The 285,223-nt window shown below is 48.8% G+C and overlaps 5 protein-coding genes across 32 annotated transcripts; 3 read left to right on the forward strand and 2 right to left on the reverse strand.

The window, feature by feature from the left end:
* Nucleotides 1-27,141: 27,141 nt before the first annotated feature.
* Nucleotides 27,142-107,506, forward strand: MYBPC3 (myosin binding protein C3). Its single transcript, XM_069739982.1, has 33 exons — nucleotides 27,142-27,184; nucleotides 27,261-27,521; nucleotides 28,591-28,650; nucleotides 32,330-32,458; nucleotides 34,712-34,795; nucleotides 34,880-35,028; nucleotides 38,191-38,308; nucleotides 38,769-38,817; nucleotides 45,833-45,889; nucleotides 50,564-50,566; nucleotides 65,226-65,392; nucleotides 67,665-67,797; nucleotides 68,764-68,766; nucleotides 70,350-70,474; nucleotides 71,703-71,808; nucleotides 76,202-76,368; nucleotides 77,860-78,025; nucleotides 78,800-78,906; nucleotides 83,812-83,841; nucleotides 84,441-84,577; nucleotides 86,614-86,773; nucleotides 87,341-87,445; nucleotides 87,771-87,959; nucleotides 97,709-97,843; nucleotides 100,581-100,748; nucleotides 100,824-100,912; nucleotides 101,861-102,056; nucleotides 102,137-102,276; nucleotides 102,690-102,849; nucleotides 103,701-103,837; nucleotides 104,458-104,644; nucleotides 104,871-104,897; nucleotides 107,246-107,506. Exons 1-32 carry the CDS (start codon nucleotides 27,142-27,144, stop codon nucleotides 104,879-104,881), a joined length of 3,771 nt encoding a protein of 1,256 aa, XP_069596083.1. The 3' UTR covers nucleotides 104,882-104,897; nucleotides 107,246-107,506.
* Nucleotides 107,507-110,053: 2,547 nt separating this feature from the next.
* MADD (MAP kinase activating death domain) lies at nucleotides 110,054-176,781 on the reverse strand. Of its 28 annotated transcripts, none has more exons than XM_069739775.1 (36): nucleotides 176,664-176,781; nucleotides 168,031-168,173; nucleotides 166,298-166,861; nucleotides 156,628-156,931; nucleotides 155,313-155,444; nucleotides 155,101-155,214; nucleotides 154,934-155,014; nucleotides 149,570-149,742; nucleotides 145,456-145,691; nucleotides 145,230-145,386; nucleotides 144,676-144,779; nucleotides 144,402-144,595; nucleotides 143,804-144,063; nucleotides 143,516-143,664; nucleotides 143,057-143,158; nucleotides 141,074-141,133; nucleotides 139,539-139,644; nucleotides 138,846-139,032; nucleotides 136,835-136,985; nucleotides 136,444-136,668; nucleotides 133,137-133,190; nucleotides 130,339-130,439; nucleotides 129,553-129,633; nucleotides 129,292-129,450; nucleotides 128,353-128,458; nucleotides 127,821-127,883; nucleotides 125,911-126,031; nucleotides 125,641-125,746; nucleotides 125,213-125,323; nucleotides 122,502-122,609; nucleotides 121,885-122,049; nucleotides 121,667-121,739; nucleotides 121,040-121,146; nucleotides 117,324-117,393; nucleotides 114,521-114,567; nucleotides 110,054-110,736 (listed from the first exon to the last, which is right to left on the reverse strand). In XM_069739775.1, the coding sequence occupies exons 2-36, from the start codon at nucleotides 168,090-168,092 to the stop codon at nucleotides 110,629-110,631; spliced, it is 4,941 nt and encodes a 1,646-aa protein (XP_069595876.1). In that variant the 5' UTR covers nucleotides 168,093-168,173; nucleotides 176,664-176,781; the 3' UTR covers nucleotides 110,054-110,628. The 28 variants fall into 28 exon arrangements, with proteins under 28 accessions (XP_069595876.1, XP_069595877.1, XP_069595879.1 ...); XM_069739776.1 differs by lacking the exon at nucleotides 176,664-176,781 and adding an exon at nucleotides 168,787-168,866; XM_069739778.1 differs by lacking the exon at nucleotides 141,074-141,133.
* A 15,395-nt stretch (nucleotides 176,782-192,176) lies between these two features.
* Nucleotides 192,177-212,961, forward strand: ACP2 (acid phosphatase 2, lysosomal). Its single transcript, XM_069739918.1, has 11 exons — nucleotides 192,177-192,332; nucleotides 201,392-201,487; nucleotides 201,569-201,655; nucleotides 201,732-201,884; nucleotides 203,476-203,574; nucleotides 203,662-203,751; nucleotides 204,651-204,783; nucleotides 204,891-204,976; nucleotides 209,906-210,012; nucleotides 210,658-210,833; nucleotides 210,991-212,961. Exons 1-11 carry the CDS (start codon nucleotides 192,219-192,221, stop codon nucleotides 211,125-211,127), a joined length of 1,278 nt encoding a protein of 425 aa, XP_069596019.1. The 5' UTR covers nucleotides 192,177-192,218; the 3' UTR covers nucleotides 211,128-212,961.
* Nucleotides 212,962-220,129: 7,168 nt separating this feature from the next.
* On the forward strand, nucleotides 220,130-237,822 carry LOC138649837 (microtubule-associated serine/threonine-protein kinase 4-like). Its single transcript, XM_069740552.1, has 18 exons — nucleotides 220,130-220,490; nucleotides 220,711-220,812; nucleotides 223,676-223,778; nucleotides 224,316-224,383; nucleotides 227,283-227,368; nucleotides 230,206-230,414; nucleotides 232,382-232,520; nucleotides 232,606-232,738; nucleotides 232,926-233,091; nucleotides 233,213-233,311; nucleotides 233,532-233,654; nucleotides 233,800-233,861; nucleotides 233,957-234,048; nucleotides 234,443-234,516; nucleotides 234,940-235,008; nucleotides 235,266-235,358; nucleotides 236,463-236,555; nucleotides 236,781-237,822. The coding sequence occupies exons 1-18, from the start codon at nucleotides 220,266-220,268 to the stop codon at nucleotides 236,876-236,878; spliced, it is 2,034 nt and encodes a 677-aa protein (XP_069596653.1). The 5' UTR covers nucleotides 220,130-220,265; the 3' UTR covers nucleotides 236,879-237,822.
* A 12,679-nt stretch (nucleotides 237,823-250,501) lies between these two features.
* DDB2 (damage specific DNA binding protein 2) lies at nucleotides 250,502-264,613 on the reverse strand. Its single transcript, XM_069740177.1, has 11 exons — nucleotides 264,560-264,613; nucleotides 261,359-261,506; nucleotides 261,010-261,110; nucleotides 260,723-260,911; nucleotides 260,497-260,642; nucleotides 259,681-259,780; nucleotides 259,415-259,592; nucleotides 259,186-259,331; nucleotides 258,852-259,016; nucleotides 258,651-258,696; nucleotides 250,502-252,335 (listed from the first exon to the last, which is right to left on the reverse strand). Exons 2-11 carry the CDS (start codon nucleotides 261,504-261,506, stop codon nucleotides 252,151-252,153), a joined length of 1,404 nt encoding a protein of 467 aa, XP_069596278.1. The 5' UTR covers nucleotides 264,560-264,613; the 3' UTR covers nucleotides 250,502-252,150.
* Nucleotides 264,614-285,223: the final 20,610 nt, after the last annotated feature.

The following is a 285,223-nucleotide window of genomic DNA, read 5'->3' on the forward strand; positions in this document are numbered from 1 at the left end:
CGAGCAAGGTCTCCAGATCACGTCGACTCGATCCAGGGATTCCATAACCTGTTGAAAAGGTCCATCTTGTTTCTTTTAGAATAGATGCTCCTCTCCAATGCAACAATATGGTCTACTTGCATCATGAAATCTCTTCTCGTTGGTGGCTCAACCCTAATCCAGAACTTAGCGATCAACTTTCGTGCAATAAACAGCAATCTAGCAATAACTGTTTTATACAAGTTATCAGTTACAATTTCCTCCACGTAACCTAATATGCATACCAGAGGGTCCCGTGGTACCGAACAATTGTATGTTAGTCCCACTTTGTTTATCACTACAATCCAAAACGAGGCCAGCCTAGGGCACTGCCACATCATATGGAAGATACCCGCCTCGGATTGCGAGCACCTAGGGCACTCAGAATTAGGTCTTAAACCTGCCCTGAACAGCATATCCGGAGATCTATAGGCCCTATGAATAACAAACAATTGTGACAACCTCCCAGGCTCACTCATCGAGATCTTGGGCACGTATTCCAATATTGAGTCCCACCGATCGCCGTCAATCGCCCCCAAATCGGCCTCCCACTTCGCCCTGGCTCTGATAGGATGTTTCTCTAAAAAGGAAAATAGCAGGAACTCATATATTCCCGAGATCACCCCCCTTGTGCTTTCCCCCATAAGGATAAAGTCTAGCATCAGGTCCACCTGAATCTCTATAGGCCCCCTCCTACATTGTGCCCGATATGCATGAGAGATGCGATTATACTGATACAGTTCAGAGCTTGGCAGCAGAAATTCCTCCTGTAATGTCTTGAAATCCTTAATTCTACCTTGGTGCAAAACCTGGCTCATCCGAGAGATTCCCGCTCCCTTCCAAACCTGAAATCCCTCCATCTGTCTAAACTCCTGTAGGAGACAATTATTCCACAAGGGCGAGAACCTAGTAAGTGCCCTCACTCCCCTAATTCCCTTAACTTTGTCCCAAACCTTTTGGATAAGCCTAATAGTGCAGAATTTAGTACCCTTCTCTCGAAAATGCCCACCCTCCAGGCCCTCACTCAGTACCCTTGACCCAATCAAATTCCTCAGACTGCAGGGTGTCCGCTCCCAACCCGATTCCTCACCCCATCCCCAAAAATGTTGACATTGTGCAGCCAAAAAGTATAACCATGGGTTGGGCAATGCCACTCCTCCTTCCGTCTTTGGTCTTTGTAGAATTTCTTGTTTAAATCTAGAACTTTTCCCATCCCAAATCAGCTCGCCAAATAGAGATTTAATCCTCCTAAATCTATTCTGCGATATCCACATAGGGGAGTTGTGTAGCACGTAGAGAAGTTGCGGCATCACAATCATCTTTATTAGATTTATTCTACCAATAACCGATAAATGTAGCTTTTTCCACGCCTGAACCTTAGTGCGTATCTTCCGCAAAAGTGGCGCCAAATTTAGTTCCTCAAAGCTAGTCAGAGGCAACGCGATCTGGATCCCCAGGTATTTAAATTTATCTACTAACCTCAGCTTTGTAAGAGAGTCCCGTATTTCACTATTCTCATAGTCCCCATCTACTAACATCATATTGGACTTTTCCCAGTTGATTCTCAAACCAGAGTAACTCCCAAATTCCTCAATAATGGCCTCCGCCCCTGCCAGGGTCTCCCCCGAATCCTCCAAGAATAGCAAAATATCATCTGCGTATAACGCAATCTTTTCTTCCGAAACCCCATACATAAATCCTTTCACCTCCCGGGAGCCTCTAATTTTCGCAGCAAGGGGCTCCACCGCCAGGGCAAATAGCAGTGGGGACAAAGGACATCCCTGTCTAGTTCCCCTAGACAGAGAGAAAGTCTCAGAAAGGACATTATTCACTCTAATTTTGGCCACTGGGGAAGAGTACAACAGCCGCACCCATGAGATGAATTTAGGTCCAAATCCCAAACGTTCCAACACTGACCACAAATAGCCCCACTCCACACAGTCAAAGGCCTTGTGGGCGTCCAATGATACCACAACCCTTTTGCCAACATTGTCCGAAGGAGGGCAACAAAATTAATAAAGGGGATGGGAGAACTACAATACCCAGATAGATTAGCGAAATTAGGATTATTTAGTCTAGAAAAAAGACGACTGAGGGGCGATCTAATAACCATGTATAAGTATATAAGGGGACAATACAAATATCTCGCTGAGGATCTGTTTATACCAAGGAAGGTGACGGGCACAAGGGGGCATTCTTTGCGTCTGGAGGAGAGACGGTTTTTCCACCAACATAGAAGAGGATTCTTTACTGTTAGGGCAGTGAGAATCTGGAATTGCTTGCCTGAGGAGGTGGTGATGGCGAACTCAGTCGAGGGGTTCAAGAGAGGCCTGGATGTCTTCCTGGAGCAGAACAATATTGTATCATACAATTATTAGGTTCTGTAGAAGGACGTAGATCTGGGTATTTATTATGATGGAATATAGGCTGAACTGGATGGACAAATGTCTTTTTTTCGGCCTTACTAACTATGTTACTATGTTACTATGATTTGTAAATTTAAAAACAGCCTTCTCAGATTGAGTGCCGTTGATTTGTTTGGCATGAAGCCTGACTGATCAGGGTGTACCAATTTGTCTATCACCCTACTTAACCTATTTGCCAAGGTTTTTGCCAAAATCTTAATATCGGCAGTCAGGAGTGAAATTGGTCTATAGGATTCTGGCATCAGTGGATCTTTGTCGGCCTTAGGGATAACCACCACAATAGCCTCTCTCATCGACAAAGGCAACTCCCCTCTTTCCAACGAGCTATTATACACCCCTACCAATTTGGCCAACAGAGTTTCTTTCAGGGTCTTATAAATCTCAGCTGGAATACTTTAAGGGAGGATATTAGCGAAGGAAATGAGGATGTCGAGTCCATATGGGTCGAAATTCATGGAGGGAAAAATGGTAACAAAATTCTCATTGGGGTCTGTTACAAACCCCCAAATATAACAGAAACCATGGAAAGTCTACTTCTAAAGCAGATAGATGAAGCTGCAACCCATAATGAGGTCCTGGTTATGGGGGACTTTAACTACCCGGATATTAACTGGGAAACAGAAACCTGTGAAACCCATAAAGGCAACAGGTTTCTGCTAATAACCAAGAAAAATTATCTTTCACAATTGGTGCAGAATCCAACCAGAGGAGCAGCATTTTTAGACCTAATACTATCTAATAGACCTGACAGAATAACAAATCTGCAGGTGGTCGGGCATCTAGGAAATAGCGACCACAATATTGTACAGTTTCACCTGTCTTTCACTAGGGGGACTTGTCAGGGAGTCACAAAAACACTGAACTTTAGGAAGGCAAAGTTTGACCAGCTTAGAGATGCCCTTAATCTGGTAGACTGGGACAATATCCTCAGAACTAATAATACAGATAATAAATGGGAAATGTTTAAGAACATCCTAAATAGGCAGTGTAAGCGGTTTATACCTTGTGGGAATAAAAGGACTAGAAATAGGAAAAACCCAATGTGGCTAAACAAAGAAGTAAGACAGGCAATTAACAGTAAAAAGAAAGCATTTGCACTACTAAAGCAGGATGGCACCATTGAAGCGCTAAAAAACTATAGGGAGAAAAATACTTTATCTAAAAAACTAATTAAAGCTGCCAAAAAGGAAACAGAGAAGCACATTGCTAAGGAGAGTAAAACTAATCCCAAACTGTTCTTCAACTATATCAATAGTAAAAGAATAAAAACTGAAAATGTAGGCCCCTTAAAAAATAGTGAGGAAAGAATGGTTGTAGATGACGAGGAAAAAGCTAACATATTAAACACCTTCTTCTCCACGGTATTCACGGTGGAAAATGAAATGCTAGGTGAAATCCCAAGAAACAATGAAAACCCTATATTAAGGGTCACCAATCTAACCCAAGAAGAGGTGCGAAACCGGCTAAATAAGATTAAAATAGATAAATCTCCGGGTCCGGATGGCATACACCCACGAGTACTAAGAGAACTAAGTAATGTAATAGATAAACCATTATTTCTTATTTTTAGGGACTCTATAGCGACAGGGTCTGTTCCGCAGGATTGGCGCATAGCAAATGTGGTGCCAATATTCAAAAAGGGCTCTAAAAGTGAACCTGGAAATTATAGGCCAGTAAGTCTAACCTCTATTGTTGGTAAAATATTTGAAGGGTTTCTGAGGGATGTTATTCTGGATTATCTCAATGAGAATAACTGTTTAACTCCATATCAGCATGGGTTTATGAGAAATCGCTCCCGTCAAACCAATCTAATCAGTTTTTATGAAGAGGTAAGCTATAGGCTGGACCACGGTGAGTCATTGGACGTGGTATATCTCGATTTTTCCAAAGCGTTTGATACCGTGCCGCACAAGAGGTTGGTACACAATGAGAATGCTTGGTCTGGGGGAAATTGTGTGTAAATGGGTTAGTAACTGGCTTAGTGATAGAAAGCAGAGGGTGGTTATAAATGGTATAGTCTCTAACTGGGTCGCTGTGACCAGTGGGGTACCGCAGGGGTCAGTATTGGGACCTGTTCTCTTCAACATATTCATTAATGATCTGGTAGAAGGTTTACACAGTAAAATATCGATATTTGCAGATGATACAAAACTATGTAAAGCAGTTAATACAAGAGAAGATAGTATTCTGCTACAGATGGATCTGGATAAGTTGGAAACTTGGGCTGAAAGGTGGCAGATGAGGTTTAACAATGATAAATGTAAGGTTATACACATGGGAAGAAGGAATCAATGTCACCATTACACACTGAATGGGAAACCACTGGGTAAATCTGACAGGGAGAAGGACTTGGGGATCCTAGTTAATGATAAACTTACCTGGAGCAGCCAGTGCCAGGCAGCAGCTGCCAAGGCAAACAGGATCATGGGGTGCATTAAAAGAGGTCTGGATACACATGATGAGAGCATTATACTGCCTCTGTACAAATCCCTAGTTAGACCGCACATGGAGTACTGTGTCCAGTTTTGGGCACCGGTGCTTAGGAAGGATATAATGGAACTAGAGAGAGTACAAAGGAGGGCAACAAAATTAATAAAGGGGATGGGAGAACTACAATACCCAGATAGATTAGCGAAATTAGGATTATTTAGTCTAGAAAAAAGACGACTGAGGGGCGATCTAATAACCATGTATAAGTATATAAGGGGACAATACAAATATCTCGCTGAGGATCTGTTTATACCAAGGAAGGTGACGGGCACAAGGGGGCATTCTTTGCGTCTGGAGGAGAGAAGGTTTTTCCACCAACATAGAAGAGGATTCTTTACTGTTAGGGCAGTGAGAATCTGGAATTGCTTGCCTGAGGAGGTGGTGATGGCGAACTCAGTCGAGGGGTTCAAGAGAGGCCTGGATGTCTTCCTGGAGCAGAACAATATTGTATCATACAATTAGGTTCTGTAGAAGGACGTAGATCTGGGGATTTATTATGATGGAATATAGGCTGAACTGGATGGACAAATGTCTTTTTTCGGCCTTACTAACTATGTTACTATGTTACTATGCACCACAGACAACTGCTTAATAGGCAATGCCATGCAACAAAGACAACTGCTTAATAGGCAATGCCATACACCACAGACAAATGCTTAATAGGCAATGCCATACACCATAGACAACTGCTTAATAGGCAATGCCATACACCACAGACAACTGCTTAATAGGCAATGCCATGCACCAAAGACAACTGCTTAATAGGCAATGCCATACACCACAGACAACTGCTTAATAGGCAATGCCATGCACCACAGACAACTGCGTAATAGGCAATGCCATGCACCAAAGACAACTGCTTAATAGCCAATGCCATACACCACAGACAACTTCTTAATAGGCAATTACATACACCACAGACAACTGCTTAATAGCCAATGCCATGCACCACAGACAACTGCTTAATAGGCAATGCCATACACCATAGACAACTGCTTAATAGGCAATGCCATACACCACAGACAACTGCTTAATAGGCAATGCCATGCACCAAAGACAACTGCTTAATAGGCAATGCCATACACCACAGACAACTGCTTAATAGGCAATGCCATGCACCACAGACAACTGCTTAATAGGCAATGCCATGCACCAAAGACAACTGCTTAATAGGCAATGCCATGCACCAAAGACAACTGCTTAATAGGCAATGCCATGCACCAAAGACAACTGCTTAATAGGCAATGCCATGCACCAAAGACAACTGCTTAATAGGCAATGCCATGCACCAAAGACAACTGCTTAATAGGCAATGCCATGCACCAAAGACAACTGCTTAATAGGCAATGCCATGCACCAAAGACAACTGCTTAATAGCCAATGCCATACACCACAGACAACTGCTTAATAGGCAATGCCATACACCACAGACAACTGCTTAATAGACAATGCCATACACCACAGACAACTGCTTAATAGGCAATGTTTATCTTTGCACGGGAAGGAAAAAATCAAAATGTTTATCAAAAGGCTCTTGAGTGAGTTGGAAATAAAATACTATCAATACTTGGGTAACCGTTTAGTTAATTTGTGTTGGAAATCTGTGGTGCTGAATATATGATGTGAAATGTTTTTGCGTGCAATATAATCATTAGAATTTATTATAACTAACCACAGTTAGTTACTATGCCCGGGCAACGCCATGCTCTTCAGCTAGTGTGTGTATATATATATATATATATATACACACACGCTGTCAGCCACTTGTGCCCCCTATGCGAGCACAGCCAGCTTTCTATATGAGGAAGCGGGATAGAGTGTCTTGGGAGCTATGGTCAGTTTATTTTACAGAATCCAGGATTGCAGCTTAGATCCAGCCACCATTCTCGTGTCATCACATGTCTCAGGGAGGGGACGTGCGCTCTCTACTTGGCAAGCTGAAAGTATTCCAGGCCGCAGTTGGAGCTGTAAGTGGAGGCCTAAATATAGAGGCCATAACTCAGTCCTTAGGGAGCTGCCCGCTGCCACTGAAAGATGGCCGTTCGTGCCTGGGATGCCAGTGTCAGGTGCTCCTTGATTCTCTTCTGATGCCACATTAATCCTGATGCATAACTCATTAACCGCAGGCTAACTCCGGCTGCTTGAAACACTTGTGTATGGAGTCCGTCCAAGGCTGACTTCCGCTTCACAAAGAATTAATTTGCAGATTATATACTGCAGGGAGTAGGAATACATGTGTTATACAAGTAAACCAGGAATTAGAGGCACGGAGCTTCAGATTACACATGTACGGCCGGGGATTGGAGGCCGGGAAATTCATTATACTCGTATATAGAAAATTTGCATTCACCGACCAGTAGTGATGAGCGAATATACTCGTTACTCGAGATTTCTCGAGCATGCTCGGGGGTCCTCCGAGTATTTTTTAGTGCTCGGAGATTTCGTTTTTCTTGCAGCAGCTGAATGATTTACATGTGTTAGTGAGCATAAGTACATGTGGGGATTTCCTAGCAACCAGGCACCCCCACATGTACTTATGCTGGCTAACAGATGTAAATAATTCAGCTGCGGCAAGAAAAACAATCTCCGAGCACTAAAAAATACTCGGAGGACCCCCGAGTATGCTCGAGAAATCTCGAGTAACGAGTATATTCGCTAATCACTACCGACCAGCCATATCTATACAACCATTGAAGGGAAGGAGATGGCCGGCTCTTAAGTAGATGAGTTGGAAGCAGGAAAGTGGGAAACAGTAATGATGTGAGCGACTTTGAGAGTGGCCTACTTGTGATGTCTAGAAGTCTGGTCCAGGGCATCTCCAAAATGTCGGGTCTAGAGGTCATGTTTTTGGAATATTGAGAATCTTAGGTGGTGTAACCGGTATTCGGCAGATCTTCTGTGGTGTTCTCGGTATATGACAGTGATTCTATTATACAGCTGGTCTTGTGTAGTGTTCCCAGTGTACGGCAGGTCTTGGGAGTGTTCCCAGTATACGGCAGGTCTTCTGGGGTGTTCCTGGTATACAGCAGGTCTTGGGGGTGTTCCCAGTATATGGTGGCTCTTGGGGGTGTTGCCCGTATACAGCAGGTCTTGGGAGTGTTCCCAGTATACGGCAGGTCTTCTGGGGTGTTCCCAGTATACGGCAGGTCTTCTGGGGTGTTCCCAGTATACGGCAGGTCTTCTGGGGTGTTCCCAGTATACGGCAGGTCTTGGGAGTGTTCCCAGTATACGGCAGGTCTTCTGGGGTGTTCCTGGTATACAGCAGGTCTTGGGAGTGTTCCCAGTATACGGAAGGTCTTGGGAGTGTTCCCAGTATACGGCAGGTCTTGGGAGTGTTCCCAGTATACGGCAGTTCTTGGGGGTGTTCCAAGTATATGGCAGGTCTCGTAGGGCATTCCCGGTATATGGTAGGTCTTGTGGAGTGTTCACAGTATATGGCAGGTCTTGTGGAGTGTTCCCAGTATACGGCAGGTCTTTTGGGGTGCTCCCAATATACAATGGTTAGCCCTACAAAATTATCCTATAAGAAAGCAACATGGTAGCTTGCTGCGTAGTGACACACCAGTCAGCGTGCTCGGGCTCCAACCATGTCCACAATGGGCACATGAGCATCAGAAAAGGACTATGGAGCAATGGAAGAAGGGGGCTTGTTCTGATGAATTACGTTCTCCACCATGTGTATGGCAGGCTCCGTGTGACTTGTCTGCAAATTTCCCCGACCTCTGTCAGATTGATAATATAGGATGTGCTGGAAAAACAAGTCTGATCCATAAAGGCCATTGAGTATCTTTCAGGATATGCTGCTAATGTCTTGGTGCTGGTGGTTTTGTTGAGTCCATCCCTACACGCACATGTAACATCTTCCTCAGCAGGCACAATGACGCACGACAGGAGCCAGTAATAGAGCTTAGATCTCAGATACCATTCATGGCCTGTGTGATTCACAATGAGAAGACACTGACTTCAGGTCCAACACATATTACATTGTGAAGACAGAGCACCACATGGAAAACCTGCGTGCTGATATATGTCGTCTGACCTTGGCCATCTGCTGCGCTGCAATGAGAAGGTGATGTCTTTAGATCTCTCACAAGTAGATGCCATCTGCGCCACTTTAATCCACACTTGCTAACTTTCAAGAATGCCGGTCTGGGAAGAAACTTTTCTCCACCATGAGAGCCCATTTTGTCAGGTCAGGTCTCTTCCACCCCTCTTCCATGCCACCTAAATGTGCATTTGTACCCTCCGACCTCCTCCGTCACAAGAAGCACCCCATCTGCATGCCTCAGACACCATCTAGAAGCAGAAGGAGTTGGGACATTTCAGGAGGATTCTATGGTGCCCCAGAGATTTTCCAACTCTTCCAGGAGTTTGTGAGGTTTCAACTTTTTCTCTAGAAGTTTCCCAGATGTTCTGGGAAAGTTACTAGTGTATTGATGAGGCATATAGTGGCCATATGTCTTTCACTAGGAAGTCCAAGTTACATGCCACCATTTTCAAACCAAATGTACTGGGATGGGTGGTGCCACCTTTCCATTTTCTTCTTTATATTTTGGATGCCCCTAAAAGGGATTTATGAGATTAGAACAACCCAACTTCTTTCTCCCAGGCACAGCTGCATTCTTGTCCATGGGTTGTGTTGTCCGGTATTGTATTCTCTCCAATGGGACTGAATTGCAATATCTGGTGGTCTTTCTGGAAGAAAGAGGACCATAATACAAACCACACTCCATAGAGCATATGTGACAACTTTCCCGGGAAGAGTCCTTTAAAAAGGGGAGGCTTTCTGCAAGAGCCATTGGCAAATATCTGCGGCATTGGAGAAACCTTTTGTACATGGCTTCAAGTGGTCACATCATTAGAAATCGCCCCAGAGTCCAAACTCACAATTGGGAGACAGAAACAGGATGTGGAAAGGAGCATGGCGTGTAATAAGGACATGTTTATGCTTTAAAAAAAAGTGGCTTGCTTGTTGGAGATCATTTCTATAAGTTGATAAATATGTCACGGGAAGAAGTGGGCCTCCTGACATTTGTACTAAAGAGAACCTACCACAAGGTCAGAAGTTTTATTTAATCATATGAACATATATTTTAACATCATATGAGAATGAATAAAAAACGATAAACAGTGATTGAAAGGGGACAAAGGAACAGAAATCAGAGTTGAAATGATGTAAACTATATTGACCAAGAGATCTAGATGTAATTTGATTGCTTGGTCGTCAAGATTGTTAGTCCTTTAGCGTTACCCAGGGTGCACCACGTGGAGGCGGACTAACGTTGCACCCCAGGTCAAAAGTGGACAGTGGTTGCTCTTGTTTTATTCCCAATGCTCCAATGAGTTTTTTGTTTTCTTAAAATCCCCCATACGCTTCCAGAGATGTGTGCCATTTTATTCAGTGATAATTATGGTCTTTACGAGGAGGCGTGGCTCACAGGATCCTCTGGGGCGTGTCTTTTACCCTGTGAGCACCACCCCCTTGCCTACATCTCTGGGAAAAAAGACTGAGGGGAGCAGCAGGAGTGAAATAAGAGCAAACACTGGCCGCTTTTGACATGGTGAAAGGCGTTGTCCTCCTTTTCTACTGGGCCTAGTATTCTTTAAAAATTAATATATCTCCACAGTAGTGACCAAAGCGACCACTGATCGCCTGGAGCGGGCAAGTGGTGTCCCCGCCAGAGGAAGAAGCAGAAGTAGACCAGTGGCATTACTAGGCAAGTATAGCTTGTATTCCTTATTTTTATAGCTAGCCAGGAATATTTAGAAGAACACGGAGGACAACTCCTTTAAAATTGAGTCTCAACCTAGGACATCTCAACATCTGGAGATGGTTTTCTAAAAGTAACTCTAAGCCACAATTATTACTCTGTCCATTTTTTTTTGCTCCAACTCTCTCTTTACTTTATGGGCTTTGCCTCTAGAATTTCCTGTCTGTTGTCAAAACTTTTCTATTTTTAGGATGAAGACCTTTTAAAGTTTCTCATATTCCACTTTAACTTACCATCTCCCAGAGTTACGATTCTCTGCGCGAATTCAGACGCCACCTGTTTTACATACAACACCAGAAGAAGAAAACGAGCAGATAATTATCATTAGAGACGAGACGAAGTGCGATATTAGATGCGACATCCGCCTGCTAAAATAAATTTAAAAGGGTTGTCCTATTTACAGAATGTATAATCTATCCACAGGATAGGCAATGTATAATCACTGCGATGTCTGGCTGCTGAGAACTCCCATCCGATACTGAGAATGGAGCCTCAGTGTCCCCTGTGTGAATGCAGTGGTCGTGAGCATGTGCGACCACTCTCCTAATAGACAGTGAATGGAACAGTGGCTGCACATGCTCACTACTTTCTCATTCAGTGTTGGTCACACATGCTCACTACTTTCTCATTCAGTGTTGGTCGCACATGCTCACTACTTTCTCATTTAGAGTTGGTCGCACATGCTCACTACTTTCTCATTCAAAGTTGGTCGCACATGCTCACTACTTTCTCATTCAGTGTTGGTTGCACATGCTCACTACTTTCTCATTCAGTGTTGGTTGCACATGCTCACTCTTCTCATTCAGAGTTGGTCCCACATGCTCACTATTTTCTCATTCAGAGCTGGTCGCACATGCTCACTTCTTTCTCATTCAGAGTTGGTCGCACATGCTCACTACTTTCTCATTCAGAGTTGGTCGCACATGCTCACTCCTGCTCCATTTGCACAGGGGACGTTGAGACCCCTAAGGCCTTATCCACAATTGTCCAATAAATTGGAAATGTATGTTATTTATTGGACATCCCTTTTATTTCTCAGCATGCATAGCTACAGAATCGTGCACTGGGTAACAATCATTACCGATCTATATATTGTAAATCAGACAGTTTCTAAAAAATTCCTCTACATAGAATCCACATAATATTGCCAATGTTGGTCACTAATACAACCATTTAATGCTCATATTACACTTTTGATTCAGTATCAAACTAAAAATATCAAACAATGCATAAATATTACCGCCACATAGTATCCCAAAAATATTACTGCAATGATGGTAAGTTCAGGTTGCTTTTGGGGTCTCCTAGGAAACAGTGGCCTTAGACAATCGTGCAGTTTGCCAACTCCTAAAACTGACCCTGTCATGGAAAGATCAATCTCTGCAAATCCCATAAGTGAATGAATGGAGCGACATCATGCATGAATGACTGTTGTGCCAATTAAATGAGGGACACAGGACCCCGTTCTTAAGACTGGTGGGGTCTTAGCAATCAAACGCTTACCCTTTCAATAGGCTGTAATTGTTGAAGTACCCCTTTAACCCCTTAGTGACGGAGCCAATTTTTTGAAATCTGACCAGTGCCACTTTATGTGGTAATAACTCTGCAACGCTTCAACAAATCCCAGTGATTTTGAGATTGTTTTTTCGTGACACATTATACTTTATGATAACGGTAAATTTAGGTCAATATGTTTTGTGTTTTATTTATAGAAAATATCAAAAATGTGAGAAAAATGTTAAAAAATTAGCAATTTTCAAAGTGTGAATGATTATCCCTTTAATACAGATGGTCATACCACAGCAAACCATTAATAAATAATATTCCCCACATGACTGCTTTACATCAGCACCATTTGTAAAATGTTATTTTATTTTGTTAGCATTTTAAGAGGTTTAAAAATGTAGCAGCAATTTTTCATTTTTTTCAAGGAAATTTACAACATTTATTTTTTTAGGGAACTATCCATGTATGAATTGACTTTAGGGGTCTCATATATTGGGAAACCCCCAAACGTGATACCATTTTAAAAACAGCACCACCTGACATATTGAAAACTGCTGTCAGGTAGTTTATTAACCCTTCAGGTGCTCTACAGGAATTAATGCAAAGTGGTATGACAGAAATGAAAATGTGTATTTTTACCACCTAAATGCCTCTATCTTCTGAACAGGTTACAACAGCCGACAGACTCTAAGGCCGCTATTTGGTCGTGAATTGCCATCGCAAACATCAGGACCACACAATCATGGTCTGAGGGCACCAATTGGGATAAAGAGGAAGCCCCCACACTCTGTTAACCATTTATAATGATGTAGTCACTATTGACAGCAGCATCTAAGGGGTTAAACAGATATGTACGGTGCCAACACTGATCGTGGCTGATACAGCAAGTTGTCAGCTATAGTGTACAGCTGACAGGTGCTGGATTGTCACCTGTATGGGGAGGCTATTCTCTTATATCTCAGGTCAGTTAAAAGACGTATTGGCGGTCATTAAGGGGTTAAGTCACACTTACAAACTATATATAGCCCCTTTAAGTCGCACTTGTCAACTATCCCTGGAATGTCCAGAAGAATCACCGACTCCTAGAACAGCGGACAGATCGCCCAGGAATTATATCCTCACCTCTGCAGGCCAGAAAAGGGGGCTTAGTGATTTAAATGAGCAGTTAGCCAGCCCCCTTCACATACAGATCCGGTCACATGGCGACAAAGAAAAACTGTCCACCACGAGAGGACCTGTCAGGATGGCAGCTCGTAGCTAATGATCAGGACATCTTTGAGAAGTGAATTATATCAGAAGTTTGCATGAATTACTGATTTAGGAAGATTTAAGGATATTTTTTAAGTGGAAAAACCACTTTACGTCCTCAAAAATGCAAAGAAATATAAAAGTGCAAAAGGATATAAATTATGTGAACATGGAGAAGCTGACCGAGTAGGCCATACCAGGTCTGACCCGGAGGTGACATCCCATCAGTTGTGAACATTAGCTCATGACATCTATCACCGCAACACTCATTTTCTATCGACAGCAGTGGAACATGTTTGAAGATCTTCTGGAGACTCGCTGGGTTCCCCGGAAATATGGCTGCAAGGAGAACATTCCTCATTACTGAGGAGTCAGGCAGGGGAACATCTGAGGAGCAACACCATTGATTAGCTCCGATTCTTATCAAACAACTTTCTGTGACATCACTTCATCGATTAACTTTCTGCTCATTTGTTTGAGATTGAAAATATTTAAACGGGTCTTCTAGTTTCAAAACTCCTGTTTAGGATTTTCACATGTTGGTAGCGGCAATGAGTGTCTCTCCCTCTGGAGGACCCGTCCTGTCCTGCATTACATAAAACCCAATGATTTAAATGTCCACTGTGTAATGCTTCATTTACCCTGTGGGGGCACTGCAGGGAAACATAACACTTGCAGGTTTCCCCACAGATTAATGTTGATCTCTGAGAGTCTAGGCAGGAGGACACTTTGTGATCACTTTTTTTTTTTTCAAGTTACCTTTCCAACTTATAGGGATTGTCCAAAGAGGAGCATTACACACAGTGCTCAAGTAGTCAACATTTTTGGCTATTAACAACAATGGAACCCAGATATTTGCTTCCATCAATACCGAGGATATGGGTTTTCTTCCCATAATGGATGTTGATTGCAGGTCAGATGCTATAGCTAAAGGGAAGAGGAAGGCTTGCAAAACTGGTGCAAGACCCCAGGGTAAAGTTGTGAAGAAAACGTAAAAGTACAGGGACCTAAGGTCCAGAGACTTGACTTGCCACATTAAGAAATGTCAAAGCAGTGGCCAGAAGGCAATGATAGTATCCAGAGTGTGTAGAACACAATGATGAGAGACAGACTAGTGTCCAACTGAAGAGCCTGCTGTGAGAAATAGAGACGAAAAGCAAAGTACTACTGTTTCTTCTGATAGTAACTGACGGAGTGTGTGGCAAGAGTTGTGCTGTCACATCATTGCTATTTGTAGCCAGCTATGAGTTGTGCTCATTGCCTCTTGTAATACCATTGTAACCATCATGTTTGTTCCCTCTTGTAATACCATTGTAACCATCATGTTTGTTCCCTCTTGTAATACCATTGTAACCATCATGTATGTTACCTCTTGTAATACCATTGTAACCATCATGTTTGTTCCCTCTTGTAACACCATTGTAACCATAAGCTCGTTGCCTCTTGTAATACCATTGTAATCATCATGCTCATTGTCTCTTGTAATACCATTGTAACCGTAGCCTTGTTGTCTCTTGTAATACCATTGTAACCATCATACTCGTTGCCTCTTGTAATACCATTGTAACCATTATGCTTGTTATCTCTTGTGATAGAATTGTAACCATCATGCTTGTTTCCTCTTGTAATACCATTGTAACCATCATGCTCATTGCTTCTTGTAATACCATTGTAACCATCATGCTTGTTGCCTCATGTAACACCATTGTAGCCATCATGCTTGTTGCTTCTTGTAATATTAGTGTAACCATCATGCTTGTTGCCTCTTGTAATACCATTGTAGCCATCATGCTTGTTGCCTCTTGTAATACCATTGTAACCATCATGCTCGTTGCCTCTTGTAATACCATTGTAACCATCATGCTCGTTGCCTCTTGTAATACCATTGTAACCATCATGCTCGTTGCCTCTTGTAACACTATTGTAACCATCATGCTCGTTGCCTCTTGTAATACCATTGTAACCATAACTTCGTTACCTCTTGTAATACCATTAAAACCATCATACCTATTGCCTACTGTAATGCAATAATAACTATCACACCTGCAGACTGCTCACAGGGTCAATCAATTAATGTAAGACCTGACTTCATCACAAAGTTTAAAATACATACTTCTAGTTCTAACTAAAATTTGGACATGGTCGTATTATGTGGCTTTTATGAGATTTGGTTTGTCAAAAGTCAACATTACCCATGAGCTAGAAATCATATGATGCGAGTATAAATAGCATTGGTAGGAACACATTGGGCACATAAACACATCAACACTAGAAATGATTAATAAGACCCCCGAAATGTGTCAGCTGTTGTTATACATCATCGTAAGATATATGAAAATGCGTCCATTCACGGTGCCAAGTACAAGGTTACAAACTAAAATTTTCGGTGACGCTCGTAACTAGCACTCGTGCTACAAATCTTGAAAGTAGCTAAATGGCTTTTAAAGAGATATAGAATGATATTATTATACATTTTGTGATATGCCGCATTAAATATATTAGGACACTGGGCATTTAAGAACTTTACTCACAAGGAGGCATCGAGCTGGATGGTTTCAATATTCTTACATGAGTAAACAATTTAGCTTGAACGGATGTAGATAGGTACCGATCGGGGCAATTTGCTGATATTTTCCTCCTAGTTCTGGATTTACAATTTGCATTGTAATAGATTAGTTCCAGGCAGCGGCAAAAGTCTGTGCAGAAATTTTCTGATGGATGTAAACAGGGTCATGGAAACCCCATTCACATGCATGAGATATGGATTGTGCTGAGACTATAAAATCAACCATAAAATCTGTGCTGAATACAACTTGTGTGAACATGGCCTTACAATGTCACTATTTACAAATCCCAGATCAATGAACTCTGCAATGTCCTCTAGTATGTACAGGTAGGTACTCCCACCAGGACAAGTATCTACCTTGTACATAGTGCGGTTAATGGATTCATTTCCTATAGCTGAGGCCAAGTTCACACAACCGTGTTTTTGGTCTGAGTGCCATCTATAAAAAAAACGGACATCACTCAGACCAAGGTTATTCAATGGGGCATTGCAGATGGGGAGTTTCCTTTAGAGACCGAATCTGCGCTCAAAAATATTACATAATGCGCTATTCTCTTCCATGTGTCAGACGTCACTCGCCCACTCAAGTAATAAAACCTAGGATTCCACAGACACTGTGTAGCAGCATTTTTTACTGATACTTTGCAGTTCTTTAACAGAGAAAACTGTATTTGTCTTGTCAAATTTCAATAACTTCTGCTGTATAAAATAGATTTGCATTCAAATAACAATTGAGAAAAATCTGATTTATTTTTATTCGCCTTTGTGAATGTAGGCTTAGGATGACATGTAACATTAGGGCATCTTGTTTCTCAAGATTTGTGTTGATGTGGTGTCAATGCTATTTATACAGTATATCCATGTTAGACATTATATTATGCATTAACTGTGCATATTATTAATAAATGTAATCTTTTTATTGGCACTCGAGGTTGTTGTAAAAAGTGCCCAGACCACACATATTCGCCATACACAGGCTTTGTGGCCCCGGTTGCTCGCCCCGCTTTCCCTTTGGCTTCCTCTTGGTCATCACAGCACATCACTGTTTTCGACTGGTCGGGCTTCAGTAACCTTTCTGTTTGTCTTCGACTTTAGCAAAGTATCTACTTACCAAGAGATGACATTAGTGACACACACTGGATAATTAATTAAGCCGAGGAGACAAGAAAGAATCCAACATGTGTCTCATTGACAGCGGCAGTATTAGACCGTGTCAAAAACGTAAAATTACGGTGGAGCCTCTGTATACGAGCATCCTGAAAAGGGGTCATCCAGTTTAGAAAACCCATTCTTATTCATCCTATTAGGGCACTGTAAGGTAAAGGGATGTTCACTGCTGAGACAAGACAACCCCTTCTCAATTACTATATGCTACAGTATAAAATAACAACAGTTCATACTCCCCTCCGGTGCCGCTGCCATTCTTGGCACGTGACTTTGTTGTGCCACTTGAGCCCTGCACCCAATTAGCGGTTGCCTCACTGTCTTGTCCTTCGGACAAAACTGACACCCGGAAAAATTGAGAGTTTCTGCTGCTTTGTCTCCAGATGTCAATTACGTCCCAAGGAACTGAGCGTAATGTGGACGCTGATTGGGTGTAGGGCTCACGTGTCATAAAGTCATGCAAGCCCTGGGAGAAACAGCGCTGACATCGCAGGAATGGCATCACAGGTGAATGCAGAATGTTTTTTATTTTATACGTGACAATATATCAATTGGGAAGGGGTTGTCCAAGTAGTGAACAACCCCTTTAATTGAAGTGTCCTCTATTTACGATCTTAATCTCTTTGCTAGAGTTTAAAGTTGTTATATAAGACAATTCTAGCTCTGGAGGACCCATCCTGTCCAGAGGTACACAGATTACCCATTGATATGAATGGACACAATGTAGTGCCTCATTTAACCAGTGGGGGCACTGTAGAGAAATTGCTGTCAGTGATCCCTGAGGATCTCAAGAAGAGGAAACCTTTGATCACCATCTAACAAGATCGGATTGTCCAAAGTGGAGAACACCTTGAAAGAGCTTTAGTTTATGGAATTGTTAAAGGAAGTTAGTAAACTTCTGTTTCTACAATTCAGAAATACATTATTTTAAAGGAACCTTTCGGCTCTTGTGGTTTGTCTGTTTTGTTAAATACTACTAAACAATTCTAGAAGATTTCTTCCTTGCACCATTCTTCTATTATTCCTCCTGGACAGGGGCAGACATTAACAGGACACATGGGGGACAAGAAGTCAGCTGATACTTGCTGATATTTCAACTATCTATTATCCCAAAGTAATCACAGTTCACTGTCCTCTCTGCTATGTCTTCTCCGATAGCTCAGGACATTGGGGGCCAAGCCTCATCATCTGACTGTGCTTAGTAGATGCCACTATGTATTTATTTGCTTTTTCCTTTAAGCCGGTATTACCCAGGATTCAAACTCAGGGCTTGTAGCATGAAAGGCAGAAACATCAATAGTTTAAACCCAGTGCAGATTTAAAAATGAGCACACATGTTTAATTCTGTATGTGCAGAAAACTGAGACCACATTATGATATTGGGAATAACCCTTAAAAAAAGTACAAACTATCAAGTACCAAATTAGTATATATTCACATTACAAAGTCTGGACAGATGTGCGTGCCTGCACCACGACGCGCGTTTCACCCTGCTTTCTCTCCAACATTATCCCATCAACTCTCCACAGAACCTTGTATAAAAGTCCTTGTGGAGTAAGATACACTAAACTGAACCCCCCCCAGAGATAAAGCAGGATGAGGACATTAGAAAGAGATAACAGAATTCTCTTTGTATTGGTATGTTCTTGAAATTACAGAGCAACAGCTCTGAAGTACAAACAGCTGCTCTATGAAAAGAAACAGACTGAGAAGAGTTGGACAGTCACAAGTAAATGCACAGATCCTGTTCTAGAATTAAACTACATGCTACGGATGTCATAGATTTGGATGGGCACATGTCATGGATAGTTTCTGATAACCTTCTACCACTACATAAATAACAAGTGGCTGCTCTGCGAGTACCGCATACTTATATCATGTAACTATACAATGAAGGTGTACAAGAGAGAACATGTAATGGTCTCTGGATGCCTCTGACCTAACACCAGCAATTCCTTGCATCTTTCATGATATAGTAATTCTGTTCTTGTAAATCTTTTCTTAATTTACAGATCAAAGCAAAGGATCAATGGCAAATTCTGTAATCTCCGGAGCTTGCAATGCTTCCGAGCGTCACAATGTGCCTGGCAGCTCAGTGTAACATGCCACCAGCGTAAACTGCCTAATCCGCCTAAGTACCAGAACATTTAGAAATCTAGGCTGGCATGATCACTAATCACTCTGCGTAATCTTGGTGATCCTGTGACAGCCCTCTCAATCCACAGTCACCTAATGGGCGTCATTTACAGTTCTCGTCTGTCATGTATAAGGACCAGGGTGGCTTCCTATAGTTAGAAGGAAAATCCAAAAACAAAGTCATAAAATATGAGGAGAGCAGAGCTTTAGTCCGTCACTGACAGTCACTCCGCTTCATCGTTCTATTTGGGATCAGTTCAGTCTGAGATCTCAAAGTTATGAAGGTCACGAAGGACACAGAGAATGTGAGCCTAGATAAGCTTCAAGAGTTCTCGGTAGTTGGACTTCTGATTGGTGCCCGTTTTTTTTTACTTAGACTGTGTGGAATGCAACGTTAAAGGGATTCTACATGAACAAGTAATTATGGGGCCCATGAAGTGCTGGTGGTGTACACCATTGAAAAGATTTATCCATGACCATGACCCTTCCACTTCTCACTTTTCACCACTTCAATGTGCAGTTTCACATCAGGGCTCCATCTTCTTACAGAGCATCCCAGCATCACGCAAAAATACCTGACCAAAGCAATGGATTCCTGAAGGTTTTGGAAGCCATTGGCCATACCAACTGGTTCAGAAGGTGTCCCCTTTTCCAGGATTCTCCTGAATGTTCCTGGAGAGTTGGTACGTATGGATGAACCACAACTTGCTGAACTGTAACTCCCATTCATTATAACTTGGAAAGGAGCATTCAGTTTAGTAAGATTCCCTACTCCTAACTTTCTCCCAAGAACTGGAGGACAGGAAATGGGGTGGCATGCCTAGGTGAGTCAACACAGAGCCTGCCACGGGGTTGCGATGGTGCCCATTGAATGAGAGACCTATTCCAGTTCAATTTTTGTCCCTTCACATTCACCACAAGACAAGCAGGCTATTAAAGGGTGGTAGGGCCAACATCAACACCAAGCAAGATCGGGACCCACTGGGGTACCCACTTATGATCTCTGCTGTACATTCATTATCTTGTGCACCTGAGCAGAAGCAGAAGGTACCCAGGACCCTGCTGTATCCCTAGATTCTCCTACATATTATTTATTATTATAGCGCCATTTATTCCATGGCGCTTTAGATGTGAGGAGGGGTACATAATAAAAAACAAGTACAATAATATTAATACAAGTCATGACTGGTACATTAGGAGAAAGGACACTGCCCGCGAGGGCTCACAATCTACAAGGGATGGGTGAGGATACAGTAGGTGAGGGTAGAGCTGGTCATGCAGCGGTTTGGTCGATCGGTGGTTACTGCAGGTTGTAGACTTGTTGGTAGAGGTGGGTCTTCAGGTTCTTTTTGAAGGTTTCGATGGTAGGCGAGAATCTGATGTTGGGGTAGAGAGTTCCAGAGTATAGGGGATGCGTGGAAGAAATCATGTATACGATTGTGGGAAGAGGAGATAAGAGGGGAGTACAGAAGGAGATCTTTTGAGGATCGGAGGTTGCATGTAGGTAAGTACCAGGAGACGAGGTCACAGATGTATGGAGGACACAGGTTGTGGATGGCTTTGTATGTCATGGTTAGGGTTTTAAACTGGAGTCGTTGGGTAATGGGGAGCCAATGAAGGGCCTGGCATAGGGGAGAGGCTGGGGAATAGCAGGGGGGGGGGGGCAGGTGGATTAGTCGGGCTGCTGAGTATAGAATAGATTGGAGGAGTGCAAGAGTGTTTGAGGGGAGGCCACAGAGCAGGAGGTTACAGAAGTCAAGACGGGAGATGATGAGGGCATGGACTAGGGTTTTTGCAGATTTTTGGTTGAGGAATGTACGGATCCGGGAAATATTTTTGAGTTGAAGTCGGCAGGAAGTGGAGAGGGCTTGGATATGCGGTTTGAAGGAGAGAAATACATAGAGAAAGGATTCCTCCCAACACAGGATCCAACACATTTGGAGGTATGTTTTATGTTTTTTTAGCCTTTTCTTCTGCTAGGACTTTACGGGGATTCAAATTTCAAACTGGGGGCAAAGTGTAGCTACTTATATACTGAGGGGGGCACAATGCGGCAAGGTACATTTATATATATATATATATATATATATATATATATACATATACATATACATACATACTGAGGGACAGGGTGCGGCACATACGCATACACTCAGGGGCACGTAATTTTCCTATGATTTCCAAACGTTGCCCAGTGTGCTATGACGATCTAATTAACAAGGAGGCTTAACTCTAATAGGTTTTGAATTCATTCCTTTTTGTTTTAAGGCTATACAATGATAGAAAATATTCATCACTATCTACTATCCGGCCATTTCTGAGGTAATACTGTAGGCCTCTTTTTTTCAAAATAATCTAAAAGGAAAGCCGAGTATGTTGCCCATAGCGACCAATCAGAAAACAGCTTTCATTTTACGAGAGCTTTTTAAAATATGAAAGCTGAGCTCTGATTGGTCGCTATGGGCAATAAAGCCAGTTTTGAGAACTGAGGCCTTATACGTAGCTTCCAACCTGGACTTTATCGGTCACATCAATTATTGGCATTTGTTACATTGCATTGTACATGAACAACTAGAAGGGAAAATGGTGGCACATGGGCCTTTTACTATTTCTGTGCCTGGCCCAGCTGTTCTTGAAATGTCTCTATAGGCTGTGTATGTATACAAGGTCAGCTTCAAATGACAGGAGCTTTCAGTGAGGCCACTGCTATCAGCGAGTCCGCTGGTGATACTGCTAATATAGGGCATCCATAGCGCTCATAGTGCCATGGGGAAATATGTGCTACCTGCCCAGCCTGGCAAGAGGCTCGTCTGGCATAGACTTCAAAACTGTACGAAAACCCCAGGACCATAGGGCAAACAACAAGGCACGGGCAGCTCATCTATATATATCGCAGCTGATATGTCCTGTCAAGTGTGGTCTGCTGCCTGGAAGGTGACAGCACTGTGTGACAACAGGACTGAGTGTCGGGGGTGGAGACGCTTTCTCCTTATCTTACTGTTTTAAGGGGGTCTGTAGAATCCAGCAGCTTCATACCAGTCGTGACTGCAGACTGGATAAGTTCTTCTGCAGCTTGCAAACTTCTTGTGGGACTTTAGTTTTTTCCCAGGTTGAGTCGGGATGCCTGAGCCTGTTAAGAAAACAGGTACATGGGACTCGTGGTGGGGTGACCATGCGACAATGGAGGGGGACGCATGCAGATGCAATGCATGGGGTATAATGCACGAGAAGTCAACGCATCTTGGCTTTTGAGGATGCAGATTGAATTGGACATATGAGTCCGGACTGTGGTGGGATGAGTGACCTTGATAAGATTTTCTATGTTAACTGGAATGCCAGGCTTGGGCTCATCTCATTTATCTTATATATATATATATATATATATGGACTGACTAGGTTGTAACTAGCATGGTATTCCAAGCAATCAGTCATCTAAACTCTGCAATGGTTGAATTCTAAAATTTGGAACGGTATGAGGACCACTGAAAGAAAATAAGATATAAACACAATTTTTTTTTTTTGCAGAAATGTTTCCAGTTATCCAAGAAATAGAATTATTAGATTTGTAAAAATGTGGTTACTGGGACAAAGAGGTGGTGTAGTGAAAACTTGGATCAGAACCTTTATGTTCTAAAACTTGGTAGTTTGATCCTATGGACTTTGGAAAGCAGTCAGTGGTGGGAATCCTTGGTTGCTGCTAGGTTATGGATTGTTAGTATGGCACATTTACAACACCGCCATGTAGGATACAACATGAACTTATATCGATATGTCAGTGCTAACTTTCTTCTGATTGACTGCTGTAATTACTTTGTCTCCAATAACATTAGCATTTTTAAAATTTCCATCAGGTGTTCTGTACAATGTGATGACAAGAATTGTGGTACCCCAATGGGTAACTGATAGACCCCATAGTTGACAGTTTCCATCATAATTCATTAGCTATATTACTGATCATCTTAGCAGTCCCAGGTATGAGCAGAAGTCATGAGACTGGCTTGTTTCCCAATTTTTGGAAGCATTTTTTTTTTTACTGTTTTTACGTAGTTATAATTTGTCTTCTAATTTTGCCCATTAAGATTGGAAATTTATTTCTCTAGTTCCCGTTAATCGTCAACTAAAGAACAATTTTTTTGTGCTGGTAATATGTTGGATTCTTCATGTGTAATTGGTTCAGGTCGTATTGGTTATGGGACGGATTGTATTTTAATTATGTCAGTCCTATATGGATTATTTTTGGTTGATTTTGGTTTTGGAATCAGGAACCAAATGTGAAAAATTATTTTAATATATTTGCTAGATGTGTATATTAGGCTTTGTGTACATGACCATTTTACAGTTTGATGCCGGAGCAGTATATTTAGGCTATGTGCACACGTATTGTGGTCTGCTGCGGATTTTTCCGCAGCAGATTTCAGCAGATTTGATAAATCTGCAGTGGAAAACCGCTGCGGATTTACCGCGTTTTTTCTGCGGTTTTCACTGCGGTTTTACAACTGCGGATCTCTTTTAGAGCAGTTGTAAAACCGCTGCAGAATCCGCAGAAAGAAGTTGACATCCTGCGGATTGTAAACCGCTGCGTTTCCGCGCGTTTTTTTCCGCAGCATGTGTGCAGCGTTTTTTGTTTCCCATAGGTTTACATTGTACTGTAATCATGGGAAACTGCTGCGGATCCGCAGCTGCGGAAACGCTGCGGATCCGCAGCAAAATCCGCATCGTGTGCACATAGCCTTAGGACAGGTTGGAATCCAATTAGTCCATGGGAAAAGCTTTCATGATGTTCCAGGACGAGGATCTGATTTTTGTCCTTGTCACTAAATGCACAGCTCATGCACCGAGATGTCATTTCAAGGTTTACCCCCAGTATTCGTCCAAGGGGCAAACACAAATCTGAGCCCCTGAGCATTTATATTATAGATATAACAATCAATGAATGTCATATATTGTATGATCATTAAGGAATAATGTCCCCCCCAAAATAAAATTATCCCTTATCCATATGTCAGGGGATAATTTGCTGATAGCTGGGGCTTGGACAATCCCCAAATAGTGGCTCTGGAACCCTGAGAACAAGGTTCTGCAGCTCCATTCTGAATGGAGCAGAGGTGCGCATGCTCGGCCATTGTCTATGGCCCTCAGCAATCCACATACAATTGACCGGAGCTCAAGCATGGCGCCTCTGCTCCATTCAGGATACGGCAGAAGAGCCCCATTCTCCAGGTTCCAGAGTCCCTATCCATGGATGGCTCGGGTTCCAAAGCTCGGACCCCCTGCGATCAAGTTATACCCGATTATTTTGAGAAATTCTTTAATGAATATAATGGGAATTTTTTAGCAATTTTAAACTTTACTGAACGCCACATTTGACTGATGATCTATAGACCCATTTTGACTGTAGCTCCTCGGTTACTTCTTTAATGCATGTATGGCCCAATCCACCCTTGACTTGGCTCATAGACTCCAAGAACTGACTATTTTTATCTCTAATTTGGGTAATCAATAATGTCTCTTTAGTGTTCACCTTTCGGCTTTGTAGATAAGGTTACTGCAGACTAATTTAGGGGAGTTTATGGTGCACCTCTGAGGCATCGTATTAAGGCAGATGAAGTGTTGACAGGTCATTAATACACACCCTTACAGATTCCATGTTTTGCCATGCTGGGTCTTCACATGTGGCAGTGCCCTATGCATGGACCTATAATTGGAAGCCAGGCCAGTAGAAAAGATCATATTGCAGAACAATGATGGGGTGGGATTGGGACAACCTTTTCGTTTTCTCCAATTAAGAGAGGTTGTCATGCAATGTCTCATGAAAAGTTAACAGTTGCAACCACAAAGTAAAAGCAGAACTATGTATTTTGGATAAAACATTTCTTTTTTTCTGACATTTATAATAGTCACAATGCAGAAAAAAATCAAAGTCTCTTCCGAACAGGAGTTACCTACAGACACATACAGCTGAGAAAAGAAGGTCTGAACCCTGTGGAAAGATCTGGATAAGTCTATCTCATCTTCATCTATGTCAACAAAATGACCGTTATATACCGTAACAAACTGGTGTTGGCTCAAACCATCAAGGCCGTTGGTTAAAAAAAAAAGTTTGTGAACCTTTACATTTAGAAAATTAGAGATCTCCTTTTTGGCCATAACCTAATCTAAAATCTTTCTGTTATTAAAATCTTTTTAAAAAAGTCAGATAATACTGCAAACTGATCAATGGAGAGAAAGGGTGACTTATTAATACCGTCATTAAGGGTTCTTCCAGGATTTGCAAAAACTCAAGGGAGTACCTTAAATAAAAAAAACAAAACTATATTCACCTATTAAATCCCCCACATAACAACACCACTCCAGTGGACAGCCCACGTCTCTGCTTAAAGCAGGTCAGTGCCAAACATCTTCATAGGACTGCTGCAGCTAATCAATGGCCTCAGAGGTCACTTGCTGTACATACAAGCATGCCTGCTAAGACCATTGATTGGCTGCAGTGGTGACTTGACTGATTAATGGTAGCAAAAACCAGCTGGACTTCTGGAGCTATTACTAGGATCGTTTTTGACATTCTTTCCTTGGGTCAAGCATGTGAAAGTGTATAGGTCTTAGGTCAGGACTTGATTAATGCAATTGTTACACTATCCAACCTCTGGTGAGGCCATGAAATGACAGAGGAGACCCACAAGACTTCACCCTCTGCCATCTAGGAGACGGTAAAGGCTCGGTTTATGGGCACCGTTGTCCGTGGCCCTGATGATATAATCTCCATGAATTACACATATCCTGCAATTTGTATCCAGATCATATTGAAATATAAGTTCAAGTTGTTAAAAAACTCGATCATGAGATGTGAAAGCAACGCATTTTGGGATGGCCCAGTACTTCCTTCAGTCTCCATACCTGTATTGTGGATATCCCAAAGCACTCAGGGTTTACAGGTAGTATTATTCTACAACTGGATGAACGTAATCTAAAGCCCCAAAACGTGTTGCATTCACACAATGTAATAAGGCTATTATAATAGTCTGATTTGGTGTAGGAATCACTTGTGGTATCAACTACTCTCAATCCATAGGGTCCAACAATGCTGGTGCCATACTGTCTGCTCTTTTATTTTACATAAGGTATTTTCTAAAGATTGGCAAAGTGGGAAATTACTATTGTTCCTATGCCATTTTCAATCTTTAAAAATTGTATATTTTCTCTTAATCCCTTTGTGGATCTGTGAGGGTTTTTTTTCCTTACAAACAACCCCAAACTTTATTTGCTTACCTATTGGTTGGGTGTAAAAGGGGCCTAAGCATAATTAACACTTATCACCTGAAAGCAGGCTGATGCGGGTCCCACCGATCACAAGAACTGAGGAATAAACTGGTGGTCGCACATGTCTATATGGCAGATTCAATTGGGTACATGTACCTTCCACTTTGCTATGTGTACGAGAAGTAATGGTCATAGGCGAGAGAAGACCACATAACAAAGATCAAATAGGTCCCCCATTATAAGGCTGGGTATGATGTTGGGCGTTTTGTGACCCTTGAACCAATTCTAAATGCATCTCCTTAATAGATTGTAAATGCCTCTCCTTGGTAGAGGGTTGATAGAGGAGGAATCTCGCCACTCAATAAGAACGGGATCCATCAATGACGGAGCCCCGTTTCTCCGAGAATCCTAATGAAGCCACATGGTTTGCCTCTATAACCTTGTGTATGAGACACTGAGATAATTTCTTGTGATAGTTCATTGTAATATATGAGTGGGTCCACACCGTACTTGAAGATCTCAGTTTTCCTAATGTTTGATGGCCATCTTGTATGACACGATGAAGATAAGCACATTCATGATACTTCCAAAGGGTTCTCGAGGTCTGTCTCTCAACAATAATTTACTGTAAGCTTCCAGAGTATTACTCCACTATTTTTTGCTCACTTTTGTGCACAGCTTTTATCAAGAAGCCAAAATCTTCAGAGGTTGTGGTGGGAGATTCCATTACCTTTGAGGCCGAGATAGAGAAAGCTGATCTTAAGGTGAGGTGGCAGAAAAATAATGTAGACATCGCTGCTAGTGACAAGTACATCATCAAGGCCGATGCCAAAAGCCACTCACTGACCATCAGCAATGCTAGTGCTGAGGATGAAGTCGTCTACGCCGTTATCGCCGGGACTTCAAAGGTGAAGTTCGAACTCAAAGTAAAGGAACCAGGTAGGAACGACACAATACACTTCCATTTTCATGGTTCTCATTGTATATGCTTTCGATATATTCGAATGTTACGTAAAAAGCAGAGCTAGATCTACCATGTAGGCAATTTAGGATTAGTTTTACTAGTATCTTTATCTTCTTTGTTTTTTATTTTTTCTTCTACTCACCCTATTTTCACTTTCTGACCTGCAGAATAGGGTCACTTTGGGGCATAATTGCTAATTTGGAGTTCATTCAGACTCATGCACTATTGTAAAGGTCTCGTCTGCACCAATTGCCCCCCAATACAGTAAGAGGAAGTGTCACGCTACACACAAGCACAATTTTAACTACTAACTATGGTGAAGGAGATCAATGCAGAAGTGAGGAATTGATGGCAGCATGTATCATGCTTCACAATGAAGGCACAATGGGGACAAGTAGGTGGTCGGCATTTTGAGCATTACTTTGAGGTTGGCTTTCTGGGAACTGCTATAAGAGTACTAACAGTATTGATGGGCCTTTTACATAGTGTACTCTTAGTATTAAATGATCAGAGGCACCTAAATGTACAAGTGTGTAGGAGTTCCTCCTGGCTTCTTTTTGCCCATCAGTACACAACCTCCTAATCGATGCATTAGTAATATCATTTTATTAACTATCCAGTCATAAATTCTGGACCAACAGTCAAGAAAGTAAGCCGATAACTGAGAATTTCAGGAACCTGACCCAATTAAGATGCATGATATTATGGCACTTCATGATCAGGACAGAAGGAATTGTCCTGTCCTCTCATTCCAGCTTGTCCTCAGGGTCTTCAGTTTTTCTTAATAATGTCAGTACTCTCGTGATAAACCATATGGTTGCTTTCAATAGATGCATCTTCTGTAGTTCTACAACCTGACTTTCACTTGATGAACCTTACCTTTCCCTAAGTTGTGAAGACATTAGACCTCTCATACTGATCTAACCCAGTCATGATATAAGAAATCGCCAGTTTTATACCTCACGTTCACTAAAATAGTGGGAAGCTGAGACCTCTGTTTCCATTCGATTTCCATACTTTCAACAGTTTCCCGTTTTTCTATAGTGTGCATCAGTGCCAGGATGTCCTCGTACCAGTGCTGTGGAACCTACGATGGCCTAAAAGGTGAATCTGCCCAATGTGCGGAGACCAGGACTATACATTACACGTCCTATCTGTGTGCTTGGCTACATATTGTAAATTGGGGCCCAGGAGCTTTGACTTATGCCTCCATCTAACAACTTTAAGAGGTCTTCCTATCTTGTACATTTCTGACATATCCACGGGTTGCTTGCAATTTTTGAACTACGGATTTTTGCTCTTCATCCCCCATGACCATATTCTTGAGACACAAAAAAGCTCCAGAAATCAAACCCACAGACACTTAAGACATATCATGTGGATATGCCATTTGAGGAAGGCCAGTTATGACTATTGGATTGTGTGCGCACCCATCTTCTGCCCAAATTTAGGGGTATCTATGTGGCTACAAAGCACCATCACTTGACGGCAATTATAAAATACATTTTTTAGAATTTAATCATCAGGATTTTTTATTTCGAAATGGCTGAAAATCTCAGATGCTTCCAGACATTGTCCATCTTCGTGTGTTGCAAGGACCTACAGTGTCATCAAGTGAAACATCTGCTGGACAAATTCAATATAGCTTGTCCAAATAAAGCTAAAAAGGTAATGACAAACGGGAAAAAAAGTATGGGTCAACTTTTTTTTTTTTCGACAGGAACTGAACACATCAACCCCCAAAAGTTGCTTGTGCCATCAGAATCTCGAAGTTCCTCTTTTGAACAATATTCCTTTTACTTTCTGTGCTATTAATACATTTACAAGCTAAGAACCTCTTCTAGAAACCTGCAGACCATTCCTCTGCTCCAACTTCCTCTTCTTTATTTCACATGGCATCTCACGTTTAGGTATAACTGAGAAATGGAGCGTGTTTAGCTGCATCTTCTTGAGCCCAGTCCGTGAACTCTAAACCTGCAAGTCATGACTTACGGGATTTACGTCCTCGGTTTTCCTTTTTTTAACTGCAATCCTATCCTGAAAGAGAACGTAAGAAAAGTGACATTTCAGTGTGTTTATGACCCTTACCCATCTTTAGCTCCTGTGCAGCTGTCAAGGAGGCATGGGATGACTTATCTCATATATCTTCATCCAGGGTAACATGTATGGCAACTTTTACCACTGAAACAAATGGTACAAAGGTGGGAAGAGTTAAGAAAACCATCTTCCAAATGCTTCTAACTATAACTTAGGGAGCACTAAGTTACGTGGTATTTCCACAATTCATGCTTACTCACTAGAGGAAATGTTCATTTTTCCAAAAGATCTAATTTTGGCCTTCAAGAGCAATTCCAATAGTTTCCGAAACTTCCAATGCAAGTCTTACCTATAGAAAATAATAATGGACTCGTGCATTCATTTATTCAATTTGGCACTCTACATATGACCAAACTGACCATAAAGGGATTGCCTAGCACAGAAAGCCATTTTCCAAATAACAAAGGGCATTGCGAGTAAAGAGAAGAATCTCATTTGGGCACTAAATCAGCCGATCTCAGGGGGTTCTGAGACTCCATGTGATCAACCAATGTTTAGGTTGCCCTTCCAACAAAAAGGATTGTCAAAAATCACATTATTTGATCCCCTTTGCTTTTGGTCCAACTACAGAAGAAATTAACTTTTGGGAAACATGTTGACACACTCGTGTCCTGTTGCCTGAAGGGGCCCGAGGGCCTCGGCGACAAATATCACCGGTATTATATCACCCATATTACAATTGGAACATAGCAGGCTTGGGCCCCTGAGACATTCTTCACTGAAGTCCAGGACCTTCAGGAAAAACCTCTATTTACATTGGTGTCGGAAACATGACGGAACTTGGAGGTGGTCAGTCAGGTGATGTGTGTGTCCATCATGATGGATCTGCTGGGAGCAAAAAATGAAAATAGAGGTACTGAGCTTGGAGTCTTAGTCTTCACTGATCGCTTGATATGAGATTCCAGCTCCTCCATATTCACCTCTTATAATGAGGCAACCTAGTGGTGCCATATGAGCACTGTGAGGGGTTGCCACCCTTAGCTGCTTCCTCAGGTTGACACAGGAACACTTTGGTGGTGAAACCCCTGCTGGTTTATTGAAGTCAGCATACACCAAGGCAGGGTTCAGAAAACAAAAGCAGAGCCTTCCAAGACTTAATGGCAAAACAAATAAAGCATAACAGAGTCCTTTCTCTGCAGGCTACAACCTGCAGACATCTGGCAATGTTCTCCTCTCCTAATTGGAGCTCCGTGGGAGTGCTTCCTCTCCCAAGACACCACACAGACTGTCTCACATGTCCAGGTATTTAATCCCTTAACGTCCAATGACGGACACAGTCCGCCATTGGATGCCACCCCGTTTGGTGCGGGCTCCGGCGATGAGCCTGCACATTTTCCGGTACATGACAGCTGATCTGATCAGCTGACATGTGCCCGGGACAGCCGCCGGTGAAATCGCGATTTCAAACTCTTGACAGCGGCATTTAACATGGCAGGAAGCGCGTCTTTACCTCCTCCCATCGGCGCCTGTGTCACATGACCGCGGGTCGCCGGTAGGTTGGCAAGACTACCCGGGGTCAGCAGGAGACCCCTGTGGTTGTCATTGCTGGATCACTATGAGCGCCACCTGGTGGTCGGCGCTCAGCAAGTGAGCATATTTGCTACATAGAGCAGGTCTGCAGCTCTGCACTATGGAGCACAGGCAATCGGACAAGTGCAGCTTCTAGTCTCCCATGGAGACTACTGAAAATGCAATAATGGTCGATCAAAAGATCGTATACACACCAAAATGGTATAAATAAAATGTCAGATCGGCATGCAAAAAATAAGCCCGCACCCAACCCAAGATCACAAAAAATGGAGATGCTACAGGTCTCAGAAATGGCAACTTTTTTTTTTACAAATTTGGGAATTTTTTCATCACTTAGATAAAAAATAACCTAGACATGTTTGGTGTCTATGAACTGGTAATGACCTGGGAAATCATAATGAAAGGTCAGTTTTAGGATTTAGTGAACCTAGTAAAAAAAGCCAACCAAAAAAAACAAGTGTAGGATTGCACTTTTTTTTGCAATTTCATCGCACTTGGAATTTTTTTCCTACAAGAAATAAGCCCTCACATGGCCATATTGATGGGAAAATAAAAAAGTTATGGCTCTGGGAAGAAGGGGAGAAAAAACTGAAAATGCAAAACCAAAAATACTCCTGGTCGTTAAGGAGTTAACCAGGACCATGTGATGATCACATGATTGTGACATCATCACAGGTCCTGCTAGTATACCTGCCGGTGTCGGCTGCAGGAAGAGCTATGGTGAGCACTCCCACTCTATGAGCTGCCCATGTATGCAGCTTACTTTAACCCTCCCAACACTTAGTGTGCTGGAGGAAAAATATCCTGGTTTCATACCACTGACGCCAACATGTGCAGTGACACATATCTCCCCTCGTACACTGTGCCAGTGACCCCGTCACAGCACCCAGTCATTGATGTCCCGCCTGTTGCTTGCAGCCTCTTCAACATCTAACAGCATGTGTATGGCCGACCTCTACGTATGTGTCTGCACTAACACAGTGAGTGTAACCTGCCATTCACTATGCATTTCAGTAGTGATTTATGCTATTTATTAGTGATGCATTATGTTCTATGGCATGCCCATTTATTAGGTTTAGGTGTCATTGTAAGAGGCGCCAAAGTGTGTTATTTTATAGAAGAATAAACTAACTGAAATTTCTATAAAAACCTGTAGAAAAAGCCAAAGAGGCTCCGGCTCCAGCCTCTGCTCCTGCCTCTGCTCCTGCCCCTGCTCCTGCCCCTGCTCCCCAAGAAGCCCTGGCCCCTGCCGTAGAAGAAAAGAAAGAGGAGCCACCTGCAAATGGTAAATATCACACTAATAAGCCAAAGCAACAACCGGATTGTCCTGATGTAAGTAATCCAAAGGATAGGGGCTAACATGCTAATTACTAGGGTCTGACAGCTGGAACCCCCACTAATCCTGGGATATGGCAGGTCTTGCAGGGTATTGGTGGGTGTTACTGGTATATGGCAAGTCTCGAGGGGGGGTTCCTGGTATAATGTAGGTCTTGTTGGATGATCCCTGCATTTGGTTGGTTTTGTAGAGTGCTGTCGGTATAAGATGGATTTTGTGGGGGTGTTCCCATTATATAGCGAGTCTTGGAAGTTGTTCCTGATATACAGCAGGTCTTGTGGGGGTGTTCCTGGTATATTTTAGGCCTTGTGCGGTGTTCTTGGTATACAGCAGCCTTGTGGGGTATTCCCTGTATGTGGTGGGACTTGCTGGGTGCTCCCAGTATATGTCAGGTCTTGTATTAACCCCACATAGCCTCCTATACAGTATGAATCCCACATAGCCTCCTATACAGTATGAATCCCACATAGCCTCCATATATACAGTATGAGCCCCACATAGTCTCCTATATATAGTTATGAGCCCCTACATAGCCTCCTATATACAGTATGATCCCCCCACATAGCCTCCTATATACAGTGAGCCCCACATAGCCTCCAGATATATGGTGTGAGACCCACATAGCCTCCAATATACAGTATGAGCCCTCACATAGCCTCCTATATACAGTATGATCCCCCCACATAGCCTCCTATATACAGTATGAGCCCCACATAGCTTCCAATATACAGTATGAGCCCTCACTAGCCTCCTATATACAGTATGATCCCCCCACATAGCCTCTTATATACAGTATGAGCCCCACATAGCTTCCAATATACAGTATGAGCCCTCACTAGCCTCCTATATACAGTATGATCCCCCCCCACATAGCCTCCTATATACAGTGAGCCCCACATAGCCTCCAGATATATGGTGAGACCCACATAGCCTCCAATATACAGTATGAGCCCTCACATAGCCTCCTATATACAGTATGATCCCCCCACATAGCCTCCTATATACAGTATGAGCCCCACATAGCTTCCAATATACAGTATGAGCCCTCACTAGCCTCCTATATACAGTATGATCCCCACATAGCTTCCAATATACAGTATGAGCCCTCACTAGCCTCCTATATACAGTATGATCCCCCCACATAGCCTCCTATATACAGTATGAGCCCCACATAGCCTCCTATATACAGTATGAGCCCCACATAGCCTCCAATATACAGTATGAGCCCTCACATAGCCTCCTATATACAGTATGATCCCCCCACATAGCCTCCTATATACAGTATGAGCCCCACATAGCCTCCTATATACAGTATGAGCCCCACATAGCTTCCAATATACAGTATGAGCCCTCACTAGCCTCCTATATACAGTATGATCCCCCCCACATAGCCTCCTATATACAGTGAGCCTCACATAGCCTCCAGATATATGGTGAGTCCCACATAGCCTCCAATATACAATATGAGCCCTCATTAGCCTCCTATATACAGTATGATCCCCCCACATAGCCTCCAGATATATGGTGTGAGACCCATATAGTCTCCAGATATACAGTGTGAGCCCCACATAGCCTCCTATATACAATATGAGCTCCACAAAACCAATGTGAGCCCCATATAGTCTCCATGTACACATTGTGAACTCCACATAAACTTCTGTATACATATATATATCCAATACGCATACAAAAACCAACACATATCAAGCTGTCTTGCACGCTGATTTGTGGAAGATGGAGCCGGCGGCCCGGTCCTCCACCAATGTATTCACTGTATCCTGAGGATTCAGATAGCGGTGAGATCAGGCGTCGTCGGATGGATGGTGAGCGGGGGAGCGCATGGTGTGGCCCGTGGGCCACTGTATCAGCCCTTCAGATGTCTCAGTCCCGGGCCGGACTGGAACAGCCAGATGTGGCCCGTGAGCTGCAGTTTCCCATTTTTGCTCTATAATATAAAGGTTTTCCCCCATTATGTATGAGTTTAGATGGATGTGGGCCCCATGTCTAGGCCATCAGCTTGAGAAGCATGATTACAAAGTCACCACGGACTTCTAGTTGGCCGTGGCATCTGCCCAGGTGTGCGGCGGTGGACGCCGGTCCTGCCAGCAATAAATGTGCGCATTTCTGATCCGCAGTCCGCCTTTTGTATTAGGACCATTCCTATGCATCATGTTCATGTGATGATCTTTTGCAATGTCGTAGCTCCGGCTCCACCAGCACCAGAACCTCCCAAGGATGAGATCGGGCTGTTCATAGAGAGACCGGTAGACGGAGAGGTCTCTGTGGGTCAGTGTACTATTATTGCCGACTATTATGTTAGATTTATCTAGATCAAATGGATTTTTACATTATTTCTGTTTCTCATTTCAGGATCAAACATCAAATTTACAGCAAGAGTTAATGGTGCCAACCTGATGAAGAAACCAGTGGCCAAATGGTTCAAGGGCAAATGGATGGATCTGTCCAGCAAAGTGGGCAAACACCTGCAGATCACTGAGACATACGACCGCAACAATAAGGTGACGGGGGCTACAGGCTTATATACCAGGGACAATGGAAAATGAAGGGGTTCTCATTCTGAAACCCTCATGAAATGGACCTTCTTTTTTTAGAACACTGCACTATGCCGTTCCTCTGCTGCTCTTCCTGGGAATGTCTGAATAAATTGACAACTGGGTGTTACGATCCCCCCTTTTTATGGGACGTGTCCCGGCACTGCCCAATGAACTAAGGAATGCCAAATTTATTTCCACGTTTTCAAGAGGAATAACAGAGGAATGGCAAAGTTTAGAGTCCTAAGATGCTCCAGAAACTATATTTTAATGACGTGCTAGGAGAGCGGGAAGGTCTGTCTTAACTTATTTTTGCACCTCTTCATTTTTTCACCATTTTACCCTATTTTTTTTCCCCATTTCCCAGTACATTATAGTAAAATGAAACAACATCAACACTACAACTCATCCTGGAAAAAACAAATCCTCAAAAAAAAAAAAGACCGGGTCCTGATGGTGTTACAGGGTTTTTCCAGTGATTAGGATTAATTATCGCCCTGGGCATGTTCGCACCATCACACGTATCACAGTTTGGCGCCGGCTCAGGGTCGGGGGCCTCGGTTACAGGACATGAGTTAGGCTCGTCTGTGACAACCCGAATTGATGGATGGAAATAGAAGCCGGACTAATAACCGGTTTTGCATTTTCTCACCTGCCCTCGCTGGTCTTATTTATAGCCGGCCATTAGGAAGCAGTCAGATCGTTCGCTTCACTATTGTGGCTATATATTCTGGGAACCTTAAGAGGCAACTGCTGGACCGAACGTGAGGAGATGGAGAGGCTGCTGGACCGCACGTGAGGAGACTGAGAGACTGCCGGACCACACGCGAGGAGACGGAGAGGCTGTTGGACTTCACGCGAGGATCGAAGAGACCGCCAGACTGCTCGCGAGGAGATGGAGAGATTGCCGGACCACACACGAGGATATGGAGAGACCGCCAGACCGAACGCGAGGACATGGAGAGACCGCCGGACTGGACGCGAGGACATGGAGCGACCGCCGGACCACAGACGAGGACACGGAGATACCGCTGGACCACAGATGAGGAGACAGAGAAGCTGCGGGACCGAACGGCGGCCTCTCCATCTCCTCGCATTCAGTATGGCGGCCTCTCCGTCTCCTCGCATTAAGTATGGCAGCCTCTCCGTTTCCTCACGTTCAGTATGGTGGCCTCTCCATTTCCTCACGTTCAGTATGGCGGCCTCTCCGTTTCCTCATGTTCAGTATGGCGGTCTCTCCCGCTACTCGCATTCAGTATGGTAGCCTCTTTCTCTCCTCGCATTCAGTATGGCGGCCTCTCCATCTCCTCGCATTCAGTATGGCGACCTCTCCGTCTCCTCGCATTCAGTATGGTGGCTTCTCCATCTCCTCGCATTCAGTATGGCGGCCTCTCCGTTTCCTCACATTCAGTATGGCGGCCTCTCCGTCTCCTTGCATCTAGTATGGTGGCGTCTCTGTCTCCTCGCATTTAGTATGGCGGCCTCTCCGTCTCCTCGCATTTAGTATGGCGGCTTCTCCGTCTCCTCGCATTTAGTATGGCGGCCTCTCCGTCTCCTCACATTCAGTATTGCGGCCTCTCCATCTCCTCGCATTCAGTATGGCGGCCTCTCCATCTCCTCGCATTCAGTATGGCGGCCTCTCCGTCTCCTCGCATTCAGTATGGCAGCCTCTCCGTTTCCTCACGTTCAGTATGGTGGCCTCTCCGTTTCCTCATGTTCAGTATGGCGGTCTCTCCCTCTACTCGCATTCAGTATGGTAGCCTCTTTCTCTCCTCGCATTCAGTATTGCGGCCTCTCCATCTCCTCGCATTCAGTATGGCGACCTCTCCGTCTCCTCGCATTCAGTATGGTGGCTTCTCCATCTCCTCGCATTCAGTATGGTTGCCTCTCCGTCTCCTCGCATTCATAATGGCAACCTCTCCGTTTCCTCACGTTTGGTCCGGCGGTCTCTCCATCTCCTCGCGGACCAAGCGTGAGGAAACGGAAAGGCCGCCATACTGAACGCGAGGAGACGGAGAGGCCACCATACTGAACGCGAGGAGACGGAGAGGCCACCATACTGAACGCGAGGAGACGGAGAGGCCACCATACTTAATGCGAGGAGACAGAGAGGCTGCCATACTGAATGCGAGGAGACAGTCTGTGTAGCTTTGTGTTTATTTCTGCAGTTTGTCAGGCATGCAGCCAGTTTTCCGCCTCTTTTATAATGGCTGTTCTAGGAGCCTGGCTTGTTGCTCACATACAGGAGACACCGTGCAGAGATCTAACACTTCCCTGAAGCTTTCACATCAATACGGCGGCCTCTATTACGCTGTGCTCCCACTAATACAACACAGGCCGGGCCCCGACAACCAGACCCTGCTCCATGGCTGTCAGAACTCTCTTATGCCTAGCTGTGTGAGGAAGGCCTGCGGCCATCGTCTCCTCGCTGCGCTCTAATGTCTCTCATTAGTGATGTGTGAGCACAACATGGCGGATTGTGATAGAGGAGGCGACGTACACACGGTCAGTCACACACACGGCTGTTCTGTTGGTCAATGGCCGCTTCTTTGCGTTCCTATTAATAAGCTGTATGATGCCAATAAACATGTCTGGGCTGAGATAGAAGGACCCTCAGGTCACGTGACATTCTCAGGTCACGTGACATTCTCAGGTCACGTGACATTCTCAGGTCACGTGACATTCTCAGGTCACATGGCTGCAGCAGAGGAGCAGGACACAGGCGGGTGGGATGCCGGTGTGAGGACCCCATACGGTGCACATCGGTTTCCATGGTAACTTGCAATGCTTCAATTCATCCTATGGATGTAGGAGACTTGTTAACTGTTTTTTCTACAAATTAAAACTTATTGCTGGGTGATTTTAACAGGTTATACAAAGTAGGTTGTCCTGGAGTGGAAAAACATGGCTTCTTTCTTCGAAAACCAGTAGATAAATGCCATATGCACATTTGCAGAGATATGATGCAATACCAGACACAACCCATGTGTAGGGGAGGCGCTGTTTCTTGGACAAAAGCCGCCGTGTTTTCTACTGCTGGACCACCCCTTATCAGAAATCTCGTTTCGCGAGCCACAGGGATAATGCACAGATTTCATGTAACAGTCTCTCTGCTCCTTTTCCTTTCAGATTTACACTTTTGAGATCCAAATCATCAAGGCCAAGACCACGTACGCCGGAGGCTACCGCTGTGAGGTCTCCAGTAAAGACAAATTCGACAGCTGCAACTTTAACCTAAATGTGAACGGTAAATGGTTTTCAGTAAAACTTCCAGTAGTGCCCAGGACCCAAACCGTCTCTGTGCTTCCTCTTCTGGCAGGATGTGCATGTAACCGCTGCAGCTAATCACTAGCCGCAGTGGTGACCAACATGTCACTGCTGTGACCCATAAGTGGCTGCAGCAAGTCACATGTCTGTATGACTCCAACAACTCTGTATATATTGTTTTGGCTGCATGGACATGCGACCGCTGCAGCCAGTCTCTGAATGCAATGGTCACATGCCCCTCTATCTGGAAGAGGAAGCACAGACACCTGAAGATGAGCATCAGAGATCGATAATGTGGTCATGATATATTTTATTTTTTAACCTGCCGGGCCATACGTATAACGTACCATGGTATCCGCCGTGTAGACAGTATATTTCTTTACTGCTCCGGAGCTTTTCACACTCATTGAGTTTTCATTTCCTGTGATTTTTCCATCCAGAGGTCAGCAATGCCGGAGACATCGATATCCGCTCTGCATTCAAACGCACGTAAGTATCTATGAAGTAAGACTCCGATGTCAGAACATTCAGTAAAGGTTACCTATCAGGACACACTTACATGTGTTGGTAGTGGTACTTGCCCTACTGTTTAGCGAGATCTGATATGCCATTCAGGAGTGATATATAGTAGAACTGATATGCAAATTATGCTGGAAGTGCATTGGGGGCGTGTCAATGCACATGGGAGAAGCCATCTAAGTGCACTTCCAGCTTAATTTGCTTATGATTGAATTACATAAATTCTTCACTTTTATTGTTACATCCCATTTCATTCACTCCAGTGGAGCAGAGCTGCAGTACCAAACACCACGTTAAGGTCCTTGTATGGATGGTTTTGCATCAGTTACTGCAGACACCTTCATTTTGCTGATTCCTAATGGTTAAACCTCTACCGATCACAAATTAATAGTCTATCCTAAAGAGTAACCATCATTTTCATTTTTCTTTTCATAAATCATTAGTACATGTGAAAATAAGAAACTTTGTAATATATCTGATCAGAGAAATCTGCTTCTTAAAACTGATCTTTCACTGTGAGTTCACACGTAAACTGTGTCTTTACTGAATACAGACTTTCCCATTATTGAAATAGGAGATGACATTTGGTCCTTATAAAGTTCTATGGAGAGCTGTAACTATCGTTTCAGGGGAACTTGCAGCAGAAAGTCTGTGTCTGCCTCCAGCTCCTCCTTCTTGTGTCTGTCACCTCTAGCTCCTCCCTCCTGTCTGTGTCCTTCTCTAGCTCCTCGCTCCTGTCTGTGTCTATCTCCAACTCCTCCCTCTGTCCGTGTCTGTCTCTAGCTCCTCCCACCTGTCTGTGTCCTTCTCTAGCTCCTCGCTCCTGTCTGTGTCTATCTCCAACTCCTCCTTCCTCTGTCCGTGTCTGTCTCTAGCTCCTCCCCCCTCTCTGTGTCTGTCTCTAGTGCTTCTCTGCTGTCTGTGTCTATCTCTAGCTCCTCCTTCCTCTTTGTCTGCTTCTCTGTCTCTAGCTCCTCCCTCCTCTTTCTGTCTGCCTCTAGCTCCTCCCTCCCCTGTTTGTCTGCCTCTAGCTCCTCCCCCCTCTGTCTCTCTAGCTCCTCCCTCCTCTGTCTCTCTAGCTCCTCCCTCCTCTGTTTGTCTGCATCTAGCTCCTCCCTCCTCTGTCTCTCTAGCTCCTCCCTCCTCTGTCTGTGTTTGTCTCTAGCTCCTTGCTCCTGTTTGTTGCTAGCTCCTCCCTCCTTTGCCTGTGTCTGTCTCTAGCTTCTCTCTCCTTTCTTTGTCTGTCTATCCACTTCCTCCTCTGTCTGTCTCTTGCTCCTCCTTCCTTTGCCTGCATCTGTCTCTAGCTCCTCCCTCTGCCTGTCTGCCTCTAGCTCCTCCCTCCTCTCTGTCTAGCTCCTCCCTCCTTTGTATTTGTTCTAGCTCCTCCCTCCTCTGTCTGTTTCTAGCTCCTCCCTCCTCTGCCATTGTCTGTCTCTAGCTCCTCTCTCCTGTCTGTGTCTATCTCTAGCTCCTCCTTCCTGTCTGTCTCTTGCTCCTCCTTCCTGTCTCTAGCTCCACCTTCCTCTGTTTCTAGCTCCTCCCTCCACTGTCTGTCTCTAGCTCCTCCCTCCTTTGCCTGTGTCTGTTTCTAGCTCCTCTCTCCTGTCTGTGTCTCTCTAGCTCCACCCTCCTCTGTGTCTATCTCTAGCTCCTCCTTCCTGTCTGTCTCTTGCTCCTCCTTCCTGTCTCTAGCTCCACCTTCCTCTGTCTCTAGCTCCTCCCTCCTTTGCCTGTGTCTGTTTCTAGCTCCTCTCTCCTGTCTGTGTCTCTCTAGCTCCACCCTCCTCTGTGTCTATCTCTAGCTCCTCCTTCCTGTCTGTCTCTAGCTCCACCTTCCTCTGTCTGTCACTAGCTCCTCCCTCCTCTGTCAGTCTGTATCTCCTCCCTCATTTGCCTCTGTCTGTCTCTAGCTCCTCCCTCCTCTGTCTGTGTCTGTCTCTAGCTCCTCTCACCTGTCTTTCTCTCTAGCTCCACCCTCCTCTGTGTCCTTCTCTAGCTCCTCCCTTCTCTATCTGTCACTAGCTCCTCCCTCCTCTGCCTGTGTCTGCCTCTAGCTCCTCCCTCCATAGAATTTTAGAAGCACCAACTGTCATCTCTATCTCAGTAATGGAAAATCTCTCTCCACTGATAACAGATTTTGCCTATGAAATAAGAATGAATGATCAGTCCTGGAGGAGACAGAAGCAGATTTCTTTGATAAGATCTATTACAAAGTTTCTTATTTTCTTGTGTATTATTGAGTTATAGAATAAAAAATAAATGAACAGTTACACTTTAAGGATATGTGAAAAAAGTGAATTAGTTAATTGGTAATGAATTATAAATCTTGAATATTTTAATGTTTGGCCATCAGTGTTTAAGTCAAGCAGAAAGTTTCTCAAAGTAGAAAAGTTGATTGCAGTACTTGAAATGTGAAATATCTTGTAATATTTTTCTGTCTCATTTGTATTGGGTTCGAAGTAATAAATTAGTGAATAGATTAACTAAAACTTATTTAAACTCCCAGGAGCATAGTAGGACCTGGAAGCCGGAGGATATCCATAGCCAGGTAGCTAAAGATTTGCTCCAGCAATTGATATAAAACATCCCAATGACCGTCTTCCTAATAGGACACCAAAATATATGGGTTATTCTCACAATTTAATCTCTTATCCATCAAATAGGTGATAAATTACTAAATGCTGGGAGTCCGACCACCAGAATCCCAGAGATTCTGCTGTCTGATGATAACTCCTATTTAATTGTTATAGTAAGGACTGTGGATGCTGAGCAGGGACCAAGGGCAGTGTAACTTTTACAAAGTCCCAACGCTTTCAGATGACCAGGTTTCCTGTAAAGGTTCATTCATACCGGAAAATTTCTGATTGGCAATATAAACAAATCGATGCCCTTTTACAAGGGTTGATCCAGACCGTATGAGGGGGGTGTTTGTTTTGTTACAGATTTTTCTGAAGCTTTCACCTTTTTATTCACTGATTTCAGATTGGACCATAGGTCAATTTTCAGTTCAGATTTTTTTTCTTTCTGTAAATCTCATCCACATTGTTGGTACTTTAATAATCAGCAATTCTCAGCATGCAATTTTGTGGAGGAAAATCTTCAGTGTATCCGCCCTGTGAGACCCTTTAAGCCAGGGATGTCAAACTCAGATACACAGAGGGCCAAAATTAAAAACTTAGACAAAGTTGCGGGCCAACCTTGATATTTATTAAAATATATGGGCCTGATATAGTCCTCCAGACAATATAATGGTCCCCACAATCCCTTCCATATAGAATAATGGGCCCCACATAGTCCTCTATACAGTATAATGCATCCCACATAGTCATCCATATAGTATAATGCACCCCACACAGTCCTTCATAGAGTATAATGCGCCCCACATAGTCCTTCGTAAAGTATAATGGGCCACACATTGTCCTCCATACACTAAAATTGGCCCCTCTCTATACAGTGTAACGGGCCCACATAGTCCTCCATACAGTATAATGGCCCCACATAGCCTTCCATAGAGTATAATGACCCCCACATAGTCCTCCATACAGAATAACTGGCCCCACAAGTACTCCATACAGAACAGCGGTCCCAACATGGTCCTCCATACAATATAACTGGCCCCACATAGTCATTCATACAGTAAAATGCACTCCACATAGTTCTCCGTACAGGATAATGTACCCTACATAGTCCTCCATAGAGTATAATGGACCCCACATTGTCCTATATACATTATAACGGGCCCCACATAGTCCTCCATACAGTATATGGGCCCACATAGTCCTCCATACAGTATAATGGTCCGCACATTGTCCTCCATACACTAAAATGGGCCCCACGTAGCCCTCTATACAGTATAATGCACCCCACATAGTCCTCAATATAGTATAATGCGCCCCACATAGTCCTCCATAGAGTATAATTTGCCCCACGTTGTCCTCCATATAGTATAATGCTCCCTGTATAGTCCTCCATATAGTATCAAGGGCTCGACATAGTCCTCCATATAGTATAACAGGTCCCACATAGTCCTCCATACAGTATAATGGGCCCCACGTTGTCCTATATACAATATAATGGACCCCACATTGTCCTTCATACAGTATAACGGACCCACATAGTCCTCCATATAGTATAATGTGCCCCACATAGTCTTTCATAGAGTATAATGCACCCCATATAGTCCTCTGTAGAGTATAGTGGTCTCCACATTGTTCTCCATATAGTATAATGCGCCCCACATAGTCTTTCATATTACATAGTACTCCGCAGAGTATAATGGATCCCACATCATCCTCCATGCAGTATAATGGGCCCCACATTGTCCTCTGTACACTATAATGGGCCCCACATAGTCCTCTATGCAGTATACAGCTCCCCACATAGTCTTTCATAGAGTATAATGGGCTCCACATAGTCCTCCATACAGCATAATGGGCCCCACGTAGTCCTCCATATTGAATAATGCACCCCACATAGTACACCGTAGAGTATAATAGGTCCCACATCGTCCTCCTTGCATTATAATGGGCCCCACAGTGGCTCAATGTTTAATAAAATAAAATAATCACCTCTCTTCATTCACCTGCTGCGCTGATCTCGGCAGCGAGCAGTCAAACTCTTCACTGCTCAACACAGTGAGCGCAAAATTGTGATGCCATCGCGCCCACTGTAGTGAGATGTCAGATGCACGGGGAGAAGGATGGGGGAGGGAGCCGTCGTCTTCCCTTTTCCATCTTTGACTTCGATTGTTCTGACTTTCAGCATGCAGATACAGTTGAAAGGCGTCGCAGGCCAAATATAATCACCGTGCGGGCCAGAGTCTGATGTGTGTGCTAAGCCCTATAGGAAGACGGCAGCTATCTTATTGGGATCATTGCTGAGCAAAGAACAATCTGAATTCTGTGTGTCGTCAAGGAAGATCCGATTCTGTCCTTCGACCATCAATATGACTGTATTGATGGAATCCGTGTTTCCTCCCAGCACCGCCACCTTGTGAGCCCCTGTTATGCCGCCCTATACCCCTGCCCACCGCTCATCCTCACTCTCCTGCATGCTGTGCACCGTACAGAAGTTGCTGCTCTCTGGCTCTCGGAGCTTGTGTTGCACCTGTCAGCTGGAGATTTATCCTTCCCCACAGCCTACAGACCCCTCCAGCCGTAACATCTATATCTTGCCGCTGGCTTTGTCCCCTGCCGTACACGCACATTTTACAACTATTTCTGTCACTTTCTCTAACTCGTCCCCAATGCCATATATAAATTGGATCATATATGCAGCGTAGTTGCCTTTTTCTTCCCAGTTTTCTGGATCTACTTTGCTCATGGTCCAGTTTGTGGATCCCGTGAATTGCAAGGGGCCACGTCATAACGTACCATTATACTATGCATTTAGTCACCAAGGGGGTCCATATCCATAAAAAAACATGAGGCCTACGTACTATGTGGACTAATGTGTCCAAAGCCTTTTAACACTCCTGAGCTGCTGTAGAACCTCTTGTTGAAGAGTGAGGTGGAAATTCCTGCCCATTATTGATCGATGTATCCCAACTGTAAAGAAGTTCTGCAGCAACTTGGTTGTAAATGATTCAGCTTGCAGCAGATATAATTCTATAATGCACTGCAGCTGCTGAAGAACCTCTTTTTGATAATGAGGGTCAATTAGTGGTTCACCCTGGAAAAGATATTTCCTACAAGAGACCTCATCTGTAGGAAGAGAAAAGCAGCACTCATCTCTGCATAAGGAGAACAGCTGAGCATGGAGTCTTATCAGCAGTGCTTCATGGGAAAAACATGCCAATTAGTTCTCTACCAGAAGGAAAGAAAATGATTTCACTATTTCTACTGGTAAGTGGCACTATGAAGCAGTTCAGACTTCTAGTATCGAGCATGTATGTAGGATAAAACTAGGTGGCATCGTTAGGGTCGGGGGTCTCCCTAGCACTTTAACATCCCCCTGGATCTGAAGGAAAGGACGCATTGGTCACTGACCGCATTGTATGACTGAGGCCTCATCAGACGGTCACAACATGGCATCCCTATTACAGCCGCATTACCGGGATCTCACAACATTTGTATGAAGAGGTTGTAGGTGGCTCCTGGGTCAAGAGGTATTCCAGCGCAGCTCCACATCGGGGGTGCACAATGATGGTGACCTTACAACTCCACCACCTGCTGAGATGTGTGCGCGATACTCTCCGATAGTGCACGTGTCTGGGCAGGTGTGCGGTCATCTCTCCGCTCACCTTCAATGCAGTAGTGAGTGGCTCCAAAATACAGTAGAAGTTTGGGAGGTCCATGGATGCGACTGTAGTATGGATGCTTAAAGGAGGACATGTTATGACCGTCTGAAAGAGATTGTACCAAGTATATAAGTTACCCACCAGACTGATAGGGGGGATATCATTGTGAAAGCTGTGGGTCCGATCTTTGGGACCACCATCAACGGAGAAGAAGTTGAGCGAGCGCTCCTTGGCTCCATTCATTCTCTATGGGACTGCCGAAGCTTTATCCTGCAATCTCCATTGACTGACCATGGAGATGCTCAGGTTCTGATCTGTGGGGTCCCAAAGGTCAGATCCCCAGCGTTCAGTACATTGTCCCCTATCTTATCAATTGGATAAACATTACCTGGTAGGGTAGCCCTTTAAGTGTAGATATTAGCGATAAGGGAAAATGACCTTTTTACGCTCCCACAGGACCTTTCTGCTGCGGAATCTCAGTTCCCCCTTTGCATTCTGAAGGGTTAAATCCACGGTGATATTGGCAGCATAAAGTCAGTAGCACCAGTCAATTTCCATTGCAGATTTTATCCTCGGTGAGTCAGTTCCATTTCTAGACACCATGCTGGTACCGTGATATGCAGTGCATTTTTCACACACAATTCCATGGCTGAAAATCCACAGATGAAAAATCCACCCATGAGGATCTCTGTGTAGGGGGCCGCTAGTAGATTACTCATCGCAGGTCCTTGTTTTTTATTGCAGTGGAGATGGGAAAGAAGAAGCCGGAGAGCTGGACTTCAGCGCCCTCCTCAAGAAAAGGTGAGAACTCGGCCCTGATCGCCGTCGTCCAGGTGGATCCTGTGCCAGCAATCTACCATCTCCATACCCACGGATCTCCGGTACCCTCCACATAGATCGCTTATCTATAAATTCACACTCCCTTATGTCCTCTGTTTCCAATGCATTATATATATATATATATATATATAATATATATAATATATTACATGCACATACACATATGTATATATCTATATCTCGTGCACCGCCTTATCCATCTTTCATGCGCTGCTTTGCTATATCTCTTATTTGCCTCTTACTTGCAATGTCCGCAGTAAATCTAGCTTTTTTGCTTTCTGCATCCTTCATTTTGCTATCTGGGCTGGGCGGGCATGAAGTACAGGGGTTAGTGTTCGAGCCCCTCTTACTTTACCATTGTAGGAGACGTATAATAACTGCGACACAATGTCCTTTTTACCTAGATGGCCAATATGTGGGCAGAGCCATGGGCCGCTCTGGTTGGCAGCAGTCGGCAGCCGCATTGCTTGCAGCGTCCCCGTTCTGCTCTGTAGTGCTTGTTGTATAGGAGCGCCATGTCTGCTTCTCTCCTCTGCAGCCTCCAATCTCTTGCAGTATCTTTATCCTCTTTTTTCCTGGTACAGATGGATGCAGCCACCTTGTCCTGTGGCGTTTCCTGCCTTCTCCGTTATTGCATCACAATAACATCCCTTTTGTCAGGCACCTTTCTCCTTTCTAGTGTTTGCTTCTGGACAGGCATCATGTGCTTTATCATCGCTTGCTAAATTCTGCCGGTGTTGCTTTATTGTCTTAGTGTATATCCTGTCCAGCATTTCGTGTAGCGCCCCTATTTATGATTTATCATTGCTTGCAGTGTTCCTTTTTATGTCCTGTAACATTGTTTGCACCATCCCTTTTTATGTGCTTTAGTGTTGCTTGCAATGTCCCTTTTATGTGCTGTAGAATTGGTTGCAGTATCTCTTTTTATTGCTCTAGCATAGCTTGTGGCATGCCGTTAGTCCTGTGCATTATCATTGCTTGCAGCATATCATTTTTATATGCTATAGCATTGTTTGCAGCATCCATTTTGTGCTATGCTTTATCATTGCTTGCAGTGTCCCACTTTATGTGCTATATTACTCCTTGTAGCATCCCTTTAGTTCTACGGTCTAGTGTAGCTTGCAGCATCCCTTTCTATGTGCTCTATCACTCCTTGCAGCGTCCCTTTCTATGTGCTCTATCACTCCTTACAGCGTCCCTTTCTATGTGCTCTATCACTCCTTGTAGCATCCCTTTCTAAGTGCTCTATCACTCCTTGCAGCATCCCTTTCTATGTGCTCTATCACTCCTTAGGCCATGTTCACACAGTGCGTTTTTTACCGCGGAACCGCGGCGGTTTTGCCGCTGCGGTTCCGCGGCTGTTTTCCATGCAGGGTACAGTACACTGTACCCTATGGAAAACAGGACACACTGTGCACATGGTCCGGAAATTGTAAAAAAAAAGACGCGCTGAATAGCTCCCGGAAAAAAGAAGGAGCATGTCAATTCTTTTTCCGGAGCCGCAGCGGTTCTGCACCCATAGACCTCCATTGTGAGGTCCAAACCGCAGTAAAACCCGCAGATCAAAAATATATCTGCGGGTTTTACTGCGGTTTGATGTGCAGAACCGCTGCAGCAGGAAGTGCGGGGAGCGGGCGGAAGTGCGTGGGCGGAGTGTGGCTGCCCCCCCCGTGCTCCGATCCCGCCCCCCCGTGCTCCGATGCCCCCCCCCAGTGCTCCGATGCCCCCCCCCAGTGCTCTGATGCCCCCCCCGTGCCCTAATCTCCCCCCCTTATACTCACCCGGCGTCCCGGTGTCCGTCCGGCCGTCTTCTCCCTGGGCGCCGCCATCTTGCAAAATGGCGGGCGCATGCGCAGTGCGCCCGCCGAATCTGCCGGCCGGCAGATATGGCGGGCGCATGCGCAGTGCGCCCGCCGAATCTGCCGGCCGGCAGATTCGTTCCAAAGTGCATTTTGATCACTGAGATATAACCTATCTCAGTGATCAAAATAAAAAAATAGTAAATGACACCCCCCCCCCTTTGTCACCCCCATAGGTAGGGACAATAAAAAAAATAAAGAATTTTTTTTTTTTTTTCACTAAGGTTAGAATAGGGGTAGGGGTAGGGTTAGGGGTAGGGTTAGGGGTAGGGTTAGGGGTAGGGTTAGGGGTAGGGTTAGGGTTAGGGGTAGGGTTAGGGTTAGGGGTAGGGTTAGGGTTAGGGTTAGGGGTAGGGTTAGGGGTAGGGTTAGGGGTAGGGGTAGGGTTAGGGTTAGGGGTAGGGTTATTTTCAGCCATTTTAACCCTAAAAAAATTCCTAGAAAACACACAGACTCTGGCTAGAAAACTGCATCAAAAAAACGCATCAAAAAACGCATCAAAAAACGCATCAAAAACGGACCAAAAAAGGACCAAAAAAAGGACCTGCGTTTTCTGCCAAGAGCTGCAGTTTTTTAAAAAAACAGTCAGGAAAAAAAAAGGATGGAAATCCTGAACGTGTGAACATACCCTTACAGCGTCCCTTTCTATGTGCTCTATCACTCCTTACAGCGTCCCTTTCTATGTGGTCTATCACTCCTTACAGCGTCCCTTTCTATGTGCTCTATCACTCCTTACAGCATCCCTTTCTATGTGCTCTATCACTCCTTACAGCGTCCCTTTCTATGTGCTCTATCACTCCTTACAGCGTCCCTTTCTATGTGCTCTATCACTCCTTGCAGCATCCCTTTCTAAGTGCTCTATCACTCCTTGCAGCATCCCTTTCTATGTGCTCTATCACTCCTTACAGCGTCCCTTTCTATGTGCTCTATCACTCCTTGCAGCATCCCTTTCTAAGTGCTCTATCACTCCTTGCAGCATCCCTTTCTATGTGCTCTATCACTCCTTACAGCGTCCCTTTCTATGTGCTCTATCACTCCTTGCAGCATCCCTTTCTATGTGCTCTATCACTCCTTACAGCGTCCCTTTCTAAGTGCTCTATCACTCCTTACAGCGTCCCTTTCTATGAGCTCTATCACTCCTTGTAGCATCCCTTTCTAAGTGCTCTATCACTCCTTGCAGCATCCCTTTCTATGAGCTCTATCACTCCTTGTAGCATCCCTTTCTAAGTGCTCTATCACTCCTTGCAGCGTCCCTTTCTATGTGCTCTATCACTCCTTACAGCATCCCTTTCTATGTGCTCTATCACTCCTTGCAGCGTCCCTTTCTATGTGCTCTATCACTCCTTACAGCATCCCTTTCTATGTGCTCTATCACTCCTTGCAGCATCCCTTTCTAAGTGCTCTATCACTCCTTGCAGCATCCCTTTCTAAGTGCTCTATCACTCCTTGCAGCGTCCCTTTCTAAGTGCTCTATCACTCCTTGCAGCATCCCTTTCTAAGTGCTCTATCACTCCTTGCAGCGTCCCTTTCTAAGTGCTCTATCACTCCTTGCAGCATCCCTTTCTAAGTGCTCTATCACTCCATGCAGCATCCCTTTCTATGTGCTCTATCACTCCTTGCAGCGTCCCTTTCTATGTGCTCTATCACTCCTTACAGCATCCCTTTCTATGAGCTCTATCACTCCTTACAGCATCCCTTTCTATGAGCTCTATCACTCCTTGCAGCGTCCCTTTCTATGTGCTCTATCACTCCTTACAGCATCCCTTTCTATGTGCTCTATCACTCCTTGCAGCATCCCTTTCTATGAGCTCTATCACTCCTTGCAGCATCCCTTTCTATCTGCTCTATCACTCCTTGCAGCATCACTTTCTCTCTGCTCTATCACTCCTTGCAGCATCCCTTTATATGAGCTCTATCACTCCTTACAGCGTCCCTTTCTATGTGCTCTATCACTCCTTACAGCATCCCTTTCTATCTGCTCTATCACTCCTTGCAGCATCCCTTTCTATCTGCTCTAGCATTGCTTGCAGCGTCCCTTTCTATCTGCTCTATCACTCCTTGCAGCATCCCTTTCTATCTGCTCTAGCATTGCTTGCAGCGTCCCTTTCTATCTGCTCTATCACTCCTTGCAGCATCCCTTTCTATGTGCTCTATCACTCCTTGCAGCATCACTTTCTCTCTGCTCTATCACTCCTTGCAGCATCCCTTTCTATCTGCTCTAGCATTGCTTGCAGCATCCCTTTCTATCTGCTCTATCACTCCTTGCAGCATCCCTTTCTATCTGCTCTAGCATTGCTTGCAGCGTCCCTTTCTATCTGCTCTATCACTCCTTGCAGCATCACTTTCTCTCTGCTCTATCACTCCTTGCAGCATCCCTTTCTATCTGCTCTAGCATTGCTTGCAGCATCCCTTTTGCCTTGTGCGTGGCTTGCTGCACCTGCCCTTGCTTTGTGCCTCTATCCTATGTTGCGATGCTTCTGCGTTCCGCTTCCATCCATCCGATGCTTGTTGTTCTCTTATCACCATGATTAAATGCTTTTGCATTATATATTTTGCTTGCTGCGTCCATTGTTTTCCTACGCTTCCTTACATTGCTCGCAGGGCCTCTTTTGCTCTCTTGCTGCATCCCTTTAATTGCTTGCTTAGTTCTTCTAACACGGTCCTCCTATGTACTTTATACATTGTGTATCTCGACACCATACACACACTAGTATTTGCATCCTTTTTATCTATAACCTTTTTTCTTATTTTCCTCTGACCTTGTTCCTGCAAACAGAGAGTAAGTTCTCGGTGATCTGCCTGCCACATGCATGACAGCGTGAGCTTTTCTGATGCTTCTGGCCAAGCCTAACCCACCATGGACTTGGACTGACGTCCATACGCCGGCAATACACATGTAGTAACGCTTCGCGAATGTCGCACTCGCCAAAGCTCTGATCAGATCCAAGTCCCCATCACTGGTTGTGCTAATCGTCCTTATATATAGACAGTGAGTGCAGTGACCACGAATGGAGAGTCGGGAAGAGAGCGCACAATGCAGCTGTCTCTATTCAGAGGGAATCGCACCTTCCTGTGGACGTGACAGCTGGTCTGCAGAGAGTAATCGGATAGTCGGCATCATGGTCTGAAGAAAGGGCCGCCCTGCTATATTAAGCCCCCAGTACAGGCCCGTAAGATGGATCTCTCATCACGTCAAGGCGTGCATGAAAAAAGGATCATAAAAGAGTCTAGAAGACAGTTATTCTGGGTAGAAGTGAGGTCCTTAGCCTTTAAAGAAGAATTCCTATCCTAGATACTGTGATTGTGCCATAAATGCCACCTGACTCCATAGTGGGGGTCCCTTTACCCCTGTCCGGGATAGTGAGGTGACTAATGACTAGGAAATAATTGAGAGGTGGTGCACGTGTGTCTCTGCCATAACCTTCTATAACTAGGCATGTGGGCCTGGCTGCTTCCGTGACTCCCTATAGAGAAAGATGCAGCCATGCATAGTTTTATTTGATTCCCGTCAGGGTGCAATGATAATTAGAATTCACTGCAAGGAAGTAATACTAAATCTGCCAAGCACCCGACAAGTGATTAGTATCATCTTCCTCAATGCGGGCAGCCATTAGCAGGCACCAGGAGATCAGCGAGGCTCACCAAATATCTGATATTGGGCTTATTCTGGTGCTTTACATATTGGGGTCTAATGTTAATTGCAGGAGATTGAAACCATTAAAGAAAACTTAAAGAAACAACCTGACCTGCAAAAAACTTAAAGTATAAGTGTGCCTCCTACCCAGATGGCCCTGAGCAGTTTTGGACCTGGTATTTTTCCAGGTTTGGTTAGTGCTCACATCATTCAGGATTCATGATGATGACTCTACGGCTCCCCAAAGTGCCAGACCTGGAATTATGCTGGATATATGTAGCGCCACCTCTCAGACATTCGATGGCGCCACAACCGGGGACTGATTGAGCTTTTCTAGGGCATTTTGTGGAATAATTGGGATTTTAGTGGGTGCCACTGCCCTAATTTGAGTGAAATTCTCCAATACATAACAAACTAAACATATAGGACTCGTTTGCTGCCTCCACTGTTTGTTGGTAACCTGGGCCCTTCTACCAACCCTTGATAACACCTGTAAATTCTGACATTGCCCAAATACGCTGCAGTAACAGCAATCCGTGGAGAATTTGTGTTACGTCAGTGACCTCCACCTCCTACAGAAAAAGCGACAAAAATTACTGTCCAAATGATGTAGAAAAGACAAAACGATTTAGGAGGAGTGGGACCATGAGCGATGTCTGATCACAACACGTCGATCTCACCCAAGATCGGAGACGCTCAGGTCTGACACTCACGTTTGTGCCTGTAAGTAACCTGGCCTCGTCATGTAGCTGATCTGCCAGGATCCAGGAACCCAACCGGTCAGATACTAATGACCTACTCTACGGAAAGGCCATGAACATTAACGTCCCAGAAAACGCCAACATTTCCATTATGAGTGATGTACGGAGCCATAGACGGGCTTCAATAGACAATATCGGCTTCTTGGGGGTGATCATTAGCGAACTAGTTGACTGAGGTCCTTCAGATCTTCCTAAAATAACTGTGGTAGAAGAAGTAGGAGCCACGCTTTTTTCTGAAACCTTCTATGGAAGTAGAATAATTTTGCACCAGTTTTGTCGATGATGAAACCCTTGTTCTCCATGATTGCTGTCACAGCCACGTCCAAACCTTCACCTGCTTGTTCTGACCTGCTTTGCTCCAGGATTTGCACGCCTTCTTGATTTTGCACTTTTTTCCCGGTTGTCACATTCTTTCTCCGCATGTCATAGACTTTTTCTTTGTACGGCATGATAAGAAATTACGTCTGTCTTATGAGTGATGGTGATTTCTGGTGGTTGCCTTGCACTGACGTGTCTCGCTCTCTCTTGCCCCGGTGATGCGGGCGCTGTCTCCGATGCATGCTTTTCTGAATGCCTCTTTGCAAGTCCAGCAGTTTCCTGCGTTCCGTAAATCGGTAAGACCCAAACCATACCAACGTCTTCCCATAAGGTCAAGATGTGGTCTGTGGTTTATCAGCCATGATGTTATTGTCTACCAGGTTCCTTGGAAAAACAAAATCCAGCTCACCATACCGACATTCTCAGGAGCTCGGAGCACGGAACCGCTGTGTCTGGGTGTGGACGAACAGGAAAGAGAAGGAGATCAGCATACAGAAAAATTAAAACGCGTTTCCGGTGACTAAGCACCCTTAATCATGATTAAGGGTGCTTAGTCACTGGAAACGCGTTGACCTTGGTTTTAATTTTTCTGTATGCTGATGTTTTGTCCTTTCACTATATTTTAAGTGAAATAAACTATGGATTTTTCACTATTTCGTTGAGCTGGATCTCCTTCTCTTTCCTACCAAGTTCCTTACATTGGATCTTTATATTTTGCTAAAATGGTCCTCAAAAAGTTGTCTGGGTGTTGTGGCAATCGGCTGTAGGCTTCAGCAGGCGCTCAATTCTCCTGCAGCGCCCCCACTGGGTAATTAAAGTATTACATGATGCCCATTGACAGCTGTTCACATGATGCATGCATGCATGGGTCCGCTCGAGACAGTTGTGCTCTTTCTGGTCACGCTCCGTAGTAGGTCCAAAAGTGAATGTAATAGTGCCAGTGAATATTAATGGTAGTTTAAACCCCAAACAAGAGGGGGTATAAATAGTCTGAGGGTCTTGCCTGCTCCTTGTCCTGGAAAAGAATGCAAATCCGAGCAAACTCCAGGAAGGGTCCTGAACACTTGGTGAGCTTCCTCCTAAATCTTCACCCATATCTAGTGCCACATTGTTGCATCCCGGAGGATCCTGTTGACCGGTGTTCAGTCCTCTCTTTAGAAAAGGATTTACTGTCCTTAACGACGTGACGTGCTGGTGGGTTATGATCCCCTGTAAACACATGTCCAGATTGCGATTTACATGGTCATATTCACCGAAGCACCAGCTCATAACTGATCTGAACAGCGGCCAAAGCACGACCTGCCCCAACGTGTGTCTATTTGTGGTCTCCTGATTACTAGCAAAGGGCAGCTCTGTTTCATTGTAAAAAAGGATCTTTGGAGTAACCGGAGGCTCGTAGCGAGACCCTTGACTTAACTTCATCCGAGACAACTGGCTGCTGCTCCACTCCCATATCTAAGCCCCTCGCGGGTGGTGCCCTCTGCACCCAGCACCAGGCCAAGTGCCCCCCAGATGAGGAAATGGCTGCTCTGTCCCACAATACGAGAGAGGGAGAGAACATCTGAAGGACAGGGGGTTGTGAGGTTAATTCTCTCAACAAAGTAATCTCCAAAACTCATTGTAGAGGTTTTTTTGCGTTTTTTCGCGCTAAAAACGCTATAAAAACTCATTAAAACGCATACATTATGCATTCTATCATTTAGAATGCATTCTGCATGTTTTGTGCACATGAATGCGTTTTTCCCGCGAAAAAAACGCATCGCGGTAAAAAAATTAGCATGTTCATTATTTTTGCGGATTTTCTGAGTTTTTCCCACAAATTCTATGCATTTGGGAAAAACCGCACCAAAAACGCGTCAAAATCGCGGTAAAACGCATGCCGATTTCTGGCAGAAATGTCCGGATTTTGTCGGGAAAATTTCTGCAAGAAATCCTGACCTGTGCACATACCCGAAGAAAGTATTATTGTTTTAATCGGTCTTTTATGTTAAATGCATTTTCTTAAATGCTTTTGCACTAAGGAGGAGGAGGTGAGCTGTTACCATAGTGAATGGTGGATCTTGTGTTATCTACTGTATATAGAGGTGATATCAGTCATTGTACAGGAGAAGGAGGTGAGCTGTGACATCACCTATTGTGAATGGTGGATCTTGTGTTATCTACTGTATATAAAGGTGATATCAGTCATTGTACAGGAGGAGGAGGAGGTGAGCTGTGACATCGCCTATTGTGAATGTCTACTGTAGTCTATTGTGCTATCTACTGTATATAGAGGTGTTATCAGTCATTATACAGGAGGAGGAGGTGAGCTGTGACATCACCTATTGTGAATGGTGGATCCTGTGTTATCCGCTGTATATAGAAGTGTTATCAGTCATTGTACAGGAGGAGGAGGTGAGCTGTGACATCACCTATTGTGAATGGTGGGTATATAGAGTTATCAGTCATTGCATAGAAGGAGGAGGTGAGCTGTATATAGAGGTGTTATCAGGTGTTGTAGTCCTGTCTGTTTTGATAATCAGTCTGCTGAAAAGTCACGTGTACATTACAGGAAGTGTGACTCTAATATTATAAATAGATGGTGATATGGAAAATAAAAAAAAAAATCTATAAAAATGTTGTCAAATTCCCTTTAAATCACCTGAATATGTAATGTAATTTCAACAATTAATTATTGTCATTACTAGTGATCAGTCTTAATCCAACTCTCTTAACTGTACAATCCACAGTGACCAATCATAAAAAAGAACGTCTAGAAATATGATCAATACAGTCCTGATGAGAGAGAGTTAAAGGGGTTGCGTGGGATTGGATAAACATGGCTGCCTTTATCCAAAAAACAGCATCACCCCTGTCTGCAGGTTGTGACTGGTATTGCAACTCTGCACCATTTACTTCAATAGTCCTGAGCTGCAATACCAGACGCAACCTGTAGACAGGGTGGCGCTAGTTTTAAAAGAAGGCAGCCATGTTTTCTACTCCTGGAGAACTTATTAAAGTAGTTTTAGACTCCACAATAAATTGGCCAGGTATAAAAGTTCTCAAACTTTTGACTACATAATGCAGTGAGCATCACATTTCCCAGAGGGCCACACTATTATAATAATCAAGGCGCAGGAGCCCGCTCTATCTGCCCTACTGTTATAGGAGCCCGCTATATCTGCCCTACTGTTATAGGAACCCGCTATATCTGCTCTACTGTTATAGGAGCCTCCTCTATCTGCCCTACTGTTATAGGAGCCCGCTATATCTGCCCTACTGTTATAGGAGCCCGCTCTATCTGCCCTACTGTTATAGGAGCCCGCTATATCTGCCCTACTGTTATAGGAGCCCGCTCTATCTGCCCTACTGTTATAGGAACCCGCTATATCTGCCCTACTGTTATAGGAACCCGCTCTATCTGCCCTACTGTTATAGGAGCCCGCTATATCTGCCCTACTGTTATAGGAGCCCGCTCTATCTGCCCTACTGTTATAGGAGCCCGCTATATCTGCCCTACTGTTATAGGAACCCGCTCTATCTGCCCTACTGTTATAGGAGCCCGCTATATCTGCCCTACTGTTATAGGAGCCCGCTCTATCTGCCCTACTGTTATAGGAGCCCGCTATATCTGCCCTACTGTTATAGGAGCCCGCTATATCTGCCCTACTGTTATAGGAACCCGCTATATCTGCCCTACTGTTATAGGAGCCCGCTATATCTGCCCTACTGTTATAGGAACCCGCTCTATCTGCCCTACTGTTATAGGAGCCCGCTATATCTGCCCTACTGTTATAGGAGCCCGCTCTATCTGCCCTACTGTTATAGGAGCCCGCTATATCTGCCCTACTGTTATAGGAGCCCGCTATATCTGCCCTACTGTTATAGGAGCCCGCTATATCTTCCCTACTGTTATAGGAACCCGCTCTATCTGCCCTACTGTTATAGGAGCCCGCTCTATCTGCCCTACTGTTATAGGAGCCCGCTCTATCTGCCCTACTATTATAGGAGCCCGCTATATCTGCCCTACTGTTATAGGAGCCCGCTATATCTTCCCTACTGTTATAGGAACCCGCTCTATCTGCCCTACTGTTATAGGAGCCCGCTCTATCTGCCCTACTGTTATAGGAGCCCGCTCTATCTGCCCTACTGTTATAGGAGCCCGCTATATCTGCCCTACTGTTATAGGAGCCCGCTATATCTGCCCTACTGTTATAGGAGCCCGCTATATCTGCCCTACTGTTGTAGGAACCCGCTATATCTGCCCTACTGTTATAGGAACCCGCTATATCTGCCGTACTATTATAGGAGCCCGCTATATCTGCCCTACTGTTATAGGAGCCTCCTCTATCTGCCCTACTGTTATAGGAGCCTCCTCTATCTGCCCTACTGTTATAGGAACCTGCTATATCTGCCCTACTGTTATAGGAACCCGCTATATCTGCCGTACTGTTATAGGAGCCCACTATATCTGCACTACTGTTATAGGAGCCCGCTCTATCTGCCCTACTGTTATAGGAACCCGCTATATCTGCCCTACTGTTATAGGAACCTGCTATATCTGCCCTACTGTTATAGGAACCCGCTATATCTGCCGTACTGTTATAGGAACCCGCTATATCTGCCCTACTGTTATAGGAGCCTCCTCTATCTGCCCTACTGTTATAGGAGCCCGCTATATCTGCCCTACTGTTATAGGAGCCCGCTATATCTGCCCTACTGTTATAGGAACCCGCTATATCTGCCCTACTGTTATAGGAGCCCGCTATATCTGCCCTACTGTTATAGGAGCCCGCTATATCTGCTCTACTGTTATAGGAACCCGCTATATCTGCCCTACTGTTATAGGAACCCGCTCTATCTGCCCTACTGTTATAGGAGCCCGCTATATCTGCCCTACTGTTATAGGAGCCCGCTCCATCTGCCCTACTGTTATAGGAGCCAGCTATATCTGCCCTACTGTTATAGGAGCCCGCTATATCTGCCCTACTGTTATAGGAGCCCGCTATATCTGCCCTACTGTTATAGGAGCCCGCTATATCTGCCCTACTGTTATAGGAGCCCCCTCTGTCTGCCCTACTGTTATAGGAACCCGCTATATCTGCCCTACTGTTATAGGAGCCCCCTCTATCTGCCCTACTGTTATAGGAACCTGCTCTATCTGCCCTACTGTTATAGGAGCCCGCTATATCTGCCCTACTGTTATAGGAGCCCGCTATATCTGCTCTACTGTTATAGGAACCCGCTATATCTGCTCTACTGTTATAGGAACCCGCTATATCTGCTCTACTGTTATAGGAACCCGCTATATCTGCCCTACTGTTATAGGAGCCCCCTCTATCTGCCCTACTGTTATAGGAACCTGCTCTATCTGCCCTACTGTTATAGGAGCCCGCTATATCTGCCCTACTGTTATAGGAGCCCGCTATATCTGCCCTACTGTTATAGGAGCCCGCTATATCTGCCCTACTGTTATAGGAGCCCGCTATATCTGCTCTACTGTTATAGGAACCCGCTATATCTGCTCTACTGTTATAGGAACCCGCTATATCTGCTCTACTGTTATAGGAGCCCGCTATATCTGCTCTACTGTTATAGGAGCCCGCTATATCTGCTCTACTGTTATAGGAACCCGCTATATCTGCTCTACTGTTATAGGAGCCCGCTATATCTGCCCTACTGTTATAGGAGCCCGCTATATCTGCCCTACTGTTATAGGAACCCGCTATATCTGCCCTACTGTTATAGGAGCCCGCTATATCTGCCCTACTGTTATAGGAGCCCCCTCTATCTGCCCTACTGTTATAGGAGCCCGCTATATCTGCCCTACTGTTATAGGAGCCCGCTATATCTGCTCTACTGTTATAGGAACCCGCTATATCTGCTCTACTGTTATAGGAGCCCGCTATATCTGCCCTACTGTTATAGGAACCCGCTCTATCTGCCCTACTGTTATAGGAGCCCGCTATATCTGCCCTACTGTTATAGGAGCCCCCTCTATCTGCCCTACTGTTATAGGAACCCGCTATATCTGCCCTACTGTTATAGGAGCCCCCTCTATCTGCCCTACTGTTATAGGAACCTGCTCTATCTGCCCTACTGTTATAGGAGCCCGCTATATCTGCCCTACTGTTATAGGAACCCGCTATATCTGCCCTACTGTTATAGGAGCCTCCTCTATCTGCCCTACTGTTATAGGAACCCGCTATATCTGCTCTACTGTTATAGGAGCCCGCTATATCTGCCCTACTGTTATAGGAGCCTCCTCTATCTGCCCTACTGTTATAGGAACCCGCTATATCTGCCCTACTGTTATAGGAGCCCGCTATATCTGCCCTACTGTTATAGGAACCCGCTATATCTGCCGTACTGTTATAGGAACCCGCTATATCTGCCCCACTGTTATAGGAGCCTCCTCTATCTGCCCTACTGTTATAGGAGCCCGCTATATCTGCCCTACTGTTATAGGAGCCCGCTATATCTGCCCTACTGTTATAGGAGCCCGCTATATCTGCCCTACTGTTATAGGAACCCGCTATATCTGCCCTACTGTTATAGGAGCCCGCTATATCTGCCCTACTGTTATAGGAGCCCGCTATATCTGCTCTACTGTTATAGGAACCCGCTATATCTGCCCTACTGTTATAGGAACCCGCTCTATCTGCCCTACTGTTATAGGAGCCCGCTATATCTGCCCTACTGTTATAGGAGCCCACTCCATCTGCCCTACTGTTATAGGAGCCAGCTATATCTGCCCTACTGTTATAGGAGCCCGCTATATCTGCCCTACTGTTATAGGAGCCCGCTATATCTGCCCTACTGTTATAGGAGCCCGCTATATCTGCCCTACTGTTATAGGAGCCCCCTCTGTCTGCCCTACTGTTATAGGAACCCGCTATATCTGCTCTACTGTTATAGGAGCCAGCTATATCTGCCCTACTGTTATAGGAGCCTCCTCTATCTGCCCTACTGTTATAGGAGCCCGCTATATCTGCCCTACTGTTATAGGAGCCCCCTCTATCTGCCCTACTGTTATAGGAACCTGCTCTATCTGCCCTACTGTTATAGGAGCCCGCTATATCTGCCCTACTGTTATAGGAGCCCGCTATATCTGCTCTACTGTTATAGGAACCCGCTATATCTGCTCTACTGTTATAGGAACCCGCTATATCTGCTCTACTGTTATAGGAACCCGCTATATCTGCCCTACTGTTATAGGAGCCCCCTCTATCTGCCCTACTGTTATAGGAACCTGCTCTATCTGCCCTACTGTTATAGGAGCCCGCTATATCTGCCCTACTGTTATAGGAGCCCGCTATATCTGCCCTACTGTTATAGGAGCCCGCTATATCTGCCCTACTGTTATAGGAGCCCGCTATATCTGCCCTACTGTTATAGGAGCCCGCTATATCTGCCCTACTGTTATAGGAGCCCGCTATATCTGCTCTACTGTTATAGGAACCCGCTATATCTGCCCTACTGTTATAGGAACCCGCTATATCTGCCCTACTGTTATAGGAGCCCGCTATATCTGCCCTACTGTTATAGGAGCCCGCTATATCTGCCCTACTGTTATAGGAGCCCGCTATATCTGCTCTACTGTTATAGGAACCCGCTATATCTGCTCTACTGTTATAGGAGCCCGCTATATCTGCCCTACTGTTATAGGAGCCCGCTATATCTGCCCTACTGTTATAGGAGCCCGCTATATCTGCTCTACTGTTATAGGAACCCGCTATATCTGCCCTACTGTTATAGGAGCCCGCTATATCTGCTCTACTGTTATAGGAGCCCGCTATATCTGCCCTACTGTTATAGGAGCCCGCTATATCTGCTCTACTGTTATAGGAACCCGCTATATCTGCCCTACTGTTATAGGAGCCCCCTCTATCTGCCCTACTGTTATAGGAGCCCGCTATATCTGCCCTACTGTTATAGGAGCCCGCTATATCTGCCCTACTGTTATAGGAGCCCGCTATATCTGCCCTACTGTTATAGGAACCCGCTCTATCTGCCCTACTGTTATAGGAGCCCGCTATATCTGCCCTACTGTTATAGGAGCCCCCTCTATCTGCCCTACTGTTATAGGAACCCGCTATATCTGCCCTACTGTTATAGGAGCCCCCTCTATCTGCCCTACTGTTATAGGAACCTGCTCTATCTGCCCTACTGTTATAGGAGCCAGCTATATCTGCCCTACTGTTATAGGAGCCTCCTCTATCTGCCCTACTGTTATAGGAACCCGCTATATCTGCCCTACTGTTATAGGAGCCCGCTATATCTGCTCTACTGTTATAGGAGCCCGCTATATCTGCTCTACTGTTATAGGAGCCCGCTATATCTGCTCTACTGTTATAGGAGCCCGCTATATCTGCCCTACTGTTATAGGAGCCCGCTATATCTGCCCTACTTTTATAGGAACCCGCTATATCTGCCCTACTGTTATAGGAGCCCGCTATATCTGCCCTACTGTTATAGGAACCCGCTATATCTGCTCTACTGTTATAGGAGCCCGCTATATCTGCCCTACTGTTATAGGAGCCCGCTATATCTGCCCTACTGTTATAGGAACCCGCTATATCTGCTCTACTGTTATAGGAACCCGCTATATCTGCTCTACTGTTATAGGAGCCCGCTATATCTGCCCTACTGTTATAGGAACCCGCTCTATCTGCCATACTGTTATAGGAGCCAGCTATATCTGCCCTACTGTTATAGGAGCCCGCTATATCTGCCCTACTGTTATAGGAGCCTCCTCTATCTGCCCTACTGTTATAGGAACCCGCTATATCTGCCCTACTGTTATAGGAGCCCGCTATATCTGCCCTACTGTTATAGGAACCCGCTATATCTGCCCTACTGTTATAGGAACCTGCTATATCTGCCCTACTGTTATAGGAACCCGCTATATCTGCCCTACTGTTATAGGAACCCGCTATATCTGCCCTACTGTTATAGGAGCCTCCTCTATCTGCCCTACTGTTATAGGAACCCGCTATATCTGCCCTACTGTTATAGGAGCCCGCTATATCTGCCCTACTGTTATAGGAGCCCGCTATATCTGCCCTACTGTTATAGGAGCCCCCTCTATCTGCCCTACTGTTATAGGAACCCGCTATATCTGCCCTACTGTTATAGGAACCCGCTATATCTGCACTACTGTTATAGGAGCCCGCTATATCTGCCCTACTGTTATAGGAGCCCCCTCTATCTGCCCTACTGTTATAGGAACCTGCTCTATCTGCCCTACTGTTATAGGAGCCAGCTATATCTGCCCTACTGTTATAGGAGCCTCCTCTATCTGCCCTACTGTTATAGGAACCCGCTATATCTGCCCTACTGTTATAGGAACCTGCTATATCTGCCCTACTGTTATAGGAACCCGCTATATCTGCCCTACTGTTATAGGAACCCGCTATATCTGCCCTACTGTTATAGGAGCCTCCTCTATCTGCCCTACTGTTATAGGAACCCGCTATATCTGCCCTACTGTTATAGGAGCCCGCTATATCTGCCCTACTGTTATAGGAGCCCGCTATATCTGCCCTACTGTTATAGGAGCCCCCTCTATCTGCCCTACTGTTATAGGAACCCGCTATATCTGCCCTACTGTTATAGGAACCCGCTATATCTGCACTACTGTTATAGGAGCCCGCTATATCTGCCCTACTGTTATAGGAGCCCCCTCTATCTGCCCTACTGTTATAGGAACCTGCTCTATCTGCCCTACTGTTATAGGAACCCGCTATATCTGCCCTACTGTTATAGGAACCCGCTATATCTGCCCTACTGTTATAGGAGCCCGCTATATCTGCTCTACTGTTATAGGAACCCGCTATATCTGCTCTACTGTTATAGGAACCCGCTATATCTGCTCTACTGTTATAGGAGCCCGCTATATCAGCCCTACTGTTATAGGAACCCGCTATATCTGCTCTACTGTTATAGGAACCCGCTATATCTGCTCTACTGTTATAGGAGCCCGCTATATCTGCCCTACTGTTATAGGAGCCCGCTATATCTGCTCTACTGTTATAGGAACCCGCTATATCTGCTCTACTGTTATAGGAACCCGCTATATCTGCCCTACTGTTATAGGAGCCCGCTATATCTGCTCTACTGTTATAGGAACCCGCTATATCTGCTCTACTGTTATAGGAACCCGCTATATCTGCTCTACTGTTATAGGAGCCCGCTATATCTGCTCTACTGTTATAGGAGCCCGCTATATCTGCCCTACTGTTATAGGAGCCCGCTATATCTGCCCTACTGTTATAGGAGCCCGCTATATCTGCTCTACTGTTATAGGAGCCCGCTATATCTGCTCTACTGTTATAGGAGCCCGCTATATCTGCCCTACTGTTATAGGAGCCCGCTATATCTGCCCTACTTTTATAGGAACCCGCTATATCTGCCCTACTGTTATAGGAGCCCGCTATATCTGCCCTACTGTTATAGGAGCCCGCTCTATCTGCCCTACTGTTATAGGAACCCGCTATATCTGCCCTACTGTTATAGGAGCCCGCTATATCTGCCCTACTGTTATAGGAGCCCGCTATATCTGCCCTACTGTTATAGGAGCCCGCTATATCTGCCCTACTGTTATAGGAGCCCGCTATATCTGCTCTACTGTTATAGGAGCCCGCTATATCTGCTCTACTGTTATAGGAGCCCGCTATATCTGCCCTACTGTTATAGGAACCCGCTATATCTGCCCTACTGTTATAGGAACCCGCTATATCTGCCCTACTGTTATAGGAGCCCGCTATATCTGCCCTACTGTTATAGGAGCCCGCTATATCTGCCCTACTGTTATAGGAACCCGCTATATCTGCCCTACTGTTATAGGAGCCCGCTATATCTGCCCTACTGTTATAGGAGCCCGCTATATCTGCCCTACTGTTATAGGAACCTGCTATATCTGCCGTACTGTTATAGGAACCCGCTATATCTGCCCTACTGTTATAGGAGCCCCCTCTATCTGCCCTACTGTTATAGGAGCCCGCTATATCTGCCCTACTGTTATAGGAGCCCGCTATATCTGCCCTACTGTTATAGGACCCCCCTCTATCTGCCCTACTGTTACAGGAGCCCGCTATATCTGCCCTACTGTTATAGGAGCCCGCTATATCTGCTCTACTGTTATAGGAACCCGCTATATCTGCCCTACTGTTATAGGAACCCGCTATATCTGCTCTACTGTTATAGGAACCCGCTATATCTGCTCTACTGTTATAGGAGCCCGCTATATCTGCCCTACTGTTATAGGAGCCCGCTATATCTGCCCTACTGTTATAGGAGCCCGCTATATCTGCTCTACTGTTATAGGAACCCGCTATATCTGCCATACTGTTATAGGAGCCAGCTATATCTGCCCTACTGTTATAGGACCCCCCTCTATCTGCCCTACTGTTACAGGAGCCCGCTATATCTGCCCTACTGTTATAGGAGCCCGCTATATCTGCTCTACTGTTATAGGAACCCGCTATATCTGCTCTACTGTTATAGGAGCCCGCTATATCTGCCCTACTGTTATAGGAACCCGCTCTATCTGCCCTACTGTTATAGGAACCCGCTCTATCTGCCCTACTGTTATAGGAGCCCGCTATATCTGCCCTACTGTTATAGGAGCCCGCTATATCTGCTCTACTGTTATAGGAGCCCGCTATATCTGCTCTACTGTTATAGGAACCCGCTCTATCTGCCCTACTGTTATAGGAGCCCGCTATATCTGCCCTACTGTTATAGGAACCCGCTCTATCTGCCCTACTGTTATAGGAGCCCGCTATATCTGCCCTACTGTTATAGGAACCCGCTATATCTGCCCTACTGTTATAGGAACCTGCTATATCTGCCCTACTGTTATAGGAACCCGCTATATCTGCCCTACTGTTATAGGAGCCCCCTCTATCTGCCCTACTGTTATAGGAACCCGCTATATCTGCCCTACTGTTATAGGAACCCGCTATATCTGCCCTACTGTTATAGGAACCCGCTATATCTGCCCTACTGTTATAGGAGCCCCCTCTATCTGCCCTACTGTTATAGGAACCCGCTATATCTGCCCTACTGTTATAGGAGCCCCCTCTATCTGCCCTACTGTTATAGGAACCCGCTCTATCTGCCCTACTGTTATAGGAGCCAGCTATATCTGCCCTACTGTTATAGGAGCCCGCTATATCTGCCCTACTGTTATAGGAACCCGCTCTATCTGCCCTACTGTTATAGGAGCCCCCTCTATCTGCCCTACTGTTATAGGAACCCCCTCTATCTGCCCTACTGTTATAGGAACCCGCTATATCTGCTCTACTGTTATAGGAGCCCCCTCTATCTGCCCTACTGTTATAGGAGCCCGCTATATCTGCCCTACTGTTATAGGAGCCCGCTATATCTGCCCTACTGTTATAGGAGCCCCCTCTATCTGCCCTACTGTTATAGGAACCCGCTATATCTGCCCTACTGTTATAGGAACCCGCTATATCTGCCCTACTGTTATAGGAGCCCGCTATATCTGCCCTACTGTTATAGGAGCCCGCTATATCTGCCCTACTGTTATAGGAGCCCCCTCTATCTGCCCTACTGTTATAGGAACCCGCTATATCTGCCCTACTGTTATAGGAACCCGCTATATCTGCCCCCTCAGACATGTGCAGCGGTCATTAGCCAGCACGAGGTTTTCATCCACCATCCTGCGGTCCAGGCTGGAGGCGTCCATATCCGTATACTGACACCATCTCTTCTGACAGTAATGAGGCAAAGCAGGAGACCGAACCCGACATCGATGTTTGGGAGATCCTCCGTAAAGCGCCTCCCTCCGAGTATGAGAAGATCGCTTTCCAGTACGGTATCACCGATCTGCGGGGGCTCCTCAAACGTCTGAAGAAGATGAAGAAAGAGGAGAAGAAGAGTGAAGGTGAGAGGAGGAGGTCTAGCACACATTCATCCTAAAGTACACCATAAGTGAGAAACGGACGATAAAGTCCAATGGCCACAGATTAAAGCGAACCCTGAAAATGTCCATTCTGGTGGCTGCATGTTATAGCGGAGGACATGCTAAGCAGATTATATGTAACTTGTAGGAAACGATTCAGTAGAACATTTATTTTATTAATTTGAACTTCATGCTGGGCTTAGGAGTCCAGTGGGCGGACCTAGACTGTCAGTCTTAGTAAGACCGCCCACTGGACTTCTAAGCTCAGAATGAGCAGTGTTTTCAATGAGCAAAGAACCAGTTATACTGAATCCTTTCCCACAAAACTTGATATCAATCTGCTCAGGTTCTGCTGCTCCGCGACATGCTAACAGGATGACAAGTGAACTTTATTTAGTAAAATTGCCCAATGTATTGAGAAGAGCTCACCTCTCATCTGTTATACTGCACATGGATCAGAAAATAAAATCCACACAGATTTCTGATCTTTATGATGGTCTTCTGGGATAAACTGCAGTAAATGTGTCAGGTCCTTGAGACCCCACATCTCCTTCTAAGCAACACCGACTTTTTTTTTTTTTTTTTTTTAAATGGGGGTCAAGAGCCAATAAAAAAAGAAAAATTTAGCGCAGATGTGATGAGGTGCCAAGGACCCCCACATCCAGGCGGCCAATTAATGGAGAATTTGATTCGCAGTAAATTGTGTCCGGTTTATGGAAACTGATCTTTTTAGTTTACTGTGATTGTAATTTGCTTTGCTGATGTCAAAATGCCAAAAATAATCCGACATTTCACAACCGCTTGTTTGTTACACGATTGTGTTGTTTTAGCTACAGAAGTTTGGAATTGTGCAAGTGTAACCGCCCGCCCGGCCTTTCACCAAACTGCAAATTGCATGAATGTAGGACAGTGTTCTTTATTTGCACCACAGAATATTATAGGCCTGGTCCTATGCAGGAAAACCTTCGGTTCTTGAGTCCGAACTCTGGAATATTGAGGAGAACGACAGTAATGATCCCAATAACTCTCCCACTTCTAGGAAACGTCTCGAGTACAATGGGGCCTCATGACTTTCTTAGTAAGCACCATTGTTTTGGAATCCAAGAGTTGTCTGTCTGGTACCAATGGCTCAAAAAGACGACGTTAGACAGACGTGGTCCTAGCTGCTGTTTCTAGCAGCTCCCAGAGGGACCTGCGGCCTTTACTTTTATACCCCTATACAGGGATCTGGATCTAGAACAGGGCCCCCTGGGTTGTGTCCACGGAGTAGCTGCTGGCTATAGGAGTGAAACTAGGCAAAGACAGTCAACTATTGAGGTCACTAACGGGAAAGGCAAACACGGGACCAAATCATATGAAAAAACAAACAAAAAAGTTAGAACGCCGGAGTCAAAGCCTGGTGGGACAGCAAATCAAAGTCATGATCAAGCCACGTGAGAATCAGGAACAGATCAGAAGGAGAGATGTCAGAGGTGAACTACTCAGAACTTCTAGCAACTCCTAGTGGTATAGTGGGAGTTTAAGTAAGATGTGGTTCTGCCCCATTAATCACTTATGCTGAACTCCTGGACAGCACACATCATTTCTGCCTAACTGGCAGTACCACAAGTACCAGCCACACTAGTATCTCACTCTGGACAATGTCTGCGCTACCCAGAGATACAGGCCCTGACACCCCATCCATCACCAGCGCCCCCCGCAGGGTGAATACAGAGGTGCCTGCTGGTAGAAGCAGACATGACCAGAGCATGACATCACTTCCTCCATGATCACGGTGACATCACTCCAACAAAAATCCATTTCCAGTGATCAGATTTTCTGTTCCCAATTTGCAAATGATTCCTGTCAGATTGTAAAGCTTTACTGAAAATCTGATATCTATGGCTTCACACGTGATGGCAGTAGGTGGAAGACTTGTTTCACCGACAGCTATTTTTCCTGACTCCTCTGTAAACATGCATGCCCGGCTCAGGTGTGCATGTTTATTTCAATAGAAGAAGGTAAGATGCCTCCAGGCAGAGGATCCGCCACATTAACACTCAACAAACGAAATCGGCCGTTGATAGAGAATCGAGAAGGATCCGTCAACAGGAGATCATCGGCCGATCCTCCTGCTGAAACGGGAACAGTCAGTGAAGACTTGCTCCTGCTGACGTTGACAGATGCCGCTCGGGCTGCTCACAAATTCTTGCCGTTTTGGGTTGTGATATTCTTTAGTTGTCACCAACAATTGTTTTTCACTCCATGTTTTTAGCTTTCCTGAAGAAGCTGGATCCCGCATACCAAGTGGACAAGGGCCAGAAGATGAAGCTGGTCGTAGAAGTGGCAAATCCTGACGCAGAGGTGAAATGGCTGAAGAACGGTCAGGAGCTCCGCGTTACTGGAAGGTGAGATGGTCCCATGAATAGGACCTGATTATGGGGAGACGGGCCGAGTAGTACAAGCCCTCTTCCCACCGAAAATCAAGAATAGGACCTGATTATGGGGAGACGGGCCGAGTAGTACAAGCCCACTTCCCACCGAAAATCAAGAATAGGACCTGATTATGGGGAGACGGGCCGAGTAGTACAAGCCCTCTTCCAACCGAAAATCATGAATAGGACCTGATTATGGGGAGACGGGCCGAGTAGTACAAGCCCACTTCCCACCGAAAATCAAGAATAGGACCTGATTATGGGGAGACGGGCCGAGTAGTACAAGCCCTCTTCCCACCGAAAATCAATAATAGGACCTGATTATGGGGAGACGAGCCCAGTGGTACAAGCCCACTTCCCACCGAAAATCAAGAATAGGACCTGATTATGGGGAGACGAGCCGAGTAGTACAAGCCCACTTCCCACCGAAAATCAAGAATAGGACCTGATTATGGGGAGACGAGCCGAGTAGTACAAGCCTTCTTCCCACCGAAAATCAATAATAGGACCTGATTATGGGGAGACGAGCCCAGTGGTACAAGCCCACTTCCCACCGAAAATCAATAATAGGACCTGATTATGGGGAGACGAGCCGAGTAGTACAAGCCCACTTCCCACCGAAAATCAAGAATAGGACCTGATTATGGGGAGACGAGCCGAGTAGTACAAGCCCTCTTCGCACCAAAAATCAAGAATAGGGGAGACAATATCTGTCTGTTATATAGCTAAATATCTACTGGCTAGCACGGTACCAAGATATATTTCTTTCCTGTTATATAGCTATAATCTCATCTGTGTGTAATAAGTGACGGGACGTATGAGATGACCAGTCCTAGAATTCTTAACCCACTTATCGTCTTCTCTCCTTCTTCCCTCTATTATTGGCCGTCTTCCTTTGCGCCTTGATGGATTAATCTGAATCGGTTACTGATCCTTCAGCAAGTAAGTTCTCCGACATAGTCTCGAGATGTCCGTGTGTCAGACGTCTGTATCGTGAGATCCTATCAAGTCAGCGAGGGCTAAATCTGCAGGATCCTAGCACAGCACCTGCCTCTATTCTTTACTGATTCACGTCCTGTTCTATCTCATGTCCATATATTGGGATGTGTGAGCGCACGTGTGTGCAAAAATATTTTCTGCAAGTGCATGCGCTCATTTGCCCCCATATGTGTGTACGGTTTGCTGTCACTTGCAGCTGCCCCACCGTGGAACGGCACAGCTCCACACCGTGCTGTGGCCACTCTTGGTACTGCAGCTCAGATTACATTCACTTCAATAGGAGCTGCTGTAGCAAAAACTGCACCTTTGTAGCGGTATGCCATCAAAATGACATGCTTTAAGTTCAGGAGCCTGCACGGATCCTGAGAATTAACTGCTGCGCAGTCTTTCCTTGCAGTTGTGGCCGGTCATCCATCGTGCAGGGGAACCGCAGCATGGCGCTATTAAAGCCAAGCATATGCTCCTTTTTCTTTATGACATCCTCCTTTTATGTAAGACAAATTAGTCCAAAATAAGGAATCTCGGTCCTTTCTCAAGGTTAACGGGAACGGTGTGAAGAGGAGGATGTGTGATCGTCCTCAGTCTGGAGACGTCAGCCGCTTCTTCATCCCTACTTGTCACCACTTTAATTTTACCCAGCGCTACATACCCGTGCCGTCCCTAATTATCTGCCGAAGTGCTTCACGTAAACCCGTCTGAGGCGGAGGAGAGAGAAGCTGAAAATCCCTGCGACCGACTCGTCTATAGTCATGGTCACACCCGTATATACATGGGCAAGGTGGCTAGCTGGCGCTTCCCATTGGCAACCAGCACACAGCCACATGCCCAGCCATATTATTGATTAGCCCAGAGCCCCAATGCTAATCTATACCCCGACCGCCCGCCTTCAACTGCTCCATTTTCCCCTTTTTTATACCATGATGCCTTGGGGGTGTAAAAGGAGCAGCCCTGATGCCTGAGGAGCCATGAGTATTGTCTATTTCACTGTGCAATTAAAGGGATTCTCTATCTTGACAATCGTTTTACAAAAAAGAAGTGATACTTGCCTTATGATTCCCCTGGCTCTCTATTTGACCGGTCCCCTGCCGGTCTCTGCTTCCTATTCCCTCTCTGCACACAAGAAATGACTTCATAGCCAATCGCTGGCTGCAGTGGTCACCCACCTCAGCCTGTGATTGGCCTCACTGGTCACATGACCCTGTGTGAGGCCATTATTGCTGTAGTAGGAAGTAAAGACTGGTGGGGTACTTCTTTTATTTAGTTTTTTAACCATTCAACCCCCACCCCCTACCACGATAAACTGGGCAATGTGCAGTTCTGCAGCTCATACGGACGAGCTGCAATACCAAGTATAGCCCATAGAGGCGCCATTTCTTGAAAAAAATACTTTTTTTTTAAAATTTTGTGCATCTGCTTTAGTGTCACGGCCCCGATATGTGAAGGCACGCGGCAGCAGCAGCCAGGAAGTGCATAGACCTAACCTGTCAGCCCTCCGTGATGTTCACAGTCTCATTTTTGTTTCTCAGATACATCTTTGAGAGCATCGGGAATAAAAGGATTTTGACCATTAACAACTGTTCGCTGTCAGATGACGCGGCGTACACGTGTGTGATAGGGGAGGAGAAGTGCTTCACCGAGCTCTTCGTCAGAGGTTTGTATGTCACATGAAGTCCGCCAGCCCCGGGGTGATCAACGTCATCCGTAGTAATGATCCGGGGGTTGTGTTTCCAAAGACATTCAGAGCAATATTGTGCATACCAGCGTCTCCTATCCATCAATATCACCATGCTGATGGTTTCCATGTAGCAGCAGGAGCTATTTTGCCACGACACAAAGTAACAGGTTCCTAAAAATAGGTTAAAAACAGCAAAAAGATTAAGAGATATTTAGCAAAGATGCGAGACTTTGCTTTGCTACCGACACGGTCACTTGTGATCATTTGTTGCAGGAGATGGAAGGTGTCAGACGTGTCCACATTGCATTAAAGGTAAGGTACCTTCACACATAACAATATTGTTAACGATATCGTTGCTATTTGTGACGTAGCAACGATATCGTTAATGAAATCGTTATGTGTGACAGCGACCAACGATCAGGCCCCTGCTGGGAGATCGTTGGTCGCTGAACAAAGTCCAGAACTTTATTTCGTCGCTGGACTCCCTGGAGACATCGCTGGATCCCTTGCCGTCTGGTTCCTGCACTGACTGCTGGCCGTAAAGTGAAAGCAGAGCACAGCCACAGCGGTGAGTCACCGCTGTGTGACTCACCGCTGTGCTGTGCTTTCACTTTCACTTTACGGCCAGCAGTCAGTGCAGGAACCAGACGGCAAGGGACAGACAGCTGAATGTAAGTATGTACTGTTTGTTTTTTTACGCTGGTAACCAGGGTAAACATCGGGTTACTAAGCGCGGCCCTGCGCTTAGTTACCCGATGTTTACCCTGGTTACCGGGGACCTCGGGATCGTTGGTCGCTGGAGAGCTGTCTGTGTGACAGCTCTCCAGCGACCAAACAGCGACGCTGCAGCGATCCGGATCGTTGTCGGTATCGCTGCAGCGTCGCTAAGTGTGACGGTACCTTAAGACTTTTTTGTTTGTACGTTGTGTTACATGCAGCCCCTTCTATTATATTCCTACAGGATAATGCGTCGCTCCACCTAATCATATGCATTTTGTGGTCTAAACCTGCCCCGTTTTTTGGAAATAGGTTCTTCTTCCTAAGGATTTTAGCAAATTGTATGGTTTTCACAGTGCAATGTAATCACGAGTGCACAGGTCACTTTCCACACAAAATCAACACATTCATCTCCTTCTGCTGAGATCCTTACCCCATACGGGGAGGAATATGATTGAATGATGCAATGTTCTGTGTTCTCGTACAGAGCCGCCGGTGCTGATCCTGCGTCCTCTGGAAGATCAAGCGGTGATGGTCGGAGAAAGAGTGGAGTTTGAATGTGAGGTGTCAGAGGAAGGAGCGCAGGTGAAGTGGTAAGTGACTGTGGACCATAACGTGATGAGGATACATATGTATGTCTGTGGCCCGATACACCAACACCGTGTTCTACGCATCATTCTGAATTAGGATGAGCCAAACTCGAGAAGAGGTGAGTGCATGTCCCGGCTTCCGGTCGGGGGCTGCAGGACATTTCGGTGGTAATTTACTGTACTTTTGTGGCATGAAATACGATTAGTTTATCAGCTACACCCATCTCCTCCTGGCTTGGCTCCGTCCCACCTTTGGCAGAGCTGGCCAGGACAAAAAATGCCATAAGCTGCACAAATTTTCTGCACCTATGAATTCACCATGACATTTCAAACAGTTTAGCAGCCAAATACTGACAAAATCGACCTCTATATTTTCTGAAAGACATTATCTAATCTTCTTTCTTGAGGAGTGCACCGCTCCCCAGCCTCCCAACTTGTTGTCAGCCGGGGGCGGTGCACTGATGATGGACAGCTTGGCCTGAACCGTGCACACTCCCATGTTGCAAGCAGAGGCAGCTTTACCTTTGTAGAATCGGAGGAGCGCATGAGAACTCAGGATTCAAAGCAGCGCTTGCAAGGTTTATAGAAAAGAGCTTGTAAGTGCTGAGCTCCATGCGTAGGAGAACTGTCACTGCTGATAGAGAAGTGACTTACAGCAACAACTGTACCTTATAGATTTAAAACAAATGTTTGCAAGCACAGGATTTTCAATGAGACGTCCGTTGTTTGTATTTATGAGCACTTTGCAATTTTACCCATTTAAGGCTGGTTTTACACTTGCCATGTTTTTTCGGCCCGTTTTACAGCCCCAATGCATTTCTATGGGGCCGCAAAAATTTGTAAGAGCACTGTACGCCGTAAGGCCGTATTTACGGCCGTGAAAAAAATCTCTATATATTTCACGGCTTACGGACACGGCCCCCATTGTAAATCAATGCTCCGTGACTTCCGGTTTTGCGTACCGCCTTTTTTTTCCCCAATACTTTTGCTATAGTATTGGGAACCTGAAAAACAGCGATCCGCAAGTTTTTTGCGGTCCGATATTGTGGCAGACCTTGAAAATTACGGTGATACGACCCACAAAAAAGACACACAAAAACGGGCCGCAAAAAACCTAGGAAGTGTAAAGGAAGCCTAACCCATATCGGTTGGGAACCCCTTGTAAAGAGCAGCCTCCAGGACATCAGTGCATCAACCCGGGTCTTATTTCCAGCACCCTTGTCATATGGCTGAATTTGATAAGAAAGGATGCAGCCATGCTTGTAATCCAAGAACGGCTCGAGTCCTCCAGGTCGGGCGGCTGCTTGTACGAAACGGCTCTTCTTTCATAGTGGGGGAACGGACGGGCCGGGTGTATCCACAGAATGACACATCTGCTTTGTTGTGCCTTGCCGCATCATCATTAATGTTTATTGGAAAAAACAAGGAAGAAAAGATATTGAGAGGAGGTAGAGAGTACGGGAATGACGGCGGCAGCAGCAGAGCGCGAGGGGTTCTTGCAGGAGAAAGTGACTTTGCTCTCTTTATGGATATAATGACATGTAATAGGGCAGTGCTATGATATAGGGGGAATGGTACATTGGGGATGGATCCTATTTTGGAGAAGGTATGGCTTCCTTATGGCATACTCTGATATGATGTCAGCAGCCGGCCGGGCCAGGGATTCTGTCCTCTTGACCCCCTGCCACGTTTCAACAGGAACCTTTGGCCTCGGTATTTGTTTACACCCTGTCTTTTTAATTATGAGCTTGGCCACCATGGTAGTTTGCTTTTACACGTAGAAGTAGCGCTGACATGCCAGGGAGCAAGTCTTACACCTCTCCCAGGAAGTGTTGGCATTTTAACAAACCCTTTTGCACCGTTCCTGCGGCCCCTGATAATTATAACAGAGTATAGGTTTCAGCATTTTAAATAGCCCCTCGCCGCGGGGACCCGTCCGCTCCTCCGCACACATCGGGATGCCATCTTAATTATGTCAGGTCACAGCTGCCAGAAAGCGTCTTCCATTAGCGCAGGCTCGGAGGAGTAAAGGGAGAAACCTTGTCAGCAAAATGCGTCTGAAAGGCACCTTGTCTGGAGGTCTGCGAGCTGCCGAGAGCCCTCCGGACATCAGTCTGTGTCACCCACCCTGAAATCAGATACTTCTCCCACTTTGAACTGTTTTTTTCTGGAAATGTCGAGACCCTTTTCTGTATTTTACAGCGTCAGTAACTCAACACAACAAAAACCTGTAAAACGTCAAGATGGTTCTTCACTTTGGGATCAGTGGAAAATCAGCTAATCCCAGGGTGTGGAACAGCCGAGATCCCAAGCAATCCTCTACAGATCTAGGCGGGCAGTGTCCTCTCCTGCTACAGCGCCTCCGCAGGGGAAAGGATGCATTACATGCGCCAGTGTTAAAGCATTTTACACAAAATGTAGAGACAGCTGGACGGCACCACCGCTCTCAAACACAGTGTGAACTGCTCACCTGCAATGGAGGTTCAGACTTCTGATCACGGGTGCCTTGGCAGAAGCAGTTGACAGTCAATGCTGGTATAAAGAAGAAAAGAGCCGGCACTCACTGATCGTCTGGAACAGGTACCTTTATTGAAGTGCGGTTAAAACATCTTCACGGCCGGGGGTGCTAAACAAGGAGAGCGGCAAGCATGACGACGGCCGTTTCGCGCCTAGTGTGCGCTTCTACGGGTCATCCACACGTGAAGATGTTTTAACCGCACTTCAATAAAGGTACCTGTTCCGGACTATCAGTGAGTGCCGGCTCTTTTCTTCTTTATACCGCATTGACTGTTAAAGCATTTTATACCACGTCTATCACTTTTATTTTGAATTCTCCCATATTTATGCCTTAAGACTTTTATTTTTAAATGTCGTACAAAAACTTGAAAACTTGCTCCACTCGGAGTAACATTTCTAGAGAGAAGTGTAATGTCTTAAGATGCGCCAAAATGATCAAATAATGTGCACCACCTTAATAAATTAGGCACAAATAATGGCCGTGAAGCCACAAGCAAAACTGACGTCCACGTTTCCCTTTCACCTTTAGGAGCGCATGGTGCAAAAATGGAAAATTTTGCCCAGTTTGCAATTTTTTGGGGGAATTTCTGGAAAAACCACTTGATAAATTCGGACAACTGTATTACTACCTGGAAACCATAGACAAGCAGGCGTCCGAACTATGGACTATGTAAAGACACCGATCAGCCCAGGCCCATTATCACACATTATAAGCATAGGAACATTTACTACTTACAATGTGTATTCAGGTATTAACTAACTAGGCGGCAGCGTAACAAAAAAACAGATCCGCCAACAGCAGCGTGTTACTGACATTCTTAAAGGGGTGGTGTAAGATTAGAAAAAACGATGTTGTCCACTCTTGTCCATGGGTCGTGTCGGCTATAGCAGCGCATTTTTCACTTAGGTGTTGAGTTGCATTACCGGACACAGCCTGTGGACAGGAGTGGCGCTGTTTCTAGAAACAATACGTGTTTTGTTGTTTTTCTTATATTGAGGATTTTTAGTTTCTACCTTTTCACTTATCTTTGCTCTAATGTTGCAATATCCTTTCTGTAAAGACAGTCACGTGCAAACTAATTTGCTACATGATCATTTTTTTAGCCCTTTTTTGTATTTTTTTTATGTTCACTAGAGCAAAGATCACACCCGCCTGGTGTCAGAATATCAGAATAATGCACAGATCATGGATAAAAACGGAGGATGTGATAGTAAGAATATTAGTTACAGGCTGAATTAATAAATCTAAAAAGTATTTTTTCAGCTGTCGCTGAGCGCCGGCTGTCCCACTATATCTATATCTATCTATCTGTCTATCTATCTATCTATCTATCTATCTATCTATCTATCTATCTATCTATCTATCTATCTATATATATATAAAATCATATTTACATATATAGTTTTTCTGTGACAAGAGCGCCATATGTAGGAAAGCAATGCTTCTGCAACATTTTTTTTAAATATATTTTTTATAGTATTTTTTAAATTATTTACATACTTTTGTATTTTTTGTGCACTTTTTTTTAGATTTGTGGCTGCCATTGAGGTATAGAATTTGTATCATTTGTTCTGTTTTGTCAAAGCCCTTAGTTTTAATTGCCACCTGCCATAATAAATGTAAAGTTTTGCAAAAATAACAGAAAAGGTATCACACGGACAAATGCCTGGCTAATGGAAGCAGGGGGATGCCATTTATGAAATCCACATAGGATGTTACATGGTTTATATGCAGTATATCAAATGTTACAGCAGATGTTTCAGATTAAGACCCCAGTGTTATAAATGGCACCCAGTGGGGCCCCTGGAGCTCCGTGACTTGTAGGGTGTCCCATGAATGAGATGCTCTTGTTTTATGGCTTCTTCTTATTTCCTATAGGGAGAAGGATGGAGTAGAACTGACCAGAGAGGAAACCTTTAAGTATCGCTTCAAGAAGGATGGGAAGAAGCATTTTCTCATCATTAACGAGACGACCGTGGAAGACAGCGGTAATTACACCGTGAAGACCAACGGAGGAGAGTCGGTGGCGGAGCTGATGGTACAAGGCAAGTACATTGGTGACCGTGAGAAATCTCAAGATTGTGGCTCCAAGCAGCATCGATATATTATGACCACATGGCCTGCAGCCACCACTAGAGGGAGCTCAGGAGCTGGCCGTAGACTGATATTCTGTATTTAAAGGGATGGGTTTTTCATGTTTTCAGAAAGAAGTGATGCATTGCTATAGCTGTACTAAAGGAAGCCGTCACTGCCTCCCACGTGTGTCAGTGCATCACTGGTCACACAGGGCTAAAGGGTCTCATTTGGGCCCTTTCATGGTCATTTAGGTGAAAGAGACCGGACTGCATTGTACATATTATCACCTGTGTTCAGGGGAATGGGTTAAAAGAGCTTTTTTCCATCTCCAGGCAACCCCTTCAAACACACAATTTAAGGCCCCCATTGCTGACATACTCCTGGAGACAATGATTTTAGATTTATATACTAAAATATGTTGAAAATAAAATTTTTAAAAAAGTTAAAATGTGAAAAATATTAAAAGAATAAAGAAATATAAAGGCGTGAACCCTCCTCTTTTCCCTCCTTTAAGAATAAAGACATAAAAAAATAAAAGCTTTATATTATCATCGTGTCCATGAAATTCCAATCTATCAAAATATAAAATAATTTAACCCGTTCAGTAAATGCCATTAAAAATCAGAAAAAAAGGAAAGGTTAGAATTGCTTTTTTTTTGGTCATCCTTCCTCCCCAGAAATGTGCAATAGAAAGCGATCAAGTAAGTTCCCCAAAATGTCATCAATGAGAGCGACGGCTCGCGTCACGCAGATCTATTAACCAAAGAATAAAAAAGTTCCGGGTGTCAGGAAACAGCAGCACAAACTTATTTTTTTTAACTAATTTCCAATTTTTTTTTAATGGCAAAATTGCATTTGTTTCACCATTTCACCGCACTTTTTTTCCCCCAGTTTTCCAGTACATTATATTGTCATTGCAAACTACAACTGCAAGAAAAAAAACCCAAGTCCTCGTATGGCTGTGAGGACGAAAAAATAAAAAGTTATGGCCAGTGGCGTAATTTGAAACTCATGGGCTCCAATGTAAAAACTCCAACGGGGCCTCAATTATTGCAAGTATTGGTCGTCTTATAGTCAAAAGGGACTTTTGGGCCCCCCCCAGGCTCCAGGGCCCCTCCAGGCTCCAGGGCCCGGGTGCAATTGATTTCCCTATTGTACTTACACCCCTGGTTATGAATCTTGGAAGAAGAAAAGGGAAAAACAAAAGCACAAAAATAAAAATTGTCCACAGGGTTTAAAGGGCTGTAATAAGGCTGTATGCAGGTAGCGCCCTCTGGTGGAGGCTGCATGAAATGTATACGTTAAGAGGTTGTGGAGCTATGTATCTAAAAAATAAATTTACAAACGCTACAGGTGCGATAAAAGGGTTTTACTGGCGGATTACTATCACGTATTTCTCACTTTTTATGTTGAGGAATTTCCTTTTAACCACTTTTTACTATATCCATTCCTCTCTCCAGAAAAGCAATTGGAAATTCTGCAAGGTGTCGCTGATCTAACGGTGAAGGCCAAGGACCAGGCCGTATTCAAGTGTGAGGTATCAGATGAGACGGTCACCGGAATATGGGTGAAGAATGGAAAGGAAGTGATTCCCAACGAGAGGATCAAAATCACCCACATTGGAAGGTGAGCGGTAAAATGTGACCTCGCGAACGTCTTGTCAGCGGCAGCTTCTTGCAGAATTATAACTCAGATTTCATAGCGCTTAGTGTCGATTTGTTGCAGATTTATCAATAGGCAAAAAAATCCACAAAATCCATAAATGTGCAGATTTATCAGGCGGCAGCTGAAAAAAAAGTTGGTATAAAATCCGCACCTTTTGCACTACATTACTTGCAGAGTTTGTCTTTCTACCCCAGTTTAGTTAATAACGGAAAATCTTAAAAACAAATCTATGCTGAAGTTACCATACTGGAATTCAGAAGTCAATTTCTGCACGTAAAAAGTTGCCATCATGTGAGATTTGTAAAGTCTCCATCCTTTTACTTGCGTATCTAATTCACCTCGGATTTTTTCCTGAGCAAATCTGCAGATCAAAGTCGGGAACATTTCCAAACCAAGTGGACTTGGTAGTAAAAGATAGTAGTAAGATTGTAACATCATGGTGCAAATGCTGCAGATCTTATCTGTAGAAATCCACAGATGATTACAGGAGCGAGTAAATGGATGGAGGCTTTACAAATCCCAACCACACAATGCAGAAATTCTCAATGCAGATTATTAATTAAAAATAAAAGCTGTAAATAATCTTTTACTAGCTGAATTGCTGCATCTAACCTGCAGTAAGTGCAAAATTTAAATGCACACTTTTTTCTAAACAAACATGCAAAGTCTGGAGACCAAAATAGCATGCAAAACAGGACCATGGAGGAGTTTTGACGAAACATTTTATTTCTGCAGAGTTCACAAGCTGACGATCGATGATGTGGTATCATCCGATGAAGGAGACTATTCTTTCATTCCCAATGGATTTGCCTTTAATCTTTCTGCAAAATTGCACTTTATGGGTGAGTTACATTTCCATCACAACTGTATATACCATACAGGCAACTATTCCACTTTTATTCTGATCCTATGTTGATAAATGTTCATTACACAGTACAACCCCAATTCTCAACAAGTTGGGCCATTGTGTAAAATATAAAGAAAAGAAGAATGTAATAATTTGGAAATATCATCACATTATTTTATTCACAGCAGAACATAGAAATAAAAAAAACTTATTTTGAAATTGATGGAGCGACGTAAAAGCTGAAAAAGTAAGTTGTACCAATGAAAAACAGCCGGAGGGACAATTTTCAACTAAGTCACAGACTGTGTATAAAAAGAGCATGTTAGAAAGGCAGAGTCTCTCAGAAGCAAAGATGGTCGGAGGTTACTGATCTGTGAACAACTTGTGTGTGAAAATTGTAGAAGAATTTCAGAAAAATGCTCCTGTAAAATTGCAAAACTTTAAATATCCCCCCTCTATGGTACATGAGATCATGAAGACATTCAGGGATTCTAGAGAAATTTATGTCCACATGGAACAGTTAAATTCAGGCACGATTCAGTTGTGCAAGTCACTTCTAGAAATCATTGTCTGTGATCACAGGTTGCTGTGCAATCCACAAATACAAGTGAATAAGCATCAATCTTAGGGAGTGGGGTGCACCAAAAGTGCCATGAGCATATATAACCAAATATAATACCAAACCGAGTGCTACACTCTGCATTGACGGTACAGTAACATTCATGGGAGAAGGAATCGATGCAATAAGGATGTGTACACATAATACATGAATAAGTATATCATTTTATTGGTACAAAAGGACACACATAAGAGTAATAAAATCACCAGCTGGTTATCGAGGAGAGGGACCATCCAGCTTATCATCGAGGAGAGGTACTATCCAGCTGGTTATCGAGGAGAGTGATAGTTTAGTTCATTATCGAGGAGAGGGACCATCCAGATCGTTATCGAATAAAGGGGCCATCCAGTTTGTTATGGGCGAGAGGGACTATCCAGCTCTTTGTCGATGAGAGAGGCCATCCAGTTTATCAAGGAGAGGGACCATCCAGCTTGTTATCGAGAAGAGGGACCATCCAGCTTGTTATGGAGGAGAGAGACCATCCAGCTTGTTATTGAGGAGAGGGACCATCCAGCTTGTTATCGAGGAGAGAGACCATCCAGCTTGTTATTGAGGAGAGGGACCATCCAGCTTGTTATCGAGGAGAGAGACCATCCAGCTTGTTATTGAGGAGAGGGACCATCCAGCTTGTTATCGAGGAGAGGGACCATCCAGCTTGTTATCGAGGAGAGGGACCATCCAGCTTGTTATCGAGGAGAGGGACCATCCAGCTTATCGAGGAGAGGGACCGTCCAGCTTGTTATCGAGGAGAGGGACCATCCAGCTTGTTATCGAGGAGAGGGACCGTCCAGCTTGTTATCGAGGAGAGGGACCATCCAGCTTGTTATCGAGGAGAGGGACCATCCAGCTTGTTATCGAGGAGAGGGACCGTCTAGCTTGTTATCGAGGAGAGGGACCGTCCAGCTTGTTATCGAGGAGAGGGACCGTCCAGCTTGTTATCGAGGAGAGGGACCGTCCAGCTTGTTATCGAGGAGAGGGACCGTCCAGCTTGTTATCGAGGAGAGGGACCGTCCAGCTTGTTATCGAGGAGAGGGACCGTCCAGCTTGTTATCGAGGAGAGGGACCGTTCAGCTTGTTATCGAGGAGAGGGACCGTCCAGCTTGTTATCGAGGAGAGGGACCGTCCAGCTTGTTATCGAGGAGAGGGACCGTCCAGCTTGTTATCGAGGAGAGGGACCGTCCAGCTTGTTATCGAGGAGAGGGACCGTCCAGCTTGTTATCGAGGAGAGGGACCATCCAGCTTGTTATCGAGGAGAGGGACCATCCAGCTTGTTAGGCTACGTTCACATTAGCGTTGCGCGCCGCTGCGTCGGCGACGCAACGCACGATGCACAAAAAAAGCGCGCAAACGCACGCAAAAACGCTGCGTTTTGTGACGCGTGCGTCGTTTTTTGACGAAAATCGGACGCACGAAAAATGCAACTTGTTGCATTTTCTTGCGTCCGACGCTAGCGTCGGAAACGACGCACGTGTCGGAAAACGCAACAAAAAAAACGCACGCGTCCCCCATGTTAAACATAGGGGCGCGTCGCCGCTGCGTCGCCGACGCAACAGCGACGCACATTAGCGGAACGCTAATGTGAACGTAGCCTTATCGAGGAGAGGGACCATCCAGCTTGTTTTCGAGGAGAGGGACCATCCAGCTTGTTCTCGAGGAGAGGGACCATCCAGCTTGTTCTCGAGGAGAGGGACCACCCAGCTTGTTGTCAGTGCACAGTTCATATCTCTGATGTATGGGGGCCATTGGCACCTATTGCAGAGGCAGTGCACACGAGACACATCATCAATGCTGAGCGTTATATAGACATGTGAGAACAGCATCTACTCTATCTAGACAATGTGTATTTCATAGAAGACCTTGTATATTTCACCAAGACAGTGGTAAACCTCATAATGCATCCATCACACAGCAAGACTCCGCAGAAGAAGAGTTTAGTGATCATGCACTGGCCGACTGCAATCTGGACCTTTCACCAAGCGATAATACTTAGCGCATTTTGAAACAAAAAATCTGGCAAAGTCTCCAAACTGAGGAGCAGCGAGAATCCGACATCAAGAAGGAGACAACGTTCCTCTCCCAAAACTCCTGTGATTGTCACTACACCTCCCTGACATTTATAGACTGATGTAAGAAGAGGACACTGCACAATGGTGGACATGGCTCGGATACATCTGTTCTCAGATTTGTTGCTGCCATCAATCTCTAAATGAGTTAATTTTATTTTTAAATGAAATGGAAACCTGTGGGAGGTTCACCTCCTGATCTGTTCTAGGTTCTGTGTGATAAAATTATGTAGATAACAGATTTCCAGATCAGTGCATTCTTGTTCCCAACTTTTTTGGAATTGTGTTTATCTAAGTGATTACAGTTAGTTATAGGCTACATAGACAGAGTCTGTATATGACCGTTCTTAGCTAAATGTGGACAATAGACACCAAGACCAGCGGCGTGGCAGGGCTTTTCTTCAGTTTTTCGATTAGACTGCAGTCCAACCCTTGTACTTATACAGTGCCTACAAGTAGTATTCAACCCCCTGCAGATTTAGCAGGTTTAATAAGATGCAAATAAGTTAGAGCCTTCAAACTTCAAACAAGAGCAGGATTTATTAACAGAAGAATAAATCTTACAAACCAAAAAGTTTTGTTGCTCAGTTAAATTTTTATAAATTTTAAACATAAAAGTGTGGGTCAATTATTATTCAACCCCTAGGTTTAATATTTTGTGGAATAACCTTTGTTTGCAATTACAGCTAATAATCGTCTTTTATAAGACCTGATCAGGCTGGCACAGGTCTCTGGAGTTATCTTGGCCCACTCCTCCATGCAGATCTTCTCCAAGTTATCTAGGTTCTTTGGGTGTCTCATGTGGACTTTAATCTTGAGCTCCTTCCACAAATTTTCAATTGGGTTAAGGTCAGGAGACTGACTAGGCCACTGCAACACCTTGATTTTTTGCCTCTTGAACCAGGCCTTGGTTTTCTTGGCTGTGTGCTTTGGGTCGTTGTCTTGTTGGAAGATGAAATGACGACCCATCTTAAGATCCTTGATGGAGGAGCGGAGGTTCTTGGCCAAAATCTCCAGGTAGGCCGTGCTATCCATCTTCCCATGGATGCGAACCAGATGGCCAGGCCCCTTGGCTGAGAAACAGCCCCACAGCATGATGCTGCCACCACCATGCTTGACTGTAGGGATGGTATTCTTGGGGTCGTATGCAGTGCCATCCAGTCTCCAAACATCACGTGTGTGGTTGGCACCAAAGATCTCGATCTTGGTCTCATCAGACCAGAGAACCTTGAACCAGTCAGTCTCAGAGTCCTCCAAGTGATCATGAGCAAACTGTAGACGAGCCTTGACATGACGCTTTGAAAGTAAAGGTACCTTACGGGCTCGTCTGGAATGGAGACCATTGCGGTGGAGTACGTTACTTATGGTATTGACTGAAACCAATGTCCCCACTGCCATGAGATCTTCCTGGAGCTCCTTCCTTGTTGTCCTTGGGTTAGCCTTGACTCTTCGGACAAGCCTGGCCTCGGCACGGGAGGAAACTTTCAAAGGCTGTCCAGGCCGTGGAAGGCTAACAGTAGTTCCATAAGCCTTCCACTTCCGGATGATGCTCCCAACAGTGGAGACAGGTAGGCCCAACTCCTTGGAAAGGGTTTTGTACCCCTTGCCAGCCTTGTGACCCTCCACGATCTTGTCTCTGTTGGCCTTGGAATGCTCCTTTGTCTTTCCCATGTTGACCATGTATGAGTGCTGTTCACAAGTTTGGGGAGGGTCTTAAATAGTCAGAAAAGGCTGGAAAAAGAGATAATTAATCCAAACATGTGAAGCTCATTGTTCTTTGTTCCTGAACTACTTCTTAATACTTTAGGGGAACCAAACAGAATTCTGGTGGGTTGAGGGGTTGAATAATAAATGACCCTCTGAAAAGACTTTTCACAATTCAAAAACAAAAATAAACAAAGAAATAACATTCTTTTTTGCTGCAGTGCATTTCACACTTCCAGGCTGATCTACAGTCCAAATGTCACAATGCCAAGTTAATTCCAAATGTGTAAACTTGCTAAATCTGCAGGGGGTTGAATGCTACTTGTAGGCACTGTATACTGCAAAGGATAAATAGTGAATCCTCATCATTTCCGTAACAAAACCCAGAGCGGACACATCTGAGAACGTCATAGCCGGGTGCATAGAACTGGTGGGTCTAAATTATGCCGCCATATCACTCAGCCTGGTATTATATTTACATAATCATCTCTTCTTTTCTTTTCTCTTTCCACAGAGATTAAAATTGACTTTGTTCCCAGACAAGGTACGTTTTTCTGTGTATGTGATGTCAGGTCTGTGTCCTGCTGATATCGTGGTCCTTACTATGCAACGTTTTAGTCACCGGTAACATCATAGAGAATATCAGGCTTGTGTCTTTTATGTGTATTTATTGTTAGAGAAAGAGAATGTGAGTTATGAAAATATCCCTCGGTGCGGTTCCTTTTGACAACTATAGGGGGCGTTTTCAGTGTCAGTGCGACATTTGCACTGGACATATCTGTCGACTGTTAAAGAGCTGAGTATTTTTGCTTGACGTCGGGCATGTTAAGGATTCGATGGCGTGCGTTTTCTGTTCTCACTGCACCATGATTTTGTTTAAAAAAAAAAAAAAAAGTACAAAATGCTAGTGCAAAATGGTGGAATAATAGTAGACGATTTCCTTTTGGTCTTGATCAGTATTGAGCATCTATTAATGACCTAAAGTAAGCGTCTAACTTCATGCATGGGGCGCCAGGTCCATCATGCTCCGCTGTGATCTGCCCAAGTACCCTCATGGGGTATTTCCTCACTTTTCCGTCATGGCCGTGTATGTGACTGATGTCAGTGTTCTCGGATCTCATCTAAATCATTCATCCTCATCAGAACCTCCGAAGATTAAGTTGGATTGTATGTCCGGTAATGCTGACACCATCATCGTGGTCGCTGGGAACAAGCTGCGTCTCGACGTTCCCATCACCGGAGATCCGGCGCCTACAGTGATCTGGAGCAAGGGAGATAATGTAAGGAGCGGCCACATCTTCCTTCTTGGTGTTTTTTTCTGATCATTCTGCTTTCTGTTTAGGTTTTGGTCCACAGGGAGCAGCAGTCGTGCAAATATGGACGGAGCCCAATCTTACTGGTTGGGCTAAGCATGGAGATCCAGACCTGAAAGCACAATTTCCAAGTGATTAATGGGGGTCCCAGTTCAAAGCCCACATATTAATGTGTATTAAAGGCAGTGGCATAACATGGGTGTGATGAGCCCCCCGCACTCCACATCCTCCTTCTCACGCATCAGGTGGCACTGTCAGCCAGCGTACTTTAAGCAATACATCTGTGGGTGCGGATCTTCTGACAGATCGAGGTCTCACCACCAACTTTGCGTTACTCCAATACCTCTTTGCCCATGTTCTCAGGAGAGCTGCCTGGTCCAATCTTCTGGCTGTGAATTAGGGCTCCCACCGATCGCAGGATTAAGAGACCTGAAATGTGACCTTTCAGCTCTGAATCTGCAAACGAGACTTAGAGTGCAACCAGAAAACCAGTAACATGGGAATGGGATTGGCAGGACTATTGCTGGTTACCCAAGGTTACAGCGGAAGGGTGCTAGATCTCCATACCTAAGTCCAAACAATTCTCCCTTCCATAGTTGTAGCGTTGGGCATCTGGAATCTGGAGGGGGCACAGAGGCGCAGGGATCCTGGGGGCCCAGAAGTTCTTTGCATAGAAACAGACCAGCGTTACAGGTGTCACATGGTAAGTGGGGGCCCAGATACAGAGTTAGCATTGGGGTCCAGACCAAATCCTGGAATGCCTGGAAAAAGAAAAATGCCCGTAAGACTGCTTCCTAGCAAGTATGGCATTAAATTACTCCTCCGGCACCCTCAATAAAACGCCCCAGAGACGGGTGCAGGGCGCCCCGGAAAAAAGAGCGCTGGACACTTCTTCTGATCGCTCCGGTTTTTAACTTTTGCTGTGATCGCACTGTCAGCTGTCCTGAGCACAACACGTCAGCCCCCATCATCCTCTCCCTCCGTCTCTGCCCCCCTTTTAGTCTCAGCTTTATCTCCCAATATCAGGTAATTGAGCAGACCCCTGTAAGGACTCACCCCAAGCCGGGGGAGGAGGCCGACGACGATGTGGATGTAAGTGGGCACCCTGCCCTCCATGTGCTGTACGAAGCGAGGAGTGTGCACAACTACTGATATCACGTGTGAGCTGTCTAGTGTGCGATCACCAACCACTCACCCACTGGCGTTATGGTGTGTAACTGCACAGCTACATGGGCAGACGGTAGAGAGATCATAGATACTAGAGAAGATTGTTCAATGGACGCTTGTCCACCAGCGATGCTGGGAGTATGTGGCCACCAGACCAGAGACCTAGAAACCTACTACCTGCTGGCATCCCCGGTTTAACGGCATGGCATGATGTCATCGTTGTGTGACGATGCAGGCGTGATGTCATCATTGTAGGATGATGCAGACATTATGTCCACCCAGGGATCCAGCAGGTAGCAGGGGCTTCGCAGTTTTTGGAGTTTGGTGGCCACAGATTTCCATTGTTGCCACTGAGCCAGGGTCTTATCAGCCTCTTTACTCATCTTTATTAAATAGGAGGCCAATAACATATAGATAGATTTGTTTGTGCCCACCAGGAAAAACATGTTTGATAGAATTAGGGTCCTATCAAAGAAGGGGCACCTTGTTGTGGCTGGTGGGCACAGATTAGCCAATCTGTGCACAGTTATAAGAGGTTTTCCACCCTTGGGCAAACTTTCGGCTACATAACATTTACACATGGTGGGTATTCTGTAAGCTGCACTGCTGGTTAAAGGTTTGTCCAAATATGGAAAACCCCCTTTAAACTAACAAATATTGAGTGTTTGCACCTATCCTGGTGTGCGCTGTGTCCGTGGTATGGGGATAGATAACAGACAGGGAGATATAAACATTGGAGGAACATTCGAGGCATTCACATCCGTCCTCTATCCTCCGGGCAGAATGTCTGCAGCCCTTTCTTCTAGGATGTGTACAGTAATAATCTTGTACTTTAGATCATTTCAGAAGCTGAAGGCAGAGTCCATGTAGAGTCCCACCCGGACCACTGTGTGTTCATCATTGAGGGGGCAGAGAAGTCAGATGAAGGCTCATATAACGTCCTGCTGAAGAACCCAGCTGGAGAGGACAAGGCCACCATTAATGTGAAGGTTATCGGTAAGAGACCATGTGCATAGCCCTGCTGGAGACAATATGTACTGGGTATACACAGTATGTATGTATGTGTATGTATGTATATATATATATATATATATATATATATATATATATATATATATATATACTGTATATATCTATTTGTGCACATTATTATGCTTGTCTGCGCTGTTTGGTGTTTATCATGCAATGTTGTCATCGGCCAACGCTTGGGGTTGGGACTCCTATGGAGGCTACACAATTGGGGGTCACCTGTGCCTCCATTTCCACTGGTTGGGAACGCAGCCTTAGAGGACCTGGTCCAGGAGAACCTTCTAGGAACGTCACATATAAGTTCTCCTGGTGCAGCACAATGTTGGGGATGGGGAGACTGATGGATTTCCGCTACGTAGAACATGATGTAATATTGGCGGTCTACACTCCTATCTATTGGCCCACCATGTAGTAACTAAACACAGACCCAGGCTGAGGCTGCTCAGACTCTATAGATGCTTAGATTAGATCCCTAGATGATCTATTTCTTTGGATCCCCCCCGCCCAATCTTCTTACTGTCCTTTTTCTCACAGAGGTACCAGATCCCCCCGAGGCTCCAAAGATCTTGAACATTGGAGAAGATTTTTGCACCGTTCAGTGGGAGGCACCAAAATATGATGGTGGCATGCCGATCACAGGTGAGTGATGATCAGACAAGACCACCCTCAATACCCCTATCACACATGGGTGTATCACTGCTGATTGGTGTGTGGGGGGGGGGGGGGAGTCCCCCATCCATGACATGGTAACATTCATGCAGTAAGATGAATCTTGGCTATCTCCGGCACTTCCATAGAGATTGAAGAGAGCGGCAGCATACCTCCATGACCACTGCTCCATTTATACTGGAGACACCTATCAGCGTGAGTTTTATCAGTCGGACCCCCGAAGATATAGTCATTATCACCAATCCTTGTTGTTACCGTATTACTCCTGTAACCCTTCGTATCCCCATCCCCGCAGGTTACATCTTGGAGAGGAAGAAGAAGAAGAGTTACCGCTGGATGCGGTTGAACTATGACCTGGTGAAGGAGCTGACCTTCGAGTCTAAGCGGATGATTGAAGGCGTGATCTACGAGATGAGGATCTACGCGGTCAATGTCATTGGCATGTCTCGCCCCAGCCAGCCGTCTCAGCCCTTCATGCCCATTGGTACGTTGTGCTTGGTATATTCTATTTATACTTGTGTCCAGGGTTCGGGGGTCCTCGAGTCCACACTTCTGAGGTTCTGCCTCCATGGTGGTCCCTGTGCACACAAAATAGATCATCAAGTACATGTAAGAAAATGAACTCCAGGGGCAACTGATTGAGCAGAAGACAAACCAATTTGCAACCTTTGTGCCTGTGTCCACCTGACGATCATCATCTGCCCTCTTGGGCCTGTCTGACCTTGTCTTGTACCACCCATTTTAAAGGGAGGAACCACTTTGGGTAGGAAGGATTTTTTGAGAAGTTAATTATGGAGAGCCTCCAAAATGGGCCAAGTGGTGGTTGCCCACTGACCTGCTCAGCATAGGGGCACAACATGGCAGCACTTGGACCTACGTGTTATGTATGGGTGTTATGTATGGATGTCACGAGCCTCCGTTGGGGCTGTGGAGGGAGGTCCATATTCCCTGATACCCAGAGACGTAGCTGGGCCTGAGCCCTGGATCTCAGACCAAGGTGAAATATCTTGTAGGCACCATCCCTGGCATCCAGCACCCATGGCACTTACCCCCTCTAGACAGTCCTCTGTGATGGCCCACACGGGGACGGCATCACTGGTGAAAATATCACATCTGCAATGGATTTGCTAAATTGGCTCTTGCTGGACCAAGAAAAGTTTTTCTTTTTTTCTTTTTAGAGATGAAAATCTGATAAAATAATGTCATCTTGGTAAATTCATATAAAAAATGTAATTCTTATTATTTTCCGCCACAATAGAGAAACCATATGTAACCGAGGAAAGATCTCGGGAAGATATGGTTTTCTTTTTCTGCCTTGTGTTCATTGTTGCTGTTTTTTTTTGCACCAAAGTAACAAGAGATTGATGACGTGTGTGCAAAATTAAAGATTCCTCATTTTTTACTTTGGGTTTTGCCCTTTTAGTGCTTTTTTTAGAGGAAAAAAAAAATAAAACGATCCTTTAAATGAGTCTTCACCTGCAGAAAAATAAAATAAGAGCAAATGTACAGGAATCAGGCGACATTTCAAGGAGACTCCAGTGAAGAATTAGGCTAAAACATCTGCACAAAAGCGTGGCCATAATATCACAAAACTACAGACAACGCAACATAAAGTCACTGTAAAAGGTAATGAATGTGGGGCGGACACGACGGTCACCCTGGAACCATTCTTACGTCAGATGAATCGGGGCCTTCGTGCTTCCTCGTGGCCGGACGACTCCTCAGCTTTATCGTGTTCTGTTGTGCTCTTCAGAACATCCCACAAATGTGGAAATCTATTAATGGCGTCTGGTCGATGTTCTGTTCTCCGGTATTTGAAGTCTTATGAGATATTTGAGGTCACATTTATGGTCTGTAGCAGCTGCGGCTCATGGAGGTTCAGATTGACGCTGGTAGTATCTGTCCAGGACATGCTGCTAATATATGACAGGCAGAACAGTGAGTGCAGCTCTGGGGTATAATACAGGATGTAACTCAGGATCAGTAATGTAATGTATGTACACAGTGACTGCACCAGCAGGATAGTGAGTGCAGCTCTGGGGTATAATACAGGATGTAACTCAGGATCAGTAATGTAATGTATGTACACAGTGACTGCACCAGCAGAATAGTGAGTGCAGCTCTGGGGTATAATACAGGATGTAACTCAGGATCAGTAATGTATGTACACAGTGACTGCACCAGCAGAATAGTGAGTGCAGCTCTGGAGTATAATACAGGATGTAACTCAGGATCAGTAATGTAATGTATGTACACAGTGACTGCACCAGCAGAATAGTGAGTGCAGCTCTGGAGTATAATACAGGATGTAACTCAGGATCAGTAATGTAATGCATGCAGATAGTATTCTGCTACAGATGGATCTGGATAAGTTGGAAACTTGGGCTGAAAGGTGGCAGATGAGGTTTAACAATGATAAATGTAAGGTTATACACATGGGAAGAGGGAATCAATATCACCATTACACACTGAATGGGAAACCACTGGGTAAATCTGACAGGGAGAAGGACTTGGGGATCCTAGTTAATGATAAACTTACCTCGAGCAGCCAGTGCCAGGCAGCAGCTGCCAAGGCAAACAGGATCATGGGGTGCATTAAAAGAGGTCTGGATACACATGATGAGAGCATTATACTGCCTCTGTACAAATCCCTAGTTAGACCGCACATGGAGTACTGTGTCCAGTTTTGGGCACCGGTGCTCAGGAAGGATATAATGGAACTAGAGAGAGTACAAAGGAGGGCAACAAAATTAATAAAGGGGATGGGAGAACTACAATACCCAGATAGATTAGCGAAATTAGGATTATTTAGTCTAGAAAAAAGACGACTGAGGGGCGATCTAATAACCATGTATAAGTATATAAGGGGACAATACAAATATCTCGCTGAGGATCTGTTTATACCAAGGAAGGTGACGGGCACAAGGGGGCATTCTTTGCGTCTGGAGGAGAGAAGGTTTTTCCACCAACATAGAAGAGGATTCTTTACTGTTAGGGCAGTGAGAATCTGGAATTGCTTGCCTGAGGAGGTGGTGATGGCGAACTCAGTCGAGGGGTTCAAGAGAGGCCTGGATGTCTTCCTGGAGCAGAACAATATTGTATCATACAATTATTAGGTTCTGTAGAAGGACGTAGATCTGGGGATTTATTATGATGGAATATAGGCTGAACTGGATGGACAAATGTCTTTTTTCGGCCTTACTAACTATGTTACTATGTTACTATGTCACACAGTGACTGCACCAGCAGAATAGTGAGTGCAGCTCTGGGGTATAATACAGGATGTAACTCAGGATCAGTAATGTAATGTATGTACACAGTGACTGCACCAGCAGAATAGTGAGTGCAGCTCTGGGGTATAATACAGGATGTAACTCAGGATCAGTAATGTAATGTATGTACACAGTGACTGCACCAGCAGAATAGTGAGTGTAGCTCTGGGGTATAATACAGGATGTAACTCAGGATCAGTAATGTAATGTCTGTACACAGTGACTGCACCAGCAGAATAGTGAGTGCAGCTCTGGGGTATAATACAGGAGGTAACTCAGGATCAGTAATGTAATGTATGTACACAGTGACTGCACCAGCAGAATAGTGAGTGCAGCTCTGGAGGATAATACAGGATGTAACTCAGGATCAGTGATGTAATGTATGTACACAGTGACTGCACCAGCAGAATAGTGAGTGCAGCTCTGGAGTATAATACAGGATGTAACTCAGGATCAGTAATGTAATGTATGTACGCAGTGACTGCACCAGCAGAATAGTGAGTGCAGCTCTGGGGTATAATACAGGAGGTAACTCAGGATCAGTAATGTATGTACACAGTGACTGCACCAGCAGAATAGTGAGTGCAGCTCTGGGGTATAATACAGGATGTAACTCAGGATCAATAATGTAATGTATGTACACAGTGACTGCACCAGCAGAATAGTAAGTGCAGCTCTGGAGTATAATACAGGATGTAACTCAGGATCAGTAATGTAATGTATGTACACAGTGACTGCACCAGCAGAATAGTGAGTGCAGCTCTGGGGTATAATACAGGATGTAACTCAGGATCAGTAATGTAATGTATGTACACAGTGACTGCACCAGCAGAATAGTGAGTGCAGCTCTGGAGTATAATACAGGAGGTAACTCAGGATCAGTAATGTATGTACACAGTGATTGCACCAGCAGAATAGTGAGTGCAGCTCTGGGGTATAATACAGGATGTAACTCAGGATCAGTAATGTAATGTATGTACACAGTGACTGCACCAGCAGAATAGTGAGTGCAGCTCTGGAGTATAATACAGGAGGTAACTCAGGATCAGTAATGTAATGTATGTACACAGTGACTCCACCAGCAGAATAGTGAGTGCAGCTCTGTAGTATAATACAGGAGGTAACTCAGGATCAGTAATGTAATGTATGTACACAGTGACTGCACCAGCAGAATAGTGAGTGCAGCTCTGGAGTATAATACAGGATGTAACTCAGGATCAATAATGTAATGTATATCCACAGTGACTGCACCAGCAGAATAGTGAGTGCAGCTCTGGGATATAATACAGGATGTAACTCAGGATCAGTAATGTAATGTATGTACACAGTGACTCCACCAGCAGAATAGTGAGTGCAGCTCTGGGGTATAATACAGGATGTAACTCAGGATCAGTAATGTAATGTATGTACACAGTGACTCCACCAGCAGAATAGTGAGTGCAGCTCTGGAGTATAATATAGGATGTAACTCAGGATCAGTAATGTAATGTATGTACACAGTGACTGCACCAGCAGAATAGTGAGTGCAGCTCTGGAGTATAATACAGGAGGTAACTCAGGATCAGTAATGTAATGTATGTACACAGTGACTCCACCAGCAGAATAGTGAGTGCAGCTCTGGGGTATAATACAGGATGTAACTCAGGATCTGTAATGTAATGTATGTACAGTGACTGCACCAGCAGAATAGTGAGTGCAGCTCTGGGGTATAATACAGGATGAAGCTCAGGATCTTATAAAACCCTTTCCATTACTATCACAATCGAGTTTTTATAATGGTTCCTGTACCATTTGGGCCACATTGTAAACATTCTGTAGGTGAGATGTCGTGGACATATGCAGAAAAGATTTGTTCTATTTTTATGGCACCTTTAGGTGCGTCGTCTGCAGGATCAGTAATGTACAGGAATAGGATATCGCCATTTGTCAAGAAGAAGGAGCAAACCTTGTCACAACTGTCAGCAGCCCGACTGAGTGCTGAGGTCAGAGCGGTCAACCCGACCTCTGTGATCCTACAGGAACCAATACTGTATATGTGATCAGACACTGGGCAGCGGTGCAGCGAGGACAAAGCACCACTGTGCTGCCCCCACACCGGTCATCCCTGCACATTATATGGTCATGCGATACAATCAGCACCATGTGGAAGAACCATCTTAGCCGCAGGTCCTGATTGACCGCACAACCACCCTACGCCACCATGCACAGCTGGTAAACCAGCCCCATAGCCAGGGTGAGCGGCGCTGCTGAGCGGCCAGGGATCCGCAGGTACCTGCACCGTCCTACAGCTCTCCATGCGCCACATAATCCCTGTAATGGAGTTTGTTAGATTAGTGGTGGATTGTAAATCGGTGTTATTGGTGCACTCTATGGCGGCAGTTATTACATTGGGAGGCGCTATGATGTAGGCACTATACATTATATTATTCTTGTAGGGGACGTTGATGGTGGTGGTAGTAGTAGGGTGACAATTTTATATACTATTTTGTGCTTGTTCAGCACCATATCTTTCCACACAGGGCACCGTCCAATATAAGGTCGGCCCCGGTTTCTCCTCCATTGAATATCAGCCATTTACACTGATGGGTTTTTAGGGTTTGTTTTTTTTGTTTTATTTTTAAGCCAAGAATCTTTGTGGAAAATCACAGGCGCATGTGAAATGCCGGAAAAATGCTAAAAATGTCAATTATACTGTATATCCCAATCCTCAGCCAGATTCCAGTGGAAACTCCACTGCGGTGCCCACTATTACACACAGCTGTCCTGAGACCAGCGTCCATGCAGGGTCTCCGCACCCCCCATCAACACCATTAAGGCTTTGTAACCGGAGCTGAAAATGGGACACAAGACACCTCCATCCAATGTCTCTTAACCCTTCCCTGATCACTCCCAGGAAGCTTCAGTCTACAAGTGAGTCCTGGTCACATGACAATCCATATATCCAGCGAGGTCGGGGGGGACAGAGCGGTGGTCTCCTGCCCCAATCAGGACGGCGTCATCGGTGATGGCATGACGCCCGCCGATGACTTATCTGTCGTATACTCTTATTATGGGGTGCCGTCCATTTATTTCTTGGGCTGCGCTGCCTCATTTACTTGGATGTTTTTATGTTCATGATATTTATATTTAAGGGCATTTGTTCCGAAATTTGCAGGATTGTCGGACTTTATAGAGCGGCTCTTTATTAGTAGTATCACAGTTTCCATTGGTCGTGAGCCTCGCTGTTACGTGTATTCTGGTAATATTTAGGTATTGTTTGCAAGCGTTGTGTGCACCTAATTGCTTCATTATTTAAAGCATAGGTGTGCACCTCCTGCATTCATAACACATAGATGCCAAAAATGGCTTTGGTGCACATGCCAGTCTAATCTGTCTACGAAGTGTCCTGATTTTCATTCTCTTTAATTTTTCATTTTGATTGGGTGGTTCCTCTTCATCAGCATTCTATCAGCACTATAGGTGCTGGAACTTCTGTTACCTCACTTCCCAATGTACATTCAGCTTGCTAATGTGAAATGAAATTTCAGCCCTAAACTTAAAACCCTCCTCTGCCTCTTTGCCTAATTTCTCCAGTCTGTCAAGCTGCATAAAGGTGTAACAAAGACCCACTTCCTGTACAGAGACAAAGCCCCTCCCCAACTTTCTGTAGAGAGACAAAGCTACGCCCCAACTTCCTGTAGAGACAAAGCTACGCCCCAACTTCCTGTAAGGTGACAAAGCCACCTCCTACTTCCTGTAGAGACAAAGCCACCTCCTACTTCCTATAGAGGCAAAGACCCAATGCCACTTCCTGTAACTAGAGAGACAAAGCCATGCCCTACTTACTGTACAAAGACAAACACTGGCCCCCACTTCCTGAAGAGACAAATACTGGCCCCCCACTTCCTGTAGACAAAGCCACCTCCTACTTCCTGTATAAACAGGCAAACCACTCCTCACTTCCTGTAGACAGTCAAACCACACCACACTTCCTGTAGAGAGACAAAGCCACCTACTTCCTGTAGAGAGACACAACCACCTCCAACTTCCTGTAGACAGTCAAACCACGCCACACTTCCTGTAGAATGACAAAGACCTGTTTGGCCAACAACTTTTCCTTTGTCATGCACAATCACTTTGCCCCTGTGTTTGTAGTGGGGAGAAGAAATTGACCTCAATAAGTGGCTTATGTCTTGTGTGAACAAAAGATCAAGCATGTTGAAATCCAACATGCCCGACCCTTCTGGTCCCTGACCAGATCTACCATTGTGGAATAGTCAGTACACCCTCCTACACATTAAGTAGATGGCCATTGCTGCTGAAATCGGTGGGTTTGGGCCATTTTGGTCCCTCGTACGTCCCCAACCTTTTGGGCAATGATGGCAAAAAATTTGTAGCTTTTTAATAAATTTCAAAATGAAATTCTAATTTAATTGCATTTTTTTTGTGCCGTATTTCCCTGTGTCCCCTCTATATCCATAGCAGCAGGAGGGTTTCGGGATCTTCTCGTGACAGGACAGCGGCCTGAACCCTTCATACCAGACCAAGTGGTGGAGCGTAATAAAGCTTTTATATTAGAAATGAGTCAGATCGCGCTGACATTTAAGAGATTCTCTCCGACAGCTGCGAACATCTTTGCGCCGGTTAGATAATTCCTTGTCTTCTTCTATTTTCATGAAACGTGATGTCACCTAAAGTCGTCTCTCCGAGGGGCGGCTCAAGTGTGGTGACTGCTCCCGGTGCCGTCCTCGTACGTGGGGTCTATATAGAAGACTTTGTGGTGTGGAGGGTGGAGATCACGTTTTTCTTTTCTACACTTTGTCCTCTTCTCCAAATGGTTTTTATGAATTTCTCATTCCTGGTCTGGCTTTAGTTACGTAAATGTGCTGATGGGGAAGCGGCTGCTATATTTAGAGGTGAGAGCATTAGCGTTGTGGAGCATCAAGGCTCAGAATGCGGGAAAGAAATGTTCCTCCTCGGTATTAGGAGGGGTCGGGAGCGGGGTCTCTGAGCTCATCCTCCAGCCCCCTCCTCTGCTATTCTCATACCGTCCCTACGTTCTTACACCCCTCGTCTTATTCATTTCATCCTCACATTGGAGCAACGAGTGGGAAGTTTGGTTTCCTGGAGCCTCCACAAGTTCCACCATGACTCGATTGTCACGTTTAGACAAAAGTTCCCAAGTGGAAACTTCAAGACCCGTCCGAAGAAAACAAAAAGAATTTCTAGGTCTGATCCTCCTCTATCGCCCCCCGATCATTGGAATAATCAATGCCCGTCGGTTCCGAGGACTCGACCATCGTAGGTTTGCAGGAACGGTCGTGTGATGCCGACCGGTGGAACTTTCCCTCGTGTCCCGTATATCGTTCCGGGAGAATTTTTTCGCAGATTTGGTGACTCTTGTGGAGCTTTTATATGGGGGTTAAGTTTTATTTTTCTTTTCTGTTGGACATTTGGTCCTTGTGTTGTTTGTCCGGCTTATTTGTCGTCGTCGTTGTTGGATCGGTAGATGCACTTTGATCTTGTTTTTTTATAGAGTCGTTTTGCGCTTTTCTTTAAGTTACGTTGGACAAGTGTGAAGGAATTGTGGTATCGTAATCAAACATGCCATTGGAATATTCAGTGTGCAATGTGTTGGGTTGTATTCACAAGTGGCAGAAAAAATAGTTTTTTTTGTTAAAAAAAAAAAACCGATGTAACCACAGCCGTAGGCTTCCTTTGCATCCATTTTTGCACTTTCCTTTTTGTGGGTGTTTTTTTTTTTTTTTTTTACATGCATCTTTTTTTGGTTGATTCTTTGACATAACACATCGGGAATTCTAGATCCCTTTTAGAATCACAAGATTTGTATTGTCAAAAACGGGATAAAAGGCACCAAAAATGCAATAAAAAATAACACATTTATCCATGGAGGATTTTCAGAGAAAATTACAAAAAGAGCAGCAAAAAATATCCCTCATTCTCCATCCGTTTATACTAAACAAACATATAAATAAAAAAAACAAAACCTTCATTAGGATCAGTAGAAAGATGAACATCTGATTATTGTGGTTTTATTATCATCAATGTGTTAAAACCTAAAACCAGTCTGAGACTGGACGTCCGGGCAGCGACTCGCTGTCCACAGGATCTGGTCACGGGTCGGCGCTATTTGGGGGTCTGCGCTGTTACATTGCTCTCATATGAATAAGAACAAGACATCAGATCATTGTTTCATTACAAGAACTTGAGATTTGGACGTTCTGCCTGCTGTATAGCCGAGGTTAGGGTTAAGCCTAGCCCTAGCCTTACCCTAACCAAAAATACGAGTCAGTCCTTTTATAACCCTGCCTTGACTTTGGCATTAATATAGCAAATGTGAAATCTTCCCTCCACTACAAGCACGTGTGGTGTATTGCAACTGAAAATCCATAGCAGAAAAGAAGGTAAAATTTTACCCAATCTCATCCAACAGTTGCAGAGGTTTTCCAAGCAGAAATGTCGATGTTGTGCCCGTGTGTAATTCCGCAGCTCATCAGTTCTTTCTGCAGACTTCTAAGGTGGTGAAATCCGCTGTAGAACTGCACGTTATTCATGCACATGCGGCTTCTGATTTGCTGCAGATTTAAGTCTAAATTCGCTGGGAATTTGTTGCAGAAACATCGGCCACATTTCTATGTGAAATGTCTTCAATTTAATAGAAGCAGAAAATGCAGTAAAAACGGGTTTATGTTGTGCTATTTGGATGTGGAATTTTCAGTCAAATTAATTGAGAAAAATGCATCTGAGCATACCGTAAAGATGGAAACACACAGTTTTTATAGCTGAAGTGGAAGTGTCAGGAATAATTACAGTCATTGCTGTGCTGAGGACCGAGGTGTCAGGTACCACGTGTACCGTCTGCACTGGGTCATGTCCATCCATTGATCTCGTACCCCGTGCAGACTGCGCTGGAGATGACGCCCCTGTATAAGTTGCTAATACTTCCCCTTGTGTCTTTCAGCTCCTACAAGTGAGCCCACCGTGCTGACCGTGGAGGACGTGAGCGACACCAGCATTACACTGAAATGGAGACCCCCCGAGAGGATCGGTGCCGGAGGACTGGACGGATACATCGTGGAGTACTGCAAGGAGGGATGTAAGTGCAGCCGGTCCCTGTCCCCAGCGGGGCTCACAGGTCTGTGTGCTTCTGTGAGTAGAAACCCAAACATCAAATTTCTTAAGACTTAGTTCACACCTACCAGTCCATTGCCTGCGGGTCACATAGCAAGCCCACTAGAGCTTATGACCATTGCATGCACACTAGCTCTGCTGCACAGGATGTGTTGTCTCCAGTGTCACCTATAGGTAGTCATCATGTGTAGGTGGAACTAGACTGACCGTCCTTACTGGAGAAGAGCTAATTTGCATCCACATTCCCAGAATGCTTTGCCGTCCTACACTGGATCTCCAGAAGAACCAGAACCTTCCAAGAGTAGGAACAGAAATATAATCCCATGGTCGCATTTGACCTCTTCTCCCCTGGTTACATGGGCCGCCACTTTCGTGTGCCATTCGTGAAAATTTTAAGGGTTATTCCTGGAATTATACGTTATATTGTATTGATAGGAAAAAGAATAACTTAGTGATGGCTGAGCATCTGATCCCGAAAATGGAGCTTTGGGGCATCTTGAGTGGAGCAGAACCGCACATGCTCGGCCTCCATTCATTGTCTATGGGACTGATGTAAATGTGAAACTTTTCCCAGACAAACCCATAGACAAGGAAGAGAGCGCAGGACGAGCATGCGCAGCTCTGCTTCATTCTGGCAGGACTCTTCGTCTTGGCCCCTTCGGAATTAGTGCCTGTCCCAGCGGTTGATAGGTTCCATCACAGTGAAATGCCCCCCTCGGAATTAGTGCCTGTCCCAGTGGTTTTTAGGTGCCATCATAGTGAAATGCCCCCCTCGGAATGAGAGCCGGTCCCAATGGTTGATGGGTGCCATCACAGTGAAATTCCCTCCTCAGCAGCGGCGCCGGTCCCAGTGGTTGATAGGTTCCATCACAGTGATATTCCCTCCTTGGAATCAGTGCTGGTCCCAGTGATTGATAGGTGCCATCACAGTGATATTCCCTCCTCGGAATCAGCGCTGGTCCCAGGGGTTGATAGGTGCCATCACAGTGAAATGCACACCTCAAGATCGGTACCGATTCCAGTGGTTGATAGGTGCCATCACAGTGATATTCCCTCCTCGGAATCAGCGCTGGTCCCAGGGGTTGATAGGTGCCATCACAGTGAAATGCACACCTCAAGATCGGTACCGATTCCAGTGGTTGATAGGTGCCATCACAGTGATTTTCCCTCCTCGGAATCAGTGCTGGTCCCAGTGGTTGATAGGTGCCATCACAGTGATTTTCCCTCCTCGGAATCAGTGCTGGTCCCAGTGGTTGATGGGTGCCATCACAGTGATTTTCCCTTCTCGGAATCAGTGCTGGTCCCAGTGGTTGATAGGTGCCATCACAGTGATTTTCCCTCCTCGGAATCAGTGCTGGTCCCAGTGGTTGATAGGTGCCATCACAGTGATTTTCCCTCCTCGGAATCAGTGCTGGTCCCAGTGGTTGATGGGTGCCATCACAGTGATTTTCCCTCCTCGGAATCAGTGCTGGTCCCAGTGGTTGATAGGTGCCATCACAGTGATTTTCCCTCCTCGGAATCAGTGCTGGTCCCAGTGGTTGATAGGTGCCATCACAGTGATTTTCCCTCCTCGGAATCAGTGCTGGTCCCAGTGGTTGATAGGTGCCATCATAGTGAAATGCACCCCTCAAGATCGGTACCGATCTCAGTAGTTGAAAGGTGCCATCACAGTGAAATTCCCTCCTCGGAATCCGTGCTGTTCACAGTGATTGATAGGTGCCATCATAGTGAATTGCCCCCCTCAGGATCAGTACCGGTTCCAGTGGTTGCCCCCTCTGCTGGTGCCCTGTGACAGGAAACATGGCTGACATATGTAGTCAGAAGAACAGCTGATGGCGGGACAGGACACGGGCGCAGAGCGAGGGTCCAGGTACATTTATGGTGCACGCTGCTGTCCTAATGTCGGCACTGACCCCTCACAGAATCCCTGACGCTGGAGGAGCGCGGCTTACAGGCTTATCTTCTTGTGTTTCCCATTTCGTCTCAAGAACTGGGCCTCTGCCATGATAAACACTCCGCTCCGCACTTAGACGCTGCTGAGCTCAGTAGCGGGCACAGGAATGCCCAGATTAATTGCCCTCCAGGCCTGGCTACACCCGTTATCTCTAATCAGGTGTCACCGGAGCCGCCCCGTCACACCAGATCCATTTACTGCTGGATTTCCACGCTGCTCATAATGATTTAATATGATTTGGAGGCTTATGACCATCATCCCGCCAGAGTGGCCTCTCCGAAGTGGCCGACAGCGGGAGGCCAGCCGAGGATTCACAGCTGCTCCGAATAGATCTGAGAGGGGCGATGCGGCCCTCCGCTATTTCCACAATGACACCGGGGTCCGGGTATCCGATGTCAGGACTGTGAGGGGCGGCCAGACGCAGGAAGAGGTGACAGTCCGTAATGTGGGCTTTATTTATAAGCCGCAATTAAAGGGGTGTTCCCATCATATACTACTATGGCACTGCACTGGGACATGCCACGCCGCAGTGACCCCCTGAACGGAGCCGGTTACTTAATCTTTACTGACAGCACCCATCCTACAATGTCTGACCTAGACAGAACTGAGCACTGTTCATCCTGGGACTCCTGGTTCAGGACTAGAAGGTATACCGACTGGCGTGCATCTGATAGAAGCTTGTACATCGCATCCTCCGGCTCTGCAGCATCTTCTTACATAATACCGCACTAACGTTTCCTATCCGCAGCTTCTGACTGGGTCCCCGCACTGCAAGGCCTGACCGAGAGGACATCATGTCTGATCCGAGATCTCCCCACCGGCGAGAGACTTTCCTTCAGGGTCAAAGCAATTAACCTGGCAGGAGCCAGCGAGCCCTGCACCATGAAAGAGCCCGTCACCATCCGGGAGATCATGCGTAAGTGTCCGTGCGTCCGTCTCTGTATTTTTCTATCTCATATCTATCGGTTTATCGTAACTCATCTTCCTCCAGAACGACCCAAGATCTGGCTCCCGCGTTTCCTGAGACAGAAGCTTGTGAAGAGAGTCGGAGAGACCGTGAACATCGTCATACCCTTCCAGGTATCCATGGTGTAGCAGGCCACATGTAATACTTGATGCCGCCTGCGGGGGGCGCTGTAGGAGAACTGAACACCTGCTGCCAGGTTCCTCTGCTGATGACAGACGATCACTGGGGATCGCAGCGATGGAACAACCTGTAATTAATGCCTCTCATCAAAAGGGATTGTTGGAGCAAACGAGTCCAATAGCCGTACAGCCCTCAGACTCATTAGTGGTCATAGCGAGGAGACGAGGTATCCGAGTCGACGTGATTTTGAGTTTATATTGGCTTTTTCCAACATCTGAGCAAGCAAAGCTACTGTGTAAAGTATGGGGGAGATAGTTCAACCTCCTAAGGTGACAACAGACAATGCAGTTAAGCTGAAAAGCCGCCATCTTGCACCTGTCCTACGAGGGCCTGTAGATTCAGCAGTAAATCGTACACTTGGGGTCTCGAGAGCAGTTTACAGACAGCGACGATACATAATGGCTATTATCAGAGCCAAGCAGCTGCTGTAAAGCGAGGACATATGTGTAGTGATCACGCGGCAGCGGCCGGGGTCGTCGCCTTGTGCTTCACACATTGTAGCGGAGGCAGATGAGAGACGGGAATGTACAATGAGGGGCGAGGTCGCGGGGATGATGATTGAGCTCCATCAGAGCGCGGCACGACGCTGTAAATTTAGGATGTAGTGTCAAGAGCAAGATTCGGGATGATACAACCATGGACCAGAGGAGGCCGTTAGCTCACTAACCCTGCATCGTATACATATATACATAGAGCTGGTTCAGCCGAGAGCTGCTCCTGACGACCACCTCACCCATATACATCTATCAGTCCCGGACTACGGGGGTCCGTACAAGTGTCCCACCCCAAGCACCATTTCCCACAGATGTAGACTCCCTCCTGCTGCTTGTGCCTCCTTCCACCATCGCTCTGTCGTTCTCATGACTTTTTTTGGGTTACAGGGAAAGCCTCGCCCTGTGGTCACCTGGCTGAAAGACGGGCAGCCCATCGATCCGAAACAGGTCGGCATCAGAAACAGCGAGGCCGACACCATCCTGTTCATCAGATCTGCCGAGAGGCGTCACTCCGGAGAATACCAGGTCAAAATCCAGATCGAGAACTGTGAGGACGCCGCCACCATCTGCATCCAGATCGTAGGTAAGTCACAGCAACGGAAGAGAAGCCGCGAAGACCCCCAGACCGGCGTACGTGATTATAACCAAAATGTTCTGCTGCAGACAAGCCCAGCGCCCCCCAAAACCTGAAGATTGTGGAAATCTGGGGATTTAATGTGGCCCTAGAATGGTCTCCACCTCAAGATGATGGAAATACTGAGATCTCCGGCTACACCATCCAAAAAGCAGACAAGAAGACCATGGTGAGCGGAAATGGGTGGTCTGGAGGTGGCTGGACACGTTGGTAAAGGGCAGCCGAACCCCAGACATTCAGGGCGGTGGGCGACTGTTGTTTATGGCAGCTCTCTAAATTCCTGGACGGTGCCCCCCATACTCAATACTGCTCCGCTCGAGGCTTCTTCTCCTTTCCGCCGGCATCTTTATGGGTCGGCCTACAGCTAAGAGCTTGGCCACATTTAGAGGGGGCATGAAGGACAGCTATAGAGATGGCTGTGGTGTGGACCCCCGCTCTCCAGATATATGTAGCCCACCTGGTGGGACCCATCAGACATTGTGAAAGAGCAGACTGCCCAGTATAAGGATAAAACCCAATCTCTGAGGTCCCGGGTGCCGTGAGATCCGCATTTATGATTATCGCCTCCTATTCTTTCCCCAGGAATGGTTCACAGTCTACGAACACTACAGACGCCTTCACTGCGTGGTGTCCGATCTCATCATGGGGAACGAGTATTATTTCCGAGCATTCAGTGAGAACATGTGTGGTCTGAGCGAGAAGCCCGCCAACGCCAAGGACAGCGCCAAAATCCTCAAATCAGGTAAATGCGCAGCACGGTCTGAAGATCTACAGACGATGCCTTGTAATGTCTGATACAGAGACACTACAACTGTAATAATGGCTCAGGGAAGAACGACCATAGCCCCCAATATACTCTGACGGGGATGCCGGCATCTCTTCCTAGCCCATCACCATTGGGCGCTGGCTGGACAGTTGGCCACGATCCGTCCGATGCCCAGGAGGGCTCCTGCATGGTTCCATTACTTACAGCAGGAGCTGTACGCTGCGGTCCCTCCATGCCGTATGTTAGCTTGGGTGGGAGCGTATGCTTGGAGTATTCCCACTATAAACACGCAAGGCCTGTGCACAATATGTAGGTGCAGGGCCACCTCTGTGACACTGGTGCAGGCCACACACCCCGTGACACTGGTGCAGGCCACACACCCCGTGACACTAGTGCAGGCCTCACACCCCGTGACACTGGTGCAGGCCACACCCCCTTGAAAGGTGTAGGTACCACCCAGGTGACATTGGGGCAGACCACACCCCCATGACACAGGTGCACGCCACACCCCGAGGTCCCGTCCCCCCATTTGCTAAATCACAGCAGCATAGAGTGCGGCTTCCGACCATTGAAGTCTATGGGGCGTGCTGTGAATGGGCAGGTGGGTCTCTGGTCTTTGTGAGCACCACCTCCTCTAGTATATTCTGCGGATGCCTTCTAGAGTTTCCCCTGTGGGGGGCGCTGTAGAGGACTGAACATCTGCTGAAAGATTACACTCATCCTAAGAGAAACTTTTTTTTTTTTTTTTCTTTATTTAATACCAGGAAAGTGTCAGATATATATTTTTTTTATTTATTTATTGTCTTTCCTTTTTTTTTTGTTCCTAGGAATTTCATACAAACCTCCCAACTACAAGGAACACGAGTTTGGGGAAGCTCCTAAATTCACACATCCTCTTGCCAACCGCTCCGTCGTTGCAGGATACAACGCGACCCTCAGCTGTGCCCTCCGGGGGTCCCCCAAGGTGCGGCCCCCCAGTAAAGTTACGATAGGATTGGGGATGGTGATACTGGAATATCGCAACTTACAGGGAAATTATCGTCTGATCCGTGGCCAGGATGTTATAGAGCAGGAGGAGCCGAGCAGTCAGACATTACTGTGGGGAGAGTTTCAGTAAAACTTCCATTTTATTCATTAAAATCCCTGGTGTTTGTATGTATGAGTCCAGTGGGCGGGGCTATTCAGTGATTGTCAGTTCTTTCTGTATGACTGTCCATGCAGAGGTAGCTGTCAATCACTAGTAGCTCCACCCACTGGACTCCTGTGCACAAACATCGGGGATCTCATAAATTACAAGTTGCGCTGGAAGAGTTGATAATCTGCGGTTAAGACAAACTAATGCAATTGTGATGCTGCTACTGTAAAACAATGCAGCTGTATTTTCTATACGGGCAAAAAAAAAAAACTGCATCAGAAATGTTGTGTGTGAACAAGCCGTAGGGCAATGTGCGGAGGACTGCAGACCGAAGAGAGGAGAACAGAGTCAGGTTTCGGAGTGCCCGGAACGGCTTCTTCTGGGACCCTCCTTGTGGGACCCTCTGTCACCGCTATGTGATAACTTGTTTTCCTCTTCACTACCTGTAGCCAAAAATCACTTGGTACAAGAACAAGATGGATCTGTCCGGGGAGGCCCGTTACCGTAACTTCAGTAAGCAGGGCGTGCTCACCCTGGAGGTCCGGAAGCCCAGTCCGTTTGATGGCGGCGTCTACACGTGTAGAGCAGTGAATGAGCATGGAGAGGCAGAGACCGAGTGCCGGCTGGAGGTCCGAGGTGAGGCCGTGGGCTCTGATCACACAGACGTTGGGGTGGGCACCGCATCCTTGACCCGTCCGCCTCGAATTATTACTCGAAGCTACATGAGCCGGTATTAGGGTCTCACCCATCATGGGAGGGGGTGCGATTATAAGTCAGGTTACCACACAGGGAGACACCTGGGGATATGCAGTAACATAAAATGGCGGATGGTTCCATTATCTCTATTTTTCTTTGTTTTTAGTGCCCCAGTAAATGTTGGTGACGGCAGGTAAGTGCATTATTATTTACAGAGTGGGAGAAGGGCCAGAAACGGACCTCATTTATGGGTGGGAGGCGGGCTGTTATTTCCACCTTACCCCATGTCGTGTCATGTTCAATAATTGGTTCTTATCAATTACTTTATAAATGCTTATAGGGGATGGAACTCCAAATCCCATCATGGCCCTAGTTATAACATGACGTTGCGTCTGGCTGCAGCCACCACCAGGGGGAGCTCAGGAGCTGATTGTGTACAGTGAGCGCCCTCTAGTGGGGACATGGAAGTGAAGGGACAGAGCTGCACGTGCTCGGCCACCGGTCTACTCAGTGATGTGGGGGTCTCCCACAGCCTCCCACCCCGAGGAAAGCTGGAAATCAGGACAGAAGTCTGATTTGATTAACAAAAAAAAGCAACTTTGCAAATTAACCTGATAAAAAAACTCCAACTCTCATCATGACGGGTTATAGTTTTGCCACAGTTCAGTCAAGCGTCTGAAACAGTTTTTGATTTCCACTGTATCGTCACCTCTATTCCATTCACATCTTCATTTTATTAATCTGTTATCAAAAAATGAGCAATTATTAACGTAGGAAACTCTGAAAAAAATCTGATGGTATAAAGATGATCCACACTGGGGCCTTTATGTTTTGTGCAGCCTCATGTGAATCACATCGCTCCGCTGTAACACGGACAATGTGTAGAATGCACTGAACGAGCCCAAAGTAACAGGGACGGTGCGCCGAACGAGCCCAAAGTAACAGGGACGGTGCGCCGAACGAGCCCAAAGTAACAGGGGCGGTGCGCCGAACGAGCCCAAAGTAACAGGGGCGGTGCGCCGAACGAGCCCAAAGTAACAGGGGCGGTGCGCCGAACGAGCCCAAAGTAACAGGGACGGTGCGCCGAACGAGCCCAAAGCAACAGGGGCGGTGCGCCGAACGAGCCCAAAGCAACAGGGGCGGTGCGCCGAACGAGCCCAAAGCAACAGGGGCGGTGCGCCGAACGAGCCCAAAGCAACAGGGGCGGTGCGCCGAACGAGCCCAAAGCAACAGGGGCGGTGCGCCGAACGAGCCCACAGCAACAGGGGCGTTGCGCCGAACGAGCCCAAAGCAACAGGGGCGGTGCGCCGAACGAGCCCAAAGCAACAGGGGCGGTGCGCCGAACGAGCCCAAAGCAACAGGGGCGGTGCGCCGAACGAGCCCAAAGCAACAGGGGCGGTGCGCCGAACGAGCCCAAAGCAACAGGGGCGGTGCGCCGAACGAGCCCAAAGCAACAGGGGCGGTGCGCCGAACGAGCCCAAAGCAACAGGGGCGGTGCGCCGAACGAGCCCAAAGCAACAGGGGCGGTGCGCCGAACGAGCCCAAAGCAACAGGGGCGGTGCGCCGAACGAGCCCAAAGCAACAGGGGCGGTGCGCCGAACGAGCCCAAAGCAACAGGGGCGGTGCGCCGAACGAGCCCACAGCAACAGGGGCGGTGCGCCGAACGAGCCCACAGCAACAGGGGCGGTGCGCCGAACGAGCCCAAAGCAACAGGGGCGGTGCGCCGAACGAGCCCAAAGCAACAGGGGCGGTGCGCCGAACGAGCCCAAAGCAACAGGGGCGGTGCGCCGAACGAGCCCAAAGCAACAGGGGCGGTGCGCCGAACGAGCCCAAAGCAACAGGGGCGGTGCGCCGAACGAGCCCAAAGCAACAGGGGCGGTGCGCCGAACGAGCCCAAAGCAACAGGGGCGGTGCGCCGAACGAGCCCAAAGCAACAGGGGCGGTGCGCCGAACGAGCCCAAAGCAACAGGGGCGGAGCGCCGAACGAGCCCAAAGCAACAGGGGCGGTGCGCCGAACGAGCCCAAAGCAACAGGGGCGGTGCGCCGAACGAGCCCAAAGCAACAGGGGCGGTGCGCCGAACGAGCCCAAAGCAACAGGGGCGGTGCGCCGAACGAGCCCAAAGCAACAGGGACGGTGCGCCGAACGAGCCCAAAGCAACAGGGACGGTGCGCCGAACGAGCCCAAAGTAACACGGCCGTGCGGGGGCATCAGCGCTGCCCCGTCACACGAGTCCACCCATGGAGGTTCTTGTCTCATGTCTACGGGTTACGAGTCGTATTGTAACTTATATCTGCAATACCAGATCCAGCCTCTGGGAAAGAGCGGCGCTATAGAGGTTTATTAGATCTCCCCAGGGGTTCTCCATGGTAATGGGCAGTTGCGTAAATAACTATCCAAAATTATCGAGAATGTTACTAAATAGGTTCAGATTCTTAAATAATTGTTTTCTTTCCTGCTTCAGTAATGTCAGTATTGTGCTTGCTCTGGGGTTGCCATGGTAGCATGATCAGCCTTCTATACTCTGTCCTCTCTCTCCACAGGTGAAGGATGGCGGCGGTGGAGCGCCATCTATTGGTTGCAGTAGTTTATAGTATTTACACGTGTAGGATGGCGCCATCTGTTCATGTTCCATTGGGTAAACATTGGCGTCAATTTATTATTATTTTTTTTGCTTTTTCTAATTGTTATGAAGGATGTGATAGTCCCGGCTCCAGTCGTACAGGCGAGATGACGATGTAAAATACAGACAAAATTTATGTGGATTCAGAAGGTGAAATAAAGAAATGTAAAAAAATGCAGAATATTTAATAATGTTTTATCCCCCCCCCCCCCCCAAAAAAAAAAAGTCGGAGAGCCGCATCCGCTTGTATAGAACAAGTTCATTATATGCTGTGCACACTGCCATTCAGGGGTCAATGTGGCCCCCGAGGGGGCAGTTGGGTCCAAAAAGGCTTCTACCAAGTATCCTGCTCCCCGCGCTCCTATTCCTCTCCAGTCTCCCACACACGCCGACATCTTCCCCACACTGGCAGCGTCTGCAGTTAGGACGTGTTCACACATTGCGGAAAACGCACAGAAAGCTCCGTAACGTCCCGGTCATCTAATGCCAACCCGATACTATGGAATGGCACCAGGGTTCAACTGCAAAAGATTAGTGCTACAAAATGTGCAGCGCGGAGACCCCCACAAACCCCCCAGGGTCAGGCCGTCAATGCCTTTACAATGAATTCTCACTGTTACCCTAGACCACCAGGGAAATCCATAGCATCAATGCTTCAGCCGTCCACCAGGGATGTTATGGTGAACGTGACCTACACGGACAGGTATAAGGGCCCCTGGGACGCGCCCTACGTGGACCGGTATAAGGGGCCCTGGGACGTGCCCTACGCGGACCGGTATAAGGGGCCCTGGGACGTGCCCTACGCGGACCGGTATAAGGGGCCCTGGGACGCGCCCTACGCGGACCGGTATAAGGGGCCCTGGGACGCGCCCTACGCGGACCGGTATAAGGGGCCCTGGGACGCGCCCTACGCGGACCGATATAAGGGGCCCTGGCACGCGCCCTACGCGGACCGATATAAGGGGCCCTGGCACGTGCCCTACGCGGACCGGTATAAGGGGCCCTGGGACGCGCCCTACGCGGACCGGTATAAGGGGCCCTGGCACGTGCCCTACGCGGACCGGTATAAGGGGCCCTGGCACGTGCCCTACGCGGACCGATATAAGGGGCCCTGGCACGTGCCCTACGCGGACCGGTATAAGGGGCCCTGGGACGCGCCCTACGCGGACCGGTATAAGGGGCCCTGGGACGCGCCCTACGCGGACCCGTTTAAGGGGCCCTGGGACGCGCCCTACGCAGACCCGTATAAGGGGCCCTGGGACGCGCCCTACGCGGACCCGTATAAGGGGCCCTGGGACGCGCCCTACGCGGACCCGTATAAGGGGCCCTGGGACGCGCCCTACGCGGACCCGTATAAGGGGCCCTGGCACGCGCCCTACGCGGACCCGTATAAGGTGCCCTGGCACGCGCCCTACGCGGACCCGTATAAGGGGCCCTGGCACGCGCCCTACGCGGACCCGTATAAGGGGCCCTGGGACGCGCCCTACGCGGACCCGTATAAGGGGCCCTGGGACGTGCCCTACGTGGACCGATATAAGGGGCCCGGGGACGTACCCTACGCGGACCGATATAAGGCTGCCATCACACTAGCAGTATTTGGTCAGTATTTTACATCAGTATTTGTAGCCAAAACCAGGAGTGGGTGATAAATACAGAAGTGGTGCAGATGTTTCTATTAGACTTTTCCTCTAATTGTTCCACTCCTGGTTTTGGCTACAAATACTGATGTAAAATACTGACCACATACTGGTGGGTTCCTAGGACCATTTGCGCTGTATTTTCCCATCCGTACGACCATTTCAAGTGTAAGATGCTGTTCGAGTCCACTGGTACGGATGAGGAAAATCTGCCACAACCAGGATGTAAAAACCTTCCCCAACCTGCAGGACACATGCACACTAGACTTAGGAAAACACATCAGAATCAGCACGCATCCTGTGGAAGATTTTCCATAAGTCGCCACCTGCAGTGCGGAAATGGAGCAGATGAGGATCCCCAATTAGGCTGCAGGATTTGGTGCTCCCGCTATGCTGGAGGTGACACCGCCGTCCTCAGACCCCGCACCTTACAACGTACAGAGACCACGGCCAGACCCCGGGCGACTCATGTTTCCTGGGCTCTCTCCCCTCACACATTGCAGGATGCTGCGCACCTCGTCCTTCGCCCGGACAGTCACCGCAGAGGACACTATTTTAGGGGAGGTCAGGTCCGCACCGTCCTGAATCTGCTCCGCAGCAGTCAGACTCGCTGACAGGTTTAGGAGAAGATTCAGCCCTCGATGCCTCATATGGAAGTCTGATGTCCCAGCAGCTGCGGCCACCGACAGGCGGAAATATAGCAGAGCAGATAAAACTGCCAGCAGACAGCAGTGGGGGGAGGGGGCGGCTGCAGGAATCCCAGCAGCAGCGATAAGTAACCTGCGAGATAATGGGACAGGGCAGAAGGCTGCACACGGGGGTTATGGAGGACGGCACAGCCAGACACAAGGGAAAGGGGGTACCACATGAATGTGTGATTGGGGTGGGGGTCTGATGGGACCCTCACTGATATCCAAGTGAGTGAAGTTTGACTGCACACAGTATTCACAGGGAATGACGAGAGCCGTCCAGCACTAGCGGCAGCAAATGCACCACAAGGTCGTGTGATATCTCCAAACCGGCCTTATAAATTATTATGTGCTGCCCCCTAGAGGCCCAACCATGAAATAACGGGACGCCGCGGCCCGAAGTACATGAATGATAGTTTATTGCACATTCAGGATCTGTACAGATTTCTATAAATAAGAAAGAGCTGGATATTTACATGGTGCGCTCCATGCAGAGGGGGAGAGCGCTGCAGTCACATTGGGGATATTTACACTGTACCGTAGGACGTCACAAATCGCTCGACCATAGAAGCGAGCAGAGCGCGCGCCGGGGCAGCCCTGTTCTCACATCAAATGCCTGCTCTGCTTCAAGCTCACACGCAAGGGGTTAAGTACGGAAAACGCCGGCATGTTTCCCTGTGGCCCCAAAAGTGAAGCAGCCTGGAGCCGATCCTATACTAACTGGTGACAAAAATACGCCAGCGGAGACGGACACAACGTTTGCATCGTCATGGAAGAATTGTGCCGTAGTCGTCGCACGGATCGGCAGTAACACACAAAGCACACGACACAAAAGCGGGCGGCAATACGGGGTCACAACACGTAGCGCTCACTACAAGGGAGTATGTGCAGGCTCCAGATACGGGAGATGGAAATGGGGCAGCTGCCAGCGATGCCAGTGACGGGGGGCACAGGGGACGCGGGGGGCACAGGGGAGGTCAACTGGACACGGGCCGAGGGGGTCTGCTCTTCATCTCTGCCTCCTTCCCTCTGATGGCGGCCACATAGGAGAAGAGACACAGCACGGAATAGCAGATCTCGTGGGCCTGGAAAAATGGAGGGAAAAAAAAAAAGTGGTCAGGTAAGAACTCGACAACGTGACCTGCAACTTAAAATAAAATAGCCAGAAAAAACATAAAAGGAGCCTTAAACATGTCGCCCAGCAATCTGTTATCTTTTCTCAAAAAAGCGCAGCCTCCCCCCTTCTGCAGCAGAAGCCTCCCCCCTCCTGCAGCAGAAGCCTCCCCCCAGCAGGATGATGATTGCCAAACCCCACTCCTTGGGCTCCATGCCTCAGCCAATCAGCAGTAGATCCGGCCTGTGTTTTCTGCAGGATTTCTACAAGTCTGACCATGCAGAAAATCCTGCACTAACACACTGCGGATGAGATCAGGTTAAAAGAAGCAAAAAAAGAAAAAAGTTTTAGTTCTGTTTCCCCACCTTCCTTCCTTCCGAGTTCGCTGGTCTGGACCCATCTATAAATCCTACGATAACTGCGGGCGCACGGTGACATCACCGAAGTGCCAGACAAGAGTTAATGATATCGCCATATGGGCAACCCGAGGTCAGAGCAGGGGTGAGGTTCACGGAGGTCGTGGTGCAACCCAAAACCGGAGCTGTCAGCGCAGGATGCGGCCATAAAAATGATGGATTTCATGAGTCTCCGACAGGAGGCGGCCGGGTGTGAACGGCTTAGGCCCCTGTCACACATCAGTTTTTGCCGTCAGTCACAATCCGTTGGCTCGATGGATCCGTCGCAGTTTGTGAAAAACTGATGCGACAGATCCATTTTTTTGGTTGCCGGACAATTTTCAACGGATCCGGAGAACGACGGATGAAACGTGAGGCCATCGTCGCAATCAGTCGCTAATACAAGTCTATGAAAAAAAAACAGATGCGGCAGCATCAGTCGCTGGATTCATTTTTTCAAAATTTGACTGATTGCGACTGATGGCAAAAAACTGCTGCGTGAAATACGAGACCGCAGCGACTGGACCCCGCGCGGATTACTGACTGCAGCGACCACAACTCAGGGGCAGAACGGGATTACTGACCGCAGATACCACAACCCAGGGGCAGAACGGGATTACTGACCGCAGATACCAGACCCCCGGGGAAGCATGGACTACTGACTGCAGCGACTGAACCCCGGGGGCAGCACGGATTACTGACTGTAGTGACCAGACCGCCAGGGCAGCACGGATTACTGACTGCAGTGACCACAACCCAGGGCAGCACGGATTACTGACTGCAGTGATCACAACCCAGGGGCAGCATGGATTACTGACTGCAGCGACTGAACCCCGGGGGCAGCACGGATTACTGACTGTAGTGACCAGACCGCCAGGGCAGCACAGATTACTGACTGCAGTGACCACAACCCAGGGCAGCACGGATTACTGACTGCAGTGATCACAACCCAGGGGCAGCATGGATTACTGACTGCAGCGACTGAACCCCGGGGGCAGCACGGATTACTGACTGTAGTGACCAGACCGCCAGGGCAGCACAGATTACTGACTGCAGTGACCACAACCCAGGGCAGCACGGATTACTGACTGCAGTGATCACAACCCAGGGGCAGCATGGATTACTGACTGCAGCAACCACAACTCAGGGGCAGCACGGATTACTGACTGCAGTGACCACAACCCAGGGGCAGCACGGATTACTGACTGCAGTGACCACAACCCAGGGGCAGCACAGATTACTGACTGCAGTGACCACAACCCAAGAGCAGCATGGATTACTGACTGCAGTGACCACAACCCAGGGGCAGCACGGATTACTGACTGCAGTGACCACAACCCAGGGGCAGCATGGATTACTGACTGCAGTGACCACAACCCAGGGGCAGCACGGATTACTGACTGCAGTGACCACAACCCAGGGGCAGCATGGATTACTGACTGCAGTGACCACAACCCAGGGGCAGCATGGATTACTGACTGCAGTGACCAGACCCCCAGGGCAGCACGGATTACTGACTGTAGTGACCACAACCCAAGAGCAGCACGGATTACTGACTGTAGTGACCAGACCGCCAGGGCAGCACGGATTACTGACTGCAGTGACCACAACCCAGGGCAGCACAGATTACTGACTGCAGTGACCACAACCCAGGGCAGCACGGATTACTGACTGCAGTGATCACAACCCAGGGGCAGCATGGATTACTGACTGCAGCAACCACAACTCAGGGGCAGCACGGATTACTGACTGCAGTGACCACAACCCAGGGGCAGCACGGATTACTGACTGCAGTGACCACAACCCAGGGGCAGCACGGATTACTGACTGCAGTGACCACAACCCAAGAGCAGCACGGATTACTGACTGCAGTGACCACAACCCAGGGGCAGCACGGATTACTGACTGCAGTGACCACAACCCAGGGGCAGCACGGATTACTGACTGCAGTGACCACAACCCAGGGGCAGCATGGATTACTGACTGCAGTGACCACAACCCAGGGGCAGCATGGATTACTGACTGTAGTGACCACAACCCAAGAGCAGCACGGATTACTGACTGCAGTGACCACAACCCAGGGGCAGCACGGATTACTGACTGCAGTGACCACAACCCAGGGGCAGCACGGATTACTGACTGCAGTGACCACAACCCAGGGGCAGCATGGATTACTGACTGCAGTGACCACAACCCAGGGGCAGCACGGATTACTGACTGCAGTGACCACAACCCAGGGGCAGCATGGATTACTGACTGCAGTGACCACAACCCAAGAGCAGCACGGATTACTGACTGCAGTGACCACAACCCAAGAGCAGCACGGATTACTGACTGCAGTGACCACAACCCAAGAGCAGCACGGATTACTGACTGCAGTGACCACAAACCAAGAGCAGCACGGATTACTGACTGCAGTGACCACAACCCAGGGGCAGCACGGATTACTGACTGCAGTGACCACAACCCAAGAGCAGCACGGATTACTGACTGCAGTGACCACAAACCAAGAGCAGCACGGATTACTGACTGCAGTGACCAGACCCCCAGTGGCAGAACGGGATTACTGACCGCAGATAACAGACCCCCGGGGAAGCACGGACTACTGACTGCAGCGACTGGACCCCGGGGGCAGTGCCGATTACTGACTGCAGCGACCACAACCCCAGGGACAGCATGGATTATTGACCGCAGCGACCAGACCCCCGGGGAAGCACGGATTTCTGACCGCATTGACCGGACTCCTGGGGCAGCACGAATTACTGACAGAACTTTATACATTAACAACAATAGACCTGAAATATAAACCTGATGGAAGGAAGGAGGGTCCCCAAAAACCAACAGCGGGGGGCCACTCTACCCAATACCAAGTCCGGGGGCCAGAGAGATTGGGTACAAGGCTGGCACAACATGGCCTCCGTCTTTCAGGTTGAGTTTGTTGCATCACAGTCCCATTTACTGCAATGGAGCTGAAACTGCAGTACCAGACACAACCTGCAGACATGGATGGCGCTGTCATAAGCAACCAAGGTTTAAGTGGAGGAGTGCGCTTATTTTAACTTATTTTATGTAGGGCCCATGAGCAATTAAGGAGTTGTCCACTAATGCAGAACCCCTTAAAAAAAACCTGTTATAGCCAACTGGGCAGGGCTTGATGATCGCTATGGATCAGTCCTGACCAATGCCCCATTAGCCTGCAGCGGAGGTGTCCATCGCACCTCCATGGTCTACAGGGTATCTCCGAGATGGTGGGGTACCAGCAGTAGGACCCCCAGCGATCAGCTACGTAAGCCGCCCCTTTAATATAGAATCACAAAGTCGTCATTTCATAGGAGCCTTAAGGGTCTCGCGCCCACTTACCATGGGGGTCTTGTATCGATGGCTCACCACTTCTTTAGTTTCAGGAACTAAAATCGGATCCAAGAGACAAAACAGAAAGTTCAAAAACACAAAGAAACCGAGAAACCAGAGGGAGATCGGACACCCAGTGTGGGGCTACGGACGACACCTAGTGGGGGGCTACGGACGACACCCAGCGGGGGGCTACGGAGGACACCCAGCGGGGGCATGAAGAATGGCCACAGACACCACAACACGGGGACATCCGAGCACGGAGTGGAGGAAGGGCACAATGACAACGGAGGATTAAATGGCACAACGACACCCAGGGAAACGAGGTCAGAAGAATCAAGTGTCAGGGTCCGGCGCTGCGGCCGAGGGGCCGCACGTGAAGATTTCTGTGAATTACTGTGGAACTAACAAAACTAAGAACCAATTTTGGGGTCATTAAAAAAATGGCAAGAAAGTTCCGAAAACATCACCGAGACAACAGACGTAATAAAGGCCATGAACTTTGACTTTACTGAGAAAAGATCGGACTGAATCCCTATGACAACACTTCCGGCCTCGTGTCCTCATCTCAGTGTTATCATAAGGAAGCAGAGTCTAAAAACAACCAGAGTCCAGCTCCGACATACTGCCCCGGTGACAGAACACGCCTGGTAATTAAAGGGGTTGTCACATATGATGTAAGGGGTAAACGTAGCATCATTGGGGGTCCGCAGACTAATTAGAACAGGGTCTCAATATCACACATTATTGGAGATGTAGTGAGCATGTGCGACCATCGCTCCATTTACCTTCTATAGGAGGTGGTCGCACACGCTCACTACCGCTCCATTCACTGTCTATAGGAGGTGGTCACACATGATCACTACCGCTCCATTCACCGTCTATAGGAGGTGGTCGCACACACTCACTACCGCTCCATTCACCGTCTATAGGAGGTGGTCGCACACGCTCACTACCGCTCCATTCACCGTCTATAGGAGGTGGTCGCACACGCTCACTACCGCTCCATTCACCATCTATAGGAGGTGGTCGCACACGCTCACTACCGCTCCATTCACCGTCTATAGGAGGTGGTCGCACACGCTCACTACCGCTCCATTCACCGTCTATAGGAGGTGGTCGCACACGCTCACTACCGCTCCATTCACCGTCTATAGGAGGTGGTCGCACACGCTCACTACCGCTCCATTCACAGTCTATAGGAGGTGGTCGCACACGCTCACTACCGCTCCATTCACCGTCTATAGGAGGTGGTCGCACACGCTCACTACCGCTCCATTCACCGTCTATAGGAGGTGGTCGCACACGCTCACTACCGCTCCATTCACCGTCTATAGGAGGTGGTCGCACACGCTCACTACCGCTCCATTCACCATCTATAGGAGGTGGTCGCACACTCACTACCGCTCCATTCACCGTCTATAGGAGGTGGTCGCACACGCTCACTACCCTCCACTGTCTATAGGAGGTGGTCGCACACACTCACTACAGCTCCATTCACCATCTATAGGAGGTGGTCGCACACTCACTACCGCTCCATTCACCGTCTATAGGAGGTGGTCGCACACACTCACTACCGCTCCATTCACCGTCTATAGGAGGTGGTCGCACACGCTCACTACCGCTCCATTCACCGTCTATAGGAGGTGGTCGCACGCGCTCACTACCGCTCCATTCACAAGGGACACACCGCCCCCGTACTTCGGATGAAAAGCAGCAATTACACATTTATCGATTACACTCATGTGTTTATAGGACAACCCTATTAAGCTTCCAGAACACTGGACAGGAAGTGTTGTCATGGGGCAAAAAGGCATAATAGGATAATCTACAATGTTTAAAGTCAACTCCATGAGCTTCAATATGGAGCGTGTTGAGGTCCGGTGAGTGTTGGGGTCTGTGCGGCCAGAGGGGTGACGTCCATTATGCTAGTATCGTGTAGGTCTAGAATAGTTCGTTTGCCGCTTTTACATCCCCAGCACCAAACAGTGACAACATGAAAAACACCAGACGGACAGAGACGAGGACACGGGGATTGCCGGGCAGGGAAAAAGAACACCATTATGGACATTTTGTGATGCTCAGAAACATGAAAAGGGAGCAGGGTCCTGGTGTATGAGCCTCAGTCTCTCTCTGAACATCAGGGGGCCTAATACTGTCACTTAGAAGGGGCTGTACACGACGTTTTTTATTAGAAGAGTGTTGAAAAATAGCGATCAGCTTTAATGCGAAGAGTAATCCTATAAAAGTGCTCAATCCCCTGCAGCGCCACCACAGGAGGAGCGAGGTATTACAACTCAATAATGGGCGCTCTGTGCAACACATGGTGGGGATGGGTCCTCCAGAGCGAGAGGCGCCCAATGGAGGTCAGGATAATCATCTAACAGTCCTTTATATTGGGATTTCTAATATTAATATCCCATAATTCGCCCCATAAGTGCCCCAGATGGGAAGACCCCTTTTAATTGATGGCGTCGTGATCTGAAGGCTCATCTAAAATACCTGCGCCGGACCCCTGAAACGTCTCTGCTATGAGGGGATCCCATAAAGTGGCAGAAGTAACATCTAGGACTCGGCAATGGGACAGAACATTACCTGATCGGAGGAGGAAGGTTTTCATGGCTGCCACAGGCAGACGCAGCACACAATATATGGCAGTAACTCAGAGGACCCCCAAGACATATCTTTACGATATTCCTGGAAACACCCCCAAAAACCTCCCCTCCAGAGACGGGCGTTAAATGTGGGGCATCCTACACTCCGAGTTACGGCCATAGCAATACAGACCCAGCGGCACAAGGACGGTAATTACCAAATTCCTCCAAGACAAAGACGCCCCGTACAGTGTTACACTTTTTTATGTGATTCAGCTGTATAAAAACCTGGAGGAGAGAAGGGACAGGGAAAAAAGATGGGGAGGAAGAGAGGAACAGAACGTAATGAAAGAGGAGGGAAAGGAAGAGAATGTAAGAGGAAATGAAAAAGGAGGATAAAGAGAAGGAGGAGGAAAAGATGGAGGAGGAAGAGAACGTAAGAGGAAATGGGAGGAGGGAAAGGAAGAGAATGTAAGAGGAAATGAAAGGAGGATAAAGAGAAGGAGGAGGAAGAGAAGGAGGAGGAAGAGAACGTAAGAGGAAATGAAAGGAGGTAAAGGAAGATTAGAATGTAAGAGGAAATGAAAGAGGAGGAAGAGAAAGTATGAGGAAATGAAAGAAGGATAAAGAGAATGTAAGAGGAAATGAGAGGAGGGAAAGGAAGAGAATGTAAGAGGAAATGAAAGGAAGGAAAGGAAGAGAACGTAAGAGGAAATGGGAGGAGGGAAAGGAAGAGAATGTAAGAGAAAATGAAAGAGGAAGGAAGGATAAAGAGAAGGAGGAGGAAGAGAATGTAAGAGGAAATGAGAGGAGGGAAAGGAAGATTAGAATGTAAGAGGAAATGAAAGAGGAGGATAAAGAGAAGGAGGAGGAAGAGAACGTAAGAGGAAATGGGAGGAGGGAAAGGAAGAGAATGTAAGAGAAAATGAAAGAGGAAGGAAGGATAAAGAGAAGGAGGAGGAAGAGAATGTAAGAGGAAATGAGAGGAGGGAAAGGAAGATTAGAATGTAAGAGCAAATGAAAGAGGAGGATAAAGAGAAGGAGGAGGAAGAGAACGTAAGAAGAAATGGGAGGAGGGAAAGGAAGAGAAAGTAAGAGGAAATCAAAGAGGAGGAAGAGAACGTAAGAGGAAATGGGAGGAGGGAAAGGAAGAGAATGTAAGAGAAAATGAAAGAGGAAGGAAGGATAAAGAGAAGGAGGAGGAAGAGAACATAAGAGGAAATGAAAGGAGGGAAAGGAAGAGAATGTAAGAGGAAATGAAAGAGGAGGAAGAGAAAGTACGAGGAAATGAAAGAAGAATAAAGAGAAAGAGGAGGAAGAGAATGTAAGAGGAAATGAGAGGAGGATAAAGAGAAGGAGGAGGAAGAGAAGGAGGAGGAAGAGAACGTAAGAGGAAATGGGAGGAGGGAAAGGAAGAGAAAGTAAGAGGAAATCAAAGAGGAGGAAGAGAACGTAAGAGGAAATGGGAGGAGGGAAAGGAAGAGAATGTAAGAGAAAATGAAAGAGGAAGGAAGGATAAAGAGAAGGAGGAGGAAGAGAATGTAAGAGGAAATGAGAGGAGGGAAAGGAAGATTAGAATGTAAGAGCAAATGAAAGAGGAGGATAAAGAGAAGGAGGAGGAAGAGAACGTAAGAGGAAATGGGAGGAGGGAAAGGAAGAGAATGTAAGAGAAAATGAAAGAGGAGGATAAAGAGAAGGAGGAGGAAGAGAACGTAAGAGGAAATGAGAGGAGGATAAAGAGAAGGAGGAGGAAGAGAACGTAAGAGGAAATGGGAGGAGGGAAAGGAAGAGAAAGTAAGAGGAAATCAAAGAGGAGGAAGAGAACGTAAGAGGAAATGGGAGGAGGGAAAGGAAGAGAATGTAAGAGAAAATGAAAGAGGAAGGAAGGATAAAGAGAAGGAGGAGGAAGAGAACATAAGAGGAAATGAAAGGAGGGAAAGGAAGAGAATGTAAGAGGAAATGAAAGAGGAGGAAGAGAAAGTACGAGGAAATGAAAGAAGAATAAAGAGAAAGAGGAGGAAGAGAATGTAAGAGGAAATGAGAGGAGGATAAAGAGAAGGAGGAGGAAGAGAAGGAGGAGGAAGAGAACGTAAGAGGAAATGGGAGGAGGGAAAGGAAGAGAAAGTAAGAGGAAATCAAAGAGGAGGAAGAGAACGTAAGAGGAAATGGGAGGAGGGAAAGGAAGAGAATGTAAGAGAAAATGAAAGAGGAAGGAAGGATAAAGAGAAGGAGGAGGAAGAGAACATAAGAGGAAATGAAAGGAGGGAAAGGAAGAGAATGTAAGAGGAAATGAAAGAGGAGGAAGAGAAAGTACGAGGAAATGAAAGAAGGATAAAGAGAAAGAGGAGGAAAAGAATGTAAGAGGAAATGAGAGGAGGGAAAGGAAGAGAATGTAAGAGGAAATGAGAGGAGGGAAAGGAAGAGAATGTAAGAGGAAATGAAAGAGGAGGATAAAGAGAAGGAGGAGGAAGAGAACGTAAGGAAAATGGAAGGAGGGAAAGGAAGAGAATGTAAGAGGAAATGAAAGAGGAAGGAAGGATAAAGAGGAGGAGGAAGAAAATGTAAGAGGAAATGGGAGGAGGGAATGGAAGAGTATGTAAGAGGAAATGAAAGAGGAGGAAGAGAATGTACGAGGAGGTGAAAGAAGGATAACAAGAAAGAGGAAGAGAACGTAAGAGGAAACGAGAGGAGGGAAAGGAAGAGAATGTAAGAGGAAATGAAAGAGGAGAGAAAGGATAAAGAAGATGGTGAAAGCACCGAGAGCACGGGAAAAGATGGAGCAGACGAGAAGAGAGATTGTGAGGGAAAGGGAGAGAGACAGAAGGCACTGGTTAATTTTTCATATCCAGGATCTTTCTGGCGATCACAACATTTCTGTAACAGAATTAATGAGTCGAGGGGAGAAAACAGCTTTGGAATAATTGGGAGACAAACCCTAAAACACAGCAAATAATCAGGAGGTAAACCAGAACTAAAGCCGGGGGGAAAGAAAAGTGTTGGAGGTAAGACGGGAGGAGGTAGCACAGACAGCTCAAAACTAACAGGAGGGGGAAGGGAGAGCAGCGAGAAGCAAAGATGGCGGCAGAGTGAGTACCTTCCGCTCCTTGCAGGAGGAGTGAGCGTGGGAGAGAAATGAGACTGTTAGTGACATAGCGAGACCACACCGCCCCTCACTTCGTATAACCCCCAGCAACACACAGCCCAGACCAGAACATCAATACGGGGAGGCCAGGAGAAAAAAAAAAGTAGCCCCGTCATCAAATCCATCCCTGCTCCTCACCCAGCACGGAGCGCAGGCCCTGCTCAAACTTATATGGAGGGGAGATCACAGCGGACCCCGCACCAGAGTGTACAATCTGCGCACTTATGAGTGGACAGTGCTGGAAAAAAGTAGAGGAATCCGTGTGGAGTCTGCACGTCGTCTTCTCATTCTTGTCTGGATGGGAAAATAAAATCCAATGACCTGAACGACCTGCTGAGCCCTGGGTGACCTTGTGATGAATGCGCACCTGAATTTGTATTTCGCCCCTTTTCCCCCCACCTGGGTGACCTGAGGATGAGCTGTGGATGGAGGTTCAGCGCTGGGAGAGGTCAGCCCGAGCCAGGGAGAGGGGGCTACAAGACGACAGCATCAGACACCCCCCGATCCTAGCAGGCAAAGGGCAGCATGGAGCAAAGACAGCGAGAGACGGCACAAGTGTCACACAGCTAGAGCAAGCGGAGGAGACACAGACTGAGGGGCAGAAGAGGGGCTGAAGATATGGGGGGTCCCGGCACACTGCATCCCACACACTACAATGGTGCACGGTCTGGTGAAGACAACACAACGGATGAAGACACAAGTACACGTATGGACAGGGCCGCCACCCCTACTTACATACACCGTACCCTACGCAGTCACACTATGCCGCCACCATTCACACTCCCCTCATACCTGACTGTGCATGAATTTCAGGTTAATGCCTTCCAGGGTCACTTGGAGGAGACCCCCTTCCCCAGTTTTCATGTCTTGAACTGGGAACTCCCCGCCAAGCTCAGGGCCTACAAGACAAGAAGTGAAAAAGGTGAGAGGGGACGAAATGTGATTTATTTTTGTACTTCAATAATGCGGCGTTTGTTTCTACGCACGGACAACGTGTGAACAAAGTCTTGTAAAATAAAACTGCTCTGACGCCATCAATATCCCAGACTGGACTTTACGCTGCACGCCCCGACATTTATAGGACTAACAGTAAGTGAGTAACTGACCACCACGGGACTTCCGAGGGTCTGACACCCATTGATCCGGCACTGATGACCCATTGTAAGGATAGCGCATCAAGATTTAACCCCTTTAAGATTCTCTAAAATACAATCAATAGAATTGTACACATTTGTATGAGAAAAGGAACATATGAGGTTCCCAATGGGCGGCCATCGATGGTGATAACCCTTAAGGGCTTTCTGACCATGACGAGCCTGTGTGAACACGTGGTATTACATGGCGGCCATAGACCCCTCCGTCTGACACGAGTACGCCCTAGTACCGCGCACGGGTCACACGTGGCTGTGTACACCTTACCTGGCTTAATGCTCTGCTGCCGGGCCGCCGCTCTCTCCATACTTTCCTTTACACAGTAGTAGAGCTCCCGACACTAGAGAAATAAAGGAACAAAACTAAGGTTTATTTAGGAAACACAATATAAAACTTCACTCTTCATTGCCCCTCGCTTGCACCCCATTTACAGATGCTGGGGTGTAACAGAACGGAGGCAGCCATCGCTCCGCGCCTTTACGCACCTTCTTGGTGAAGAACTTGTTGAGTTGCGTCTCTTGTCCGTTCCTTCTCCACAAACAAAGGACTTTGGTCTTGGGACAATATGTCATATTGATGAGCTTCTCGTACCACCAGCGCTCATACACCGCCCCGATGTTACTGCGCAGAACGATGCAGTCATCGCAGACCTGGAAGTATCAGAGGGCGAGATAAGGAGCGCCGCACCACGAACATTATACGGTGACACATAGTACTAGCGGTCACCTAGGCCACAGGATAAGTGACCCCCTTCTGATCACTCTGGGTCCACCACCGTACCTCACAACAGGGCACGGCAGTGACAATCCACTCATTGGTTACAGGCCGTCGGAGGTAGTCGGGCCCAATACTTTCCCACACGCACCTCTGGCAGCACAAGAGACAATCTCCGTTAAAGGGCTATGGCCCCTTTAACAAACGTGGTATTAATTTAGAAAAGTCTAATGTTTCAGAAAAAATAACTTCCATAGTTAGTTTGATATCGCGGCTCCGTTCTAATAAAGTGAAGGAGTTGCAGTACCACAAGCAACCTGTGGACATGTGTGGCACCATTTCTGGAAAAACAAAAGCAGCCATGTATATGAGCACGTGTGTGACCTACCTCCATGAAGAACAAGTCTCCAGTGGTGTCCGTGCCAGCGTGCACCACGAACGTCTGCTTCTTGATATGACGGCTTCCGCTGGGCCGAACACTGAGATCTCGGCCATTCTAGATTTCGGGATAAATCACGTCAGTATTGCATGAAGCAGAAATGCCAGAAAGGCACAAAAATATGAAAGCAGCACAGGCCGAGTACCTAAATAAGAAAGGCGCCCAGGCCGAGTACCTAAATAAGACAGGCGCCCAGGCAGAGTACCTAAATAAGACAGGCGCACAGGCCGAGTACCTAAATAAGACAGGCGCACAGGCCGAGTACCTAAATAAGACAGGCGCACAGGCCGAGTACCTAAATAAGACAGGCGCACAGGCCGAGTACCTAAATAAGACAGGCGCACAGGCCGAGTACCTAAATAAGACAGGCGCACAGGCCGAGTACCTAAATAAGACAGGCGCACAGGCCGAGTACCTAAATAAGACAGGCGCACAGGCCGAGTACCTAAATAAGAAAGGCGCACAGGCAGAGTACCTAAATATGACAGGCGCACAGGCAGAGTACCTAAATATGACAGGCGCACAGGCAGAGTACCTAAATAAGACAGGCGCACAGGCCGAGTACCTAAATAAGACAGGCGCACAGGCAGAGCACCTAAATATGACAGGAGGACAGGCCAAGCACCTAAATATGACAGAAGGACAGGCCGAGCACATAAATATGACAGGAGCACAGGCCGACCACATAAATATGACAGGAGCACAGGCCGAATACATAAATATGACAGGAGCACAGGCCGACCACATAAATATGACAGGAGGACAGGCCGAGCACATAAATATGACAGGAGGACAGGCCGAGCACATAAATATGACAGGAGCACAGGCCGAGCACATAAATATGACAGGAGCACAGGCCGAGCACATAAATATGACAGGAGCACAGGCCGAGCACATAAATATGACAGGAGGACAGGCCGACCACATAAATATGACAGGAGGACAGGCCGAGCACATAAATATGACAGGAGGACAGGCCGAGCACATAAATATGACAGGAGCACAGGCCGAGCACATAAATATGACAGGAGCACAGGCCGAGCACATAAATATGACAGGAGCACAGGCCGAGTACATAAATATGACAGGAGCACAGGCCGAGCACATAAATATGACAGGAGGACAGGCCGAGTACATAAATATGACAGGAGGACAGGCTGAGCACATAAATATGACAGGAGCACAGGCCGAGCACATAAATATGACAGGAGCACAGGCCGAGTACATAAATATGACAGGAGCACAGGCCGAGTACATAAATATGACAGAAGGACAGGCCGAGCACATAAATATGACAGAAGGACAGGCCGAGCACATAAATATGACAGGAGGACAGGCCGAGCACATAAATATGACAGGAGCACAGGCCGAGCACATAAATATGACAGGAGGACAGGCCGAGTACATAAATATGACAGGAGGACAGACCGAGCACATAAATATGACAGGAGGACAGGCCGAGCACATAATATGACAGGAGCACAGGCCGAGCACATAAATATGACAGGAGCACAGGCCGAGCACATAAATATGACAGGAGCACAGGCCGAGCACATAAATATGACAGGAGGACAGGCCGAGTACATAAATATGACAGGAGAACAGGCCGAGCACATAAATATGACAGGAGGACAGGCCGAGTACATAAATATGACAGGAGCACAGGCCGCTCATCACTACTGCACATCAATGGCAAATCCAGAAACTGCATCATCCCGGTCTGCGGCCAAATCCGGGCGAGAATTACCGGCTGAGCCGAGGATTAGATCCCATGAGTCGCTCGACCACCAGATGGCATTTACCATAAGTCAACGGGAAAATCATCAGCAAAAATCACAAACCCAAAGAAATTTGCAATAGAAATTGTGCAGATTTACATTACAGAAGGTGAACCCTGCGAGCACGTGTCTTCTAGACCCCCCGACTTGACCACCAGCCCACTCCCCCCCCCCGACTTGGCAACTCTGGACAACCCCCCCGGGGGACCTCACCACTGGACATCCAAGAATCCCCCAGACCCAGCCACTGCACCCCTTATCCCCCCAGACCTGGCCTCTGCGCCCCTTATCCCCTGACCCGGCCGCTGGGCCCCTTATCCCCCCAGACCGGGCCTCTGCGCCCCTTATCCCCTGACCCGGCCACTGCACCCCTTATCCCCCCAGACCTGGCCTCTGCGCCCCTTATCCCCTGACCCGGCCGCTGAGCCCCTTATCCCCCCTGACCCGGCCGCTGGGCCCCTTATCCCCCCTGACCAGGCCGATGGGGCCCTTATCACCCCCCCCCCCCCCCAGCCACTGGCCCCTTACCCCCAGACCCGGCCGCTGGGCCCCTTATCCCCCTGACTCAGCCGATGGGCCCCTTACCCCCCTGACCCAGCTGTCGGCCCCTTACCCCCCTGACCCAGCTGTCGGCCCCTTATCCCCCCAGACCCGGCCGCTGCGCCCCTTATCCCCCCTGACCCGGCCGATGGGCCCCTTATCCCCCTGACCCAGCTGTCGGCCCCTTATCCCCCTGACCCAGCCACTGGGCCCCTTATCCCCCCTGACCTGGCTGCTGTGCCCCTTAACCCCTGACCCAGCTGCTGGACCAGGGTGCTGTGAATCTTTTTGCTCCACTTCTGACCCGGTGACATTATTGGCCCGTCCGTGTCAGCTCCTCACCAGGTCGCTCACTCGGTCCAGCAGCTCATTGATTAGCTGGCTGTGAGATAAGCCAATGTGACACTTCCCCAGGAGTCGGCGAACCTTCCTGCGCAGATCCGTCTTATTCACCTGGGAAGAACAATTGTCCAAGTTCAGAAAATTAAAAGAATAAACAACAACATTTCCCCCCAGAAACAAAATCGCCCTCATGAGCACAGCTGTGGCTACTGCTCAACCCCCCAAACCTGCAAAGTCTGTGTAATATCCATCACCAGTGTGGGGCGCACAATGACAGGGGCCATGCAATGAGCAGCCCACCAGGGGAAAATGCTAAAATATCTGCACTGATGTTCACCCAACTGGCAAGACTGCGGCCCAGCTGGGGAGTCTGGCTGGTGAGGACTTGTAGTGCCACAGAGTCCTCCGAACAAGCAGGGAATCGTTACCTTCATCATCACCATGTAAGCCACCATATTGTGCAGAAGAGTCGCCAGCAGACGGTCCTCATCGTCCTCCAAGCGCTTCCGGTCGTGCTCCCCCAAAGAGAAATACCTAAAGAAAGATCGGATCCCCCCAAGTGATTAGTGGCAGCGCTGCGAGTATATAATGCAACCATGTTCCTTCTTTCGGCAGCGTTCACACCAACACCTTCAAGGCTGCACACAGGGTCCTCGCTCGGTGCCTGGGACCCCAGAACAATCCTCCAGCGGTCTCACCTGTCTATCATTTCCTGAGGTCCTTGGTCCATCCCCATCCCCTCTCTCTCCAGCATCACAGCATCCAGGAAAGCGTCTTCCCAAAACTGCATTTGGTCCCAGAGGGTGGAGCGTTCCTTACCTAAAAGATGGGCACAATCTATGACAAAACCTCCGTATTTATATAAGAGGGGCCAACCAAGAAATGGTACAAAAAATAATTATGTATATATATCCCCTGCTGGTCCCGCAAGTCACCAATCACTAACCCAGCTGCTGGAATGTGTGAATGATTGGCTGCAGGGGTCGTGTGATTGATGAACGTGACGCCATCGCTGCAGGACTGGTGGGAGCTACTGGAGCATTTATTGGATAAGCTGTAGCTCTTTTTCACACTACGACACTTCTTGCGATGGTGCGACGGTCTAAGTCCTGGACTGCCCAATAAATGACGTGCACACAGTGATCGATAACCGCACAACACGTCACATGCAAACCGGACAACCCACAAGCCAAAAATACAGACCGATATATACCACGCTCATCCCGGAGCTGAAATCAGAATTCTGCTGGTGAGGAAAAGAACCCATCAAAACAGGTCTCCTGATCTGCTGGAGGAAGAGCCGGGTGACCCTCGCCAGTGATAGGGGGTCCGACAGGGGGGTCTCACCTTCCCACAACTGACAAAGGACATGGCAGGGAGGGAAGAGGACGGATCTGGAGATCTACTCCCCACAAACCACATCTTCATGACAGTCTGTACACAGCTGGTTTTAGAAGACGCAAACTGGGCAACTACCCGAAGCGGTCGGGGGGCCGAACCCGTCCAGTGCTACCTTGTGTAGGATCATTAGGGCACAGCATGGGGTTCTGGCGATCATCACCATCTGGCGATATTAGGTGGACACGATTGGATGGAATTATTTGGATACTATAATGGAGCGTTATTCAAGCTTAGTACGGTGGTATTATTTTGGAGCGTTACAGGGGAGCATTATTTAGCTCCTCTAAGGTGGGATACTGAATAACACTATTTTACTGCCAGTGTAACGGATGCACTATATGGAGGCATTTTTAGGATACTGTACGGTATTTTGCACCTCCCTATTAGCAGGTCACCGTACTGCTCTTTGACACCCAGGAGATCGGTTTCCTACGTTCTCTTACTGAATAATGTATCTGGCTACGAATGACACGCGATTACCGGAGATCCGTGACACCTTTACATATGTCGTCCCCTTCACCGGATGCTGGAGACAGAGGTTTCCATTGGTATCGGGGGGATCAGGCGTCTTACCCCAATGATGACCCTGCTGTAAACCAGCATGTATAACCTATACACCCTCACGTCCTATCCTGCCACACGATGCCTCCAGTCCTCAACATAGAGGTGACAGAGACCCCTGAATGATGAAGGCCACCTTGGGCAGCAGGTTTGGATTACACGAGATCTGGGGGTCACAATCCGGCCACATTCACTCTCCTCATGTTGTGATGCTGCCACAGCCTAAGGATTTCCAGACAGATAAAAAGAGCTTTATTTTGCAATCACTATAAAATGTATTCATGGTTCAGCTCATTGGGGGACAGGGTTCACGGCTCCGGTGTCCCCCAAGTATATGACCGTACCATGAAATCAACCTCGCAATTATTGCAGCCATCTTTTAGCCCCTAAATCCACAATCGCAGCCAATCATCTTGGTCACCCCCTCCTCCACCGCTGGCAGTTCACCGGCCCAAATGCATCAAGATACATACGAAGAAAAGGTAAAATATATAAATCTGCAGCCGGGTCTGATGTACAGCTGCTAGATGTATAGATAGACTACAGCATTAAATGCAAAAAGTAGGAACAAGAAGGGTAGATCCCAGACAAATGTACAAGCACACGGGCATGCCGGGTATCGGGCAGGACTGGCAAGATGTATTACTCAGTGAGAAGGTCTCCATCGCTGCCTCCTCGAGCTGGTCCCAGACTGAACCTTTATCTCTTCCTGCACAAAGGAGCCGATGCACAGCATAATGCAGCATGAGAAGAGGAAGAAAAGAGCAAGGAAGGGTTAAAGAGCACGGTCACAGCCGCATTATATACCTGGGATGAATCAAGGGACACGAAGGTCAAACACCGGCGATCTGCCCCCGCGAGGGCGCGGACCGGCGATCTGCCCCCGCGAGGGCACGGACCAGCGATCTGCCCCCGCGAGGGCGCGGACCGGCGATCTGCCCCCGCGAGGGCGCGGACCGGCGATCTGCCCCCGCGAGGGCGCGGACCGGCGATCTGCCCCCGCGAGGGCGCGGACCGGCGATCTGCCCCCGCGAGGGCGCGGACCGGCGATCTGCCCCCGCGAGGGCGCGGACCGGCGATCTGCCCCCGCGAGGGTGCGGACCGCTGATCCTTGGTTCCAGCTTTGTGACAACATTATAAAGAGAGACTTAATGAAAAGCATTAACTATGATTCTTACCCAACAGCCCTTCGTACAGGTAAATGCGCTGGCTGAGGTCTTGCGGAGGACGTCCCGGGCTGACGCCGCCATCCCTTTCCCCAGGTCGCAGAATCTGCTGCTTTCCCTGTAGAACAAATATCAAAATCAGGACAGTATTTAGAAATCAACGTGCCCAAAGTATCGGGAGCCAAGCGACCGCTGCCCACTTCATAATGGTTTCTAGGATGTTGCCTACTGATACGGGCAGCAGTGGCCGCACTTGCAGAATTTTGCAGCAAGGATGGCCGGGATCTCAGGATCGTGCATGCTGGACCTTGCTGTCCACCTCTATAGGACAGCTTCCCAACATACACAGCAGCCCTGGAGCTGAACCGCTAGTGCTGCCCAAATAAAGGGCTATTCATACGAGGCCCCGTGAGAATCAGACCTGCCCCTCTCGGCTCTAATGGAAGCGTAGCAAGTTCTGCTCCAGCCTCATCACTGCTGGCGGCCATGTTTCCACATGCAAAAAAGCTGCTTTTTGTTGTGCAGGCGTCTGCACTAACACACGCAATAGACATCTGCTCCAGGGAGTTCTGTGCTTTTGGATGCAGATTTAAACGCTAACGCTTTTTTTTTTTTTTTTTTAAAGTAGATAAACGTGGGGACTCTGCACTTCTTAGAAACATGACTGCGCTATTCTCAGCTCCCACATAGAAGTCTATAAGAAAAAAAAATGCACCAAAACACACAAAGTTCTACAGCAAACGTGACATCATGAAATCACAGCCGCTTTCCAAAACTGCATAACACGGCACTGGATTAATAGACGGCCATGTTACACCGGACAGCAACTCGTACTCCAGAGACCGGATTTTGTATCACAAATCTCCACAGAAGGAAAAAAAACTATTATTTTCTGACCAATGGAAGGAAAATAAATAATAAAATATAAACGATAAATTAATCGGTACTTACAAATATGGCCCCGGTGAAGGAGTTCATCTGAATTTCACTGTCGGATATGGCGCCCCTGGATCCTGACAGCCGCGCTCCACCGGGTCCTCCAAGTGTGTCCCCAGCATTGCTGCTCAGGTCACTATCTGCTCCCAGAGTCTCCCCCGAACTGTTACTGACCTGCAAGAAAGGGTTAATGGGGCTGTAATATGCAGTATTTGGGTCTGGCCTCTGACCACCCGCTCATGCCGTCCCCACTGTCGGGAGAAGCGCAGATCCTACCACTGTGCTGATCTCAGAGTCCTGACTGCTGCTTCGGATGAGAATAGCGGGTCCCGAGCTGACACCATCCAAGTCACTCCGCTGCTCCCGCGGGCACAAGGAGGGGGACACAAAAGAAACAAACAACCCATCTAATGAGACATGGGGATGGCACGGCGCCCAAACCAAACCAGACGGCACGGCGCCCAAACCAGACGGCACGGCGCCCAAACCAGACGGCACCCAAACCAGTCGGCACGGCACCCAAACCAGATGGCAAGGCGTCCACACCAGACAGCACGGCGCCCACAACAGACAGCATGGCCCCCAAACCAGGCCAGACGGCGCCCAAACCAGGCCAGACGGCACGGTGCCCAAACCAGACGGCACGGTGCCCAAACCAAACCAGACGGCGCGGCGCCCAAACCAAACCAGACGGCACGGCGCCCAAACCAGACGGCACGGCGCCCAAACCAAACCAGACGGCACGGCGCCCAAACCAAACCAGACGGCGCGGCGCCCAAACCAAACCAGACGGCACGGCGCCCAAACCAAACCAGATGACGCGGCGCCCAAACCAAACCAGACGGCACGGCGCCCAAACCAAACCAGACGGCACGGCGCCCAAACCAGACCAGACCCAAACAGCACGGCCCCCAAACCAAACTAGAGTCCTAACGAGAGACTGCATCTACCCCCAAACCGTACAATGCTAACGAGATCACATCTACTTTTACACGAGGACGCGACCCTCCTCACCCCAACAGCCGCCATCTATTACGTTACAGCGTAGAGTTCACTTTTTACCTGGGAGCCAGACGTGACGCTCAGGCCGCTGTCCGCACTTATCTGGGAGCGCTTCTCATCGGTGTCGGCGCTGTCTAGTAGCGGTTTAGGCTGCTCAGCGCCTGTAAATGTAAAGGGGCAACTGAATAAAAAGACAGAGATGGAAAATAAGGACGACAAGGAGGGAAACCATATTCTTAACCCAAACGGCAGCACAGAAGGAGCCCACCTCATCCTGACCAGGTAAGGAAGGTTCTAGACCAGGTAAGGAAGGTTCTAGGCCCGGTCGGGGCGGGACAAAATATTACTAGTGCCAGACTCCTCAAAAGTAAAATCAAGCCCCCGGATTTCCGCTCATATTCTTACATCAGCTCCTAGGTGACAACCAATATGGCCGTCAGACACCTGGTGGCCAATTTGTACAACTGGGAGTGGAAACCAAATCGGGGGATTTGTTTTGAATGAGACTTGTATTTGCGTGTGATTTTAGATTTTTTTTGTTTTTTGGCCTCGACCGGTCTAGGACAAATAATAGGATAAAAGACAATGAAAACGCAAAATCATTAATAATGTCATCCACATATAAAAGGAACATAAATCCACTAATACTATGGCCGTGTGCATCACTCCTCCTCAATGTGCAAATCTCAGGACACAACGGTCCATGGTCGGTAACGGCTCCGGCCACCAAATAGTGACTGCGCCAATGTCATAGTGAGAGGTTCGGGTCCACTCCCTGTATGGACACGTGGAGCGATGCTGCTTCCGTTCACATCTGTCCTCAGTGCGGTCAGATAAGAGGTCACCGCCGCAGAGTCAGAAGCAGCGACATTGCGAGCAAAGGCTCATGTGGTGCCGAGTGATATGAGAGAGGAGTGAGAGCATGAATAAAAAGCGCTAGATCAGGAAAGATGGCGGGAGCGGGGGAGGGGAAGCAGTGTATTCACCACTACAGATACTATCTCAGGACGAGAAACCCCCGACAAACCAGTCACCAATGGAGCATCTGCCAGCAAGGCCCGGAGTGTGCCCGCCTAAATCTGCCAGCAAGGCGCAGAGAGTGCCCACAGGTAATCAGCCAGCAATGCCCAGAGTGTGCCCCCCTCAATCTGCCAGCACGACCAGGAGTGCGCCCGCCTGGTAAATCAGCCAGCAAGATCGGGAGTGTGCCCCACAGGTAATCAGCCAGCAAAGCCCAGAGTGTGCCCCCCCTCAATCTGCCAGCAAGACCAGGAATGTGCCCGCCTCAATCTGCCAGAAAGACCAGGAGGGTGCCCGCTTCAATCTGCCAGCAAGACCAGGAGTGTATTTGCCTCAATCTGCCAGCAAGACTAGGAGTGTGCCCGCCTGGTAATCAGCCAGCAAGATCGTGAGTGTGCCTGCCTAAATCTGCCAGCAAGGTCCAGAGTGTGCTAGTCTAAACCTGCCTGTATGTACCAGAGTGCGCCCACTTGATAAACTGCCAGCAAGGCCCAGGGTGTGCCCTCCTGGTAATCTGCCTTCAAGGCCCAGAGTGAGCTTGCCTGGTAAATCTGCCAGCAAGGCCCAGAGTGTGCCCACCGGGTAAATCTGCTAGCAAGGCCCAGAGTGAGCTTGCCTGGTAAATCTGCCAGCAAGGCCCAGAGTGAGCCTGTCTGGTAAATCTGCCAGCAAGGCCCAGAGTGAGCCTGCCTGGTAAATCTGCTAGCAAGGCCCAGAGTGAGCCTGCCTGGTAAATCTGCCAGCAAGGCCCAGAGTGAGCCTGCCTGGTAAATCTGCCAGCAAGGCCCAGAGTGAGCCTGCCTGGTAAATCTGCTAGCAAGGCCCAGAGTGTGCCCAGCTGATAGTGCTGGTGAATCGACCAGCCTCTCAATTACAGGTGGGTCACAAATATCGACCTCCTGCCCCCCCTTGAGCACAGGATGAGGAGGCTTATCGGGCATCAGCAGTGTGAGGAATGAATGCGGCTGTCGTCTCCCTCCTGTGTTTCTCTGCAGAGGTTGATGGAGTTTAGCGAGTACAACATGGCGGACTGTGACAGTGGAGGCGACATACACAAGATCATTTTGGGCAATGTCCGCACCTTGGAGCTACACTAAGAAGTGGCATCCATGTAAAAAATACAAAACACATCAGACCCCGGACAATACTGCGGACGTCCAGGATTATGAGGAGCCCCAGGAAATCCCAGAAGAACATGGCGGTGTGAACGGAAATCACCGCAGATTATGGTTGGCTATTGGCTATGATGGAGGACTCATTACATCTGGTCCATGGAGCACTGCTCCAGATGTTACTGCACATAAACGAGCCACATCGGATAAAAATCAGCGGCTACGGGAGCCGGGATGGCGGGCGATGACACCGCGGTCACAATGGGGACATCATACCGAGAACTGATCACCAGCAGGACGGTTGCTCCTTTCTGCAAGAAGCAGGGGTCTGTATTTCACGGCCCACCTTGTGTATAGTCACTTATACCTTGAAGAATAAAACGCTGCTACCTGGAAACCATCAACAAGCAGGCGAGGAGGCTGAGGATGTTCATCTAATGATGGATGGTGTGCCTGCCCCGGATATCGCGGCTCGCTGACACGTGGCTGTCCACTATTCTCGACACCGTGCCCAGCCCCCCGCGCACCCAGAAATGGGCAGCTTGGGTGTTTTTTTATGGAAGCCCCCCCATCCTTCCCACCCCTGTTTTATCCCCGTAATCCCAGGATTAGACTGACAGGAGATTGGCAGAGACCCCCCTACAAAGTGCTGGACGTGACCCCACCAAGTGCGGCCGCCCTGCTGACAGATCGGGGACGGTTTGGGGGGTTTCTCCGGTTTCTTACTCTGTTTCTCCATAGCTTTTTGCTTTCTCACTTCTCGGTGCTTGTTCCACAATTCTACCCAAGATGCATTGCAAGCAGGAGAGAAAGACAGAAAGTCAGGTGCGGATCAGACAGGCCTGAAAATGGACACAGAGACCCCCGGCCCCCTCCCCATACAGCCCCGACACGGACACATGAGCACGGGTGTGATGGCGAGAGAGTGGTAGAGAGAGCACAGTAAGTAGCGGTTGTATTTATGTATCAGCACGCGGTATACATAAATATCCACCCCTATGTATATACTCATCTGTGCACTGTATACACATAGGACCAGCCCCACCCAGATGAAACCCACCATCTAGCGCTACGTAGGACATGGAGACCCCAGGACAGACATCGGGGGCTACAGCAGCTGTGGCACTACAAGTCTCAGCGCCACATCTATTAGTCCACACGTTGGTAAACTGATACAGACAATGAACTACAGGGGCGGTCAGGGATTAGGAGACAGTAAAGCGGCACCATGAGTACTCACAGGCTGGGCCTGGTATTGCAGCTGACTCACACAAAAGCTGCAATACAAGAAGCCACCTGGGGGGGCGCTGTTATCTAATGACAAACGTCAAACACAACAGGTCTCCTAGTGTGACGAAACCCTCCAACCGGACCGAACATGGACGTACAGAGGAGGAGAGAAAATCGATCTGCAGGAGTCCGGGTTCAGCGGCCTCATCAGTAGTCCACGGCCACCAGACAGGAGCCGCGATCCTGATCAGTAGGCCTGGCAACAAATGTCTCATGCCACAACAGACCTACTAACCAAACGGGCCACCAAGAACTCTCCAGCAGGTAGGAAGCGGCCCCAAGACCAGGTCCCTGCCCGAGGCAGCCCCGAGACCAGGGCCCAGCCCGAGGCAGCCCCGAGACCAGGGCCCAGCCCGAGGCGGCCCCGAGACCAGGGCCCTGCCCGAGGCGGCCCCGAGACCAGGGCCCTGCCCGAGGCGGCCCCGAGACCAGGGCCCTGCCCGAGGCGGCCCCGAGACCAGGGCCCAGCCCGAGGCGGCCCCGAGACCAGGGCCCAGCCCGAGGCGGCCCCGTGACCAGGGCCCAGCCCGAGGCGGCCCCGAGACCAGGGCCCAGCCCGAGGCGGCCCCGAGACCAGGGCCCAGCCCGAGGCGGCTCCGAGACCAGGGCCCTGCCCGAGGCAGCCCAGAGACCAGGGCCCAGCCCGAGGCAGCCCAGAGACCAGGGCCCAGCCCGAGGCAGCCCCGAGACCAGGGCCCTGCCCGAGGCAGCCCCGAGACCAGGGCCCTGCCCGAGGCAGCCCCGAGACCAGGGCCCAGCCCGAGGCGGCCCCGAGACCAGGGCCCAGCCCGAGGCGGCCCCGAGACCAGGGCCCAGCCCGAGGCGGCCCCGAGACCAGGGCCCAGCCCGAGGCGGCCCCGAGACCAGGGCCCAGCCCGAGGCAGTTCCGAGACCAGGGCCCTGCCCGAGGCAGCCCCGAGACCAGGGCCCAGCCCGAGGCGGCCCCGAGACCAGGGCCCAGCCCGAGGCGGCCCCGAGACCAGGGCCCAGCCCGAGGCGGCCCCGAGACCAGGGCCCAGCCCGAGGCAGTTCCGAGACCAGGGCCCTGCCCGAGGCAGCCCCGAGACCAGGGCCCAGCCCGAGGCAGCCCCGAGACCAGGGCCCAGCCCGAGGCGGCCCCGAGACCAGGGCCCTGCCCGAGGCGGCCCCGAGACCAGGGCCCAGCCCGAGGCAGCCCCGAGACCAGGGCCCAGCCCGAGGCGGCCCCGAGATCAGGGCCCTGCCCGAGGCAGCCACAAGACCAGGGCCCTGCCCGAGGCAGCCCCGAGACCAGGGCCCTGCCCGAGGCGGCCCCGAGATCAGGGCCCTGCCCGAGGCAGCCACAAGACCAGGGCCCTGCCCGAGGCAGCCACAAGACCAGGGCCCTGCCCGAGGCAGCCACAAGACCAGGGCCCTGCCCGAGGCAGCCCCGAGACCAGGGCCCAGCCCGAGGCAGCCACAAGATCAGGGCCCTGCCCGAGGCAGCCACAAGACCAGGGCCCTGCCCGAGGCAGCCACAAGACCAGAGCCCTGCCCGAGGCAGCCACAAGACCAGGGCCCTGCCCGAGGCAGCCACAAGACCAGGGCCCTGCCCGAGGCAGCCACAAGACCAGGGCCCTGCCCGAGGCAGCCACAAGACCAGGGCCCTGCGAATCGATCAGCTTATCTCTAAACACATCCGTATCCATACAGACGCCACCAATCATCCAGACAGATTCCCAAAATATGAGTCAAAAAGTGACATGAAGATTGACTCTGGTCCTGGTACCAGGATATAATTCAGCAGTCGGGGGTCCCCATCATCCCAGAGAACAAGAAAGGGATCACAATAATCACCGCTCATTATAGAGATGAATGGGCGGTATGGGGGATCTCAGGAAACATTTACATGGGACTGCACAGACGTGGATATTCAGCTTGGAATCGGCAGCAGAATATTTTATGAAATCTCATCAACATTCTGTCAGAAAAATCCCATTCAATTTACAATGTGGATTTTCCCTGTAGATTTCTCCCACTGTGATAAAGGGACAGAAGGGCAAATCTGACAGTGACTGCGCACAATTACTTATGTGGACACAACCTTAGGATAAATGCACGCGGGGCAGATTTGATGGGGATCTTGTGTGCAGATTTGCACTAAATCCTCTAAAACTAGATTCACAAGTAGCGGATTTGGTGTGGATTTTATGTGCTGAGTTTCCACACTGAAAATCCACAGAACGTTGCAGAACCTGAAGAGGAGGAGGTTATTCTCAGTGACAGGTGGTTTGCGGCTTTGGTGCAGATTCTGTCAATTGTTTCTGCGTTATCAGTGTGGATTTCACCCAATCCGATAGAAAAGGGTAAAATGTGCAGTAAGAGCCCCGCGGCGCCATCTGCGGCATAACACACCCCAAAAACCTGCGGAATCATCTACACAGTTATGCTACAAAAAAAAATTCTGCAGCCGCCGTGCAAAAATCAGGAACAGGCAGAGAGAAGAGCTGCCAACATGCAGCCCCTACAGACTCATTGATTTCTAGGGTTCCGTGATGGCGGACATCGCTCAGTCCTTCCCACACGTGACGCAAACACACATTACAGATGGAGCAGACAACCACAGACGAACACTTCCTACGAGTCACGCTACTGAGGACTGAATCCTGGAGCGGATAATGGTGGTTTGGTGGCGGGGAAGGGACAGCAGCGATGCCGGCGGTGGGTGATGTGGTGGGTTCGGGCAGCATTAGCCCATGTTCTCTTTCCTCTGCTCTATACACACCAATGGAAGCCACAAAATTCTCTTCCTTGAGACTCCGAGTGTCAAATTGTCGTGCCGCCCGACTAGCGGGGCCTGATGGGCGAGGAAGCAGCTGCTGGGCTGGCAGCTTGGGGGCGGGCAGCTGTGGGGCAGGCCGAGACTCTCCTCGGGGGACGGACACTGAATCCCTAGACACGGGGGTCAGAGTGCCATCGGCAGTAGGACTGTGCTTCCTTTTCTCAGGTTCTTAGTAGAGGCGTAAAAGAGAAAAAAAACAGGTAGGAAGAGAAGATGTAAAGATTGAGGAGAGAAGAAAACATGGAAGTTAGTAGCAGATCGGAACAATGAGGTTATGTACAAAGAGCGGCACCGCCAGCACGTCCTCCGCCGCCGATCACCCGCCGGCCTTTACCTTTGTTGTAGTAGTGCGTGTGAGCGACTTCCAGGAGGCTGAAGATGCTCGCCATGCCACCCAGGCCAGCGTTGGCGTACGACTGCTCCAAGCTGGACACCGTGCACTTCAGTATGTCCAGCATGCCCTTGTAGACTTTCTTGCTGACCTCCTAAATCAAAACAGAACTGTAAGGACGACCGTGTCCGACCCAGAGGGGCAATTGTGCCGATACAGAGGCAGGTGGGGCCATGGACGCCCACCAACAGACAGTCATACGTTACAGGCGGAAACGGAAAAACTGAGTGTGAGCATCTACATGGCAGAGGAGGTATAAGGTGGACAAATATAAAGCTCTGCCCTGGGGGCGAATAACCTGCCGGCATCATATGTGCTAAGAGGAGAAAAAACTAGAAGAGTCACTGGAGAGAAGATCTGGGTGTAGTGATCTGTGAGCACCATATCTGCTAGGGGGAGAAAAGGATCTGGGTGTAGTGATCTGTGAGCACCATATCTGCTAGGGGTAGAAAAGCATCTGGGTGTAGTGATCTGTGGGCACCATATCTGCTAGGGGGAGAAAAGGATCTGGGTGTAGTGATCTGTGGGCACCATATGGGCCAGGGGGAGAAAAACTAGGAGAGTCACTGGCAAAAAGGATCTGGGTGTAGTGATCTGTGGGCACCATATGGGCTAGGGGGAGAAAAACTAGGAGAGTCACTGGCAAAAAGGATCTGGGTGTAGTGATCTGTGGGCACCATATGGGCTAGGGGGAGAAAAGGATCTGGGTTTAGTGATCTGTGGGCACCATATGGGCTAGGAGGAGAAAAACTAGGAGAGTCACTGGCAAAAAGGATCTGGATTTAGTGATCTGTGAGCACCATATCTGCTAGGGGGAGAGAAGATCTGGGTGTAGTGATCTGTGAGCACCATATCTGCTAGGGGGAGAGAAGATCTGGGTGTAGTGATCTGTGAGCACCATATGTGCTAGGGGGAGAAAAGATCTGGGTGTAGTGATCTGTGGGCACCATATCTGCTAGGGGGAGAGAAGATCTGGGTGTAGTGATCTATGAGCACCATATCTGCTAGGGGGAGAGAAGATCTGGGTGTAGTGATCTGTGAGCACCATATCTGCTAGGGGGAGAGAAGATCTGGGTGTAGTGATCTGTGAGCACCATATCTGCTAGGGGGAGAGAAGATCTGGGTGTAGTGATCTGTGAGCACCATATGTGCTAGGGGGAGAAAAGATCTGGGTGTAGTGATCTGTGAGCACCATATCTGCTAGGGGGAGAGAAGATCTGGGTGTAGTGATCTGTGAGCACCATATCTGCTAGGGGGAGAGAAGATCTGGGTGTAGTGATCTGTGAGCACCATATCTGCTAGGGGGAGAGAAGATCTGGGTGTAGTGATCTGTGAGCACCATATCTGCTAGGGGGAGAGAAGATCTGGGTGTAGTGATCTGTGAGCACCATATCTGCTAGGGGGAGAGAAGATCTGGGTGTAGTGATCTGTGAGCACCATATCTGCTAGGGGGAGAGAAGATCTGGGTGTAGTGATCTGTGAGCACCATATCTGCTAGGGGGAGAGAAGATCTGGGTGTAGTGATCTGTGAGCACCATATCTGCTAGGGGGAGAGAAGATCTGGGTGTAGTGATCTGTGGGCACCATATCTGCTAGGGGGAGAGAAGATCTGGGTGTAGTGATCTATGAGCACCATATCTGCTAGGGGGAGAGAAGATCTGGGTGTAGTGATCTGTGAGCACCATATCTGCTAGGGGGAGAGAAGATCTGGGTGTAGTGATCTGTGAGCACCATATCTGCTAGGGGGAGAAAAACTAGGAGAGTCACTGGCAAAAAGGATCTGGGTGTAGTGATCCGTAGCCACCATTTGCGGGGGCTTCCCATCTCCCAGGTCATGGGTGGCTCCCAGTCAGGTGACTGCTGGACCAGGGTCCTATGAATCCATTCGATCATCCATATATGCTAACAATATTCCGTGATGACCCCGGCATAGAAGACACGAGGCCGCACTCACCACTTCTTGGATGACCTCGTTCCTCGCGTCCTCCTCGGTCTGGATGGACCTGTTCAGTTTGCTCAGGACAAAGACACGAAGCTGCTCGCTTTCCAGCAACCGGCGGACTTTCTTCATGTTCAGCCACCCAACACCTTGACCCTCGAGGACACTGAGCGCCACCTCCTTCAGAAACTGCTGGTTCTCACTGCAGGAAAGGAGAAATGACCGACGGTCACAAGGACACAGACTGCTACTAATCACCGAAAATTAAGATTAATGACAGCCATCATGAATTACAAAAACGAGAGCGTGAGAGCGGACTGTCAGTCACTACATGTCTCTCACACTGGTAAAGCCCAGTATTTACAATAATCTCTGGGGGCGGAGTTTTGGAGAGACTTATGTCCCACCCATAGATCTTAACAGTTCACTTACATAATAAAAACATGGATATCTCTAGAATAAGACATCGGATCGCAGATATAAAAGTGTTGCTTCATTCAGCTTTCTGTGATCTACATGCCCATATAGATGGCTTAGGAGGATGAATCCTACAGACATTCCCTTTAAGGGATGACATGCTGGAAAATTTTCAACATTCTCTGGTACCGAGCTGAAAACAGCCGTCGTAGACGGTCCTATGTGTCAGATAACGGCACAATGGTAAATACAACGGCCTCATCATGCAGAGGATAAAGCGTCTGCACTTACCCGGAATTGTTTGCTCTGCCCTGAGGGGAAGGAGATTCCCTTTTCACGGTCGGGCTGTGTTTTATCACCGAAGACTTGTGATCTACGAGCGCTCGCCTGTTGCTGGCTGCAAAATAATAAAAAAACATTATTGGAAATTCCAGATTACGGAGACGCAAACTTCAGCAAACACAAAAATGTCCCCAAAAAACTCAAATCATCTCCACTGAATCTAAACCAGCGAAGTTTTCTTCCATAGAGTCACATATGTTGTTCTGGGTAATGATAATATTCGGTACCGCCATGGGGGCATTTTGCAGCTTTCCGAGAAGCCTGGACGGCAAACAGTCATGTGATGTAGTGATAGGAAAGTTTGCCAGATGTTTATTTAAAGGGGTATTCTCTTTTTAAAATCATGGACTATTAAAAGGATCTGCCACAACATTACGATAGTTGGAGGGTTGAGAACTAACGGTCGGGCCCCTTGCTGATTTTCTCTGCATGATTTGCAGGTCCTTGAACAAGCTGCCCGGCGACCTACATCACGGCTGCTTTGCAATGCAGATGGACGGGAGCGATGCTCTGAGGCTTGCAAACTATTTTTTTTTATGAAGTTTTGATGCTGATTTTTGAGTCAATGCCAGAAGTGGAGGTACCAGGAATGGGAGCTATAATGGAAGCTTTTATACTTCTCCTTCCTGCTGACTACACTTCTGGAATTGGCCAAAGAGAAAAACAAAAAAATAAAGAAAAACTATGAGAGGACCAGATGAGGGTCCCAGTCATCGGGAGTCCATGATTGCATATATCTGATAGATTTTCAGACGCTGGTTTAGCGGCCACTTCAGTAGTCCGTGGCCACCGGCCCGGAGCCCTGTGAACCTCCTCCTAGCTGCCAGCGTCACTTCCGATTAGTAGGTCTGGTGCGATGGTCTCTGTGGCGGCACAACGCAGATGTGATGTCACGCCAGGCCGATTAATGGAAAGAGGTGCCGGGATTTAGGCCGGGAAGAGATGGTTCGCAGGGCTCTGGGCCTTAGGCCACGGACTACTGACATGGCCGCTGCGCCAGGGTCCTGAGGATCTATTTGATCATCACTAAAATCCAACTTTGGTCAGGAAACTTCTTGAAATCACCGTGAAAGCTGTAAAATGTCCTCATTTCTCATCACCCAGGAAAAAGCAAAAGAGACATTTTAACAACTTTTAATTTTCCCATTTTTGGGGGAGATGGTGATAAATAATGATGGGTGCTGTAAAGAGAATGTGAGAAGGAAAGAGGCCGACTGAGCTGTGGATCTCAGAAGAGTCACTGAGGAAAGGAGTAAATCCACCGGTCAGTGAGCGCAGGGAGGAAACACTGGAGAAAAGAGCGTGGCACAACCCGTGACCTGGGGAAAACATGGAGACCGGCGTCATGACCGGAAGGCTAAAAAACTACTACTACATACAAGAACCACAAGGCACAGCATGACAGATGGCGACCAATGAGAAGCACAATATGGCGGGTGGCAGAGCGGGGGGCAACATGCAGAGCTTATGCTACAGGCACCCACCTTCTGCAGGCGCGGGCCCGGAGTCTGCAATTATCTCCATTATAGTATTAAGCCCAAATACTGGGACAAAAAATGCAAAGTTAGTGGCAACCGATCAATCGGAAAACACAGCTGGCTGCCTACACTGGAATATTCCCACTGCATGGAGACCCCGATAGTACGGAGACCCCGATACTCCACATCGTGAAGCAGTTATCAGTACAAGCCCGTCCAACCCCGCAGCTGCGGCTACATAATCGCCCAGACAGACCCCTCCTCATTATTACTGCTGAGGACGCATGCACTTACGCTTTACCGTAGCAAACCTGATCCCACAAGGCCAAATCCGCACCCACTTCATGAAATGGTTAATGAGATGAGGGATCGCGACCCCCCAGAGAGCGGCACGGCTCCTGCATGTTACTGGGGAAGAATGAACGAAAAACCGAAAGGAGTCTGCAAACTAAAAAGTGTCCCTGCTGCCTACAAGGAGCAAAAGTGGAAGAGGAAAGAAGCAGGAGGACCTGGGAACAAACGGCGGCATCTAACCTGACTGCAGACTAATGCGCAGCGTCCCCGTGCCGCACTACCAGCCTCTCTGTATTCCCGCAGAGCAGAGGGCGCAGCATGAGAGATTCTGGGGGCGCTGCACCGCAGAACAGAGGGCGCAGCATGAGAGCAGCATGGGGGCGCTGCACCCGCAGAGCAGAGGGCGCAGCATGAGAGATTCTGGGGGAGCTGCACCCGCAGGGCAGAGGGCGCAGCATGAGAGATTCTGGGGGCGCTGCTCCCGCAGAGCAGAGGGCGCAGCATGAGAGCTTCTGGGGGCGCTGCACCCGCAGAGCAGAGGGCGCAGCATGAGAGCTTCTGGGGGGCAGCATGAGAGCTTCTGGGGGGCGCTGCACCCGCAGAGCAGAGGGCGCAGCATGAGAGATTCTGGGGGCGCTGCTCCCGCAGAGCAGAGGGCGCAGCATGAGAGCTTCTGGGGGCGCTGCACCCGCAGAGCAGAGGGCGCAGCATGAGAGATTCTGGGGGGCGCTGCACCCGCAGAGCAGAGGGCGCAGCATGAGAGATTCTGGGGGCGCTGCACCGCAGAACAGAGGGCGCAGAATGAGAGCAGCATGGGGGCACTGCACCCACAGAGCAGAGGGCGCAGCATGAGAGATTCTGGGGGGCGCTGCATCGCAGAACAGAGGGCGCAGCATGAGAGATTTTGGGAGGCGCTGCACCCACAGAGCAGAGGGCGCAGCATGAGAGATTCTGGGGGCGCTGCACCCGCAGAGAAAAAGGGCGCAGCAACCGCAGAACAGAGGGCGCAGCATGAGAGATTTTGGGGGGCGCTGCACCCACAGAGCAGAGGGCGCAGCATGAGAGATTCTGGGGGACGCTGCACCCACACTGGACACTGGAGCAGCAATCTGTTTGTTGTAAAGGAAAATTGCTAGTTATGCAAATCCCAGGTATATTCGCCATAGTCACACTGATAATTATCAGAGGCCAATGCAGCTTAAAAGAACAAAAAAAGTTGCGGTGCCATCTTGTAAGTCGGGTCCTACATACACTCATATGCCAGAGTGACAGCAGTCTATACAAGCGCACACAGCAGCAAACACCCAGCCGTGCTCTTCCAAATCCCACTCACTGAAGGCGATCTTTGGTTAATGGCTATACAAAGATCGCCGGAGAACATACTGACCTTTTCCCAATTGCCCTGCCACTTCTTGCTGACCTTTGACCCCCGAGTGGGAGAAGCATGCAAAATTTAAATAAAACAATAAGGCAATGACAAAACACAAATGTCAGCGATCTCACGTCACTCTGCAAAGCCGCGGAAGAGCGATGGATACGATGGAATGGTTCATGGAAGATGCACAACTTACCTCCATGGGGACATGATGGGAGTCGTTGTCCAGATGTGCTCTGCATCCGTACTGGGAGAGCACTTACCTTCTGCGCTGTATGGAATACCTCCCTATGTCATACCATCACTGAGGGAGCGCTTACCTTTCAAGCTGGGAAATGGAGTGGCCTTATCCCGGCTGCTCTTGGTTGGAAGGGTTAAGCTGGACAAGCTGAAACTGCTGCTATGGCTCTTGTATAGATTACCTGGAAGGAGAGAGTTAAGAGGATGAGAGGGCGCCGCCTCCGCCCCACGAGGGCACGACAGCGCCGCCTCCGCCCCACGAGGGCACGACAGCGCCACCTCCGCCCCACGAGGGCACGACAGCGCCACCTCCGCCCCACGAGGGCACGACAGCGCCACCTCCGCCCCACGAGGGCACGACAGCGCCACCTCCGCCCCACGAGGGCACGACAGCGCCACCTCCGCCCCACGAGGGCACGACTGCGCCACATTCCCCTGGTGCCCATGGGTAAATCTCTTTAAAGACAAGACTCCAACTGCGTAACACACACTCAGACACCAGATCTGACGCACAGTAACCTTCCCACTGCCACACTTACTTGCAAAGGACATGATCCCCCCAAAGCCTTCATTATTGCTACTGGTGTTGGACACGGTCGAGGTGGGCGAGCTTCCTCGAGAATCCGTTTCTGCGTCAGAATCACTTGCTAGTTTCAGGCTGTTTGGTCGTAGCAGAGGCTTGTGGGAACTGACAACAGAGAGAAAATCACAGAAGACGACCAGCAGGAGTGAAGACGATGTGATTCTACAGAGGTGATCGTCATCACATGGTGCATATTGAGAAAAGGGCGCGCTTCCACATGTATGGGGGACGGTTGGGATCTTACCGGGTGCCATTGACTGTCTGGTTAAACATCGGGGTGTAACTTTCTTCCCGCTCCTCATTCTCCTCCTCTGGTGGAAATCCATACTGTGGTTCAAAATACGGATTGTCGTACTCGCGTCTCCGCGCCTCCCCACCGACGGATGCCTCGCTCTCACGTCGTTCCATCACCAGCCGGTTGAATGTGGGCGCCAAAGCAGGTAAGTGATTCTGCAGGACCCCCAAAACCTTCTCATCGGGCTCAGTAGAGTCTGCAGATTCTTGCTGAAATATTGGTGAAAAGACGACGTTAAACTTATTTTAAAGTTTTGTTTTTTAAGTTTCAGATCGGCAAATGTTTTAAAACATCAGGGTGGTCCGCACAGGGTCTGCAAGTCTTACCAGCCCCAAATCAGTCTCTCAAACTGCAAGGTGTCAGATCAAAATGGGGGACAAAAAGCCAGGGTCTGAACGGATTACGGAGATATCAAAGGGCTTTATAAGACATCTGGATATTAAACATATAACTAGGGAGGTCAGCCTTGACTTACGGCGTCCCAGCCTTCAACACCAGATGTTTTTTACAGGCAATTGACCCCATTATCCATAAGGTTCCCACGTACCGTGTTGGCTCCATGGATGACCGTACTGGGGCTGCTGCTGGCCGTGGTGCTGGATCCCGAGCGCGGCTGGTTGTTATCGGGAGAGTTCTCACTATCTGGTGCAGTTTCTTCCACCTCTCCGGCGTATTCATGGAAATCATCAAACTCCACTTCGCTGGCGTCTCCCAGAGCTGCATGCGTTAGTGGATCTACATCTGCAGGGAGAAAACGCAGTGATGTGAACTGAACCCACAGAAGATTCATCCATTCGATCACGTGCCTGACATGCACTCACTCGGCGTGTCCCCATTGATGTCGCATTTTATCATTTCGCTGACAAAGTCTCCAAGGGAAGAGTACGAAGAGCTGGAGTCGTCATATTCCACGCTGTCGCTGCCGCTGCAAACACAACAAGTCGTCAGGGAACATTCATGGAAAGCTGCACCGTTACTACATAGGGAAACGCTGCCATTACTGGATCTATGGGAGCCTCAGGTTTCACGTTGCAGATTGCTGGAGATCCAACAGCAAAGATCACCATCGACCCGGACTAATGAGGCCTGGAAACCCCCCATTTCCATGGTGGTGGAAAACCTTCTCATTCATTGTCTATGGGACTGACAAATAACAGTGCCCAGATATCTTCATCAGTCACATAGGCAATGAATAGAGATGTGGCGGGCTGGCATGACCATCCCTGCACTCAAAAGTCCTGTGGTGACCCCATGGTCGGACCATCACTAGTAGGCATCCTACCATCTATCCCGTACATCAGCCTCTAATGTAATGGGGAAAGCCAAAGCACAAAACACAACCATCTGGGCTTTCCAGTCGTGAAAAATGACCGACCTGTCATCAGTAGGATCGGAATCACTGTCCTGCTCCATGGGGACACTGAGGGCTTCAGCAAGCTGGGAGTTGGCATCGTACACCCGATAATGGATGGGCTGCAGCTGGTGGGCATACCACTTAGGCTTATCCCCAATAGACGCCGGGTCAAACATGTCTGAAAGGCGAGAACAAGTGTCATAAAGGGCAGCAGAGAACGAGACACAGGGAAGAGACAGGGACTTACTGTTGTGGATCCTCTGAAAGGCAAAATTAGTGGGGTTCAGAGACCACTCTCCAAAGTACTCCACTGCCTGCGTTCTGGAAAGCTTCTCGGAGAAGAGGGACGCCTTGGGGCGCGAGGCCAGGAAGGAAGAAGCCTGGAAAGCCACCACGGGGCGAGGGAAGAGGCGCAGAGTCCGGGTATGAAACTGGAAACCATGCAGCATGTTGGGAGAGTTAAAGAACCGGACCATGGCGACCCTGAAGGTGGAAGAGAATGAGGACGAGTGTTACATGGGCCACAATGCTGGAAAGACGATTATTTGCTTCAAGAACATTTCCCATCAAAAAAGACTCTAAATTCAGGAACCCTAAAGTCCGATGCTGCAACATCGGCGTATAAGGGGAGACGGACATGTGCAGCCTATATCTCCGCCATTGGTGCCACCGCAGGACTCCATCCACAGCTAAATCTGCACGATGGACCACCATACTGTGCTGCAGATTGATAGCAAAGTTTATTGAAGGAAACCATTACTGCACTGGACGCCGCCATTACATAAGGATAAGCTTGGATCATCTCAGTGAAGGAGAAAGTCCGGCAGCGCGGTCCTTATATAGGGCGCCAAGGAAGGGACTGGTGATCCAGACTTCTCAAAGTACAAACCTCAGCACCACAAGAGAGAAGGTGGCACTTACAGGTCTTACTGCAGTGTTATCTACTTTGATGGAGTCAAAACAGACATCGCCCAACGTTTCGCCCGAGGGTGGTCTTCATCAGCGACATCTGTGTGGAGCAGGAACTGCGGTCATGGGCCAGTCAGTGCGGATTTACATGGCTATCCCATCTCATGTATTATAAATACGTTTTTCATCCATTCGATTTATTTTGCACAGCTCTTACTCTATGGCGATGGACCGGGCGCCTTTACATTCACTCTGGCTCCTCATCTGCGCTTCCTGCCGGCATACTATGAATTCAGGCAGTGCCAGCCGCGAAGTGCACCGTCTGCTCAGTGTCCGCACGCTCTTCTGGACCGGCCATCATGTAAGCAGTGAGATGTATAGGACGGACCCCCAGAGCCGATCTAAACAGCTACACATGACACACGGCGTCCGTGCACTCATCAGGGCTCAGGTTATGCGCCTGCTCATGGTTATCTCTGTATAGGACGGAACCCCGGAGCTGATCTATACAGCTACACATGGCGTCCGTGCACTCATCAGGGCTCTGGCTGTGCGCCTGCTCACAGTTATCTCTGTATAGGACGGAACCCCGGAGCTGATCTATACAGCTACATATGGCACACGGCGTCCGTGCACTCATCAGGGTTCAGGTTATGCACCTGCTCACGGTTATCTCTGTATAGGACGGAACCCCGGAGCCGATCTATACAGCTACACACGGCGTCCGTGCACTCATCGGGGCCTGGCTGTGCGCCTGCTCACAGTTATCTCTGTATAGGACGGACCCCTGAAGCCGATCTATACAGCTACACATGGCACACGGCGTCCGTGCGCTCATCAGGGCTCAGGTTATGCACCTGCTCATGGTTATCTCTGTATAGGACGGACCCCCGGAGCCGATCTATACAGCTACACATGGCACACGCCGTCCGTGCACTCATCAGGGCTCTGGCTGTGCGCATGCTCACAGTTATCTCTGTATAGGACGGACCCCCGAAGCCGATCTATACAGCTACACATGGCACACGCCGTCCGTGCACTCATCAGGGCTCTGGCTGTGCGCATGCTCACGGTTATTTCTGTATAGGACGGACCCCCGAAGCCGATCTATACAGCTACACATGGCACACGCCGTCCGTGCACTCATCAGGGCTCTGGCTGTGCGCCTGCTCACAGTTATCTCTGTATAGGACGGACCCCTGAAGCCGATCTATACAGCTACACATGACACACGGCGTCCGTGCACTCATCAGGGCTCAGGCTATGCACCTGCTCACAGTTATCTCTGTATAGGACGGACCCCCGGAGCTGATCTATACAGCTACACATGGCACACGCCGTCCGTGCACTCATCAGCGCTCAGGTTATGCACCTGCTCATGGTTATCTCTGTATAGGACGGACCCCCGGAGCCGATCTATACAGCTACACACGGCGTCCGTGCACTCATCAGGGCCTGGCTGTGCGCCTGCTCACAGTTATCTCTGTATAGGACGGACCCCTGAAGCCGATCTATACAGCTACACATGACACACGGCGTCCGTGCGCTCATCAGGGCTCAGGTTATGCACCTGCTCATGGTTATCTCTGTATAGGACGGAACCCCGAAGCCGATCTATACAGCTACACATGGCACACGCCGTCCGTGCACTCATCAGGGCTCTGGCTGTGCGCATGCTCACGGTTATTTCTGTATAGGACGGACCCCCGAAGCCGATCTATACAGCTACACATGGCACACGCCGTCCGTGCACTCATCAGGGCTCTGGCTGTGCGCCTGCTCACAGTTATCTCTGTATAGGACGGACCCCCGGAGCCGATCTGTACAGCTACACACGGCGTCCGTGCACTCATCACGGCCTGGCTGTGCGCCTGCTCACAGTTATCTCTGTATAGAACGGACCCCTGAAGCCGATCTATACAGCTACATATGACACACGGCGTCCGTGCACTCATCAGGGCTCAGGTTATGCACCTGCTCATGGTTATCTCTGTATAGGACGGAACCCCGAAGCCGATCTATACAGCTACACATGGCACACGCCGTCCGTGCACTCATCAGGGCTCAGGTTATGCACCTGCTCATGGTTATCTCTGTATGGGACGGACCCGTGGAGCCGATCTATACAGCTACACATGACACACGCCGTCCGTGCGCTCATCAGGGCTCAGGTTATGCACCTGCTCATGGTTATCTCTGTATAGGACGGAACCCCGAAGCCGATCTATACAGCTACACATGGCACACGCCGTCCGTGCACTCATCAGGGCTCTGGCTGTGCGCATGCTCACGGTTATTTCTGTATAGGACGGACCCCCGAAGCCGATCTATACAGCTACACATGGCACACGCCGTCCGTGCACTCATCACGGCCTGGCTGTGCGCCTGCTCACAGTTATCTCTGTATAGAACGGACCCCTGAAGCCGATCTATACAGCTACATATGGCACACGGCGTCCGTGCACTCATCAGGGCCTGGCTGTGCGCCTGCTCACAGTTATCTCTGTATAGAACGGACCCCTGAAGCCGATCTATACAGCTACATATGGCACACGGCATCCGTGCACTCATCAGGGCTCTGGATGTGCGCCTGCTCATGGTTATCTCTGTATAGGACGGACCCCCGGAGCCGATCTGTACAGCTACACACGGCGTCCGTGCACTCATCAGGGCCTGGTTATGCGCCTGCTCACAGTTATCTCTGTATAGAACGGACCCCTGAAGCCGATCTATACAGCTACATATGGCACACGGCATCCGTGCACTCATCAGGGCTCTGGTTATGCGCCTGCTCACAGTTATCTCTGTATAGAACGGACCCCTGAAGCCGATCTATACAGCTACATATGGCACACGGCGTCCGTGCACTCATCAGGGCTCTGGCTGTGCGCATGCTCATGGTTATCTCTGTATAGGACGGACCCGTGGAGCCGATCTATACAGCTACACATGGCACACGGCATCCGTGCACTCATCAGGGCCTGGTTATGCGCCTGCTCACAGTTATCTCTGTATAGAACGGACCCCTGAAGCCGATCTATACAGCTACATATGGCACACGGCGTCCGTGCACTCATCAGGGCTCTGGCTGTGCGCCTGCTCACAGTTATCTCTGTATAGAACGGACTCCTGAAGCCGATCTATACAGCTACATATGGCACACGGCATCCGTGCACTCATCAGGGCTCTGGATGTGCGCCTGCTCAGGGTTATCTCTGTGTAAATTTATGGCAATAACCGTGCAAACCTCAGAACAAGCCCCGTGTGGTGTGCAAGTTATTTCTCCTCCATCGGGCGGCGTCTTGTGAAGTCGATGCCGCTACCACACAGACATCAGCAGCAGGGAGTGGAGCGGTGTGAGTGACGGGCACCTGTATATGCCCCAAACGTGGCAAAGCCAATAAGCCCTATACCATGATAAGACGAATGAATGCGGGTGACCCAGGTCTTACCGTGTGGCCACGTCCACAGAATCCACGTCGTTCCCATAAATAAGAGGGTTGAACTCGGTGGAGGGCGTACCCTGCGCGTCGCTGTGGGGTCGCAGCATGGCGGCCTCCGAGCTCTCGTGGAATCGGTCCAGGTTCAGGATGGGCTGCGTGTTGAGGCTCATACTGGCCAGGGCCTACAGCAGGGAAGCACAGTCAGCCACAGTGCTATATACATGGCATACAGATCAGCAAAAAGACATACAGATATAGAGACCGGCGCGGGCACAGTCCCCCCGACCCTCCATGCCCCCCACAGTTCATTGAGAGCACCGAGACCTAATCAACCTGGCACTGATTACTGGGGACAGGAAGCCTGAAAACACAAGGAAGGCACTGGGTTATATGGAGGGCTTCTCCACAACCAGAGAGCGGGACGGGTAAAAAGTCCTGGCATTACCCCACAGGGCCCAGGGATATCGGCTTTTAAGAACCCCAAGACATTATGGAGGTCACGGGGGCCCAATATTATCCCCTCTGTGTACTAGGAGAAAACCCAATGAGTTATAGATTACAAAAAGTCCTGAAATGTTCATTGGCCGCTGAGGCCGGCAGCCCTGATCTGCAGAGATCACTTCTCCGTGGACATATCGTCACACAGACCATGCAGAATTTATAGGAGATGGTCACAATGACCCCCGGGGCACCGCTACGACCCCCCCCGGGGCACCGCCACGACCCACCGCCGCGACCCACAACTTCCAAAGCATGCCCACACCTCCACAGAGCATACCCACACCCTCACAGCTCCTATAACACTGCAGCCCATAGAAGATGCCCTTCCATCTCCATAGTTCTGTAATGTAAGAAAATTAAAAAACTTGGGGGGGGGGTATACAGCACTATGGGGCCTTAACTCAATAGGGGAAGAAAGCTAGGAGTCACCATCCCTTTAAGATCAGACCTACACGAGGACAAGAAGCGACGCCGCAGACGTCGTACATTTATTTCTAGATGAAATCATAAAAGGAAAGTGTGAAAATAGAAAGAACGGCAAGAACCTTGTTATCGGAGGCGAGAAGGCGCTGCTGCGTGATCACGGACATGCTGTGCAGACACTGAGGACGTCACATGACAACATCAGCGGCCAATCAGAGACAAGACGAACACATGAGCACAAAGAGACAGATGGAGGAAGAAAGTTACGATTCACGGATCACAGATGAGACGATGACGGCAAAACACAGGACAGAAGATTTCACTGTTATTTTTCCAAAGAGAAGAAAAAATAAACCTCAGCAACAGTACAATGTGGAGAGACGATCGCCGGGAGGAAGGGGCCTAACGCCACTAGGCTTTCGTTTTGTTTTTTCCCCTAAATAGATCCAAAATGAATAACCTCCCCTCTTATAGGGTCAGAGCGACGATTTCACAGAGTTTCGAATCTCAGCTTCCCCACACACAGCCAGAGAGTTAGATGAGAACAGTGCGGTGTCCTACCTCCACCACCAGGGGGAGCACTTAGGCCGAGGGTGGCTCCGCTGTGTTCCCAGCCTTATGGAGTATAATGGAAGTGCATCACTCTGCCTTCAGTAAGGGCCGCGCCGGGCTGCAGGAATCGCACGTCTACGGGGTATTTCCATCTTATAAATGAGAGCATATCGCTGGAGAGTGCTACCACTGATCAGTGGAGACCGAACCGCAGACCCTTCAGATCCGGAGAACAAAGAGGTCTTCCTCACTAGGACGGCATCCCGTCTCCAGTCCTTGCTCTCAGGCGCACCTGCCCTCTAGCACTGCGCAGCCTCTCCCGGCTTTCTCTCTAGCACTGCGCAGCCTCTCCCGGCTTTCTCTCTAGCACTGCGCAGCCTCTCCCAGCTTTCTCTCCAGCGCTGCGCAGCCTCTCCCGGCTTTCTCTCCAGCGCTGCGCAGCCTCTCCAGTCTCTCTCCCCAGCGCTGCGCAGCCTCTCCCGGCTTTCTCTCTAGTGATGCGTAGCCTCTCCCGGCTTTCTCTCTAGCACTGCGCAGCCTCTCCCGGCTTTCTCTCTAGCACTGCGCAGCCTCTCCCGGCTTTCTCTCTAGTGATGCGCAGCCTCTCCCGGCTTTCTCTCCAGCGCTGCGCAGCCTCTCCCGGCTTTCTCTCTAGTGATGCGCAGCCTCTCCCGGCTTTCTCTCTAGCTCTGCACAGCCTCTCCCGGCTTTCTCCCTAGCTCTGCATAGCCTCTCCCGGCTTTCTCCCTAGCTCTGCATAGCCTCTCCCGGCTTTCTCTCTAGTGCTGCGCAGCCTCTCCCGGCTTTCTCTCTAGTGATGCGCAGCCTCTCCCGGCTTTCTCTCTAGTGATGCGCAGCCTCTCCCGGCTTTCTCTCTAGTGATGCGCAGCCTCTCCCGGCTTTCTCTCTAGCGCTGCGCAGCCTCTCCCGGCTTTTTCTCTAGTGATGCGCAGCCTCTCCCGGCTTTCTCTCTAGTGATGCGCAGCCTCTCCCGGCTTTCTCTCCAGCGCTGCGCAGCCTCTCCCGGCTTTCTCTCCAGCGCTGCGCAGCCTCTCCAGTCTCTCTCCCCAGCGCTGCGCAGCCTCTCCTGGCTTTCTCTCCAGCGCTGCGCAGCCTCTCCCGGCCGCCTCTCTAGCGCTGCGCAGCCTCTCCCTGCTTTCTCTAGCGCTGCGCAGCCTCTCCCGGCTTTCTCTCTAGTGATGCGCAGCCTCTCCCGGCTTTCTCTCTAGTGATGCGCAGCCTCTCCCGGCTTTCTCTCTAGTGATGCGCAGCCTCTCCCGGCTTTCTCTCTAGTGATGCGCAGCCTCTCCCGGCTTTCTCTCTAGCTCTGCACAGCCTCTCCCGGCTTTCTCTCTAGTGATGCGCAGCCTCTCCCGGCTTTCTCCCTAGCTCTGCACAGCCTCTCCCGGCTTTCTCTCTAGTGATGCGCAGCCTCTCCCGGCTTTCTCTCTAGTGATGCGCAGCCTCTCCCGGCTTTCTCTCTAGTGATGCATAGCCTCTCCCGGCTTTCTCTCTAGTGATGCGCAGCCTCTCCCGGCTTTCTCTCTAGTGATGCGCAGCCTCTCCCGGCTTTCTCTCTAGTGATGCGCAGCCTCTCCCGGCTTTCTCCCTAGCTCTGCACAGCCTCTCCCGGCTTTCTCTCTAGTGATGCGCAGCCTCTCCCGGCTTTCTCTCTAGCTCTGCATAGCCTCTCCCGGCTTTCTCCCTAGCTCTGCATAGCCTCTCCCGGCTTTCTCTCTAGTGCTGCGCAGCCTCTCCTGGCTTTTTCTCTAGCACTGTGCAGCCTCTCCTGGCTTTCTCTCTAGCGCTGCGCAGCCTCTCCCGGCTTTCTCTCTAGTGATGCGCAGCCTCTCCCGGCTTTCTCTCTAGCTCTGCATAGCCTCTCCCGGCTTTCTCTCTAGTGATGCGCAGCCTCTCCCGGCTTTCTCTCTAGTGCTGCGCAGCCTCTCCCAGCTTTTTCTCTAGCACTGCGCAGCCTCTCCCGGCTTTCTCTCTAGTGATGCGCAGCCTCTCCCGGCTTTCTCTCTAGCACTGCGCAGCCTCTCCCGGCTTTCTCTCTAGTGATGCGCAGCCTCTCCCGGCTTTCTCTCTAGCTCTGCATAGCCTCTCCCGGCTTTCACCCTAGCTCTGCATAGCCTCTCCCGGCTTTCTCTCTAGTGCTGCGCAGCCTCTCCTGGCTTTTTCTCTAGCACTGTGCAGCCTCTCCCGGCTTTCTCTCTAGCGCTGCGCAGCCTCTCCCGGCTTTAATGCCAGCCCTCAGTCACCTCTCCAGCATTTCCTTACCCCACTAGAACTGCATACCATGCGTAATTGAACGTAATAATTTTTTGTTCAGGAAAAAGTTGAAAGAACATGGCGCTGAGTCTGAGTTGTGACCTCTGCCTAGAATGGTGGGGGTTTCAAATGGATGATTGCCACCAGAGAGGTGCTCTGTCATAATATGCAATGCAAAATAAGACAGAATATCCCCTATAATTGTATGGCCGTGCAGTACGGAGTGCGGAGCTCTGGCCCTCATAAAATATATAATAAGAACTTATTGATTTTGAACCTAAAGGGGAAAAAGAAAAAAGAAGCACAATATCCGTGAGATACAAGGCAAGATGAAAGGGAGATAATCAGACAAGCTCAATGTGCAGGAAGCAGATGCTCCAACGATCGAACAATGCAAAAAGATCCCAAAGAGAAAATACAGAAAGGAAACAGCGCAACACAAAAATCAGAGAAAAACACTGCAGAAAAATGTGCAAATGAAATACAGTGAAAACATATACAAAAAATAGACAAAAATAACCAGGAAGGCATTATATACACATAACACACTACCACTGAGATCACAGCTGCCCTGCTCTATTAGGAAAGCAATATAGCGAAGTGAGGTCTGCGTGTTGTCCCAAAATAGTCTGGATGTGAGGTCTGTATGTCCACCCTGTAATACAGGCTGGATGTGAGGCCTGTGTCCCTCCCAGTAATACAGGTTGGATGTGAGGTCTGTGTGTTCTCCCAGTAATACAGGCTGGATGTGAGGTCTGTGTGTTCTCCCAGTAATACAGGCTGGATGTGAGGTCTGTGTGTCCTCCCAGTAATACAGGCTGGATGTGAGGTCTGTGTGTCCCCCTGTAATACAGGCTGGCTGTGAGGTCTGTGTGTCTCCCAGTAATACAAGCTGGCTGTGAGGTCTGTGTATTCAGGAAACTGCTGCCTTCAACCCTGGAATGAAGTCATAACATTAGAGCTTGTGTTTTGCTCTTCTTAGCCTCTAATTAACCTCTTTTCTACTAATGCTGAAGAGTATGTGAATCTTGCAAAGTAGATTATCATTTGATGCTTCCCCCTTCATTCCCTGATCTGCTGTGTAAAGCCTCATAACACTGAATAAAAAGAGAAGGAGAGCTGACACTAGCAGGGGCAATGTACTGTCGATCTAGGTCAGATGTCAGAGGTTGGGCATTTAATTACAAGGAAGGAAAATATGGGACATTGAGAGACTATGAAGACAGTAAGTGCACATGGCACTCGGGCTGACTGTCCTTGATGGAGGCTGCGGTTTTCATCCACCATAGTGCCCTATTGTAAAAAGACGCAGACCTACAGCTTGGATCTTTAGTGTGGACCTCTGTATAGAGAAGATCAGCCTCCTATACAGCGGAATTAGTGACACCCTATCGACCCAGGTCAGTTGGAGGCCAAAGACGAGGCTAAAATGCTTTCCCTGCGTACACGATGAACATAGTGAATGAATGTGCACTTAGCTTTACAACAAGAAAGCAGGTAAAAAGCTGCAGGAAAGAGCAGCAGAAAAGACGCAAGAAACAATATAAATGGGCAAATGCAAAGGAACCATTGGAAATAACCCAGATGTATCCTCCCCCACCCAAATGTAAATCCATCCGTCACCTGTTTCAGGTGCTTCTTGAGCTCTGAAGCTTCGGGCTCCGGGAGGACCGGCAGCAGCTCAGCATTGCTGGGGGCCACAACCTGTTCAGAAACATAAATGCTGAATAGATCTGGATATATAACTGCACCAGGACTTCAGAAGAGGGCGGCTGAGGAGCCCGGCTTACCTTGTTGGTGTCCAGGTCTACCAGCCACACGTCGTCCGGCATCCTGAAGTCAGACTTGTAGAGGAAGAAGCTGGCAGGAACGCCGATGATGTACGGGGTCGGTGCCAGGAGAAGCTGAACAAGAAGCAGCAAATGGGGGAAAGGAACAGACGTCTGAGATTAGGATCTGCTGCTCGAGGCCAAGATGAAGGAGCAGGGATCGCCCGTCTTACCTGCTCTGCAGAGGCCATGCATGTGGGCAGAAGAGGGATCACAGGAAACATATATTCAAGAGGGTAAATCATTGATACGAACGCCATCACTGACATCGACAATGCATTGTAGTCCCGGGACTGAAGCACCACCTGAAAAAAAAAGAAAAGAGGCATATAATGTGAGATCTGGAAGCCACAGATCCATCGAATGCCCTATCAGTGGCCAATAATATGCCCGCCAAGTGGTCGGGTTACCACATGTAGCAGTGCTTACACATGGATCTCACATCCAGCCTGTATTAGTGGGAGGACACACAGACCTCACATCCAGCCTGTATTACTGGGAGGATACGCAGACCTCACATCCAGCCTGTATTACTGGGAGGACACAGACCTCACATCCAGCCTGTATTACTGGGAGGACACACAGACCTCACATCCAGCCTGTATTACTGGGAGGACACGCAGACCTCACATCCAGCCTGTATTACTGGGAGGACACGCAGACCTCACATCCAGCCTGTATTACTGGGAGGACACAGACCTCACATCCAGCCTGTATTACCCTGTATTACTGGGATGACACACAGACCTCACATCCAGCCTGTATTACTGGAAGGACACACAGACCTGACATCCAGCCTGTATTACTGGGAGGACACACAGACCTGACATCCAGCCTGTATTACTGGGAGGACACACAGACCTGACATCCAGCCTGTATTACTGGAAGGACACACAGACCTGACATCCAGCCTGTATTACTAGGAGGACACACAGACCTGACATCCAGCCTGTATTACTGGGAGGACACACAGACCTCACATCCAGCCTCTATTACAGGGAGGACACACAGACCTCACATCCAGTCTATTACTGGGAGGACACACAGACCTCACATCCAGCCTGTATTACTGGGAGAAACACACCGATCTCACAGGCGGGCAATGTCATATGTGAACTACTATATGACTACTTCCAACAACCCATCTTTAGTGGGCACAACGGTCAAAATTAAGTGTCTGATCAGAATTTTCCCCGATCCCGGCTTGAATATTTCAATCACAAGGAAAAATTGTTGGGCGCACAAACTCGGTGCCAGCGTGATCAAATTGCTGAAACATATGGCGTATATATGTACACTTGCAGCACAGGGGTTATTGAGGCTGTGTGAAACATGAAAGTAAAAATGGTCTCTTTCCAGGAACAGCGCCAGGCTTCTCCATTGGTCGTGCACGGTACTGCAACCCAGTCGCAACGTAGTGTCTGGGATTAGGGTGTAAGACTAAGCACAGACAGTGGACGTGACTGCCGGCTGCACCCGCTGCCTTACCTTATGTTCCAGCAGAATACAGGACAAGACTTGCAGACAGGCCTCCACTCCAAGGAGCTCTAGGGGCAAGTGTAGGGGGAAATCCACCAGAGAGAATCGGGACGGGTCCGGAAGGGCGAAGGTCAAGGACGGCTGCAGCTCTAAGGGCAAGACTTCCACATCCACCCTCTTCTGGCCGGCCACTGGGGTGGGGGAACGCAGCAAGCGATAGATCCAAGCCTCGATTTCCCGCAGGTCGTGCAGGAGGACGTTGGACTTCTCTTCTAACTGTATGGCGCCGGTGAAGATCCTCCACATGGTGTCCCTGAGGCACAAATGGAGGAGCGATCCGAGCATTAGCATCCAGACAAAAACTACACCACATTTCATTTTTCCCAAGCATTTTTAAAAAGCCAAAATAATATAACAAATTATTTTTGCAATTGGGTTTCCTCAAAAATATTACACCTTTTGGCTCTTAGGAGGCTGCACATTCATCTTAGGTTTGGATAATAGAAGTGAGATACAAAATGTATTTTCAGTCCCAAATCCAACAGAAAAAGGTGGATGACTCCTTTAATAGTAAAATATCCATCGTGAACTACTATTACAGGGCCTCTGCACATTGCCGAAACCTAGCCCCCTTACACCAAAAGCCAGAGGAGCCAACCGTTTCGTACTGGCGTCCAACTTTTATGGGGGTCTTTTCTCTGGATTCTTCAATGAAAATTCTAAAATTTAAGAGTCAAGTTGGTTCCTGGACCGGCCTAAGAATAATCTGGATGATCTAAACCGGACCACAGCTCAAGCCAAACACTAGAATCCGTGTTTTCACTCTACTACCATACGGTGCACACAGGTAATCCCGCTACGTATAAGAGGCCGCATTGCTCCACCTGCTGCAGAAAATGGCGACCTATCGCACCAGCATAATATCAGAGGTGATCCCCGAGAGGAGCATCGCTTCTCACAGCCTCCGGAAAATAAAAAGAAGCCTCAAAATCAGGCGAGTCCTCCATTTATTCATGTCTGACTCAGAGGATGACCATTGGTGGTGGCGGCTCATGTCGGGGATTCAGAACTCTCCTGCGTGTGGCCTTGGAGCGCTCCACTGCACCAGGACGATGCCGTCACAGCGGCACAATGCTTCCTAGTAGAAGGGCACTGCGGAGATGAACCGGGGGGTTCTTATAATAAATGCACACTTTGGTTAGAGGGAGTCGGAAGATCGGTCTGTTCTGATCTCTATGTCATTATATCGAGGGACTGAGATCAAACGCAATAAAAATACAACAAAAATTCTAAAGTGTCATCTCTGAAATCTTCCCCCGGCTGCATCCGACGTGGGCTATGGAGGAGGCCTCCAGCGGGAGCACACGGCCTCCGCACGGACTGCGATAGTGTGTATATAATGGTAATATTGGTGGGATAATAAGTCGCCCAGCAGTAAATATAGGGGAAATCTCACCGTGATCCTCCGGGACACTTACGATATTGATCACCGTAATTAAAGGCCATGATCGGTCCGGTGCACTGAGAATCAGTGCAGGACGATCAATTATGTGACCATGGAGAAAATGGAGCTTCTACAGCTGGAAATGAACAATGGATAAAAAGCAGACGAGCCCAAAAGCTGCAAGAACAAACGAGGAGGACGCGGCAAACAAGTGCCCCCCAATAACAGAGGTAACAGGAGAGACGGAACGGCCATGGTGGAGGCAGGAGGTCACCATGTGTGTCCTGTATACAGCACTATATACGCTATATACCCCATGGTGAGAGGTCACACACTATGTACCACCCAGTTCCGATGCCCGGGGAGCCTTATATCCAGGGTGCACAGCTGTATAGAGCACTATATACCCCCATGGTGAGAGGTCACACCCTATATACTCCACCTCCGGTGCCCGGGGAGCCTTATATCCAGGGTGCACAGCTGTATAGAGCACTATATACCCCCATGGTGAGAGGTCACACCCTATATACTCCACCTCCGGTGCCCGGGGAGCCTTATATCCAGGGTGCACAGCTGTATAGAGCACTATATACCCCCATGGTGAGAGGTCACACCCTATATACTCCACCTCTGGTGCCCGGGGAGCCTTATATCCAGGGTGCACAGCTGTATAGAGCACTATATACCCCCATGGTGAGAGGTCACACCCTATATATGACCCACCTCCGATGCCCGGGGAGCCTTATATCCAGGGTGCACAGCTGTATAGAGCACTATATACCCCCATGGTGAGAGGTCACACCCTATATACTCCACCTCCGGTGCCCGGGGAGCCTTATATCCAGGGTGCACAGCTGTATAGAGCACTATATACCCCCATGGTGAGAGGTCACACCCTATATACTCCACCTCTGGTGCCCGGGGAGCCTTATATCCAGGGTGCACAGCTGTATAGAGCACTATATACCCCCATGGTGAGAGGTCACACCCTATATATGACCCACCTCCGATGCCCGGGGAGCCTTATATCCAGGGTGCACAGCTGTATAGAGCACTATATACCCCCATGGTGAGAGGTCACACCCTATATACTCCACCTCCGGTGCCCCGGGAGCCTTATATCCAGGGTGCACAGCTGTATAGAGCACTATATACCCCCATGGTGAGAGGTCACACCCTATATACTCCACCTCCGGTGCCCCGGGAGCCTTATATCCAGGGTGCACAGCTGTATAGAGCACTATATACCCCCATGGTGAGAGGTCACACCCTATATACTCCACCTCCGGTGCCCCGGGAGCCTTATATCCAGGGTGCACAGCTGTATAGAACACTATATACCCCCATGGTGAGAGGTCACACCCTATATACTCCACCTCCGGTGCCCGGGGAGCCTTATATCCAGGGTGCACAGCTGTATAGAGCACTATATACCCCCATGGTGAGAGGTCACACCCTATATACTCCACCTCCGGTGCCCCGGGAGCCTTATATCCAGGGTGCACAGCTGTATAGAGCACTATATACCCCCATGGTGAGAGGTCACACCCTATATACTCCACCTCCGGTGCCCGGGGAGCCTTATATCCAGGGTGCACAGCTGTATAGAACACTATATACCCCCATGGTGAGAGGTCACACCCTATATACTCCACCTCCGGTGCCCGGGGAGCCTTATATCCAGGGTGCACAGCTGTATAGAGCACTATATACCCCCATGGTGAGAGGTCACACCCTATATACGACCCACCTCCGGTGCCCCGGGAGCCTTATATACAGGGTGCACAGCTGTATAGAGCACTATATACCCCCATGGTGAGAGGTCACACCCTATATACTCCACCTCCGGTGCCCGGGGAGCCTTATATCCAGGGTGCACAGCTGTATAGAGCACTATATACCCCCATGGTGAGAGGTCACACCCTATATACTCCACCTCCGGTGCCCGGGGAGCCTTATATCCAGGGTGCACAGCTGTATAGAGCACTATATACCCCCATAGTGAGAGGTCACACCCTATATACTCCACCTCCGGTGCCCGGGGAGCCTTATATCCAGGGTGCACAGCTGTATAGAGCACTATATACCCCCATGGTGAGAGGTCACACCCTATATACTCCACCTCCGGTGCCCGGGGAGCCTTATATCCAGGGTGCACAGCTGTATACACATTTGCTTTCATATTTCGCCCTGCGGCTGCATTTTCTCAGCGCCGGGTGCAGCCGCTCAGCATTTGCCGCCTCGTTCCCCATCAGTCTGTGACCCCAGGGGAGGGAGGAGATGATGAGCGATTACAGCACACGCTGATTACTGCTCCGCTCATACGTCGTGACAATGTGTCACCCGCAGCACAATGACAAGTCCGGGGGCAAATACTTATCACTGGATAATGAAGGAACAAAGAAGAGAATCCGCCGCACCGAGCCGAGCACCGACATACAGCTGAGACCATCAGTACGGAAACTCCACTCCAAGGCAATGCATCATGGGAAAAAGATATGCAGAGCAGCTCCTCTGGCCAGTGCCACAAATCAGCCGCCTACATGCGGGCTCTAGTTTGTCTGGAATGAGAGCCTTCCGTGTTTTTTTCCCATTAGTTGTGTCTGCAGCCAGAGCCGGTGCCCCTGACCGGCATCTACACCACGGACCAACAAGCAGCCATTGTGCTGATGAGGAGCAAAAGACCCGAAACCAGGCTGCGCTCCTGACGGCAGGGTCTGGCTTCTACAAGGAGCAGGCATATTCTGCTTGGGATGTAACATGCCCAATCCTTTTCCACCTACAGAAAATAGACACCAGAGATGTCGACAGCAGCATAGTCCCAACCCCTCACTGCACACACGTGCACGCTCGACGGAGAGGAGCATGCATATGGGAGCAGGAAGAGAAGCATTACATGGTGCTAGACGGCCTGCTGGGAGTTGTAGTGTCACACTCTGCACGGAAGAGCTTGTTATGTTGTTTCCAGCAGCTCAGAAGTGGCCGGAACTAATCCTCATTTTACGTTGTCATTCGGCTGTGAACAAGCAGATAAACGGCTCGAAACGTCCCGGCTCCCAGCGGACGGGTCACCTCTTATTATTAAGCCCCAGAACCAATGTGGAAAAAGGGAAAGTCACGCAGCCGCCGCCCTGAGGCCGAGGACATGGAAGATAACCGTACGATTCAAAGGCTTGTGTTTAGAGAGAGCAGCTCACCCTGACCGCTCCGCTGGCACGCACGCCAGCCCTGACCGCGCCCGCTGGCACGCACGCCCGCCCCCGCTGGCACGCACGCCAGCCCTGACCGCGCCCGCTGGCACGCACGCCAGCCCTGACCGCGCCCGCTGGCACGCACGCCAGCCCTGACCGCGCCCGCTGGCACGCACGCCAGCCCTGACCGCTCCCCTGGCACGCCCACCCGCCCTGACCGCTCCCCTGGCACGCCCGCCCTGGCACGCCCGCCCTGGCACGCACGCCTTGACCGCTCCCCTGGCACGCCCGCCCTGACCGCTCCTCTGGCACGCCCGCCCGCCCTGACCGCTCCCCTGGCACGCCCGCCCGCACTGACCGCTCCCCTGCACGTCCGCCCGCACCGCTCCGCTGGCAGGCCCGCCCGCCCTGACCGCTCCGCTGGCACGCCCGCTGCAGGGTCACAGACGGAATAAGGGTATGTTCACACGTTCCTGATTTCCATCCTTTTTTTTTCAGGACTGTTTTTTAAAAAACTGCAGCTTTTGGCAGAAAACGCAGGTCCTTTTTTTGTCCTTTTTTGATGCGTTTTTTTTATCCTTTTTTTGATCCTTTTTTTTATGCAGTTTTCTATGCAGAGTCTGTGTGTTTTCTAGGAAGTTTTTTAGGGTTAAAATGGCTGAAAATACCCTAACCCTACCCCTACCCCTATTCTAACCTTAGTGGAAAAAAAATTCTTAATTTTTTTTTTATTGTCCCTACCTATGGGGGTGACAAAGGGGGGGGGGGGTGTCATTTACTATTTTTTTTTTTATTTTGATCACTGAGATAGATTATATCTCAGTGATCAAAATGCACTTTGGAACGAATCTGCCAGCCGGCAGATTTGGCGGGCGCACTGCGCATGCGCCCGCCATTTTGCTAGATGGCGGCGCCCAGGGAGAAGACGGCCGGACGGACACCGGGACGCCGGGTAAGTATAAGGGGGGGAGATTAGGGCACGGGGGGGGGCATCGGAGCACTGGGGGGGGGGGGGGGAGGCATTGGAGCGCGGGGCGGTGGGATTGGAGCACGGGGGGCGGGATCGGAGCACGGGGGGGCAGCCACACTCCGCCCACGCACTTCCGCCCGCTTCCCCGCACTTCCTGCTGCAGCGGTTCTGCACCACAAACCGCAGTAAAACCCGCAGATATTATTTTCATCTGCGGGTATGACCTCACAATGGAGGTCAATGGGTGCAGAACCGCTGCGGCTCCGAAAAAAGAAGTGACATGGTACTTCTTTTTTCCCGCAGCTATTCAGCGCGGCTTTTTTATTTTCCGCATTGTGGGCACAGCAGTTCCTGTTTTCCATAGGGTACAATGTAATGTACCCTGCATGGAAAACAGCTGCGGACCCGCAGCGGGAAAATCGCGGCAATTCCGCATGAAAAAAAGGATCGTGTGAACATGGCCTAAACCTCATTAATGGACGCACAGGTTCAGGAGCGCTGTGGAGAGGCGGCCAGCAGTGCCTGCCAGCGAGGGGCAGCCAGGTACCTGCTGCCCACGGACATACGTGGTGGCGCCACCTGCTGTCTCCCCGCTGGTATTTCTCTGCACACAGTGTGGCCGGGGATTATGTGAAGGGGCTGCAGTTCTGTGCAGGGCCGGGGGGAGCGCTGCTCCGTAGAGAAAGCTTCCCAGTCCCCACACTTCATCCGGGGTCTCTGTTTGGCAGCTGTTTGAGCACAGGCTCTGTCTCCCCGTGTTTACATGTGCACACAAAGACCGGTCATACAAGTGTCATGGAAAGGCAAACAGGAGCTGCGGCAAATTACAGGAGCACAATGGGGGTATTGTCACCGGGACGGCGTGCAGAGGAGCGCTGCAGAGCCCAAGGGGTTACACAGGACTCAGGAAGAGCCTTCTATGCTACATGTATGGCCCGGTCCATCTATGGTGCTGGTCACTGAGGACAATGATTGACTGCAGCAGTCACGGCCCAGTGGGTCCGGGAGAGGAGTATAGAGGATGGCGGGGGGCCGGGCAGCGGAGGATCGGAGGGCGAGCGTACTTCATTACGTTACATATAGCGGAGGGGAGAGGAGTAATGTCCCCCCGCACAGTGTCAGATAGCGGAGGAGTAACGTTCCCCCACACAGCGTCACATAGCGGAGAAGTAACATCCCTCCGCACAGTGTCAGATAGCGGAGGAGTAACGTCCCTCCGCACAGTGTCAGATAGCGGAGGAGTAACGTCCCTCCGCACAGTGTCAGATAGCAGAGGAGTAACGTCCCTCCGCACAGTGTCAGATAGCGGAGGAGTAACGTCCCCCGCACAGTGTCAGATAGCGGAGGAGTAACGTCCCCCGCACAGTGTCAGATAGCAGAGGAGTAACGTCCCTCCGCACAGTGTCAGATAGCGGAGGAGTAACGTCCCTCCGCACAGTGTCAGATAGCGGAGGAGTAACATCCCTCCGCACAGTGTCAGATAGCGGAGGAGTAACGTCCCCCGCACAGTGTCAGATAGCGGAGGAGTAACGTCCCCCGCACAGTGTCAGATAGCGGAGGAGTAACGTCCCCCGCACAGTGTCAGATAGCGGAGGAGTAACGTCCCCCGCACAGTGTCAGATAGCAGAGGAGTAACGTCCCCCGCACAGTGTCAGATAGCAGAAGAGTAACGTCCCTCCGCACAGTGTCAGATAGCGGAGGAGTAACATCCCTCCGCACAGTGTCAGATAGCGGAGGAGTAACGTCCCCCGCACAGTGTCAGATAGCAGAGGAGTAACGTCCCTCCGCACAGTGTCAGATAGCGGAGGAGTAACGTTCCCCCGCACAGTGTCAGATAGCAGAGGAGTAACGTCCCTCCGCACAGCGTCAGATAGCGGAGGAGTAACGTCCCCCGCACAGTGTCAGATAGCAGAGGAGTAACGTTCCCCCGCACAGTGTCAGATAGCAGAGGAGTAACGTCTCCCCGCACAGCGTCACATAGCGGTGGGAGAGGAGCAACGTCCCCCCGCACAGCGTCACATAGCGGTGGGAGAGGAGCAACGTCCCCCCGCACAGCGTCACATAGCGGTGGGAGAGGAGCAACGTCCCCCCGCACAGCGTCACATAGCGGAGGGAGAGGAGCAAAGTCCCCCCGCACAGCGTCACATAGCGGAGAGCAGCAACGTCCCCCCGCACACAGCGCTCGCTGACTTAGGGGCCTGCAGCCAGCGCTCACAAATTGCCATCAATTCGGGCATCTTGGCTAAAGGGTTGTAAATCCATTTCACCCAGCAGCAAAGTTAAAGGGGAGGTGGTCCCAGTGTCAAGAGATTGTGCAAAATTTTTTATATTTCTAGCATTATGTGCTTATTCCATATTAAAATAAAAAATTCCTGCTACTCACCACATCCTGCTATTGTACAGGAGGAGGTGAGCTGTGACATCACCTATTGTGAATGGTGGATCCTGTGTTATCTACTGTATATAGAGGTGTTATCAGTCACTGTACAGGAGGAGGAGGTGAGCTGTGACATCACCTATTGTGAATGGTGGATCCTGTGTTATCTGCTGTATATAGAGGTGTTATCAGTCATTGTACAGGAGGAGGAGGTGAGCTGTGATATCACCTATTGTGAATGGTGGATCCTGTGTTATCTGCTGTATATAGAGGTGTTATCAGTCATTGTACAGGAGGAGGTGAGCTGTGACATCACCTATTGTGAATGGTGGATCCTGTGTTATATACTGTATATAGAGGTGTTATCAGTCATTGTACAGGAGGATGAGGAGGTGAGCTGTGACATCACTTATTGTGAATGGTGGATCCTGTGTTATCTACAGTATATAGAGGTGTTATCAGTCATTGTACAGGAGGAGGAGGTGAGCTGTGACATCACCTATTGTGAATGGTGGATCCTGTGTTATCTACTGTATATAGAGGTGTTATCAGTCACTGTACAGGAGGATGAGGAGGTGAGCTGTGACATCACTTATTGTGAATGGTGGATCCTGTGTTATCTACAGTATATAGAGGTGTTATCAGTCATTGTACAGGAGGAGGAGGTGAGCTGTGACCACCTATTGTGAATGGTGGATCCTGTGTTATCTACTGTATATAGAGGTGTTATCAGTCATTGTACAGGAGGAGGAGGTGAGCTGTGATATTGCCTATTGTGAATGGTGGATCCTGTGTTATCAGCTGTATATAGAGATGTTATCAGTCATTGTACAGGAGGAGGAGGTGAGCTGTGATATTGCCTATTGTGAATGGTGGATCCTGTGCCATCTACTGTATATAGAGGTGTTATCAGTCATTGTATAGGAGGGGGAGGTGGTGAGCTGTATATAGAAGTGCTACCTGCCATTGTAATGCAGAAAAAATAAATAAAGTCCCAGTCACCAGTGTGAACATTCAGGATTATACCTAAATTCCAGAGAATTACTACATGGGGTGACTTCCTGATGACACAGTAAGATGCACACTGTCAGGACTCCCCTGTACTGGACGATCTGTGGAAGACTGATGAGAGCGCATGTATCTGGAGCGCTCTCGTGTGTGACAGGGGACACCTGAGGTCTCGCCTCCTGCAGGGATCACCGCTAATCCTAAATTCACGCAGCGGCCTGGATTCACCATCTGTTCCTACGTGATGCAATCAGGTCCTTGCCGGCAGCTCACAGCCACACGGACGTCTCCGCTGACACCAAGCAATGAATATCATGGGTTCAGGTCGTTATGGCACTTGTAGTGCACTGCAGAGCAGCATTGTTCAATCTGTGACTCTCCAGAATCTAAGAAACTACAAGTCCCAGCATGCCCTGACAAACCCAGCCATTTGCAACTGTAAAACCTCATTCAGGCGAGTCAGCGCTGCAGCCCGTTCATTCCCAGGACCGGTCCCGGGGTATACAGCGATATTTCTCTCTAATAAAGTGATGGCATATGCCTTTAAGGCACCGTACATACATCAACATTTAAAGGGAAGGGCATTCTAGCAAAACAAATATGGCCGTCGTCCCAGCTCCCACAAGGGTCATGACGGTGGCCCTGATGCCCAGTCAACACTAGGAGATGGGCGACGTCGCAGGTCTTACCTTTGGACGCCCTTGGACATCCCGGCCTTCTTGCTGACCAGCCGGTCGCTGCAGCAGTCCACCAGCCTCTTGAGCGTATAGAGACATTCCCGGAAGGTGGAGAAGAAGGGATAATGGCTGATGATGCACAGCGAGGTCAGAGTGCTGTTCCGCGATCTCTGCGCTACTTTAGACAGACGCTTCCCCCGAGGTGAGTGATTGATATCCGGAGTGGACTCTGCGCTCTGAGCCTGTAAGGTCGACCCTCCGTCCGAGCCCTCGGACCCGTTCTCGGGGGCCGGCTTGGGCTGTTTGCGGCTTTTGTCTCTCGGGAGGCGTTTTTGAAAGGAGCGGTAAAAATTCATGCAGATTCCATAGCGTATGACGCCGCTGTCCTTATCGGTGAGCGTGAACACAAACGACGTATCGTCCCGCAGGCTCATCCGCTTCTGCCGTACGCTGAGACATCCCTCCGGCTGGCAGAAAAACACCACGTCGGGAGGAAGTGGGAACTCTGGGTGGTCCTCGAGGGGGTAGCGCCGAAGAAGCTCAGGCGTCTGGGCAACGCTGTCGCTGCTCGGCTGCCTGGAAAGGAGAGGAAAGCAGTGAGTATAGATGGAAGACAAGACACAAGAGAATCTATTATCAGACACCTAGAGCCCCACAGCAGCGCCCCGCAGCAGCCCCACAGCAGCGCCCCGCAGCAGCCCCACAACAGCGCCCCGCAGCAGCCCCACAACAGCGCCCCGCAGCAGCCCCACAACAGCGCCCCGCAGCAGCCCCACAACAGCGCCCCGCAGCAGCCCCAGAACTACCCGCTCTTCCCAAAGGCACGTGACTAGTGCAGGCAATCACTAGTTACAGCGGTGATTGCTGCGTCTGTACAGCTCGAGCAGAAAGTGGAGACAACAGGAAGGCAGAGAAATTAGCGCTGAGCAAAAATGTTCGCAGGACCTTGGTCACGTCGTCAGTTTATAGCTGCCGGACGAGAGCGAATCTCCGACACCTCTACTGATTTATCGGCTCAGGAGATGTCATCTGTTATGATGGCATGGAGCTGGGCCTACTAGTCAGAAGACGCGCCAGCAGGTTATGGTACGCAGCCGAGACCACGTCTGCAAGCGGTGACCAATGGTCAGATGAGTAAATGGGGGGGTCTCTTTTAAATCATATGGCCACTGCTGGGGGGGGGGGGGGGGAGGGACCACTTGTCTGAAAACTTGGCTTCAGGGCGTCTTCGTCCCAGCGATCCTTTTTAGGAATCCAAGAAAAGAAAAATATTTCCTTTTGCTGCTTTCCCAGTCACACGGGCAGGAAACAGTTAACTGCGCCTACTACCGACATGACATAAAGGTAATCCGATGTCCCCGGGGAAGGAATGAAATATTAATTCAGGACGACTGATCCTCTCCAAAAGGAAACCTAATTACGCTGCATAATCTCTCATTTCTCCCCGTTATGAGAACGGTCGTCGGATGGCGGTGAGAGCGAATGACGCCAGTGTTTCCACTTTCGGCTTTTGGGCGCTCCCTGCTCTTATATTTAACAGTCTACTCTTTAGTAATTTTTTTCTTTTTAGTCTCCATCTTACAAGTAGTTTGCTCGCTGGCACAATACACTAATACCTCAGTATAGAGCTGGACCGCCTGGGGGCGCCCTCTACCTACACTGTGGGGGGCTTATCAGCATCACCAGCACCGCAGACACGGGGACCCCCAGTAGGTCACATCCTTCCTTCCTTATGCCGGACTCACCTTGCGCCTATGATTACCAGGTAGTCCAGCAACCTGGGACACTGCTTCTTCTTCTGCCCCATGGTGGTGCCGCCGCCGCCACTATTTCATCTTACCAGGGCTCGCTGGACCATCGCTGATCAGGTGGGAACATCCGCAGGGACCTGGGGGGATGAAAGACGATATTAGCACATGGCACCAGGGTTATATATAGGCTGAGGAGCAGACGGCGCCGTCCTGCACAACCTCCGCAGAGTCATATCCATCTGATCTGCAGCACAAGACCACCGTATGACAAATACCAGAGCCATGCCGACCCTCACCATGTCCCCATGATCTCCATCACTGCTGATCCCCATCGTCGCACCTACCTCCCCACACTCCTCCGTCATCTCCGCCTTGCAGCACGGCGGTCTGGCAGTCAGCCCCCCACGTCTATCACAGCCTTCCAATATGCAGTCCTGGCACACGGCCCTGAGCGTCCTTGCAGCCGCTATGTGAATGAAGGATCTCTGCCCCACAGCTGGGTGGTCTCGGCAGCACCGACCTTGTGCAGACCCCACCACCTGTAGCCAAACTACCAAACATGGCTTCACAATGATGCACAAACCCTTGAAAGCTCACCATGCCGACCTGCTGTGCAAAAGCGCTTCCTCAGCAGGATGGCTGCCCTTTCCAGCCCAATTACAATTTTCCACAGCTCCCAGCAGAGCCCCCTCTGGTCGTCCCCCTGCCCCGGCTTCATGCACCTGCCCACTATATGTAACGTGCGCTTACCAGCCCACGACCCGCCCTGGCACTCACTGCCCATCCGCATCCGCACAGCCATCTCTCTCCTTGCTGGAGCGTTCACACCTTGCACACTCGTCCCCGAGCCTCGTCCCCAGCACAGCCGTCCTCGTACGTGCGGATTTATCTCTCGCTATTAATGCTCTTCTGGAATATCTCACCCTTCTTCCCTTCTCTCCCAGCAGCCATCCCCTGCCTGGCGGGAGTCATATCCGCTCCAATCATCACTCCGCACATCTCGCACTCAGCACATCGGTTTGTGAAGATGTAGCAGAGCTGAATTTGCAATGTCACGTTACAACACATGCACAAGGCACATCAGCATCCTTACTCGTGAAGGACAAATGGCCATACACCGACATCGCCTACAGTAGTGGAGCACACACACTGCGGGGCTCCGGCGCACACGCCGCGGGGTTCCGGGGCCGGCACACACACTGCGGGGCTCCGGGGCCGGCACACACACACACACGCCGCGGGGCTCCGGGGCCGGCACACACACACACACGCCGCGGGGCTCCGGGGCCGGCACACACACACACACACACACGCCGCGGGGCTCCGGGGCCGGCACACACACACACACACGCCGCGGGGCTCCGGGGCCGACACACACACACACGCCGCGGGGCTCCGGGGCCGGCACACACACACACACGCCGCGGGGCTCCGGGGCCGGCACACACACACACACACACGCCGCGGGGCTCCGGGGCCGGCACACACACACACACACGCCGCGGGGCTCCGGGGCCGGCACACACACACACACACGCCGCGGGGCTCCGGGGCCGGCACACACACACACGCCGCGGGGCTCCGGGGCCGGCACACACCGCGGGGCTCCGGGGCCGGCACACACACACACACGCCGCGGGGCTCCGGGACCGGCACACACACACGCCGCGGGGCTCCGGGGCCGGCACACACACACACACACCGCGGGGCTCCGGGGCCGGCGCATACACACACCGCGGGGCTGCACATTATGATGTCAGGAGATGATCGTTACCCCTACAATATCCGAAATGCTTTTGACACCAAAAAGGCACAGTACTTAAAAAGGTTATTCCCTTGATCACTGGGGTCCAACCACTGGAACCCCCGGCAGTCCAGAGACTGTGGTGCCCCCTCTTTAATGAAGTGGAAGTACGTGAGCTCCACATTGTCTAAGGGATGGGACTTCTGAAGAAAGCACAGCGCACCACTATGTCTTCCAGTCCCATAGACAATGAATAGAGTGGAGGCCCAAATGTGTCCTCTGCTCCACTCAGGGCTGTGCAGAGCCCCCTTCTCAGGATCATTGGGGTCCCAGCAGTCAGGAGGTTGTGATTAGGGGCAGCACGTTCTGCTGTGTGATACGCCTGTATCTCAGTAACAGCGTAATGCTTGGATACGCCATTACTGATGGTCGGGGTCAGACCTCTGCGCACCCCTCACCGCCTTCCCCAGCATCATTGCCGGTCATCTACTGCACCACAGCTCTGTGCAAGTAAATGCAGCCGACGTCTTTTCCCTGCTCTGTCAGGGGGCTGGGAGCGCTGCTCTGCAGGGAAAAAGTGTAAGGCTATGTGCACACGTTCAGGATTTCTCGCAGAAAATTCCTGAGAAAAACCGGACATTTTCTGCAAGAAATCCGCAAGAAAACCACATGTGTTTTTGCCGCGGTTTTTTCCGGACACTTCCCAATGCATTTTGTAGTGGGAAATCCGCAAAAAAAAAAAAAAAACAACGCTAAATTAATGAACATGCTGCGGTTTTTACCGCGATGCGTTTTTATCGCGGAAAAAAATGCATCATGTGCACAAAACATGCGGAATTCATTCGAAATGATGGGATGCTTATTGTATGCGGGTTTTTTTTGCTGTTTTATAGCGTTTCTATCGGAAAAAAACGCGAAAAAAACTCATTATGTGCACACAGCCTAAAAGGGAAGCAGTGCCAAAAAAACGCATCTCCTGATCAGTGGGGGTCCAAGAGATCAGACCACAAACCATCTCTAAAAGGGGTTTCCAGGACATATATACGGATGGGCAATCCTTAGGGCAGGTCATCAATGTCAGAACGATGGGGGTCCGACAGCCTCACTGATCAGCTCTGGTGGTGGCTCCACACACCATGTAGTGGCCGTTCTCAGTACTGCAGCTCAGCTCCTAATATAGTGAATGGGATCTGAGCTGCAGTACAGTTTGACATGCGGCCACCAGCCCTACAAGGAGCTGATCATGGGGGGGCCGGGTGTCTAAACCCCACCGGTCTGATATAGAGGACCTATCCAAAGGCAGGGCAATCAATACACAAGTCCTGGACAACCCCCCGAAGTGATAAGTACCCTAGCGATACACATCACATCTCCAATGCAGAGACTGAGCCTATCTAAAGCATAACAGCGCCACATCTGTCCACTGGTCACATGCGGTATTGCAGGCTGCTCATCTAATACCAGACAAAACCCATAGACAGGAGAGGAGCCATTTCTTGTACACGCACCTGTTGGAATAACAGATGAGGCAGGAGGTTTACCTTAAAGGGATTGTCCATTACTGGATAACTCCTTTTTAATGAGCCCAACAAGATTAAAAAAAAGATCAATACACCACTCCTGAGCCGGCGCCGCTCCTCTGTACTCAACGCTGCATCCCTCACTGGTCCACTTGGCATCATCATTGGGTGGAGAGGTCACGTAAGCGCTGCAGCCAATCAGCAGTGACTGATTAATGCTGCAGCCGATCCATGGCTGCAGACCTGACTTGATGCAGCAGTGAGTATACAGGTCCTTCTCAAAAAATTAGCATATAGTGTTAAATTTCATTATTTACCATAATGTAATGATTACAATTAAACTTTCATATATTATAGATTCATTATCCACCAACTGAAATTTGTCAGGTCTTTTATTGTTTTAATACTGATGATTTTGGCATACAACTCCTGATAACCCAAAAAACCTGTCTCAATAAATTAGCATATTTCACCCATCCAATCAAATAAAAGTGTTTTTTAATAACAAACAAAAAAACCATGAAATAATAATGTTCAGTTATGCACTCAATACTTGGTGGGGAATCCTTTGGCAGAAATGACTGCTTCAATGCGGCGTGGCATGGAGGCAATCAGCCTGTGACACTGCTGAGATGTTATGGAGGCCCAGGATGCTTCAATAGCGGCCTTAAGCTCATCCAGAGTGTTGGGTCTTGCGTCTCTCAACTTTCTCTTCACAATATCCCACAGATTCTCTATGGGGTTCAGGTCAGGAGAGTTGGCAGGCCAATTGAGCACAGTAATACCATGGTCAGTAAACCATTTACCAGTGGTTTTGGCACTGTGAGCAGGTGCCAGGTCGTGCTGAAAAATGAAATCTTCATCTCCATAAAGCATTTCAGCCGATGGAAGCATGAAGTGCTCCAAAATCTCCTGATAGCTAGCTGCATTGACCCTGCCCTTGATGAAACACAGTGGACCAACACCAGCAGCTGACATGGCACCCCACACCATCACTGACTGTGGGTACTTGACACTGGACTTCAGGCATTTTGGCATTTCCTTCTCCCCAGTCTTCCTCCAGACTCTGGCACCTTGATTTCCGAATGACATGCAAAATTTGCTTTCATCAGAAAAAAGTACTTGGGACCACTTAGCAACAGTCCAGTGCTGCTTCTCTGTAGCCCAGGTCAGGCGCCTCTGCCGCTGTTTATGGTTCAAAAGTGGCTTTACCTGGGGAATGCGGCACCTGTAGCCCATTTCCTGCACACGCCTGTGCACGGTGGCTCTGGATGTTTCCACACCAGACTCAGTCCACTGCTTCCTCAGGTTCCCCAAGGTCTGGAATCCGTCCTTCTCCACAATCTTCCTCAGGGTCCGGTCTCCTCTTCTCGTTGTACAGCGTTTTCTGCCACATTGTTTCCTTCCAACAGACTTACCATTGAGGTGCCTTGATACAGCACTCTGGGAACAGCCTATTTGTTGAGAAATTTCTTTCTGGGTCTTACCCTCTTGCTTGAGGGTGTCAATGATGGCCTTTTTGACATCTGTCAGGTCGCTAGTCTTACCCATGATGGGGGTTTTGAGTAATGAACCCGGCAGGGAGTTTATAAAAGCCTCAGGTATCTTTTGCATGTGTTTAGAGTTAATTAGTTGATTCAGAAGATTAGGGTAATAGGTCGTTTAGAGAACCTTTTCTTGATATGCTAATTTATTGAGACAGGTTTTTTGGGTTATCAGGAGTTGTATGCCAAAATCATCAGTATTAAAACAATAAAAGACCTGACAAATTTCAGTTGGTGGATAATGAATCTATAATATATGAAAGTTTAATTGTAATCATTACATTATGGTAAATAATGAAATTTAACACTATATGCTAATTTTTTGAGAAGGACCTGTAGAGGGACATCACTTATCCCCGAACGTGCTCAGATCTGATGACAACATCCACGCAGGATGGCGGTATTACGCACTCCTCCAGCTCTCGGTGCCTGATCTATGCGAGGTTTCCTGTAAGACGCCTCCTGCCGGACCAGAACTGATGATACACACAAACCTAGAAGAGCCGCGCCGCCATCTGTACACAGATGTATCGCCGTCACGCCTGTGCACACATTCCTAGCGCGGCCTTGTTGGCTAATGGCGGCTGTGAATACTACGAGCAGCGAGCCATCTGCCTCCTCCACCTACAAACACCACGCAGTCCTCCTAGTCCCAGGCTCCGCCGCCATTTACAGTCACTGACAGGTTTTGGGGATTTTTTTTAACCATGGTATTACCGCTTCTGGGAAAGGTGGGTCATAGCCAATCTGGCCGCTATTAGTGCCCCCCATAGGGGTCATCACCAGATCTAGGCCGTACAGGGGCCGCACGGGGCATCGTCCAGATTCTCCAGAAAAGGAGAACTCGGTTCCCATCTACCGCCATCTGATGAGGATTTCTTTGCTGAAAAAGTGCAAATTTTCTACACTTAACCCTTTGCACTGCTAAGGGAGGACTCTGCAGTGACATCCAGAGCTGGATGCAGATCATGTGGCAGTAATGTATGGATCTCTGAATACTCGGGGGGCTGTAAACGTAATGGAGATGTCAGCGAGGAGATGGAAAGGCCGCAGTTTATTCTCAGCCTCCCGCGGGACGAGGCAGCCATCTGTGCGCGGACAATGTGCAAGTCAGGTCGCGGCTTGCAACAAGAAGTCGTAATCAAGGTTATAAAAAATCTCCGGAGATAATGGGGGATGGCAGGACAATGGAGCAGCGGTGGGGGATAATGACCTACAGCCAAACCGGAGAGGCGGCCGACAATGGCTTCATCAGGAGTGAATAGGACGGCGTGATGAAGAGGCAGCGAGGACATGATGGATGGAGGGGGAAGAGGAGCGACAGGAACAGAGAGAAGCAAAGAGGGGGGAAGAGGAAGCCACTGGAGATCTGCAGATTAGGACATTCAGAGTGACAGCAGATCAGGCGGGGAGACGAGCGGCTGCCCGAGAGACGAGCGGCTGCCCGAGAGACGAGCGGCTGCCCGAGAGACGAGCGGCTGCCCGAGAGACGAGCGGCTGCCCGAGAGACGAGCGGCTGCCCGAGAGACGAGCGGCTGCCCGAGAGACGAGCGGCTGCCCGAGAGACGAGCGGCTGCCCGAGAGACGAGCGGCTGCCCGAGAGACGAGCGGCTGCCCGAGAGACGAGCGGCTGCCCGAGAGACGAGCGGCTGCCCGAGAGACGAGCGGCTGCCCGAGAGACGAGCGGCTGCCCGAGAGACGAGCGGCTGCCCGAGAGACGAGCGGCTGCCCGAGAGACGAGCGGCTGCCCGAGAGACGAGCGGCTGCCCGAGAGACGAGCGGCTGCCCGAGAGACGAGCGGCTGCCCGAGAGACGAGCGGCTGCCCGAGAGACGAGCGGCTGCCCGAGAGACGAGCGGCTGCCCGAGAGACGAGCGGCTGCCCGAGAGACGAGCGGCTGCCCGAGAGACGAGCGGCTGCCCGAGAGACGAGCGGCTGCCTGCACTGGCGCCTCAAATCCGCACTGCAAATAAAGGGACGGGACGTCTGCCCGATACTATGGCTCCGAGAAATAAGACTATGCATGACGGACAATGTGACACATAAAAAAAAAAACTACAAACATTCCACATGCCGGCACTGATCACCATAGCACACGGCAATAATCACAGACCTCGCTCACGGCTCCATGGGGTCTCCTAACATACCACAGTTAAAGGGGAGGTCACATATGCAGGACCCCGCTCTCAGCAAACAGTTGCAGGATACATGAAGGATTACAAGGTGGCCAGATAAGCAACAAGCACGGCTCACACTGGGGAGTCAGAGGACCCCAGTATTACACTCACACCCAAATAACAGAGGTGTCAGAGGCGGAGCGCAGGGACAACCACGCACCCTGTACACAGAGACTAGGACTGAGTTAGTGGGTTTCACCTCCCGTCCCATCTATTCTACCCAACATAGATCATTAATACAGATCTGGATAAGACGTCAGCCACGTTGCCCCCCCTCGTACACAACGGACGCAGCCACGTTGCCCCCCCTGTACACAACGGACGCAGCCACGTTGCCCCCCCTGTACACAACGGACGCAGCCACGTTGCCCCCCCTGTACACAACGGACGCAGCCACGTTGCCCCCCCTGTACACAACGGACGCAGCCACGTTGCCCCCCCTCGTACACAACGGACGCAGCCACGTTGCCCCCCCCCCTCGTACGCAACGGACGCAGCCACGTTGCCCCCCTCGTACGCAACGGACGCAGCCACGTTGCCCCCCCCCGTACGCAACCACGTTGCTCCCCCCCCTTTGTACGCAATGGCCGTAGCCACGTTACCCCCCCCTTTGTACGCAACGGCCGCAGCCACGTTACCCCCCCCCCTTTGTACGCAACGGCCGCAGCCACGTTACCCCCCCCCCCCTTTGTACGCAACGGCCGCAGCCACGTTACCCCCCCCCTTTGTACGCAACGGCCGCAGCCACGTTACCCCCCCCTTTGTACGCAACGGCCGCAGCCACGTTACCCCCCCCCTTGTACGCAACGGCCGCAGCCACATTACCCCGGTTATACAGGGGGTCCCTGGGCACAGACTGATGTCGGTTATACAGGGGGGTCTTGGGGCACAGACGGACGTCGGTTATACAGGGGGGGAGGGGTCCCGGGGCACAGACTGATGTCGGTTATACAGGGGGGGTCCCGGGGCACAGACGGACGTCGGTTATACGGGGGGGAGGGGTCCCGGGGCACAGACGGACGTCGGTTATACGGGGGGGAGGGGTCCCGGGGCACAGACTGATGTCGGTTATACAGGGGGGTCCCTGGGCACAGACTGATGTCGGTTATACAGGGGGGTCCCTGGGCACAGACTGATGTCGGTTATACAGGGGGGTCCCTGGGCACAGACTGATGTCGGTTATACAGGGGGGGTCCCGGGGCACAGACTGATGTCGGTTATACAGGGGGGGGTCCCGGGCACAGACGGACGTCGGTTATACAGGGGGGTCCCGGGGCACAGACTGATGTCGGTTATACAGGGGGGTCCCGGGGCACAGACGGATGTCGGTTATACAGGGGGGTCTTGGGGCACAGACGGACGTCGGTTATACAGGGGGGGGTCCCGGGCACACACTGATGTCGGGGTACAGGGGTCCTGAGGAGCATTGAGGACCTGACACCCTGCACCCAGTGCCCGCCCGCCTGTGAGGGTCCTGCCGCCTCCTCCACGGGCAGTGACCGGCCGCACTGGGGCAGGAGGATATCAGGGAGATGGAGGATGAGTGATGCCAGCAGCAGGGACACCACGGCGGCCCCCCGGGGAGGAGGCGGAGCGCACGGCCGGACACACCGGCTGCTGACCACTGACCTGTCACCACTGACCTGTCACCGCCGCAGCCTCTCCGGAGCCGACACCGTACATGAGCGCGCACCGGCTGCTCCCCGCCCGCGCATCACCACAGGGCCGAGCCACGCCCCCTCTCGCCTGCTGCCCACGACGTGACGCACGCCCAATCCTGGCGTCATGACGTCTTCTGCCTGGTTTCTATGGCGACGGTGTGAGGCCTAAAAACAGCACCAAAGCCTCAGTAGAGTAATAAACCAAAATGTATGAAGATAACAGATGTCTGTGACCCTGTGCAGCTCATGTGCTGAAACATCATACAGGGGGCTGTGCTGAGGGGGCTAGTCACGTGTCCGGGCCCTCACACTCTCAGGGGCCCCTCTGCGCTATAGCTTGCTCTTTTTCTGGCTTTTTTTTTGCATTATGAGTTGTCGTTTTTATCGTCACCATTTTGGGGTCCGCACAACTCTCTGCTCCTTAATTTCCGGTTTTAGGCATCAAAGAGACCAAAAATCAGCGATTCTGACACATAAATAAGACCACAGACGTGTACATTGCAGGCCAGGGTCCGAGAGGCGGCCATGACGGCGGTCTGAGCACATTGTCACCACACCGTGGCTCCCACTGCGAGGACCCGTGTTCTGCACCGCCAACGTATATCAAGCAGACGAGACGACTAGTCTTGGCCTCAATATTGAGGATCGTCACCATAAAAATTACCACCACTATTATGGCGTCGTATTTACTGGAAGAACCAGACTGTCGGCCTAGACGTGCGAGTGGCCTCCACAGTGTGAGCGGCCTAGACGGGCGAGTGGCCTAGACGTGCGAGCCGCCTCCACAGTGCGAGCGGCCTAGACGGGAGAGAAGCCTCCACAGCGCGAGCGGCCTAGACGGGAGAGAAGCCTCCACAGCGCGAGCGGCCTAGACGGGAGAGAAGCCTCCACAGCGCGAGCGGCCTAGATGGGAGAAAAGCCTCCACAGCGCGAGCAGCCTAGACGGGAGAGAAGCCTCCACAGTGCGAGCAGCCTAGACGGGAGAGAAGCCTCCACAGTGCGAGCGGCCTAGACGGGAGAGAAGCCTCCACAGCGCGAGCGGCCTAGACGGGAGAGAAGCCTCCACAGCGCGAGCGGCCTAGATGGGAGAAAAGCCTCCACATTGCGAGCAGCCTAGACGGGAGAGAAGCCTCCACAGTGCGAGCGGCCTAGACGGGAGAGAAGCCTCCACAGTGCGAGCGGCCTAGACGGGAGAGAAGCCTCCACAGCGCGAGCGGCCTAGACGGGAGAGAAGCCTCCACAGCGCGAGCGGCCTAGACGGGAGAGAAGCCTCCACAGCGCGAGCGGCCTAGATGGGAGAAAAGCCTCCACAGCGCGAGCGGCCTAGACAGGAGAGAAGCCTCCACAGTGCGAGCGGCGTAGATGGGAGAGAAGCCTCCACAGTGCGAGCGGCCTAGACGGGAGAGAAGCCTCCACAGCGCGAGCGGCCTAGACGTGCGAGCCGCCTCCACAGTGCGAGCGGCCTAGACGGGAGAGAAGCCTCCACAGTGCGAGCGGCCTAGACGTGCGAGCCGCCTCCACAGTGTGAGCGGCCTAGACGGGAGAGAAGCCTCCACAGTGCGAGCGGCCTAGACGGGAGAGAAGCCTCCACAGCGAGAGCGGCCTAGATGGGAGAGAAGCCTCCACAGCGCGAGCGGCCTAGATGGGAGAGAAGCCTCCACAGTGCGAGCGGCCTAGACGGGAGAGAAGCCTCCACAGCGCGAGCGGCCTAGACGTGCGAGCCGCCTCCACAGTGCGAGCGGCCTAGACGGGAGAGAAGCCTCCACAGTGCGAGCGGCCTAGACGGGAGAAAAGCCTCCACAGTGCGAGCGGCCTAGACGTGCGAGCCGCCTCCACAGTGCGAGCGGCCTAGATGGGAGAGAAGCCTCCACAGTGCGAGCGGCCTAGACGGGAGAGAAGCCTCCACAGTGCGAGTGGCCTAGACGGGAGAGAAGCCTCCACAGTGCGAGTGGCCTAGACAGGAGAGAAGCCTCCACAGTGCGAGTGGCCTAGACAGGAGAGAAGCCTCCACAGTGCGAGTGGCCTAGACGGGAGAGAAGCCTCCACAGTGCGAGCGGCCTAGACATGCGAGCCGCCTCCACAGTGCGAGCGGCCTAGACGGGAGAGAAGCCTCCACAGTGTGAGCGGCCTAGACGGGAGAGAAGCCTCCACAGCGCGAGCGGCCTAGACGGGAGAGAAGCCTCCACAGTGCGAGTGGCCTAGATGGGCGAGGGGACTTCACAGTGCGAGCGGCCTAGACGGGCGAGGGGACTCCACAGTGCGAGCGGCCTAGACGGGCGAGGGGACTCCACAGTGCGAGTGGCCTCCACCATATGAGCGGCCCCCACAATGCGAGTGGCCTCTACAGCAGCTTCCATAGTGTGAGCGGGTTCGTGAGGCGGCCATGATGGCTGTCTGAGCTGGCATTGTCATTGCACCGTGGCTCCCACTGTGAGGACCCATGTTCTGCACCGCCATATATCGAGAAGGCAAGATGCCTCTTGGCCTCCACAGTGCGAGGGGCCTAGACGTGCGAGCGGCCTCCACAGTGCAAGCGTCCCAGACGTGCGAGCGGCCTCCACAGTGCCAGCAGCCTAGACGTGCGAGCGGCCTCCACAGTGCCAGTGGCCTAGACGTGCGAACAGCCTCCACAGTGCGAGCGGCTTCGACGTGCGAGCGGCCTCCACAAAGCAAGCGGCCTCCACAGTGTGTGGGTTTTATTGGAACTCTTCCTCATGTGCAGAGAAAGCTGCATCCAGAGTAATCGCCGAGTATTTGCTTGGATAAGTGTTTTCAGCACAGTTCAAGAATAATAACTCGCCCTCTGGTGCGTTTCAACGACAGGAGTCATTTCTCAGTACACAAAGGCGTCTCTACAGAAGACATTTACAGGAGGAGTAACAGAGGAACGGTACGACACACAATGCCAGGAAAAGACGCCCTAGAATCGATATTTCAGGGCGTTTACAAAAACAGATATGACGGCGAGATCACAGGTACAAGACGCCACGTAGTTATGGGGGATTTCTGTGGTGCCACTCACTAAGTGCTATATGGGAAGACGAGACGAGGACGCTCTGTGAAAGCCGAGTATGGCAGATGTCTCCTATCCCCATCACTGGGACCCCACCGATCTTGGGGTCTTTCTGAATTGAGCAGGGGTGGAATAGCACACCTCGGCTTCATTTTTTCCCTATGAGACTGTCAAGGTTAACAGCCAGGGAAGGGGCGCACAGATCCCACCGCTGCCACCAGTTTGTCAAGTATAACAGCCGGGGCGGGGGTCGCACAGATCCCTATGTCTGCCACCAGTTTGTCAAGGATAAAAGGGGGGTCGTGCAGATCCCACTGCTGTCACCAGTTTGTCAAGGATAACAGCGGGGGTCGTGCAGATCCCACTGCTGTCACCAGTTTGTCAAGGATAACAGCGGGGGTCGTGCAGATCCCACTGCTGTCACCAGTTTGTCAAGGATAACAGCGGGGGTCGTGCAGATCCCACTGCTGTCACCAGTTTGTCAAGGATAACAGCTGGGGTCGTGCAGATCCCACTGCTGTCACCAGTTTGTCAAGGATAACAGCGGGGGTCGTGCAGATCCCACTGCTGTCACCAGTTTGTCAAGGATAACAGCGGGGGTCGTGCAGATCCCACTGCTGTCACCAGTTTGTCAAGGATAACAGCGGGGGTCGTGCAGATCCCACTGCTGTCACCAGTTTGTCAAGGATAACAGCTGGGGTCGTGCAGATCCCACTGCTGTCACCAGTTTGTCAAGGATAACAGCGGGGGTCGTGCAGATCCCACTGCTGTCACCAGTTTGTCAAGGATAACAGCGGGGGTCATGCAGATCCCACTGCTGTCACCAGTTTGTCAGGGGACACAACTCCACTGCCTCCAATCATCAGGACAATTACACAATTGAATGATGGACGAGGCCACGGCTGCATCCACTACTAGTCTGGTCATCGGTGAACTCATAGGCTACGTTCACATTTGCGTTGTGCGCCGCTGCGTCGGCGACGCAACGCACAACGCAAATAAAAACGCACCAAAACGCACGCAAAAACGCTGCGTTTTACGACGCATGCATCCTTTCTTGCCGAAATTTGGACGCAAGAAAAATGCAACTTGTTGCGTTTTCTGCGCCCGACGCTTGTGGCAAAAAAAACGCATGTGTCGCACAACGCAGCACAACGCATGTCCATGCGTCCCCCATGTTAAGTATAGGGGCGCATGACGCATGCGTCGCCGCTGCGTCGCCCGACGCAAACACGCAAAACGCTAATGTGAACGTAGCCATAGTGAGCATATGGTATGTACATCTCCGATTCCAACACATGGAATATATGTGTATACAGTATATATATACACACACACACAAATACCCCAGTACGATCAGCTCCACAATAACAAAAGGGACTACTAGAATCATTTATACAGGCCGATTGCACGCCCATTGCAGGTAGCGTATGGCTTCAGGGGTGCGGTTTACAGAATAAGAAGAACAGAACTATTACATTTTATATGTTTAACCCAGAAATGTAGGTAATGTTTATAGAAATATACAAAGATGATACAAAATGGTAACAAAACAATAATGTACAGTATATATACAAACACAAAATAAAAAGGAATAACGAAAGAGAAGTACTAAACCTGAAGACGCAGGAATGGCTCTTATCTTTATGAAGGGAAGCGCTCCGATTAGGAAAATGGAACACTCTCACAGTGAACTATGTCTTCCAGAATACACAAAGTCAGACTACCAAACTTTCATTTTTATTAGATCAAGGTTACGCCCTCATACCTCCCTTTTGTGAAATCATGTGGGGCTGGTTGTGGGATGTGCTAGGTCTGTTAAAATGTTATGAGATACCCAACTTTCAGGATGTCTTCGCCCCTGGAGGTCCTAGGTGTAGATATTGTTGTCATGTTTCTCCTGTCCATAGAGATGAAACATGACGTGAATAGCATCATCCATAAGTCTAATATTAAGCTGGAGGGGTTCTGCCGGCCTTGCAGTGATGTGAGTGATTGCATTATGGACGTCCCTTTGCTACAGCGCCAAAAATATATCTCCCATAAATATTAGATCGATGCAAACCCCACTATTCATCACTGCCACCAAAAAGTCCCAGCAGAAAATCAGTTGAATAGAAAAATCCCTTGTGCTATTCCGCCTCTGAATAAATGAATCCCAGCTTTGGTGTATAGCTCCCAGAATAGCAGTTACCCGGCTATTGCAGGAGGCCCCTACTTCAATGGAAGTTGACGTGTCAGTTCTCTCTCACTTCCCCAGTTATAATTAGTTTCTCTCTCCCCCAGCTATAATTAATCCCATATGGTCAATGTCAGGGTGATATGTTCCTTCCACAGAGATGTCTTATGGGTTTTAATTTTCCTCTATCACAGGACCATCCATCCAGTAGAGAATGAATGGAGCGGAGGTGTACATGCTCCACCCGGGCTCTATTCTATCTAGACAGACCGCCGGCAATCAGGGGGATAGGATTGGAAATCACTTCTAATCTTAGTACCTATGGGGGGTGCAGTGCTCAGGAAGATGGTCCCAAGTTCAGTGTCATGAGAGATGAATAAGAAGATTTGCAGGGCCCTGGTCCAGATGCAATGTCTGTAGTCCACGGCTGCAGGACAAGAGCCCTGCGAACCTCGTCTGATTAGTATTCTGCGGCACGACATTGTGCACACGTCACTACAGATCTTTGCAAACTAATTTTCACAATTGCGTGCGGATATTGCGTCTGCGTCATGGATGAAGACTGCGGCCGTGGCCCGTGGCGCGGATCAGCGCAGTTTAAAGATGACAGCAGCTAAAAGTATTTTCATTGTTAATGGCTTTTACTACATAACCGTGCGACTATTAATCAGAGAGCAGCTATTATTTCAGATCCGCTGGTTGTTCCTCCGACGCACGTTGGCCGTGATGCGGTGGCGACTAATTAGCACCGTACAGAACCAACAGGATTTTCCACCTCTGATTTACGAGTGCAAACTTCACGGTGTATTACAGATCCACGTGGATGAGATTGTTAGAAATGTAAAAGCTGCAGCTTCGCCTTCTACGTTGTGGATTTTAAGGCAGAGGGCGAAATCTGCAGCAAATTTGACGCATTTCCACAGTAAAATCTGCATTTTGTTATTCTGTTGTGTATTTTACATTGCAGAAAATCTGTAATAATTGTGTCCCATGAAGACAAACTAAGGATGGGCCCCACTCCCCTCCATGTGCTTTGTAAAATGTACTATATTTTAAATTTTTTTTTAAATAGGGGCTGGAGCTGCATTTTTCAGTATTAGTCCTTAATATCCGTTACTTTCCTTTACATAAATATGATATTACTTGGAATCTGTAATCACATATAAAGCCCCCTAAACTGCCCCCATAACATTACACAGAATGGTAAGAGGGTTCTGAAATGTGCCTTCACTATAAAGCAGAACTCTGAAGAGTCAGGTGGGCGGTCCCGGACTCCTCAGGAGGCATCTAGGTCGGGCCTAACATCACACTTTCTGGAATACACCATTACAAGGCAGGTCTAGTGCATGCGCAGTGAAGTGCACTCTGCTTTATCAGGGTATTTTATAATCCTTATACCGCCCTGTATAATGTTACAGCAACGGTCTAAGGGTCCTGATGAAATTCTGGCTGTTTGCAGTCACCACTAGGGGGAGCTCATTGCATTGTAAACGTGTGTGTAGTGAGCTCCCTCTAGTGGCAGCAGCTAGTAAATTCTGTGTGTATGTATATAAAACAAGGGCTAGCATTAACTCCGTGTCACAGATTTGCACCAGCGGGATCCAGAACACGTTCATGTACATAAGTGCAGCCTGATGGCGGGTTCACAATCTGTCATCGTCCCGTATGAAAATATTCCGCTGATAGTTGTGTATTGGGGAATTACTGTTTAAGCGTTTTCCTACAGATAGAGATGCACTTTCTGGTTAGTTGACAGAAGGTGAAACCATTAGCGTCAGGTTCTTTTCCCAGTTTATTGCTCGTTACAGGCCAGGACACGTTTCGCTGTATTTTACAAGCTCGGCTGACATCTTTATATAGCCGGCAATTACTGGTGAAAAGTCCTCGCACATTCTCGAGCTCTGAGACTGCACGGGGTTAAAGCCGACATCCAAAGTGATCCAGTCACAGACTGCAGGTCTACTGGCTATATGCCTCCGCAGATGGGGGTCCGCGGCTTGTGCCCCCCTCGATGGGCTTGTACCTCTCTGTGGGAGCGGCTCTGGTTCTGAGCGGTTATGTGAATGGCTGCCATTAAAGCGCCATTTTACACCAGACTCCAGACTGACACTCGGCACCTCCACCAATCAGCTGTTATCACCTCCACCAATCAGCCATATACAATGTCTGGAAGTGGAACAGTGCAGCGCCGTACACCGTGCAGTGGCCTTTATCGGTACTGCAGCTCAGCTCTTATCAAAGTGAATGGGCTCTGAGCTGCAGTACCGATAACGACCACTACATGGTGCACTGTATACATTCAGCCACTGCCAATGCTGACAACAGCTGATCTGTGGAGGGTACGGGTGTTGGACCCCCACTGATCTGACACTGATGACTTTGATGGGGCCTCCTTAGCCGTCTGCTTTAGTTATGGCCTGGAGACTTACACAGGATGTAGGCCCCCCGTGCACCACCGTAGGGACCAACGCAGACCCCTATATAAAGGTCATAGCAGCTCTGGATATCATCACTTACATTCTCCCCATACAGGATCCTTTTCATTGCATTCTGACGGCAGAATGGCCGCCGTGGATGTCTCCTCTTAGTTCTCTGACACTTTCTACTTCACTTGTACATTATGTGACGCTAGTCACTACTCACGGACAGGCCGTAAAGCAGAAGAGTCAGACGTTCCGGGGTCAGTACCCAGAGAGTACGTAGATAACCAAGGGAAAAGACGAAGGCGTAAGTCAGATCACAGTCCAGGGTCAATGACAAGAGATAGGGGATCAAAAGCCGAAGGACGGAACAAAGGGAAAGTCAGAACAAGGTCCAAAGGGTCAGGCACCAGAATCAGGCTGACACCAAGCAAAAACTACATCTAGCAGGGATCAGGGGCGAACAGCTCAGGTAAGTAGCTGGGCAATTACCAGAACATCTGTAGAAAGTCCCGCACGTCCCAGTACAGATTGGACAGCAGAGCTGTCAATCAAGGCACCGACAGCCCAGCAAGACAGTGTCCATACAACAGCATAGCAATCATTCACTGAGCGGAGGAATCGTGACACATTATCTCTGACCGCGGCCACGTACCAGACGTCCCGGGTCATCAGGATGGAGAATTCTGGAGCAACAAGATCGTCTGTAGGATCAGAGCCGTGTCGCAGCCGCCACGGAGAAAAGGTTGTAGCTAAAGGGTTAACCACTATTAGGACATATAGAGGATATAGTGGGGTCTGCACAGCTGCACAGATTATTGCTCCAAAGGGCTCGGAGGGGACACAAAATCCGAAACGAGCTCTTACTCGCCCTCCGGGGGTCTGTTATGGCTGGCAATCAGGCAACACAGCGTGCAGTAATCAGCGCACATACAGAGATCTGGCAATAACCAAAAACAATAGGACGAGCTCTGAGACGTGGAATCTCTGTAGACTGCAGTACCTGATCTATCCTCACACAACTATAAGCAGCAGTGGATTGCGCCTATCACTACCTATGCAACTCGGCACTGCCTGAGGAGCTGACTAGCCTGAAGATAGAAATACAAGCCTGACTTACCTCAGAGAAATACCCCAAAGGAATAGGCAGCCCCCCACATATAATGACTGTTAGCAAGATGAAAAGACAAACGTAGGAATGAAATAGATTCAGCAAAGTGAGGCCCGATATTCTAGACAGAGCGAGGATAGCAAAGAGAACTATGCAGTCTACAAAAAACCCTAAAACGAAAACCACCCAAAGGGGAAAAAAGACCCACCGTGCCGAACTAACAGCACGGCGGTGCACCCCTTTGCTTCTCAGAGCTTCCAGCAAAAGTTAATAGCAAGCTGGACAGAAAAAACAGAAAACAAACTAGAAGCACTTATCTAGCAGAGCAGCAGGCCCAAGGAAAGATGCAGTAGCTCAGATCCAACACTGGAACATTGACAAGGAGCAAGGAAGACAGACTCAGGTGGAGCTAAATAGCAAGGCAGCCAACGAGCTCACCAAAACACCTGAGGGAGGAAGCCCAGAGACTGCAATACCACTTGTGACCACAGAAGTGAACTCAGCCACAGAATTCACAACAGTACCCCCCCCCTTGAGGAGGGGTCACCGAACCCTCACCAGAACCCCCAGGCCGACCAGGATGAGCCACATGAAAGGCACGAACAAGATCTGGGGCATGGACATCAGAGGCAAAAACCCAGGAATTATCTTCCTGAGCATAACCCTTCCATTTGACCAGATACTGGAGTTTCCGTCTAGAGACACGAGAATCCAAAATCTTCTCCACAATATACTCCAATTCCCCCTCCACCAAAACAGGGGCAGGAGGCTCCACAGATGGAACCATAGGTGCCACGTATCTCCTCAACAACGACCTATGGAATACATTATGTATGGAAAAGGAGTCTGGGAGGGTCAGACGAAAAGACACCGGATTGAGAATCTCAGAAATCCTATACGGACCAATAAAACGAGGTTTAAATTTAGGAGAGGAAACCTTCATAGGAATATGACGAGAAGATAACCAAACCAGATCCCCAACACGAAGTCGGGGTCCCACACGGCGTCTGCGATTAGCGAAAAGCTGAGCCTTCTCCTGGGACAAGGTCAAATTGTCCACTACCTGAGTCCAGATCTGCTGCAACCTGTCCACCACAGAATCCACACCAGGACAGTCCGAAGACTCAACCTGTCCTGAAGAGAAACGAGGATGGAACCCAGAATTGCAGAAAAATGGAGAGACCAAGGTAGCCGAGCTGGCCCGATTATTAAGGGCGAACTCAGCCAACGGCAAAAATGACACCCAATCATCCTGGTCAGCGGAAACAAAACATCTCAGATATGTTTCCAAGGTCTGATTGGTTCGTTCGGTCTGGCCATTAGTCTGAGGATGGAAGGCCGAGGAGAAAGATAGGTCAATGCCCATCCTACCAAAAAAAGGCTCGCCAGAACCTCGAGACAAACTGGGAACCTCTGTCAGAAACAATATTCTCAGGAATGCCATGTAAACGAACCACATGCTGGAAGAACAAAGGCACCAAATCAGAGGAGGAAGGCAATTTAACCAAGGGCACCAGATGGACCATTTTAGAAAAGCGATCACAGACCACCCAAATGACCGACATTTTTTGAGAAACGGGAAGGTCGGAAATGAAATCCATCGAAATATGTGTCCAAGGCCTCTTCGGGACCGGCAAGGGCAAAAGCAACCCACTGGCACGTGAACAGCAGGGCTTAGCCCTAGCACAAATTCCACAGGACTGCACAAAAGCACGCACATCCCGTGACAGAGATGGCCACCAGAAGGATCTAGCAACCAACTCCCTGGTACCAAAGATTCCTGGATGACCGGCCAGCACCGAACAATGAAGTTCAGAGATAACTTTACTAGTCCACCTATCAGGGACGAACAGTTTCTCGGCCGGACAACGATCAGGTTTATTAGCCTGAAATTTCTGCAACACTCTCCGCAAATCAGGGGAGATGGCAGACACAATGACTCCTTCCTTGAGGATACTCGCCGGCTCAGATAACCCCGGAGAGTCGGGCACAAAACTCCTAGACAGAGCATCCGCCTTCACATTTTTAGAGCCCGGAAGGTATGAAATCACAAAATCAAAACGAGCAAAAAATAACGACCAACGGGCCTGTCTAGGATTCAAGCGCTTGGCAGACTCAAGATAAGTAAGGTTCTTATGATCAGTCAAAACCACCACGCGATGCTTAGCTCCTTCAAGCCAATGACGCCACTCCTCGAATGCCCACTTCATGGCCAGCAACTCTCGATTGCCCACATCATAATTACGCTCAGCAGCAGAAAATTTCCTGGAAAAGAAAGCACATGGTTTGAACACTGAGCAACCAGAACCTCTCTGTGACAAAACCGCCCCTGCACCAATCTCAGAAGCATCAACCTCGACCTGGAACGGAAGAGAAACATCAGGTTGACACAACACAGGGGCACAGCAAAAACGACGCTTCAACTCCTGAAAAGCTTCCACGGCAGCAGAAGACCAATTAACCAAATCAGCACCCTTCTTGGTCAAATCGGTCAAAGGTCTGGCAATGCTAGAAAAATTACAGATGAAGCGACGATAAAAATTAGCAAAGCCCAGGAATTTCTGCAGACTTTTTAGAGATGTCGGCTGAGTCCAATCCTGGATGGCCTGAACCTTAACCGGATCCATCTCGATAGTAGAAGGGGAAAAGATGAACCCCAAAAATTAAACTTTCTGCACACCGAAGAGACACTTTGATCCCTTCACGAACAAGGAATTAGCACGCAGGACCTGGAAAACCATTCTGACCTGCTTCACATGAGACTCCCAATCATCTGAGAAGATCAAAATATCATCCAAGTAAACAATCAAGAATTTATCCAGATACTCACGGAAGATGTCATGCATAAAAGACTGAAAAACAGATGGAGCATTGGCAAGTCCGAACGGCATCACCAGATACTCAAAATGACCCTCGGGCGTATTAAATGCCGTTTTCCATTCATCTCCCTGCCTGATTCTCACCAGATTATACGCACCACGAAGATCAATCTTAGTAAACCAACTAGCCCCCTTAATCCGAGCAAACAAGTCAGAAATCAATGGCAAGGGATACTGAAACTTAACAGTGATCTTATTAAGAAGGCGGTAATCAATACACGGTCTTAGCGAACCATCCTTCTTGGCTACAAAAAAGAACCCTGCTCCCAATGGTGACGACGATGGGCGAATATGTCCCTTCTCCAGGGACTCCTTCACATAACTGCGCATAGCGGTGTGTTCAGGTACGGACAAATTAAATAAACGACCCTTAGGGAATTTACTACCAGGAATCAAATCGATAGCACAATCACAATCCCTATGCGGAGGTAGGGCATCAGACTTGGACTCTTCAAATACATCCTGAAAGTCCGACAAGAACTCTGGGACCTCAGAAGGAATGGATGACGAAATAGACAAAAATGGAACATCACCATGTACTCCCTGACAACCCCAGCTGGTTACCGACATAGAGTTCCAATCCAATACTGGATTATGGGTTTGTAGCCATGGCAACCCCAACACGACCACATCATGCAAATTATGCAGTACCAGAAAGCGAACAACTTCCTGATGTGCAGGAGCCATGCACATGGTCAGCTGGGCCCAGTACTGAGGCTTATTCTTGGCCAGAGGTGTAGCATCAATTCCTCTCAATGGAATAGGACACCGCAAAGGCTCCAAGAAAAAACCACAACGCTTAGCATAATCCAAATCCATCAGATTCAGGGCAGCGCCTGAATCCACAAACGCCATGACAGAATACGATGACAAAGAGCACAATAAGGTAATGGACAAAAGGAATTTGGACTGTACAGTACCAATAACGGCAGAGCTATCGAACCGCCTAGTGCGCTTAGGACAATTAGAAATAGCATGAGTAGAATCACCACAATAGAAACACAGTCTGTTCAGACGTCTGTGTTCTTGCCGTTCTACTTTAGTCATAGTCCTGTCGCACTGCATAGGCTCAGGTTTACTCTCAGACAATACCGCCAGATGGTGCACAGATTTACGCTCGCGCAAGCGACGACCGATCTGAATGGCCAAGGACATAGACTCATTCAAACCAGCAGGCATAGGAAATCCCACCATTACATCCTTAAGAGCTTCAGAGAGACCCTTTCTGAACAAAGCCGCTAGTGCAGATTCATTCCACAGAGTGAGTACTGACCATTTCCTAAATTTCTGACAATATACTTCTACATCATCCTGACCCTGGCATAAAGCCAGCAGATTTTTCTCAGCCTGATCCACTGAATTAGGCTCATCGTAAAGCAATCCCAGCGCCTGGAAAAATGCATCAACATTACTTAATGCAGAATCTCCTGGCGCAAGAGAAAATGCCCAGTCTCTAGGGTCGCCGCGCAAAAAAGAAATAATAATCAAAACCTGTTGAATAGGATTACCAGAAGAATGAGGTTTCAAGGCCAAAAATAGCTTACAATTATTTCTGAAGCTCAGGAACTTAGTTCTGTCACCAAAAAACAAATCAGGAATCGGAATTCTTGGTTCTAGCATCGATTTCTGATCAATAGTATCTTGAATCTTTTGTACATTTACAACGAGATTATCCATTGAGGAGCACAGAGCCTGAATATCCATGTCCACAGCTGTGTCCTGAAGCACTCTAATGTCTAGGGGAAAAAAAAGACTGAAGACAGAGCTAAGAAAAAAAAATGATGTCAGGATTTCTTTTTTCCCTCTATTGGGAATCATTGGTGTGGCTCCTTGTATTGTTATGGCTGGCAATCAGGCAACACAGCGTGCAGTAATCAGCGCACATACAGAGATCTGGCAATAACCAAAAACAATAGGACGAGCTCTGAGACGTGGAATCTCTGTAGACTGCAGTACCTGATCTATCCTCACACAACTATAAGCAGCAGTGGATTGCGCCTATCAACTACCTATGCAACTCGGCACTGCCTGAGGAGCTGACTAGCCTGAAGATAGAAATACAAGCCTGACTTACCTCAGAGAAATACCCCAAAGGAATAGGCAGCCCCCCACATATAATGACTGTTAGCAAGATGAAAAGACAAACGTAGGAATGAAATAGATTCAGCAAAGTGAGGCCCGATATTCTAGACAGAGCGAGGATAGCAAAGAGAACTATGCAGTCTACAAAAAACCCTAAAACGAAAACCACCCAAAGGGGAAAAAAGACCCACCGTGCCGAACTAACAGCACGGCGGTGCACCCCTCTGCTTCTCAGAGCTTCCAGCAAAAGTTAATAGCAAGCTGGACAGAAAAAAACAGAAAACAAACTAGAAGCACTTATCTAGCAGAGCAGCAGGCCCAAGGAAAGATGCAGTAGCTCAGATCCAACACTGGAACATTGACAAGGAGCAAGGAAGACAGACTCAGGTGGAGCTAAATAGCAAGGCAGCCAACGAGCTCACCAAAACACCTGAGGGAGGACGCCCAGAGACTGCAATACCACTTGTGACCACAGAAGTGAACTCAGCCACAGAATTCACAACAGGGGTCCAACGCTGCTGCTCCAGTCATTGATCATCGACTGCAGAACAGACATCAACAGCGCTGCAGCCGATCACTGCGATCAGCTTGTAGACGGCATGAGCTTTTGAGCTCAGCGATTGGCCACAGAGTGTTCGACATGACGTCACCTTAGCGGCTTGTACGCAGTCATCGGCACAGCGGTGAGAGGCAGCGCCGGACCCGGGGAGGGTGAGGAAAACATCGGTTTATGGGACTTTCTTTGCGTTCCTGAGTCTATGGGGGTTAATCCTTAAATTGGTGTCTCTGTATCCATATTGACCAGTTATGTGGTGTGAATTATACTCCACAACGTCAGAAAAAAAAACAATTCCATGATTCAAAATAAGGCAATTGGAATAACAAAAATCAGAAAAGTGATTTTATTTTAGTGCAAAAAAGTAAAAATAGAACAATAAATCTGACGTCGCAGAATAAGGAGATGTCCGTTATATCAAATCGTCATCATTGACCGAGAATTTCTGCTTTCTGTTGTTTTTCTTCATTCTGCCCAGAAAAAAAAGTGTAAAACAAAAAAAAGTGCTAAAGTCGCATGTACCTGAAAATGTTACCAATGGCAAGAAAAGCGCAAATATCAGCCGTCACATCGGAAAGTTGTAAAACCAGTAAAGATTCCTCTTTATTTCTGCAGCACAAGAAGAAACAAAAAATTTACAACATAAAAAATCCACGCAGATTTGATGTTGGGTTTTTTTTTCTAGTTCTTCCCATAAAAAGCTGTAATAAAAATTACTTAATATTATTATTATTATTATTATTATTATTATTATTATTATTATTATAGAGCCATTTAATAAATACGACTCTTCCTGCAAAAAAATAAAAAATAATAATAATATATAGATACATTTTCTGGGTTTTAAGATGTGAAGATGAAAATAAAAATCTTTTGTCCTAAAGGCCTGAAAGGGTTAATTCTTGTGGGTGCTGTATGTGTCTTTTTTTTTTTTTTGCATTTCCAGTGGTTGATCCAAACATTCTGCCCTGGTAAAAGGAAAATCCTTCTTGTCCTGCAGAAGAGAAAACTCCTTATGTCCTTGATGCAACGGTGACGTCCCACATCTCGCCACTAGAGGGAGCCTCACATTACTCAGGAAGGATCTTTCTTATTGCTGTTCCACACTGGGCCTCTAGGGGCATTAGGAGAGTAGGACAGATGCTTTGCGTCTTAATGTCACATGACCTGACGTAATAACTATGCAACCATCTTTGTACACCGCGACTTAACGGCAGCCATGTTTCTACTACTCTTGTGTGTTGCAGGGATACCATTCCCCAACAGGAAGTGCGGGGGCCGGACATTTTGCGAGGCTATGGCTGCCGGCTGCGGGTCCGGATCCCTACTGCGGACTCTTGTGCTGTTATCGGGGCAGATTCTGGCCGCCGTACACACCGCGCAGGCCCGTCAGCTGCGCCTCGTCACTGTGGTGAGTGGGAGAGGACGGCGGCCATTCTACAGACCCCGGAAGTGGCTCCTTCCGGGAGGGAGGGAGGGAGGGGTCAGCTGATTATTGCCAGGAAGGCTCCTTAACCCCTTAATGACCAGCCTCCCTTTTTATAAAATGGTATCACTTGTGGGGGGGGTGGGAAGGGTTCCAATTTATAGGACCCCCATAGTCTCTTCACACCTGGATTGGTCCCTAAAAAAGTAAATGTTGTAAATTTCCTTGAAAAAAAAAAATGAGAAATTGCTGCTCCATTTTTAAACCTCCTAAAATGCGAACAAAATAAAAGAACATTTTACAAATGGCGCCGATGTGAAGCCGACATGTGGGAAATGTTGTCTATTAATGGTTTTCTGTGATCTAATACCCGGCCCTCGGGGCCGGAGCGTGCGGCTCTGTGTATTTCTATGCGCTGAATGCTCCGGTCCCGAGTGTCGGGTATTGAGGGGCGACTTCTGACGATCTGGATTAGGCCGGGGTCACACTCCACTAATGTGAGAAGCTCGCGCCTCAGTACCCGGGCGGCCCTCGGGGCCGGAGCGTGCGGCTCTGTGTATTTCTATGCGCTGAATGCACCGGTCCCGAGTGTCGGGTATTGAGGGGCGACTTCTGACGATCTGGATTAGGCCGGGGTCACACTCCACTAATGTGAGAAGCTCGCGCCTCAGTACCCGGGCGGCCCTCGGGGCCGGAGCGTGCGGCTCTGTGTATTTCTATGCGCTGAATGCACCGGTCCCGAGTGTCGGGTATTGAGGGGCGACTTCTGACGATCTGGATTAGGCCGGGGTCACACTCCACTAATGTGAGAAGCTCGCGCCTCAGTACCCGGGCGGCCCTCGGGGCCGGAGCGTGCGGCTCTGTGTATTTCTATGCGCTGAATGCACCGGTCCCGAGTGTCGGGTATTGAGGGGCGACTTCTGACGATCTGGATTAGGCCGGGGTCACACTCCCCTAATGTGAGAAGCTCGCGCCTCAGTACCCGGGCGGCCCTCGGGGCCGGAGCGTGCGGCTCTGTGTATTTCTATGCGCTGAATGCACCGGTCCCGAGTGTCGGGTATTGAGGGGCGACTTCTGACGATCTGGATTAGGCCGGGGTCACACTCCACTAATGTGAGAAGCTCGCGCCTCAGTACCCGGGCGGCCCTCGGGGCCGGAGCGTGCGGCTCTGTGTATTTCTATGCGCTGAATGCACCGGTCCCGAGTGTCGGGTATTGAGGGGCGACTTCTGACGATCTGGATTAGGCCGGGGTCACACTCCCCTAATGTGAGAAGCTCGCGCCTCAGTACCCGGGCGGCCCTCGGGGCCGGAGCGTGCGGCTCTGTGTATTTCTATGCGCTGAATGCTCCGATCCCGAGTGTCGGGTATTGACGGGCGACTTCTGACGATCTGGATTAGGCCGGGGTCACACTCCCCTAATGTGAGAAGCTCGCGCCTCAGTACCCGGGCGGCCCTCGGGGCCGGAGCGTGCGGCTCTGTGTATTTCTATGCGCTGAATGCACCGGTCCCGAGTGTCGGGTATTGAGGGGCGACTTCTGACGATCTGGATTAGGCCGGGGTCACACTCCACTAATGTGAGAAGCTCGCACCTCAGTACCCGGGCGGCCCTCGGGGCCGGAGCGTGCGGCTCTGTGTATTTCTATGCGCTGAATGCACCGGTCCCGAGTGTCGGGTATTGAGGCGCGACTTCTGACGATCTGGATTAGGCCGGGGTCACACTCCCCTAATGTGAGAAGCTCGCGCCTCAGTACCCAGGCGGCCCTCGGGGCCGGAGCGTGCGGCTCTATGTATTTCTATGCGCTGAATGCACCGGTCCCGAGTATTGAGGCGCGACTTCTGACGATCTGGATTAGGCCGGGGTCACACTCCACTAATGTGAGAAGCTCGCGCCTCAGTACCCGGGCGGCCCTCGGGGCCGGAGCGTGCGGCTCTGTGTATTTCTATGCGCTGAATGCATCGGTCCCGAGTGTCGGGTATTGAGGGGCGACTTCTGACGATCTGGATTAGGCCGGGGTCACACTCCACTAATGTGAGAAGCTCGCGCCTCAGTACCCGGGCGGCCCTCGGGGCCGGAGCGTGCGGCTCTGTGTATTTCTATGCGCTGAATGCTCCGGTCCCGAGTGTCGGGTATTGAGGGGCGACTTCTGACGATCTGGATTAGGCCGGGGTCACACTCCACTAATGTGAGAAGCTCGCGCCTCAGTACCCGGGCGGCCCTCGAGGCCGGAGCGTGAGGCTCTGTGTATTTCTATGCGCTGAATGCATCGGTCCCGAGTATTGAGGCGCGACTTCTGACGATCTGGATTAGGCCGGGGTCACACTCCCCTAATGTGAGAAGCTCGCGCCTCAGTACCCGGGCGGCCCTCGGGGCCGGAGCGTGCGGCTCTATGTATTTCTATGCGCTGAATGCACCGGTCCCGAGTATTAAGGCGCGACTTCTGACGATCTGGATTAGGCCGGGGTCACACTCCACTAATGTGAGAAGCTCGCGCCTCAGTACCCGGGCGGCCCTCGGGGCCGGAGCGTGCGGCTCTATGTATTTCTATGCGCTGAATGCACCGGTCCCGAGTGTCGGGTATTGAGGGGCGACTTCTGACGATCTGGATTAGGCCGGGGTCACACTCCACTAATGTGAGAAGCTCGCGCCTCAGTACCCGGGCGGCCCTCGGGGCCGGAGCGTGCGGCTCTGTGTATTTCTATGCGCTGAATGCACCGGTCCCGAGTGTCGGGTATTGAGGGGCGACTTCTGACGATCTGGATTAGGCCGGGGTCACACTCCCCTAATGTGAGAAGCTCGCGCCTCAGTACCCGGGCGGCCCTCGGGGCCGGAGCGTGCGGCTCTATGTATTTCTATGCGCTGAATGCACCGGTCCCGAGTATTGAGGCGCGACTTCTGACGATCTGGATTAGGCCGGGGTCACACTCCACTAATGTGAGAAGCTCGCGCCTCAGTACCCGGGCGGCCCTCGGGGCCGGAGCGTGCGGCTCTGTGTATTTCTATGCGCTGAATGCACCGGTCCCGAGTGTCGGGTATTGAGGGGCGACTTCTGACGATCTGGATTAGGCCGGGGTCACACTCCCCTAATGTGAGAAGCTCGCGCCTCAGTACCCGGGCGGCCCTCGGGGCCGGAGCGTGCGGCTCTGTGTATTTCTATGCGCTGAATGCACCGGTCCCGAGTATTGAGGCGCGACTTCTGACGATCTGGATTAGGCCGGGGTCACACTCCCCTAATGTGAGAAGCTCGTGCCTCAGTACCCGGGCGGCCCTCGGGGCCGGAGCGTGCGGCTCTATGTATTTCTATGCGCTGAATGCACCGGTCCCGAGTATTGAGGCGCGACTTCTGACGATCTGGATTAGGCCGGGGTCACACTCCACTAATGTGAGAAGCTCGCGCCTCAGTACCCGGGCGGCCCTCGGGGCCGGAGCGTGCGGCTCTGTGTATTTCTATGCGCTGAATGCACCGGTCCCGAGTGTCGGGTATTGAGGGGCGACTTCTGACGATCTGGATTAGGCCGGGGTCACACTCCACTAATGTGAGAAGCTCGCGCCTCAGTACCCGGGCGGCCCTCGGGGCCGGAGCGTGCGGCTCTGTGTATTTCTATGCGCTGAATGCACCGGTCCTGAGTGTCGGGTATTGAGGGGCGACTTCTGACGATCTGGATTAGGCCGGGGTCACACTCCCCTAATGTGAGAAGCTCGCGCCTCAGTACCCGGGCGGCCCTCGGGGCCGGAGCGTGCGGCTCTATGTATTTCTATGCGCTGAATGCACCGGTCCCGAGTATTGAGGCGCGACTTCTGACGATCTGGATTAGGCCGGGGTCACACTCCCCTAATGTGAGAAGCTCGCGCCTCAGTACCCGGGCGGCCCTCGGGGCCGGAGCGTGCGGCTCTGTGTATTTCTATGCGCTGAATGCACCGGTCCCGAGTGTCGGGTATTGAGGGGCGACTTCTGACGATCTGGATTAGGCCGGGGTCACACTCCCCTAATGTGAGAAGCTCGCGCCTCAGTACCCGGGCGGCCCTCGGGGCCGGAGCGTGCGGCTCTGTGTATTTCTATGCGCTGAATGCACCGGTCCCGAGTGTCGGGTATTGAGGGGCGACTTCTGACGATCTGGATTAGGCCGGGGTCACACTCCACTAATGTGAGAAGCTCGCGCCTCAGTACCCGGGCGGCCCTCGGGGCCGGAGCGTGCGGCTCTGTGTATTTCTATGCGCTGAATGCACCGGTCCCGAGTGTCGGGTATTGAGGGGCGACTTCTGACGATCTGGATTAGGCCGGGGTCACACTCCCCTAATGTGAGAAGCTCGCGCCTCAGTACCCGGGCGGCCTTCGGGGCCGGAGCGTGCGGCTCTGTGTATTTCTATGCGCTGAATGCACCGGTCCCGAGTGTCGGGTATTGAGGGGCGACTTCTGACGATCTGGATTAGGCCGGGGTCACACTCCCCTAATGTGAGAAGCTCGCGCCTCAGTACCCGGGCGGCCCTCGGGGCCGGAGCGTGCGGCTCTGTGTATTTCTATGCGCTGAATGCACCGGTCCCGAGTGTCGGGTATTGAGGGGCGACTTCTGACCATCTGGATTAGGCCGGGGTCACACTCCCCTAATGTGAGAAGCTCGCGCCTCAGTACCCGGGCGGCCCTCGGGGCCGGAGCGTGCGGCTCTGTGTATTTCTATGCGCTGAATGCACCGGTCCCGAGTGTCTGGTATTGAGGGGCGACTTCTGACGATCTGGATTAGGCCGGGGTCACACTCCCCTAATGTGAGAAGCTCGCGCCTCAGTACCCGGGCGGCCCTCGGGGCCGGAGCGTGCGGCTCTGTGTATTTCTATGGGCTGAATGCACCGGTCCCGAGTATTGAGGCGCGACTTCTGACGATCTGGATTAGGCCGGGGTCACACTCCCCTAATGTGAGAAGCTCGCGTCTCAGTACCCGGGCGGCCCTCGGGGCCGGAGCGTGCGGCTCTATGTATTTCTATGCGCTGAATGCACCGGTCCCGAGTGTCGGGTATTGAGGGGCGACTTCTGACGATCTGGATTAGGCCGGGGTCACACTCCCCTAATGTGAGAAGCTCGCGCCTCAGTACCCGGGCGGCCCTCGGGGCCGGAGCGTGCGGCTCTGTGTATTTCTATGCGCTGAATGCACCGGTCCCGAGTATTGAGGCGCGACTTCCCCGCATTGCAAGTGTGACCCCGGCCTTAAAGGAATAATCATTCAAAGTTTTAAAATTGCATTTTTTTTGTCAAATTGTCAAATTTCTGATATTTTTTTTATAAATAAACACAAAACATATAGGCATAAATTTACCATAAAGTACAACACGTCAGAAGACATTCTCAAAATTATTCAGATCTGTTGAAGCGTTCCAGAGTTATTAGCACATAAAGGGACACCGGTCAGATTTCAAAAATTTGGCTCTGTCACTAAGGGGTTAATTATGAAAGAAACTACTTTTAGAAAGTGACCAGTGGTCTGAGCGCTGACCGCCACATACTAAGCAGCCGCTGCTCATAGAAGTCCATGGAGGTTGTGTCTAGGCTGCAGCTTATGTGCTCAGTGCTGTTCACACCTAAAGAATATAGGAAAAAATGCAAATAACTGTAGAACGACGGAGACATTAGACGCTGAGTGAGGAACGTGGCGTAAGGAGAGGACACGGCGAGGTCAGAACGCGAGGTCAGAAGGAGAGGACAAGGCGGGGGGCGGAAGGAGAGGATACGACAGGGGAGCGGAAGGAGAGGACAAGGCGAGGGCGGAAGGATAGGACAAGGCTGGGGCGGAAGGAGAGGACAAGGCGGGGGGCGGAAAGAGAGGATACGACAGGGGGGCGGGAGGAGAGGACAAGGCGGGGTCGGAAGGATAGGACAAGGCGGGGGCGGAAGGAGAGGACAAGGCGGGGGGCGGAAGGAGAGGACAAGGCGGGGGGCGGAAGGAGAGGACACTGCGGGGGGCGAGGGAGAGGAAATGGTGGGGGGCGGAAGGAGAGGACACGGCGGGGGGCGGAAGGAGAGGACATGGCGGGGGCAGAAGGAGAGGACACGGCGGGGGGCGGAAGGAGAGGACACGGCGGGGGGCGGAAGGCGAGGACAAGGCAGGGGGTGGAAGGAGAGGACAAGGCGGGGGGGCGGAAGGAGAGGACATGGCGGGGGCGGAAGGAGAGGACACGGCGGGGGCGGAAGGAGAGGACACGGCGGGGGGCGGAAGGAGAGGACACGGCGGGGGGCGGAAGGAGAGGACACGGCGGGGGGCGGAAGGAGAGGATACGACGGGGGCGGGAGGAGAGGACAAGGCGGGGGGCGGAAGGAGAGGACAAGGCGGGGGCGGAGGGAGAGGATACGACGGGGGCGGGAGGAGAGGACAAGGCGGGGGCGTAAGGATAGGACAAGGCGGGGGCGGAAGGAGAGGACAAGGCGGGGGGCGAAAGGAGAGGACAAGGCGGGGGGCGGAAGGAGAGGACACTGCGGGGGGCGAGGGAGAGGAAATGGTGGGGGGCGGAAGGAGAGGACACGGCGGGGGGCGGAAGGAGAGGACATGGCGGGGCAGAAGGAGAGGACACGGCGGGGGGCGGAAGGAGAGGACACGGCGGGGGCGGAAGGAGAGGACAAGGCGGGGCGGAAGGATAGGACAAGGTGGGGGCGGAAGGAGAGGACACGGCGGGGGCGGAAGGAGAGGACATGGCGGGGGCGGAAGGAGAGGACAAGGCGGGGGCGGAAGGATAGGACAAGGCGGGGGGCGGAAGGAGAGGACACGGCAGGGGGGCGGAAGGAGAGGACACGGCGGGGGGCGGAAGGAGAGGACACGGCGGGGGGCGGAAGGAGAGGACACGGCGGGGGCGGAAGGATAGGACAAGGCGGGGGGTGGAAGGAGAGGACACGGCAGGGGGCGGAAGGAGAGGACACGGCGGGGGGCGGAAGGAGAGGACACGGCGGGGGGCGGAAGGAGAGGATACGACGGGGGGCGGGAGGAGAGGACATGGCAGGGGGCAGAAGGAGAGGACACGGCGGGGGGCGGAAGGAGAGGACACGGGGGGCGGAAGGACAGGACAAGGCGGGGGGCGAAAGGAGAGGACAAGGCGGGGGGCGGAAGGAGAGGACACGGCAGGTGGGCGGAAGGAGAGGACACGGCGGGGGCGGAAGGAGAGGACACGGCGGGGGCGGAAGGAGAGGACAAGGCCGGGGCGGAAGGAGAGGACAAGGCGGGGGCGGAAGGATAGGACAAGGCGGGGGGCGGAAGGATATGACAAGGCGGGGGGCGGAAGGAGAGGACACGGCAGGGGGGCGGAAGGAGAGGACACGGCGGGGGGCGGAAGGAGAGGACATGGCGGGGGCGGAAGGATAGGACAAGGCGGGGGGTGGAAGGAGAGGACACGGCAGGGGGGCGGAAGGAGAGGACACGGCGGGGGGCGGAAGGAGAGGACATGGCGGGGGCGGAAGGAGAGGACAAGGCGGGGGGCGGAAGGAGAGGACACGGCAGGGGGGCGGAAGGAGAGGACACGGCAGGGGGGCGGAAGGAGAGGACACGGCGGGGGCGGAAGGAGATGACATGGCGGGGGCGGAAGGAGAGGACAAGGCGGGGCGGAAGGATAGGACAAGGCGGGGGGCGGAAGGAGAGGACACGGCAGGGGGGCGGAAGGAGAGGACACGGCGAGGGGCGGAAGGAGAGGACACGGCGGGGGCGGAAGGAGAAGACAAGGCGGGGCGGAAGGATAGGACAAGGCGGGGGGCGGAAGGAGAGGACACGGCAGGGGGGCGGAAGGAGAGGACACGGCAGGGGGGGCGGAAGGAGAGGACACGGCGGGGGGCGGAAGGAGAGGACACGGCGGGGGTACAGAAGGAGAGGACATGGCGGGGGGCAAAGGAAAGGACACGGCAGGGGGGGCGAAGGAAAGGATACGGCAGCGGGGGCGAAAGAAAGGACACAGCAGGGGGCGAAGGAGGGGACACGGGGGGCGGAAGGAGAGAAAATGGTGGGGGCGGAAGGAGAGGGCACTGCGGGGGGTGGAAGGAGAGAACACTGCGGGGGCCGGAAGGAGAGGGCACTGCGGGGGGGGGGGGTGGAAGGAGAGAACACTGCGGGGGCCGGAAGGAGAGGGCACTGCGGGGGGGGGGGTGGAAGGAGAGGACACTGCGGGGGGCGGAAGGAGAGGACACTGCGGGGGCCGGAAGGAGAGGGCACTGCGGGGGGCGGAAGGAGAGGACACTGCGGGGGGCGGAAGGAGAGGACACTGCGGGGGGTGGAAGGAGAGGACACTACGGCAGCCGGAAGGAGAGGGCACTGCGGGGGGCGGAAGGAGAGGACACTGCGGGGGGCGGAAGGAGAGGACACTGCGGGGGGCGGAAGGAGAGGACACTGCGGGGGGCGGAAGGAGAGGACACTGCGGGGGGCTGAAGGAGAGGACAAGGCGGGGCGGAAGGAGAGGACAAGGCGGGGGGAGGAAGGAGAGGACAAGGCGGGGGCGGAAGGAGAGGACACGGCGGGGGGCGGAAGGAGAGGACACTGCGGGGGGCGGAAGGAGAGGGCAGGGCTGAGGCTCAGCTCAGGGACATGGCAGGCGTCAGAGGAACCAGGCACGTGGGGGTGGAGAGATCGGACACAGCAGAGGTGAAGGCTTGGGGACATAGCGGGAGCGGATACTTGGGGTGGGCTGACGGACCAAGACACGTGGGATACAGTGGGCAGAAGTATGTGATACACTCTGGCAGTGGGCCCACAGTGGATGCTCAGCCGTCTGCAGCCGACATTATGCCCCCCGGTCTCTCGGACCCTTCAGATCGCCAAATGTTGGTAAAACATTCAGGTCGTGTCTGTTCCGATTTTCTGTTTCATCTGACGAGAAAATCATGAAGATTGACAGTCCAGGCCGCGGCCGGCGCTCAGCGTCTTCCGACGCCCGCTGCAGTCACCATTGATTCCCGAGCTGATTATTCCCCTGCGGAGAATCTGCAGATCCACAGAATATCTTCCCGTGTGAATGAGCGCCTGTGAACGCTGTGCTGTGTGCGGTGCCGCACTGGTGATGGCGGCTCTCACGTGGTTTATCTTCCAGGTGTATCGGCACGGCGACCGCTCCCCTGTGAAGACCTATCCCACCGATGTGCATCAGGAGAGCGCCTGGCCCCAGGGATTTGGGCAGCTGACGCAGGTAGGATTGGCGCCTCTGTCTATCGATGTTCTCAGCATCTAGTTTTCTGAGTTGCACATTTTTGTGAAACTTTTTGTTTAGATTGGGATGAGGCAGCACTGGGATTTGGGACAGGCGCTGCGAGCACGTTACAAAGGATTCCTGAACGAGTCGTACGACAGGCACGAGGTAAGAACTTCTCAGGGCTGGGGAACTTTGGCACAATATCACGGCGCCTTATATTTGCTTCCTGTCCCTTCCGCAGATCTATGTGAGGAGCACAGACGTGGACCGCACACTGATGAGTGCAGAGGCGAACCTGGCCGGCCTGTACCCACCTGTGGGTGCAGAGGTTTTCAACCCAAATATCAGCTGGCAGCCGATCCCGGTGCACACGGTGCCTGACTCTGAAGAGCGGGTGAGTAAGGCCGGGTCACACTTTCGTGTGCAATGTGAGAAACTCGCACATCAATACCCGCCACTGCCGCCGGCACTCATAGAAATACATGCAGCCGCACGCTCCGCTCCCGAGTGCCAGGTATTGATGCCAGAGGCTCACACGAGTTTCTCAGGCTAGTTTCACATTTGCGTTTAAATCCGCAGCGTTTAAAACGCATCCACAAGTGGTGGAAAAAACGCGTACAAACGCGGCCTTTTTTAGACGCATGCGGTGTCGCATGCGGTTAAAAAAAACGCCGCGTTTATATGCGTGTTTTTCCTGCGTTTGCTTTTTTTGGTACGCATGATGAGAAATTTCACAAGAGAAAAATCAAGATAACCAGACACCGCCAGTGGGACTACAGAGGGCGTGTATTATGACGAAACGCGGAACGGTTTAAACGCCTCCCCCAAAAGAAATTCATGAATAGCTGTTTTTTGGTCATTCTGCTTCACAAAAATCGGAATAAAAAGCGATCAAAAATGTCACGTGCCCGAAAATGTTACCAATAAAAATGTCAACTCGTCCCGCAAAAAACAAGACCTCACATGACTCTGTGGACCAAAATATGGAAAAATTGTAGCTCTCAAAATGTGGTAACGCAAAAAATATTTTTTGGAATAAAAAGCATCTTTTAGTGTGTGACATCTGCTAATCATAAAAATCCACTAGAAACCCCCCTATAAATAGAAATCAAACCCCCCTTCATCAACTCCTTAGTTAGGGAAAAATTAAAAAAATGTATTTATTTCCATTTTCCCGTTAGGGTTAGGGTTAGGCTAGGGCTAGGGTTAGGCTAGGGTTAGGGTTTGGATCCCTTTATCACCTTGATGGTGGGGGGTGGCTTATCAGTGTCTAGACTTGTTTTTCTCTATTGAAACGCATGCTTTCAAAAACGCAACCAAGCGCGTGTGCTTAAAAACGCATGCGTTTACATAGAGAGCAATGCGTTTTTTTTGTCGCAATCCTTGCGCAATTGACCGCATGCGTTTCCTGGCGGCAAATAGACGCCTCTAGAAATTACTACATGTTGCATTTCCGCGCCAAGCCGCAAACGACGAAAAAACTCATGCGTCGTAAAACGCGAGAAAACAAAAACTCACGCGTTATTAATGTTAAATACAGGAAAACAAAATGCATGCGGTATGCGGTACAAACGCTGCGGCAACAACCGCGAATGTGAAACCAGACTCACATTGCATTCGTAAGTGTGACCTCGGCCTAATGGCATCAGTGGCGGTGCTCAGGTACACAAGGGCGTGTGCGGACCTCCTAGCATGCGAATAGCAGATCCGAGTCTCATCCCACCTTTTTGACGTCTATATTTTTAACCCTACATTTGTAGTTTGGATTGATGCTGTATTTTACCATATGATCTGCTGAGAAACGGGGGAAAATTCCCAGTACGCAGCAGCGCCATTTACTGCCGTTGTCAACTGCAGCAAGCAGAGGCAGGAGCCGCATGTAACGCCGCTCCATACACCCGCTCCAGTGTGTGACAGACGTGCGGCACGTGATGGCGAAGGTGGTGCTAGGTTTTGCTGTTGACCCCATACTTTTTTTATTTCAGCTCTTAAAGTTTCCAATTCTACCTTGTCCGAAATATCTGAAGCTACAAGAAGAGACGCGGCACTCGCCTGAGTATGTCAACAAGACCAGAGACAGTCTGGTAAGTCTGGCAGAGGCCGTGTGCCCGGCGGAGGCAGTGTGCCCAGCTTGTCACATTGCTTCATCCTCGCACCTCTTTATTCTGTAGGATTTCCTGCACATGGTCGCCAATAAGACCGGACTGTCGGACTGCTCCCTAGAGTCTGTATGGACGGTCTCCGACGTCTTGTTCTGCGAGGTCAGTCATTTCTAGCATTTATTCATGACACTGAATTCTGCCGAAATCTTTCCGATATCGGGGATTTTAGGAAATGTTATTAATGTGCGATTGTGAGGTCTCTGCACCCCCCATTCACAGGACCCCCACTGATCAGCAGCACTCGCTGGAGTGCAGATCCGGACTCGTGTGGTTCTGGCACTAGTTAATTCCTGCAAATCCGCTCAGCCATTATTGTGAATGCATTTTGGTTCATGACGTCACTGGCAGTGAAAGGGTTATCGGACCATCAGTCGAAGGGAAGGGGCCATAGTGGGTGAGGGATGTGCCGCCCACACGTGGGGCTCTCCAGGTATCGCTAATCTACAATTCTAATGATACATTGAAGCCGCATGGTGTAGTGGGATGATGAGAATTGTAGTTTTCACAAGTTGGGGAGCAGAGTTGTAGTCCATTCACATCACATACGTGGTAAATGGCGCCATAGGGGTCTATCGGACCCTTTGGCTGATGGACGCCGCTGTGTGGGACCAGTCACCGACACATGTGAAGGATAAACAACAATTACCCATGTCATGTACATGAAATCGACGTCATTATAGCGAGCGAGTGATGGCCATTGGCCACCTGTGACCGGTACCTGGCCCCGGGCCTCCATATGTGTCCGTTACATAAATGCAACCTCTAGTCTATGGACAATGGAGGACACTGTCACAACCTCCTTTGGGAGACTTTGCCAATCAGTGCTGCAGAGTCATGCTTCTCACCCTCGTTCTTCTGCCCCTTTCAATCATTGGGGTCCTTGGCTCCTGTGCCCCCCAATATAACCGATGGCAGACGAAAGGGAAAAAAAAAAGACTCTGGTCCTTTAAATGTTTATCTTTCATTCAGAATTATGAATTTAGTCTTTTTTGCCATAGTCGAGACACAACCTGAGCCTCCCGTCCTGGGCGACAAGAGACGTCCTGGAGCGACTGCGCGACTTGAAGGATTTCAGCTTCAGATTTCTCTTTGGGATCATCGAGCAGGAGCAGAAGGCGCGGCTGCAGGGAGGTGAGAGCTGCCGATTCCGCCGGTGACCCAATGGTGCTGTGTGCAGCCAGAACAGTCGGCGCCGGCTGTCGTGCACTTTTATAGGTAACGTGCTCTGCTTTCTGCAGGTGTATTGGTGGATCAGATCCTGAAGAATCTAACAGCGGCCGCACACAGCAACTCTGCGGGCCTGAAACTGATCGCATACTCAACGGTAAGTGGCTGATTTATGGATGTGCCATGACCTGAATTTCTGGTTTGCCTCTTACTGGGCCTTTTGAGTACACAATTGTCATCTCCATCCTCTAAACATCACTATACATAGACTGCAGCACGAGTTCCCAGCGATCAGTCAGCGAGCTCGTCCTCTGGTCTCATCCTCTTCTCCATCCTCTATGCATCACTTCACATAGCAGACTGCAGCATGAGTTCCCAGCGATCAGTCAGTGAGCTCGTCCTCTGGTCTCTGCCTCTTCTCCATCCACTATGCATCACTACACATAGCAAACTGCAGCATGAGTTCCCAGCGATCAATCATCGAGCTTGTCCTCTGGTCTGTAACTCTTCTCCATCCTCTATTCATCACTGTACTTAGAATGCAGCATTCGTTCCCAGCGATCGGTCAGTGAGCTCGTCCTCTGGTCTCTGCCTCTTCTCCATCCACTATGCATCACTACACATAGCAAACTGCAGCATGAGTTCCCAGCGATCAGTCGGCAAGCTCGTCCTCTGGTCTCTGCCTCTTCTCCATCCTCAATGCATCACTGTATATAGACTGCAGCATGAGTTCCCAGTGATCAGTCGGCAAGCTCGTCCTCTGGTCTCTGCCTCTTCTCCATCCTCAATGCATCACTGTATATAGACTGCAGCATGAGTTCCCAGCGATCAGTCGGCAAGCTCGTCCTCTGGTCTCTGCCTCTTCTCCATCCTCAATGCATCACTGTATATAGACTGCAGCATGAGTTCCCAGTGATCAGTCGGCAAGCTCGTCCTCTGGTCTCTGCCTCTTCTCCATCCTCTATGCATCACTGTATATGCACCATGTTCCAAATTATTATGCAAATTATATTTTTCTCGGATTTGCTTAAATGGTCGGTGCAAATGACAGTCAGTCTAATAAAAGTCATCCCCCGTTAGATTATACATCAAATTTTATTGAAGAAACCTCCCAATGATAACAGTATAATCTCCAAAATGAATAAAAACTCAAAATGCACTGTTCCAAATTATTAGGCACAGTAGAATTTCTAAACATTTGATATGTTTTAAAGAACTGAAAATGCTCATTTGTGGAATTTGCAGCATTAGGAGGTCACATTTACTGAACAAAAAAGCTATTTAACGCCAAAACATCCTTACAGGCCAGGGAGCCGAATACTTTCGCAAGGCACTGTATGTCTGGGCCCACTGCAACTGTTTCTGCTTGTGAACACAGTTTAGGGGTGGCCGAATAGTAGGTTTATGCACCACAGCAAGCCTTTGAAGGATCCTACACCTTGAGGTTCGAGGGACTCCAGACGCACCAGCAGCTTCAAATAACTGTTTGCTGCTTTGTAATGGTATTTTGGCAGCTGCTTTCTTAATGCAATGAACTTGCCCGGCAGAAACCTTCCTCATTATGCCTTTATCTGCATGAACTTTGTCTGTGCTCTGTTTTAGTCACAAATCTCTTCACAGTATGATGATCACTCTTAAGTTTTCGTGAAATATCTAATGTTTTCACACCTTGTCCAAGGCATTGCACTATTTAACGCTTTCCACCAGCAGAGATCCTTTTTAGTTCCCATATTGCTTGAAACCTTTGGCTTGCTTAATAATGTGGAACGTTATTTTTAAGTAGTTTTACTTTAATTAGAACCACCTGGAAAACTAATTATCACATGTGTTTAAGATTGATTTCAGTGATCCATTGAGCCCTGAGACACAATACCATCCATGAGTTTATTTGAAAAACAAAACAATTAAATATTTATGACACTTAAATCCAATTTGCATAATAATTTGGAGCAAGGTGTAGACTGCAGCAAGAGTTCCCAGCGATCAGTCAGCGAGTTCATCCTCTGGTCTCTGCCTCTTGTCCATCCTCTATTCATCACTGTACATAGAATGCAGCATGCGTTCCCAGCGATCAGTCAGCGAGCTCGTCCTCTGGTCTCTGCCTCTTCTCCATCCTCTATTCATAACTGTATATAGACCTCAGTATGAGTTCCCAGCAATCAGTCAGCGAGTTCGTCCTCTTGTCTCTCCCTCTTCTCCATCCTCTATGCATCACTGTATATAGACTGCAGCATGAGTTCCCAGCGATCAGTCAGTGAGTTCGTTCTCTGGTCTTTGCCTCTTCTCCATCCTCAATTAGTCACTGTATATAGACTGCAGCATGAGTTCCCAGCGATCAGTCAGCGAGTTCGTTCTCTGGTCTCTGCCTCTTCTCCATCCTCTATGCATCACTGTATATAGACTGCAGCATGAGTTCCCAGCGATCAGTCAGCGAGTTCGTTCTCTGGTCTCTGCCTCTTCTCCATCCTCTGTGCATCACTGTATATAGACTGCAGCATGAGTTCCCAGCGATCAGTCAGTGAGTTCATCCTCTGGTCTCTGCCTCTTCTCCATCCTCAATTAGTCACTGTATATACAGGTCCTTCTCAAAAAATTAGCATATAGTGTTAAATTTCATTATTTACCATAATGTAATGATTACAATTAAACTTTCATATATTATAGATTCATTATCCACCAACTGAAATTTGTCAGGTCTTTTATTGTTTTAATACTGATGATTTTGGCATACAACTCCTGATAACCCAAAAAACCTGTCTCAAAAAATTAGCATATCAAGAAAAGGTTCTCTAAACGACCTATTACCCTAATCTTCTGAATCAACTAATTAACTCTAAACACATGCAAAAGATACCTGAGGCTTTTATAAACTCCCTGCCTGGTTCATTACTCAAAACCCCCATCATGGGTAAGACTAGCGACCTGACAGATGTCAAGAAGGCCATCATTGACACCCTCAAGCAAGAGGGTAAGACCCAGAAAGAAATTTCTCAACAAATAGGCTGTTCCCAGAGTGCTGTATCAAGGCACCTCAATGGTAAGTCTGTTGGAAGGAAACAATGTGGCAGAAAACGCTGTACAACGAGAAGAGGAGACCGGACCCTGAGGAAGATTGTGGAGAAGGACCGATTCCAGACCTTGGGGAACCTGAGGAAGCAGTGGACTGAGTCTGGTGTGGAAACATCCAGAGCCACCGTGCACAGGCGTGTGCAGGAAATGGGCTACAGGTGCCGCATTCCCCAGGTAAAGCCACTTTTGAACCATAAACAGCGGCAGAGGCGCCTGACCTGGGCTACAGAGAAGCAGCACTGGACTGTTGCTAAGTGGTCCCAAGTACTTTTTTCTGATGAAAGCAAATTTTGCATGTCATTCGGAAATCAAGGTGCCAGAGTCTGGAGGAAGACTGGGGAGAAAGAAATGCCAAAATGCCTGAAGTCCAGTGTCAAGTACCCACGGTCAGTGATGGTGTGGGGTGCCATGTCAGCTGCTGGTGTTGGTCCACTGTGTTTCATCAAGGGCAGGGTCAATGCAGCTAGCTATCAGGAGATTTTGGAGCACTTCATGCTTCCATCGGCTGAAATGCTTTATGGAGATGAAGATTTCATTTTTCAGCACGACCTGGCACCTGCTCACAGTGCCAAAACCACTGGTAAATGGTTTACTGACCATGGTATTACTGTGCTCAATTGGCCTGCCAACTCTCCTGACCTGAACCCCATAGAGAATCTGTGGGATATTGTGAAGAGAAAGTTGAGAGACGCAAGACCCAACACTCTGGATGAGCTTAAGGCCGCTATTGAAGCATCCTGGGCCTCCATAACCTCTCAGCAGTGTCACAGGCTGATTGCCTCCATGCCACGCCGCATTGAAGCAGTCATTTCTGCCAAAGGATTCCCCACCAAGTATTGAGTGCATAACTGAACATTATTATTTGTTGTTTTTTTTTGTTTGTTATTAAAAAACACTTTTATTTGATTGGATGGGTGAAATATGCTAATTTTTTGAGACAGGTTTTTTGGGTTATCAGGAGTTGTATGCCAAAATCATCAGTATTAAAACAATAAAAGACCTGACAAATTTCAGTTGGTGGATAATGAATCTATACTATATGAAAGTTTAATTGTAATCATTACATTATGGTAAATAATGAAATTTAACACTATATGCTAATTTTTTGAGAAGGACCTGTAGACTGCAGCATGAGTTCCCAGCGATCAGTCAGCGAGTTCATCCTCTGGTCTCTGCCTCTTCTCCATCCTCAATTAGTCACTGTATATAGACTGCAGCATGAGTTCCCAGCGATCAGTCAGCGAGTTCGTCCTCTGGTCTCTCCCTCTTCTCCATCCTCTATGCATCACTGTATATAGACTGCAGCATGAGTTCCCAGCAATCAGTCAGCGAGTTCGTCCTCTGGTCTCTCCCTCTTCTCCATCCTCTATGCATCACTGTATATAGACTGCAGCATGAGTTCCCAGCAATCAGTCAGCGAGTTCATCCTCTGGTCTCTGCCTCTTCTCCATCCTCAATTAGTCACTGTATATAGAATGCAGCATGAGTTCCCAGCGATCAGTCAGCGAGTTCGTCCTCTGGTCTCTCCCTCTTCTCCATCCTCTATGCATCACTGTATATAGACTGCAGCATGAGTTCCCAGCGATCAGTCAGCGAGCTCGTTCACTGATCTGTAACTCTTTTCTCTCTAGTCGCGAGTCTTCATATGAACTACATTAATGACCAGATGAAAGTTGAGTTTTTAAGTCCTAAATAAACTAAGAAAAAAGCTGAGAGCAGCAATCAATCAGAACGATGGCGGTCTTCGATGTGCAGCGATATATAGAGGATGCAGAAGACAATGTGCAAAGTTTTCAATCAATCCCAATAGTAAAATAAATTCCCCCGAGGGTCCTGTGTCATTTGGGCAGATTCCTGACACCCCCCCAGTATCAGTAGGATCTCCCCCTGTATTCCCACACGAGGACCCCCACCTCCAGCCTTGGCATGAACCTCGGGCGGATGATGGCCACCAGATATATCATGGCCTCTCTCGTCTTGCAGTCTGCAGTCATGATTTCTGACCCTGTCTCCTCAGCACGACACCACGCTGGGCGCCCTGCAAATGGCGCTGGACGTCTACAATGGAAAACAGGCCCCGTACGCATCCTGCCATATATTCGAGCTGCACGAGGAGTCTTCGGGGTAGGACATCACCGTAATCCGCTGCTATCACCAGTTGCTGATATTTCCCCCAGTGACACGTTTGGTATTTGTGCAGTGGAGACGATTATCGCATTGTGCAACTTACTGATATATTCCCATTAGATATGGCGCAAAATGATTCACAGGTGCCGGTCCATCAGCCACATCAGATCTATGGGAGCCCAGAAAATCGCCTCCAACTTGGCGGCCTCCGAGGCTCTTCTTATGATTGGCCGACCTACTGTGACATCATCGAGACGCACGTGTGAAGCATTGACTAATCAGGCACGGATGCCGTCAGGTCGGAGACGACGTTCTGGCTGCTTTGTGGCCACAGATTACCGGCGTGGTTGATGCACCAGATCCTGTGAATCGATTCTATTAGCCACGTCATGGCGATTTGTGGGGCTGGCTGCCTGCTCAGATCAATAACGACCGTGGAGGGGGCTGGCTGAGCTGCCATCTCCCATTATATGGCAGTGATGGAGGAAGAGGAGGCCGCGGAAGATCGGGAACCTTTAAACATTTATAGAGCATTAACCTTTTTTTAATGGAAAACCCCTTTAAGGATGATGTCGGGGCATCGATCACTCTGACGTCTCCTCCACATCCATCGTTAATGCTGTTTTCATTGTCTTCTACCAGAAACTTTACAGTGGAGATGTACTTCAGGAACGACAGCTCGCAGCCGCCCTTCCCCGTGACGTTACCGGGCTGCGCGCACAGCTGCCCCCTAGAAAAGTTTCAGAGCTTACTGGATCGAGTCATCGCTAAAGACTGGGAGAAAGAGTGTCAGCTCTCCGGTCCAGACAACAACAAAGGTGAGGGAGCGGCGCAGATACTTCCTGACTAATAATCCTGGACCCATGCGAGGAGGCCGGTAGCGTGGCGGAGGCTGCTGCGCCTCCTGTTGGAGCCAGGATGATGGTGGCGTGCTCCAGCGTCTCACCCTGCGGCTTTCTCTTCTCTCCTGCACAGAAGTCATCATGGGTCTGGTCGCCATCGGCTGCATCCTCTTCCTCCTCATCATCCTGCTGCTCACGGTGCTTTTCCGGCAGAAGTCTCCCACCAGCGGCTACCAGCACGTCTCCAGCCTGGGCGAGGATCAGAGCTGATTTCACTGCCTTCTTGTTGCCGCAGAGGGATTTTTAATTCTTAGAAAATCTTTTACATTTTATTCTTTTAAAACATTATTTCTTTAACCTCCAGGAAAAGGGTTTTAATGGGAACAAAGCGACACGAGCGATCACGTGGACTGAGGAAACTAGGTCTCCAGCACTGCGTGCGCTGGGACTATCGCCATCTCTGCGGGTGGGTCTCCTGGCTCCCCATACACAGACTGTAGTTCAGTGGTCTCAGATACATTTATGGGGTCTTGTTCTATTCTGCGCCGGCCACAGAAGGTAAAAGATAAAGTCACGTTGGTGCAGCCCGTCCACTACGTCCTCCATGATCATCGGGGGGTTTATATGCACATACTGCTGTCCAGACCCCATATCTGTAGTGTCACCCACTGTACCCGTAGGGGGCAGCACAGGCCATTCACCCCCAGATATTTTCTGGAAAGGTTATAACTTTGTTTTTGTTTTCCAGCCTTGTACGTGTCGGCGTCTCCTGTTTTTCCTGTTTGCAGTACTTTTCTCTGCCAGTAATCCTGCGCCCGTCACATTCAGGAAACACTAAATATTCCCGATGTGACCGAATAGAATTTTTTCGAGTTTTGCTACTTCAGGGTTTTTTAAGGCAATTTTTAAAGCAGTAGCACATTTTACCCTTTCTACAAGTCCTAATAGGAAATCTGGACTTTTTGTTTTTAGACGATTGCTCGTCGTCAGCGGCTCCGTCCATGTATCGCACCGTCTTCCGTTTATATGTTCGTCCGTCGAGTAATATTACAGGGTGAGATTGAGGGATTGTGTCTGAACCCTCACTTTGCGCTGTCAGGGCCGCCATTATTTTTACATATTGTCACATTTGTTTTTGTATGATCATTGCTGTCTGAGCAGCCGCGCGCTACTGTAGTCGATCTTAATAACCCTTAGGGATCTGCTGCTAAGCAAAACTGTCGTCCTAACTGGCGGTGCGATCCCACAGGCGGGCTGCCGCCGTGTGCGGTGCGAGTACTGGGGATCCTACAGGCGGGCTGCCGCATGCTCCACAAGTACTGGGGATGTTACAGGCGGGCCGCCGCATGCTCCACAAGTACTGGGGATCCTACAGGCGGGCCGCCGCATGCTCCACAAGTACTGGGGATCTTACAGGCGGGCCCCCATATGCGGTACTGGGGATCTTACAGGCGGGCCCCCATGTGTGGTACTGGGGATCCTACAGGTGGGCCCCCATGTGCGGTACTGGGGTTCCAACAGTCGGGCCGCTGCGTGTTCCACAAGTACTGGGGATCCTACAGGCGGGCCCCCACGTGCGGTACTGGGGATCCTACAGGCGGGCCGCCGCATGCTCCACAAGTACTGGGGATCCCACAGGCAGGCCGCCGCATGCTCCACAAGTACTGGGGATTCTACAGGCGGGCCCCCACGTGCGGTACTGGGGATCCTACAGGTGGGCCGCCGCATGCTCCACAAGTACTGGGGATCCTACAGGCGGGCCGCCGCATGCTCCACAAGTACTGGGGATCCTACAGGCGGGCCGCCACATGCTCCACGAGTACTGGGGATCCTACAGGCGGGCCGCCACATGCTCCACGAGTACTGGGGATCCTACAGGCGGGCCGCCACATGCTCCACGAGTACTGGGGATCCTACAGGCGGGCCGCCACATGCTCCACGAGTACTGGAGATCCTACAGATGTGATTTGCTGCCTATGGATTGGTGATTTTGCACACTGACTTTTCTGTACTTTATGTGGTTTTTGTTCGTTTCTTTATCTGTCTAATGAATGTAATGTGATTTTTTTTTTTTTTTTACTCAATAAACATTGGAAGGATCGGGGCAGAGATGTTGGCACCAAATAATTTATTATAAAGTCACCATCTCACATTGGGAAGTGTGCGGCTTTTTCTGAGTCACTTGTGTAAAAAATTTGTGCCACAATCACAACTGATCACCTGCCTATAAGGTAAGGGATACGTCACTGATCATTGGGGACCCTCTCAGCAGTCATAAGGGCAGAATGGCGGTCAAGTACATAGGCTGCTGACGGACACGCCTCACCACCGAGGAGTTCACTTACAGGACATGTAGGAGCCAGCGAAACTAAAATCAACGGCTTATGAAAGTACAGGGGATCTCAGCAGCTGTAATGCTAAAAAGTGCCCAGATTAGTGACGGGGGCTGTATACAGGCCGATAATGAGTACGCAGCGTAACTATCATGGCCCCGAGGTGCGGGGTCTCTAGGCTGCGTTCTTACCTTCGGCTTTGGTGTGTAGTGTAAGATCTACAAGGTGTGATCTCTGCAGCAGGAGGATCCTGGGCAGCGCTGATGGGTTAATACCCATGGATATTCCCAGGCTACATGACTCTGTGGACCAAAATATGGAAAAATTATAGCTCTCAAAATGTGGAGACGCAAAAACTATTTTTTGCAATAAAAAGCGTCTTTTAGAGTGTGACAGCTGCCAATCATAAAAATCCGCTAAAAAACCCGCTATAAAAGTAAATCAAACCCCCCTTCATCACCCCCTTAGGCCAGGTTCACATTACGTCCAGGCAGTCCGTTAGACGGACTGCGTTACACCGCAGTATGACACAGTCTGTTAACGCTGCCATTAAACTCTATTTTGGGCATGCGCTAGCGATGTGCCGTCATTGAGTGACGGACCCTGGGACGCGGGCTGCAGCGTTTCCGGGTCCGTCACTGCTAGCACAGATAGAGCATCTGCTAGCTCTAGTTGCGCTAGTGCAATCAAATTTCGGCCCTTGCGTTAACGCAGCCCGTTTAACGCATGTGTTGAACGGGCTGCATTAACGCTATATGAACCTAGCCTTAGGGAAAAAATTATAAAATTTAAAAAATGTATTTCCATTTTCCGGTTAGGGTTGGGGATAAAGTTAGGGTTGAGGCTAAAGTTAGGGTTAGGCTTGGGGCTAAAGTTATGGCTTGGGCTACAGTTAGGGTTGAGGCTAAAGTTAGGGTTGGGGCTAAAGTTAGGGCTACAGTTAGGGATGGGGCTACAGCTAGGGGTGGGGCTAGAATTAGGGTTGGGGCTAGAATTAGGGTTTGGATTACATTTACGGTTGGGATTAGGTTTGGGATTAGGGTTAGGGGTGTGTTGGAGTTAGGGGTGTGTTGGGATTAGGGTTAGGGGCATGTTCAGGTTAGAGGTGTGATTAGGGTTGGGATTAGTATTATGGATGTGTTTGGATTAGGGTTTCAGTTAGAATTGGGTGGTTTCCACTGTTTAGACACATCAGGGCTCTCGAAACGCGGCATGGCGTCCGATCTCAATTCCAGCCAATTCTGCGTTGAAAAAGTAAAACGGCGCTCCTTCCCTTCCGAGCTCTCCCGTACGCCCAAACGGGTTTACCCCAACATGTGGGGTATTCGCTTACTCAAGACAAATTGGACAACAACTATTGGGGTCCAATTTCTCTCGTTACCCTTGGGAAAATACAAAACCGGGGGCTAAAAAATAATTTTTGTGGGAAAAAAAAGATTTTTATTTTCACGGCTCTGCGTTATCAACTGTAGTGAAACACTTGGGGGCTCAAAGTTCTCACAACACATCTAGATAAGTTACTTGGGGAATTCTAGTTTCCAATATGGGGGGGATTTCTACTGTTTAGGCACATCAGGGGCTCTGCAAAGGCAACGTGACACCTGCAGACCAATCCATCTAAGTCTGCATTCCAAATGGCGCACCTTCCCTTCCGAGCCCTCCCATGCGTCCAAACGGTGGTTCCCTCCACATATGGGGTATCAGCGTACTCAGGACAAATTGTACAACAACTTTTGGGGTCCATTTTCTCCTGTTACCCTTGGTAAAATAAAACAAATTGGAGCTGAAGTAAATTTTTTGTGAAAAAAAGTTAATAAACATTCCAAAAATTCCTGTGAAACACCTGAAGGGTTAATAAACTTCTTGAATGTGGTTTTGACTTCAAATTTGATGTGGTCCCTAAAAAAAATGGTGTTGTAAAAATGAGAAATTGCTGGTCAACTTTTAACCCTTATAACTCTAACAAAAAAAAAATTTGTTCCAAAATTGTGCTGATGTAAAGTAGACATGTGGGAAATGTTACTTATTAAGTATTTTGTGTGACATATCTCTGTGATCTAAGGGCATAAAAATTCAAAGTTGGAAAATTGCAAAATTTTCAAAATTTTCACCAAATTTCCATTTTTTTCACAAATAAACGCAAGTAATATCAAAGAAATGTTACCACTATCATGAAGTACAATATGTCACAAGAAAACACTGTCAGAATCATCAGGATCCGCTGAAGCTTTCCAGAGTTTCCGCAGCTGCGGATCCGCAGCAGTTTTTCATGAGTTTACAGTACAATGTAAACTTGTGGGAAACCAAAAACGCTGTGCCCATGCTGCGGAAAAAGCCGCGCGGAAACGCAGCGGACTATTTTCCGCAGCATGTCAATTCTTTGTGCAGAATCCGCAGCGGTTTTCCATCTGCTCCAATAGAAAAATGCAGATGGAAAACCGCAGCAGAATCCGCATTAAAAACCGCGATAAATCCGCAGTAAAAACCGCAGTGGTTTTGCCCTGCGGATTTATGAAATCTTCCGCAGCGGATTTTTCTACGTGTGCACATAGCCTAACACTTAGGCATGTTTAATTATTAGGAGCTGTGCTAATTTTGTCCACCTATCAATTAGCGGTGTCTGTACGTAGTATAACGAGTAACAATGTACAGTCGCACATCACTAGCTATTGTTGACATGACACTTAAGTATATTTGTTTTTAGAGGTTTTTTAGATATAATTCACACGCCATCTGGCGTCAGTATACGCAGTCTAAATAGGGATACCTCCATTTTTATTCTCATTTTTATTCTTATTTATATTTTTCGGCATTGGAATTGTTCATGAAGGTATAACCTAACAGCCTCGATTGTGATTTATTATAAGGGCCAGTTGTGCGCAATACTGGTCGGGCCATAATTTTAGCACGGTACCCATTTGTTCCTTTCAATTTTGTGTATGACCTCTTGGTCTTGACGCAGCCAGCACAGAGCGTGTCGTGGTACCAGCGGCTTTAGCACCTCTTTTAACGCCGATGTGTTTCTGTTAGAGTTATAACCTTATAAAGGGACAGTGGTCAGAATTGTAAAAATTGGCCCGGTCATTAACGTGCAAACCACCCATAGGGGTTAAGGGGTTAATGTCACCTTTGGATTGTAAGGTGACATCAAGCCCGGCTTAGTAATGGAGAGGTGTCACTAAGACACCTATCCATTACTAATCCTATAGTTGGTAATGGGTTAAAAAAAAGACAGAAAAAAGTATTTTAATAAAATAAATCACTAAACACAGAAAATAGAAAAAGCAGCACAGCCTAAAAGCAAGAGACAATCGTGAAATCACTAGAGGAACTACTGAGCTCAGAAAGTCCAGGGAGGTGCTCACGTTAGAAAACACAGCCAAAGTGTATCGATACAAAAATGAAGAAAAAAACGTGGCAACACTCACCGATCCTGTCAAGCAGATTGTGTCTTTTATTGAAGCAAAAGTGAGACCGGATTCACGGCTCGGGGGAGAAAAACAAAACATGAGGTGAGCAGGGAGAGGACAACAGCCATTTCGCGCCTGCACCGGCGCTTCTACGGGTACAGGTGGACCCGTAGAAGCGCCGGTGCAGGCGCGAAACGGCTGTTGTCCTCTCCCCGTTCACCTCATGTTTGTTTTTCTCCCCCGAGCCGTGAATCCGGTCTCACTTTTGCTTCAATAAAAGACACAATCTGCTTGACAGGATCGGTGAGTGTTGCCACGTTTTTTTCTTCATTTTTGTATCGAATCACTAAACACAGTTTGCCATCTTTATTAAACAGCTAATCCATGTGACGCCCTCGATCTCTTGTAAAAAAAAACAAAAAATAATAAACCAACAATATATCATACCTGTCCGTCGATGTGTCCCACGCAGTAATCCATATCTGGCAGATATACAGTTTGTAACCAGGACGGTGCTAAGATGCTACCGCCCCAGCTGCAATCTACTGGGGAATGAGGAGATGCTGCCGCATAGCATCAGTAACTACCGGTGACGTCACTGATGCTGCCTTCCCTGCCGGCCTGACCCACGCTGAACGGTGTAGCGTGGGAAAATGCCTGTTCATTTTCCCATGCTGCTCTGCCGGCGATCGGCACAAGTAAGGGAGACCAATTTGTTCGTTGGGTTGGCACGATTACAGCGATAACAGATTTTTTTATTTTTTTTTATACTTTGCTATTTTTACACACCAAAAACATTATTTTACAAAAATGAATTTGTTTTTGTATCATCATATTCTGAGAGCTGTAATTTTTTTTATTTTTTTGCCGTATTAGCCTTACTATGGTTTATATTTTGCGGGACGGTTTGGCGTTTTCATTTGTACTATTTATTTTTTTTACATATGATTTTTTGATCAGTTTTCACGGAGGCACAAGGCCCAATTCATTTTACAATAATACATAAGTTAAATAACTAAAATAAAAGACCCAGACAAATTATTTGGATAAAATAGGCCGTGATATTTATTAAGGGATACCAATACCAAATAATTTAATAAGCAATTAAAATCAAATAATTGCAACCATTAAGAATTCATCAATAAATAAATAATCAAATAATTATATGACCTTTGAAAAGAACCAAGTCCACCCAGCATTAGCTGGGCGACTATATACCTTCTAACAAATATCGCGACCACATTTTTTTTTTCTTTTTACATTTTATTAGGGAGGGGCACTTTTCTTCCTTGCTGCACACTGACTGCCTGGGTCACGCAGAAGAAGGGCTTTATAAACCTTTGATCTTCCTGCACTTTTAAGTCCAGCTCCAATCAAATCAAATGTTTGTTTCCACTCGAACTAACAACCCCTTGTCAGCACGTGACTTGGGGTTGCACCTGCAAGGGTTAATCTATCTCTTCAGTCCAAAATTCACCTCTGTCCTATGCTGCAGTGGGAGCATAAATCACACCCCCCCCCACACACACACACACACACTTCATACGCTGCCACCACTCCCCGAACACAAGGGCGATGAGTCCCGAAACATTACTACTATATGCCTATTTCCAGGGTAACACACTCTAAGGCTATGGATTCTTTAGAGCATACAAGGTTCAAACTTATTACAGCTCAAAGCTTTAATAGAAAAGGTACAGTGCTTACAATAAAAGGATATAACATGGAAATAAAAAGTGACACAAATATGCAAAACAGTTATAAAAATAAAAGGGAGAAAACTTAAAGAAATATCTGAACTTTGTAGTCTGCTTTTTGCTCCCTGGGGGGCATGAATATGGAATGGCTCACTCCAGTTTGGCTGTCCCTCAGTCTGTGACAACCTTTGATGATTAAAGGCCTAATTTATAGATTTAACCTGGAGGTCAGATTTTTAGACCAGCCTCTCATGTTGATATTCTAAGTCCTGGTTTGTGACTGGATCATGGCTACTTTACCAATGAATACATTATTTCTAAAGGTTCTTGTCTTAGCTTTTCTTTCCCATATTACATAGAAATGGTCAGGCTGCACTAGGTCCCATTTGGCCGCTGCCTTCAAGGCATCAGAGGTGTGAAATGTTTCCAATTCTGTGTCTTCCCAGGAAGGCCCCCTGGGGTCTGCAACCAGGAAAACTGCCTTTTCTCAGGGTAACATATTTTCACCTTGGTGAGACCTGCAGCCTAAAGACAGATGCTAGTTAACTGCTGGCCATACATATACATATTTCACTTCACTCCTTCTTCTCGCACTTTTTCCTGGCAGTTGCTGGTGACCTGTGGATGACCTGAAAGATAGGTAAGTACCATTCAAATCAAAACAGTAATAGAGAAGAGGGGGGAATGGGAGAGACCAATATGGAGGAATAAAGGGGGAAGAGGGGTACAAAAAAATCAACAGTAATTAAAATACAATGACTGGGCCTGTGCCCCTATGTGTCCCCCTATCTAAGTGCTTTGGGGGGCCTTTTCATTTACTTTTTTTGTGAGTCACTATGACGAAAAGAGCTACATTCTTAGCAAGTGTTTTATTTATTTTTTAACGGTGTTCGACAAATGGAATAAATAACATGTCAGTTTTATGGAGTAGGTTGCTCCAGATGTGGCAAAGCCAATTATGTGTACATTTCTTGTTTATTTTTTATTATTAATGGTGCGTTTTCAGTGGGGAAATGGCTTTCTGTGATTTGTGTGCACTTTTTTGTGTTTTTTTTTTTTTACATGTTTTATTTTACTTTTTTTGGTTTCTTTTCACTTTTGTACTTGGTCTCACTGTGGGACATGTATAATTTTTACTCTGATTGCTGCTCTCATACATTGCAGTACTTGTGTCCTGCAGTGCATGAGTCTGTCAGGGTCTCACTGACACAGCCTGTGAGTTCCAGCTTATAACATGGAAATATGCCGAACCCTAGGGTGTTTTCAGACTTATTTCCTTCTGTGGAAAAAAACTTGCATTTTACAGTAGCACCTAAGAGAATGAGATTTCTCTCAATCACACGTTGCATTTTTTTCTTCCGATTTTTTTTTTTATTTGAAGTTTGTCAATTCTTTCAGTTTTTTACCCATTCAACTGAATGAAAGAAAAAACAAAATGCTGCAAAAACATGAGTATTGTACGTAGCGTTTTTCCTGCTACCACTCTGGTTTTAAGGGTAGAATAAAATGGTGCAAAAATGCATCATGTGAACATACCCTTATCCTGGCTGTGTTCAAGCTGGAAATAAAATAGAACGTCCATAATAACATGGAGACATAATTCATTCTATGGGTTTCCACTTTCAGAATTACTAGGCAGCATCTATTTGTAGAGAGCCGTCCATGAAGATTATATCACAAGATTCAATCATGACATCACTGATTATCAGCTATTATAACATCACTCATTTTCGGCTATTATGACATCACTGATTGTCAGCTATTATGACATCACGGAACACAGACTATTTATAGAACTCGCACAGTGTCACGGGTGTCATTGTTTGACTCTATAGCTGGTGAACTGTGAGCACTTGCACTTACTTGCTATTGTTTGACTCTATAGCTGGTGGACTGTGCGCACTTGCACTTACTTGCTATTGTTTGACTCTATAGCTGGTGGACTGTGCGAACTTGCACTTACTCGCTATGGCTGACTATCTTCTAGATAAACTTCAGGTAGACGCACTATTGGAGATTTTTCACAACAATCAACCTACCAGCGCGCTTCTACCACCCGATGGCGTCCTCAGCTTCACTCACCGGCTGGTGATGGGGCTAGTAAGGGACTGCCTGACCAAATACTACCACGGTCATCTCACCTCAGAATATCTGAGCGATTTACCTCAGAACATCAGGACATCACTACAGCAGGTAAGTGGCGGACGCTCCGCACAAATCTTCTCCATAATAATAGATAATAATGGCGGGATAGAAGTTTCTTCTTTTCCTCCAATATAAAACACCACTAATCCCCAGATATGGCGTCATTGTATCTGCAGACAGAGGAGCAAATGTCACATAAAATGGCCGCCTTCATTGTGACCTCTCTCACCTCAGGATTTTCATTCTTATTTCTTTTCTTTTTTTATAGGCTGAAGCAAGATTTCAAAATGGCGATTTATCTTCTATTAAGGAACTCGCCCAAAAAGTCCTGTCTGTACTGGAAGGTCCGGCCCGCTCATCGGAACGCCTGGTAAGGAGCCGTCTTCTTCTCTGTCACACGTCCATGTTTTCTGATCTTCTCCAGATCACCAGTCAGATATCAGAAGAGCTTGTGTTCCATCTTACAGGCCTCCCTGTCAGCTCCGGGCAGGCACAGCAGATTTATGGCCGCTAGTCCCTAATGCTCCCTCCTCGCCTGTGATGGCAGTCTGTATTCTGCAGATGTAGTCACAGCTCGGTGGCGGGACGTCTGTATATCGGCCTCTGTCTATCACTAGGATTACAGGCCTCCCTGTCAGCTCCGGGCAGGCACAGCAGATTTATGGCCGCTAGTCCCTAATGCTCCCTCCTCGCCTGTGATGGCAGTCTGTATTCTGCAGATGTAGTCACAGCTCGGTGGCGGGACGTCTGTATATCGGCCTCTGTCTATCACTAGGATTACAGGCCTCCCTGTCAGCTCCGGGCAGGCACAGCAGATTTATGGCCGCTAGTCCCTAATGCTCCCTCCTCGCCTGTGATGGCGGTCTGTATTCTGCAGATGTAGTCACAGCTCGGTGGCGGGACGTCTGTATATCGGCCTCTGTCTATCACTAGGATTACAGGCCTCCCTGTCAGCTCCGGGCAGGCACAGCAGATTTATGGCCGCTAGTCCCTAATGCTCCCTCCTCGCCTGTGATGGCAGTCTGTATTCTGCAGATGTAGTCACAGCTCAGTGGCGGGACGTCTGTATATCGGCCTCTGTCTATCACTAGGATTACAGGCCTCCCTGTCAGCTCCGGGCAGGCACAGCAGATTTATGGCCGCTAGTCCCTAATGCTCCCTCCTCGCCTGTGATGGCAGTCTGTATTCTGCAGATGTAGTCACAGCTCGGTGGCGGGACGTCTGTATATCGGCCTCTGTCTATCACTAGGATTACAGGCCTCCCTGTCAGCTCCGGGCAGGCACAGCAGATTTATGGCCGCTAGTCCCTAATGCTCCCTCCTCGCCTGTGATGGCGGTCTGTATTCTGCAGATGTAGTCACAGCTCGGTAGCGGGACGTCTGTATATCGGCCTCTGTCTATCACTAGGATTACAGGCCTCCCTGTCAGCTCCGGGCAGGCACAGCAGATTTATGGCCGCTAGTCCCTAATGCTCCCTCCTCGCCTGTGATGGCGGTCTGTATTCTGCAGATGTAGTCACAGCTCAGTGGCGGGACGTCTGTATATCGGCCTCTGTCTATCACTAGGATTACAGGCCTCCCTGTCAGCTCCGGGCAGGCACAGCAGATTTATGGCCGCTAGTCCCTAATGCTCCCTCCTCGCCTGTGATGGCGGTCTGTATTCTGCAGATGTAGTCACAGCTCGGTGGCGGGACGTCTGTATATCGGCCTCTGTCTATCACTAGGATTACAGGCCTCCCTGTCAGCTCCGGGCAGGCACAGCAGATTTATGGCCGCTAGTCCCTAATGCTCCCTCCTCGCCTGTGATGGCAGTCTGTATTCTGCAGATGTAGTCACAGCTCGGTGGCGGGACGTCTGTATATCGGCCTCTGTCTATCACTAGGATTACAGGCCTCCCTGTCAGCTCCTGGCAGGCACAGCAGATTTATGGCCGCTAGTCCCTAATGCTCCCTCCTCGCCTGTGATGGCGGTCTGTATTCTGCAGATGTAGTCACAGCTCAGTGGCGGGACGTCTGTATATCGGCCTCTGTCTATCACTAGGATTACAGGCCTCCCTGTCAGCTCCGGGCAGGCACAGCAGATTTATGGCCGCTAGTTCCTAATGCTCCCTCCTCGCCTGTGATGGCAGTCTGTATTCTGCAGATGTAGTCACAGCTCAGTGGCGGGACGTCTGTATATCGGCCTCTGTCTATCACTCGGATTACAGGCGTCCCTGTCAGCTCCGGGCAGGCACAGCAGATTTATGGCCGCTAGTTCCTAATGCTCCCTCCTCGCCTGTGATGGCAGTCTGTATTCTGCAGATGTAGTCACAGCTCGGTGGCGGGACGTCTGTATATCGGCCTCTGTCTATCACTAGGATTACAGGCCTCCCTGTCAGCTCCGGGCAGGCACAGCAGATTTATGGCCGCTAGTCCCTAATGCTCCCTCCTCGCCTGTGATGGCAGTCTGTATTCTGCAGATGTAGTCACAGCTCGGTGGCGGGACGTCTGTATATCGGCCTCTGTCTATCACTAGGATTACAGGCGTCCCTGTCAGCTCCGGGCAGGCACAGCAGATTTATGGCCGCTAGTCCCTAATGCTCCCTCCTCGCCTGTGATGGCAGTCTGTATTCTGCAGATGTAGTCACAGCTCGGTGGCGGGACGTCTGTATATCGGCCTCTGTCTATCACTAGGATTACAGGCGTCCCTGTCAGCTCCGGGCAGGCACAGCAGATTTATGGCCGCTAGTTCCTAATGCTCCCTCCTCGCCTGTGATGGCAGTCTGTATTCTGCAGATGTAGTCACAGCTCGGTGGCGGGACGTCTGTATATCGGCCTCTGTCTATCACTCGGATTACAGGCGTCCTGCTTGTAATGGCTGCAGCTGAGATAATAGGCGATAGTACAGAAATGTCGTGTCTACAAGTCTCCTATACAGTATATTACTATGGACTTGTGGAGAGGAGCTGCAGTGTAAAGCAATTCCCTCTAATACTGTCAGGAATGAGGGACACGATGTCCCCATGATATAAGGAGCGCAGGTAACACGGCTCTGGGGTCACGGCGCAGAGAAGTTTTTACACTGAACATTTGATTTTTCAATCTTAATTTCTCTTAATCCACCTAAATGAGACAATGAGAAAACATGGCGCATTATCTGTATAGTTGTAAATGCAGGTTTTGTGTTCCCTGATTTATGGATTTGGTGATTTAGTGAAATCTTCCACATATTAAATCTATATATTCTAACTATTAGGAAACAGCAGAAGGCGACACCGAAGATGGGCAAAACCTACACCCGGAAATGATCCCTGACCCGAATACGAGTCAGCGGGATCTGAGCAGCGATCTGACCACAGGTAAGCCGATCACCCGACCTTCTAGAAGGGATCTCCAGATATTCTACAGGGGACAATGGCGGATTTACAGGGACCTGCCCGCACATGGTACATGGGAAGTGCTGCTCGGACTGGACAGCCCATTACCCTCTAATGAAATAATAATAATAATCTTTATTTTTAAAGATTTCCCTAATGAAAGGAGCCATTTTGTGTTTAGAAATCCAATATCTCAGTCAGGAGAATCTAACGTAGAAGCAATGCACCAAATTGGATGGAAGTGCACTGGGGGCGTGGCAGAAACCGTCTGAGTGCAGTGACCCGCCCTCGTGCACTTCCAGGCTAATCTGCATATTGCTGCTCAGCTTGAGCTCTCTCTTCCCATCACTCACATGTACAGTGAGGGCGATGTGCTCCTCATATTTACACCCCCCATATAATTAGTGATATCCCCATTTACAGACGGCCGTTATTTCTCCTGTAGATTGCTGTATTGTGTATGTAGGATTGATGTCGTCTAATACATTTTATTTCTTCATCATTTTATCACTGTTTTAGATCCAACTGTGCTGGCGATTCCTGACATTGGAATCTATGAGATCCCAGAGATCCAAGAACCTGCCGCTGTGAGTATCCTAGAGGGGATGTCTGTATATCACCAGATCATGGGGTGTGAATGACGCGTCCAGTATTAGCCCCATATAACCAGGGGACAGCTCTATTCTAAATGTAGATGATCCCAGCGTGTTAGATAATAGCACTTATACTACACGGAATCTGGCACCAGGTTACTGCTACCCATCTGAGAGCAGCATGATGTAGGGGCAGGGACCCTGATTCCAGCGATGTCGCCTACTTTACTGGGTGGAGTAGTTGGGATAAAATCACACTTTTCTGCTGCAGATCTAGCAGAGTTCTGAATGCTGAGCCCTGTATAAGCCTGCCCACACCATTGACTGGCAGCTTTCTGTGTACAGTACACTGTGAATAAGCAAAAATCCGCTAATCTGTGGTGGGGCAGGGTCACACAGAGCAAGAGGACTACCTGGCATAACAGAGACCTATAGTGATAATCTCTTGCTGATTAAACACTAATTGTAATAAAACAACACACGGACTAGTAAGTAACAAATCGCTGGAATTAGAATTTCAGCCCTTACATCATGCTGCTCTTAGACTACATATAAAAAAAAACTGCTGACAGAATTCCATTTAAGTTTTCATAAATGATCTACAATATTATTTAGCAGTGTGCAATGATTCTGGTGTATGGACTCTTCCCTTACCCCTTAAAGACCTATGAAGTGCTATGTCCATGACCTCCCCCATCTTATCCGGCATATGACAGCTGATCCAGTTCTATGCCCCTAACAGCCGTGGGTGGAATCGCAATCCACCTGCAGCTTTTAAATGACGCTGTCAAACTCCGACACTGGCATTAAACATGGCTGTGCAGGACCTGCGTCTTGGTTCTCGGCAGGAGACCCCTGGATTGTCATTGTCACACTGCTGTGAGCGCCCCCCGGTGGTCAGTGCACATAGCAGATGAGCATGTTTGCTGCACATAGCAGAGCTGAACCCCCGCCATGTGTAACACCAGTGATCGGATGATCGCAGCTTCTAGTCTCCCATGGACACTAATGAAGCAAGTAAAAAGTAGGAAATATATAAATATATAAAAGTCCAAATTATCCTCCTTTTGGCCCATTCGAAATAAAACAACAAAAAAATTACACATATTTGATGTCGCCACATTCGGAAACGCCTGATATATCAAAATATAAGAAGAATTAATATGATCGGTAAATGGCGTAACAAGCAAAAAATCAAAACGCCAGAATTATGCTTTTTTTGATCGCTGCTACATTGCAATAAAATGCAATAACGGGCGATCAAAACATCATATCTATCCAAAATTGGTATCAAACGTCAGATCAGCACGCAAAAAATAATCCCTCACCCAGATAAGGACAAATGGAGACGCTACGAGTCTCAGACAATGGCGCCATTTTTTTCTTTTATTTTTACAAGCTTTGGATTTTTTTCACCACTTAAATAAAAAAGAACCTGGACATGTTTGGTGTCTGTGAACTTGTAAAGACCTGGAGAATCACAATGGCCGGACAGTTTTAGCATTTAGCGAATGTGGTAATAAATAAATAAATAAATATACAATTGTTGAATTGCACTTTTTTTTCAATTTCGCCACACTTAGAATTTTTATCCGGCTTTTCAGTGAAAGATATAGTAAAAGCAATGGTGTAATTCAAACATAAAACTCGTCCCACAAATAAACAAGCCCTCACTTGGCCATATTGACAGAAAAATCAATGTATGGCTCTGGGAAGAAGGGGAACAAAAATGGAAGTAACCCTGCTCCTTAAGGGCAGTCTCACACGTCCAGATAATTCCGGAACCGGAAAAATCGGTACCGGAATTATCCGTGTCCGTGTGCCGGTGCATTTCTGTGGCACACATGCGGAACACGTGTGCCGCCTGTGTGCCCACTGGGTACCACACGCACCGTGCAGGAGACAGCGCTAACGTTTAGCGCTGTCCCCTGCATCTGGTGCTGAAGCCGCGATTCATATCTTCCCTGCAGCAGCGTTTGCTGTAGAGAAGATATGAATAATCGTGTTTAAAATAAAGATCCATGACCCCACCCCCTGTGCGCCCCCCCGCTGTTATTAAAATACTCACCCGGCTCCCTCACAGGCTGGCGCTGCTTCCTGTTCTGGCCGCACCTTCTACTGTATGAGCGGTCACGTGGGGCCGCTCATTTACAGTAATGAATATGCGGCTCCACCCCTATGGGAGGTGGAGCCGCATATTCATGATTGTAATGGGCGGCCCCACGTGACCGCTCATACAGGAGAAGGTGCGGCCAGAACAGGAAGCAGCGCCAGCCTGTGAGGGAGCCGGGTGAGTATTTTAATAACAGCGGGCGGGCGCACAGGGGGTGGGAGGGGTGTGGGGTCATGGATCTTTATTTTAAACACGATTATTCATATCTTCTCTACAGCAAACGCTGCTGCAGGGAAGATATGAATCGCGGCTTCAGCACCAGTGGGGGGGACAGCGCTTACAGTAGCGCTGTCTCCTGCACGGCACACGGCCTGCACACGGACAACGTCCGTGTGCGGTACGTGTTTTACACGGACCCGTTGACTTTAATGGGTCCGTGTAATCCGTGTGCTCCCATGAACACTGACATGTCTCCGTGTTTGGCAAACGGAGACACGGTCCGCAAAAAATCAATGACATCTGCACAGATGCATTGATTTCACTGTGTCTACGTGTGTCAGTGGCTCCGATACGTGAGGAAACTGTCACCTCACGTACCGGAGACACTGACGTGTGAAACCGGCCTAAGGGATTAAATAACATCGGTGTCTGCGGAGCGCTCTGCTTGTAGAGTCAGTCACTGTGAATCCGCTGGGACATAATATTGGAGGAAGACGTTTTGTATCTGGAGCTTTTTTCTTGAAGTTTTCTTATCTGAATATCATTTCGTATTTTTTATAGGGAGCGATTGAATCGTTGATCCCAGCGAGAATGCCGCATATAAGCGACTTTGAAACATCTAAACTGATCGGCGCTGGAGCTTTTGGGTGAGATTTCTGTTGGTATAATCCACATTGCTCGGGGTTCCCTATGACAACACTTCTGGCTCTGTGCTCTGCCGCTCAGCGTTATCATCGGGAAATGATCGGAGTCCACATCACCGTCCACATCCAATTCTCACTATTCAGCTCATTTCTATACAGTGGAGCGTACGGACCGAGAACAGGTCACACTGTAAGGACCTGTGCACACATCGCAGAATTCTCACATTTTTTTCTGTGTTTTTTTTCTGCTCATGATGCAGAAAAGTGAATGAGATTCCTGAAGTCTCGTGCACACGATGATTATCTTTCCCTTTAACTCTGCAGCAGGTCAATTCTTTCAGCATTTTTTCTGCAGATTTCACACATAATAATGAGTGGGAGAAAATCTGCAACAAAAATGCAGGTAAAAAATGTATCAAAAACGCGTCAAAAATGCGACTATTTGACGCATCGTTTTTCCTGCTTAGAAATGCAGATGTGGTGGAAACATTTCTGCTGCAAATACTTAATGTGGGCGCAAACCCTTAAGGAACGAGATTAATATAACATATTACAGTCACTTGTCCTGGACCCCATCGGTTTTTATGCTGCCGCCTCCACCAGAGCTTCCTCCTCAGCAGCAGGGGCGTAACAACTGCGGTCGCAGGGGTCGCGACTGCGACGGGGCCCACAGTGTATTCAGGGCCCGCCCAGTCCAGCAAACAAGTAGCAGGGGAAGGAGACAAGTCACGCACGCATCCTGCTGGCCACGCCCACAGCTTCCCCAGACTTTCAGCAGTGTGCGGCGAGTGGGCGTGTCCGTGAAGGACATGTGACCTAGCAGAAGGGCTGTGCGTGTCACTGACTGAAGCTGGAGAGATGGCAGGCATTAGCTGGTGATGTGCTGCTTACACCTGACACACACACACACACACACACACACACACACACACACACACACACACACACACACACACACACACACACACACACACACACACACACCTACCTGTTCTATGCGCACAGGACCTGTGATGAGGTCACAGGAGAGGAGGAGTCAGGGGTCACATGATCAGTGGCCTCAGTGTATGCACTATGCAGGACTCTGCTGTGCTTGATTGTCATGGTGCTGAATGAGGGGATGTTTATGTAACAGAGCCGTGTGTGTACAAGGTGTTCAGAGCGGAGCCGTGTATGTATGTAGTGGAGCAAGGTGTACGGAGCGGAGTCAGGTGTGTACAAAGCTGAGCCGTGGGTGAAAGAGGTGAGCGGATTCGTGTATGTATGGGGTGTATGGAGTGGTGCTGCGTGTGTAAGAGGTGTATGGAGCGGAGCCGCGTGTGTAAGAGGTGTATGGAGCGGAGCCGCGTGTGTACAAGGTGTACGGAGCAGAGCCGCGTGTGTACAAGGTGTACGGAGCAGAGCCGCGTGTGTACAAGGTGTACGGAGCAGAGCCGCGTGTGTACAAGGTGTACGGAGCAGAGCCGCGTGTGTACAAGGTGTAGGGAGCAGAGCCGCGTGTGTACAAGGTGTAGGGAGCGGAGCCGTGTGTGTACAAGGTGTACGGAGCGGAGCCGTGTGTGTACGGGTTCTCGGAGCGAAGCCGTGTGTGTACGGGCTGTACACGGCTGTGGGCAGAGCCCAGCATGTGCACTGTGGGGGAGTATTGCGTGTACTTGCCAGTGTCAGAATATGCAGTGCGCATGCTCCAGAGCCAACCAGTACACCCAATACACCCCCACACTGCACAGGTCTGGAAATGACGCACTGCAGCGTCATACCAGGAAGAAACAGCACACAGAGTTCAAACGCCGGGAGTGCGCTTGGAATTAGAGCGAGGGAGGACATATTACTATAGGGACATGTTAGTTATAAAATCATTTTTCTCAGCGAGTACAGGGCAGTATTAGGTCAGACTACACAACATTGCAACACGACTATAGTGTGCGAAATGAATAGGGAAAATGTGAATTTCGGTGGGAAATATTTTGGCGCGGGGGGGCCCCATTTGAAAGTTCGCATCGGGGCCCCTCACTTTGTAGTTACGCCACTGCTCAGCAGACTTTGGTTTTTGGGTTCCATTATGGAGCTGATAAGAGTAATCGGCTGCACACGGTCACGGGAGGACTGACACGATATTAACGTCAATGACATCTGCACCCTCCACCATGACCCCGTGAGTCCAATCACTGCCTCAGCACCAAAAAGGGGCGCCAGAGCAACCAAAGCCTGGCCCGGAGGATGGAGACCTGCAGGGATGGACAGGTGGGAGCCTCGGACAGGTGGGTAGAATGGGCTCCATTATTATTTCACTACTTCCATCCCCTCCATTTATTATGCCTTAGGCCGGGGTCACACTTGTGAGTACAATGTGAGAAACTCACCCCAATACCTGGCACTGCCGCCTGCACTCGGGACATAGAAATACATGCAGTCGCACACTCCGCTCCCGAGTGCTGGCGGCAGTGCCGGGTATTGGGGCGAGAGATTCGCATTGCACTCACAAGTGTGACCCCGGCCTTAGGGATTGAGAGGAGCAGAATAAACTTCTTACAGCAATCGGAGGAATTTCAATTTGGACTAAATTTTACTTGGACAGAATCGGATCTTCTGGTCAATTATAGCGAATCTTCCCAAGAAGATTCTCTCCTGTCTAATATGACGTGTGAGGGCTCCGGCAGACATGGCATTGTGCAGATCTCCATAGCTGATCTATGCAGTGCCATATTATTCATTTCTAGAATTGTATCTCCAGTGACGGACGGACTTCAAGAAATTAGTACAGAAGATCATATAATGACTTCTCTAGATGGACTGTTAATAAGGATTGATTATTTACCATGGATTGTGCTTTTCTCCAGCTCCGTCTACTTAGTGCGCCATAAAGACTTACATCAGACCTTTGCAATGAAGAAAATGGTCAAGCGGAACCTGGAAGCTCTAGAAAAGGTGGAATTGACTTATCTGGAAAGGGACATCCTAACATTCTGTGATTGTCCCTTTGTGGCCTCCATGCTCTGCTCCTTTCCATCTACATATCACCTCTGTATGGTCATGGAGTATGCGGAAGGTAGGACATGTGTATTCTATTATCATATCATTAGGACTCGTCCAGGTGGTTGGTTCCATCACCACAGAGCATTTACTATAGGTTATATATGACCTCCATGCCCAGAAATTAATTGTTCTGTGAGCAGGGGTACTATGGGGCCCATGAGCACTAGGGGGCCCAGCATCACTTGGCATTGGGCCACATCACTCCTCCTGTCATCACAATTTCAGCATGGCCGCATCCTCAGAATGTGAACACAGCTGAACAGAATGGGGCATCAGGAAGCCGAAAGCCCCCGGTCCACCATTCAGCCCGTGGTCGTGAGACTGTGGTCTGAGACTCCGTACACCGAAGGAGCCAAGTAGTCACAGCACCGCGCCTGTAGTGTGGAGTCTCAGCACTCACACCAGACTGACCAGAGCAGCACGCCGTGGCCATGGGAATAGTGCTTTATTTATTGTCAGCATCTGTAGGGGCCATAATACTGATCGGGTGGCTGCGGGGGACATAGTACTGTGTGCGAGGCAATGGGAGCCTGCTAATACCCCCAGATTGACTTGTCGAATGCCCCTGCACAGAGTGGGGTCTTCATACTGAGTAGTGTGCTGTGGGGGTCCTCATTCTGTGTTAGGGTCCAGATTATGTGTGAGGAGCTGTTAGGGCCATTATACTAAGTGACGACATGTGGGGGCCATTATATTGTGTGAGAGTCTGTTTGGGACATTATGCTGAGTATAGGGACTGTGGGCTCCATCATACTGAGTGGGGGCATCATACTGACACCGTATATGTGGGGTGATACTGTAGGGAGGAGGATTCACTGGGGTAACTGTTGTGAGTTCCGTTCTGGAGCTCCCTCCTGTGGTTGCTAATGGTGTGTTTGCGAGTTCTGCCCTTGGGCTCCCTCTGGTGGTTTCGAGTGGAACTGCTGCTCCGTTACGTAGCTATAGCACCTGCATTCACTAATCGCCTTGCCTGGGTTTGTTATTTAAACCTGCTCTGGGCTTTAGTCCATGCCTGCTGTCAATGTTCTTGGTTGGATTTGATTCTTCCCTTGGATTTCTCATATGGCCAGTCCTTGTCTGCAAAAGATAAGTTTTGCTAGTTTGTGTGTCCATTTGTTTGGACTCTATTGCTTTGCATTTTGTCTCCTTTGTCCAGCTTGTCACTATGTCTTATTTAGGCTAGCTGGAAGCTCTGGGAAAGCAGATTTGCCCCTCCACACCGTGAGTCGGTGTGGAGTTCATTTTTGTAAACTCTGCGTGGATTTTGTAGTTGTTAATACTGACCGCACAGTATCCTTTGCTCTCTGTCTATCTAGTTTAGTATTGGCCTCCCCTTTGCTGAATTCTAATTTCATTTCTGTGTTCGTCATTTCCCTCTCCTTTCACAGTCAATATTTGTGGGGGGCTGTCTTTCCTTTTGGGGGTTTCTCTGAGGCAAGATAGCTTTCTATTTCCTTCTTTAGGGGTAGTTATATCTTACGCTTTGACGAGGTGTCTAGGGAGTGTCAGGAACATCCCACGGCTATTTCCAGTTGTGTTGTTAGGATTAGGGACTGCGGTCAGTAGAGATACCACCTTCTCAGAGCTCATTCCATGTTGCGTTTTAGCCACCAGGTCATTTCAGTGTGGCCTCTTAACCACCAGGTCATAACAGGGAACCATACTCACTGTGTTTGGGTTGGGGCACGCTTGACGGTATCATACTTTAAAATGGCCATAAAAAGTATATTGCTGGTGAGAACACTAAGGGGCTTCAATGGATGGATGGATAGAAGGATGGATAGATAGATAGTATCTTCAGCTTTATGTTCTTAGTTACATGGACCACATTTCACCACTGCTTTAGTCTAATATTATGTGCACTATTAATTATATCTGTATATATTCTCTCCTGCCAAATATCTCAGCTCACTTCCCATTATACATCATGGTGATCTGCTTTATAAACCCCTCACCGGTCATATTTCTTTTTTTCAACAGGTGGAAACTGTCAGACCCTATTAGACACCAGGGGTCCTTTATCTGTCCCCTTGGCCCGCTTGTACTTTGCAGAAGCGGTTCTGGCCGTAGAATACTTGCACAGCTATGGTGTGGTCCACAGAGACCTGAAGCCAGAGAAGTAAGTGCCCCCTGTAGTATCATAAAGGAAGTTATCATTTAGCATCAGATAGTCTACAAGGTTAAAACCATCTTTTCTTCCACAGCCTCCTGATAACATCTGCTGGACACATTAAAGTTACTGACTTTGGTCTTTCAAAACTTGGTGTCATGATACCAAAAAACTACATCTACAATCAATCAGCACAGGAGATCAGTAGAGAGTTCCGGGACCATGAGGTGGGCATCACTTACAGAAACGCAGCTTGTTCTTTACTAATCTCATCACACTGTTTCTTCTCTGCATTCTTCATTTCTAGAGATCTTTGCCGCTAATATTTTACCTTCTGTCACTGTGTTTTTATGGTGAGAACTTGTCATAATAATGGAATGATCAATCTCATCTCTTTCTTCTGTTGGTTTCCAGGTCTACGGCTCCCCACATTATATAGCCCCAGAGGTCATCCTGAAGAAAGGCTATGGAAGACCTGTTGACTGGTGGGCAATGGGGATCATACTACATCAATTCCTTTTGGGCTCTGTACCATTTGATGGGAAAACCCTAACTGAGATTGAAGAAAATATTGTCGGTGGTAAGTGGAATAATCCAATCATTGCTTTGGTCAATTGGTAAACATGTGTTTACCTATTTCATTAGCTTTATCTTACAGTCCAATAAAGATTTTTCATTTTCTGTAATTTTCTATATCACAGGACACCTATGTTGGGATCGTGAACCCGTTCCTCGCTTTGATGCTCGGTGCCTCATCACTGGACTGCTGAGAAAAAATCCTGAACGAAGACTTGGGACAGGTGACAATTTGCTTTTTACACATAGGACATATCTCTCATGTCTATGAGAATCAGTCCTTCTCTATCAGCTCATCCATTTCTAATTCTTCATAATATGACTTTCAGTAAATTTCCTTCATGTTTGCTCAGAAACGTCATTAGTTCAGATTAAGTTAAACAGTTCAGATATGGAACAGTCTCTGACAATATCTGCAACACTTTTTTGTTTTGTATTTTCCAGCAGGAACATTTGAGATCAAGGGTAATCCATTCCTGATTGGCTTATGCTTTAAAAACCTTCTAAGTCAGAAGCCGAAGTATGTTCCTCAGGTTGCATCAAACGTGGACACAAGCTTCTCTATCAGTAAGTAGAAGACGTCATCTAGACTCAGCAGCTGCTTGTCTCATCTACCATAGTTTGAGACAATCGGTTCCCATTAATATTACGGTTAAATGGTGACTGTTATATTGACCCCCTATAATAATACTTCATTATCTTTGTCTTGTAGATGAGGACAATGAGAGCTCTAACTACCAAAATTTTACATCATCTTCTGAATGGCTTTCTATTGTAAGTATGAGAACAACCAATATTAAAAAAATTTAAAAATACATCTAAAAGTAAGAAAAAAAAGTATTTCATATCTTCTTGTTGTCCGCATTTAGCTCTGTACCACCGCTACCAGGAGGATGAATAATGAGGATCCCAAGTCACCTGAAGAATTTACCCAAGCATCCTGCACAAATATCTTAGAAATGTGAGTAGACTATAGGGTCATTACTTGCAGCTCCAGGCTGATATATGTGTACAACTCCAAATATAGGACATAAGTACCATAATATCAATTACAGCATCCATCGCCCCATGATTAGCAGTCATTAGGCTTCAGAAACTGCTGATGGTAACATCCTATAACTGCAGCCAGTCATGGACTTTTAGTGCTGCCAACACTGTAGGAGATGTAGTAATACATGCCAGCCATTCGTTGTAGTTGTTTTTCGCTCTGCTCTATAAAAGGTAGATTTAAGCAGGAAACCTTCCCCACTATAACTCTCATATGTCCAAGCCTTATAGTTGCTGTTAAACTACTGAGGTAACCCCTTTTATACTGCATTTACTTGTGAGTTACACGTTTTTCTTCTTCCAAACAGGCAGAAAGAATCTTTTCCTGCATCTATTAGAGATGATGATATTACCAGTTTGCCATGCTCGCCCCCATTGTCAGGTATGTATATGTCTACAGCACTACAAAGGAGAATGTTGACTTCATCTCAAATATTTCCACATGATTTTTCTGTCATTGGTCTCCTATGCTGTCCATGTTTCATGGATCCCAATTATGTTGCCCATAGACTCATACATTTCGCTAATTTTGTAGTTTTCCCAGATTACCAGATCATTCATCTGGAGCAGATGTTATCTGTCAGTGATGGGATTGTTGCATGTATTCATTCATTTTGTCACGGCCTTAGGGTTAGTCATTCAGGGATCTGAATGAACAGAAAGTTGGGATTAATGGGATTGAGCCTATTGGCCAAGCTAAAACCCGAAATCCATAAGAAAAACCTTGACACCTGAAATTTTATTTATGTAGCAGATCCTAAAAGAGTATTCTGTTACTAAGAGTTTGTTTTTACTTTCTGATCAGAAAATGAAGCTCACGAGGAAATAGAGCAACAAAACTCCGACAATGAAGAAATGGGGGAAAAGAGAGAAGGTAAGTGTGAGAATCAGCTGTATGTTGTGTGATGTCAGTGAGAATAATTCATGTGGGGCAGATGACCGGTCAGTGATGGGATATGTATGATGGCGGACAATGACCCCTGATCTCTGTATAAGATTTCTCTGCCGTTCCGCCACAGTGACCGCACAATAGTATCATGTAATAAGTCGTCGCTTTACTTACATTATAGATACAAAGCAGATTCTATAAGAATACATTGTTACTAAGAGATTTCTTTACTTTCTGATCAGAAATTCCAGCTCCTGAGGAAAGGAAATCTTCAATTTATGTGAACGAAGAGCAACAAAGCTCAGACAATGAAGAAATGGGGGAAACGAGACGAGGTAAGTGCGAGAATCAGCTCAATGTTGTGTGATGTCAGTGAGAAGAATTCATGTGGAGCAGATGTTAGTAGAGATGGGCGGACGGGTGGATGTTCGGGTCTCTGGGTTTCAGCCAAACTTTATAAAAAAGTTCAGTTTAGTGCCAGAATAGTACCCGAACGTGATCCTGAACCCGGATGGTTCGAAACCCATTCACGTGAATGGGAGGCCCAAAAATCCCGCGGTTCCCATGCCGTCCTCTGTGTGACAGTATGGGAAACACTGGCTCTGACTGGCGGCAATCATACTGAAGTCACCGCCAGTCAGAGCCCAGAGCATTGCTGACCGCTGTGGGTTCCCACGCTGTCACACAGGACAACATGCGAGTGTGCGTCTGTTACTGGCGGTGAAAAGATTACCGTCGGTCAGGTGTCAGCTGATAACTACTACTGTCATCAGCGTTGCCTGATCTCGCTGATAGCAGCAATAGCAGGCATTGCTGATGATAGTATTCACCAGCCGGTGCCTGTACCAGCCAGAACACAATGACAGTAGCATGTGAATCCCGCTGCTGGCTGAGACGAGCGCTGACATTAGTAACCTTATCCAGGATCATTGTGGGACATGGAATCGGTTTACAGTGGATCCCTTTGGATTATTTTTTTAAAAGGTAAAAAATGGGTAAAAGACGGTTGGCGAGTGCTTCTTACAATTAAATAACTTTTCATCTAATAGATGCATCTTTTTTGGGGCAGTTGTGGGATTCTTTTTTTTAGGCTGGGGAGGGCCAAATATCCATGGACTTTCCCAGCCTGAGAACACTAGCCCTCAGCTGTCTGCTTTACATTGGCTGGCTGTCAAATATAGGGGTGACCTCACACCGTTTAAAAAAAAGAAGATATATACTGTATATTTAAATAATTAAAACAAAGCGTTGGGGGGGGGGGAGTGGGCGACAATCATAAATGATCCCTGATCTCTTTATGTATAAGATTTCTCTGCCGTTTGGCCACAGTGACCGCACAATAGTATCATGTAATAAGTCGTCCCTTTACTTATGTTATAGATACAAAGCAGATTCTATAAGAATACATTGTTACTGATTTTTTTTTACATTCTGGTCAGAAATTCCAGTTCACGAGGACATAAAGTCTTCGATACCTTTGAGTACAACGCAACAAAACCCAGAAAATGAAGAAAAGAAGGAAAAGAGACGACGTAAGTTTGAGAATCGGCTCAATGTTGTGTGATATCAATGAAAAGAATTCATGTGTAGAAGATATTATCTGTCAGTGATGGGGTTGTCCCATGTATGATGGCTGACAGTGACCCCTGACCTCTGTATAGTAAGATTCCGCTGCCGTTCGGCCGCAGTGACCGCACAGTAGTATCATGTAATATGGAGTCCCGTCACTTACATTATATTTGCTTCTCTTCTCACAGGTTCCCGCCTCCGCCGGTTCTTATCATCCTGCCGGCGTAGATTATCCAGGGCTGCTCGCGCATTTACATGTTGTTGCAGTTGCCCCAGCACCATCTAAAAGACTGGAAACCTCCACATCTAGCGCCCTGAAGTCCAGCAGATCCATTACTGCTGGACCCGTATAGAAGGATCTTCACCATCTACCTGTGGCCTTCTGAGGTTACATCTTTACCTGTCACCAGGCGCCGCGGTATTCATACTGCTCACCAGACTTGGCTTTTATTGATCACCTGGTACCTGACCCCGGCTTTGTTGCTGACTATGATTTCGTCTATTGATACCCGGACATGTTCTGCCTCTGTCACCAGGCGCCGCGGTATTCATACTGCTCGCCAGACTTGGCTTTTACTGATCACCTGGTACCTGACCCCGGCTTTGTTCCTGACTATGATTTCGTCTATTGATACCCGGACATGTTTTGCCTCTGTCACCAGGCGCCGCGGTATTCATACTGCTCGCCAGACTTGGCTTTTACTGATCACCTGGTACCTGACCCCGGCTTTGTTCCTGACTATGATTTTGTCTATTGATACCCGGACATGTTTTGCCTCAGTCATCAGGCGCCGCGGTATTCATACTGCTCGCCAGACTTGGCTTTTACAGATCACCTGGTACCTGACCCCGGCTTTGTTCCTGACTATGATTTTGTCTATTGATACCCGGACATGTTTTGCCTCAGTCATCAGGCGCCGCGGTATTCATACTGCTCGCCAGACTTGGCTTTTACTGATCACCTGGTACCTGACCCCGGCTTTGTTCCTGACTATGATTTTGTCTATTGATACCCGGACATGTTCTGCCTCTGTCACCAGGCGCCGCGGTATTCATACTGCTCGCCAGACTTGGCTTTTACTGATCACCTGGTACCTGACCCCGGCTTTGTTCCTGACTATGATTTTGTCTATTGTTAATGTTCCTGGATTTGTTAATCCCTTAACCTTTTATTCTGAATTTGTTAATCCCTTAACCTTTTATTCTATTAATAAAAATAAATAACTAAAAGCCGTTTCTGTTGCTCTGATTCCTTTTCATCTTGAATTCACAACTAATTGTAAGTCACTAATTGCTCTTCTTGTCACTAAATGCATTTGTCATTATCCTGAATGCAGCAGTCAGGCTCATATTTCTGTCCAGCAGCTACACCGATGCCGCCACCCAGTACCAGTCATTGCACTCTCCCACAAAGCTCTCCACAGTGCTGCACTGTCCTATAACTCCTCCCATTTGTCACTCTACTACCATATCTACACTTTAACGAGCTTAGACTAGCATACTCAATAATCAGGTTCTCCCACGTCCATGACTTTTTCTGTGCTGCATCAGCTCTCGGGAGGGCACTACTTCAGACAATCAGGTTCATTCCCACGGTCCATGGATTTAAGTGTGCACTAAATGCAGATCATTTTTGGCAGGACTATTAAGTCATCTCAGTAATCTAAGTTTTGCCCACTGCACTCAATATCTGCACATAGACTTTGGCTAGTGACATGTTGATGCAGTCTTAAAGGGAACCTGTCAGCAGGATTGTGCACAGTAAACTACAGACAGTGTCAGGTTGGCGCCGTTATACTGATTAAAAGGATAGTACTTTGCTTGGCCCTCATCAGGGTAGAGAAGTACGCCTGCGCAGGAGCGCTATGTCGAGGAGACTGTGTGAATGATGTAGGGATGCGTTATCCACATGTCATCCACCTAGCATATTAACCTGTCTGGCGATTTGGTGCTGATCACAGTCTTAAAGGGAACCGGTCACCAGTTTTTTTGCCTATCAACTAAAAATATCATCTAATAGAGTGTGAGCTATACATTTCCCAACTACTTGTGAAACCCCCCGACTCCCCATGAATCCCCCATAAGGATGGTGACAGGTTCCCTTTAATATCTGTTTTTCCATGTGAAGTAAATCATGTGAGTAATGAGGTAAGGGCTCGTGCCCACTTGTGATGAAATTGTATGCATTCAATTGATAAAAAAATTCAGACTGAATTCGGACCAATGTTAATCTACGATGGTGTGCTCATCTGCGGGTTTTTTTCCAGCTCGGATCAGATCACAATCGGGCTGGAAAAAAAAAATCTCAGGATGCTGCGACTGTAATCATAAAACGGATCGCATCCTGCAATAGAAGTCAATGGGTGCGAGAAAAAAAAATTGCATAGCACTCGCACCATGCTAGTGCTGTCCAATTTTTACGCATCGGTGTCCTTTGAAAAGCCGGCAATTTATATGTGGCTACTGTAAAAATCACACTGACAGGTTATAAAAGAAAGAACAGATCTATATGTGGCACCTCAGGAGTTTGGGTACCACAGTGGTGCTGCCTTCCTCTAGGGGACAAGTGGGATCCCTTTTCCAGGTAAATCTTACACACAACACATTCTTAATCCAGGCCAGAAGGGGGAGCTCAAAACCCAGTTTCAGGGGAACTTCCCTATTTTACATCCTGGTCTGGAGGAGTCAGTTCAGTCGGTGTGAGACAAGAGAAAGGAAAGGAGCTCAGAGGAGAGATTAGGAGCTCAAGAAGGCAGCGATTGGGCCTCCTGTGAGCCAGAGCGCAGAAACCGGGCACTGTGAACCCGAGATTGTGGATAATTGCAAGGTCCACAGTAGAACGGAGGGCATAGGACTATACGTAAATTGCCCATACTAAACCTGAGGTACAGCAGCAGTTAGAGCCTGGAGTCACCGTGTCAGAGACCCCAAGAGAACAGCTCAAGCTGCCTACCGTGCAGGTACTGTCCCAGGACAGCAGAGAGAAAGGGGTACCTTGCCAGCAAACTGTAGGTAGCAAGGGACCATAAAAACAGCGCATAGTGGAAGGCTCCCAACCTGAACTGTCAAGGGGATTTCTACTTGTTTTCGTGCTGCCTGGACTCCTTCTGCACCTGTTGCCAGTACCCTTTAAAGACCTTTCCCCTTTACTTGAGTGCCAGTGCCACGGACCGGGTCGCAGCCGTGACATCCTTTTTAAGTGCGACCGGACCCGGTACCGAGTACCCCACTGCCCTGGTGGGCGACTCATATACACATAGAATACATTATACATACGTATACACACACGTCAGAGACACACACACACACATCTATGTATGTACATATATATATATACTGTATATACACACACACATATGTATGTACTGTACATTTATATACACACACACAATCAGTGACACACACACACACATCTGTATATATAAATATATATATATAGACACAGTACAGACCAAAAGTTTGGACACACCTTCGCATTTAAAGATTTTTCTGTATTTTCATGACTATGAAAATTGTACATTCACACTGAAGGCATCAAAACTATGAATTAACACATGTGGAATTATATACTTAACAAAAAAGTGTGAAACAACTGAAATTATGTCTTATATTCTAGATTCTTCAAAGTAGCCACCTTTTGCTTTGATGACTGCTTTGCACACTCTTGGCATTCTCTTGAGCTTCAAGAGGTAGTCACCGGGAATGGTCTTCCAGCAATCTTGAAGGAGTTCCCATGATGCTTAGCACTTGTTGGCCCTTTTTCCTTCACTCTGTGTCCAGCTCACCCCAAACCATCTCGATTGGGTTCAGGTCTGGTGACTGAGGAGGCCGGGTCATCTGGCGTAGCCCCCCATCACTCTCCTTCTTGGTCAAATAGCCCTTACACAGCCTGGAGGTTTGTTTGAGGTCATTGTCCTGTTGAAAAATAAATGATGGTCCAACTAAACACAAACCGGATGGAATAGCATGCCGCTGCAAGATGCTGTGGTAGCCATGCTGGTTCAGTATGCCTTCAATTATGAATAAATCCCCAACAGTGTCACCAGCAAAGCACCCCCATAATATAACGCTGGGAGCGTCACTCTGTCCAAAGCCTTTATAGACTGCGCAAGCGCCAGCGCAGTCTGGACCCCACAGAGTGACGCTCCCAGGAGATCGCGGTATGCGTAAGCACTGAACGCACACCGCGATCTCCAACGGAGAGGCAGGGACGCTCCAGGATAGGGACGCAGGATGGAGCAGCTCATGACAGGATGGGGACGCAGGATGGAGCAGCACATGACAGGATGGGGACGCAGGATGGAGCAGCACATGACAGGATGGGGACGCAGGATGGAGCAGCTCATGACAGGATGGGGACGCAGGATGGGTGCAGCACATGACAGGATAGGGATGCAGGATGGAGCACATGACAGGATGGGGACGCAGGATGGGTGCAGCACATGACAGGATGGGGACGCAGCATGGAGCAGCTCATGACAGGATGGGGACGCAGGATGGAGCAGCTCATGACAGGATGGGGACGCAGCATGGAGCAGCTCATGACAGGATAGGGATGCAGGATGGAGCACATGACAGGATGGGGACGCAGGATGGAGCAGCTCATGACAGGATGGGGACGCAGCATGGAGCAGCTCATGACAGGATAGGGATGCAGGATGGAGCACATGACAGGATGGGGACGCAGGATGGAGCAGCTCATGACAGGATGGGGACGCAGGATGGAGCAGCTCATGACAGGATGGGGACGCAGGATGGAGCAGCTCATGACAGGATGGGGACGCAGGATGGAGCAGCTCATGACAGGATGGGGACGCAGGATGGGTGCAGCACATGACAGGATAGGGATGCAGGATGGAGCACATGACAGGATGGGGACGCAGGATGGGTGCAGCACATGACAGGATAGGGACGCAGGATGGAGCAGCACATGACAGGATGGGAACGCAGGATGGGTGCAGCTCATGACAGGATGGTGACGCAGGATGGAGCAGCTCATGACAGGATGGGGACGCAGGATGGAGCACATGACAGGATGGGGACGCAGGATGGGTGCAGCACATGACAGGATGGGGACGCAGCATGGAGCAGCACATGACAGGATGGGGACGCAGGATGGGTGCAGCACATGAAAGGATGGAGACCATATACCAATTTAAATGCTCGCCACCCGGGCGTAGAACGGGTTCAATAGCTAGTATATATACAGGTCCTTCTCAAAAAATTAGCATATAGTGTTAAATTTCATTATTTACCATAATGTAATGATTACAATTAAACTTTCATATATTATAGATTCATTATCCACCAACTGAAATTTGTCAGGTCTTTTATTGTTTTAATACTGATGATTTTGGCATACAACTCCTGATAACCCAAAAAACCTGTCTCAATAAATTAGCATATTTCACCCATCCAATCAAAAGTGTTTTTTAATAACAAACAAAAAAACCATCAAATAATAATGTTCAGTTATGCACTCAATACTTGGTCGGGAATCCTTTGGCAGAAATGACTGCTTCAATGCGGCGTGGCATGGAGGCAATCAGCCTGTGACACTGCTGAGATGTTATGGAGGCCCAGGATGCTTCAATAGCGGCCTTAAGCTCATCCAGAGTGTTGGGTCTTGCGTCTCTCAACTTTCTCTTCACAATATCCCACAGATTCTCTATGGGGTTCAGGTCAGGAGAGTTGGCAGGCCAATTGAGCACAGTAATACCATGGTCAGTAAACCATTTACCAGTGGTTTTGGCACTGTGAGCAGGTGCCAGGTCGTGCTGAAAAATGAAATCTTCATCTCCATAAAGCATTTCAGCCGATGGAAGCATGAAGTGCTCCAAAATCTCCTGATAGCTAGCTGCATTGACCCTGCCCTTGATGAAACACAGTGGACCAACACCAGCAGCTGACAGGGCACCCCACACCATCACTGACTGTGGGTACTTGACACTGGACTTCAGGCATTTTGGCATTTCCTTCTCCCCAGTCTTCCTCCAGACTCTGGCACCTTGATTTCCGAATGACGTGCAAAATTTGCTTTCATCAGAAAAAAGTACTTGGGACCACTTAGCAACAGTCCAGTGCTGCTTCTCTGTAGCCCAGGTCAGGCGCCTCTGCCGCTGTTTATGGTTCAAAAGTGGCTTTACCTGGGGAATGCGGCACCTGTAGCCCATTTCCTGCACACGCCTGTGCACGGTGGCTCTGGATGTTTCCACACCAGACTCAGTCCACTGCTTCCTCAGGTTCCCCAAGGTCTGGAATCGGTCCTTCTCCACAATCTTCCTCAGGGTCCGGTCTCCTCTTCTCGTTGTACAGCGTTTTCTGCCACATTGTTTCCTTCCAACAGACTTACCATTGAGGTGCCTTGATACAGCACTCTGGGAACAGCCTATTTGTTGAGAAATTTCTTTCTGGGTCTTACCCTCTTGCTTGAGGGTGTCAATGATGGCCTTCTTGACATCTGTCAGGTCGCTAGTCTTACCCATGATGGGGGTTTTGAGTAATGAACCAGGCAGGGAGTTTATAAAAGCCTCAGGTATCTTTTGCATGTGTTTAGAGTTAATTAGTTGATTCAGAAGATTAGGGTAATAGGTCGTTTAGAGAACCTTTTCTTGATATGCTAATTTATTGAGACAGGTTTTTTTGGGTTATCAGGAGTTGTATGCCAAAATCATCAGTATTAAAACAATAAAAGACCTGACAAATTTCAGTTGGTGGATAATGAATCTATAATATATGAAAGTTTAATTGTAATCATTACATTATGGTAAATAATGAAATTTAACACTATATGCTAATTTTTTGAGAAGGACCTGTATATATAAATCCACACACATATATATATATATCTTTATATTGCACAGAAAGAAGAGCTTAAATCAGTGCAGGAGCCGACAGGATAGATAGAAGACATGGTTTACATACAGTAAAAAGATGCAGAATAGGTAGAAATATAGATGTCAGTGACAATACAATTAGTAGTGTGTGTGCAAATTAGGGGACATGTATCTAATTAATACAAGATTGTTTGGGGCAATTAGCGGCGTGGGCTCCAGCGCAATTTTTAAAACCGGAGCGGGAAAGCCAGCGACTGGTGCCGATGTTTGTAGCCTGGGAAGGGAGTCGTTGGGAGCATCATCCCCAGACAAGGATGAGTCGGGCACCAGGTGACCGGTCCTAAGGGCTCGGCCGCCGCGGGTCCAGGGTCGAGGCTGACCGCAGGTTTGGGAGGAAAGGATCAGTGAAGTGCACATGGGCCAATAATGGGGATTCTGCCCAGACGGGATGGAGCAGAGCTTTCCTCCAGGGTCTCATGTCCTCATTAGCTGTTGTGGCAGAAATCGACATCCATCGCCGCAGGAATTAAGAGACCCCCACTAAGACTTGGAAAAGTGGGCAAATTCAATAATGAAGCAGACCCTATATTTACCCTGCCACTCAGATAATTGCCCTGCCCCTCAGATAATTTAGGAAGGGAGGAGATTCGGTGTATAAGGGGAAGGGGTCTCCCACTCAGGACCCCCGATTAGCTGTAGTCGATCATTAACTCCTTTCCTTTGTACGTCGACCCCTGACATCAGGGCTTCACTGGCAGCTGCTACATGAGAAGGGAGCACAAACTTTTGCAACACACCAACTTTGCCCCTTTACTGCCACACAACGGTTGCAGATTTCTAGCTCCGTGTTCACACACGGATTGCAACGGAAACCCTAAAATGGGAATTGTCCTCATCAGTGACATCTGCAGGTCATTTCGGGCCATTACACATGAACGCAGAATCTCCTGGATATAAACCACACAAACCGCTAAAAATGAAAAAAGGAAATCACGTTTATTTCAGCTCAAAATTACAGCAAACAATATGTACAGAATACAGCGACAGTGACCGCCTGTGTATACCTCCTGATCACTGGCGACCCCCGCACGGTCAGCCCTGGTGGTCCCGGTATCTGTGGTCCTACAAGAGTAATGCTGGGGTTACACGGGGACACAGGTGGTGAGTAGCATTGTGACCCCCTGGGGTGCTGCCACCATGACAAACGGGTCAAAGTCGGAAGCAGTTGGATTTTTTTTTTTTGCTTGCAACTTGTTCATTGTGTTCTTGTGGCAGAAAGGCCGTGGGTCACACCTAGCGTAGGAGAATACGGTCCGTTTTTCACGGCCGAAATACCAAGAAAAGTTCCTGAACATTGATCCGTATTCAATACGAGGATGCGATTTTTTTTCTCCAAAAATTATCCGTGTGTCATCCGTATGGCATCTGTACGGGAGATTTTCCTCGCCGGCTTGCAAAATGGACATAGAATGGATCCATGGGCTCAAAATATTTGAGAATATACATTCTTATATATTTCATACAGCAGTAGATAGCAGAAAACCCGACAGGATATGAGACATGGTTACATACAGTAAACCATTTCATATCCCTTATATTTTTTTGCATATTCCTCACTAGTAATGTTAGTAGTGTGTCTGTGTGTAAAATTTGTGCGCTCTAGGTGGTAAAATTAAGGGTTAAATCACAGAAAAAACTGGCGTGGGCTCCTGCGAAATTTTCTCCGCCAGAGTGGTAAAGCCAGTGACTGAGGGCAGACATTAATAGCCTGGAGAGGGTCCACGGTTATTGCCCCCCTACCTGGCTAAAAACATCTGCCCCCCAGCCACCCCAGAAAAGGCACATCTGGAAGATGCGCCTATTCTGGAACTTGGCCACTCTCTTCCCACTCCCGTGTAGCGGTGGGATATGGGGTAATGAAGGGTTAATGTCACCTTGCTATTGTAAGGTGACATTAAGCCTGGTTAATAATGGAGAGACGTCAATAAGATACCTATCCATTATTACTCCAATAGTAGTAAAGGGTTAAATAAACACACACATTATGAATAAAGTAATTTAATGAAATAAATACACATGGGGTTTTAATGTCTTTATTGTACGCTCAATCCAACTGACAACCCTCGATCTTCTGAAGGAAAAAGGAAAAACAAAAAAAAACAATATCCCATACCTATCCGCCGTACAGTCTTGTCCCATGATGTAAATCCATCTGAAGGGGTTAAATAATTTTACAGCCTGGAGCACTGCTAATGCAGCCACCCCCTGGCTGTAAAAACTGGGGAATGAATGGAATGCAGCTTCGTTGACTTGCGGTGCTGCGCCCCCTGGTGGCATAAACACATGTGAACTCTATGTCCAGGGGGCGCAGCACCGCAAGTCAACGAAGCTGCACTCCATTCATTCCCCAGTTTTTACAGCCAGGGGGTGGCTGCATTAGCAGTGCTCCAGGCTGTAAAATTATTTAACCCCTTCAGATGGATTTACATCATGGGACAAGACTGTACGGCGGATAGGTATGGGATATTGTTTTTTTTTGTTTTTCCTTCAGAAGATCGAGGGTTGTCAGTTGGATTGAGCGTACAATAAAGACATTAAAACCCCATGTGTATTTATTTCATTAAATTACTTTATTCATAATGTGTGTGTTTATTTAACCCTTTACTACTATTGGAGTAATAATGGATAGGTATCTTATTGACGTCTCTCCATTATTAACCAGGCTTAATGTCACCTTACAATAGCAAGGTGACATTAACCCTTCATTACCCCATATCCCACCGCTACACGGGAGTGGGAAGAGAGTGGCCAAGTTCCAGAATAGGCGCATCTTCCAGCTGTGCCTTTTCTGGGGTGGCTGGGGGCAGATGTTTTTAGCCAGGGGGGGGAGGGGCAATAACCGTGGACCCTCTCCAAGCTATTAATATCTGCCCTCAGTCACTGGCTTTACCACTGTGGCGGAGAAAATTTCGCAGGAGCCCACGCCAGTTTTTTCTGTGATTTAACCCTTAATTTTACCACCTAGAGCGCACAAATTTTACACACAGACACACTACTAACATTACTAGTGAGGAATATGCAAAAAAATATAAGGGATATGAAATGGTTTACTGTATGTAACCATGTGTCATATCCTGTCGGGTTCGATAAGGAGATAGCAGAAAAGCCGATAATTCAATTGCCGGCTTTTGCTATCTAGCTCTGTATTAAATATATTATATATATATATATATATATATATATATATATATATATATATATATATATATATATATATATATATGTATATATATATATATATATATACACACACATACAGTGGGGCAAAAAAGTATTTAGTCAGTCAGCAATAGTGCAAGTTCCACCACTTAAAAAGATGAGAGGCGTCTGTAATTTACATCATAGGTAGACCTCAACTATGGGAGACAAACTGAGAAAAAAAAAAATCCAGAAAATCACATGGTCTGTTTTTTAACATTTTATTTGCATATTATGGTGGAAAATAAGTATTTGGTCAGAAACAAAATTTCATCCCAATACTTTGTAATATATCCTTTGTTGGCAATGACAGAGGTCAAACGTTTTCTGTAAGTCTTCACAAGGTTGCCACACACTGTTGTTGGTATGTTGGCCCATTCCTCCATGCAGATCTCCTCTAGAGCAGTGATGTTTTTGGCTTTTCGCTTGGCAACACGGACTTTCAACTCCCTCCAAAGGTTTTCTATAGGGTTGAGATCTGGAGACTGGCTAGGCCACTCCAGGACCTTGAAATGCTTCTTACGAAGCCACTCCTTCGTTGCCCTGGCGGTGTGCTTTGGATCATTGTCATGTTGAAAGACCCAGCCACGTTTCATCTTCAATGTCCTTGCTGATGGAAGGAGGTTTGCACTCAAAATCTCACGATACATGGCCCCATTCATTCTTTCTTGTACCCGGATCAGTCGTCCTGGCCCCTTTGCAGAGAAACAGCCCCAAAGCATGATGTTTCCACCACCATGCTTTACAGTAGGTATGGTGTTTGATGGATGCAACTCAGTATTCTTTTACCTCCAAACACGACAAGTTGTGTTTCTACCAAACAGTTCCAGTTTGGTTTCATCAGACCATAGGACATTCTCCCAAAACTCCTCTGGATCATCCAAATGCTCTCTACCAAACTTCAGATGGGCCCGGACATGTACTGGCTAAGGCTACTTTCACACTAGCGTTAACTGCAATACGTTAAAATGCGTCGTTTTGCAGAAAAAAAAAAGCATCCAGCAAAATATTTTGCTGGATGCGTTTTTTCCCCATAGACTTGTATTGCATTGCGACGGATTTGCATACGTCGGTATACGTCTTTCGACGGATGCGTCGAAATTAGGCGACACGTCGTCTGGAAAAACGTAGATTGCAACGTTTTTTGGCTCCGACAAAAAAACGTGTCTCGGCGCATCCATCGGCATGCGTCTTTGGCTACAATGAAAGTCTATGAGCGACGGATGCGTCGAGACACGTCGTACGACGCAATGCAGCGCTGCAATACGTTTTTTTCTACTGAGCATGCTCAGAAACAGGATTTTTTTAGCTAATTGGCCAGACATCCCCAAATAGAAGAATCCGTTGAAATGCTGTATGCGTTGCATACATTTTGCACTTTTTTGACGCATCCGTTTTTTTGGCAAAAAGACGTTTTTGTGACGGTTTGCAGTTAACGCAAGTGTGAAAGTAGCCTTAAGCAGTGGGACACGTCTGGCACTGCAGGATCTGAGTCCATGGTGGCGTAGTGTGTTACTTATGGTAGGCCTTGTTACATTGGTCCCAGCTCTCTGCAGTTCATTCACTAGGTCCCCCCGCGTGGTTCTGGGATTTTTGCTCACCGTTCTTGTGATCATTCTGACCCCACGGGGTGGGATTTTGCGTGGAGCCCCAGATCGAGGGAGATTATCAGTGGTCTTGTATGTCTTCCATTTTCTAATTATTGCTCCCACTGTTGATTTCTTCACTCCAAGCTGGTTGGCTATTGCAGATTCAGTCTTCCCAGCCTGGTGCAGGGCTACAATTTTGTTTCTGGTGTCCTTTGACAGCTCTTTGGTCTTCACCATAGTGGAATTTGGAGTCAGACTGTTTGAGGGTGTGCACAGGTGTCTTTTTATACTGATAACAAGTTTAAACAGGTGCCATTACTACAGGTAATGAGTGGAGGAAAGAGGAGACTCTTAAAGAAGAAGTTACAGGTCTGTGAGAGCCAGAAATCTGGATTGTTTGTTTCTGACCAAATACTTATTTTCCACCATAATATGCAAAAAAAAATGATAAAAAAACAGACAATGTGATTTTCTGGATTTTTTTTTCTCAGTTTGTCTCCCATAGTTGAGGTCTACCTATGATGTAAATTACAGACGCCTCTCATCTTTTTAAGTGGTGGAACTTGCACTATTGCTGACTGACTAAATACTTTTTTGCCCCACTGTATATATACACACACACACATATATACCTATTCTTTGTGTAGACGTTTATTTTCTCTATTCTAACCTGTCAGTGTGATTTTACTGTACACCGCGCTGAATTTCTAGTTTTTCTCTCTAACACCGCTGCGTATTTCTCACAAGTCACACTGTTGGTCCGTGTGTAATCCATATTTTTCTCGCCCCCATAGACTTTCATTGGCGGACTTTTTACGCAATACGCTGACAATCGCATCAAGCTGAGATTTTCCCAGACCGTAAAATATGGCTGAGAAATATATGGGAGATAGGAGCCGCCCCATAGAGAAACATTGGTCCGTGTGCAATGCGTCGTTTTTGTGCCTCTCGCTCGTCCGTATTCCTCTCTAGTGTGACCCCGGCCTTACAATGCGACTCCAGCTGCACGGACGATGCGACCAAAGTTATAGTTGCGCCCCAGTCTGCGGATGCAGGCGACCGGAAAACATTTGTGCAACCTCACGTGACTCTTAATGCAGCATTTAACCCTTGCATTAACATCTATAGAGTGTCACCGGTCACGATCTCAGGACATTAACCCCTCACGTGCCGCACCGTCCATACATAGGACTTTTGGGCACAGAAGCTGATGACGTCTCGGGCCGATTATATAACCACCATCTCCTGACAAAGGCGGAACCGTCTGATTTTACCTGCAGCTCGACTTCCGGACAAAACATTTGGCTCCGTATTTATGTCCAATGCTCAATGGCATCGGACATAAATAAGTAAAAAAAAAAAAAAAAAAAAAAAATGATATGGCTGTGTCCAATCTATTCCTATACATATGATAATGAGGCGGAGGTAAAGTGCCACCGCTGGGACCCCAAACCCCCCGATCAATGTGCGCACGCTGCGGCCGGGAGACGTCTCTGCAACATTGCTGGGCGATTATAAATCACAAGAATAGGTTAGTCCAGGAAAAACAAAAAAACAATCTATGACTCCATTCACACAGGGGTTGCATCCTGTAACACACCCGCTTCTCCTGAGCCCAGGTCCCACACCAGCCTATGGTCAGGGGTAACGCCATCTCTAAAAGCAGCAACGTTTCCCCGAAGCTGGAAACCCCTTTAAATGTGCAAAGCCTTAAAGGAAAAACAAACCCGTTTTTCACCGCAGCTAATTTTTTATTTTTAAGCCCATTTTGTCCCCTTCCCATAATATTTTTATGTTTCCATGAACACAGACGTGCGAGGGCGTGATGTTCTGCTGGGCGCTGCCACCATTGACTTTGCTATATAATGTTTTGAAGATATGATGGGAAAAAATGCAAAGTAAAACCAGAATCGATGGTGGATGTAAGCGAACGTGAACCGGCCTGGAGCAAATCGTGTCTATCGTAAAGGAAGAACAATGGAAAAATCCGGCCGAGCGCAAGACGGGTCAATCTGTCCGCAGATTGCATCATAACGGCGCGCCGCAACAAAGGGACAGAAGCTACAGGGGCGACGGAAATGACATAATAAGACGCCATATTATTCCCATATTATGCCACCTCGCACTTTATTCCTAAAGTGGAAAGGAGACGAGACTTTCCGTAGGAGGATCCATACTCTTCTACAGAAAAAAAAAAAAGTGAGCAAGAATAAAAGAATGCGATGCTTAATTCTAAAAAGATGGAGGGAAGCCTTAATATACTTTATTTTCTTCTAGTACACATCTTCATTCTCCATTATTGCAGAGACCACAAAATCCGTCCTGATCGCTGAAAGGCCGCAGCCGCCCAGTACGGCTGTGACCGGCTCCATCGGTGCCAGCACTTACGTGCACGAGCCTGGACCATAAGACAGAACGGACAAGCGTTCGCTGCCATGTTTTCGGTCACACAGACCATCAGTCTATTATAAAAAAAAAAGCCTCTGTGCAGCCGCACTAGATGAGCGCACAGACCGAATATACAGGCCCCAGAACCCGGCGCTACACACATACATTTCACAGGTTTTGCACGGACACCATTTTCCAGAGCAGCCTCGGGTCTTCCACCCTGAACTCACGGTCACAGACAAGGCTCATAGTTTGGGTCGGAAGAACCAGGATTAGTTCTGGAAATTGGTGCCAGTGAAATGCAGTCGGTTCTAGCCCCATTCGCACTGCTGACATTCTCGTGCTCGTTTCCTCCGATATTTTGTGGACCGCACTTATTATAGTCTCCGAGCCTTTTTAAATGCCCGTTGCCATTATTTGCAGACCATCAGTTGCCAAGAAAAAAAAAAAAAGTTGTATTTTTAACTGATGGAGAAGGGAGGCCTCTGTTCAAATTGTTTTAGCTCCCAAGGATTACTAGGCTCTGTGCACACAGACGTTGAGGTTTTTTTGGGGCATGATTGATCAGAAAAATGCCTTAAAAAAAAAAAAAAAAGGCAAATAAAGCTGAGACTTTTCTGATTAATTTGTATGGTAAAATCACTTTCGAGATCTTATCTTCAATCTTACGGGCGTTTTTTTTTTCCAGCTTCAGGTTTTTAAAAACACGTGATGGGAGAAACGTGCAGGTTATGGGTATAAAGCGTCTCTTGCTGGAAACCGCTCCAAACTGGGCGCTGTCCAATCAGATATCAGTAAGAAACAAAAAAAGAAGAGGTTTCCACTAGAAAAACTTTTTTTTTTTTTAAATTGTCTAAAAAAACAAACAAACCTGTGCACAGAGCTTTAAGCGGTAACAGTCTGAACGTGAACGTAGAATGTTCTGCAGGACTGGCGTCGCTTTCCAAGGTCACAACCACCCACGTTCCGTCCATCCATTTCTTGTGATGGCTAGCGGGCGGGGGGCTGCAGACCCCACATGACTGTGCATGGAGCGCTGCACGAGTCGCGGTCACACCGGCCTGTAGCTGGCAGCCGCCTCCGCACATCTGACCCATTCGTCAGCAGCACCGCACACTTGCATTACCAATCGCTGCATATAATCCTCTGCTCTTTGTATGACTCCGTGTGATTTCTTCACTCCTGGTAGCTGCCGCCCGTCGCTGGCTAGGGCACTGCCATGCTGGCTTTTTCAATCATATAAAACACGGGATTCTTTGCCTTAATCCCATCAATGCCAAAAATCCCAGGTCAGAGTCAGAAGATCCCTGCACGGAGGCGGCAGCAAAGTCTGATAGACACGTCATGCCTTTGGCAAAAAGTTAGAGAAACGAGAGCTGATGTAACCAAACGTCCCCGGCTTCTTACACCATAAGGCACGCGCGGAGTTTGGTTACAGCAGAGGTTATGGTCGGACCTTCTCACTTTTACTTCTCTTTCCTTTTGCCTCATTGGCTCGTGGTTTCTTTCACCAGGACCTTCGTCAGCTGTGACGTCTTGTCTTTTTTAGGAGGACGCGTTTCGGGTTCTTTATTCCTGCCCACTGGGATCCCTTTTTCTCTCAAGGCTTTCACCATCTCCTCTTCCTTCATCATCAGGAGGATTTCTCGGCTCCAGATCAGAACGTAAAAACCTGAAACGAATAGGGAAAAAAAAACAAAAAAAAAAACGCTTACTTCATGAGCCGAGCACCGTCCCAATATCCACTGAATAAACGACAGTAGCAATATGGCTCTACAGTCTGGAAGCATAAGGCCGAACTCACACGTCTGACGTTCACGCTCCGAGAACGGATCACGAAGTGTGGAGCGGCCCCGGATCTCCTGACCTGAAAACACAGCTCCATATTTGCCCTAAAAGCTGCTGAATTCTGGACAGGAGACTCCACAGCTGATGAGACATTGCGTCCCGTACATGGACTGTAAATGTCAAATGTGTGAACCCGGCCTCAGGAAACGGTGAAGACCAAGGTATGACATTTGATGCCCTGCAAGTCTGGCTGTCAGTCACTGCCGTGACCATTGCTGCAACCCGCGACTGACGCCACGCCAGCACGACCGTACGACAAAGCCAGCTGCTCCTGGTAGAAATAAAAGTCATTTTCTCCAGGTAGCCGCACTTTCAGCAAGTCGGCCGAGCAACTTTCTAACTCTATTAACATATACATTAACCCTATATCTGCAACTTAACAGCGTTATTTGAGGAGATTTAAAGGGTAAATTAAGGTCTGAAATATCAGGACTCCATCCAATCACTGCAACGGTAATTGTAGACTGATAACACACAACTCCCATCACACCCCAAGTAACATCCACTCTACATTGTGCTCCAAATTATGCAAATTGGATTTAAGTGTCATAAATATTTAATTGTTTTGTTTTTCGAATAAACTCATGGATGTTATTGTGTCTCGTGACTCAGGGCTCAATGAATCACTGAAATCAATCTGAAACACGTGATAATTTGTTTTCCTGGTGATTCAAAATAAAGGAAAACTACTTAAAAATGATGTTCCACATTATTAACCCCTTAATCCCATATGACGTACTATCCCGTCAAGGTGGGGTGGGCCTTAATTCCCACCGACGGGATAGTACGTCATAGCGATCGGCCGCGCTCACGGGGGGAGGGCGGCCGAGTGTCAGCTGCCTATCGCAGCTGACATCCGGCACTATGTGCCAGGAGCGGTCACGGACCGCTCCCGGCACATTAACCCCTGGCACACCGCAATCAAACATGATCGCAATGTGCCGGCGGTACAGGGAAGCATCGCGCAGGGAGGGGGCTCCCTGCGGGCTTCCCTGAGACGATCGGTACACGGTGATGTACTCACCGTGTACCGAGCGTCTCCTCCCTGCAGTCCCCGGATCCAAAATGGCCACGGGGCTGCATCCGGGTCCTGCAGGGAGTACTTCCGGGTCAGGAGCAGGCTGCAGCTCTGTAATCCTGCATGGCAGTTTGTCAGATCACCGATCTGACAGAGTGCTGTGCACACTGTCAGATCAGTGATCTGTGATGTCCCCCCCTGGGACAAAGTAAAAGAGTAAAAAAAAAAAAAAAATTTCCACATGTGTTAAAAAAAAAAAAATTCCTAAATAAAGAAGGAAAAAAAAATATATTATTCCCATAAATACATTTCTTTATCTAAAAAAAACCAAAACAACAAACAATAAAAGTACACATATTTAGTATCGCCGCGTCCGTAACGACCCAACCTATAAAACTGTTCCACTAGTTAACCCCTTCAGTGAACACCATAAGCGAGAGAAAAAAAAAAAAAAAAACGAGCCAAAAAAACAACGCTTTATTATCATACCGCTGAACAAAAAGTGGAATAACACGCGATCAAAAAGACGGATATAAATAACCATGGTACCGCTGAAAACGTCATCTTGTCCCGCAAAAAACGAGCCGCCATATAGCATCATCAGCAAAAAAATAAAAAAGTTATAGTCCTCAGAATAAAGCGATGCCAAAATAATTATTTTTTCTATAAAATAGCTTTTATCGTATAAAAGCGCCAAAACATAAAAAAAAATGATATAAATGAGGTGTCGCTGTAATCGTACTGACCCGAAGAATAAAACTGATTTATCAATTTTACTAAACGTAGAACGGTATAAACGCCTCCCCCAAAAGAAATTCATGAATAGCTGGTTTTTGGTAATTTTGCCTCACAAAAATCGGAATAAAAGGCGATCAAAAACTGTCACGTGTCCAAAAATGTTACCAATAAAAACGTCAACTCGTCCCGCAAAAAACAAGACCTCACATGACTCTGTGGACCAAAATATGGAAAAATTATAGGTCTCAAAATGTGGAGACGCAAAAACTTTTTTGCTATAAAAAGCGTCTTTTAGTGTGTGACAGCTGCCAATCAGCAAAATCCGATATAAAAAAACGCTATAAAAGTAAATCAAATCCCCCTTCATCACCCCCTTAGTTAGGCTAGGTTCACATTGCGTTAATGGGTTAACGCTAATGGACAGCGTTGCACGGCGAAAATGTCGCAATTAACGCCGTGCAACGGGTCCGTTAGCGCACCCATTGACAGCAATGTGATTTTCGGGTGTAGCGCATCGCTAGAGCATGCCATTTTCGGCTCGCGCTAGCAAGGTGCCGTTCTTTTGTGGCGCGCCCGAGGTCCGATCCCCGATCTGCCAGAGCGGGGACATTAACGCGACCACTAAACACGACACCTAAAAAGACATTGCGTTAGCGCAATCCGCTAGCGCTAGACGGATTGCCCTAACGCAATGTGAACCTAGCCTTAGGGAGAAATAATAAAATTAAATTTTTTTTTATTTATTTCCATTTTCCCATTAGGGTTAGGGTTAGGGCTAGGGTTAGGGTTTGGATTACATTTACGGTTGGGATTAGGGTTGGGATTAGAATTAGGGGTGTGTCAGGGTTAGGTGTGTGGTTAGGGTTACAGTTGGGATTAGGGTTAGGGGGGCGTTTAGATTAGGGTTTCAGTTATAATTGGGGGGTTTCCACTGTTTAGACACATCAGGGGCTCTCCAAACACGACATGGCGTCCGATCTCAATTCCAGCCAATTCTGCATTGAAAAAGTAAAACAGTGCTCCTTCCCTTCCGAGCTCTCCCGTGCGCCCAAACAGGGGTTTACCCCAACATATGGGGTATCAGCGTACTCGAGACAAATTGGACAACAACTTTGGGGGGCTAAAACTCATTTTTGTGGGAAAAAAAAAAGGATTTTTACACTGCGTTGTAAACTGTAGTGAAACACTTGGGGGTTCAAAGTTCTCACAGCACAGCTAGATAAGTTCCTTGGGAGGTCTAGTTTCCAATATGGGGTCACTTGTGGGGGTTTCTACTGTTTAGGTACATCAGGGGCTCTGCAAATGCAACGTGACGCCTGCAGACCAATCCATCTAAGTCTGCATTCCAAATGGCGCTCCTCCCCTTCTGAGCTCTGCCATGCGCCCAAACAGTGGTTCCCCCCCATATATGGGATATCAGCGTACTCAGGACAAATTGGACAACAACTTTTGGGGTCCAATTTATCATGTTACCCTTGTGAAAATACAAAACTGGGGGCTAAAAATAATTTTTTCGAAAAAAATTTTTTTTAATTTTCACGGCTCTGCGCTATAAACTGTAGTGAAACACTTGGGGGTTCAAAGCTCTCAAAACACATCTAGATAAGTTCTAGGGGTCTAGTTTCCAAAATGGTGTCACTTGTGGGGGGGTTTTAATGTTTAGGCACATCAGGGGGCTCTCCAAACCAACATGGCGTCCCATCTTAATTCCAGTCAATTTTGCATTAAAAAGTCAAATGGCGCTCCTTTCCTTCCGAGCTCTGCCATGCGCCCAAACAGTGGTTTTCCCCCACATATGGGGTATCGTCGCACTCAGGACAAATTGCATAACAACTTTTGTGGTCTAATTTGTTCTCTTACCCTTGGGAAAATAAAAAATTGGGGGCGAAAAGATCATTTTTGTGAAAAAATATGGATTTTTTATTTTTACGGCTCTGCATTATAAACTTCTGTGAAGCACTTGTTGGGTCAAAGTGCTCACCACACATCTAGATAAGTTCCTTAAGGGGTCTACTTTCCAAAATGGTGTCACTTGTGAGGGGTTTCAATGTTTAGGCACATCAGGGGCTCTCCAAACGCAACATGGCGTCCCATCTCAATTCCAGTCAATTTTGCATTTAAAAGTCAAATGGCGCGCCTTTCCTTCCGAGCTCTGCCATTCGCCCAAACAGTGGTTTACCCCCACATATGGGGTATCAGCGTACTCAGGACAGATTGTACAATAACTTTTGGGGTCCATTTTCTCCTGTTACCCTTGGTAAAATAAAACAAGCTGGAGCTGAAGTAAATTTTTTGTGAAAAAAAGTTAAATGTTCATTTTTATTTAAACATTCCAAAAATTCCTGTGAAACACCTGAAGGGTTAATAAACTTCTTGAATGTGGTTTTGAGAACCTTGAGGGGTGCAGTTTTTAGAATGGTGTCACACTTGGGTATTTTCTATCATATAGACCCCTCAAAATGACATCAAATGAGATGTGGTCCCTAAAAAAAAAAAAAATGGTGTTGTAAAAATGAGAAATTGCTGGTCAACTTTTAACCCTTATAACTCCCTAACAAAAAAAAATTTTGGTTCCAAAATTGTGCTGATGTAAAGTAGACATGTAGGAAATGTTACTTATTAAGTATTTTGCGTGACATATCTCTGTGATTTAAGGGCATAAAAATTCAAAGTTGGAAAATTGCGAAATTTTCAAAATTTTCGCCAAATTTCCGTTTTTTTTTTCCACAAATAAACGCAAGTTATATCGAATAAATTTTACCACTAACATGAAGTACAATATGTCACGAGAAAACAATGTCAGAATCACCGGGATCCGTTGAAGCGTTCCAGAGTTATAACCTCATAAAGGGACAGTGGTCAGAATTGTAAAAACTGGCCCGGTCATTAACGTGCAAACCACCCTCGGGGCTTAAGGGGTTAAGCAGGCCACAGTTTTTAAGTAACATGGGAAAGAAAAAGGATCTCTCTGCTCCCTAAAAGCATTAATGCCTTGGTCAAGGGATGAAAACATTAGATATTTACCTAAAAATTAAGCATTATCATTGTACTGTTAAGAGATTTGTGGCCGAATCTGAGCACAGACGTGTTCGTGCTGATAAAGGCATAATGAGGAAGGTTTCTGCCAGACAAATTCATGGGATTAAGAGAGCAGCTGCCAAAATACCATTACAAAGCAGCAAACGGTTATTTGAAGCTGCTGGTGCCTCTGGAGTCCCTCGAACCTCAAGGTGTAGGATCCTTCAAAGCTTTGCTGTCGTGCATAAAACTACTATTCGGCCACCCTAAACAGTGTTCATGAGCAGAAACAGTTGCAGTGGGCCCAGACATACATGAACACTAATTTTCAAACAGTCTTGTTTACTGATGAGTGTCAAGCAACCCTGGATGGTCCAGATTGATGGAGTAGTGGATGGTTGGTGGATTGCCACAATGTCCCAACAAGGCTGCGACGTCAGCGAGGTGGAGGAATCACATTTTGGGCCAGAATCACGGGAAAACAGCTGGTAGGACGCTTTAAGGTTCCTGAAGGTGTGAAAATGACCTCTGCAAAGTATATAGAGTTTCTGATTGACAACTTTCTTCCATGGTCTAAAAAGCAGAAACCAGGAGCAAAATCATCTTCATGCTGACAATGCCCAATCTGATGCTGCAAAGAAACCTCCGAGTCATTGGCTGCTATGGGCATAAAAGGAGATAAACTCATGGTGCGGCCGCCATCTTCACCTGACCTCAACCCTATAGAGAACCTTTGGAGTATCATCAAGCACAAGATCTATGAGGGTGGGAGGCAGATCACATCAAAACAGCAGCTCTGGGAGGGAAGAAATACAAGCAGAAACTCTCCGAAAACTCACAAGTTCGATGGATGCAAGAATTGTGAAGGTGACATCACAGAAGGTTCCTATGTTACATGTAACTTGGCCTGTTAGGAGGTTTTGGAGTTAAATAGCTGTTGTGTTCAGTGAATGTGACCTCCTAATGCTGCAAATTCCACAAATGAGACTTTTCAGTTCTTTAAAACAGATCAAATGTATAGAAATTCTACTGTGCCTAATAATTTGGAACAGTGCAGTGTGAGTTTTCTTTTTTTTTTTGAGATTATACTGTTATCATTGGGAGGTTTCTTCAATAAAATTCGATGTCTAATCTAACGGGTGATGACTTTTATTAGACTGTCATTTGCACCGACTATTTAGGAAAATTCGAGAAAAATGTAATTTGCATAATTTGGAACACAGTGTATGAACGTTACCTGGGGTGTAAAGGGCATAAGCAGGTTCTATGGTTTTGTGATCTAAACCTAGAAACTCACTAAAGGTAATGCTACATTAGGATCAAAAAGAAAAAAAAAGTATTAAAAATCCAGGTGACGGCTCTTACCCATTCCTGAAGCCAAAAGGTCTCCCATAGGGTTGAACTTGTTTAGCTAGACACAGAGAAAAGTTGGGGGTCAATAATAATAAAGTGAATTACGTTGCTTCTTTTTCAGATCTATACAGCAAAATTCCTCTAGAGGATCAATAAAAACCAAAGAGCACAAACCATGAGCCCTATGGATCCATGGATGGTTCAGTAACCTACCGAGATAATACCAGATGCATAGGGGTCGCACAGCTGGCACACTATGTTACCACTCTGCCCATCAAACACGTCTACCGTGCGCAGCTCATCTGCTGTGTATCCTGGAAATTGAGGGTCCGGGTATCGACCGGCAACGATTAGGTCGTAGCGGGGATGCCAGGCCGCCTGCACAATAAATGAATTATAGATTAGAGGCCAAAGACGGCAAAGTTACGGGTCCGACCAAAAAGTTTTGTGCATGAGAAAGTTTGCAGTAGAAGTCAAAATTATATTACTGGGTGGCAAGGATGGTCACTGCAGGGGGTCGGCTGGAGACACGAAAGCCAAAACAGACCTTTATGGCAGTGAGGTGCTGGAACTGGCGGTGCGGGTGAGGGATAATGCGCTGCGGCTGTGACCAATCAATGGCAGAGTACACGCGGATCTCGCTGTGCTGGTCGGTGGTGAGAAGTTTGGCGCCGTCCCAGGGACTGAAGTACGCTGCGGCACAGGAAAGATAAGGATGAGATGCGGTCCGCGACAAGCAGCTCGGAAGAAAGGACAGCGGAGCGCTGCGTCGTTACCGGAGTTTACGCCGCGGGCGTGCGGCATTGTGTACAGGAAGCTGGACTTATCCCTGAGCTTCCTCAGGTCCCACAACTTCACGGTTTGATCCACGGAGGCGGTGGCCAGAAGAAATTCACATCGAGGGTGAAACTCCACGTGTGTTACCTTCTTTTTGTGCAGCCTCTGCTTAAAGAACTTAAAGAAAAAAATAAATAAATAAATAAAATAATCATGGACCCCATAATCGTCAGTATGGGACCCTCAGAATCCGCTCTGTGCTTACCTCTTTTCCGCCGGTGTTCAGCAGCACCACGTTGCCCACGTTATCTCCAGTGACCACGCACCGCTGGCAGGCGGACACGTCTAGGCTGCAGTACCACATGCTAGGAATAAGGAAAAATTAGCTTATTGTTGGACCTTGCTGTCAGGGCATGCTGGGAGTTGTAGTCTTACAAGAGCTCCTGGAGAGCCACCGGTTGTGCTACCGCTATAAGGCTATGTGCACACGATGCGGAAAACGCTGCGGATCCGCAGCAGTTTCCCATGAGTTTACATTACAATGTAAACCTATGGGAAACAAAAACCGCTGTGCACAGGCTGTGGAAAAAACGTGCGGAAATGCAGCGGTTTACATTCTGCAGCATGTCACTTCTTTCTGCGGATTCCGCAGCGGTTTTACAGCTGCTCCAATAGAAATCCTCAGTTGTAAAACCGCAGTGAAATCCGCAGAAAAACCGCGGTAAATACGCGATAAATCTGCAGCAAAAACGCAGCGTTTTTGCCCTGCAGATTAATCAAATACGTTGCAGAAAAATCCGCCGTGGACCGTTATACGTGTGCACATAGCCTAAAGGATGGGATCACAGACACCAGACTTGTCATACATGCTCCACTATAGCAAGTGGGAATCCACAGCGATAACCGCTAGGGATCACAATATCGGGACCCCCACCACCGATCACTACAACAGGGGTCCGTGTCCACGTCTGCAGAGAATGGGGGGGGGGGGGGGGGGTTGGGGGAGGGGTCACATGAACGATTCCACTAAAAAATGTGAGCAGGGACCCCCGCACTCCTCCATTAATAAATCCGCGCTTACGCCCAGTCTTCGGTTTTGGTAAATGTCTGCACGATGCGCCCGGTTAAGTCCTGCAGGACGGTGCTGCCCGAGACGGATGACGTATAAAGCTGATTCGGATTAAAGGGGTCAAATTTCATCCCGGTGATGCAGCCTCCGGCTCCAATCTGCAGGACAGGAGAAAGGCAATGAAGAAAAACAGCAAAGATGGCACCTGCACAGCATCGCTCTGCCCCACCGTACTTACTCCGGGGATCATGGTGTTATTTAACTCCTCGTAGTCCCACAAAATGATGTCTCCTCCTTTCGAGCCAACGGCCACCGTGTTGGGCTGAGTCGGATGCCATTCCAGAGTGGTGACTCTTCTGTCGAAGGGACTGTCAGTCCTATAGACGATGTAGGAGGCCAGGGACTGCAGGAACGGGGTCTGCAGGTACTGGGGAGGGACACACATGGCGGTGGGATGCAGGGCATACATGGGTGGGATGCAGGGCATACATGGGTGGTCGGCGTGCACATCACACAGGCCCCTACCTTGGCTCTGACGTTCCCGCCGAGTGCGCTCCTGTATAGGTAATGCACAATGCTGGTCTGCACGTCCTCCGCTTTACGGAATTTTCTCGCCTTTTGTAATTCTGACAACAAAAAAAGAAAAAGCTAAATGCCAAAACATTACAAGAAAAGCAAATTATCCTCATCCATAAGGTAAGAGATAAGGGGTCCGAGCTCTGCAGCCCTAATTCTGAATGGAGCGTATGTGTGCAACCTCCTCTATTCATTGTCTATGAGACTGGTGCACTCTGCAGCCCCATAGACAATGAAAGCAGCAGAGGATCGCGGGGGTCCCAGCAAATCCCCTCTCCCTATTAATCCATATTATTACCTTTGCTGCACTCCGGTGCATCTTGCGAAACATTTTTCTTTCGACCGGATTTCTTGGGCCCTTTATCGGCCCCAGGATCGGGCTCTCGGTTTTTTTTCGCCACTGGCTCTTCTGTCGTCTTGGCTTGAACTGACCGTTTGGAACGCATCTAGAAGGGGGAGAAAGAAAGCGCATGTAACGCCTGACGATTGCCTGTAGCCCCCCAGACCAGACCGCCGTTAAATGGTCAGTCCCCGGAAGCGGCGACGCTGCAGGATTATCAGACTATACACTGGGCGTGTCTGCAGCCATGGAGGCACATAGCTCTGCATTGGGGCTGCATACACGAAAAGTGGGCAATTTAAAGCCAAGAGTTTATGCAAAGTCTCTCCAATTTATAAAAAATAGTAATAGTAAAAAAAAAAGGGGGGGGGGGGAGTAAAAAGGGTTTTCTGGCAGCAGAAAAATGAACAAAAAATGAATGTATCTTTCATCCCAGGCAACGATGCAATACTTTTTATAGTTCCAGTTTATGGACGATTTTTCGTGACCAGGAACTACATGTTCCACAATGCCTTGCACCTGCGTGGCTGCATTTTCTCACTGCACCTCCTATGCAGGAGTAAAACCTGCCGGGGCCCCGAAAAATTACCCCTCACAGCAACATTAAGGCCGCCCAACGCCCCAATCTGGACCCCACGGGCGCTATATTAACCCCGTCCTGCATGGGAGGTCAAGAGCAAGTGCAAGGGGCGAGCTCAGGAGCTGCGTGCCAGGTAAGTGCCGGCTGCGTTACACAGACTGATCCGGGTCAGGAGTCATGTGACCGGTCTGGAGCGAACTGCTCACCCCCCCCCCCCCCTTCCCCATCATGCCCCTCATCGCCGCCATCTTTGTACTCCAACGGAGAGCGTCATTCTTCATATACCTCAGTGCACAGGACGAACCGACACTCGCAAGTTCAATCCCCGTAAAAGGGATGTAGGAAGAAAAAAAAAAAAAAAAGTTTAAAATCTTCTTTTCTCAATAATGGAACAAAAAAAAAATTCAGAAAAAAGTCAAATCTATTAAAAATTAAATGAAAGCCCAAAAACATGACAAAAAGTGATAAAAACGTCACCTGCAGCCCACAATGAGATCAATAAAAACCTCAGCCCACCCCGACAAAAAACCCAAAACAATATTAATGGAAAAAAAATTTTTTTGCAGATTATTATTATTACTTTTTTTTTTTTTTACAAATTTCCATTTTTTTAATAAAACTAATAAAATATATCTACTATATAATTGTCTAAGGGTCACTTCCGTCTCTTTCTGTTTGTCACGGATATTCATTGGTCGCGGCCTCTGCCTGTCCTGGAAATCCAAGTCGCTGATTTGCCGCGACCAATCAGCGACGGGCACAGTCCGGAAGAAAATGGCCGCTCCTTCCTCCCCGCAGTCACTGCCCGGCGCCCGCATACTCCCCTCCAGTCACCGCTCACACAGGGTTAATGCCGGCGGTAACGGACCACGTTATGCCGCGGGTAACGCACTCCGTTACCGCCGCTATTAACCCTGTGTGTCCCCAACTTTTTACTATTGATGCCCTCTATGCGGCTTCAATAGTAAAACGATCTAATGTTAAAAATAATTAAAAAAAACAAAAACCTGCAATACTCACCCTCCGTAGTCCGCCGAGCCGCTCGCGGCTGCCGCCATCTTCCGTTCCCAGCGATGCATTGTGAAATTACCCAGAAGACTTAGTGGTCTCGCGAGACCGCTAAGTCATCTGGGTAATTTCGCAATGCATCCTGGGAACGGAAGATGGCGGCAGCCGCGCGCCTATCGCCGGAGCTCCGCTGGATCCCAGGAGGTGAGTATATAACTATTTTTTATTTTAATTATTTTTTTTTTTAACAGGGATATGGTGCCCACACTGCTGTATACTTCGTGGGCTGTGTTAGATACCGCGTGGCTCTGTGCTGTATACTACATAGGCAGTGTTATATACTACGTGGGCTGTGTTATGTACTGCGTGGCTCTGTGCTGTATACTACATAGGCAGTGTTATATACTATGTGGGCTGTGTTATGTACTGCGTGGCTCTGTGCTGTATACTACATAGGCAGTGTTATATACTATGTGGGCTGTTTTATGTACTGCGTGGGCTGTGCTATATACTCCATGGGCTGTGTTAGATACCGCGTGCCTCTTTGCTGTATACTACATAGGCAGTGTTATATACTATGTGGGCTGTGTTATGTACTACGTGGGCTGTGCTGTATACTACATAGGCAGTGTTATATACTATGTGGGCTGTGTTATGTACTGCGTGGGCTGTGCTGTATACTACATAGGCAGTGTTATATACTATGTGGGCTGTGTTATGTACTACGTGGGCTGTGCTGTATACTACATAGGCAGTGTTATATACTATGTGGGCTGTGTTATGTACTACGTGGGCTGTGCTGTATACTACATAGGCAGTGTTATATACTATGTGGGCTGTGTTATGTACTGCGTGGGCTGTGCTATATACTCCGTGGGCTGTGTTAGATACCGCGTGCCTCTTTGCTGTATACTACATAGGCAGTGTTATATACTCCGTGGGCTGTGCTATATATTACGTGGCTGGGCAATATACTACGTGGCTCTGTGCTGTATACTACCTGGGCATGCATATTCTAGAATACCCGATGCGTGCGTGTATATATATATATATATATATATATATATAAATAATGGAGACATTTGGTGTCGCCGTCATCGCGCCGCCCGGGAGAATAACGCAGCGATTTCTACCACATGGTAATCGCCATAGCAATGAAACAGGAAAAAAAAAAAAAACAATGCTAATTTTCACCATTTAAAGCATTTGGAATTTTTTTGGGGAAGATCGTTTGGTAAAATGAACGGCGACATCAAAAATGACGACTGCAAAAAATAAGGGGAAAATACAGAAATCACAGAGCGGGGGAGGGGGGATAATGATGGATGGAAGGGGTTAATGCTGGCAGCGACCTTTGACTCGGGGGTCACCTGCGCTATAGGGGGGAGGGAGAATAACAACAAATAAGAGCTGTCTGCACCACGTGACTCTTAAAGGGGTTTGCGCGTTTCAGTGTTATATAACCCCCGCTGTCGGCTCTGTGCACGTTGTGCAGCCAGCATGCTCGGAGAAGGACGTGCGCCGGTTACGTGACCCCGTACGTACGTCCGCCCGGTCCCTCCTCACGTTACCTGTGCCTCGGTAACGTCCGTCCGCTGGGGAACCAAGATGTCGTGTCAGTAGTGCGCAGGCGCAGCAGGAGGCACAGCTCCCTCCACAGCGCCGCCCTCTAATATTTGCATGACGCTTTCTGATTGGCTGGTGGTGTCTCCATAGTTATTATCAGAGCTCCCGCCCTCTGAGAAAAAAAAAAGGCGGGAGTGGCCTCCTTCCCTCAGGCGATGTCCTCTGCCTCAGCGATCTCATCGGCCGATCATAGTCATGTTCTAGAATAATAAGGCTATGTGCACACGTTCAGTAAAGATTATGGCTGCCTTGTTCATGGCCGACATTCTCTACATAAATGATCTAAAAGTTCTGCGGTTCCCATGTGGTGAAGTTATGTTCTGCAGTGTAATGACTGAGGCCCATAGTTCTGGATGAATTTGTCGTGTCTTTTGGCGCTTTTTGTGAGTGCACATAGTGCCCAGTCCACGGTGTGACACGAGGCCGCTCCTGTGCAGGCTGTGGTCGTTACCGCGGTCTCCTGTGCAGGCTGTGGTCGTTATCGCGGCCTCCTGTGCAGGCTGTGGTCGTTACCGCGGTCTCCTGTGCAGGCTGTGGTCGTTACCGCGGTCTCCTGTGCAGGCTGTGGTCGTTACCGCGGTCTCCTGTGCAGGCTGTGGTCGTTACCGCGGTCTCCTGTGCAGGCTGTGGTCGTTACCGCGGTCTCCTGTGCAGGCTGTGGTCGTTACCGCGGTCTCCTGTGCAGGCTGTGGTCGTTACCGCGGTCTCCTGTGCAGGCTGTGGTCGTTACCGCGGTCTCCTGTGCAGGCTGTGGTCGTTACCGCGGTCTCCTGTGCAGGCTGTGGTCGTTACCGCGGTCTCCTGTGCAGGCTGTGGTCGTTACCGCGGTCTCCTGTGCAGGCTGTGGTCGTTACCGCGGTCTCCTGTGCAGGCTGTGGTCGTTACCGCGGCCTCCTGTGCAGGCTGTGGTCGTTACCGCGGCCTCCTGTGCAGGCTGTGGTCGTTACCGCGGCCTCCTGTGCAGGCTGTGGTCGTTACCGCGGCCTCCTGTGCAGGCTGTGGTCGTTACCGCGGCCTCCTGTGCAGGCTGTGGTCGTTACCGCGGCCTCCTGTGCAGGCTGTGGTCGTTACCGCGGCCTCCTGTGCAGGCTGTGGTCGTTACCGCGGCCTCCTGTGCAGGCTGTGGTCGTTACCGCGGCCTCCTGTGCAGGCTGTGGTCGTTACCGCGGCCTCCTGTGCAGGCTGTGGTCGTTACCGCGGCCTCCTGTGCAGGCTGTGGTCGTTACCGCGGCCTCCTGTGCAGGCTGTGGTCGTTACCGCGGCCTCCTGTGCAGGCTGTGGTCGTTACCGCGGCCTCCTGTGCAGGCTGTGGTCGTTACCGCGGCCTCCTGTGCAGGCTGTGGTCGTTACCGCGGTCTCCTGTGCAGGCTGTGGTCGTTACCGCGGTCTCCTGTGCAGGCTGTGGTCGTTACCGCGGTCTCCTGTGCAGGCTGTGGTCGTTACCGCGGCCTCCTGTGCAGGCTGTAGTCGTTACCATGGCCTCCTGTGCAGGCTGTGGTAGTTTCCGCGGTCTCCTGTGCAGGCTGTGGTCGTTACCGCGGCCTCCCGTGGCGGACGGCTGTACAGGACAGTGCGCGCATACATGGCGTTCACCCGTTCGGTATCCTTTTTACGCCTCTTTTTTTTCTTCTTCAAATTTCTGATTTTTTCACGACTAAAAATAAGAAAACAATTGTCCATGTTGGGTCTGGCCGTAACCGCGAGGAGCAGAGTCGTATCGTGAGCTCATGATCACCACAAAATGTACGCCATAAAACAAAAAAAAAGCAATGTCAGAATTGCGTTTTTTTCACAATATCTCCCAGACTTGTCTCCATTGAGCACATCGGGGAGGTCATTGGTTGGTGATTACACAGGAGCTGTCTGGAGCGCCTCCGGACTTCTCACGATTGAGCACATCGGGGAGGTCATTGGTTGGTGATTACACAGGAGCTGTCTGGAGCGCCTCCGGACTTCTCACGATTGAGCACATCGGGGAGGTCATTGGTCGGTGATTACACAGGAGCTGCCTGCAGCGCCTCCGGACTTCTCTCCATTGAGCACATCGGGGACGTCACTGGTTGGTGATTACACAAGAGCTTCCTGCAGCGCCTCCGGACTTCTCTCCATTGAGCACATCGGGGAGGTCATTGGTTGTTGATTACACAGGAGATGTCTGCAGTGCCTCCGGACTTCTCTCCATTGAGCACATCGGGGAGGTCATTGGTCGGTGATTTCACAAGAGCTTCCTGCAGCGCCTCCGGACTTCTCTCCATTGAGCACATTGGGGAGGTCATTGGTTGGTGATTACACAGTAGATGCCTGCAGCGCCTCCGGACTTCTCACCATTGAGCACATCGGGGACGTCATTGGTCGGTGATTACACAGGAGCTGCCTGCAGTGCCTCCGGACTTCTCTCCATTGAGCACATCGGGGAGGTCATTGGTTGTTGATTACACAGGAGATGCCTGCAGTGGCTCCGGACTTCTCTCCATTGAGCACATCGGGGAGGTCATTGGTCGGTGATTACACAGGAGATGCCTGCAGTGCCTCTGGACTTCTCTCCATTGAGCACATTGAGGAGGTCATTGGTCGGTGATTACACAGGAGCTGTCTGCAGTGCCTCCGGACTTCTCTCCATTGAGCACATCGGGGAGGTCATTGGTCGGTGATTACACAGGAGCTGTCTGCAGTGCCTCCGGACTTCTCTCCATTGAGCACATTGAGGACGTCATTGGTTGGTGATTACACAGGAGCTGCCTGCAGCGCCGCCGGACTTCTCACCATTGAGCATATTGGGGACATCATTGGCCGGTGAGTACACAGTGGACCCAATAAAGTTCACCTATACTTTTTGCTAAACCCAGAGTGCTGCTTTCCATTTTTGATTCATATACAGTGCCGGCAAAAAAAATCTTTACAAGTTCAATGAAACCACAAAATGTTAATATTCAAGTGGATTCAAGTGTTTTAATGTGGATATTTTATTATAATTAGTATTTTGTCATGTCACCCTTACATTTTATCACCATCTGTAGTCGTTTAGGCATGGATTCAGCAAGGCTGGCTAAGGCTGGTTTCACATTTGCGTTTTTTGCCGCTGCGTTTTAGCGCAAAAATATGCATGCTTTTTCCCCTGTACTCAACATTAAAAACGCATGCGTTTTTTGCATGCGTTTTGACGCATTTTGACAACGCATGCATCGTTTCTATGCATGCGTTTTGTTGCAGAAATGCAACATGTAGTAATTTCTAGCGGCATTTTTTTGCCGCAAAAAAAGCATGCTTTTTTTTGCGGCAAAAAAACGTATTGCTGTCTATGTAAACGCATGCGTTTTTTAAGCACATGCATGCGTTTTAATAGAAAAACACAAGAATAAACACTGATAAGCCACCCCCCAACCCTAAGGGATCCTAACCCTAAGGGTTAGGATCCCTAGGGTTAGGGTTAGGATCCCTAGGGTTAGGGCTAGGGTTAGGATTCCTAGGGTTAGGGTTAGGATCCCTAGGGTTAGGGCTAGAATCCCTAGGGTTAGGATCCCTAGGATTAGGGCTAGGATCCCTAGGGTTAGGGTTAGGATCCCTAGGGTTAGGATCCCTAGGGTTAGGATCCCTAGGGTTAGGGTTAGGATCCCTAGGGCTAGGGTTAGGATCCCTAGGGTTAGGGTTAGGATCCCTAGGGTTAGGGCTAGGGTTAGGATCCCTAGGGTTAGGGTTAGGATCCCTAGGGTTAGGGTTAGGATCCCTAGGGTTAGGGCTAGGGTTAGGATCCCTAGGGTTAGGGCTAGGGTTAGGATCCCTAGGGTTAGGATCCCTAGGGTTAGGGCTAGGGTTAGGATCCCTAGGGTTAGGGCTAGGGTTAGGATCCCTAGGGTTAGGATCCCTAGGGTTAGGGCTAGGGTTAGGATCCCTAGGGTTAGGGCTAGGGTTAGGATCCCTAGGGTTAGGATCCCTAGGGTTAGGGCTAGGGTTAGGATCCCTAGGGTTACTAGGGATCCTAACCCTAGCTAATTCTGTTTATAGTGGGTTTTCTAGTTGATTTTGATGATTGGCAGCAGTCCCACACTTCTCATCATGCGTTTCAAAAACGTAAACGCAGGAAAAAACGCATGTAAACGTGTCAAAACGCCGCATTTGTTTTAAAACATGCAAAAACGCATGCGTCTAAAAAAACGCAGCGTTTAAACTCGTTTTTTCACCACATGCGTTTGCGTTTAAAACTCTGTGTTTTTAAACGCAAATGTGAAACCAGCCTTAGTATGTGGAGTCCATGTTTACCCACAGTGTCTTCAGCACCTCCTTTAGATTGTTGATGTTGTCTCTTGAACCTTTGAGCCTCCCCTGACCAGCCTGAAAGTGCTCTCATCACTAAACATCACTTTCTTCCACTCTTCAGATGTCCAATCTTGATATTTCTTACAAGCCTTTTCTTCTTCATTGCTGCTGTGAGCAGGGGCTTCTTTGCGGCACGGCAACTTGGTAGACCCCGGTCCTTCTGCAGGCAGTGACGAATTGTCCTAGTTGCGATGTTCTGGAGGAGCATAGGATACTTATAGAAGGATGTGACATCACTTCAGGCTTCAGAAGCTTATCAGTCCTTGGTGAAGTCTTCTTAGGTGCGCCAGAGCCTGACTTCCTCTGCGGTACCATCCCAGGAGGCAATGATGCCGCCGACCGACCGCTTCAGCTGATAAATTGCTTCTCTTGACACTCCCAGATCTCTAGCTACAGCAATCACTGAATCTCCCTTCTCGAGCAGAGTCAAGCCACGGGATTTCTCTTCCATTTTAAGCTTCTTTCCACCCATTGTGGGAGATAATAAAAAACTGAGGGAGATAATAAAAGACTGCCTAATAGCAAAACTGGCCGCGCTGCACATAACAACCAATCAGAGTGCAGCTTTCGCTTAACCAGAGAAGTGAAAACTGACCGTTGATTGGTTGATATTTGCAACAAAGCCAGCTTTAATATTAGACAGTTTTTTATTATCTCCCCCATTGTGTACACTTTTAAAAAGTGAAATTATGATGTGGATTTTATATGTAAAGTTTTTTTTTTGCTGCGCAAGTGTAAAGATTTTTTTTGCCGGCACTGTATATATATATATATATATATATATATATATATATATATATATATATATATATATATATACTGTACCGCTATATAAATGAGATGGGCCCTCTGGGACGTTTGGGGCCGCAGAGACCTGGAGCTGCTGCTGATGGATAGGATGGGGATAAACCCTCCTGGCCCACATCATTGATGTCTTTCTGCTGCACTGTGTGATCGCTGCCTGCAGGGTGCGCTCTCCTCCTATGTTACCATTTGTCTGCCTTGCACACCTACACAATGCCTCACTGACTGTGAGATGTGGAGGAAAGGAGGACGGAGCGGAGCTCTGCGGTCGGATATAATGGCGGGGTCTGTAGTATCCAGCAATGGCCTGAAGAGAGAGATGTGACCACTAGGGGCCCGGTCAGGAGAATGCAGCCACAACCAGTGCCATGCAGTGCCATAGGGTGCCCTCATAGTGCCACGCAGTGCTATGGGTGCGCTCATAGTGCCACACAGTGCCATAGAGTGCCCTCATAGTGCCACGCAGTGCCATAGGGTGCGGTCATAGTGCCACGCAGTGCTATAGGGTGCCCTCATAGTGCCAAAGCAGTGCCATAGGGTGCCCTCATAGTGCCAAGCAGTGCCATAGGGTGCCCTCATAGTGCCACCCAGTGCCATAGGGTGGGTGCTCTCATAGTGCCAAGCAGTGCTATAGAGTACCCTCATAGTGCCATGGGGTGCCCTCCTACTGCCAAGCAGTGCCATAGGGTGCCCTCATAGGGCCACCCACTGCTATAGGGTGCCCTCATAGTGCCACCCAGTGCCATAGGGTGGGTGCCCTCATAGTTCCAAGCAATGCCATCGGGTGCCAAGCAGTGCCATAGGGTGCGCTCATAGTGCCAAGCAGTGCCACAGGGTGCGCTCATAGTGCCACACAGTGCCATAGAGTGCCCTCATAGTGCCACCCAGTGCCATAGGGTGCCCTCATAGTGCCACCCAGTGCCATAGAGTGCCCTCATAGTACCAAACAATGCCATAGGGTGCCCACATAGTGCCATAGAGTGCCCTCATAGTGCCACCCAGTACCATAGGGTGCTCTCATAGTGACAAGCAGTGCCATAGAGTGCCGTCATAGTGCCATAGGGTGCCCTCATAGTGCCACACAGTGCCATAGGGTGCCCTCATAGTGCCACGCTTTGTCCCCAGAGTCACAGCGGCAAACCATCAGCACATGGAGTCCACATACAGCCTCAGTGTCTGATGGATGGATCTCCTCGCACTGTCACTAGTCCACTATATGCGGTATTTATATACCCAATGTAAGGTAAGAACTCATCATCTTGCCCCATTATTTACATGCTCCACGGCCTTAGACACATTTTCCCCTTTGGAATCTGAGTAATTTGTGGTGACGTGGTTGCGCGGCTTCTTCCTTCATAATGTCAAGAAATGCAAAACTAGAAAGTCCAGATTGCTCTGCAGAGGGGACATTTAATTTCGTTGCTTATATAGCTCAGCGCTGCAGCCATCGTCGGCGCTCACCGCCCCTATTTTGGCTCACAATCATGTTCCCGGCCAGCGCACGTCTTTGGAGTGTAGGAGGAAATCCATACAAGTAACATGAGAACATACAGACTCCATTCTCAGAACCCAGGACCAAGGCCGCCATCAGGGCATTACTGTCCTTACTGGCATTTGGGGCCCCATCTTCTGCTCACCGGGCCCCAGGGGCAGGATCCTGCTGGTTCAGTAACTGAACGTACGTCCTCGTACGCACATTCAGTTGAAATCTATTGCTGTGCGGGATTCAATTGAAATCTATTGCCATGCGGGAGGCTTCCAGCACAGTAATAGTTAACAGCAGACAGCCAATCACAGGCCCGGCAGCTGACATCGGTGCGCACGTTGCCGGCGTATGACGTCACTTCTATACACTGGCGCTTCCTCAGACGAATGAAGAAGAGGATGCCACTGGACCGCGGCCAGGTAAAGAGAAACTTTTTTATTTTATTTTTTTTACTTTTTTTCTGTAAAACCACACTATGGGGGCAGGATAGGAGATCATATGGGGCAGAATGGAGACGACATGGGGGCAAAATGGAGATGACATGGGGCAGAATGGAGGAGACATGGGGGCAGAATGGAGACATGGGGCAGAATGGAGAGAAGAGACATAGGGCAGAATTGAAACACATGGGAGCAGAATGGAGAGACATGGGGCAGAATGGAGAGATATGGGGCAGAATGGAGAGGCATGGGTGCAGAACTGAGACACATGGGGGCATAATGGAGAGGCATTGGGGCAGAATGGAGAGACATGGGAGCAGAATGGCGAGATATGGCGGCTGTATGGTGAGACATGAGGCCAGGAATGAGACATAAGCTGTTAACACTTATGGGACCAAGATGTGGGACATTATTGCTGTAGGGGCTAATTAAGGGATATTATTACTGCTGTGCTCCTGTGTATAATGTCATTGGAGATCACGGTATTGTTTGTACACTGACACTATATACAGAGCTCCTGTGTAGAGTGTCATCTGTGGTGACTGTATTACCTGTACACTATATACAGAGCTCTTGTGTATAATGTCACTGGTGACCCCTGTATTACCTATACACTGACACTATACACAGAGCTCCTGTGTATGTCACCAGTGATCACTGTTACCTGTACACTATACACTATATACAGAGTTCCTGTGTATAATGCCACTAGTGTTCCCTGTATTACCTGTACACTGATACTTTATACTGTACAGAGCTTCTGTGTATAATATCACTGCACACTGACACTATATACAGAGCTTCTGTGTATAATGTCATCGGTGGTCACTGTATTACCTGTACACTGACTATACACTAATAATAACAATAATAATCTCTTTATTTATATAGCGTCAACATATTCAGCAGCGCTTTACCTTTTTTGCACACATTATCATCGCTGTCCCCGATGGGGCTCACAATCTAAATTCCCTATCAGTATGTCTTTAGAATGTGGGAAGAAACCGGAGCACCCGGAGGATACCCACGCAAACACGGGGAGAACATACAAACTCCTTGCAGATGTTGTCCTTGGTGGGATTTGAATCCAGGGCCCCAGTGCTGCAAGGCTGCAGTGCTAACCACTGAGCCACTGTGCTGCCCATGCAGAGCTCCTGTGTATAATGTCACTGGTGATCACTGTATTACCTGTACACTATACACTATATACAGAGCTCCTGTGTATAATGTCACCGGTGATCACTGTTTTACCTGTACACTGACACTATATACAGAGCTCCTGTGTATAATGTCACTGGTGATCACTGTATTACCTGTACACTGACACTGTCAGAACTTCTGAAACCCTAGAGTGGACCCACAGTACCGCGACAACGAACCTCCCAAGGGTGAGCTAACCAGATGGACCACCCCCTATACAGGGAGCGTTAAGGGCAGGCCCGAGGGAGACTATTGCAGTGGAAGCTGATACAGGGGAACAGGAAGCAGGAGAGGAAAGACGCGGAAGTGGCTAAGGCGGAGACACAGGACTGAGTGACAGTGACTGAAACACAGAGTGGTTATAATAAATGAAATGTGGATTACATCCGCGCTGCTGCGACAATAATAGATCCAGATATACTGTTAGGGTGTTCGGGTGGTTTATTCAACGCGTTTCGAAGCTCAAAGGCTATCTTTGTGTGGAAACTTCCTGAAGAAGCCTTTGAGCTTCGAAACGCGTTGAATAAACCACCCGAACACCCTAACAGTATATCTGGATCTATTATTGTCGCAGCAGCGCGGATGTAATCCACATTTCATTTATTATAACGGTTCTGAGAGGTCGCAACGCCGACCTGTGGATCTGCAGCAGCTGACAACTACACGCTTGTACTGTGTACTACCAGGTGAGCAGTTCTCTCACAATTGATTAAGAACAATCCTGGGGATAAGACCCTATTTGCGCTTTTTTTGTCTCCTATCTTTCAAGACTAGTGAAACACAGAGTGGACTGGATATGGCGGACGACCAGGACAGGCAGGGTATGGCGGAGACACAGGATGGACTGGATATGGCGGACGCCCAGGACTCGCAGGGAATGGTGGAGACACAGGACGGACTGGATAAGGTGGACGCCCAGGACTGGCAGAGTATGGCGGAGACACAGGATGGACTGGATATGGCGGACGCCCAGGACTGGCAGGGAATGTCAGAGACACAGGACAGACTGGATAAGGTGGACGCCCAGGACTGGCAGGGTATGGCGGAGACACAGGAGGGACTCGATATGGCGGACGCACAGGACAGAGCAAGGTAAGAAGCACAGGACAGAGCAAGGTATGGAGGACCTGGGTCAAATGAGGACAAATGACAATCAGGCAAGGAGTATGGCGAGAGGCTACCTGATATAGAAGGAGTAGTGAGCATTTCCGGGTCAGGAACCTCCAGGATCACGAAGGGGAGGAGCGGAGAGAGCGACGACCAGCCTGTGGGAGTGCGCGTGCGCCACCAGAGCAAGAAGGTGAAGTGTGCACGCGCCAGCGCCGAGGACCAGGATTCAGCACAGAGAGAGGAAGAGAGGAGTTCAGGCAGCGCGCGGACAGTCCGGGAGCGCGCAGAGATGGACACGCATGCCGGGAGCCGGAAGAAGACCCAGCAGAAGCGGCAGCAATGGCGCGCCGGGACAGGTAAGTATGAAAAGAGCCAGAGGGAGATGCGGGAGGCGTGATATACTATATACAGAGCTCCGGTGTATAATGTCAATGGTGATCACTATATTACCTGTACACTAACACTATATGCAGAGCTCCTGTGTATAATGTCACTGGTGATCCCTGTATTACATGTACACTATATACAGAGCTCCTGTGAATGTCATTGCTGATCACTGCATTACCTGTACACTATGCACTATATACAGAGCTCCTGTGTATAATATCACTGGTGATCCCTGTATTACCTGTACACTGACACCATATACAGAGGTCCTGAGTATAATGGCACTCGCGATCACTGCATTACCTATACACTATATACAGAACTCCTGGGTATAATATCATTGGTGATCCCTGTATTACCTGTACACTGACGCTATATACAGAGGTCCTGTGTATAATGTCACTGGCGATCACTGCATTACCTGTACACTATACATTATATACAAAGCTCCTGTATATAATGTCACTGGTGATCACTATTACCTGCACACTGACACTGCATACAGAGCTCCTGTGTATAATGTCACTGGTGATCACTGTATTACCTGTACACTGACACTATATACAGAGCTCCTGTGTATAATGTAACTGGTGATCACTACATTACCTGTACACTATATACAGAGCTCCTGTGCATAATGTCATTGGCGATCACTGTATTATCTGTACACTGACACTATATACAGAGCTCCTGTGTATAATGTCACTGGTGATCACTGTAATATCTGTACACTATACACTATATACAGTGCTCCTGTGTATAATGTCACTGGTGATCACTGCATTATCTGTACACTATGCACTATATACAGAGCTCCTGTGTATAATATCACTTTCGATCACTTCATTACCTGTACACTGACACTATATACAGAATTCCTAGGTATAATTGTTAGGTCTCGAGTTCCCGCTTCTGCACAGGGGGAATCTCGAGCCATCTCCGCTGCGGTCTCCCATTCTTATCCAGCCGCAGTGGAGTCTGCTCAGCAGGGACGTCGGTCCCAGCGTCTTGCTCAGTCTCACTCTGTACAGAGAGTTACTGCTGCTTCTTCAGCTTCTGCCATTAAAGCCAGTGCTGGTCAGCAGCGAGCGGACTTCTCTGGGACTAAGTCCTTGCCTGCACACACTGAGCATGCCCAGGGCAAGATCTCCCGTTGGAGATCGAGGGTCATGTGCTCAGGCCCTGCAGCACATTCCATTGGTCCTCTTGGCAGGTCTTGGAAGGGCAAAGTTTCTGTGGCCACTTCCTGTGCTGCAACTATATAAACTGCGCATGACCGCACGGCCATGCGCTAGTGTACATTTGCTTACGTGTGTTTGTTGTGAGTGCAAGTCGTCCTTGGATACCCCTTCCCTATTGAATGTCTGTTCGCGGAAGGTGTATGGTTGCTATCTAGCGCCCGACGTATCCTACAGCACTAATCACACATTACAGCGTCCAGTTGCTGTGACCGCCAGTACGGCGCCGTGCACTTCCTCTGTGCTTTCCTTACCCAAGCCTGGGTGGTTAGTGGCGTTCGTCAGTGCGGCACCGCATGCACTCTTGTGCTCTAATATTGTTATTGAGCTTCCTTACACACCCAGTTGCGGTGTTGTGCCAGCAAGGGTCTAATCGGACTTCAATCCTAGTTGGGGTTGAGTTCGCTGACTACTTGCTCGCCCTCTATGTGCGGTACCGCGATCCTGTGACGCAACAGGATCGCTTCCTTCACGCTGGGTGAAGTTTAACCCACGTGTGTATACTTATGAGTACCGCCATATAGTCCGTCATTACTTGGCAGCAGGTTCCATCTCTGCACGGTGGACCCCGGGCTGTGAACGCACCATACTCTATCTGTCTTATTATTTGGTGCGTTCCGCTAGCCCTAACAATAATATCACTGATGATCCCTGTATTACCTGTACACTGACACTATATACAGAGTTCCTGTGTATAATGTCACTGGTGACCCCTATATTACCTGTACACTATATACTGTATACAGAGCTCCTGTGTATAATGTCACTGGTGATCACTGTATTACTTGCACACTGACACTGTATACAGAGCTCCTGTGTATAATGGCACTTAGTATTGTGTCTTTCCAACTCCGCTATGTCTCGCTGCACCAACATCTCCGAAAAGTCACCAGCGGAGCCCAGAAGATTCTAGACATTCAAGTAGGGCTGGCAACTATAGATTAGGAAAGTGCGACTGCTTTTCATTAGGACAAGCGCCACCCCTCTGCATAGGTTGTGTGCGGTATTGCACCTCGTCTGTGTTCAAGTGATTGGTCCAGCGCTGTAATACCGCACACAACCTGTGGCAGGGGTGGCGCTATGTTTTTCTAGTTCTGGGCAAACATTTTCTTCTTATGGCGACCCCACATATTCTGCAGGACTGATTAACATTTTTGCATCGTTTCCTTCATATTTTTAGGCTGATTAGCCATAGTCGCCTGTGGCCCCTATGGTTGGGGCCCGTGTGCTGTCAGCAGGCAGTAGTACCCTAGCAGATCAGGAATGAAGGAAGTCCAGAATGTAAGGCATTCCTGCTCGCGTGACGCATAGGTTATGGTTTAACCCCTTGTATAGCACTCTGTGGCTGGGATTACTACCGTCGCTGACCTGTTTGCATTCGGCGGGTTTTTAGCTCTTAGCCGGTTAAACACACTCACAAATCCCTGCAGGAGCTGTAATCCGGATTATCCACTCAATCCAGCACAATAAACAAATAAAAGAAGGAACAACTGGATAAAAATAAGTCAGCCGCATAGTAACGTACACGGCGCATCATAGTAAAGCATGACAGATCTGCTCAGCTCATGTAACACGCATCGCAGTGCACAATAAAGCAATATGGGGGCCCTGTAGTCAGGGGCCTGGGCCAACAGAACGGCCCACACTCACCCATCAGCTGCTCTATGCCTACACAGCCTAGACTAAATAAAGGGTCCTAATTTAAAGGGGTATTTCAATCTAAAAAGGTTTGCCCCTACCCCCTGAATGAGTGAGGTCTGTTGGACTGAGGTGTGGACATTTACTGACCACCGGAACTTGCATTCCACATACTCCTGTAGTCAGGAGGAGATGAATGAAGTGACAGAATCATGCAACAGAAGCTGGAGTGGCAAGGTGCATGCACCAGAAGCTGAATGGAGTGGCAAGGGTCATGCACCCGGAGCTGAATGGGGTGGCAAGGTGCATGCGCCAGAAGCTGAATGGAGTAGCAAGGGTCATGCACCAGGAGCTGAATGGAGTGGCAAGGGTCATGCACCAGGAGCTGAATGGAGTGGCAAGGGTCATGTACCCGGAGCTGAATGGAGTGGCAAGGTACATGCACCAGAAGCTGAATGGAGTAGCAAGGGTCATGCACCAGGAGCTGAATGGAGTGGCAAGGTACATGCACCAGGAGCTGAATGGAGTAGCAAGGGTCATGCACCAGGAGCTGAATGGAGTGGCAAGGTACATGCACCAGAAGCTGAATGGAGTAGCAAGGTACATGCACCAGAAGCTGAATGGAGTGGCAAGGGTCATGCACCAGGAGCTGAATGGAGTAGCAAGGGTCATGTACCAGGAGCTGAATGGAGTGGCAAGGGTCATGTACCAGGAGCTGAATGGAGTAGCAAGGGTCATGCACCAGGAGCTGAATGGAGTGGCAAGGGTCATGCACCAGGAGCTGAATGGAGTAGCAAGGTACATGCACCAGAAGCTGAATGGAGTGGCAAGGGTCATGTACCAGGAGCTGAATGGAGTAGCAAGGGTCATGTACCAGGAGCTGAATGGAGTGGCAAGGGTCATGCACCAGAAGCTGAATGGAGTAGCAAGGGTCATGCACCAGGAGCTGAATGGAGTGGCAAGGGTCATGCACCAGAAGCTGAATGGAGTGGCAAGGGTCATGCACCAGGAGCTGAATGGAGTGGCAAGGGTCATGCACCAGGAGCTGAATGGAGTAGCAAGGGTCATGCACCAGGAGCTGAATGGAGTGGCAAGGTACATGCACCAGAAGCTGAATGGAGTAGCAAGGGTCATGCACCAGGAGCTGAATGGAGTGGCAAGGTACATGCACCAGAAGCTGAATGGAGTAGCAAGGGTCATGCACCAGGAGCTGAATGGAGTAGCAAGGGTCATGTACCAGGAGCTGAATGGAGTGGCAAGGGTCATGCACCAGGAGCTGAATGGAGTAGCAAGGGTCATGCACCAGGAGCTGAATGGAGTGGCAAGGGTCATGCACCAGAAGCTGAATGGAGTAGCAAGGGTCATGCACCAGGAGCTGAATGGAGTAGCAAGGGTCATGCACCAGGAGCTGAATGGAGTAGCAAGGGTCATGCACCAGGAGCTGAATGGGGTGGCAAGGTGCATGCACCAGAAGCTGAATGGAGTAGCAAGGGTCATGCACCAGGAGCTGAATGGGGTGGCAAGGTGCATGCACCAGAAGCTGAATGGAGTGGCAAGGGTCATGCACCCGGAGCTGAATGGAGTGGCAAGGTGCATGCGCCAGAAGCTGAATGGAGTGGCAAGGGTCATGTACCAGGAGCTGAATGGAGTGGCAAGGATCATGTACCATGTTTGCGTCTCGGCTTCAGGAAAATGGCCGCCGCGATCTCCATCTGCGCGGAATCCCGCAGCCATTTTCCTGAAGCCCCGTGCAGCAGAGCACTCCATCTGCGCACGCGCGGCCTCAGGAAGATGGCTGCCCCCACCGATGACAAGATCGCGCGCTTTTTCTTCACCTGCGCGCAGTGGATTCGGCACTTGGACATGCGCACACCACTACGCCACCAACAGAAAGCTGGGGAAGAAACAGCGATGTCACCACGCCCACCTGACCTGACCAGCCTGATTGACAGGCAAAAACGGCGACTTTGGTAATGTATTTCGCAGCATAGGTGGGGAATCAGGGTACACTACATACACTATTGTAACGCACAGCGCAGGCCCTATTTAACAGTATTTTTATCTCAATCTGAAAAAACGGGGTGACAGGTTCCCTTTAAGGATTATGGAGGCCACTGCGCTCTTAGGAACCTTGAGTACTGCAGACATTCTGTTGTAACCTTTGCCAGATCTGTGCCTTACCAAAATTCTGTCTCTGAGCTCCTTGGCCAGTTCCTTTGACCTCATGATTCTCATTTGGTCTGACATGCACTGTGAGTGGTGAGGTCTTATATAGACAGGTGTGCGCCTTCCCAAATCAAGTCCTATCAGTGTAATTACACACAGCTGGACTCCAATGAAGGAGGAGAACCATCTCAAGGAGGATCACAAGGAAATGGACAGCATGTAAGAGATGTCAATTATGGAAAGTAAAAAATGCTAAACTTCGTATAGGTCATCAGTATCAGATCGGAGGCGAGCCGGCACCTCCACCGATCAGCGTTACCTGCGGCCGGATGTACACAGTGTACAGAAGCAGAACATCTCAGTGTCATTTTTGCGCTGCGGCCCGGGAGCTACAAGTTCAGGCTTTAGTCACTAAAGTTTAGTGTGAACAACCTCTCCAGTCCACACAGTCTATGGGTAAACACGGAGAGCGAACCGCAAGTCCATAGGACATGTTTATCTAAGCAGCTCCTGATTAACCCCCTGTGTAGTCACAGCGGTATTTGTCACCTGCCCGTGTGCACGCCGCCTCTGCACCCGCTAAGGGTATGTGCACACGTGAAGTATTTGCTGCAGAAATCTTTGCATCTCTTGACAGGAAAAATGCAGCAGCAAAAATGCATGTTTTTGCTGCATTTTTTTACTTCCGTTTTTGATGCAGATGTTTCCCTGGTGAAATCCGCAGCTAAGACGCTGGAAGAACTGACACGAAGCAGAGTTAAGAAGTCAGAAACAAGCGCCGTGCAGGAGACTTCAGGAATCTCATTCACTTTGCATCGGGAAACCCTTCAGGTTTTGTGACAAATCTGCACAGAAAAAAGCAGCAAAAAATGCAGCGTCCTGGTTCTGTCCGGATCCTTAGCAGCCTGTCAGTCAGTGGGCACTAACTCCGCCGTGGGCAATGCCACCACCAGTGCTCACTCTCTCTGGTCTCAGCTAATTCACCCCTGTCCTACGGCCGCTGTGCGCTGCATGTTCCTGTAAATTACCGCTACTGAGCGCTGCAAGCCCGGGATCAGTAATAGGATCAAGGGATCCACTGAGATGGCACGAGCCGTCCTGACCCGCACAGTGGCAAGAAAAGGGCAGGCTCGGCCGGCCTCCACATGACCTGCAGCAAACCTGTTAAATGTGCATGCTGCGGACCCCGAAACCTACATCCCCAGCGCATGCTGTCATGCTGCCCAAACCCCGGGAGGTATTGCAGCTATACTTTTATAGTATAAAGACCCGATGGCCGGGGGACCACAGGATTAGAAGAGACTGGTCTGGCGCCCCCCGCCACCTGCTCCACGCTCCGCTCCATATACCAGGCTACAATGGTGCAGTGCAGCTGCCCGAGGTTCCCACATCTGTCCCATCACTGGCCGACCAGTAAGGGTCTGTCCACACCAGCAGATTTTCAATCTAGATTTCAGGGTGTAAAATCTGCAGCAAAGGGGAATTTTATCCAATCTGCAAATAAATGTACTCCTGGAGAATGTCGCTGTCGCTGCAGATTTTCTCCATGGATTTTACGGTTTGCAATGCAAAAGGCAAAATCTGCTGTGAATTGTCATCGAGATCTGCAGGGATTCTGCACATGCGGAAATCAGCGACAAGATCTGTGCCGGAATTTGCACCAGGTTTCTGTCTGGGATGTTCGGATAAACCTGTAGGCCGTGTTCCCTTGTAGCTGCAGCACGCAGATGAAATGGAGTATTTCATCCCCGCAGTGATCCCGAGGCGTAGCCCCCTGTGCAGACACATCCCCCGCACATCTCACCCGCGACACATCTCACCCGCGACACATCTCACCCTCCGCACATCTCACCCTCCGCACATCTCACCCTCCGCACATCTCACCCGCGACACATCTAACCCTCCGCACATCTCACCCTCCGCACATCACATCTAACCCTCCGTACATCTCACCCTCCGCACATCTCACACTCCGCACATCTCACCCTCCGCACATCTCACCCTCCGCACATCTCACCCGCGACACATCTCACCCTCCGCACATCTCACCCTCCGCACATCTCACCCTCCGCACATCACATCTAACCCTCCGTACATCTCACCCTCCGCACATCTCACACTCCGCACATCTCACCCTCCGTACATCTCACCCGCGACACATCTCACCCTCCGCACATCTCACCCTCCGCACATCTCACCCTCCGCACATCTCACCCTCCGCACATCTCACTCTCCGCACATCTCACCCTCCGCACATCTCACCCTCCGCACATCTCACCCGCGACACATCTCACCCTCCGCACATCTCACTCTCCGCACATCTCACCCTCCGCACATCACATCTAACCCTCCGCACATCTCACCCTCCGCACATCTCACCCGCGACACATCTAACCCTCCGCACATCTCACCCTCCGCACATCACATCTAACCCTCCGTACATCTCACCCTCCGCACATCTCACACTCCGCACATCTCACCCTCCGCACATCTCACCCTCCGCACATCTCACCCGCGACACATCTCACCCTCCGCACATCTCACCCTCCGCACATCACATCTCACCCTCCGCACATCTCACCCGCGACACATCTCACCCTCCGCACATCTCACCCTCCGCACATCTCACCCTCCGCACATCTCACCCTCCGCATATCTCACCTTCCGCACATCTCACCCTCCGCACATCTCACCCTCCGCACATCTCACACTCCGCACATCTCACCCTCCGCACATCTCACCCTCCGCACATCTCACCCTCCGCACATCTCACCCTCCGCACATCTCTCCCTCCGCACATCTCACCCTCCGCACATCTCACCCGCGACACATCACATCTCACCCTCCGCACATCTCACCCTCCACACATCTCACCCTCCGCACATCACATCTCACCCTCCGCACATCTCACCCGCGATACATCACATCTCACCCTCCGCACATCACATCTCACCCTCCACACATCTCACCCTCCGCACATCACATCTCACCCTCCGCACATCTCACCCTCCACACATCTCACCCTCCGCACATCACATCTCACCCTCCACACATCTCACCCTCCGTACATCACATCTCACCCTCCGCACATCTCACCCTCCGCACATCACATCTCACCCTCCGCACATCACATCTCACCCTCCGCACATCTCACCCTCCGCACATCTCACCCTCCGCACATCACATCTCACCCTCCACACATCACATCTCACCCTCCGCACATCTCACCCTCCGCACATGTCACCCTCCGCACATGTCACCCTCCGCACATGTCACCCTCCGCACATGTCACCCTCCGCACATGTCACCCTCCGCACATGTCACCCTCCGCACATCTCACCCTCCGCACATGTCACCCTCCGCACATCACATCTCACCCTCCGCACATCTCACCCTCCGCACATCACATCTCACCCTCGGCACATCTCACCCTCGCACATCTCACCCTCCGCACATCTCACTCTCCGCACATCTCACCCTCCGCACATCTCACCCTCCGCACATCTCACCCTCCGCACATCTCACCCTCCACACATCTCACTGCCGCACATCTCACCCTCCGCACATCTCACTCTCCGCACATCTCACCCTCCGCACATCTCACCCTCCACACATCTCACCCTCCGCACATCTCACCCTCCGCACATCTCACTGCCGCACATCTCACCCTCCGCACATCTCACTCTCCGCACATCTCACCCTCCGCACATCTCACCCTCCGCACATCTCACCCTCCGCACATCTCACTGCCGCACATCTCACCCTCCGCACATCTCACTCTCCGCACATCTCACCCTCCGCACATCTCACCCTCCGCACATCTCACCCTCCGCACATCTCACCCTCCGCACATCTCTCCCTCCGCACATCTCACCCTCCGCACATCTCACCCGCGACACATCACATCTCACCCTCCGCACATCTCACCCTCCACACATCTCACCCTCCGCACATCACATCTCACCCTCCGCACATCTCACCCGCGATACATCACATCTCACCCTCCGCACATCACATCTCACCCTCCACACATCTCACCCTCCGCACATCTCACTCTCCGCACATCTAACCCTCCGCACATCTCACCCTCGCACATCTCACCCTCCGCACATCTCACCCTCCGCACATCTCACCCTCCGCACATCTCACCCTCCGCACATCTCACTCTTCGCACATCTCACCCTCCGCACATTTCACCCTCCGCACATCTCACCCTCCGCACATCTCACCCTCCGCACATCTCACCCTCCGCACATCTCACCCTCGCACATCTCACCCTCCGCACATCTCACCCTCCGCACATCTCACCCTCCGCACATCTCACCCTCCGCACATCTCACTGCCGCACATCTCACTCTCCGCACATCTCACCCTCCGCACATCTCACCCTCCGCACATCTCACCCTCCGCACATCTCACCCTCCGCACATCTCACTCTCCGCACATCTCACCCTCCGCACATCTCACCCTCGCACATCTCACCCTCCGCACATCTCACCCTCCGCACATCTCACCCTCCGCACATCTCACCCTCCGCACATCTCACTGCCGCACATCTCACTCTCCGCACATCTCACCCTCCGCACATCTCACCCTCCGCACATCTCACCCTCCGCACATCTCACCCTCCGCACATCTCACCCTCCGCACATCTCACTGCCGCACATCTCACTCTCCGCACATCTCACTGCCGCACATCTCACCCTCCGCACATCTCACTCTCCGCACATCTCACCCTCCGCACATCTCACCCTCTGCACATCTCACCCTCCGCACATCTCACCCTCCGCACATCTCACCCTCCGCACATCTCACCCTCCGCACATCTCACCCTCCGCACATCTCACTGCCGCACATCTCACTCTCCGCACATCTCACTGCCGCACATCTCACCCTCCGCACATCTCACCCTCTGCACATCTCACCCTCTGCACATCTCACCCTCTGCACATCTCACTGCCGCACATCTCACCCTCCGCACATCTTACCCTCCGCACATCTCACCCTCCGCACATCTCACCCTCCGCACATCTCACCCTCCGCACATCTCACCCTCCGCACATCTCACCCTCCGCACATCTCACCCTCCGCACATCTCTCCCTCCGCACATCTCACCCTCCGCACATCTCACCCTCCGCACATCTCACCCTCCGCACATCTCACCCTCCGCACATCTCACCCTCCGCACATCTCACCCTCCGCACATCTCACCCTCCGCACATCTCACCCTCCGCACATCTCACCCTCCGCACATCTCACCCTCCGCACATCTCACCCTCCGCACATCTCACCCTCCGCACATCTCACCCTCCGCTCATCTCACCCTCCGCACATCTCACCCTCCGCACATCTCACCCTCCGCACATCTCACCCTCCGCACATCTCACCCTCCGCACATCTCACCCTCCGCACATCTCACCCTCCGCACATCTCACCCTCCGCACATCTCACCCTCCGCACATCTCACCCTCCGCACATCTCACCCTCGCACATCTCACCCTCCGCACATCTCACCCTCCGTACATCTCACCCTCGCACATCTCACTGCCGCACATCTCACTCTCCGCACATCTCACCCTCCGCACATCTCACCCTCCGCACATCTCACCCTCCGCACATCTCACCCTCCGCACATCTCACCCTCCGCACATCTCACCCTCCGCACATCTCACCCTCCGCACATCTCACCCTCCGCACATCTCACCCTCCGCACATCTCACCCTCGCACATCTCACCCTCCGCACATCTCACCCTCCGCTCATCTCACCCTCCGCACATCTCACTCTCCGCACATCTCACCCTCCGCACATCTCACCCTCGCACAT

Source organism: Ranitomeya imitator, chromosome 9 (genome assembly GCF_032444005.1).
Source record: "Ranitomeya imitator isolate aRanImi1 chromosome 9, aRanImi1.pri, whole genome shotgun sequence".
NCBI lineage: Eukaryota > Metazoa > Chordata > Amphibia > Anura > Dendrobatidae > Ranitomeya > Ranitomeya imitator.

What these genes read in the sequence shown, in the direction of transcription:
- DDB2 (XM_069740177.1), bottom strand. Translation starts at nt 261,506, where the DNA reads ATGCGTTCCAAACGGTCAGTTCAAGCCAAGACGACAGAAGAGCCAGTG. An exon ending in ACCAAAACCGAAGACTGGGC is followed by an intron (nt 259,781 to 260,496) that starts GTAAGCGCGGAT and finishes CCTTATTCCTAG; the next exon opens with CATGTGGTACTGCAGCCTAG. An exon ending in AGCACCTCACTGCCATAAAG is followed by an intron (nt 259,017 to 259,185) that starts GTCTGTTTTGGC and finishes TTTATTGTGCAG; the next exon opens with GCGGCCTGGCATCCCCGCTA.
- ACP2 (XM_069739918.1), top strand. Translation starts at nt 192,219, where the DNA reads ATGGCTGCCGGCTGCGGGTCCGGATCCCTACTGCGGACTCTTGTGCTG. An exon ending in ACAAGACCAGAGACAGTCTG is followed by an intron (nt 203,575 to 203,661) that starts GTAAGTCTGGCA and finishes TTTATTCTGTAG; the next exon opens with GATTTCCTGCACATGGTCGC. An exon ending in GAAGGCGCGGCTGCAGGGAG is followed by an intron (nt 204,784 to 204,890) that starts GTGAGAGCTGCC and finishes TGCTTTCTGCAG; the next exon opens with GTGTATTGGTGGATCAGATC.
- MADD (XM_069739775.1), bottom strand. Translation starts at nt 168,092, where the DNA reads ATGGGGCAGAAGAAGAAGCAGTGTCCCAGGTTGCTGGACTACCTGGTA. An exon ending in GCAGCAGAGCATTAAGCCAG is followed by an intron (nt 121,147 to 121,666) that starts GTAAGGTGTACA and finishes CTTGTCTTGTAG; the next exon opens with GCCCTGAGCTTGGCGGGGAG. An exon ending in TGAAATTCATGCACAGTCAG is followed by an intron (nt 117,394 to 121,039) that starts GTATGAGGGGAG and finishes TCTCTCCTCCAG; the next exon opens with GTTTTTATACAGCTGAATCA.
- MYBPC3 (XM_069739982.1), top strand. Translation starts at nt 27,142, where the DNA reads ATGAAGATAAGCACATTCATGATACTTCCAAAGGGTTCTCGAG. An exon ending in CACCGAGCTCTTCGTCAGAG is followed by an intron (nt 70,475 to 71,702) that starts GTTTGTATGTCA and finishes GTTCTCGTACAG; the next exon opens with AGCCGCCGGTGCTGATCCTG. An exon ending in AAAATCACCCACATTGGAAG is followed by an intron (nt 78,026 to 78,799) that starts GTGAGCGGTAAA and finishes TTATTTCTGCAG; the next exon opens with AGTTCACAAGCTGACGATCG.
- LOC138649837 (XM_069740552.1), top strand. Translation starts at nt 220,266, where the DNA reads ATGGCTGACTATCTTCTAGATAAACTTCAGGTAGACGCACTATTGGAG. An exon ending in TCAGGACATCACTACAGCAG is followed by an intron (nt 220,491 to 220,710) that starts GTAAGTGGCGGA and finishes CTTTTTTTATAG; the next exon opens with GCTGAAGCAAGATTTCAAAA. An exon ending in TGCACAAATATCTTAGAAAT is followed by an intron (nt 234,049 to 234,442) that starts GTGAGTAGACTA and finishes TCTTCCAAACAG; the next exon opens with GCAGAAAGAATCTTTTCCTG.